Raw genomic sequence first — 288358 nt, 5'->3', positions numbered from 1 at the left:
TGCCACCTGAAAATTGGCACTTTCCATGTATCTCTATAAAGATTAGGTCATAGCCACTGCAACTGCTTCAACACCCCATGAAAGGAGTTCTGGGTGGACTTTGTGATCTGGAATTCTGATACAGCAGGCAAGAGATACATAATTTTTGGAGAAGACTTTATGAGCCTTTCTTCTCATAGCTAGAGAAACACTGATTTCCTTGACAGTGACACTTCTTTTGGCTATGAAGGAGAGAACTATAATCAAAAGTCAAATAGGTCTTCCCTGCTGGCTCAGTAGCAAAAGGATCCACCTGCCAGTGTGATAGGAGTTCTTGCTTGATCTGGGAAGATCTCACATTCCCTGGAGCAAAATAAGCCCATTCACCACAATTGTGGAATCTGTACTCTAGAGCTTGGAGCTTCAACGTCTCACACCAAATACCACAAATACTGAGGCCTCAACACTCTACAGCCTGTGCTCAGCAACAAGAGAAACCACCATAATTAAGCTGGTGCACAGGAACTAGGAAGTAGTCCTCACTGGCTGTAACTAGAGAAAAAAACGGTGCAGAAATGAAGAGCACTCATCCCAGAAAAATTAATGAAATTTTCTTAGAAAAGAGTCATAATAGAGTCACTGTGGATCAGACATCCAAGTATATAACTAGGTGACAATAGGGGTGTGATCTCTGACAAGTCCTTGTATTGTAAAGAATTTCAGCTTTCTGAGCTCTGTCAAATTTGAGATGATAACATATTTGAGAATGATCTCAACACAATGGCTGGTGACAACAATCTTATTTTTAAAGGTCTCCTCTTGGAACTCTTATATATTTGGACAGTGAAATTGCTATATGTGTGTGCTCAGTTGATTCAGTCGTGTCCGACTCTTTGTGACCCTATGGACTGTAGCCCAACAGACTCCTTTGTGCATGGAATTCTCCAGGCAAGAATGCTGGAGTGGTATGCCATTCCCTCCTCCCAGGAATCTTCCCCACCTAGGGATCAAACCTGCATCTCCTACATCTCCTGCATTGCAGGTGGATTCTTTCCTGCTGAGCCACCAGGGAAACCTGAAATAGCTATAACCAAATCACTGCAGATGGTGCTTGAAGCCATTAAATTAAAAGACACTTACCGCTTGGAAGGAAAGTTATGACCAACCTAGACAACATATTAAAAAGCAGAGACTTTGCTTTGCCAACAAAGGTCCGTCTAGTCAAGGCTATGGTTTTTCCAGTAGTCATGTATGGATGTGAGAGTTGGACTATAAAGAAAGCTGAGCGCCGAAGAATCGATGCTTTTGAACTGTGGTGTTGGAGAAGACTCTTGAGAGTCCCTTGGATTGCAAGAAGATCCAACCAGTCCATCCTAAAGGAAATCAGTCCTCAGTGTTCATTAGAAGGACTGATGTTGAAGCTGAAACTCCAATACTTTGGCCACCTCATGCGAAGAGCTGACTCATTTGAAAAGACCCTGATGCTGGGAAAGATTGAGGGCAGGAGGAGAAGGGGATGACAGAGGATGAGATGGTTGGATGGCATCACTGACTCAATGGACATGGGTTTGGGTAGGCTCTGGCAGTTGGTGATGGACAGGGAGGTCTGGTGTGCTGCGTTTCATGGGGTCACAAAGAGTCGGACACGACTGAGAGGCTGAACTGAACTGAAATATTAATAAAGGCAAAAAAAACTTGCATAATGACCAGTACCCCATTCATGGTGAAAATCTACTTTGGTAAACCTAGACACCTTAGTACCGAGGTACAAGTCACCTGACAGTATCAAGTCTATATTAGGATGCACACTCAGTTTTCTAACAAGGAGGATTTCCCTGGTCTATTAATATTCAAGTTGTCAGTCCTCAACAAACTCTATTAAGAATTGACTCCAGATGGCCTAATTCCACTGGACAGGAACAACGAGCACTGACCCTCTACTGTCCACAGTCAAAACTGTTATGCAATGTAACTTGCTTCTTATTCCTTCTTTGACTCCAGGTCACAATAATTCTCTTACTGATCATTGCAAGTTATGTAGTTCTGTATGTGATGGATGATGATAACAGTGTAACTCTAGATATGGGAAGGAGCAACAAGATGGCATATTTCCCTGAACCAGAAGAGTTTAATAAAGACAGGTCATCCAGAGTATTTTGGATACTCTTTTATGGAAAGGTCTAGGAACAGCCCATTGAGCAATCTGTCAATGAAAATCTTCCCCAAACCCAAGAATGAGCATTCCCAGCACCGAACAACTGAATGGTCATGAAAAGCCTCCAAATCATAGTCAAACATATGACCCTGAAGGGGCTGTGATGACTGAAAATTGGTACTTGTCATGTGCCTCTACAAAGATTAAATTCTGGCCGCTGCAACTACTCACCTTCAACACCCCCTGAAAGGAGTTCTGATTGGGCATCAGATTGAGGCACTCTGTGATCTGGAATCCTGACAGAGCAGGCCAAGACACAGACAATTTCTAGAGAAGTCTTTATGAGCCCTGAATCTTCCATCTTCTCATTCCTGGAGAAACACTACGAATGTTTTCATTGACAGTAACACTTTTTTTGGCAACGAAGGGTAAATTCATGTTAAGAGCCAAAATATGCCTTCACTGGTGGCTCAGTATTTAAAGTATCTGTCTGCCAATCCAGGAGACACCAGTTCCAAGTTTGGTCAGGGATGATCCCACACTCCACAGAGCAAACTAAGCGTGTTCACCACAACTGTGGAGCCTATGACCTAGGGCTCAAAACTTCAACTTCTGAGGCCAAATGCCACAAATACTGAAGCCTGAATGCCCTACGGCCTGTGCTCCACAACAAGAGAAGCCACCACAAGGAGAAGTCCACGCACTGTAACTAGAAATTAGCCCCCACCTGCTGCAACTAGTGGAAATACCCATGCAGGAATAAAGAACAGCATAGCACAAAAAAATTAATAAAATTTTCCAAGAGTCATAGCAGAGTAGCTCAGGTTCAGACATCCAAGGACTTATCTAGGTGACAATAGGGGTGTAAGCTCTACAACTCCTTCTGTTGTTAAGAATTTCAGATTTCTGAGCTCTGTCAGATTTGATATGCTAACAGGCACTCTCAACACAATGGCTGCAGGCAACTAGCAACATCAACTTTATTTTTAAAGGTCTCTTCTTGGACCTATTATATGTTGGGACAATGAAATTGCTATAACAATATGTTAATAAAAAGGGAAAACTCTTGTCTACCAATAACACAAAATTGTTAAAATCTACTTGGATGAAGTTAGACTTCTGAGTACCAGGGTACAAGTCGCTGGACAGTTTCAAGTCTATATTAAGATACTTACTTATTTTACTAACAAGTTTTATCTCCCTAGTCTCATAATATTCAATTTGTCAATCCTCAACTACTTCTATTAATAATTGAGCCCAGATGGCCTCATTCCATCAAACAGAACCCACACACTGACCACAATCAAAACTGTTATGCAACATAACTTGCTTCTCATTCCTGCTTTGACCCCTAGTTACAATAATTCTCTTACTAATGGTTGCAAGATATGTCATTCTGTACGTAATAAATGATGATAATGGTGTAACTCTAGATAAGGTAACAAGCAACAAGAGAGAATACTTCTCGGAACCACAAGAGTTCAATATAGACGGGCAGTCTGGAGGATTTTGAATACTATTTATGGAAAAGTCCTGGAACAGACCATGGAGTGACCTGTCAATGAAAACATCCCCCAAACCCTGGAGTGAGCATTCCCAGCACCAAATGACTAAAATGGTCATGAAAATCCTCCAAACCATAGTCAAATATATGACCCTGAAAGGGCTGTGCCACCTGAAAATTGGCACTTGCCACGTACCTCTACAAAGATTAAATCATGGCCACTGGAACTGCTCACCTTCAATACCACCTGAAAGGAGTTCTGGGTGGACATCAGGAGTGAGCCACTCTGTGATGTGGAATTCTGACAGAGCAGGCTAAGAGATAGATAACTTCTGGAGAAGACTTTGAGTCCTGATTCTTGCATCTTCTCATAGCTAGAGAAACACTAATTTCATTGACAGTGACATTTATTTGGCTATGAAGGAGAAAATTACAATCAAAAGACAAAAGAGAACTTCCCTGGTGATTCAGTTGTAAAAGAATCTGTCTGTCAATTTAGGAGATAGGAGTCATTGCCTGATCTGGGAAGATCTCACATTCACTGGAGCATAAAAAGCCCATTCACCACAAATGTTCAGACTGTGCTCTAAGGCTCGGAGCTTCAATGTCTGACCCCAAATGCCACAAATACTAAGGCCTCAAAACACTACAGCCTGTGCTCCACAACAAGAGAAGCCACCACAGTGAAACTCACACACTGGAACTAGAAAGTAGCTCCCACTGACTATAACTAGAGAAAAACCAGTGTAGGAATGAAGAACAGATCAGTTCAGTTCAGTTCAGTTCAGTCGCTCAGTCGTGTCCGACTCTTTGTGACCCTATGAATCGCAGCACGCCAGGCCTCCCTGTCCATCACCAACTCCCAGAGTCCACCCAAACCCATGTCCGTCGAGTCGGTGATGCCATCCAGCCATCTCATCCTCTGTCATCTCCTTCTCCTCCTGCCCCCAATCCCTACCAGCCTTAGGGTCTTTACCAATGAGTCAACACTTCGCATGAGGTGGCCAAAGTATTGGAGTTTCAGCTTCAACATCAGTCCTTCCAATGAACACCCAGGACTGATCTCCTTTAGGATGGACTAGTTGGATCTCCTTTCAGTCCAAGGGACTTTCAAGAGTCTTCTCCAACACCACAGTTCAAAAGCATCAATTCTTCGGCACTTAGCTTTCTTCACCGTCCAACTCTCACATCCATACATGACCACTGGAAGAACCATAGCCTTGACTAGATGGACCTTTGTTGGCAAAGTAACGTCTCTGCTTTTAAATATGCTATCTAGGTTGGTCATAACCTTCCTTCCAAGGAGTAAGCGTCTTTTAATTTCATGGCTGCAATCACCATCAGCAGTGATTTTGGAGCCCAAAAATATAAAGTCTGATACTGTTTCCACTGTTTCCCCATCTATTTCCCATGAAGTGATGGGACCAGATGCCATCATCTTAGTTTTCTGAATGTTAAGCTTTAAGCCAACTTTTTCACTCTCCTCTTTCACTTTCATCAAGAGGCTCTTTAGTTCTTCGCTTTCTGCCATAAGGGTGGTGTCATCTGCATATCTGAGGTTATTGATATTTCTCCCGGCAATCTTGATTCCAGCTTGTGTTTCTTCCAGCCCAGCGTTTCTCATGATGTATTCTGCATAGAAGTTAAATAAGCAGGGTGACAATATACAGCCTTGACGTACTCCTTTTCCTATTTGGAACCAGTCTGTTGTTCCATGTCCAGTTCTAACTGTTGCTTCCTGACCTGCATACAGGTTTCTCAAGAGACAGGTCAGATGGTCTGGTATTCCCATCTCTTTCACAATTTTCCACAGTTTGTTTTGATCCACACAGTCAAAGGCTTTGGCATAGTCAATAAAGCAGAAATAGATGTTTTTCTGGAACTCTCTTGCTTTTTCGATGATCCATCAGATGTTGGCAATTTGATCTCTGGTTCCTCTGCCTTTTCTAAAACCAGCTTGAACATCTGGAAGTTCACGGTTCACGTATTGTTGAAGCCTGGCTTGGAGAATTTTGAGTGTTACTTTACTAGCGTGTGCGATGAATGCAATTGTGCGGTAGTTTGAACACTCTTTTGCATTGCCTTTCTTTGGGATTGGAATGAAAACTGATCAGCCCACCCCCAAAAATTAATAATATTTTCTTAGAAAAGAGTCATAATAGAGTTTCTGTGGGTCAGACAGCCAAGGAAATAACTACGTAAGAATAGGGGTGTGATTCTGACAAACTCTTGTATTGTGAGGAATTTCAGCTTTCCGAGCTCTCGAAGATTTGAGATGATAACAGCCATTCTCAACACAATGGTTGCTAGCACCTGGTGACAACAACCCTATTTTTAAAGGTCTCCTCTTGTAATTTTTGTATGTTTAGACTGTGAACTTTCTATAACCATATATTAAGGAACAGAAAAATCCCTTGTGCAATAGCCCCATTGATGGTTAAACCTACTTGAATAACACTAGACTTCTGAATACTGGGGTACAAATGCCTGACATTGTCCACTCTACATTAGGATACATGCTTAGTTTATTAACAAGTATTATCTCCCTGGTCTATTAATATTCAAGACGTTACTCAACAACTTCTATTAATAACTGAGTCCAGATGGCCTCATTCCATTTGATAGGAACACCCACACACTGACCCTTTATTGTCTACAGCCAAAATTGTATTGCAACATTACTTGCCTCTTATTCCTGCTTTAACCCCTAGTTACAATAATTCTCTTACTGATCAGTACAAGTTATGTAGTTCTGTATATGATCAACGATGAGAACACTGTAACTCCATATATGGGAAGATGTAACAAGATGGAATACTTCCCTGGAACACAAGAGTTTAATAAAGACAGGGAGTCCAAAGAATTTTTAATACTGTTTTATGGAAATGTCCAGGAACAGCCCATTAAGTTATCTGTCATTGAAAATCTTCCCCAAGTCCTAGAATGAGCATTCTGAACACCAAGGTGAAAAATGATCATGAAAATCCTCCAAACCATAGTCCATATATGATCCTGAAGTGGCTGTGCCAACTGAAAATTGGCACTTGCCATGTACCTCTACAAAGATTAAGTCATGGCCACTGCAGCTTTTACCTTCAACAACCCCTGAAAGGAGTAGTGGCTGGACATCACAAGTGAGGCATTCTGTGATCTGGAATTCTGACTGAACAGGCCAAGAGATAGACAATTTCTGGAGAAGACTTCAGGAGCCCTGATTCTTGTACATTCTCACACCTAGAGAAACACTAATTTCCTTGACAGTGACACTTCTTTTGGTTATGAAGGGGAAAATTTTTTAAAAAAATCAAAATAAGCCTTCCCTGGTGGCTCAGTTTTAAAAGAATCTGCCTGTCAATGCAGGAGATATGAGCTCTTTGCTTGTCTCTGAAGATCCCACATTCCCTGGAGTAAAGTAAACTGTTCACCACAACTGTTGTGTGGAACCTGTGCTCTAGGGCTCAGAGCTTCAATTTCTGAGCCCAAATGCCACAAATACTGAGGCCTGAATGTCCTACAACCTGTGCTATACACCAAAAGAAGTCACCATAACGAGAATCTGACACACTGGAACTGGAAAGTAGCCCCCTCTCACTGCAACTAGAGAAAAAACAGTGCAGGAGTGAAGAGCAGCTCAGCCAAAAACATTAATAAAATTTCCTTAGGAAAGAGTCACAAAAGAGTAGCTGTGGTTCAGACATCCAAGGAAATAACTTAGGTGACAATAGAGGTGTGATCTGACATGTCCTTGTTGTCAGAAAAGAAATTTAGTTTTCTGAGTTCTGTCAGATTTGACATGCTAACAGCCATTCTCAAACAATGGCTCTTGGCACCTGATGACAACAACCTTATTTCTAAAGATCTCCTCTTGTAACTCCTATGTTTAGACAATGAAATTGCTATAACCATATATTAATAAAGAGATAAAACACTTGTGTAATGACCAATATCCCATTAATGGTTAAAACCTACTTAGATAAGCATAGATACCTGAGTTCCTGGTTACAAGTTGCCTGACAGTGTCAAGTCTACATTAAGATGCATGCTTATTTTTCTAACAAGGAGAGTTTCTCTGGCCTAATAACATTAAAGTTGTCACTCCTCAACAACTTCTATTAAGAACTGAGTGCAGATGGCCAAGAACATCTACTCACTGACCCTCTATTGTCCACAAACAAAATGGTTATGCAACAGAACTTCTTCTTATTCCTGCTTTGACCCCTAATTTCAATAATTCTCTTACTGGTCTTTACATGATATGTAATTCCGTGTGAGATCAATGATAATACTGGTGTAACTGTAGATATGGGAAGAAACAACAAGATGGAACACTTCCTGGACCACAGAGTTTAATAAGAGTCCAGAGAATTTTGGGTATTCCTTTATGGAAAGGTTCAGGAACAGCCCATTTAATTAGCCTGTCAATGAAAATCTTCCCCAAACCCAAGAATGAGCATTCCTAGCACCAAACAACTAAATGATCATGAAAAGCCTCCAAACCATAGTCAAATATATGACACTGAAGAGTCTATGCTGCCTGAAAATAGGTACTTGCCGTGCACCTCTACAAAGATTAAATTATGGTCACTGCAGCTGCTCACCTGCAACAACCCCTGAAAGGAGTCTGGGTGGACATCAGGATTGAGGCATTCTGTGGTCTGGAATTCTGACAGAGCAGGCCAAGAGATATATAATTTCTGGAGAAGACTTTATGAGCCCTGATTCTTACATCTTGTCATACCTAGAAAAACACTAATTTCATTGACAGTTACACTTTTTTTGGCAATCAAGGGCAAATTAAAATCAACAGTCAAAATAAGACTTCCCTGGTGGCTCAGTATTTAAAAAATCTGTCTGCCAATCCAGGAGACACCAGTTCCATGCCTGATCTGGGAAGATCCCACATTCTGTGGAGCAAAGTAAGCGCATTCACCACAGATGTGGAATCTTGCTCTGGGGCTTGGAACTTCAACTTCTGAGCCCAAATGCCACAAATACTGAAGCCTGAATGCCCTACAGCCTGTAATCCACAACAAGAGATGCCACCATAATGAGAAGCCCACGAACTGGAACTAAAAAGTAGACCGTACTTGCTGCAACTTAGAAAAACCTGTGCAGGAATGAAGGACAGCTCAGCCCAAAAAATAAATTAAAAACATTTTTTAAAGGGTCACAAATAAATATCACAATAACATCACCATAGTAATTGATATGTACAAGGTTTAGTGTTATAAAAAATATGAATGCTAATTTTCCTCAGATTTTCAAATATGAAAGTTTTTCAGTAGATATTTTGGAAATTTTTTTAAATGGCAAAAAATGTAGACTTCACAAAAGTGTACCAACCCTTAGAAGGAACAATAATTGAAATCCCTTAATACATACACTTTCTTTAAAATAACAGTCTATAACAGTAGAAATGTTTGAAAATCCGGAAAAATACAATAGTTAAAATCACACATAACCTAAACATAACCACTGTTAATATGTAGATTTTATTCCTACTCTTTTTTCCTGTATCTGTGAAACAAATAAGATTGACAGTCCAAACACAACAATTTACACACAAAGAAAGATTTATATTTCCAATAAATATTGCTGAAATTTGCCCTTTTTGCAATCTTACCCACTTACCCATCACTCCCTACCCCACACACCTATACATGCAAGCGGTGTCAATTGGAAGAGTGGTGATACAAATGTTGCCTGCCTTCTCTCCATCTCACATTCCCTGGGTCTTGGCCCACCAGTTCAGCATGAAGACAGAGGACACATGTGGAGTTGCTACTAAGCTGCTAAGTCACCTCAGTCGTGTCTGACTCTGTGAGACCCCATGACGGCAGCCCACCAGGCTCCCCCGTCCCTGGGATTCTCCAGGCAAGAACACGAGTGGGTTGCCATTTCCTTCTCCAGTGCATGAAAGTGAAAAGTGAATGTGGAATTGGGAGGAGGGGAAACTGACCAGGTCATTAGTGGAAATCTGGTATTACTTTGTTGGGGTATAATTCCTTTGAGTTACCTGTTAATGGCTGGAATATGTATTAGTTTCCTATTGCTGCCATTATTGACTGCTATTTATACTGATAGTATACAATATTATTACCTGTGCTCCAAACTGGACATAATGGTTATTCAAATGTGAGAAGAGCGCTTGTTTAGAACAGATATGTAAGCTCTAACTAGTCTTCCTTTTGATACACTGCAAGTTTCCACAGCTGAGAGAGAAATTGCCTAAGGGTTATATGAAGAGTGCTGTTCTGCTGCTGTCAAGGTCTAGTCATTACAAGTTACAGTTCTTCTTCTTTGCACTTGAGAAAGCATCTCAGTATATTCTGGTTTCCTGTTCAGGGGAAGCTTTTAACCCAAAATAAGCTATTACAGGTCTTAGCTTATGACAGGAATCTGGTTACCAGCAGTACCAATATCAGAGAGGTCAGTATTAGACAAAAATCACCCTTCAGTTTTTCCCTTTCTTAATGGCACCCTACTCCAGTACTCTTGCCTGGAAAATCCCATGGATGGAGGAGGCTGGTAGGCTACAGTCCATGGGGTCACTAAGAGTCGGACATGACTGAGCGACTTCACTTTCACTTTTCACTTTCATGCATTGGAGAAGGAAATGGCAACCCACTCGTGCTCTTGCCTGGAGAATCCCAGGGACGGGGGAGCCTGGTGGGCTGCCGTCTATGGGGTCGCACAGAGTCGGATACGACTGAAGCAACTTAGCAGCAGCAGTAATCTTGAGTTAGCCAACTCTTAGCATCCTCTAAAATTTAACCAACCACAACTTCCTAGAGAAATCATCCCTTGACTTTTTCACCTTAGTTAAGTGCCCCTTCCATTTGTTTCCAAATCTCATCATATTTATCCACATTTTAGCTCTTACCACCCCACAGTATAACCATCTGCTTACTTATATATCTTCTCCATTGGAATGTAGGACTCTAGAGGTGATTTTTTTAAATCTCTTCACATCCAAAAGCTACCCAAGGTCAGGGTCACATACAATGCTTAACAAACATTAGATGGATTAGTGGATGGGTAGATGAATACCTCTGCTTAGATGGATTAGTGGATGGGTAGATGAATACCTCTGCTAACATTAGACCACCACAGAGTAGCACCCAGACCAGACTCTGATCCTAAGGCTTGATTCTGTAAGTACCATGTTCATCCCATTCTACCTCCACGAATCAGAATCAGCTATCACTAGGGCTAAATTTATGCTGAAATGTCCACTTTCCATTTTGCTTAATCATTTTTCCCCTCAGTCTGGTGACACTGATAACAACATTTTTGTTTTACAAGCTAAGATCTGGTGGTCTCATGGCCAGCGGTAATCCCCATGGCTGTCCTCTCTAGCCTTTGAGACACTGATTGCCAAGAAAAGGAAGCAGAGCAGTGCCTGTGCTCATCATGTTGCCTCAAGTTTGTTGTAGAAACAGCATGACTCACATTGGTCTTGTCTAAACTGTACACTCTTCCTATGATTTATAATTAAAAGGATCTCACTAGACACCCTGTTGACATTGACTGATTACACTGTACATCTGTTTCTTGAGGTATATCAAACCATGTTGTAATGTGAATGCTGCCACAAAACCACATCCTTGTTGAAGTAAACACGGAGTAGGTTCTTACCAAGAGGAATGACCATGATCAACTCTTCTATAATGGAACGAGCGAGCATCTGGCATGACTTCCAAGCAACTCTTGAGTTTGTTGTCAGCTTGTAATTGTAGTGTCGCTCACTCCTTCCTTTTACTGACCTGGGGTGTTGTACCTTTTTCCATAGTAGTATTTATGTCTCTATATTAAACTGCAAGCCTCTGAGGGGCTTGGACAGTGTTTATATCTACAGTGTCTTGCATGGTGTGGATGTTCAGTAAATGTGCATGGGAAGAGCGAGTGAATAAGTAAGTGAAAGAATACACTTATCCTCTTTGAGTTAAATATTGCATATATCTGAATTATCTTTCCAACTAGGAATGAGCATGCCCATGAGCTTTTATATATTCTGTACTTTATTCTTTAATGGCCAAAAACATATTGAGGGGGTGATAGGCCTGGGTTATAAGGTAAGTGCATTCTCTGGTTTTGGATCAGAACAAAATTAACTGACTTCTGCTATAGTCAGACCCAACATCGTGATCTCCTTAGAACCATTTCTGTGCTTGATTCTTTTAAATTTGACTGATAAAGTATGTAAACATGAGTTTACAAATTTGGATTTAGATAAAAACATGAAAATATATTTTCAAGACAGAAATCTCTAATACCCTTAAGATGGAGGATTGAATACAAAAGGAAGTTTAAAAAACAAAGCTAGTCAAATGGAATTCATATGATGAAAAAAGGGGAAATTCTGGCCTTCAATTTCTTAGCCATAAAAGCATGACTTGAAACTGCAGCAGTAAATAAAAGGTGACAGAAACATGGCTAGAATATACACATTTTAAGAAATGAGAAAACCCAGCTAGAAGATAATATTTTGCAGGAATATTTTCCTTCTGTTCAACTCTTCAAATATGATTTCATAAAGCCTGAATGTTTCAGCCCTTTGCTAAGTTCTTTGGTGAACTATCATTCAATTTTCACTGTTTTGAAACCCAGAGTTATTATTCCATACAGTTTCTCTGTTCAGGTGAACTCTCTGTTGCCACATGCAATACTGCTTCTACACCATCATTCTATCATTCAAAGTTCAATTATCTTGTCTTAGTCATCATCTTACTTGACATCTTCATAGATTTTAACATTATTAACCAAATACCTCTTGAAAACCCTCTTGGTTTCTAGGCTACCATTCACTTCTGGTTCCCTGTTTGCCTTTTGTCTCATCTTTATGGATTCTTTCTTGATTTCTCTTTAAAACTAGGGTTCACTGGGATTCAGTCCTAAAGTCTCTTTTCAGATTACAAGATGTCTCTAAAGAAAGTGATGTCAAGCAAGATGGCAGACTAGAAAGCTCCAAGCTCTCATTCCCCTGCAGAACTGAGTAGACAAATATAGACTGATAAGAAATAGTTTTGTTGGATCTCTAGAAATGAGTCAAACATCTACAGCAACCAAGGAAAAGACTCAAAAGTTATACTTTTAACCTAGAAGATTTTGTGGTATTTTGCTAACTCTTTGTCCCATCCTCTCCCCTCCACAGTGCAATGCATTCAGAAGGCCATCACCTCAATCCCTCTCTCCTCTCTTGGGACAGAATTTAAAAAGTAGAACTTGTTTGCAATGTTCTGAGAGTTCCTTAAAGATAGGTTTCTATCTTACCTAACAAAAATGTCAGAGAAACAGAATCATAGTTTGGATATCAAGTTGAAGGCTACTGAGAGCTGTAGCAGGCACCTTAGTGCACAAGAGATGGAGGGGACTGCAAACTCACAGATGGCAGAGGACAAGAGATTATGAGCAAAGGAATACAGCAGAAGGTCTAAGACTCCAAGAAGAAGCAAAAGTGTCTTAGGAAATTCAAACATTTTAAAGAGTTATGTAAAGGCAGTTTGACAGTTTCTTATAAAAATTAAATATACTCTTACCATATTACCCAGAAATTGCATCCCTTGATATTTATCCAAAGGAATTGAAAATATATCCACCCCAAAACCTGCATGTGGATGTTCCAATACTTGGAAGCAACCAAGATGTCCTTCAAGAGGAGAATAGGTGAATAAACTGTTGATTTTAGGTAAATAAACTGTAAATATACATCCAGACAATGGAATTTCATTCAGCACTGGAAAGAAACTATCAAACCATGCAAACACATGGAGAAATTGCAAATGCATATTACTAAGTGAAAGAAGCCTAGCTATAAAAAGCTATGTACTATATTATTTCATAGTAAATAACATGGTGAAAAAGGTAAAACTACAGAGACCCTAGAAACATCAGTGGTTGTCAGAGAGGCTGTGGAATGGAGGTAAAAATAGGCAGAGCACAGAGAATTCTCAGGGCAGCAAAAATAAAATATATTACCATCATGGATATATGTCATTATGCATTTATCCAGATCCATAGACTGTCCAACACCAAGAATAAAACCTAAGGTAGACTCTGAATAATTACATTGTGTCAGTGTAGGGTCATCCTTCATTTTATTTTTTTTTCACCCTTCATTTTAAAATTTGTCATTCTGCAAATCTGTTAGCAGAGCAGCGATGGAGACATAGAGAACAGACATGTACAAGGGTGGGAGAGTAGAGGGAGAGGGTGAGATAAATGGAGAAGAGTAGCATGGATGCATATACACTAACATATGTAAATAGACAACCAATGGGAATTTGCTGTATGACTCAGGGAACTCAAACTGGGGCTCTGTAATAACCTAGAGGGGGGGGAATGGGCAAGAGGAGGGAAGGGGATTCGAGAGGGAGGGGATATACATACACCTAAGGTTAATTCATGTTGCTATGTGACAGAAATCAAACCAATATTGTAAATCAATTAAAAATAAATAAATATTTTTTAAAAAATAAATAAAATCTAATTCTAATGAGTGATTTTGATAATGGGGAAAGATATGCATGGGTGGGGAAAGGTGACATATGGCAAATCTCTGTGCCTCTCATTCAATTTTGTTGTAAATCTAAAATGCACTAAAAATAGTATTTTTAAAAAACACTCATATATACAGGAGGAAAAAGCCCATGCACAGACTCAGGAAAGATGAATGCACAGTCTGAGAATACCTCAGGTCTTCATGCCAGGCTGATTGGCGAAAGTCTTTCACTGCATTGAGTTAGTCCCCAAAGACGGAGTGGTGACTATTGCTTCAAATGCTTAATTCTCAACAAAATGAAAACACAACATGCCAAAACTTATGTGATCAGGAAAAAGGCAATCTTAAAGGAAATATTTATAGCTGTAAGCAAATTAGAAAAGAAAAAAAAATTCCAAATCAACCACCTAAAATTATACCTTAAGGAACTACAAGGAAAACAAACTAAACCCAAGGTTAGCAGAAGGAAGGAAATAATAAGGACTAGAGCAGAGATAAGCAAAATAAAGAATAAAAAAGCAATAGAGAAAAATGAAACCAATAGTTGGTTCATTTTAAAAAATTAACAAAACTGATAAATTGTTATCTTGGTTGACTAAGGAAAAACAAAGACTCAAATAGCTAAAATTAGAAATGAAGGATCAGACATTTCTACCAATTTTATGAAAAATACAGAGGATTATGAGAGTGTACCAAGAGCAATTGTACACAAATAAATTGAATAACCTAGGTGAAATGGACAAAAATCTAGAAACACACAGCCTAATGAGGAAATAGAAAAATATAAAGCAAACTGGTAACTAGTAAAGAGATTGAATCAATAGTCAAAACCCTCTCCAAAAGAAAAGTTAAGGACTAAATTACCTCACTGGTGAATTCTATCAAACATTTAAATGGCGAACACCATCCCCCTCAAACTCTTCCAGAAAACTGAAGAAGAGGAAATATTTCCAAAGAGAGAAGCATTGCCTTGCTATCAAAGCGAGGCAAATTCACTACAAGACTACAGACTTCTGATGAGTAGCAACGTAAAAGTCTTCAACAAGACACTAGTAAACAGAATTCACCAGTTATTAAAATAATTATATGTCACGATCTAGTGGGATTTCTTCCTGGAATGTAAGGATGATTCCAATATGAAAAGCAATCAATGTAATACAGGATGAAGGGGGAAAAGCACATGGTCATCACAACTGATACAGAAAAAGCATTTGACAAAATTCAACCCTTTCATGATAAAAACACTCACACTAGGAGCAGAAGATAACTGCCTCAACATCATAAAATTCATATATGAAAGGTCCTAGCTAATATCGAACTTGACAGTGAAAGAATGAAAGCTTTTTATCTAAGATCAAGAACAAAACAAGGCTGTCCATTTCACTACTTTTATTCAACAAAATACTGGAAGTTCAAGCCAGAGCAATTAAGGAAGAAAAATATAAAAGGCATTCAAATTGGAAAGAAAATGGTAAAATTATCTGTTCTCAGACAACATGATCTTATCTTACAGAAATCTTTAAAGATTATGCACACACATCCTAACTTGTAGAATAAACAAATTTTAACAAATAGTTCTGATAAAATAAAGCAAAGCTGCAGGACACAGAATCTTTTTTTTTTTAAATAAATTTATTTATTTTAGTTGGGGGTTAATTACTTTACAGTACTGTAGTGGTTTTTGCCATACATTGACATGAATCAGCCATGGGTTTACATGTGTTCCCCATCATGAACCCCCCTCCCACCTCCCTCCCCATCCCATCCCTCTGGGTCATCCCATTGCCCCAGCCCTGAGCATTTGTCTCATGCATCGGACCTAGAATGGTGTTCTGTTTCACATATGATAATATACATGTTTCAATGCTACTCTCCCAGAACGTCCCACCCTCACCTTCTCCCTCAGAGTGCATAATACTGTTCTATGCATCTGTGTCTCTTATTCTGTCTCGCATATAGGGTTATCGCTACCATCTTTCAAATTCCATATATATGCATTAGTATACTGTTTGGTGTTTTTCTTTCTGGCTTACTTCACTCTGTATAATGGGCTCCAGTTTCATCCATCTCAATACAACTGATTCAAATTTATTCTTTTTAATGGCTGAGTAATATTCCATTGTGTATATGTACCACAGCTTCCTTATCCATTCGTCTGCTGATGGACATCTAGGTTGCTTCCATGCAGGACACAGAATCAATACACAAAAATCATTTGCGTTTCCATACACTAACAGAGAACAATTCTAAAAGGAAATAAGGAAAATAATTCCATGTAATAACATCTAAAAGAATAAAATACTTGGAATAAACATAACCAAGGAGATAAAAGACTTGTACACTGAAAACTACAAAATGTTACTTAGAGATATTAAAGAAGATGCTAACAAATGGAAAGACATTCAGTATTCATGAACTGGAAATTTAATATTGTTCAGATGTGAAAACTACTGAAAGAGATCTACAGATTCAATACAATTTGTATCAAAATCCAAATGATGGGTTTTTTCTTATTTTATTTTTTCAGAAATAGAACAATGTATCGTAAATTCATTTAGAACTTCAAGGGACCCAGAATGGTTAGAACACTCTTGAATTCAAAAGGAACAAAGTTGGAGGTCAGACACTTCCTATTTCAAAATTTATTATACAACTATGGACATAAAAAGTGTTGTATTGGCACTGTATATACACAGAGTAATGGAATAAACTAGAGAGCCCAGAAATAAAGCCTAGCATATGTAATGAAATGATTTTTAATAAGGGTGCTAAGTCTGCAGTTGGGAAATGAGTCTCCTCAACAAATGGTGTTGGGAAAACTGGACATTCACATTCGAAATAAGGAAGTTGGATCCTTACCCTATACTGCCGGCCTACAAGTCTCCTTGGACCTACTGGTCACTGAGTATCTCTATTTCCCTCAAAAGGTATGCACACTCAGTCCTTCACATTCTTATCTCTGCTGGAAACCTTCTCCCTTCTCTAAGAAACATCCATTCCTCCTTTAAGCCCAAATTAAATAAAAATTTCTCACCCCTGAAGTCTTCCCTGATGTTCCTAGGAATATACTGACACTTTCTACTCCAGACTTCTACAATTCTCTTCTCTTGTCTCTACCCCAACACATCAGTGAGGCCTGGTAGTTCTCTGTATGCATCTGCATCTCTCCCATGACCCTGTGAGCACCTGGTAACACAGAACGTGAGCACCATTCTGTGTTAACGAGCTGTATATTCCCAGAGCTCATTATATCACCTAACATGCAATAAGTGCTCAGAGATCTTCATTCATTGATTGGAAGAACTGAGAGAAGAAAAATGATTTGTAGAAATAAAGAGCCGTGTTACTATAACAGGCCTAGTTGACTTAATATATGCAGGTCCTGTTAGCACCAGCAAAGTTTCTCGCTTTACAAAACACAAGTACTAGATAGTGACCCTCTGAAGGAGGGGAAGTGGATTATGGTGCCACCATGACCTGGGATAATGTTTGGCACATGGTAGGCTCTCGGTCAGTGTGGAAGAAAGGAAGAGAAGTGAATGAGGGCATGAGGAAAGAAGAAAAGGAGGAAGAAAGGGAGGAAAGGAAAAAATTTCAGAAATATATCTTTAGAGTCTATGACCTACTAAATCAAAGAATCCAGATGCCTAATCATCATGGAATTGGGCTTTCACTTAAGTGGGGAGCCCAAGAGCCTATTAAGTTTATTCTTCAGATGGAAAAACTGACTGGTCCAAGCCTCCACAATCAGAAAGCGGTAGAGTCAAAATTCAACTTGACTGTCTCCAAAAACTGTGCTGTGCTCCTTTTTCATAACAACCTGACTACATACCTACCCATGCTTTCTTCATCGTTCACTGGCTTATATTTAGTTAACACATGCCTGGGGACTCAGCCAGTGAAGAATCTGCCTGCAATGCAGGAAACCCAGGTTCAATCCCTGGGTCAGGAAGATCCCCTGGAGAAGAGAATGGCTACCCACTTCAGTATTCTTGCCTGGAGAATTCCAAGGACAGAGGAACCTGGTAGGCTCCAGTCCATGGGGTCACAAAGAGTCAGACACAACTGAGCAACTAATACTTAAAAGGAACTTACTATATGCTAGGCACTTATCTAAGTGCTCTGCAAGCATTAAATCACTGAATCTTATGATGGTGATGTATCATTACTGGTCACATTTTACAGATGGAAACACTGAGATAGAGAATTCAAGATCTCACTTTATACGTGAGAAAACTGAAACAAAGAAATTAGTTTTCCCAGAGTCAGACTGTTAGTGGCAAAGCAGGACCCAATGCCAATAGTATGAGTTTAAAAGTCTATGCATTGAGTCTTTAGACCATCGCTAGGAGTTGGACACGACTGAGCGATTTCACTTTCACTTTCACTTTCCACTTTTGTGCATTGGAGAAGGACATGGCAACCCACTCCAGTGTTCTCGCCTGGAGAATCCCAGGGACGGGGGAGCCTGGTGGGCTGCCGTCTATGGGGTCACACAGAGTTGGACACAACTGAAGCGACTATGCAGCAGCAGCAGCATTTTTGTTTCAAAAAATAATCCATTGGTAAACTGAACAGTACTTCCTACTTGTTAGTCAAGAGATTGATAATAACACTGAGATTATAACCTAGGATTAACTGTCCTGCTTCAGTTCAGTTCAGTCGCCCAGCAGTGTCTGACTCTTTGTGACCCCATGAATCGCAGCACACCAGGCCTCCCTGTCCATCACCAACTCCCGGAGTTTTTACCCAAACCCATGTCCATCGAGTTGGTGATGCCACCCAACCATCTCATCCTCTGTCGTCCCCTTCTCCTCCTGCCTCCAATCCTTCCCAGCATTAGGGTCTTTTCCAATGAGTCAACCCTTCGCATGAGGTGGCCAAAGTATTGGAGTTTCAGCTTCAACATCAGTCCTTCCAATGAACACCCAGGACTGATCTCCTTTAGGATGGACTGGTTGGATCTCCTTGCAGTCCAAGGGACTCTCAAGAGTCTTCTCCAACACCACAGTTCAAAAGCATCAATTCTGCGGTGCTCAGCTTTCTTCACCGTTCAACTCTCACATCCATACATGACTAATGGAAAAACCATAGCCTTGACTAGATGACCTTTGTTGGCAAAGTAATGTCTCTGCTTGCTGCTACTGCTGCTGCTAAGTCACGTCAGTCGTGTCCGACTCTGTGCAACCCCACAGACAGCAGCCCACCAGGCTCCTCCGTCCCTGGGATTCTCCAGGCAAGAATACTGGAGTGGGTTGCCATTTCCTCCTCCAGTGTCTCTGCTTACTTTGGGTCTATTACATCTTTTTAAAAATCTGTTCTATGGTCAGAGGCGATCTTGATTTTGCCATTTTGAAAATTATTTCTATACTACTTCAAAATTATAGTGTAAATCAGATGAGAAAATATGGAAGAAGCCACATGGATTACTTTCTTACTCTAGAAAAAAATTCATAAAGATATGCCCATGTTTTTAAGTGACAAACACAGAGATGCCAAGTGAATTCTCATTCTAACTCCAATCAATTGGTACTGGCTTCTTGGATCTGTATGCTGAACTGGTTCTAAAACCATGTTCTGCTACAAATAAGTATGGTGGTAGTGGCTTAGTTGCTAAATCATGTCTGACTCTTGCAACCTCATGGATTATAGCCTGTCCAGCTCATCTGTCCACGGGATTTCCCAGGCAAGAATACTGGAGTGGGCTGCCATTTTCTTCTCCAAAAGAAAGTTTAATTTTCAAATTATTCAGAAAACCATAAACAACTTTTTGGCTTCCTAGTGACTTTCTTCCTCCTCTGTATAAAGGGCCTTTAAGCTCTAGCTGCAAAGGTGCACTTTTTCCAGTCAGCAACTCACCATAAACAGATTTAAACTCAGCAAAGTATTTAAGGATTAAAAACTCAAAGTGGTCCATCTTAAAGAAATAAACTAATCTTGAAGGCTAAAAAACAGATTTTCATTTAATTTTCACAATTTAATGAAAGAAGGATTATGTTTATCTATTTTGTACATAAGCAAAGTGAGGCACATAGAAGTCAAATGGATTGACAAGCGGTCATGTAGCTTCATGTAAGTAGCAAGAGGAAATTGAAACTCTAGTATGACTGTGGACAAAGGCCATCCTATTTTCAGTTCAAGAGTCATTAGGACACCAAACAGGATGGGTGTTATCAGACAGAGGATGATATTTGAGCAATGTGTTTGGCTCTAAACTCTGACAGCCATTGCAAAAGGGAAGCAAATGTGTTAAGTGATGAAGTTTTCATTTTCTTGTATTTAAGACACCAAATCATCTGAAAGAAAGAAAGAAGAAAGGAAAACATTTCCTGGACCCATCTCTATGAGTGCCATGTAGATAACATCTGACAATAACTTCTACTGTTTTTACATATGACTTTAAAATGCTGTCCAGGGCAACCACTCACTGCAGCAAAGGGTGGATGGAGTGACTGGGGCTGTCAATCCACCCCTTGCCCCCAGATTCCAGCCTGCCCTGCCATCCCAGGCCCCAGATGAGGGTATATGCTTGGAGCAGGATCTGGTACTAGACGCTAATGAGTGGCCATGCCCAAGGAGCCAGAGCCAAGAGGAGCTGCCTCAGGCTGAGGGAGGTTTGCAGGTGTAGAAACTATACCCCAGTTATCACAAAACCTGGCTCCCAGAACATGATGAATGTTAATGACCTCAAATTCAGGATGTCCAAAGCTGGACAAGAACACCTGCTATGCTTCTGGAATGAGCTGGGAAAAGCCCAACAGGTAGAACTTTATGCAGAGCTTCAGGCCATGAACTTTGAGGAGCTGAACTTCTTTTACCAAAAGGTGACTGATCAATTTAATCATTCTTCCCAGACAGAGAAAGTAGATGCTCGAATGGAACCTGTCCCTTGAGAGGTGTTGGGCAGGGACAGCAGGGATTCAGATCAGCTGCAGGCCTGGAAAACTGAAGGACAAGGACTTTTCCAGATTTCTCAGAACAAAGTGGCAGTTCTTCTAGCTGGTAGGCAGGGGACAAGACCTTGTGTTGCATGTCCCTACGGGATGTATGATGTTGGTTTGTCATCCTGTAAGACACTTTTCCAGATTCAATCAGAGTGTATCCTGAGGCTTCAATAGTTAGCTGAATAATAACATGGCAACAAATGCATCTTTTCAAGGTATATAATAACCAGTGACAGAACAATGGAATCCACAAAGTTTATGGTGCATGAAGTATTAGGGGAAGATGAGTCTTCCCCACTGAAGGACAAAGACAGTCAGAATGGACAACTCTACTACTGCAAGGCACGTTTTGATGTCCCTCCATCATTGTTGGGTCTTCAATGCAAGAGGCCATGTCATAGATGAAGGTGGCTCTCACCTCCCAGCAATTCCCCATTGAAGGGTGCCAATTATGCACCAATCCAATGTGAAGTCTCTCCTCTTATTTCATATCCTGGAGAAGGACTAAAAAGTTATATGACAGAGAGAGAATTCCATGCACCTTTAATCACTGATGAGAATGGAGTCCATGAAGAATGGTATATGAGCCAGATACCAAGTTCTCCCGTAATAAGAATACCTTTTATTTTTGGTTGACAGATCATAAACCTATAGGACCTCATCTGAAATACTCAAGTTTGAATATCCACAGGCTTTCGTTTTGCTTGTTGAACTCTCACAACTACTCCATATTCCCTAAGATCTAGATGACTGAACTTCAGAAAACATCTTTATGATTCTCAACTGACTGAAGGTCTTATTTATATTTTTCAATTGTATAACTTTTTTTCTAAGCTAAGGAAAATATTGGCCATCTAAGAAATTTCCTACAGCTTAAGTATAGAATGTGAAGTCAAGTGGGCCTTAGAAAGCATCACTATGAACAAAGCTAGTGGAGGTGATGGAATTCCAGTTGAGCTATTTCAAATCCTCAAAGGTGATGCTGTGAAAGTGCTGCACTCGATATGCCAGCAAATTTGGAAAAGTCAGCAGTGGCCACAGGACTGGAAAAGGCCAGTTTTCATTCCAATCCCAAAGAAAGGCAATGCCAAAGAATGCTCAAACTACTGCACAATTGCACTCATCTCACACGCTAGTAAAGTAATGCTCAAAATTCTCCAAGCCAGGCTTCAGCAATATGTGAACCGTGAACTTCCAGATGTTCAAGCTGGTTTTAGAAAAGCAGAGGAACCAGAGATCAAATTGCCAATATCCGCTGGATCATCGAAAAAGCAAGAGAGTTCCAGAAAAACATCTATTTCTGCTTTATTGACTATGCCAAAGCCTTTGACTGTGTGGATCAAAACAAACTGTGGAAAATTGTGAAAGAGATGGGAATACCAGACCATCTGACCTGTCTCTTGAGAAACCTGTATGCAGGTCAGGAAGCAACAGTTAGAACTGGACATGGACCAACAGACTGGTTCCAAATAGGAAAAGGAGTACGTCAAGGCTGTATATTGTTACCCTGCTTATTTACTTATATGCAGAGTACATCATGAGAAACTCTGGTCTGGAAGAAACACAAGCTGGAATCAAGATTGCCGGGAGAAATATCAATAATCTCAGATACGTGGATGACACCACCCTTACGGCAGAAAGTGAAAAAGAACTAAAGAGCTTCTTAATGAAAGTGAGAGAGGAGAGTGAAAAAGTTGGCTTAAAGCTCAACGTTCAGAAAACTAAGATGATGGCATCTGGTCCCATCACTTCATGGGAAGTAGATGGGGAAACAGTGGAAACAATGTCAGACTTTATATTTTGGGGCTCCAGAATCACTGCTGATGGTAATTGCAGCCATGAAATGAAAAGACGCTTACTCCTTGGAAGGAAGGTTATGGCCAACCTAGATAGCATATTTAAAAGCAGAGACATTACTTTGCCAACAAAGGTCCATCTAGTCAAGGCTATGGTTTTTCCAGTGGTCATGTATGGATGTGAGAGTTGGACGGTGAAGAAAGCTGAGCACCGCAGAATTGATGCTTTTGAACTGTGGTGTTGGAGAAGACTCTTGAGAGTCCCTTGGACTGCAAGGAGATCCAATCAATCCATCCTAAAGGAGATCAGTCCTGGGTGTTCACTGGAAGGACTGATGTTGAAGCTGAAACTCCAATACTTTGGCCACCTCATGCGAAGAGTTGACTCATTGGAAAAGACCCTAATGCTGGGTGGGATTGGGGGCAGGAGGAGAAAGGGACGACAGAGGATGAGATGGTTGGATGGCATCATCAACTCGATGGACATGGGTTTGGATAGACTCCGGGAGTTGGTGATGGACAGAGAGGCCTGGCGTGCTGCAATTCATGGGGTCGCAAGGAGTCGGACACGACTGAGCAACTGAACTGAACTAAGTATAGTCAGGGTGTTTTAACATCACTTTACTTGGAGCTGAAAGCATTTGTTTTGGAAGTTGTACTAGTAAAAATCTGTTATTGTACATGTTGAAAGGTTTCCATGCCACTGTAAGTTTATTTTACCAAAAATCATATTTTTAAGAAAAAATAATAAAATGCTGTTCAAATGTACAAAATGGCTCTTTATAAAGGCAGAAGTACAATGTATAAAATGTCAGATGAAACCCATTCTGTTGAAGTTGATAGTGGGATCCAAGTAAATTAGTTCCCAGGAAAAAAATGAAAGAATCTACACTTTGATAAAAGCCAGAAAATTTGAAGGCCTACTCTTGTGCTGACAAACTGCATTAGGTCATTTTGTATATAGAGATGACTCAGTGGTGAGTGAGAAATATAAAAAGGGGAGAACTGTATTTTGTTCATCTTCTTGCATCTGAAAGACAATGAGGTAAGCAAACAAATACACTGTAGTCTAGTGATCATTTCTAAGCTAGACTTTTAACTAATAGGGATCTATTTCCTCTTGTGGGAAAGCCTAAGTATGGCTTCCAAAGCCACAGACTTTCTAGTTGGCTTTTAAATGTTTTTCTGAATCATAACTAGCTTAAATGGGGGGAAAAAAAAGAAGTAGACAATTTCCAAGCACTCACAAGCCTGAGTAAATAAATTTCACACTAACTGAAGGAAGTGAAAGCTTTTTTTATTCCTGTTTTTAACTATAAGAAATATTTTTCCTTTCTGAGTGGTTGATGGGATACCCAGTTTCCAGAACTGTGACAAGATTTGTTAAAGTCATCTGACTCAAAGTGCTTCTGAGTGCAAGTAGAGACTGCTGTGGACCACAGAAATCAAACATTCATGAATTCTTGGTACCAGCTCTAGGAAATCAGGTGACACCAGACACTCTTTGCAGTACACAATCTAAAGGATCTTCCCCTTACATCACATATCAGTGCCCCATTTCCTATATTTATTAACAAGGAATAAATTATTTACATGTATAATTGCCCTAGAGAATAAGAGGTTCAGGCAGTAACCTAGAAGGCAGTAAAAGAGAAAGCGAGAGAAGTCACTCTTGTAAATAAAGCACATAGTATTTCCCATGTGATGAGATGGCATGCCAAGAAATTACTGCATATTTATCTGTAGAAAGGACTCAACTCCAGATTTTCTAAAGTTTTCACAGAGAGTTACTGGGTTTTTTTTTTCCTTTTTTCCCACAAAGGTAAACAGTGTGCTATCAGAAAAACATGAACTGTTTGGTTCAAATTAGTGTTTTTATTGTCTTCAGATAAATACTCAAGAGTGAAATTACTGGATCATATGGTAGTTCTATTTTTCATTTTTTGAGGCACTCCCACACTGTTTTCCATGGTGGCTGCACCAATTTACATTCCTACCAGAAGTGCATGATTGTTGGTGATCTGTATGTCTTCTTTGGAAAATATATATTCAGGTCCTCAGCCCACTTTTTAATCAGATTATTTTTCTTTTTTTTTATGTTGAGTTATATGAGTTCCTTATATATTGTGAATATTATCTCTTATCAAACAAGGCATTTACAAATATTTTCTCCCATTCAGTATGTTGTCTTTTTTGTTTTGTTGATAGTTTCCTTCACTGTGCAAAAGCTTTTAGGTTTGATTAGATCCCATTTGTTCACGTTTGCTTTTGTTTTCTTTGCTTTAGGAGAACAGATCCAAGAAAAACTGGCATGATTTACATTCAAGGGTGTTCCACCCATGTTTTCTTCAACAATGACATAAGTTTGTAATCAAATTGGGGAAATGTAACTCATAAGAGCACCATTGCCAGACATGTCTCAGAGCTTTAATATGACTGACTACTTTCTCCTTTAAAAACTCTTCTCTTAGCTTCTGTCCTACTTCACATCGTTTTTTCATCTGCTTTAGTATTTATGGTAGGTTCCTTTTTCCTAGCTCATGCCTAAAATATTGGCATTCATTGATATTCGGTCTACAGTCATTTTTTCTTCTGTTATGGCCACTCTTTGCAGCCAAAGATGGAGAAGCTCTATACAGTCAGCAAAAACAAGACTGGGAGTTGACTGTGGCTCAGATCATGAACTCCTTATAGCCAAATTCAGACTTAAATTGAAGAAAGTAGGGAAGACCACTAGACCATTCAGGTAAGACCTATATCAAATCCCTTAGGATTATACAGTGGAAGTGACAAATAGATTAAAAGGATTAGATCTGATAGACAGAGTGCCTGAAGAACTATGGACAGAGGTTCATGACATTGTACAGGAGGCAGTGATCAAGACCATCCCCAAGAAAAAGAAATGCAAAAAGGCAAAATGGTTGTCTGAGGAGGCCTTACAAATAGCTGAGAAAAGAAGAGAAGCTAAAGGCAAAGAAGAAAAGGAAAGATATACCCATTTGAATGCAGAGTTTCAAAGAACAGCAAGGAGAAATAAGAAAGCCTTCCTCAGTGATCAATGCAAAGAAATGGAGGAAACAATAGAATGGGAAAGACTAGAGATCTCTGCAAGAAAATTAGAGATACCAAGGAAATATTTCATGCAAAGATGGGCACAATAAAGGATGGAAATGGTATGGACCTAAAAGAAACAAGATATTAAGAAGAAGTGACAAGAATACACAGAAGAACTATACAAAAAAGATCTACATGACCCAGATAGTCATGATGGTGTGATCACTCAACTAGAGCCAGACATCCCAGAATATGAAGTCAAGTGGGCCTTAGGAAGTGTCACTACAAACAAAGCTAGTGGAGGTGATAGGATGCCAGTTAAGCTATTTCAAATCCTAAAAGATGATGCTGTGAAAGTGCTGCACTCAGTTCAGTTCAGTTCAGTCTCTCAGTCATGTCCGACTCTTTGGGACTCCATGGACTACAGCATGCCAGGCTTCCCTGTCCATCACCAACTCCCAGAGCCTACTCAAACTCATGTCCATTCAGTCAGTGATGCCATCCAACCATCTCATCCTCTGTTGTCCCCTTCTCTTCCCACCTTCAATCTTTCCCAGTATCAGGGTCTTTTCCAATGAGTCAGCTCTTCACAACAGGCGGCCAAATATTGGAGTTTCAGCTTCAACATCAGTCATCCCAATGAATATTCATTCCTGATTTCCTTTAGGATAGACCGCTTGGATCTCCTTGCAGTGCAGGGGACTCTTAAGAGTCTTCTCAAACACCACAGTTCAAAAGCATCAATTCTTCAGAACTCAGCTTTCTTTATAGTCCAACTCTCACATCCATACATGTCTACTGGAAAAACAATAGCTTTGACTAGATGGACTTTTGTTGGCAAAGTAATGTCTCTGCTTTTTAATAAAAAATTAATTTAAAAAATTAAAAATAAATAAATTGAACAAATTTAGGTGAATGGCCTTGGTCCTAAAGGCTATAAGGGACTTTGAAAAACCAAATAGAGTGGCAGCACTGCCATTGGTCTTGAAACTCATGGCATTTGAATTTTAGTACTGAAACAGATAAGATTTCTTAACAGAATATTTTGTAGATTAACCTAAAGTATTTAAAGTCAATTCATATTATACAGAGTGAAGTAAGCCAGAAAGAAAAACAACAATACAGTATACTAATGCATATATATGGAATTTGAAAGATGGTTAACGATAACCCTATATGCGAGACAGAATAAGAGACACAGATGCATGGAACAATTTTATGGACTCTGAGGGAGAAGGTGAGGGTGGGACGTTCTGGGAGAATAGCATTGAAACATGTATATTATCATATGTGAAACAGAACACCATTCCATGTTCGATGCATGAGACAAGGGCTCAGGGCCGGGGCAATGGGATGATCCAGGAGGATGGGATGGGGAGGGAGGTGGGTGGGGGGTCCAGGAGGGGGAACACATGTAAACCCATGGCTGATTCATGTCAATGTATGGCAAAAACTATTGCAATGTTGTGAAGTGATTGGCCCCCAACTAAAATAAATAAATTTATTAAAAAAAAAAAAAAAAAACTAAAAAAAAAATAAATAAATAAAATAAAGTCAATTCATGGTGGAAATCTCATTAAAGTTCAATATAGAAAAGTGTTTTTATACTGATATTTAAAAAAACACTGCTGTCTAGGTTGGTCATAACTTTCCTTCCAAGCAGTAAGCGTCCTTTAATTTCATGGTTGCACTCACCATCTGCAGTGATTTTGGAGCCCCCCAAAATAAGTCATGATGAAAACAACAGAGAAGTTTCCGTTGTTTCTCCATCTATTTGCCATGAATTGATGGGACCAGATGCCATGATCTTAGTTTTCTATGTGTTGAGTTTTAAGCCAACTTTTTCACTCTCCTCTTTCATTTTCATCAAGAGGCTCTTTAGTTCTTCTTCATTTTCTGCATAAGGGTGGTGTCATCTGCATATCTGAGGTTATTGATATTTCTCCCAGCAATCTTGATTCCAGCTTGTGCTTCATCCAGCCCAGCATTTCTCATGATGTACTCTGCATTAAATAAGCTGGGTGACAATATACAGCCTTGACATACTCCTTTTCCTATTTGGAATCAGTCTGTTCTAACTGTTGCTCCCTGACCTGCATACAGATTTCTCAAGAGGCAGGTCAGGTGGTCTGGTATTTCCATCTCTTGAAGAATTTTCCACAGTTTATTGTGATCCACATAGTCAAAGGCTTTGGCATAGTCAATAAAGCAGAAATAGATGTTTTTCTGGAACTCTCTTGCTTTTTCGATGATCCAACAGATGTTGGCAATTTGATCTCTGGTTCCTCTGCCTTTTCCAAATCCAGCTTGAAGATCTGGAATTTCACAGTTCACATATTGTTGAAGCCTGACTTAGAGAATTTTGAGCATTACTTTACTAGCATGTGAGATGAGTGCAATTGTGCGGTAGTTTGAGCATTCTTTGGCATTGCCTTTCTTTGGGATTGGAACGAAAACTGACCTTTTCCAGTCCTGTGGCCACTGGTACGTTTTCCAAATTTGCTGGCATATCAAGTGCAGCACTTTCACAGCATCACCTTTGAGGATTTGAAATAGCTCAACTGGAATTCCATCACCTCCACTAGCTTTGTTCGTAGTGATGTTTTCTAAGGCCCACTTGACTTCACATTCCAGGATGTCTGGCTCTAGGTGAGTGATCTCACCATCGTGATTTTCTGGGTCATGAACAACTTTTTTCAATGCTGCACTCAATATGCCAGCAGATCTTGAAAACACAGCAGTGGCCACAGGACTGGAAAAGGTCAGTTTTCATTCCAATCCCAAAAAAAGGAAATGTCAAAGAATGTTCAAACTACTACACAATTGCACTCATCTCACAAATAGCAAAGTAATGCTCAAAATTCTCCAAGCCAGGCTTCAACAGTATGTGAACCATGAACTTCCAGATGTTCAAGCTGGATTTAGAAGAAGCAGAGAAACCAGAGATCAAATTGCCAACATCCTCTGGATCATCGAAAAAGAGAGTTCCAGAAAAACATCTATTTCTGCTTTATTTACTTTGCCAAGGCATTTGACTGTGTGGATCACAACAAACTGTGGAAAATTCTTCAAGAGATGGGAATACCAGACCACCTGACCTGCCTCCTAAGAAATCTAATTGCATGTTAAGAAGCAACAGTTAGAACTGGACATGGAACAACAGACGGGTTCCAAATCGGAAAAGGAGTATGTCAAGGCTGTATATTGTCACCCTGCTAATTTAACTTATATGCAGAGTACATCATGAGAAACGCTGGGCTGGAAGAAACACAAGCTGGAATCAAGATTGCTGGGAGAAATATCAACAACCTCAGATATGCAGATGACAACACACTTATGGCAGAAAGCAAAGAAGAACTAAAGAGCCTCTTGATGCAAATGAAAGAGAAGAGTGAAGAAGTTGGCTTAAAACTCAACAGTCAGAAAACTAAGATCATGGCATCTGGTCCCATCACTTCAAGGCAAATAGATGGGGAAACAATGGAAACAGTGGCTGACTTTATTTTTGGGGGCTCCAAAATCACTGCAGATCATGACTGCAGCCATGAAATTAAGAGATGCTTGCTCCTTTGAAGAAAAGCTATGACCAACCTAGACAGTATATTAAAAAGTAGAGACATTACTTTACCAACAAAGGTCTGTCCAGTCAAAGCTATGGTTTTTGCAGTAGACATGTACAGATGTCAGAGTTGGACTATAAAGAAACCTGAGCGCTGAAGAATTGATGCTTTTGAACTGTGGTGTTGGAGAAGACTCTTAGAGTCCCTTGGACTGTAAGGAGACCCAACCAGTCCATCCTAAAGGAAATGAGTCCTGAATATTCACTGGAAAGGACTGATGCTGAAGCTGACACTCCAATACTTTGGCCACCTGATGCGAAGAACCAACTCATTGGAAAAGACCCTGATGCTGGGAAAGATTGAAGGCAAGAGGAGAAGAGGATGACAGAGGATCAGATGGTTGGATGGCATGCATCACCATTACGATGGACATGAGTCTGAGTAAGTTCCAGGAGTTAGTGATGGACAAGGAAGCCTGTGGTGCTGTGGTGCTGCAGTCCATGGGGTCGCAAAGAGCTGGACATGACTGAGCAATTGAACTGACCTGAACTGATGGCCACTCTAATTAGGTTAGTAGGCTACGTTATCCACTCTAAGGGCACCAATTAACATCTGTTTGATGAGGAATCTCAACTCTGTGTCTCCAGACAGATATCACTGGAGCTCCAAACGCACATATCCAACTTCCTTCTGATTAATCTGGAAATCTGATTAATCAGTGTGTCCAAAATTAAATTCATTTGATGTCCATTCAGCTATTTCCTTCCTTTCAGATTCTTTATCCCAGTGAATTCATCGCTCCACACCCAATGCACTCAGAAGCCAATTCTATATGCCTCTTTCTTTCTCACTACCTCACCCCTCTCCATTCATATTTTGAATAACCCTTGAGTCCATCCCATTTTCTTTGGCCCCATCATCATTACCCAAATTACTATGGCAGTAACCTCTGGTCTTTCTTTCCTCCAATTTATTCTCCACACTGTAGCAACAAAAATCTTACATAAAGAGGAAAGAGAGAGTGCCAGAGTGTGTGCAAGCCAGAGCTTTGGGTATGTATGTATTTTAAATTTGAGTGAGTGAACATTGCTCAGTTATGTCTGACTCTTTGCAACCTCATGGACTATATAGTCCATGGCATTCTCCAGGTCAGAATACTGGAGTTGGTAGATATTCCCTTCTCCAGGTGATCTTCCCAGCGCAGGGATTGAACCTAGGTCTCTCCACTGCAGGCAGATTCTTTCCAGCTGAGAGCCACCAGGGAAACCCTTTTTAAATTTACTTACTTTTACTTATTTTAAATTTTTATTTATTTAAATTTAAATTTTTATTTATTTTACTTATGTTAAATTTAAATAAAATTTACTTATTTTAAATTTACTTACGTAAGTCTCTGAGTGAATTTTCTTGTACATTCAGGGGAAAGCAAACAAAACACCTCTCATGATGGACAAATTTGTAAGACTATGGCAGAATGTCAGACTCCCAATTGGGAACGCAATAAGGTTTTCTGCAAACGTGTTCAAAGGACATGAATGGAGAGAAATGGAGGCTGGAGAGCAAGAGGAAGACATGGAGGGACATCTATCCAAGGGGCCTAAAGTTCTAAAAAATATGTATGGATAAATGCTTAGACATAAAGTGCTCTACTGGAGGCATTAAACACTACTCTCAAGTTCTCCGATGTTCAGTGCTTGCAAAGGGGAATTAAATATTATAATAACAAGTGCAAGTATTGCTGAGAAAACAGATGTCAGGCCTCTTGGCCCTGCACTGAGACCCAGCAAGCCTGACCAAATCTACTGTGAGTAGTGTGTTCTCTCATTTTTATTGCTTAGGGTTTTGTGGGCTCAGAATCCAGAATTACTTAAATTACACAGAATCCACCTGGAGCAGAGCCAGACCAGACAAATGGCTTCTTCCTCTGGAACAAAGACTTGAAGGCCCCACTCCAGTACTTTCTGTTTTTTATTTCCCAGGAAGAGCTTTGCACAGCTAAAGGACCATTTATTCTTGAAGTAAAGCCTTGTTAACCACAATACTGCTTTGGAATATTCACATTAGCTCATAAAGATGTGACTGTGGATTTTCTTTCATGGGCTGACGTTCATTTATAACCCAAGAACTGGACCACAAATATCAATAAGAACATAGCCCTATTTCCTCCCTTCCTTTCCTACAAGGACACCAAACTTTCTGCCAAAGGTTTTCTTCCACAATCAATTTTGAGGTTTTAAGCCAATGGTATAGCTTCCACGCAAGCAAAGAGTGGCAGACTCTAAGCCCTCTAGGCACTCCAGAAGCCCATTGTCCTGGGCTACATTATCATCACCTCCAACCTTACTAATTTCTCTTAAGAGAACTATCAGCCACTAATTTGGGATTCATAAAGTATTTCCTTCATTACTTAGCATTTGAGAATACAAACCAATTAGTGATGTTACAGGGCTCTGGCCTTTTGGAAAAACAACCAACTCCCTAAGAAATGTATAGAAGGAAACCCCACCAAAGGGATAGAGGTTCCATTCAAATGGAAATGTAGGGTCTTAAATATTTTGAACATGCTAGTGCAACTGAGAATCCTTGGAAAGAAATATGACTAACAGACCAGGCAAGAATATGACTCCAGGGCAGCACTGTGCCTAAATGAGAGGGCATTTCAGAATTAGGTTTCCTACACTGTGAGAAGGGCTTCCCTGGTAGCTCAGTCAGTAAAGAATCCGCCGGCAGTACAGGAGACCGGGTTCCATCCCGAGATCAGGAAGATCCTCTGGAGAAGGAAATGGCAAACCGCTCCAGTATTCTTTTCTGGAAAATTCTTACATAGAGAGGAGCCTGGTGGGCTGCAGTTTATGGGGTTGCAAAGAGTCGGGCACAACTGAGTGACTAACAGACACTCTGTGAGGAAGCATGGCAAAAGGAATGTGTTGTTATTAGAGAGTGGAGGGGCTGAGGGGAGAGGCTGCTAATGGGCCCAGGAGGAGAGTCAGGGAGTGAAAGAAAACAAGATTTCTCAGCACAGGGCCAAACTAGCTGTCTCGCATGACTGTGCTTGTGACCGAGTATCTTTGAGTATAATTTGACCATGGAATCCTGTCGTGCAAACTTCTGTGGAGACTATGTTTCTTGGAATATAAGGGTAAAGGCAGGGGGGATAAAATATCAAGACTTAAGCAATTTCAGTTCCTCTATCAGGAAAGTATGTGGGGAGAGGTCTTGGTATACCGTGGTCTGGGAGAAAAAACAAAAATGTTGTGGAACAAGAAGACAGCACAAGGAAAGGCAACCCTGCTTGCTCCTATCTTTCCTTTCTGGGGCATCAGAAAGAAGCAAGAGCTGAAGTTTTTCTATTAATAATTCACATCCAGAATTTCACTTCCAGTTTGATGCTTTTTTGGTGAAGAAGCATCCTCTGGAATATTCAATTGACAACACCACATATTTATTGTCACCCTATTTTGTGCTAGGTGCTGGAGATACAACAGAATATCAGGGGAGCCATCTTTACGTCAACAGTCTATCAGGGACTCTCTGCTTGAAGAAAATTGGTGAATAAAATTCAGTTTCCATGTTACTCTCTCCATACATCTCACCTTCTCCTTTCTGCCCCACCACCCCGTGTTTATAAATCTGTTCTCTATGTCTGTGTCTCTATTACTAACCTGCAAATAATTCTGGAAACTTATATTACCATATGTAAAATAGACAGCCAATAGGAACTTGCTGTACGACTCAGCAAACTCAAACAGGGGCCCTGTAACAATCTAGAGGGGTGGGATGGGAAGTGAGATAGGAGGGAGGGGACATGGGTGTACCTATAGCTGATTCATGCTGACGTTTGGCAGAAAACAACAAAATCCTGTAAAGCAATTATCCTTCAATTAAAAAATAAATAAATTGAAAAAAAAAAACCTTAGTGTCATCTTTCTTGGAGTGTTCCACCACATCATAGGTCTCTAGTAATAGGGAAGCTTTTTTTCCCAAGATACCCTGATGTAGCTGCAGGGATCACTGCCTTCCAGCCTCCAGGGAATCAGTTACTGACTGAGATGGTCTGTCAGTTGTGAATGATTTTTTGGGATGGGGAGTGCTCCAGGTCAGTGCTATGTTGTTAGCTGGTAGTTTTCAGACATGGGGCCCAGGAGCAAGTCCAAAACCAGCTCAGATGGGGTTATGGCCTGAACTTGTGAAAATGTACTTTTCTCCACCCTGTGACCTTCTCATTGCTTTTTATCAACACTGTTACTGTTTTTCATGACTGGCAAGAAGCTGCTTCACTCTACAGGTGTAGCTTTATCTTATTAAATGACAAACTGTTTGAGCGAAAGTAAACTCATGTAGAGGCTAAAAAGGGAACTTGAGGGATTACCACCAAAGATGCTTTTGGGGTTGAAAGTCTTCAAAGTTTGCTTTCCCTGTTGCTTTCTCAGTGCTCCCTTTCTTGGAGTGTCAGGGGTTCTAATCTCAGGCAAAGGAGCAATGACTGCTTCATTTTTAAGATAGCCCTGTCCTCTACAGCACTCTAGGGTTCCTTCCTTTGTCCATGGTGAGCACACCAATGTTTTCTGACTCAGCTCAAATACACAACCTGTTAAGTTTTTCCAAACATCTCCTGAAAGAACCAGGTATTCTAGTGTACCAGTTGTTCACACCATTACTGAACCATTTGTCATGCTGAATTGGAATTGTTTATGCACATTATCTAGCTTATTAAGAGTATGAGGACCTCAGAGAAAGAGACTCATCTTACTTCCTTTTGAGAAATTTCCCTCTTCTCTCTCATAGAACATAACAGAAGTTTGGTAAGTTTTGTAAAATAAATCAATGGACAAATAATACTTAGATATAGTACTTTACAATTTTACTTACAATAATAATTTACATTTGGATGGCATTTTAATGCTGACACTGTGTATTTAGATACATACTCTATTTGATCCTCAAAATACTATTAGGTAAGGCAGATAGTATTAGAACCCTGTTTTCACAGCTGCCAACAGTCCAAGGAAGAGCCTTCTCCACTTCACCCAAACCTAGTAAGAGAAGGAAAGGGGACATAAACCCAGACTTTTTTACTTCAAATATAGGGCTCATGCCATCACACTTGGAACTCTGAGATAAGAGGGAATGTTTGAACAAGAGAACTTTACTCAGACTCATTCCAGAATAGAAATAACTGATTTCAATCTGGACCCACAGAAGGTGGTATTAACACTTCCCAGGAAGATAAGGTAGCTCCTTTTGTTTGGCTAAAGCATTTTATAATTTTGAATTTAAAGATTTTTGAGCAGCTATATGTAAGGCAACAAAGAAAAGGCCTGTGGAGATTAAAAAGGACATACAGAAATAAAATCCAGATGTCCTTAGAAGGCTTTGGATGAAGGAATTATTTGGTACTGATTAAAGGCAATGAGATGGCACTAGTGGTAAAGAACCCATCAGCTAATGCAGGAGACATAATGATATGTGGGTTCAATCCCTGGGTTGGGAAGATCCCCTGGAGAAGGAAATGGCAACCTGCTCCAGTACTCCTGCCTGGAGAATCCCATGGACAGAGTAGCCTGGTGGGCTATAGTTCACAGGGTCACAAAGAGTTGGACACAACTGAAGCAACTTAGCATGCACACAAAGGCAATGAGACAATTAGGCAAGGAAAAATAAATAAAAGGCATCCTAGTTGGAAAGAAAGACGTTAAATGTTATCTGTTCAAAGATAAGGCTATCTTATATATAGAAAAATCTAAAGACACACACACACCCCTACCTGTTAGAGCTAATAAACAAATTCAAGAAAGTTCCAGAATATAAATTTGACACACAAAAATCAGTTATAATTTTATACACTAACAATGAATAATCCAAAAAGGAAATTAACAGTTCTATTTACAATAGCATCAAAAAATTTTTTTTAATCTACAAATGAATTTAACTAAGGAGGCAAAAGATTTGCACATTAAATACTATAAAACATTACTCAGAGAAGTTAAAGAATACACAAATAAATGGAAAGACATCCCGTGTTAATGAATCAGAAGATTTAAGTTTGTTAAGACAACAATACTATCCAAAACCACCTACAGATTCAATGCAATCCCTATCAAAATCTGAATGGTGGGATTTTTGCATAAATAGAAAAACCCATCTTAAAATTTCTATGGAATCTCAAGGGATTCAGAATAACCAAAAAGCAGTCTTGAAAACTAAGAACAAAGTTGAAGAACTCATATTTCCTGACTTCAAAACTTACTGCAAAAAAAATAGTCATCAAAATTTTATGGTACAAGTATAAGGACAGAAATGTAGACAAAAGGAACAGAATAGATTCCAAAAATAAACCTTTTCACAGGCTCTTAATTTTTAACAAGGATACTAAGACCATCCAATGGGAAAAGGACAGCCTTTCCAATGAACAGTGCTAGGAAAGTTGGATATCCATGTGAAAAACAAAGAAGTTGGATACTTACTTTACCATGTACAAAAATTAACTCAAATGGATCAAACACCTAAACATAAGAAATAAAACCCTTAGAAGAAAATATAGGGAGAAAATCTTCCTGACACTCAGTTTAGCAATGATTTCTTGAATATGACACCAAAAATCCAGACAAGAAAGAAAATAGATAAACTGATCTTCATCAAAATTATAAACTGTTCTGTATCAAATGATGCTGTCAGTAGAATGAAAAGGTAACTCATGGAATAGGAGAAAATATTTACAAAGCATATATCTAATAAGGATCAATATCCAGAATATATAAAGAATTCCCACGATCTAACAGAAAAAAAAACAATCCAAAAATGGACAAAGGGCTTAAATAGACATTTCTTCAAAGAGGATATATGAAGGGCCAATAAGCACATGAAAAGATATTCAGCATCACTAGCCATTAAGAAATGTAAATCAAAACAATGAGGTGCCACCACATGTCCATTAGGATACCAATTATCCAACAAAGGGGGAGGAGAATAAAAAGGATTGGCAAGTGCTGGGCTACACCCCACAGCCCTACAAGCCCTGTACTTGCCCATCCTGAAGACCAAAGAAAGAGCTTGGAGTCAGCAACAGAGCCATCAATGGTTTAACATATAGGAGGAGCTTATGTGTGTAAAGCAAGGTCCTGGAGCAAAACCCCACCATGTATGGCAGGCAGCAGGGACAAGACAAGGCAGCAGGCTTTGCTTCCAGGGGCAAGGGGTGGTTACCAGTAGGAACTGACATCAAGTTAGCCCACTGGTTACTAGGAAAACCAGCAGACGGGTACTCTTACCACCCTTTTAATAAGCTATCCTGGTGACTAAAGTTACACCAATCATCAGCTGGGACCTGGTGCAAGCACATACAAAGGTCAGTCGTGTGAGTAGGGTGTAGGTGAAGAAGGCACTGGTCCAACCAGGGTTGTACAGAGAACATGAGAACAGCCATCTTGGGTGACCTGATCATATACTCCACCCCTACATACATTGCCCGACCCTTATAATCTTGGTCTGCCCCTTTTCTTTAATATCTGTGCGGTCAGGTATGTAGGGGGGCACAGCAACCAGGTGTCACATATACAATACAGACAATAGCAGCCAAAGAGTATCAAAATAAGTTACTTAGTGCACTAAAAACAGTCATTTGCCAATATCTGGGCTAATTTTGGAGCCAAGAACTTTCCGGGTGAATGGAGAGGAAGTCAAGGGCAGCAGCACTCTGACTAGTTATGAGGAAGGTCAGGCCACCCTGGTTTTCACACACTCAGAGCCACCCCTACGAGGAGGGGAAGGCCTCAGCTCTAAGAAGAACATTCTAGTGACCTAGGAATGAGTCAACAATCACCGTACAAGTCTGTCACCCCTGTTATTTGGGAGTCATTAGGGGTATGATGCATTATGCATTTCCGAACAAAATCCCACTATGTGTCCAGCAGCCAGCCTATTCCATTTCACACAGCATTGTTCAGGGGGGCTGACGGGAATCCACCCTGATAAAGTGTATGATAATATTTATGGATGGGGTGCTTCTGACATATTGGCATGAAGGACAGGGAGATGGTAAGAGTCTTCCCTCCCATTGTCAATCTTCCCCACCTGGTCACATTAGCCAGGAGGAAGACAGAAGCCCAGAGGAAGACAACAGCAGCATCTTGTAGACCCAGCAATTGGATTCATTTCCTAGCAAGGCCATTGTTGCTGCTCAGTCCTAAAATAGACTTCCTCCTCTCAGGCTAGGGATGAAAGGTAAGACATCTGACAGGCACAATATAGGGGAGATGAGATAGTTGAGCAAAATACAAGCAGTAACCGCATTCAGAGATAGTATCACATCTGCCTGTGTTTTTACACCCTAGTGTGCAATACAGTTCAGAAATCAAGGTTTCAGTAATACAGGAGCATGTCTAAAAATTACATCTACAATGGCCACTGGAATGTCTGAACCACAGCTATTTCATTTGAGATTCAAATGCACTCCCCTCTTCAATGGCCAAAGCAGACATACAATGCATGTCTGATGGGCCACAAAACAGGCCACTCTGGTCAATAAAGTTTGAGTTAACCATGTATATGCCAGAATGACTTCTCTATACTTTAATATGTGCACGTTTTTCCATTGTTTTCCTTTGATTATGAATCTTTCGATAGATCAAAGTGTATGTCTCTCGAAACCAGGGTGCATGTTGTCTGCCCTGTGTCTAGATCATGTCCTCCGTACTGCTGCTGCTGCTAAGTCGCTTCAGTCGTGTCTGACTCTGTGCGACCCCATAGACGGCCGCCCACCAGGCTCCCCCGTCCCTGGGATTCTCCAGGCAAGAGTACTGGAGTGGGCTGTCATTTCCTTCTCCAATGCATGAAAGTGAGAAGTGAAAGTGAAGTCGCTCAGTCCGACTCCTAGTGACCCCATGTACTGCAACCTACCAGGCTCCTCCATCCATGGGATTTTCCAGTACTAGTCCTCCTTTATACTTGCTAGTTATCCATACTGGGGGAGAGTGGAGAACTGATCAGATATTGTGAACACATTTAGAGGTATGTTAATGAAGAAACGTTTTAGAGACTATACATTATACCAAATCGTTAGAAAAAAAACTGTTTCTGTGCTTTTAGTAGCAGACTTCAAAGCAAGTAGTGTTACATAGCGTGAGTAGGTATACTCTGTGACAACTTCACTAGAGAATTCTCTTTCCATCCTGAACATCAGGGCAAAAGTATGGCTAACATAGTAACTTCAAAGCAAGTAGTGTTACATAGCGTGAGTAGGTATACTCTGTGACAACTTCACTAGAGAATTCTCTTTCCATCCTGAACATCAGGGCAAAAGTATGGCTAATATAGTAACTTTCATAAATACAGACCTCAATTAGCATTAGATCTCAATTAGGTGTAGAATTTAATACCCATTAAAACATATTTTTCTCTCTAAAATTATCCTCATCTCTACCAAACACAGGCAAATCAAGACTAATTTTTGTTTGCAAAATAAGTCTGGTCAATTGACCACACAGGCTCCTCCAAAGTGGTTGTGGAGCCACTCAGGAGGAATCAGACTGAATTCCTCAAAGGTCTCTTAAGACTAGGAAAGCCAGGCTTCCTGCTGGTCCAGTGGTTAAGAATTTGCCTGCCAATGCAGGAGACACTGGTTCAATCACTGATCCAGAAAGATCCCACATGCCACAGGGCAACTAAGCCAATTAAGCCCACAGTCCCTAGAGCCTAAGCTCTGCAACAAGAGAAGCCACCACAATGAGAAGCCCAGACGCACAACTAGAGAGTCGCCCCCACTTGCCACAACTCGAGAAAGCATATGTGCAGCAAAGATGGCCCAGTGGAGCCAAAAAAATAAAGACCAGGAAAACCATGTCCACATTGGTGGATTTCTCCCTTCTAGAGATCCCCAAAATGTTGAACTTCCTGCACATGTCTGCAGACACTCTTTCTCATTCACCCAATCAGACTGCTTGGAACTCAAAGGCCTCCAATTTCTGAAGGCACCAGAGAGAGAAGAAAAATGTTTCAATTCTACCCACAGGTGTAGTTAACCAAATTGCTGTAAGTCACAACTAACTTGAAGGGAAGGGCTTCCCTATATCTGGAAAACACAGATCAATATCAGGAATATTCCACATAAAAACCATAAAAATCATAACCATATTCACCAGTTCACTCAGTAGCCAATCTTTTTGTTAACTTTTCTTATTGAAGTATAACTTAAAATGTTGTGTTAATGTATGAGATAGAGAATTTTAAATATATTTGTGTAGGGTATGATTAATACAAATTAAATATACATTTATTACATTTAAATTATAAATGACATTATTCAAGATGCTTCAGCATCTTGGGACTGATGGTGAAGCTGAAATTACAGTACTTTGGCCACCTGATGCAAAGAACTGACTCATTGGAAAAGACCCTGATGCTGGGAAAGATTGAAGGCAGGAGAAGGGGACAACAGAGGATGAGATGGTTGGATGGCATCCCCGACTCGATGAACATCAGTTTGAGCAAGCTCCAGGAGTTGGTGATGGACAGGCAAGCCTGGTATGCTGTAGTCCATGGGTTCGCAAAGAGTCGTACATGACTGAGCAACTGAACTGATTCAAGTTGCACCTATTAATTTTTTCTGCACTTGATAAAACATTCTCAGAAATGTTAGTGTCTATGATTATATATTTTTCTTTTCCTTTATATTTTGTCTAGTTTTTGCTTTATGTATCTTTGTTTCTTTGTTGTTAAGGTATCTAATGGTTCATGATGTCTATTTTCTCTGTGAATTGTACCTTTTATCATTAAAATATTCATCTTTGTTTAATTTAAATTAAAAAAATTAAAATGATGTTAGTTTCAAGTGTACAAAGTGATTTGGTTACACACAGTATACTTTTTTCATACTCTTTTCCATTATAGGTTATTACAAAATACAGAGTATAGTTCCCTGTGCTATACAGCAGGCCATTGTTATATATTTTATATATAGTAGTATGTATATGTTAATCCCAAACCTCTAATTTGTTTCCACCTGCCAACAATTCCCTTTGGTAATCATACTTTTGTTGTCCATGTTTGTGAGTCTATTTCTCTTTTATAAATAATTTCTTTTTTTAGATTTCACTTATAAGCAATATCACGATATTTGTCTTTCTGGGTCTGACTTCACTTAATATGATAACCTTTAGGTCCATCCATGTTGCTACAAGTGGCATTATTTCACTCTTCTTTTGGCTGAGTAATATGCAATTACACACACATGCATGACATCTTCTTTATCCATTCCACTATCAATGCACATTTAGGTTGCTTCCATGTCTTTGCTATTGTAAATAGTGCTGCCATGAACACTGGGGTGCATGTATATTTTTGAGTAAGAGTATTCTGTGGATATATGCCTAGGAATGGGATTACAGGATCATAAGGTAACTATTTTTAGTGTTTTAAGGACCCTGAAAACTGTTCTCCATAGTAGGTGTACCAATTTACATTCCCACCAACAGGGTAGGAAGTTTCCTTGTTCTCCACACCCTCTCCAGAATTTATTATTTGGAGACATTTTGTTGATGGCTATTCTGACTGATGAGGTGATACCTCATTGTAGTTTTGGTTTGCATTTCTCAAATAATTAATGATCTTGAACATCTTTTCATGTGCCTCTTGGTCAACTGTATTGTCTTCTTTGGAGAAATGTCTGTTGAAGTCTTCTGTCAATTTTTCCATTGTTGTTCAGTCACTAAGTCATGTCCTACTCTTTGTGACCCCATGGACTACAGCGTGCCAGGCTTCCTGTCTTTCACTATCTCCCAGAGTTTGCTCAAATTTATATCCATTGAGTTGGTGATGCTGTCTAAGCATCTCATTCTCTGCTGCCCTCTTTGCCTTTTGATTTCAAATTTTCCTTGCATTAGGATCTTTTCTAATGAGTTGATTCTTCATATCAGGTGGCCAACATATTGGACCTTCATCTTCAATCTTTGTTTTTTGATATTAAGCCATAACAGATACTTGTATATTTTACAAATTAATCCCTTGTCAGTGACATCATTTGCAAATATTCTCTTATTCCATAGGTTATCTTTTCATTTTGTTTATGGTTTCTTTTGCTATGCAAAAACTTGTAAATTTAAATAGGTCCCATTTGTTTATTTCTGCTTTTATTTCTATTACTCTAGCAGATGGACAAAAAATATATATGGCTGAAATTTACATCAAAGAGTGTTCTGCCTGTGTTAACCTTTTATGAAGTTGACAGTGGGGGGAAAGGAGCAGGACACAAAAGCTAGGTAATGAAGAAGGGACCACGCTGCTGTTGGAATGCAGTAAAGGCTGGTTAGCACCAGCTAAAACCAAAGTGGCTTTGAGAATAGTCTGATCATTGACTTTAGCTTAGTGTATCTTCATTATGATACTAAAAGTCACACCCTCTTACACAATGCCAGTTTGGAGGTAGATCATAAAATGCCCATAAGTGGGCAATGGCCCAATTCCTGGGAAATTCCCACACTATCCTAAAACAGCAGAAATATTCCTCCCACACATTAGCCTTCCCCTTCATGGATCACAGCCTTGTTGTTGTGACAGGGCTTGCACAACTCAATGAAGCTATGAGCCATGCCGTGCAGGGCCACCCAAGATGGACTGGTCTTAATGAAGATTTCTGACAAAATGAGGACCACTGGAGGAGGGAATGGTAAACCACTCTGGTATTCTTGTGTGTGAACCCCATGAACTGTATAAAAATGCAAAAAGATATGACACCAAAAGATGAGCTCCCCAGGTTGGAAGGTGTCCAATATGCTACTGAGGGAGAGCAGAGGACAATTACTAATAGCTCCAGGAAGGATGAAGCAGCTGGGCCAAAGCGGAAATTATGTTCAGCTGTGGATGTGTCTGGTGATGCAAGCAAAATTCGATGCTATAAAGAACAGTTTGCATATGAACCTGGAATGTTAGGTCCATGAATCAAGGTAATTGGACATGGCCAAGCAGGAGATGGCAAGAGTAAACATCGACATCTTAGGAATCAGTGAAATAAAATCGACAGGAATAGGTGAATTTAATTCAGATGACCGTTATATCTACTTCCATGGGCAAGAATCCCTTAGAAGAAATGGGGTAGCCCTCATAATCAACAAAAGAGTCCAAATGAAGTACTTGGGTGCAACATCAAAAATGTCAGAATGATCTCACTTTGTTTCCAAGACAAACCATTCAACATCATAGTAATCCAAGTCTATGCCCCACCACTGATGCTGAAGAAGCTGAAGTTGAATGATTCTGGACATCCTAAAACTAACACCAAAAAAAAAAAGATTCCTATTCATCATAGAAGATTGGAATGCAAAAGTAGGAAGTCAAGTAACAGAGTAACAGATAAGTTTGGCCTTGGAGTACAAAATGAAGCAGGGCAAAGGCTAACAGAATTCTGTCAAGAGAATGTACTGGTCATAACAAACACCCTTTTTCAACAACACAAGAGATTGCTTGACACATAGACATCATCAAAATGGTCAATATCAAAATCAGATTGATTACACTCTTTGCAGCAGAAAATTGAGAAGCTCTATACAGTCAATAAAAACAAGACCTGGAGTTGACTGTGGATGAGATCATTAGTTTCTTATACAAAATTCAGGCTTAAACTAAAGAAAGTGGGGAAAACCACTAGGACAGTGCAACCTAAATCAAATCCCCTATACAGTGGAGGAGATGAATAGATTCAAGGGATTAGATCTAGTAAACAGAGTGCCTGAAGAACTATGGACAGAGGTTTGTAACATTTTATAGGAGGCAGTGATCAAAATCATCCCAAAGAAAGAGATTCAAGAAGGCAAAGTGGTCGCCTGAAAAGGCTTTACAAATAGCTGAGGAAAGAAGAGAAATGAAAAGCAAGGGAGAAAGGGAAAGATATACCCAACTGAATGCAGAAGTCCAGAGAATAGCAAAGAGACAAGAAGGCCTTCTTCAATGAATAATGCAAAGAAATAGAGGAAAACAACAAAAGGGGAAAGACTAGAGATCTCTTCAAGAAAATTAGAGATATCAAAGGAACATTTCATGCAAAGATGGGCAAAATAAAGGACAGCAACAGTAAAGACCAAATAGAGGCAGAAGACATCAAGAAGAAATCTCAAGAATACACAGAAGAACTGTACAAAACAGATTTTAATGACCTGGATGACCACAAGGTTGTGGTCACTCACCTAGAGCCAGATATCCTGGAGTGTGAAGTTAAGTGGGCCTTAGGAAGCACTGCTGTCAGTAAAGCTAGTGGAGTGATAGAATTCCAGCAGAGCTGGAACCTGTCTACTGAACCTCAGTGCCCTGGCTGACTTTGCCAACAGGTTGGCTGTCGCATCTGCTTCATGGCCATACAGAGGTATCCCTCTCTAGCATCCCCTTGGGTCAAGATCAACTATTACTCTGAGTCCCCAGCTGACGGTCCCTCCACTGGTTGCTTGATCCACCACTGTTATGCTAAACATCTTAAATGTCACATCCTAAAGGGAACATTTTCCTTGTATTATGATCATCACATTGCCTTGTGGCTCTATATACTCCAGCCCCAGGCTCTACACACTTTTTTTTTCTTGAAATAAACTTTCTTTTATTAGTTAAAAAACAAATCATACAGAGCCTCATGTTATGTCTAATATTTCTTTTTTTTTTAAATTTTTATCGGGGTATAGTGGTAAAGAACCCGCTTGCCAATGCAGGAGACTTAAAAGATGCAGGTTCCATCCCCGGGGTTAGGAAGATCCCTTGGAGGAGGGCATGGCAACCCACTATAGTATTCTTGCCTGGAGAATCCCATGGACAGAGGAGCCTGGTGGGATACAGTCCATGGGGTCGAAAAGATCCAACACTACTGAAGCCAACTGCACGCATGCACGCACAGCTGATTTAAAATGTTGTGTTAGTTTCTACACTTTCTTTCACGTGATGATAAAGATTGTTCACTTAGCCAATTCAGGGACTATGTCTCCTCCATCCCTCCCTCTCTGAAGGGTTTAGGCCTGCACTTGGGGTGCTTTTTCTCCTGTGGGCTCTCATTTCTTAACTAACATGGGGGGCTCATCAGGCTAACTGAATAGGCAGACATTCAAGTGCCCACAGGGACCTCACTGCTGCCTTTGCCAAACAAACCCTTTCTTAAGGCTGGACAGCCACAAGCTGTTTTCCCTGTTTAATTAAATGCCTCTTCTGCTGAATTCCCTGGCCTGGAGTCAGGGACCATCACAGATCAGGTATAATAAGCCAATTATACTGTTAGAACAGGTAGATAGCTAGAGATGAGCAGAGAAAGGCGGACACAGGCCAAATGGCAGGAAACCATACATATTATGAACAATGGGGGTCCTTTGGGCAGACAAAGAAAAGCAGGAACCTCTGAATGACTGGAAACCACACATCTTGGGATGACAAAGGTCCTAGATGCAGACACAAATGTGGGGAAAGATAGGCTCTTTGGCATCTGGATGTAACCTTTTGCTCATTATGTTCTCATTATAGTAACATTAACCTTGCAGATAAGAAGTACTCAGCATGCAAGGATGCAATGAAGCTTCTTCACAGCAAACCAAACTATAAGCAAAATGAAGACAATCCACAGAATGGGAGCAAATACTTGCAAATGAAGCAACCTAGAAGAGATTAATCTCCCAAACATACAACTCATGCAGTTCTAGGTCAAAAAAACAAATAACCCAATCAAAAACTGGGCAGACGATTAAATAGACATTTCTCCAAAGAAGACATACAGTGGCCAAGAGGCACATGAAAAGATGCTCAACATCACTAATTATCAGGGAAATGCAGATCAAAACTACAATGAGGTATCACTACACATGGTCAGAATGGACATCATCAAAAAAAAAAAAATCTATGAACAATAAATGCTGGAGAGGATGTAAAGAAAAGGGAACCCTCCTACACTGTTGGTGGTAATGTAAGTTAGTACAACCACTAGGGAGAACAGTATGGAGGTTACTTAAAAAACAAAAAATAGAACTACCATATTGTCCAGTAATCCCACTCCTAGGAATATAATTAGAAAAGATAAATGCACTCCAATGTTCATTACAGTATTATTTATAATAACCAAGATATGGAAGCAACCTAAGTGTCCACCAACAAATGAATAAAGAGGATATGTTATATATACACAGGGGAATATTGCTCAGACACAGAAAAGAATGAAGTATGCCATTCGTACCAACATGGGTGGAGATTAGCATACCAAGTGAAGTAAAAGAAAGACAAATATATGATTTGACTCATATGCTCAATCTAATTTTAAAAACTGATTCAAATGAAGTTATTAACAAAAACAGACTTACAGATATGGAAAGCAAACTTTATCTCTACCAAAGGGGAAACATGGAGGGGGAGGTATAAATCAGGAACTTGGGGTTAACATACACACACTACTATATATAAGATAGACAACCAACAAGGACCAGCTCTACAGCTCAGGGAACTCTACTCAGTATTCTGTGATAAGCTACATTAGGAAAGAATCTGAAAAAGGATGAGTATATGTATAACTGAATCACTGCTATATACTGAAACTAACACAATATAGTAAATCAACTACAGTTAAATAAAATTTTTTTAAAGCCTATATAAGAACAAAAATCTTTCCTCCCTTAGGAAAGGTGAAACCAGGATGATAATCTGGAAATATGACCCAAAAGCCCTCCCTCCCTGAAGAATAATCTGTTCATTTTTACACCCAATATAACCAGCTTCCCAAAGAAAACTCAGGGCACCTACTCACCTGAGTCTCCTGTTGAGAGCATACTATAGCTTAATATATCCTTGCTTTGCTCTCTTGAACTGTGTGTCTTGTCTCTGAATTCTCTCTGTGATGGGACAAGAAAGATGCTACTCTCCAGTAACATACTATCACTTTCACTGCCATCAGAACTTGATTCTGTAACACTTCCTTTTGGGGATCATCCACTGAAGTCCCTAGCTGCGCACTCCCCTGCCTACATTTTTGGAATACTAGGGACACTGGGAGAGTGCCAGGACACATAATTACCATTTAACAAACCCCCTCTCTCGTCACAGCATCCTAGCCAATAATAGGGACCACTATAAGCACAGTGGTGCTTAGGATGCACATTAGCTAATTAGAGTAAACTTAGAAAAGATAGCTTAAAAAAGAAATTCATTTTGCAACACTGCACAGCCCCAGTGTAAATGAGGGAAGCAAAGAGACCTGGCCAGAAAATGGGTCATTAAATTACAATACTATCTTGCAACTGGACCTATTTCATAAAAGGGAAGATAAGTGGAAGAAGTCTCAAACCCACAAATGTTCATAACCCTACTCCTAAGATCCAGATCTAAAAAAGCTCCTGCTGAGTTGTGCCTGGCTTACACTCCTTCATATCTGAGGTTATTGATATTTCTCCCGGCAATCTTGATTCCAGCTTGTGTTTCTTCCAGCCCAGCATTTCTCATGATGTACTCTGCATAGAAGTTAAAAAAGCAGGGTGACAATATACAGCCTTGACGTACTCCTTTTCCTATTTGGAACCAGTCTGTTGTTCCATGTCCAGTTCTAACTGTTGCTTCCTGACTTGCATACAGCTTTCTCAAGAGATAGGTCAGATGGTCTGGTATTCCCATCACTTTCACAATTTTCCACAGTTTATTGTGATCCACACAGTCAAAGGCTTTGGCATAGTCAATAAAGCAGAAATAGATGTTTTTCTGGAACTCTCTTGCTTTTTCGATGATCCAGCGGATGCTGGCAATTTGGTCTCTGGTTCCTCTGCCTTTTCTAAAACCAGCTTGAACATCTGGAAGTTCACAGTTCACGTATTGCTGGAGCCTGTCTTGGAGAATTTTGAGCATTACTTTACTAGCATGTGAGATGAGTGCAATTGTGCAGTAGTTTGAGCATTCTTTGGCATTGCCTTTCTTTGGGATTGGAATGAAAACTGACCTTTTCCAGTCCTGTGGCCACTGCTGAGTTTTCCAGATTTGCTGGCATATCGAGTGCAGCACTTTCACAGCATCACCTGTGAGGATTTGAAATAGCTCAACTGGAATTCCATCACCTCCACTAGCTTTGTTCATAGTGATGCTTTCTAACACCCACTTGACTTCCCATTCCAGGATGTCTGGCTCTAGGTGAGTGATTACACCATCGTGATTATCTGTGTCATGAAGATCTTTTTTTGTACAGTTCTTCTGTGTATTCTTGCCACCTCTTCTTAATATCTTCTGCTTCTGTTAGGTCCATACCATTTCTGTCCTTTATCGAGCCTATCTTTGCATGAAATGTTCCTTTGGTATCTCTAATTTTCTTGAAGAGATCTCTAGTCTTTCCCAATCTGTTGTTTTCCTCTATTTCTTTGCACTGATCACTGAGGAAGGCTTTCTTATCTCTCCTTGCTATTCTTTGGAACTCTGCATTCAGATGGGAATATCTTTCCTTTTGTCCTGATGGTGACTGCAGCCATGAAATTAAAAGATGCTTACTCTTTGGAAGGAAGGTTATGGCCAACCTAGATAGCATATTTAAAAGCAGAGACATTACTTTGCCAACAAAAGTCCGTCTAGTCAAGGCTATGGTTTTTCCAGTTGTCATGTATGGATGTGAGAGTTGGATGGTGAAGAAAGCTGAGGGCCACAGAACTGATGCTTTTGAACTGTGGTGTTGGAGAAGACTCTTAAGAGTCCCTTGGACTGCAAGGAGATCCAATCAATCCATCCTAAAAGAGATCAATCCTGGGTGTTCATTGGAAGGTCTGATGTTGAAACTGAAACTCCAATACTTTGGCCACCTCATGCGAAGGGTTGACTCATTGGAAAAGACCCTAATGCTGGGTAGGATTGCGGGTGGGAGGAGAAGGGGACGACAGAGGATGAGATGGTTGGATGGCATCACCGACTCGATGGACATGGGTTTGGGTAGACTCCAGGAGTTGGTGATGGACAGAGAGGCCTGGCGTGCTGCAATTCATGGGGTCGCAAAGAGTCGGACACGACTGAGCGACTGAACTGAACTGAACTGAACTGAACTGTACACTCCTTCAAAGTGCCGTTTTTCCCATTCCCACTCCACCCACAAGGAGCTTGATGTTTTAGATGATCCCTTATGAGCCTACCTCCTCAAAGTTCCCAACTGGGAACTTCTACCCATCCCAAATCTAAGGCAGAGGTGGGGGTGGTGGGAGGATAGTCTTCCTGGCTGTCTAGCCCTAGGGCCCCACCTGGGTTACTGGGAATCCCACCACCTGATTCCTCCAGCCCTGCCTGTATGCTTTTTTACTGGAGGTGAGTCCTGCCAGTACAACATGAAGCAGGTCTACCTACCAGCCTCCCAATACCAAACTCTGTCCCTTAAAGGAAGTGCTGGCTTCCACATCCACGGAGTCCACAACCCTTTTCTCATGGCTGAGCTTGCTAGTTTGGACATTTTTCTGAGGACCCCAATCAGTTCACAGAGGAATTCACCAAGCTGACAATGTCCTATGAACTTACTTGGGGAGTCCACAGGTCCTCCTTTCTACCTGCTGCACTTTTAAAGAAAAAAACCAGATCCTTAGTATAGCCTAGGGACTACACCTACGTGCCTGCCACTGAACTGGTAGCCCCAAACCAAGGACATATAATCTACCTTACTGAAGGGGATACAATCCACTGGGGACTACCAACAGGGAGATAGAGGGTTTGAATACAAGAACCACATCATAACTTGCCTCATAGAAGGGGTGGAAAAGTGTTGTTAAGCCTATTAATTAGGACAGCCAGAGAAGTAACATGGGGAAAAGGTGAGAATTAAACCCCTCTTTCAGGACTGCCTGGTGGAATCCTTTAGAAAGTATACCAATAATAATCCCAACACCCTTGAAGCGCAGCTACTAGTAAATAATCACTTTATCACTCAATCTACCCCAGACATTAGGGAAAAAAATTACAGAAGACAGCTATGGGACCCCAAAGCCCCATGAATCAGCTCATGGACTTGGTCTCTGGAGTATTTAACAATAGAGACGGGGTTGAGGACACAGCAGGAAGCAACACTGTTGTCAGGTACAACAATAAAAGGCACGCTTATTGGTGGCAACCCTAGCCCCTGTACCACCTCACAGTTAATCTCCCTCCTTGCAAAAGCCAATATGAGGGGTAGAGAAAATCTAGATTAGAGCCACTGCTCTGCCAAGAAGGAACATGTGTTAAATGCAGCCAGGAGGGCCATTGAAAGGACAAAGCCCCCATGTATGGAAAAAGCCCACCAAGACCCTACAGACAAGAGGGCCACTGACAGTGGGACTGCCCCCAATCCCAGAGGGGGCTTGAGGCTCTCAACCTGAGAGTGGCCAAGAAGACTGAAGACTGACAGGGTCCTGGACCCTCCCTGGCTCCCAAAGGACACCTAGATATTTCACTGGAGGAGCCTCACTCAGGTAACCCTGGATATGGCAGGTAGGAAAGTTGTTTTCTTTCTTTTTAATTTTTTAAGTTATGAAAGTATTATAACATGCTTATAGGAGACTTGAAAAATACAGAACAAAGTTACATATAGCTCCACTGTATGTTACGATTATTCTTTTAGGTAGATAAATTAAGATTTTTAGTTGGGGTTTCAATATCAAACTCTCAAAAATTAGCAGAATGAATAGAAAAATAGAAGGATATAACAGACCTGAAAAGCACTACAAACCAATTCAACATATTAACATTCATACAATGGAAAGTTTTTGCTTTTTAATTAGATACAGAGGCTGCCTATTCTGTGCTGACTGATTTCCCTGGACTCTTATTCTCCCAATCCTGTACAGTAACAGAGATCAATGGATGGCACAAAGCCAAATGATTCACCACAACCCCTTAGCTGCATAATAGGAAATTTGACCTTTGCACACCAGTTCTTGTTCACGCCTAAGTGCCCTGTCCCCTTGTTGGGAAGGGATTTGCTCACTAAATTCTAGACAATAGTTCAATCAGAGATCCCCTCAGAGAAACAATTGCTCTTAGCCATAGAGCCTGCCTCAGTCACAAATCAGAGGCCATCTCCTTTCCACCCCATAGTGTTTCTCAAGTAGACCCCACTGACTAGGACACTGAAGTTCCTGGCAGAGCTACTAATGTGCCGTCAATTCAGATTTCATTAAAACTTAGTGCTGATTACTGATGGGAAAAACAGTATCCCTTGAGGCCCGAGGCCCAAGAAGTTTTATCAAAGCTTCAATAACCAACTTCTTAAAATATGGGCTATTATGTCCCTGTCAATCTCTGGGCAATATCCTGATTCTCCCCATAAGAAAGCAAAGTAGAGAATACAGACTTGTTCAAGACCTGAGGGCAGTTAATGAAACAGTAGTTCCTGTTCACTCGATAGTCCCTAATCCATACACCACACTGAGCTAAGTTCCAGAAAATGAAAACTGGTTTACTGTGACAGACATAAGGGATGCCTTCTTTTGCATTTCCCTGAACCCAGACTCTCGACATATCTTTGAGTGGACAGATCCAGATAGTCATAACACTTCCCAGCTAACTTGACTGTGCTACCCTAAGGCGACAGGGGTACACCCTCCTGTATGGAAACAAATTAGCAAAGGAATTAAGAGAATTACTGTTGATTAATAGATCTCTCCTACAGTATGTGGGCCACATTCTCCTTTTTAGTCTCACTAAGGATAACTCAGATAAAAACACCATCCAGAGGGGTCAATCCAAGAAGAAGATATAACAGTTGTAAATACATATGCACTCAACATAGGAGCACCTCAATATATAAGGCAAATGTGAACAGACATAAAAGGAGAAATTGACAGTAACAGAATAATAGTGTGGGACTTTAACACTATTGAAGTGTTGAAGAGATTATCCAGATAGAAAATCAATAAGGAAACACAGGCCTTAAATGATGCTTTAGATCAAATGGAGTAAATATTTATAGAGCATTCCTCATGAAAGCAGCAGAACATGCATTCTTTTCAAGTACACATGGAACATTCTCCAGGATAGATCACATGTTAGGCCATAAGGTAAGTCTCAGTAGACATAAGAAAGCTAACATCCTCTCAAGCAACTTTTCTGAACACAATGCCATGAGATTAGAAATCAGCTACAAGAAAAAAAAAAAAAACTTCAAAAAGAAACACAAACACATGGAGGCTAACCAATGTGCTATTAAACCAATGGATCACTGAAGAAATTAAAGAAGTCAAAAAATATCTAGAAACAAACGAAAACAAAAACATTAAGATCCAAAATCTATCAGACACAGCAAAAGCAGTTCTAAGAGAGAATTTTATAGAAATACAGTCTTGCCTCAAGAAACAAGAAAACCCTATATGCAAGCCAGAAAAAGAGACACAGATGCATAGAACAGTCTTATGGACTTTGTGGGAGAAGGTGAGGGTGGGATGATCTGACAGAATAGCATTGAAACATGTATATTATCATATGTGAAGCAGAACGCCATTCAAGGTTCGATGGATGAGACAAATGCTCAGGGCTGGGGCAATGGGATGACCCAGAGGGATGGGATGGGGAGGGAGGTGGGAAGGAGGTTCAGGATGGGGAACACATGTAAACCCATGGCTGATTCATGTCAATGTATGGCAAAAACCACTACAATATTGTAAAGTAATTAGCCCCCAACAAAAATAAATAAATCAATAAAAAAAAAAGAAACAAGAAAAATCTCAAATGAACAACCTAAACTTTATACCTATAGCAATTGTAGAAAGAAGAACAAAACCCAAAGTTAGTAGAAGGAAAGAAATTATAAAAATTAGAGCAGAAATAATTGAAATACAGACTAAGAAGACAATAGAAAAGATTAATGAAACTAAGAGTTAAATCTTTGAAGAGATAAACAATATTGATAAACCTTTCCCTAGACTCATCAAGGAAAAAAAAAAGGAGAGAGCCCAGATCAGTAAATTTACAAATGAAAAGGAGAAGTTACAAACAACACCACAGGAAGGACCATAAGAGACTGCTACAAGCAACTATGTGCTAATAAAATGGACCATCCAGATGAAATGGACAAATTCTTAGGAAGGTACAAACTCCCAAGACTGAACCAGGAAGAAAAAGAAAATGTGAACTGGCCAATTACAAGTACTGAAATGAAATAGAATCTGTGATTTAAACACACCAAACAAAAAGTCCAGGACTAGATGGCTTCACACGCAAAGTCTATCAAACCTTTAGAGAAGAGTTAACATCTATCCTTTGAAATTCTTCCCAAAAAATTGCAGAGAAGGGAACACTTCCAGACTCATTCTATGAGACCACCATCACCCCAATACCACAACCAAAGATACCACAAAAAAAGAAAATTACAGGCAATATTACTGATGAATATAGACACAAAAAAACCTCAACAAAATACTAGCAAACTGAATCCAACAATTCATTGAAAGGATCAAGTGGGATTTACTGCAGGGGTGCAAGGATTTTTCAGTATCTGCAAATCAATCAGTGTGATACACCACATTAACAAATTGAATAAAAACCATATGATCATCTCAATAGAGGCATAAAAAGTTTTTGAAAAATTCAGCACTTATGATAAAAACTCCAGAAATTGAGGATCGACAGAATATACCTCAACATAATAAAGGCAATATATATGACAAACCCACAGCTAATATCATACTCAACAGTGAAAAGTTGGAAGCATTTTTCCTAAGATAAATAACAAGACAAGAATGTCCATTCTCACCACATTTATTCAACAGAGTTTTGGAAGTCCTACCCCAGCAACCAAAGAAGAAATAAAAGGAATCCAAATTGAAAAAGAAGTATCATGTTTGCAGATGACATGACACTATACATATGGAATCCTAAATATGTTACCAGAAAACTAATGGAGCTCATCAATGAATTTGGTAAAGTTTCAGGATACAAAATTAATGCACAGAAATCTCTTGCATGTCTATACACTCACCATGAAAAATCAGAAAGAGAAATAAAGGAAACAATCCCATTACCATTGCATCAAAAAGAACAAAAACCTAGGAATAAACCTATCTAAGGAGCCAAAAGACCTGTACTCAGAAAACTATAAGACACTGATGAAAGAAATCAAAGATGACATGAACAGATGGAAAGATATACTGTTTGTGGATTGGAAGAATCAATATTGTCAAAATGATTATACTACCCAGTGCAACCTACACATTCAATGCAATCTCTATCAAATTACTAATGGCATTTCACAGAACTAGAAAAAAAAAATTTTAACTTGTATGGAAATACAAAAACTCCAAATAGCCAAATCAATCTTAAGAAAAACGAAGCTGCAGGAATCAGGCTCCCTGACTTCAGACCATACTACAAAGCTACAGAAATCAGAAAGTATGGCACTCTCACAAAAACAGAAAAATAGATCTATGAAACAGGAATAGAAAGCCCAGAAATAAATCCACAAACCTACGTTCAATTAATCTATGACAAAGAAAGCAAGAATATACAGTAGGGAATAGACAGTCTACATTAAGTTGTACTGGAAAAACGGGATAATAAAGAATGAAATTAAAATATCCTCTAACGCCATACACAAAAACAAATTCAAAATAGATTAAAGACCTAAATGTAAGATCAGATACTATAAAACTCCTAGAAGAAAAAATAGGCAGAGCACACTTTGACAAAATCACAGCAATATCTTTTTGGATCCATCTCCTAGAGTAATAGAAATAAGGTAAATTTTAAAATGGGACCTAATTAAACTTAAAAGCTTTTGCATAGCAAAGGAAACCATAAACAAAAGGAAAAGGCAACCTATAGAGCGGGAGAAAATATTTTCAAACAATGTGACCCACAAGGGATTAATATCCAAAATATACAAATAGGCACACAGCTCAATATCAAAAAAAAAAAAAAACACAAAAAACGAACAATCCAATTTACAGAGTGAAGTAAGCCAGAAAGAAAAACACCAATACAGTATAGTAATGCATATATATGGAATTTGAAAGATGGTAACGATAACCCTATATGCGAGACAGAATAAGAGACACAGATGCATAGAACAATTTTATGGACTCTGAGGGAGAAGGTGAGGGTGGGATGTTCTGGGAGAATAGCATTGAAACATGTATATTATCATATGTGAAACAGAACACCATTCCAGGTTCAATGCATGAGACAAATGCTCAGGGCTGGGGCAATGGGATGACCCGGAGGGATGGGATGGGGAGGGAGGTGAGAGGGGGGTTCAGGATGGGGAACACATGTAAACCCATGGCTGATTCATGTCAATGTATGGAAAAACCACTATATTGTAAAGTAATTAGCCCCCAACTAAAATAAATAAATTTATTTAAAAAAATAAAAAATAAAAAATAGATCTAAGTAGACATTTTTCCAAACAGATCTAAGTATACATTTCTCTAAAGAAGACATACAGATGGCCAAAAAAAAAAAAAAAGAAAAGAAAAGATGCTCAGAATCACTAATTAATAGAAAAATGCAAACCAAAACTGTGAGGTATCACCTCACACCAGTCAGAATGGCAATCATCAAAAAGCCAACAAATAAGTGCTAGAGAGAGTGTGGAAAAAAAGAAACCCTCCTGCACTGATGGTGGGATTGTAAATTGGTACATCCACTATGGAGAACAGTATGGAGTTCCTTAAAAGAAACTAAAAGAGTTACTATATGATCCTGCAATCCCATTCCTAAGCCTATATCTACAGAATAGTTTAACTAAAAAAGATATATGCACCCCAATGTTCATAGCAGCACTATTTATAAGATCCAAGACATGGAAGCAACCTAATTGTCCAATGACAGATGGATGGATAAAGAAGATGTGGTATCGAAACACAACTGAATATTAACTTTAAAAAAGAATGAAATGGACTTCCCTGGTGGGGCAGTAGATAAGAATCCACCTGCCAGTGCAGGGGACATGGGTTCAATCCCTGGACTGGAAAGATTCCATGTGCCTCGGAGCAACAAAGCCTGAGCACCACAACTACCGAAGCTCACATGCCTAGATCCTCTGCTCTGCAACAAGAGAAGTCACAGCAATAAGAAGCCCATATACCACAACGAAGAATAGTCCAAGCTCTCTGCAACTAGAAAAAGCCCACACAAATCAAGGAAGACCCACCACAGCCAAAAATAATTAATTTTTTAACAAATAATGAAATAATGCCATTTGTAGTAACATGGATGGACCTAGAGATTATCATACTAAATGAAGTCAGACAGAGAAAGACAAATATCATATGATACCCCCTATATGTGGAATCTAAAAAAAAAAAATGATACAAGTGTACTTATTTACAAAACAGAAATATATCCACAGCCACACAAAACAAACTAATGGTTGCCAAAGGGGAAGGTGGAGGAGGGATAAACTAGAGGAGGATGGGATTAACATATACATACTGCTGCTGCTGCGTTGCTTCAGTAGTGTCCGACTCTGTGCGACCCCATAGATGGCAGCCCACCAGGCTCTGCCGTCCCTGGGATTCTCCAGGCAAGAATACTGGCTGCTCAGTCGCTTCAGTTGTGTCCGACTCTGTGCGACCCCATAGACGGCAGCCCACCAGGCTCCACCGTCCCTGGGATTCTCCAGGCAAGAATACTGGAGTGGGTTGCCATTTCCTTCTCCAGTGCATGAAAGGGAAAAGTGAAAGTGAAGTCGCTCAGTCATGTCTGACTGTTCGCGACCCCATGGACTGCAGCCTACCAGGCTCCTCCGTCCATGGGATATTCCAGGCAAGAGTACTGGAGTGGGTTGCCATTGCCTTCTACTAGATAAACAAGGACCTACTGTATACCACAGGTTACTATACTCAATATTTTGTAATAACCTATAAGGGAAAAGAATCTGGGAAAGAATATATATATATAGGTAGATGTATCTGAATCACTTTGCTGTACACATGAAACTAACACAACATTGTAAATCAACTGTACTTCAATAAAATAAACAAACACACCATTCAGGTCCTCGACTTCCTAGGGGAATGAGGATATTGAGTCTTTCCTCACAAGGCCCAGATTTCCACCCAATAGGTAATATATCTGAGATGTGGGCTCACCCCTGGAATGAGGTCTCTAGCCCAGAACCAAAAGGAAGTCATCATAATCCTTCAACCCCACCCCAAAATGAAAGGCAACTGAGGACATTTCTGTGGATGGCAAGATCTTGTAGGATCTGGATACCTAGATTCTATCTCACAGCAAAGCCCATGAGGCCCTAAAACGATGGACCACAAACCCCTCAACTGGGATGAAAATTGCCAATGGGCATGCCTAGCATGTAAAACAAAAATTAGGGACTGCCCTTGCATTAGATCTCCCAAACTTTGAAAAAACCCTTTACCCTCTATATAGCTGAGAGACAAGAGGTAGCCCTGGGTGTCCTCTTTCAAAAATTCAGGTATCTCCCTAGACTGATAGCTTACTTCTCGGAACAACTTGATCAATTAGTCACTGGATGACCAGGGTGTCTTAGGGTAGTGGCTGCCACTGCTTTGCTAGTAGAAGAGGCCAACAAGTTCCCCCTGGGACAATCACTGGAAGTCCTAACTCCTCTCCAGGAATAAGGAATCCTAGAAGCAAACGGACAGCAGTGGCTGACAGCTGGGTGATTGCTTAAGTACCAGTCTCTCTTATATGACACCCCAGGTGTAACTCATAAGGTTTGCATAGTCTAAACCCAGCTACTCTAATGCCGGACCACTCACCCCAAGGGTCCCTCATTTACTCCTATGTGGAGACTATTGAACAAGATTATTCCAGTAGGCCTGACCTCAAGGATGAGCCCCTGACCAATCCTGATGCAGAATGGTTTACCCATGGAAGCAGATTTATACATGAAGGGGTAAGAAAGGCTGGTTATGCCAAGTCACCTGAGCCTGGAGTTCTGCCCTCTCACACTTGCACCCAAGAGGCCAAGTGAGTTCTCTTGACCATAGCACTCCAGCTAAGAAAGAAAGGGGACTACTAACAGCCAAAGGGACCCTTATGAAACACTAGACAGAAGTTCTAGAATGTCTAGAAACAGCCCAGCTTCCAAAGGAGGTTGAAGTCATTCCCTACAGAGATCAAAGGGGCAGTACATCCCTTATAAGGGGAAATGTTCTGGCTGCAGGGGTACTTAGACTTCAGCCCAAGAATAGCCAGCCCTACCCCAACCAGAGCTCTCCTACCCAACACCCCACCCTGCCCAAGGGTGCCATCTTCAGTCAGTCAGTTCAGTCACTCAGTCACGTCCGACTCTTTGTGACCCCATGGACTACAGCACGCCAGTCCCCCCTGTCCATCACCAACTCCCAGAGTTTACTCAAACTCATGTCCATTGAGTAGGTGATACCATCCAACCATCTCATCCTCTACCATCCCCTTCTCCTCCTGCCTTCAATCTTTCCCAGCATCAGGGTCTTTTCAAATGAGTCAGCTCTTCGTATCAGGTGGCCAAAGTATTGGAGCTTCAGCTTCAGCATCAGTCCTTTCCAGTGAATATTCAGGACTGATTTCCTTTAGGATGGACTGGTTGGATCTCCTTGCAGTCCAAGGGATTCTCAAGAGTCTTCTCCAACACCACAGTTCAAAAGCATCAATTCTTCAGTGCTCAGCTTTCTTTATCATCCAACTCCCACATCCATACATGACTACTGGAAAAATCATAGTCTTGACTAGACGGACCTTTGTTGGCAAAGTAATGTCTCTGCTTTTTAATATGCTGTCTAGGTTGGTCACAGCTTTTCTTCCAAGGAGCAAGCATCTTTAAATTTCATGGCTGCAGTCACCATCTGCAGTGATTTTGGAGCCAAAAAAAATAAAGTCTCTCACTGCTTCCATTGTTTCCCCATCTATTTCCCATGAAATGATGGGACCGGATGCCATGATCTTAGTTTTCTGAATGTTAAGCTTTACGCCAACTTTTTCACTCTCCTCTTTCACTTTCATCAAGAGGCTTTTTAGTTCTTCTTTGCTTTCTGCCATAAGTGTGTTGTCATCTGCATATCTGAGGTTATTGATATTTCTCCCTGCAATCTTGATTCCAGCTTGTGTTTCTTCCAGCCCAGCGTTTCTCATGATGTACTCTGCATATAAGTTAAATAAGCAGGGTGACAATATACAGCCTTGATGTACTCCTTTCCCAATTTGGAATCAGTCTGTTGTTCCATGTTCAGTTCTAACTGTTGCTTCCTGACCTGCATACTGATTTCTCAGGAGGCAGGTAAGGTGGTCTGGTATTCCCATCTCTTGAAGAATTTTCCACAGTTTGTTGTGATTCGCATAGTCAAAGGCTTTGGCATAGTCAATAAAGCAGAAATAGATGTTTTTCTGGAACTCTCTCGCTTTTTCGATGATCCAACGGATGCTGGCAATTTGATCTCTGGTTCCTCTGCCTTTTCTAAATCCAGCTTGAACATCTGGAAGTTCACAGTTCATGAACTGTTGAAGCCTGGCTTGGAGAATTTTGAGCATTACTTTAAGCATGTGAGATGAGTGCAATTGTGTGGTAGTTTGAGCATTCTTTGGCATTGCCCTTCTTTGGGATTGGAATGAAAACTGACCAAGTCGTGGCCACTGCTGAGTTTCCCAAATTTGCTGGCATATTGAGTGCAGCACTTTCACAGCATCGTCTTTTAAGATTTGAAATACTCAACTTGAATTCCATCACCTCCACTAGCTTTGTTTGTAGTGATGCTTCCTAAGGCCCATTTGACTTTGCATTCCAGGATGTCTGGCTCTAGGTGAGTGATCACACCATCGTGATTATTTGGGTCATGATGATCTTTTTTGTACAGTTCTTCTGTATATTCTTGCCACCTCTTCTTAATATTTTCTGCCTCTGTTAGGTCCATACCATTTCTGTCCTTTATTGTGCCATCTTATACACCTGCAAAAATCAAATGGGCTAAATGCTGGGGAGTGAAGGGTGGCTGACAAAAGATAACAAGCTGCTCATTCCTGAGGCCAAGCAGTGGAAAAGAATTAAGCACTTCCAAGATTACTCCCACTTAAGGCAGGACTCCCTACTCATTTTGGTTACTCAGGTGTTCCTGGGTAAGGGACTCTCCCAAACTGTTAAAAATGTTACCAAGACTTGTGATCTTTGTACACAGGAAGCCACCAGATACCTCCAACCTCTAACTCAGCCCATACAACACTGGGGAACCTATCCAGGGGAAGATTGGCAAATAGACCTAAATGCCCCCATGTAGGGGATAGAATACTTACTGGTATTCATAGACCCCTTTACAGAATGGATAGAAGCTTTCCCTTCCAGAACTGCAAAGGCAATAGCAGTATCCACATTTCTGCTTAAAGAGATAATTCTGAGATTCTGGTTCCCCAAAAGCTTATAGAGTGATAATGGAGCTTCTTTCACTGCCAAGGTGACCCAACAGGTTTCCTCAGCTCTAGGTATTAATTACCACCTCCACTCTTCCTGGGGGCCTCAGGCAAGGTAAAAAAAAAAAAATGCAAACTGTCAAGCTGTGCCAAGAGACTTCAGAAATCTGCATCATCTCTCTCCTCCCTGTAGCCCTTCTGTGGAACAGGACGGTGCCAAAGGGAATTTTAAAACTAAGCCCATTTGAAATGACCTACGGGAAGTCATTTTTGACATTGGGTCTTGTTTGATGAAGAAACTTACAAATTACTTTCCAATTGTTTCACATTAAAATGCATTACTTTGATAATAAAACATTTAAACTAACAAAAACAAAAACAGACCCACAAATTGGTCTCCCACATTGTCAGCTTGAGCTAAATTGAAATAGCCATACAGGATAAACTCAATACCATCCGAGGTGGGCCATTGGATTAATATGAGGGCAGGAATAGGACGGGCAAAGGGATTGGCCACTCCATAGAGAGGCTTTGCCTACCATGAGGTGATTCTAGAAAATCTAGCCAACACTTTAGAGGACCTAGCCCTGACCACTGGAAATGCCCTTAACAGACTTTCAGCTTCTTTAAACTCACTTTAAGTGAGTGGTTATGCCAATGTGGTTATGGACAATAGATTGGCCTTGGACTACTTACTGGATGAGCAGGGTGGTGTCTGTGTGGTCGTAAATAAAACCTGCTGCACCGACATCAATAATTCAGGCCAGATGGAGATGGACCTCAAAAAGATTTATGAACAAGCATCATGGGTACACCACTGCCACCAAGGTCAGATGCTGGTGCTGTCTGGTCCACCATTAAAAGCATCCTCCCTAGCCTTACCCAGTTACTGCTCCTCCTGGGCCCAGTAATGGCCATACTCCAAATCCTCCTCTTTGACCCTGCCTCTTTAACCTCTTGGTAAATTCATGTCTTCTAGGTTACAACAGTTTCACATCAAAACAATGACTATGCAAGGATTCCAGCCCAGAGCACCCTCTGACTTAAAGAAGCTGCCCTGCCTCTCGGGCCCCTGCACCAGGCATCCAGAGATTTTTACTCCCTGATAGGCAGGGTCAACACCACTGCCCAGCCCCGAGGCGGCTACAGAAGACAGACATTGCCCTTCTGCTTCCCATAGAGATAGGAAAAAAATATCCACTGGGGGAATGAGGCAAGAGGGAAGGGGGTTAGGACACAAACACTAGATGATGAAGAAGGGGCGCAGCTGTTGGTATGCAGTAAAGACCTCCTGAAACCAAAGTGGCTTTGTGAATAGTCTGCTGATTGATCTTTAGCTCACCGAACCTTCACTGTAATACTAAAAATCACTCCTGCTTACGCATGACAGTTCTGAGGTGGATTATCAAAAGCCCAAAAGTGGGCAGTGATTCAATTCCTGAGAAATCCCCACCTTTGCCCAAAATAGCAGGAAACTTTCTTCCACCCGTTAGCCTATGAAATTACTTAATCCATAGAAACCTAGGACTCCAGGCCCTGGGGAGGCTCTCACTTTCTGAGATGGTCCACGTTCTGCCTATGCAGTGTGTAACTCTCTAAATAAACTAACCTTCACCTTTCTCTGGCTTGCTTTTGAATTCTTTGTTGTGTAAAGCCAAGAACTCTCACTTAAATTCTTTTAACTTCTTACTCATTCAGCAGTATGCTCTGAAATTTATCAGAGATTTGTCCTTGGCAAAATGTCCTTCCTGGAGCTTCCCTGGTGATCCAGTGGCTAAAATTCCAGCTCCCAGTGCAGGGAACCTGGGCTCAATCCCTGGTCAGAGAACTAAATCCCACAGACTACAATTAAGATCTGGTGCAACCAAATTTAAAAAAAAAAAAAAAAAAAAGGTCCTTTCTGTAAATCTTCTTAAAGGTGAGGCACTTTTACACTTAAACATGTCAGGACTGGTTTCTTTGTTCATATCCAACTCGGGTGCTTAGGAACAGGGACCAACACTGATGTCCCAGGGCAAAAAGCCCCACTTTCTTTAGTGAAGGGGGCAGGCTTGACCCTGATACTCAGTAAGGGGCAACCGTAGGCTTTTTGTTTTTCTTGCTTTTATTCAATTTTGTTGGCCTTGTGCTGGGTTTTTGTTTTTTGGTTTTTTTTTTCACAAATGATGTATTTTGTTTAACCAAATACTAAAAATGGAAAACTTCATGCATAAATTTCATGTATGAATTCTGTAATTATGTACATTAAAAAAGAGAACAAAAAAAATGAAGCATGTTTGCAACAGCATCAAGAGTACAACCATAACTGTCTATATATGACAAAAGACTTTAAAAGACATAGTTAAACATCTGATTACAATGTAATCAATAAACAAACGTGGTTATAATAATTAGAATTATGACTGATTATAATCTTAACCCTTAAAAATCTTAATCTAGCAAAAACCAAGAAACAAGTAATTATACACTGTTTGTCATACCAGCATTTACTGTTTAGAAAACGTTATGCTTTAGTTTCCTAAGAAAGTAAAGATAGATAAACCTACACTACAAATTAATGTTCCAATGTTTTATACTATTCGAAATGACCCAAATAGTTAATTCTCTTTATTTAACTTAGTTTGGTTTCAAGTTACCAAAATCTGGAGAAACTATTTTAGACAGACACACCCAGAACACAATTATTCTTACAGAGTTTTAAAAGGACTTTTTTTTTTTCTTTACAGGGATTAAATTTCTGAGAGCCCAAGTAGATTATTATCTCAAAGGCTCAAGAAGAGAAATACCAATTCCGTCTAGATAGCTAATTTCCTCTAAAGACACATAAAAAAAACAGTTTTAGAATATCGAAAAAGAGTCCCATCTTGGACATTTTCAGAGATTTTTTACAGTTTAAACAAAAAACAGTAATAGACAATAAAACATATCATTCACTCACATTCACTTACCTCACTTTCAGAGGACCAAGAACCAGCATTTAGTTAATCTTCACCTCAGCTGTTAGCTTAGCCTCTGTGACCTTTCTTAATATAAAGAGCAATGGTCAGCCCACAGCTGGGGCCACTTTTTCCCCTCAACCAAAAAGCCAGCCAATGTTTCTGCAACGGCTTTAGGGGTTGTCTGAGTCCTCCGTACTCCCTTGGAGGCCCCCATTCATCAAGGACAGACACCACAGGACCCCACACACTGGTAGACAGATTTTCCACACAACTTTTGGCCCCAAATGTTAGTGAATAGCCCCCAAAACTTTCCATTACCCAACCAATATCTCAGCACTCACAGGAGTTTTCTCCATCTCCTTGCCGGCTCTGCCAATTGTTGGTCTGCACCCCACAAGCCTGCAAGCCCTGTACTTGCCTATCCTGTGACCGAAGAAAGAACCCAGAGTCAGTGACAGACATTAGCGGTTTCATGGATGGAGAAACTCATATGCCTGGAGCAAGATCCTGTAGCACACAGGTGGGACACGGCAACAGACTTCTGCTGAAGGGAGCGGGGTGGGGGCAGTGTACTGTTTATAAGGGGAATTGACACCTGGTTGGGTCATTGGTTACCAGGGAAACCAGCAAAGGGGCATGCCTTTCACCGCCCCTTTAATAAACTATCATGGCAGCTAAAGTTAAACCAAGCATTAGCTAGAGTCTGGGGCAAGTATGTAGGAAGGTCAGTCAGGGGAGTAGCCTGTAAATGAAGTAGGCACTGGTCAGGCAGGGGATGTACAAAGAGCAAGAGAAGAGCCATCTTGAGCAGCCTGATCATACAGCAAGGACGTGGAAGAACTGTAAGCCTTGTGCCTTCCTGGTGAGAATGTAAAACGGTGCAGGTGGTGTGGGAACACAGTCTGACAGTTCCTCAAAAAGTTAACCATAGAATTACCATCTTATCCAACAATTCTACTTCTAAATATATACCCCAAAGAATTGAAAGCAGGTATTCAAATAGATACTTGTATACCAATTTTCATGGCAGCTTTATGCACAATGACCAGAAAATGGAAACAGTTCAAATGTCCATCAGCAGACACATGGATAAGTAAACTATGGTGTATATATGCACAATGGAATACTATCCAGGCTTCCAAGGGGATGAAATTCCAATATATGCTAAAATACAGATGAACTTTGAAAATATTATGCTAAGTGAAATAGACACAAAAGGCTACATACATATTGTTTGATTCCATTTACATGAAACTGAAATGTTTATAGACAAGAATGTTAAGTGTAAAGAAGATTTTTTTAATAAGAATCAATAGGAAAGTTGGGCTTCCTGGTCACTGAGACAGTAAAGAACCTGTCTGCAACGTAGGAGATCTGGATTTGATCTCTGGGTCAGGAAGATTCCCTGGAGGAGGGCAGGGCAACCCACTCCACTATTCTTGCCTAGAAAACTCCATAGACGGAGGAGCCTGGAAGGTTACAGTTCATGGGGTTGCAAAGGGTTGGATGTGATGGAGCAACTAACACACACACACAATAGGAAAGACATGACTTTTAATATTGTCTTTGAAGATAACACCTTTTATCTTCAAATTTGCTCTAGCCTTAACTTTATCCAGCCCAACCTACTGCTGTACTTAAATTTCTAGTAGTTTACTGTCACTTGTACGTTTCTTAAGCAGGGATTTAAAATTCCTTTATAATTTCCCAGTAGTTAAAAGGGGAAATTTACAATTCCTTACACTCAGATTTCTCAGATGAGATCTTAGTTTCATACACATGTCCCTGGCTCCTCTCTGCTGCTGCTGCTAGAACCCTAATTAATTGCATTTGACTGTCTCAACTTGTTCCTAACTGAAAAGATCTGGAAATTGGGTCACCTAAAATATGTTTATGAATATTTTAATTGCTCATCTTTTTTTGTTTTCTTTCCAAGCCTCATTTTTAATGAAGCCATCCCATCATACTCCTTAAGGGTATAGGTTTCAATTCCCATTGCCTTTTGATAACACCAAGGACTAAAACCAGAGTTCATGTATAATTCTGGATGTCTGCATATGCTGCTTTTCCCCTTGACTATGTTACAGCATTTCTTTTAAAATGTTGGTATTTAGCAAAATGTATTCTGCAAAATGTTAGGGGATATTCCTTGAAAAAGCTATTCTGTGATCACATCAGTTGAGAAATACTTAAAATACTAAATAACAATAGAATTTTCTGTACAACAATCAAATGAAAACGCCATCAGATGAAGAATTGTGTCTTTGTTCTCTGTTGTGTCCCCAGTGCCTGAACAGTGGCTGATACTTAGGAGACACTGAAGAAATATTTTTGAGTGTGAACAACTTTCCAGAGGCTGTAATGCTCCATGCCCACTCAATTTCCAAGAAAAGAATGTTATACATAGATGCCCAAACATTTTTGACTATTGATCTCTGCCTTTCCCATGCCCCCCCTTTCCCTCCCCTTGCCAAACACTTACCAAAGCTGATGTTCTTGACACACATTCACTTCAGTTCAGCCACTCAGTCCTGTCCAACTCTTTGCAACCCCATGAACTGCAGCATGCCAGGCCTCCCTGTTCATCACCAACTCCTGGAGCTTACTCAAACTCGTCCATTGAGTAGGTGATACCATCCAACCATCTCATCCTCTGTCATCCCCTTCTCCTCCTGCCTTCAATCTTTCCCAGCACCACAGTCTTTTCAAATGAGTCAGCTTTTCGCATGAGGTGGCCAAAGTATTGGAGCTTCAGCTTCAACATCAGTCCTTCCAATGAACACCCAGGACTGATCTCCTTTAGGATGGACTGGTTGGATCTCCTTGCAGTCCAAGGGACTCTCAAGAGTCTGCTCCAACACCACAGCTCAAAAACATCAATTTTTCGGTGCTCAGCTTTCTTTACAGTCCAACTCTCACATCCATACATGACTACTGGAAAAACCAGTAGATGGACCTTTCTTGGCAAAGTAATGTCTCTGCTTTTTAATATGCTGTCTAGGTTGGTCATAACTTTTCTTCCAAGGAGCAAGCGTCTTTTAATTTCATGGCTGCAATCACCATCTGCAGTGATTTTGGAGCCCCCAAAAATAAAGTCAGCCACTGTTTCCACTGTTTCCCCATCTATTTGCCATGAAGTGATGGGACTGGATGCCACATTAGGAAAACACTATTGAAAGTCTTTCTAAATCAATTATTTGTGCCTCTTTGTTATAATTCTTATAAAATATCTTGACACAAAAGAAATTAAAAATTTCTTGAACCATTAATAATATACACCTTTCTTGTAAAATAAAATGACAAATGTAAAGATATTTTGACATTTGAAATGTCACCTGAAGGCCTTATGATTTAGTTTAATAGTTTAAAATTAAAATAAAATTTTACACTGAAATAGAAAAATCTGGATAAATTTTGGCTTCTAAGTAGATATTAGCAAAGGAACTTACCTAGTCTATTAGTGATTTTTCAGAAACACCTGGTTAACAGAGCCATGCTCTCTGAGATAATGAGCTTGGGATTTCATGACTCCCCCCTACAACCTGTCACACCTTTGTGACACACCTATCTCTTTCTCTTTTTTAATAACTTTATTGATATATAATTCATATACCATAAAATCCACTCATTAAAAGTACACAGCTCTGTGGTGTTTTGTACAGTACCGAATTGTGCAACCACCACCAAAATCTCATTTCACACCATCTTCATCTTACTACACAATATACACAATATATACAATGGGCTTCCCTTGTGGCTAAGCTGGTGAAGAAATCACCTGCAATGTGGGAGACCTGTGTTCGACCGCTGGGTTGGAAAGATCCCCTGGAGAAGGGAAAGGCTACTCACTCCAGTAGCCTGGCCTGGAGAATTCAGGTCACAAAGAGTCAGACACGACTGAGAAACTTTCACTTTTGGAGAAGGAAATGGCAAAGCATCTCAGTATTCTTGCCTGGAAAATCCCATGGACAAAGGAGCCGGATGGGCTATAGTCCACAGGGTCACAAGACTCGGACATGACTTGGTGACTAAACCACACAATATAAGCAAAGCTATTTAATATAGAGCTGGAGGAGTCATTCCAGAAGATCTGCGTTGCATATCCTGTTTTATGAAATTCTGAACTAGGCCAGAGCACCAATGTTCCAAGAATCAGCAAGAACAAGAATATCCTTGAAAGGACTGATAAAAATAAACTTTTACCTAGTGCCTTTCACCTGACCAATCAATAGAGTACAAATCATCTTTTACCAATTAAGACTTCACATGATTAATTACCTCATCTTGCAGTGGTTCACTTTTTAAAAACACCATAATTTTTAATAAATAAAATAAAAAATAAAATTTGCAAACTTAAAAAACCTTATCTTCCTCTCTTTTCTCCATAAAAACTGATCCCCTATCCTGTAATCAGAATACCATTTGCATTTTCATCTAAATCTATGTACCTCAAATTGCAATTCTTTGATCCCAAATAAATACTTTACCTCTTGAACTGGATTCTGGTTTTTTATAGGGAGCCATCACATAAATGGTATCATACATTATTTGGGCCTTTTGTGATTAGCTATTTTACTTAATGCTTGTTCAAGATTCTTCTACAAAATCCTAGCAAACAGAATCCAACAACATATTAAAAAGATTATACATCATGACCAAGTGGGCTTTATCCCAGGGATGCAAGGATTCTTCAATATCCACAAATCAATCAGTGTAATACACCACATAAACAAATTGAAAAATAAAAGCCATATGATTATTTCAGTAGATGCAGAGAAAGCCTTTGACAAAATTCAACATCCATTTATGATAAAAACCCTCCAAAAAGCAGGAATACAAGGAACATACCTCAACATAATAAAAGCTATATATGACAAACCCATGGTAAACATTATCCTCAATGGTGAAAAACTGAAAGCATTTCCCCTAAAGTCAGGAACAAGACAAGGGTGCCCACTCTCACCACTACTATTCAACATAGTTTTGGAAGTTTTGGCCACAGCAATCAGAGAAGAAAAAGAAATAAAAGGACTACAGATTGGAAAAGAAGAAGTAAAACTCTCACTGTTTGCAGATGACATGATCCTCTACATAGAAAACCCTAAAGACTCCACCAGAAAATTACTAGAGCTAATCAGTGAATATAGTAAAGTTGCAGGATATAAAATTAACACACAGAAATCCCTTGCATTCCTATACACTAACAACGAGAAAACAGAAAGAGAAATTAAGGAAACAATTCCATTCACCATTGCAACAAAAAGAAAAAAATACTTAGGAATATAGCTACCTAAAGAAACAAAAGATCTATACATAGAAAACTATAAAACACTGGTGAAAGAAATCAAAGAGGACACAATTAGAAGGAGAAATATACCGTGTTCATGGATCAGAAGAATCAATATAGTGAAAATGAGTATACTACCCAAAGCAATCTACAGATTCAACACAATCACTACCAAGCTTCCAACGGTATTCTTCAGAGAACTAGAACAAATAATTTCACAATTTGTATGGAAATACAAAAAACTTTGAATAGCCAAAGCAATCTTGAGAAAGAAGAATGAAACTGGAGAAATCAACCTGCCTGACTTCAGGCTCTACTACAAAGCCACATTCATCAAGACAGTATGGTACTGGCACAAGGACAGAAATATAGATCAGTGGAACAAAATAGAAAGCCCAGAAATAAATCCACGCACCTATGGACACCTTATCTTTGACAAAAGAGGCAAGAATATACAATGGAGAAAAGACAATCTCTTTAACAAGTGGTGCTGGGAAAACTGGGCAACCACTTGTAAAAGAATAAAACTAGAACACTTTCTAACACCATACACAAAAATAAACTCAAAATGGATTAAAGATCTAAATGTAAGACCAGAAACTATAAAACTCCTAGAGAAAAACATAGGCAAAACACTCTCCGACATAAACCACAGCAGGATCCTCTATAACCCACCTCCCAGAATATTGGAAATAAAAGCAAAAATAAACAAATGGGACCTAATTAAAATTAAAAGCTTTTGCACAACAAAGGAAACTATAAGCAAGGTGAAAAGACAGCTTTCAGAATGGGAGAAAATAATAGCAAACGAAGCAACGGAAAAATAATTAATCTCAAAAATATACAAGCAACTCCTGCAGCTCAATACCAGAAAAATAAACGACCCAATCAAATAGTGGGCCAAAGAACTAAACAGACACTTCTCCAAAGAAGACATATGGATGGCTAATAAACACATGAAAAGATGCTCAACATCACTCATTATCAGAGAAATGCAAATCAAAACCACAATGAGGTACCATTTCACGCCCGTCAGAATGGCTGCTATCCAAAAGACTACAAGCAATAAATGCTGGCGAGGGTGTGGAGAAAAGGGAACTCTCTTACACTGTTGGTGGGAATGCAAACTAGTATAGCCACTATGGAGAACAGTGTGGAGATTCCTCAAAAAACTGGAAATAGAACTGCCATATGACCCAGCAATCCCACTGCTGGGCATACACACTGAGGAAACCAGAACTGAAAAAGACACGTGTACCCCAATGTTTATCGCAGCACTGTTTATAATAGCCAGGACATAGAAGCAGCCTAGATGCCCGTCAGCAGATGAATGGATAAGGAAGCTGTGGTACATATACACAATGGAATATTACTCAGCCATTAAAAATAATACATTCAAATCAGTTCTAATGAGGTGGATGAAACTAGAGCCTATTATACAGAGTGAAGTAAGTCAGAAAGAAAAACACCAACACAGTATACTAACACATATATATGGTATTTAGTCAATTGGTAAAGATAACCCTGTGTGTGAGACATCAAATGAGACATAGATAAATAGAACAGTATTATGGACTCTATGGGAGAGGGCAAGGGCGGGATGATATGGGAGAATGGCACTGAAGCATATAAATTATCATATGTGAAATGAATCACCAGTCCAGGTTCAATGTATGATACAGGGTGCTCAGGGCTGGTGCACCAGGATGAGCCGGAGGGATGGGATGGGGAGGGAGGTGGAAGGGGGGTTCTGGAAGGGGAAAACGTGTACACCCATGGTGGATTCATGTCAATGTATGGCAAAACAAATACAATATTGTAAAGTTAAAAAATAGAAAATAAACTAATTTTAAAAAAAGATTCTTCTACTTTATAGCATATATGAATACTTCATTTCTTTTTCTGGTTAACTATATCACACTATGGATATACCACATTTGTTTATCCATTCATCAGTTGAAGAACATTTGAGTTGTTTCCACTTTTTGGTTATTATGAGCATTAGTGAATGCATTTTTGTGAGGACACATGTCTTCCTTTTTCATTTCTCTTGGGTATATATCTAAGAATAAAATGACTGGGCTGTATTGTAACTCTGATTAATAATGTGAGGAACTATCAAATTGTTTTCCAAAGTAGGTACATCATTTTACATTCCTGTTAGCAAAACATTTGCTATTTTTGTCTTTGTTAATTTCACCATCCTAGTGGGTATGAAGTGATTATAGTTTTGACTGACATTTACCTAATGACTACTGCTGTCAAGCATCTTTTCATATTTTTGTTGGCTATTAGTATATTTTTATTGAAGAAATGTCTATCCAAATCCTGTGCTCTTTTATAATTGGCTTCTCTTTTCATTAGGGAGTTTATTTTTCTTTTTATTATTGAGCTGTAAGCTTTATTAAAAATATATTCTGGATACAAATCCTTTAGCAGAGATATAATTTATATTTTCTTTCAGTCTCTGGGTTGTCCTCATTCTCTCGATAATGTGCTTTGAGGTAAATGTTTTTAATTTTAATGAAATCCCATTTATCCTTTTTCTTCTGTTATTTATGGTTTTTGGTGTAATATCTAAGAAAATGTTGTCTAACACAAAGTCACAGAATTACTCCTAAGTTTTCTTCTACAAGCTTTATAGTTTTAGCTCATATTTAAGTCTATGATCCATTCTGAGTTCATTTTTTATAACAATGTGAGGCAGAATCAAGCTTTACACTGTTCCATGTGAATATTCAGGTGTCCCAGAACCATATGTTGAAAAGATTATATTTTCCCACGAAATTATTTTGGCACTCTTCTTAAAGAAAAAATCACTGATCATAAACATAAGAGTTAATATCTGGACTCTCAATTATAATAAATCAATATTTCTATTCTTATGCCAGTAACATACTATCTTGATTACTGTAACTTTGAAGTAAGTTTTGAAGTAGGGAAGTATGAGTTTTCCAATTTTGTTCTTTTTTTCCAAGATTCTTTGGGCAATATCCTATCCCTTTTATTTCCATAAAATGTTCACATCACCTTGCCAATTTCTACAACAAGGGATCTGGGATTTTGATAGGGATTGTAATGAATCTGTGGATCAATACAAATATTGATGGTCCCCATTGTTATAGTGCCATTGTAACACTATTAATTCTTCCAATATATAAACATAGGATGTCTTTCCATCTATCTAAATTTTTACAGTTTTTTCAACAATGTTTTGTAGTTTTCAATGTACAAGTATTGTACTTCTTGTTATATTTATTCCTGTACTCCTTTTGCTACATTTATTCCTAAGTATTTTACTCTCCGTGATGTCTTCTTGATGGATTGATGATTTTACTCTAAAATGTCCTTTTTTTCGGTAACAAGTTTTGTCTTAAAATCTTATTTGTCTGATATTATATAACCATCCCAGCTCTCTTTTAGTTTTTCTTTGCTTTGTATATTGTTTTCCATTTTTTAACTTTCAAACCTATTTGATTTGAATCTAAAATACAATACATAAATGAATTATGTTTTCTTAAATATTCTGTCAACCTATGCCTTTTAAGTGTTTAATCTATTTATTGTAATTACTGATAAGGTAGGATCTATGTCTGCCATTTGGCTACCTATTTTTTATATGTCTTATGTCTTTCTGTTCCTCTTTTCCTCTGTAACTGCCTTCTTTTGTGTTAAATACATACCTTCTACTATATCAGTTTGAGTCTCCTATTGTTTCTGTGATTGGGTGGGTGTCATAGGGATTATTTTAATAGTGGGTGTCATAGGGATTAAAATTAGCATTCTAATTTAAAACAGTCAGTGCTTGCTTCAGCAGCACATAAACTAATTTAAGACAACCTAGTTCAAGCTAATACTAACTTTATTTCTATGGTTTTTTGCTCCAAAATACCTCTGCTCCTTTTCCCTTTCTTTATGCTTATTTATTTATTTCCCTTTCTTTATTCTTTCTTTTATACAAATTATATATTTACACATTCCACACTTGATCTTAGCCAAAAGACCAAGAAGTGATATATTTACACATTCCAAATAAAATAGTTTTATACTTATTTCCTTATGTGGTTGTCTTTTAAATAATATAAAAGAAAAAAGTATAAAAAATATGTTTATATTGTCTTTTATATTTAGCTATGTACTTACCTTTTTCAGTGCTCTTTATTTCTTTGTGTGGGTTTGAGTTACAATCTAGTGTTCTTTTATTTCAGCCTGAAGGGCTTTCTTTAGTATTTTTTATTAAATACCTCTGCTAGTGACAAACTGTCTCAGAGTTTGTTTATATTGGAATATATTTATTTCTCCTTCATTTTTGAAGAATAGTTTTGCTGGATATAGAATTCTTCACTGACAGTCTATTTCTTCAGTACTTTGAATATATCACCTCACCTCATCTTCTGGTCTCCATGGTTTCTAATGAGGATTCCTTGTATGTTATGAGTCACTTCTCTTGCTGCTTTCAAGATTCGCTTTGTCTTTGGCTTTCTAAAGTTTCATTATGATGTGTTTCTGTGCAGATCATTTAGAGTTTATCTTACAGTTCATCGAGCTTCTAAGATGTGTAGATTGATGATTTTCATCAAATTTGGGAAGTTTGGGGCCATTATTTCTTCAAATATTCTTTTTGGTCCCTTTAGCTCATCTCTCCTTCTGAGATATTCATTTTGCATACGTTCATATACTTGATTGTATCCCTGTGGGTACAGTCTCTCTGAGGTGCTATTTATTTCTTCTTCATTCTTTTTGTTCTTGTTCCTAGGACTGGGTAATTTCAACTCACCTATTTTCAAGTTGACTTATTCTTTCTTCAGTAAGCTCAAATTTATGTTTTTTAGCACCTCTAGTGAACATTTCTTATTTTGGGGATTGTACATCTCAACTCCAGAATGTATACTGAGGTTTTTTTTTTTTAGCTCTCTCTTTATTGATATTCTCTAATTGGTAAGATATCATTGTCATGCTTTCTTTTAATTATTTTGTTATTTTAACATATTTATAATGGTTGATTTAAAGTCATTGGCTACTAAGTCCACCAGCACTTCCCCTTCAGGGACATATTCCTTGGCTTTCTTTCTTTTCCTATATATGTGCCATATTTTATCATTCTGTGCATGTCTCATAAATTTTGAAACTGGAGACTTTAGATAGTATATTGAATAATATAACAACTATGGTATCAGATCACTCTCCCCAAAGTTTCTTATTGTTGCTAGTATTCTGAAATATGTGGCCAAAGAGTTCTCTCCTAAGCTTTTAAATTTTTGTTTTTATTTTTAATCTGGATTCCAGGGAGTCACCCTTGGGTTAGCATTGTTTAGTGGCCAACCTATGGTCTATCAGAGATTTTCGTAAATGCTTTGTCTACATGTCTTTCACCCTTGGCCAAAGGGATCTGTGTGTGAAGACACGCCTTCAAAATTCAGACAGTTTATGAAACAGTCTTAGATTTCACTTCCTACTTGTGCAGAATGTAAATGTAAGACAAATGTGGACTGGAATAGCTGGAGCCTTCTCCTTTCCCAGGCCAAGTCCTGCACACACATTGTCTTCAAGATTCTCAGAAGTATGGAGCTTTTTGAATTCCTTAGTTCTAGTTACCTAGCTCCAGGACTTCCTGTGAGAATTTTGGTCATACTCTTTTCTTGTCTCAACTGAAATCATAGCCTTAGACCAACAGCTCTGAGGTTGCCAACAGATTACTATTACTTCAGGTAACATCCTGGGGATAGAGCTTTTATTTGTTGCTGAGCTAGCTCTGAGCTAAAACAGCCCAACACCCTGGGAATGAATATTTTCCAAGTAGCTTCGAATATAGACAAAATATTGATGATACTATATAGATGGGTCTTTTAATCGAGTTCCAGAAACGGTCATTCCTCTCCATTGGCTGCAAGACTGCTGGCTTTTCATGACTATCCCTCTACCTGATTGGAGAGGAAAGGGGAATAGGAATAGCTCATGTTAAAATGACATAGCTACTGCTTCCTTACAGAAGTTTAGTTTCTCTCATGTGGACAATTTTCAGTTTGTTTTGTGGTTTTGGTTAATTTCTAAAGTTATGAAATGATTTTAGTTGTTTTGCCAATATTTTCTGTTTTTGTGAGTAGAGAGTTTCACCAACTATCTCACTCTGCCATTCCAGAACACTCTTCTATTTTGTTACTTTTTTATCCTGGTTGTGCCCTTGTATTTAGGATCATATGTGAGAGTGTTAAAACAGTGTCTCCTCATGCTTTATCTTTTTTGTACAGTTCTTCTGTGTATTCTTGCCACCTCTTCTTAATATCTTCTGCTTCTGTGAGATCCATACCATTTCTGTCCTTTATCGAGCCCATTTTTGCATGAAATGTTCCCTTGTTATCTCTAATTTTCTTCAAGAGATCTCTAGTCTTTCCCATTCTGTTGTTTTCCTCTAATTCTTTGCATTGATCGCTGAGGAAGGCTTTCTTATTTCTCCTTGCTATTCTTTGGAACTCTGCATTCAGATGGGAATATCTTTCCTTTTCTCCTTTGCTTTTCGCTTCTCTTCTTTTCCCAGCTATTTGTAAGGCCTCCTCAGACAGCCATTTTTCTTTTTTGCATTTCTTTTCCATGGGGATGGTCTTGATCCCTGTCTCCTGTACAATGTCACGAACCTCTGTCCATAGTTCATCAGGCACTCTATCAGCTCTAGTCCCTTAAATCTATTTCTCACTTCCACTGTATAATCATAAGGGATTGTCAAGTGTCGACGTTCACTCTTGCCATCTCCTGTTTGACCACTTCCAATTTGCCTTGATTCATGGACCTAGCATTCCAGGTTCCTATGCAATATTGCTCTTTACAGCATTGGACTTTGCTTCTATCACCAGTCACATTCCACAGCTGGGTATCGTTTTTGCTTTGGCTCCATCCCATTATTCTTTCTAGAGATATTTCTCCACTGATCTCCAGTAGCATATTGGGCACCTACTGACCTGGGGAGTTCATCTTTCAGTGTGCTATCTTTTTGCCTTTTCTTACTGTTCATGGGGTTCTCAAGGCAAGAATACTGAAGTGGTTTGCCATGCCCTTCTCCAGTGGACCACATTCTGTACAAAAAAGATCTTAATGACCCAGATAATCACGATGGTGTGATCACTCACCTAGAGCCAGACATCCTGGAATGGGAAGTCAAGTGGGCCTTAGAAAGCATCACTACGAACAAAGCTAGTGGAGGTGATGGAATTCCAGTTGAGCTATTTCAAATCCTCAAAGATGATGCTGTGAAAGGGCTGCACTCGATATGCCAGCAAATCTGGAAAACTCAGCAGTGGCCACAGGACTGGAAAAGGTCAGTTTTCATTCCAATCCCAAAGAAAGGCAATGCCAAAGAATGCTCGAACTACCACACAATTGCACTCATCTCACACGCTAGTAAAGTAATGCTCAAAATTCTCCAAGACAGGCTTCAACAATACGTGAACCGTGAACTTCCAGATGTTCAAGCTGGTTTTAGAAAAGGCAGAGGAACCAGAGATCAAATTGCTAACATCCGCTGGATCATCAAAAAAGCAAGAGAGTTCTAGAAAAACATCTATTTCTGCTTTATTGACTATGCCAAGGCCTTTGACTGTGTGGATCACAATAAACTGTGGAAAATTCTTCAAGAGATGGGAATACCAGACCATCTGACCTGTCTCTTGAGAAACCTGTATGCAGGTCAGGAAGCAACAGTTAGAACTGGACATGGAACAACAGACTGGTTCCAGATAGGAAAAGGAGTACGTCAAGGCTGTATATTGTCACCCTGCTTATTTAACTTCTATGCCGAGTACATCATGAGAAACGCTGGGCTGGAAGAAACACAAGCTGGAATCAAGACTGCCAGGAGAAATATCAATAAACTCAGATATGCAGATGACACCACCCTTATGTCAGAAAGTGAAGAAGAACTAAAGAGCCTCTTGATGAAAGTGAAAGAGGAGAGTGAAAAAGTTGGCTTAAAGCTCAACGTTCAGAAAACTAAGATCATGGCAACTGGTCCCATCACTTCATGGGAAATAGATGGGGAAACGGTGCAAACAGTGTCAGATTTTATTTTTTTGGGCTCCAAAATCACTGCTGATGGTGATTGCAGCCATGAAATTAAAAGATGCTTACTCCTTGGAAGGAAGGTTATGGCCAACCTAGATAGCATATTTAAAAGCAGAGACATTACTTTGCCAACAAAGGTCTGTCTAGTCAAGGCTATGGTCTTTCCAGTGGTCATGTATGGATGTGAGAGTTGGACGGTGAAGAAATCTGAGTGCTGCAGAATTGATGCTTTTGAACTGTGGTGTTGGAGAAGACTCTTGATAGTCCCTTGGACTGCAAGGAGATCCAACCAGTCCATCCTAAAGGAGATAAATCCTGGGTGTTCATTGGAAGGACTGATGTTGAAGCTGAAACTCCAATACTTTGGCCACCTCATGCAAAGAGTTGACTCACTGGAAAAGACCCTAATGCTGGGAACGATTGAGGGCAGGAGGAGAAGGGGATGACAGAGGATGAGATGGTTGGATGGCATCACTGACTCGATGGACATGGGTTTGGGTAGACTCTGGGAGTTGGTGATGGACAGGGAGGCCTGGGGTGCTGTGATTCATGGGGTCCCAAAGAGTTGGACACGACTGAGCGACTGAACTAACTGAACTTGTGCTTTATCAACTCTGGCCAACTCAGAGTTTAGAGTTTCTTTTCAAATTATAGTTTCTCCCATATATGGAAATACTCCTTCTTCTATTAAGAAAGAGGAAGGAGGATATTATATAAGAGAAATCTGTGCCAGAAAGAAGTAGATCAATTGCCCCTTCTGTCCTGGTAGATGATGGGAAAGAAAAGTGAGCTGACTAAGTACTATGGAGAGAGCTTTCATTTCTTCATTTCTCCCACTCAAGAGAAACCCCAAGGAAAGGGCCCAGTGGAAAGATCCAGATGCATATGCCTGAAGATCCTGGTGAAGTGTGCCCAGAAAGATTGTCTTGAAGAATCTTTCCTTTTTCCCCCAAGGCCTGTACATGGTACTCAAACATGTGACCTGATATTGAGGTACTAATTGGAGCAGCATATTGGCTAAGACCCAGGGTCTGAATGAAGTGAATGTCACACCCAAAATATTATATAAATGCCCTAGACTGTGGATTCTAGTCACAGATGCTTGCATATCCTCCAAAAGGTCAAATATAACAAGTTATACCTGAAAGACTGAGTGACTGCCCCAGAAGAGACCAGTAAGATTCTACAGAATTCTATATGATTTCCAGTCATTTGTCCTCTGTGTTGCCCTGAGGTTGCCCTTGGGGTGGGGTGGGGGGTGACAGTGGGGGAGGGAGGCAGGAGTAGAGATGGGGAGAGGAAATTTGAAAAGTATTTATCCAAAAGAGACTCGGTCATTGAAAATACACCGTTCAAACTAGTATAGCCTATGATTCAAGAAATAGGAAGCTGAAAGTGTTTGCCTTCCCCTCCTGATGGGATGTGAGGAGACTGTAAAGAAGATCAGTCATGTATTAGAAAATAAAGAAGCTAAATTTCTTGATACATCTAAGTACTAGTACAAGTTCACTTGTGCTACAATTGCATCTTTTTACTTTTTCTCAGTCACACAGAAGTATGAGACTCTCCCTTATAGTTGAACACAGTTCAGCTATTCTCTCCTGTTCTCCTCTTCTTTCTCTTTTCCTCTCTGGTACACCCAATAGAAGTGCTAGCACTATGGTCAACTTGACAGAAGCAAATTTCTGTGCTTGTTCTCACCACTAGGAAGCTCCATGTAAGGTCATATGGCCATTAAGATGGAGAACTCCAATACTTAGGTTCCTCTACCTTGAATGCCTTCTACCTCTTCCCCTTCTCCCTATGACTGACTACCTGTCCTGAATAAATCAGCTGGAACATCTGTCTGCTACTCTCCTTCCTGAGTCCCACACCAGTTCTCTGGGCTCCCACAGCATCCTACCCATCTCCATCTCCCTCCTGCCAACAATATTGCATGTGTTCACTTACTTTTCTCCTTTCCCTACTGGACTGTGAGCTCCTGAATGCCTGTTCTGTGTTTTTATTTGCCTTTTATCAGAATCTAATCTAGTCACTGGAAAACAGAAGGTACTAACTCTGGCACTGATTGTTTATTACTTTTGATTTTCTGTCTCAAATTTTACTACTCTGTACTTTTTATTCAAATTATTGAACACCTACGATAGATCTAGGACTAAATAAAACCCAACCCTTAAAGTTGAGGTGCTTATAATTCTGTGTAGCAGATAAATACAGTGAAATACAATGTGTTGAGTATTTTAAGGGAAAAAAACTGTAGTCGGGCAGAATAAACAAAGCCCTTAGATTTCTATATGAAGTCTACCTTGATCTCTCTAATTTTCATGAGAGATCAAGGCAGATTTCATATAGAAGAATATGTTTTATTTGCATCTCAAAGAATGAGTCAAATCCTGTAAGAAAATTGTAGGTGACGTGGCAGGGGTAGGAGGGGAATGGTCACTGACAGTATGTGCAAAGCAAGGAAAGATAATGTAAGTTCATATGTTTAACATTTATTATTCCATCTAAAAGTAGAAAAGATGGATATAGGTTGACTAAACTATTTACTGGGTGGAATGTGGGCGATATCTGAATTACAACCACATGTTCTAGACCTAAGCTTTCGGCACCAACTTAATTTCCAAGTAAAACCACAGACAATTAATCACTGCATTCAGATTGACAATGGTTTTCATTTATCCATGCCATCATAAAGTAGGAAAGGATTTTCAGTGTCATCTCTTCTAGTTTTCCTGACAATGTGGAATCTTCCTGGAATATCCATGTCAGGAGTTCAACCAATAGTCTGGCTCATATTCTAGTGATGTTTCCTCTCAAGTAAAATGCTAAAGAGGACAGGTAATGCTTGATCCTAAATGTCTTCTTTACTCAAAACCTTAATCTGTATGAAGATTATATCAGAAGCATATTGGATTTCCTAACACTTGCTCTGGTTTGAGGAAATGAATAATAAGGCATAGAGAAATTATGATTTTCAGTGTGTGAAACTCTTGAAGACTTATGTACACTACATCAGAATAATCTCATGCTTTCTTCCTCTCTTTGGCTCTTTATCAGGTTGAGTAAATCTCTCTTACAGGCTTTGATATCTGTCAATAAATATTCATTAAGCATCTATAATGAGATCTTAACTATAAATTTAGAACATAGGCAATAGCAATAGAGAGTATAGACATCAAAAAGTACCTGAACAGATAACGATATCTACAGTGAAAGTCAAATGATATAAACAATACAAGAAGAACACCATAAATGTAACTTTACAATATACATAGTAGTTTATTTGAGATGCTTTAGGTGACTAGAGGGCTTCCCTTGGCTCAGATACTTTGGCCACCTGATGCGAAGAACTGACTCACTGGAAAAGACCCTGACGCTGGGAAAGATTGAAGGCAGGAGCAGAAGGGGACGACAGAGGATGAGATGGTTGGATGGCATCACCTACATGATGGACATGAGTTTGAGTAGGCTCTGGGAGTTGGTGATGGACAGGGAAGCCTGGAATGCTATAGTCCATGGGATCACAAAGATTCGGACATGACTAAGAGACTGAAATGAACTGAGGTGACTAGATGCCAAATGAATGCTAAGAAAATAGGTGCTTTAAAGATCAGAGACAAAGGAAGTTCTCAGAGGTCTGTATGAGGTCAGGGGAATATCCCAGAAGTGAGGTGGGGTGTGGAGATTATGGCTTGAGCTGAGAACAGGTGAATAGGTGGGGTGAGTGGTTATCTTTGGAGAGAGAAAATGAATCATGATTAGGAAAGGGCATGAAAAGGACTTCTGGTGAGCCAGCAAAGTTCTAGTTTTTTAATTAAGTGGTAAATTACATAGGTTTTCATTTGTTTTATGAAGTTTTCTGTATGTGTTAAGTTCCACAATAATATAGTTTAGAGAAGAGACTGATGTAAAAAGGCAGATGAAAGGCTCTGATGAAAGGCTCTGCTAATTAAAAATAAAGTACTCCCGAGGGCTCCACCATGACACTGGGAGGTCAAAGATGAATAAGACCTAGTCATGACTCTCAGGAAGCTCCCACCCCATCCCAGGAAGGAAAAGTGGTGACTGGAGATGAGTCCAGAAAGGTAGTTTGGAACAAATTCGTGGACACTAAGGCACTTCAACTTTCTCCAATAAGTAACAAAGAACAAACAAATAGTTTAAAGCAGATTTATGTGATGAGATTTTCATTTTAGAAAGCAAATTCTGGTCATATCATAACATATGGGTTGGGGAAATGAGGTGAAACTCAGGGCCAGTATCTCTGATAAAGCCTTATATTGTTTTACCTTTCTCAGGTACATGGTTTCCTTCCCTAAGGACTTTGAACTTCTGAACAGTTGTGACACAATCTTACATTTTCCAGAATAGTATATACAATCCTTGCCAGTAAACACAATAAATACAATTCAGCTGCTTTAATCCTTTTTGTTAGAGGAGAAAGTTAGAAGTACTAGTTGAATAAATGAATGGACCAACGAATTATCTTGATGTCTTGAGCCTCCTAAAACCTACTGAAAGTGTAAAAGTGTTAGTTGCTCAGTCGTCTCTGACTCTTTGTGACCCCCATGGACTGTAGCCTGCCAGGCTTCTCTGTCCATGGAATTCTCCAGGCAAGAATACTGAAGTAGATAGCCATTCCCTCCTCCAGGGGATCTTCTTAATCAGAGATTGAACCCAGGTCTCTCACATTGCAGGCAGATTCCTTATCATCTGAGCCACCAGGGAAGCCCAAATTGAGTGGTGTCCAATTTTATCAACATCATCCAGCCAACCCCTAAAGTTTAAATTTTTTTCCTGATTGCATTTCTCCCATCTCTATCTCCTTAAATTCCCTTCACCACACCAGGGAAATTTAAAGAGATACTTATAGTAAATAAGCCCCCAACTGGCATGTTGTTGTTCAGTCACTAAGTTGTGTCTGACTCTTTGCTCCTCTGTCTGTGGAATTCCAAAGCAAGAATACTGGAGTTGGTAGCCATTTAAGAGTCACTGCCCAAAACCAAGATTTCAGGAAATATTGATGAGGAAAGAATGAGATCAAAGGACCCACAATCATACCACTGGTGTCAACAGTTCCTCAACTTAATAACACTTGCATCATGTCTGCAGGAGAATATAAGAATATGAGCTATTTTTGGAATTTTGTTTCTCATGTTCTGACAAAAACCCTTCCCTTTTCGCTCTTTTTTTTTTCCAAGTCAATGGTTTTGAGTGGAAAACACCCTAGAGCAGTAAGAGGAGGAAGGAAGCTCCAGACGCTCTCAGTGATGAGAACAGGAGTTGCAGTGTTTACAGGAATCTTATGTGGCTCTGTGCATGTGTATGCATGTGTTTTTTGACGATGGAATAGAAAAAAGAGAGGGTGGAGTGCAGAGGAATTTATCCTTCTAATTCTCAACACACCCAGCAGAGGGGAAAACTTCAGGAAGGACATAAGAAAACATGGGAGGTCAGATACAAGCTGAGGCCCAATATGAAAATCTATATAAGACCCCCTGGCCTTAAACCAACAAGAAAGTAAAGGTCAGACAGTGGTCAGGTTTGAAAGTCTCTATTCACCTCAGACAGTGGATTTTATGATGGAAATCACCAGGCCTTTATTCAGAAAGAAGAGAAGGATAGCCTATGGGGAGAAAATCTTTCTAAGCAGATGTCTACTCCTAACAGTCCCAAGTCCAGATGTGAAAAAATAAATTGAGACTCACGAACCACATTCTACCTACTTGAAAGTTCTGTCAAAGTAGTGGCTTTTACATTAAATATGTTTTATCATCTTATGAGGATTAGAATAGTTTGAAAAACCAGTTCAAAATCCAGATTTTCAGACTCTGCTCAGAGTTTCACTCTTGAATGTGGTAGCATGACAAAGCTGGTCCTTGGGCCCTCAGCCCACAGTTGGCTTCCCCATTCCACCTCTGGTCCTGTTCCACAATGTGATGAGCCATGAACACATGTGAGGACTCCAGCCTGCCTGTCCAGCTCTCTCTGCACTCCCTACGAATAACAATACTGTGCCTAGCCCTTGGGCCTAGGCTTCAGTCATCCCTTGGGTGAATTTTATAGAGAGAAAGAGGGAGGAAGAGGATGAGCCACAGCACAAGGTACTGTGCCTGGGAAGAGAAGAGTTGGGGGAGAATGAGTGCCCAAGGCAACCTATGTTTTAATTAAATTTAGCATGAGAATACTTTCTCTGATTCAGCCTTGGATTTTACACATGACTAGAGCATGATAAAACCAGAGGAAATCTAGGAGAAACACTTGTTTTTAGTAAGGATGAGTCAAGCTCCATGAGAGTTGAAAGAACTGTAACATAGAAACTCAGAACACTGAACTGTGGTCCCATATCTATCACTCATCACAGGTCCATGCCCCACATTTGTGGGGTCACGGGAAAGAGTAAAAATGGTGATCCTTTCACAGTAAAACGTGAAAGTTAAAATCAAGCAACAGTTTAACTGTTAAATGAGTCCTATCCCATTACTCTGACAAATATGCCTTCATAATTATCTGGACGCCCAGGTACAAATTCAGAATTCTTGGCCTCTTCAAATTTGGTATGGAAAATGATGGTGCCGAGCACCTCCCCCTGTCCTATGTACCCGTACCCTTGCTCTTCCACCCCTAGGCTCCTTCCTATACATTGAGGGATCTCACACACACGTGTATTAACACCTTAAATTACACATCTGAGATATGTCCACACCCCCCAACACTCCCTACCTGTTCCCATCCTTGATGCAAACTGCTTCCCTGATCACTCAGAGGCCTTAAAAGGGCACACCACCAGCGTGGTTCACTCACTGGAGGACTAGTCCAGGGAAAAGCCCGGGCAAGTAAGCCTGGAAGCAGGTATAGTCCACAGGCTCTAAGTAGACATATCCACTTGGCCCTGTCAGCTCCTCACCAGGAAAGGGTACAGCCAAGGAAAGGCTAGCACGTGGCCCCTGACCTGCCAGTACTACTACACATGTACCTGGCTCCCAGGAACAACCTACCCTCTGTGGCCCGTGTCAGGCATCTGAACTATATCGTTGACCCCAAGGAGCAGCATCTGAATGAAATGTTGCTTTGTGAGCCACTATTATTCAGGCTTCATGACCTTCTCAGACCCTGAAAATTCATCTAGTGGGACAGGAAACTGGAAGCTGAAAAGCTTGACCAATTCAGACTATCTGCTGAGGCAACAGCCATCAGCTATTGAGAAGACATATCCATCTAAATCTCAGGGCTATGGTTCTTTATCTTGGGGCAAGAGGTTATAACTGTGGCATTTAATAGCAAATAGTGAAGATGAAAGAAAATTTTCTAGCTTCTATTAATAAAAAACAAATTTTGTATTGGGATAAGAATAGATCAATGGCACATAATAGAGAGCCCAGAAATAGACCCACATAATACAGTCATCTGATCTCTAACAAAGGCAAATGTAGTACAATGGAACAAAGATGGTACCTTCAACAAATGGTGCTGAAACAACTGGATGTCCACATGCCTCCACCCCCCAAGAAATAAAATAATCTAAACACAGACATTACATTCTTCACAAAAATTAACTAAAAATTGACCACAGATCTAAATGTTAAAGGAACAACTGTTAAACTCCTAGAAGATAACAGAAAACACAGGAGAGATGACCTCAGATTTGGTGATGACTTTTTAGGTACCACACCAAAGGCATGATCCAGGAAGGAACTGATAAACTGGACTTCATTAAAATCAGAATTTTCTGCTTTGTGAAAAATACTGTCAAGATAATGAAAAGACAGATCACAGGCTGGGAAAAAAAATATTTGCAAAAGGTATGTCTGACAAAGGACTGTTATCTGAAATATATGAAGAACACAAAATTTAACAATAAGAAAACAAACCCAATTAAAAAATAGGCCATTTAACAGATACCTCAACAAATAAGATATATAGATGGCAAATAGGTACATGGAAAAATGTTTCACATTACATCAGGAAAACACAAATTTTTTTAAATGAGTATGACACACCTATGAGAAATGACCAAAATTCAGAAACAATGACATCAAATGTTGGAGAGGATGTGAAGAAACAGGAACTCTCATTTACTGTGGCTGAAAATACAAAATGGTACAGCCACTCTGACATACAATTTGGCAGTTTCTTACAAAATTAAACATACTCTTGCCATCAGTTCAGTTTAGTTCAGTCACTCAGTCATGTCCAACTCTTTGTGACTGCAGCACTCCAGGCCTCCCCGTCCATCACCAACTCCCAGAGTTTACTCAGACTCATGTCCAATGAGTCAGTGAGGCCATGCAACCATCTCATCCTCTGCCGTCCCCTTCTCCTCCCGCATTCAATCTTTCCCAGCATCAGGATCTTTTCAAATGAGTCAGTTCTTTATATCAAGTTGTCAAAGTATGGGAGTTTCGGCTTCAGCATCAATGAATATTTAGGACTGATTTCCTTTAGGATGGACTGGTTGGATCTCCTTGCAGTCCAAGGCAATTGCACTACTTGGTATCTTCTTGCCAAAACTGAAAAGCTATATCCATACAAAAACCTACACGTGCATGTCTATAGCAGCTTTGTTCATGATTGCTAAAATGAGGAAGTAACCAAGATATCTTTCAGGAAGATGATGAATAAATAAACTGTAGTACATTCAGACAATGGAATATTTTTCAGTACTGAAGGAAATGAGGTATCAAGCCATGAAAAGACATGGAGGAAACTTAAATGCACATTCAGTTCAGTTCAGTTCAGTCACTCAGTTGTGTCCAACTCTTTGCGACCCCATGAATCACAGCATGCCAGGCCTCCCTGTCCATCACCAACTCCTGGAGTCTACCCAAACACATGTCCATCAAGTTGGTGATGCCATCCAGCCATCTCATCCTCTGTCGTCCCTTCTCCTCCTGCCCCCAAACCTTCCCACCATTAGGGACTTTTCCAATGAGTCAACTCTTCGCATGAGGTGGCCAAAGTAATGGAGTTTCAGCTTCAACATCAGTCCTTCCAATGAACACCCAGGACTGATCTCCTTTAGGATGGACTCGTTGGATCTCCTCGCAGCCCAAGGGACTCTCAAGAGTCTTCTCCAACACCACAGTTCAAAAGCATCAGTTCTTTGGCGCTCAGCTTTCTTCACCGATCAACTCTCACATCCATACATGACTACTGGAAAAACCATAGCCTTGACTAGACAGACCTTTGTTGGCAAACTAATGTCTCTGCTTTTAAATATGCTGTCTAGGTTGGCCATAACCTTCCTTCCAAGGAGTAATCGTCTTCTAATTTCATGGGTGCAATCACCATCAGCAGTGATTTTGGAGCCCAAAAAAATAAAATCTGACACTGTTTGCACCGTTTCCCCATCTATTTCCCATGAAGTGATGGGACCAGATGCCATGATCTTAATTTTCTGAACATTGAGCTTTAAGCCAACTTTTTCACTCTCCTCTTTCACTTTCATCAAGAGGCTCTTTAGTTCTTCTTCACTTTCTGCCATAAGGGTGGTGTCATCTGCATATCTGAGTTTATTGATATTTCTCCCGGCAATCTTGATTCCAGCTTGTGTTTCTTCCAGCCCAGCGTTTCTCATGATGTACTCGGCATAGAAGTTAAATAAGCAGGGTGACAATATACAGCCTTGACGTACTCCTTTTCCTATTTGGAACCAGTCTGTTGTTCCATGTCCAGTTCTAACTGTTGCTTCCTGACCTGCATACAGGTTTCTCAAGAGACAGGTCAGATGGTCTGGTATTCCCATCTCTTGAAGAATTTTCCACAGTTTATTGTGATCCACACAGTCAAAGGCCTTGGCATAGTCAATAAAGCAGAAATAGATGTTTTTCTAGAACTCTCTTGCTTTTTTGATGATCCAGCAGATGTTAGCAATTTGATCTCTGGTTCCTCTGCCTTTTCCAAATCCAGCTTGAACATCTGGAAGTTCACGGTTCACGTATTGTTGAAGCCTGTCTTGGAGAATTTTGAGCATTACTTTACTAGCGTGTGAGATGAGTGCAATTGTGCAGTAGTTTGAGCATTCTTTGGCATTGCCTTTCTTTGGGATTGGAATGAAAACTGGCCTTTTCCAGTCCTGTGGCCACTGCTGAGTTTTCCAGATTTGCTGGCATATCGAGTGCAGCACTTTCACAGCATCATCTTTGAGGATTTGAAATAGCTCAACTGGAATTCCATCACCTCCACTAGCTTTGTTCATAGTGATGCTTTCTAAGGCCCACTTGACTTCCCATTCCAGGATGTCTGGCTCTAGGTGAGTGATCACACCATTGTGATTATCTGGGTCATGAAGATCTTTTTTGTACAGTTCTTCTGTGTATTCTTGCCACCTCTTCTTAATATCTTCTGCTTCTGTAAGGTCCATACCATTTCTGTCCTTTATTGAGCCCATCTTTGCATGAAGTCTTCCCTTGATATCTCTAATTTTCTTGAAGAGATCTCTAGTCTTTCCTATTCTGTTGTTTTCCTCTGATTCTTTGCATTGATCAGTGAGGAAGGCTTTCTCATCTCTCCTTGCTATTCTTTGGGACTCTGCATTCAGATGGGAATATCGTTTCTTTTCTCCTTTGCTTTTCACTTCTCTTCTTTTCCCAGCTATTTGTAAGGTCTCCTCAGACAGCCATTTTGCTTTTTTGCATTTCTTTTCCATGGGGATGATCTTGATCCCTGTCTCCTGTCCAATGTCATGAACCTCTGTCCATAGTTCATCAGGCACTCTGTCTATCAGATCTAGTCCCTTAAATCTACTAAGTGAGATAAGCAATCTTAAAAAGTTACATAATGTATGATCTCAACATTTTGGAAAAATCAAGACTAAAGAGATAATCACCCCCAAATCATAGTATACATAAGATTGGGCTTCCCTTGTAGCTCAGCTGGTAAAGAATCTGCCTGCAATGCGGGAGACCTGGGTTCGATCCCTCGTTGGGAAGATCCCCGGAGAAGGGGAAGGCTACCCACTCCAGTATTCTGGCCTAGAGAATTCCATGGACCATATAGTCCATGGGGTTACAAAGAGTGGGACACAACTCAGAGACTTTCACTTCACTTCATAGAGATAACAAACAGGTCAGGTCAGTGGTTTCCAGGGGTTAGTGGGGAACAAAGGATTTAAGGACAATGAAGCTACTTTGTGTCTGTGTGTATTTTTTTTTTTTTCGCCATGTCACATGGCATGCAGAATCTTGGCTCCCCAACCAGGGATTGAACCATGCCCCCTGTAGTAGAAGCATAGAATCTTAATCACTGGATCTCCAGGGAAGTCCTGAAACTACTCTTTATACTTCAGTTATTATAACAAAGGATTCATAAAATATACAACACCAAGAACAAGCTTTCATGTATACTATGATTTTGAGGTGATTATGATATTTCAGTGTAAGTTCATCAATTATAACAAATGTATCACTCTGGTGAGGGTTGTTAATAACGGTTGACACTATGCATGTGTGGGGGTAGAGAGAATACAGGAATATATAGAAATCTCCTTCCAAGTATGCTGTGAACCTAAGACTGCTTTAAAAAGTAAAGTCTATAATTAAAGAGTATCTAGACAAAAGAGAAGCCAAAAAAATTTTTTTTGATCTGCCATGCTAGAGAAAAAGATTGAATTGTCCTTCTAGTCTCTCTATAGAGAGTATTATCAATAATACTTAGCAGTAAGAGATGATAGAGTATGCATCTCATGTAGAGATACTAATGGAGGAAAGTAAGACAGACACTGTTTCAATCTCATGTTTAAAGAGATACTGCTATATACTGATTTGTGTCCCCTCAAAATTCACATGCTGAAATCCTAAGCTTGGATGTGATGGTATTAGGAGGTGGGGCCTTTGGGAGGTGATTAGGTCATGAGGGTGGAGCCCTCATGAATGGGTTTGGTGCACTAATAAAAGAGACCAACCCCCTCCCCAAGAGTTCCCTTGGGCTTCCCAGGTGGTGCTAGTGATAAAGAACCTGCCTGCCACTGCAGAAGACATAAGAGACATGGGTTCGATCCCTGGGTCAGAAGGATACCTTGGAGAAGGGTATGGAACCCACTCCAGTATTCTTGCCTGGAGAATCCCATGTACAAAGGAGGCTGGCAGGCTACAGCCCATGGGATCACAAAGACAGGACTGAAGCAATTTAACACGCACAAGAGTTCCCCCACCCCTTCTACTATGTGAGGACACAGAGAAGACAGCTGTCTGTGAACTGGAAATCCATACCAAACTCGGAATCTGCCAGTGCCTCAATCTTGAACTCCCCAGCCTCCAGAACTGTGAGATATAAATGTCTGTCATTTATAAGCCGCTCAGTTTATGGTTTTATGTTATAGGAGTCTGAACAGACTAAGGCAGAAATCTTAGTAAAATTTCTTAGGAATAAAAACTAAAAACAAAACACACACTCCTACCAGTTTCTGTATAATAACTGTTAATAGTTTTTGAGTGTTTTCTATATTCCAGATACTAGCGTACTTGCTCTATAGATTACCTCATGCAATCTTCTTGATCCGCATTTCAGAGATGGGGCAGGGAGTGGTTAAAGAATGTGCCAGAAGGCACACAGGTAGTACTTGATGGTACCAGGACTTGAACCCAGCTGCCTGGTTCTTTAGGACACACTCTTAAGCACTGGGCCGCTCTGTCTTCCTGGATCCTCACTGAGCATGGAAAGAAAAGGCTGTATCCTAAGCCTATCTTCTAGTCCTGCAATTCTGGGCTGATGTATTTAACCTTTGTCCTCATGTATAAAATAGAGGAAAGAGTACCACTCCTAAGGCTGTTCTAAGAACTGGAGGAAATAAAATAGGAAAAGTCCCCAGCACAATGACAGCATTGCTAGGTATCCAGTAAGTGCTGGTTCCTCTCTTCCCTCTTTCCTTCTGTTGGGCTACACTCCTCAGGCCTACAAAGCCAGTACCTGCCAAGTTTTAAGACTATAGAAAATCTAGAGTCAGCAACAGAGACATCAACAGTTTCATGGATGGGGGAACTTACACATTTGAAGCAAAGTCTTGGAGCAACCTCCCACAGCGACCAGCAGGACATGGCAGCAGGCTTGCCTCCTGAGAAGAAGGGGAGACTGCCAGTTATAGTGGAATTGAAGTCAGGTTGGCTCATCAGTTACCAGGGAAACTAGCAAAGGAGCAGGCCCCTCACTTGCCCCTTTGATAAGAACAATTATCAGCTGGGGTCTGAGGTAAGCATGTATCAACAGGAAGGTCAGTCATGTGAGTAGGACGTAAGTGAAGCAGCACTAGTCTGTGGAGGGTGTACAGAGAGCAACCATCTTGAGTGGCTTGAACATACACCTTCCTTCCTTCTTTCTTTGGCTATTTGGCTATTTTCTTTGCCTTCTTCTGGCTGCCTGAATGTGCAATTCACGGAAATAATATTGACTTTCCTTTTGGCATTTTTACCACCCAAACACGTCTCTCTACCTGCCTTATCTTGTTTCTACTGTGATCATTTGGAGGCGAACATGGATGGCTCATTTTATTAGCTTTTGTAATTAATAGGTGACCAAAGTTTTTTTTTCTAAGAGGGAAGAGAAGGCAGGATGTGATTTATAAGCTAAGTAAATGAAAATATGAGGCCCCATGGTCCATAGTAACTCTGTCATCACTACTGGAAATGATCTTGCAAAGTGCATGTCCTTTTCGCCAAAGTCAGCAGTTCTGTTTTGACACAGAAGGACAGAGTAAGCCCCTGAGGAAGTCTGTTCTTCAGTTCCTGCACAAGCAGTTTAAGGGCTGGCATTTGTTTGGTCTGGGCTGTCTACTTTCTGTAACTATGAGCCTCTTGTGAGCTGCAGCATCCCTACTTTCTAGGTGGGTCACAAATCAGGCGTCTGAAATACAGGTGATGGCACAGATCCGGAGGATCAATTTTCTTCCCTGAGGAGAACAAGCGATTTTATCCTTTGCTTAAGTTGGTGAAAAAAAAAAAATCTTCCATAGAGTGGGGGAAAAAATCTACTCCTTAATGTCAGAGGAGCAGAGTGATGGCAAACATGGATTCATCCCCTGCAGCTGTGTCTCCATTCAGTGAGTGTTTTCAAGAAAGCAAAAGTCTGAGTGCTTACTCCTCCCCTAGACAAGGATGCCACTTTTTTCTTTCCTAAACGAAAGACGGTTCCACCCACCAGAGATTCCTCGTGGGCTGGCCCAAGCTATTTGCATCACAGCTGCTCTGTCTCAGCCCCAATTGCATCATCAAAGCAGAAGCCCCAGAGGGATCTTATCTCTGCCAGTTTCTCTAAGTTGTTATTATTTCAAAAAGTGAAACCAAATATCTGCTTCCTTCGCTTAGCACATTCCAGAGGAGCTGCAGCTACTTGCTGGAAGAGCCAGGGTGAGGCGGGAGCCTCGGGCTCAGAGCATGGCCAGACTCCTCCATTCATGTTTCAGAGCTCGGTCCTATCTCAAACTTCCGTTTACCTGCCTCTATTCTCTCAACTGCCAGGTTCTTCAGATGTCCCATGAGGTCCTGCCTCCTTAATACCTGAATAAGGAGATTGAGGCTTGTTTCTGGAGAGACTGAGGGGCTGGAAGTAGACCCCAGGGGTTTGGTGTCAGGGTGATTCCAGCACCTTGAGGACTTGGAATAATGATCCTTGAAATCGTGCAAAATAGGCCAGTGGAACACTGACTTGTGCCTAATTAAAGGAGGCTTTCCAGATACTGAGTCTACCCCCTTCCCTTTTTTGAGTTCTTTGTTATGTAAAGCCTAAGAAAGATTTTTTTTTTTTTTTTTTAATGAAGAAAGGAACCCAGAACCCAAACTGTTCTCCTTAACCTTTGGTGTTCCTGTAGGTTGAGAGGGACTCCAGTCTGAAAAGTTGGCCCTAAACATCCTATGACACTGATCCAGCGCCCTGCCCCTCTCCTCTCATTCTGCCCACTTCTCTTTCGGGCTTGGTTCTACTGAACTAGTGGTTCCCCTCTCAGCTGCAGTCTGTGGAGCTACATCACGGACTTCCTGCCTGGGTGTGCTGGCCTTGTAGAGACTCCTCAGTCACCTCCTGCCCCGAGGTGGGGAGAGCAGAGTCGGATTCTTATGAATGAAAAGGAAGGAATCATCACCAGGCACGCCTCACTGCACCTTCTCTCAACTGGCTTCCCAGGTAATAACTTGTGCTGACAATGAAAGGGAAATTTCCTAGGTGTATGTTTCCACACCCCCACTTCAAACAGCACAAGTTTGCTTAATCCTGAAGCCTAACAGGCATGCTTTGTAGGTAATCAATGAGGTCTAATTTAATTACTTAGATTCTTTCTTGCATTCCAAACATTGCTAGCCTGGATTTGTACCTAAGGAGTAGTTTTTTCCCTTGAATGCTCCAACATGTCACCTTTTCCAAATTCAAGTTATCACATATTTTCCTAAAGCCCAGGATCTTATCTTAATTGCTGAGAAAAATAAGCCTCAATATTTTTTTTTTTGCAAAGTAAATAAAAGTCTCAAGAAATTAAAAAAAATAACTTTATTTGAGCCCTTTTTTTTTTTTGTCAAGGACAAAGTTAAAAATAACTGGATGTCTTCAGGTCCTTCAGGCATATGCTATTCCAAGTCAACCAAACTGAAGGGAGTGCTCCGTGTGGCACGCTTTTTATGGCACACTCACTGGAGATCAGAAACTCACATCCTTATTTCTGTGAAATGTCTCACACACAACACTTAAGGATAAGAGTTAGCCAGGTCAACAATGTAATAAAACCCACCTGGAGCTGGGTACTCACTGCTGCCAAGAGTCCACGTGCAGAGAAATGTGACAGAGACTGAAAGGACCACATCCTCTCTCATTGATGAATGGTTTTCTCCACATTTGGGTTGACTTCTTGCAACCTCTTTTACCAGAGATGGTCTAATTGATCTCTCTCTTTCTCCCCTCAAGCCCAAAAGTCCTTGGGCAAAGAATTCACTGATTCAGCTTAGGAGACCAGAGCATGGTCTACTCTGAATAGACACTTGGCGCAATGAAAGATGGTCATGGTCAACCAAAATGTTTTGAGTGGTTGCAATGGGGAAGTAAGCAGTGGTTAAGATCATGAACTGTCTTCTACAGCAGACCTGAGTTTTACTTTGAAGGTAATGAAGGAGTCTCTGGAGGATTTTAAACAGGGTAGTGGCAGGACAAGAGTATGTTTTAATGAGCACACTGTAATGGGGCAGAGAGAGCTAGGAAGGGATTGAGTCAATGCAGCCATGCACCAGTGGACTTTGTCTCTCTTCTACTCATCTGTGTCTCATGCAAAATTCAGACCCAGAGCAGCCATGACCTGGGCCCTAGCATTCACCTTTGGCCAGATCAACTGCCAGGACGCTTGCTGCTTTAACTGGACGGGCAGAATCTAGTAAAGTACATATATCCCTGACCCAGGAGATAAGGATAAACTGTCTGTGGGTTCTGAGCCCAAGGAGGCACAGTCACCATGCCCTCTGCCCTCTGCTAGCTGTGACAGAATGCGCATGAGGGGGTCAGGTACCAGAAGGCAGCCTTCGTATCTTTTCCTGGAATCATCAAGGCCCTGAAATGAGGGGGGAAATTATTTTTAATTGCATATTTATGAACTGCTGCAGGAGAGGGAAGTGTAGGAGAGGGAAAAGTGTTCCTCCACCCTCTTAGGTTCCCTGGCTGGGCCTGAAAAATAAACTCACAAGGACATTATTAATAGGAGAAAAAACTATACAAATTTGTTGAATATAAGTTTTACATGACTCTGGAATGAGCCTTTTTAAGAAAATGAAAACCTAGAGAAATAGTTAAGCCTGAGTCTTCCTATGCTAGGTTTGATGAGGAGTGGAAAGTCATGGAAAAACATGACATTTTAAAGGGTCATGAGCTAAAGATCATAAACAGGGAAACTCAGCAAGACATATTCCTCTGGGCTCATCTCAGCATCCCTCCATCTTTGGAAATAAGAATCCCTTTTTCTTCCAGGTAGAGAAACGGCTGCTTTAGGGGAGAAGGGGGTATGCAGAGTTCTCCCTGCACCAGCCAGTTCTCAAATTCCTCCAGCTTCCAATATTTGATAAGCCAAGGCACCACGTTCAGAGTCATGAGTTCTGAATTCCACACAGTAATCTCTGTTGGAGGCTGTTTTGCACCTTTTCCCTAATGTGACCTCTCGAGGAATAAAGTCGTGTTATTTATATTGTCTAATTGCTGTAGGTCAGTTTGTTTGTTGATTTCTTCTCAGAAATATTACTGTTATTTCTAATTAATGGTTTATGCCTAGCAACTTGAGGACAAGAGCAACTTGAATCATCTGTGCCACTCTTGAACCACACCGCTGACAGGGTTAGAAAGTGCTGAACATAAACCTGCTTCTCTCTCCTGTCACTGAGAACTGATATCCCAATTATCTGTTTTCCTCTTTAATGAGAAATAAAACTCTGACATATGCCATAGATCAATTTGTCTAAGAAATCTGGCCTTACCTGAAGACTCTCTGAAGGCAGCCTTGCTGGACCTGAGTGTTAACCTCAGCCAGCAAGTGTGGATCAGCCCTAGGCTTCTACAAAAGCCAGGAAGACAGCCCCATGAACCCCATGGTCCCTCAGCTCCTGGCCTTTAACGAACTCTCACTGTTGAAGGGAGAGGAAACCAAGCATGTGATGAAACATACATTAGATTTCACTTCAGGACCATTTTTATTACTTACATCACTCATTATAGTCCAAATGAAAGGTTGAAAGCAACCTAACATTTTGGATAAATTACTCCTCCCCTTTTTTTCCCAGTGAGTCAATGGAGAGAAAGTAATGATAAATCTTCAGAGGCCAAAACCAAGAGAGTAGGAACCTAGAGAAGTCAGGCAATATGTGAGTGCATAATGCCAGAGATTTTTCCAGAATCAACAAAGCCATTTACTCTCAGATTCAGAAAGCCCCCAAACAAAGCCGATGAAAGGAAACCTACATCTGGATGCAGTGTGCTTAATATGATCATCAGTGCTTGACATCGGTTTCCAATCCCTTTCTGTGGTTTGGTTGGTTTCCTAGGTGGCGCTAGTAGTAAAGAATCCACCTGGCAACGCAGGAGGAACAGGTTAGATCCCTGGGTCAGGAAGATCCCCTGGAGAAGGAAATGACAACCCACTCCAGTATTCTTGCCTGGAAAATTCTATGGACAGAGGAGCCTGGTGGACTACAGTCCATGGGGCCGCAGAGAGTCGGACACAACTGAGTGACTAAGCTTATGGACTGCTTGGTAATCTGAAAAACTATGGACTACAATTAACAGACTGTTTCTCAGCTGAGGTCCTGGATGTGACTGCACTTCTGCCTGTGAAACTTGAAAGGCCGAAAGGAGGTGAGGCTATCTTCCTGCTGCAGTTTTGTCTGTCAAGTGTAGTCTTGAGACATAGGAGTGTTTCAGGGCAGTGATGGTAACTGGGCTCAGTGATCCAGCAGCCAGCAGCATTGTGAGGCTATAAGCACTGAGGCATCTGGGCTGACGGACGCACTATTCCTCTGTCTGGTCACCCGCCTCATGGAGCTTCCTGAATTCTCACTGTAGCTACAGAGGCGTGCCCTCGTCCCAGGAGTGAGGACAGTCCTGCCTCTCGCCATGTTAAACGGTGTTCAACTTCCCTGTGTGAAGTCTCACTCTCCTCACTCCTCTCTGAGGAGGACAGCATGGGCTTCCATGATCCAGACCATCAACTACTGGAGAAGAAATGGAAAAAAAACAGAAAATCATCACACCTAAATGTATGAGGTTCATTCTGGGGGCTGTTGCCACTTCTTTTGTGTTTCTGCCTCTGTCTCGGGTGAAGCTCTGTGTGTCTGCCTGAGAATAGAGACTAATCAGCAAAAAGGCCAGAAACTCTGCTTTGGCCACTGCCATCTGATTACCTGTGTCATTTGCCCTGCAATGAGGAGATTCTGCCACTGTTGTCTCTGGTGGTTTCCTCTCTCTTGGTTCAGGGAACCCCAGTCTCTCCTACAATGTTTATTCTGCTTATCATTTTCATTCTCTTCTTCCTCGATAAAATCTACAGTCTTATAAGTGTAATTATAGCTCTTGGGTTTGTCGGTTCTACTTTAACATTTATTGCTTAACGATTAATTTTTTTGGCTTTTGTTTTACTTCATGTCTGCTGATTTTCTTAGGACTTTTAGTGTGTGTTTCCCTCTATATAATCATAGTTATTTTCTCATCATTTTTTTTCACAGTGAAAGCATTTAAAACTATTAATTGACCTCAAAGTATTTCTTTACTCCATCCCCAGGATTTTCTGTATTACATGTTCTAATTATTGCTATTTACTTCAAGATCTGTTATTAAGTAATTGGCTTATGTCTTATTTTAGCAGTTATGTTGGAGATTTATAAACATTTCCCATATGGGTTTCTTGTTATTCATTTGAATTCTTACCTCAATAAAAATAATAACAATAAAGTATTACTAATATGTTTTCTTACCTTATTATACAGTGACCAGAGAATATAACCTGGAGAATTTCTTCTATTGCTAATTTACTCAGATCCAAGGAAAATAATTTTACTCATTAAAAAATTCATGGTGCTTGTCTTTTATTTTCCCTGAGAAAATTTAAGAAGCAAAAGTCAGGTTAGTACTCCTGATGTTCTCAATGAATGTTCTCAAACGTATGTAGACACCTCAAGCTGAGCAAAGTATGCAGATATCTGAAGCCATGAGCCTCCCAGGTGTCACCTGAAGTGGAAAATCTAAAACTTCTCTTCAGGAAATGAAAGGGAAACTCCCCCTTCAATGAGCCAAATTCCTAGCATAATCTCTTTCAAAGTTTCCATGTCATTCATACATCCAGATATTTTCCATTGAGTTTGTGTAGTATACTCTCTCTTTATGTCATTCCTCATTCCTTAATTATCTATTCCTCTGACCAGATCATTACAGCAGAGTGATTTACATCACCAATTTCTCCTTGGCACATTCCATTTTGCAATTTGTTTGCAATTATAGATCTTCTACACGGGGAGCAAAAACAAGACCAGGAGGAGACTGTGGCTCAGATCATGAACTCCTTATTTCCAAATTCAGATTTAAATTGAAGAAAGTAGGGAAAACCACTACTGAATGGTCAACCATTCAGGTATGACCTAAATCAAATCCCTTATGATTATACAGTGGAAGTGAGAAATAGATTTAAGGGACTAGATCTGATAGACATAGTGCCTGATGAACTATGGACAGAGGTTCGTGACATTGTACAGCAGACAGGGATCAAGATCATCCCCATGGAAAAGAAATGCAAAAAAGCAAAATAGCTGTCTGAGGAGGCCTTACAAATAGCTGGGAAAAGAAGAGAAGCAAAAAGCAAAGGAGAAAAGAAACGATATTCCCATCTGAGTGCAGAGTTCCAAAGAATAGCAAGGAGAGATAAGAAAGCCTTCCTCAGAGTTCAATGCAAAGAAATAGAGGAAAACAACAGAATGGGAAAGACTAGAGATCTCTTCAAGAAAATTAGAGATACCAAGGGAACATTTCATGCAAAGATGGGCTCGATAAAGGACAGAAATGGTATGGACCTAACAGAAGCAGAAGATAATAAGAAGAGGTGGCAAGAATACACAGAAGAACTGTACAAAAAAGATCTTCACGACCCAGATAATCACAATGGTGTGATCACTCACCTAGAGCCAGACACCCTGGAATGGGAAGTCAAGTGGGCCTTAGAAAGCATCACTATGAACAAAGCTAGTGGAGGTGATGGAATTCCAGTTGAGCTATTTCAAATCCTCAAAGATGATGCTGTGAAAGTGCTGCACTCGATATGCCAGCAAATCTGGAAAACTCAGCAGTGGCCACAGGACTGGAAAAGGCCAGTTTTCATTCCAATCCCAAAGAAAGGCAATGCCAAAGAATGCTCAAACTACTGCACAATTGCACTCATCTCACACGCTAGTAAAGTAATGCTCAAAATTCTCCAAGCCAGGCTTCAGCTGAACCGTGAACTTCCAGATGTTCAAGCTGGTTTTAGAAAAGGCAGAGGAACCAGAGACCAAATTGCTAGCATCCGATGGATCATCGAAAAAGCAATAGAGTTCCAGAAGAACGTCTATTTCTGCTTTATTGACTATGCCAAAGCCTTTGACTGTGTGGATCACAATAAACTGTGGAAAATTCTGAAAGAGATGGGAATACCAGACCATCTGACCTGTCTCTTGAGAAATCTGTATGCAGGTCAGGAAGCAATAGTTAGAACTGGACATGGAACAACAGACTGGTTCCAAATAGGAAAAGGAGTACGTCAAGGCTGTATATTGTCACCCTGCTTATTTAACTTCTATGCCGAGTACATCATGAGAAACGCTGGGCTGGAAGAAACACAAGCCAGAATCAAGATTGCCAGGAGAAATATCAATAACCTCAGATATGCAGGTGACACCACCCTTATGGCAGAAAGTGAAGAAGAACTAAAGAGCCTCTTGATGAAAGTGAAAGAGGAGAGTGAAAAAGTTGGCTTAAAGTTCAATGTTCAGAAAACTAAGATCATGGCATCTGGTCCCATCACTACATGGGAAATAGATGGAGAAACAGTGGAAACAGTGTCAGGCTTTATTTTTGGGGGGCTCCAAAATCACTGCTGATGGTGATTGCAGCCGTGAAATGAAGAGACGCTTACTCCTTGGAAGGAAGGTTATGGCCAACCTAGATAGCGTATTTAAAAGCAGAGACATTACTTAGCCAACAAAAGTCCATCTAGTCAAGGCTATGGTTTTTCCAGTGGTCATGTATGGATGTGAGAGTTGGACGGTGAAGAAAGCTGAGCGCCGCAGAATTGATGCTTTTGAACTGCGGTGTTGGAGAAGACTCTTGAGAGTCCCTTGTGCTGCAAGGAGATCCAACCAGTCTATCCTAAAGGAGATCAGTCCTGGGTGTTCATTGGAAGGACTGATGTTGAAGCTGAAACTCCAATACTTCGGCCACCTCATGCGAAGAGTTGACTCACTGGAAAATTCCCTAATGCTGGGAAGGATTGGGGGCAGAAAGAGAAGGGGACGACAGAGGATGAGATGGTTGGATGGCATCACCGACTCGATGGACATGGGTTTGGGTAAACTCGGGGAGTTGGTGATGGACAGGGAGGCCTGGCGTGCTGCGATTCATGGAGTCGCAAAGAGTCAGACACGACTGAGCGACTGAACTGAACTGAACATGGGGAGGAATTAATATGCTTTAATTACTTCTGCATCCCAGGGTCTAACTCACTACCCACTGTACATATGCTTGCTGAATTTAGTTTATTTGACTTTCATCTTTGACAAAATACATATCTGTCTTTTATTTCTATAACAAGATGTTAGAGAGAGATTCCTGCCCCTTCATCTCACTCATAAGAGGGGTGTGGGCTTTCATGGGGCTACTGAAAGAGCTTAACATGTGACCACTAGAGGTCTTAAGGGTTTGTGGTCTAATGTCCACCCAGAGAATCTCAACTCAAAATACAAGCTAAGTGCTCAGGTGGCAAGGACAGGGGAAGAACTTTTATATTGAGATTAGCCAGCACTACTGGAGTTTGTCAGGGCAAGCCATTTTGATGGGAACCAGGTGTGAGTTCTCATCTTGGGTGCTTGTCCTATACAGCATCCTAAAGAGGCAGCAGAACCCCAGCAGCAACAAGCTGGAGATTAAAGCCAGATTACTAGGAAACCATAGGATGAACAAGCAACAATCCAGATTAGGGAAGTATCTTCTCAGAACATGAGAACTTGTAGTCTGAGAGACTTGATCTTGGCCAACAAAGTGCTTCATGAAAGACTCTGCTTTAAACAGCCGACATATTTAAACTGACTTTATTTAGTCAGTTCAACTGATGCTTTTTCTATCCCTTTTATACTCTGTGACCAGCAAGTTGGGGAAGGATGAGAAGATGGGCAGATGGAGATGCAGCCAACTACATTCCTCTTTCCCACCAAAAGCTTCTAGGCTGAAACAGGCTGCTTCAGGAGTAGGAGAAGATTAGCCATTAAATCATACTTTGATATCTATGTAATATCTTCTCCTGGATATTCTAATTACTGACATCAGAATGAGTTTGTTACTTACTTACCTCCTGAACATAAAAGCCTTGGGATCCACCAGTTTTCACTGGAGAATAGGAAAGAGTTCTTCTGAATAAATATTAAATTTATTTTAATATTAATTTAATATCATTCAGTTCAGTTCAGTTCAGTCCCTCAGTCGTGTCCGACTCTTTGCGACCCCATGAATTACAGCACGCCAGGCCTCTCTGTCCATCACCAACTCCCAGAGTGTACGCAAACCCATGTCCATCGAGTCGGTGATGCCATCCAACCATCTCATCCTCTGTCGTCCCCTTCTCCTCCCGCCCCCAATCCTACCCAGCATTAGGTTCTTTTCCAGTGAGTCAACCCTTCGCATGAGGTGCCCAAAATATTGGAGTTTCAGCTTCAACATCAGACCTTCCAATGAACACCCAGGATTGATCTCTTTTAGGATGGATTGATTGGATCTCCTTGCAGTCCAAGGGACTCTCAAGAGTCTTCTCCAACACCACAGTTCAAAAGCATCAATTCTGCGGCGCTCAGCTTTCTTCACCGTCCAACTCTCACATCCATACATGACCGCTGGAAAAACCATAGCCTTGACTAGACGGACTTTTGTTGGCAAAGTAATGTCTCTGCTTTTAAATATGCTATCTAGGTTGGCCATAACCTTCCTTCCAAGGAGTAAGCGTCTTTTCATTTCATGGCTGCAATCACCATCAGCAGTGATTTTGGAGCCCCCAAAAATAAAGTCTGACACTGTTTCCACTGTTTCCCCATCTATTTCCCATGAAGTGATGGGACCAGATGCCATGATCTTAGTTTTCTGAACATTGAACTTTAAGCCAACTTTTTCACTCTCCTCTTTCACTTTCATCAAGAGGCTCTTTAGTTCTTCTTCACTTTCTGCCATAAGGGTGGTGTCACCCGCATATCTGAGGTTATTGATATTTCTCCCGGCAATCTTGATTCCAGCTTGTGTTTCTTCCAGCCCAGCGTTTCTCATGATGTACTCGGCATAGAAGTTAAATAAGCAGGGTGACAATATACAGCCTTGACGTACTCCTTTTCCTATTTGTAACCAGTCTGTTGTTCCATGTCCAGTTCTAACTGTTGCTTCCTGACCTGCATACAGGTTTCTCAAGAGACAGGTCAGATGGTCTGGTATTTCCATCTCTTGAAGAATTTTCCACAGTTTATTGTGGTCCACACAGTCAAAGGCTTTGGCATAGTCAATAAAGCAGAAATAGATGTTTTTCTGGAACTCTCTTGCTTTTTCGATGATCCAGCAGATATTGGCAATTTGATCTCTGGTTCCTCTGCCTTTTCTAAAACCAGCTTGAATATCTGGAAGTTCACGGTTCATGTATTGCTGAAGCCTGGCTTGGAGAATTTTGAGCATTACTTTACTAGCATGTGAGATGAGTGCAACTGTGCGGTAGTTTGAGCATTCTTTGGCATTGCCTTTCTTTGGGATTGGAACGAAGACTGACCTCTTCTAGTCCTGTGGCCACTGCTGAGTTTTCCAAATTTGCTGGCATATCGAGTGCAGCACTTTCACAGCATCACCTTTGAGGATTTGAAATAGCTCAGCTGGAATTCCATCACCTACACTAGCTTTGTTCGTAGTGATGCTTTCATTAATTAATACTAATTTAAATAAATGATTTAAAATAAACATTAAAAGGATGTCATTAAAAGACAATGAACTTGTACTCTGCTTATGTCGTGAGTTATACATGGTCACTCTACTGCTTAGACTTCCTGTGATCCACTTGATAACCAGTGAAGAATGAAGGGCAGTTCTAAAGCCAAGACCCACAAAGGTTATCTAGAGGCAACAGAATGTCAGCTAGTTCTCTTAGTTACAAAAAGAGGATCTCTAGTAGCTAGTTTAAGCAGAAAGGGAATTTATTATGGGATATTGGGTAGCTCAAGGGGCCGGAGAAATAAACTTATGGCTGAGATTCCAAAAACTCCTTCCAGAACTTCACCACAGAATAGCTCTTCAATCAGGGGTTGCAGAACCAAGCCACTACCACCTGTACCCAGCCCTGTTCCTCACATTATTTACTCCAAAATTGCATGTCTGATTGGTGGAATCTAGATTACATGCCAGCAACATTCTATTCAACAAAGGTGGGAATTGTAACAGAACAGTTGAAGTATAGTGTCTATTTAAGACTTCGGACAGCCACAAATGACAGATGTCCTTATTCTGGTTTATTCTGGCTTCTCATCCTGTTTATTTGCACTGCGGAGTAATTTTTGACTTTTTTCCAGAAGCCTGAAGGAATGTCTAGGTTTTGTAACTTTTCTTGGCAATAGAAGTTTTGTTCCTATTAGGCTTCATGAAAATTGCAAGTTGTAGGGCAAGCTCTCTAGCATTTTAATTTTTTCTGCTACTTAATCAGAAGTCTCAACATTCAACTATAGCTTACCACATCCATGAAGATGTCTCAAGGAGCTCCAACCCACAATGACTTCTTTTGCCAATACAAGAGTAGTCCATGTTCATCCCATTCACTGACACTCATAGAATCTTCCACTGTGTTGTCATTTATTGTCTTATTTGTAAAAGTAGCTGGAGTGGAGGGAAGAGAACTCCATCTTGGGATATTTGCCACAGACATTCATACATACACCTCCCATGCTTGATACCTGATAAACGTTCAGCAAATATTTGTATAATCATCACATTTAGAAGTTGGGACACCACTGGGTAGTAAGCTTCTGAAAAACAATCCAGTCATGTGATCAGAGTTTCACCACTTTCCCAGCGTGCACCCAGCCCTACCTAGTGGCTTACTGGGATCCTGCCCATGGAATGTACCCAACTCAGTGCTTACTTCCTGTCACCCCTGTCTCAGCATCGCTGTCCACTCCAGTGTCATCCCAGAAGCACTGCTGGCTTCCAAGCTGTTTCTTCACAATTCTCCAAAGAAAGTTTCTATGGTACCAAAGTATGAAAAATGAGGACATGTCATAAATAAGCTGTGTGATGTAAGTTGTAGGTCAGTGTCTCCTGAAGAGCTTCTAGGACCTACGCAAGCCCTCACAAACAGCTGAGTCTGCATTAGCATCAGATGTTCTCCTGCCTTCTTCCTCATATGAGTTTCTTCTAACACTGTGTTTTCTAACCAGAGGGAATAGTTCTGTTTGTTGGGTTCAGTGCCTCTTTTTCATGTTGTGGGATTTCCTTAGGTTTTTGTTCATCTTTGTGTTGGAGAACTTGGTTTGTTTTGCATAACAATTTTGTGTTAGTTATTTAGACACAAGATTATTCAAAAAAAATCATTAGCAGTGTAATTCACTGTTGGCTAACAAATACTCCCAGCCAGGTTTCAGTCTCTCCAAGACACAGATTCCAAGGAGGGCTAACATTTGGCAAATTATCTCTTCAGGAGGGAAACAAAGATCATGCAAGTGTGGGTAATAAAAATTGGGGTGAAAAGTCGGTCTTACAAAAAGAGTCAGTGGTATCTGTGCAGCACTGGACACATGGTGACATTCTCCTCTAAACCCATTACTTAATCTGAAAACAGCTAGTCTGATTCCTTAGGTCATGTTTGATTTAAATTAGAGATGGTCTTTTCTCTGAAGAAATAGTCATCCTTCATTGAATTTTCCCCTAAACCATGCTATGTGGGAAGAGCAGGAGGAAGAGTAAAGAGTACATATTGATAAAGGCAAATCACAGACAAAAGTGGAAATCTGCTGTCTTCTCTTGCTCCTGGGGAACAAGAGGCTGTATCGTGTGATATCAGGGGAACCAAAAAAGACCACCCAATTCTTACAGAGGAGCTAACTCTGACGTCTTTTTACAGTCAAAAAAGCCCAACTAGAAGAAGTTCATTCAGATAAATCAACATTTTAATTTTGGTATGAATTCATTCATTCTTTCATTCACTAGTCACCACACATTTACTGACTGCCTCAACGGTGCCAGGATTGCTGCTAGATTTTAGAAAGAGAACTGTAGACATGACATAGCTCTTGCTTTCACTGACCCTAAAACCTAGTAAAGGAAGCAGACAAGCAGTTCATCAGTTCCAGCTGCCACCAGACAAGACAAAAAGTACAGTACTTAATGGAAATAGAAAGGGTAACTGTCTAGACTTAGAATGAAAAGGAAGCTTTCCCGTAATCAGCAAGTCAACATCTGGGTAAAGGAAGCCAACACTGCATTTAACTCAACTCTTTGGATGTCACTCTACAACTGAAGAAATTGGAGTGCTTATCCCATGATTTTTGAAATGTTATGAATCCATTCTTATTATATATGCACATCCATTTATATAATTTTATATAAATTTGTAAATAGGACTTCACATCCTATTGTTTTTGATGAAGTATTTGATGCATGAAAAATAATATATACATTATAGAACACAGTGATAAAATATTCATTACTCCCTATCAACTTAAGAATCAGAATGTTAGCAATACTTCCTTATGTTTAAAAGCCCTCACTCACAGACAGTCAAAATATCCATGCTTCTTGCTTACCTATGACCAGTTCTTTATAGAAAGAGGTTAACAGCAATATGAGACCTCAAAGGCCTCATATTTTCCCCAGTGCCATAAGTTACCCAAAAGCCATAACAATAAAACCATAAAAATAAAAACTGTAACATAATTAGTTACCCTAATTTATAATCAGTGCTTACTGTATGCTAGGCAATCTTCTAAATGCTTTATGTACATGAATTAACTTAATCCACTCAGTAACTCTGTGAAGTAAATATTACCATCTTCCTTCTTATTTTAGAGAACAAACTGAGGCATGGAGTAGTCCAGTATTTTGCCTAAGGTCACACAGCTAGTGAAGAGTAAACCCAAGATTCAAATAGGTCATCTGATTTTTGAGTCTGTTCTAGCCACACTATCCCACTGCTGCAGACAGGTGATAATGATGATGGTAATGGTGCTGAAGGCAGTGCTGGTGGTACCTTGTCCTCTTAAATAAGGCTGGTCCCCTAGTAGAATGTTAGATTCAGACGTTTGAGGGATTATATCAACAGATTCATCCATCTCATAGATTTAGAACTTCTTGACAATAAGAATTAGGATGAGAAATTATAGATCTAAGGCCCATGGTTATGAAGTGAGTGGCAGACTTTATTCTGGAACCTGAGGGTCTTACCTTAAGTATATCACTCATTCTTAAACACCAGATTGGCTAGGTTTCACAGGACACCTTAACTCTTGACATGGAAATAAAGCACGAGTAATGAATTAAACCAGAAAAGTCAACGGTGAAGTTTTCATCTCTCTGCTTGATCACTACTGCAAGGAATCTAGAGATATTACGTTTGTAAAAATTTCAAGTGAGTCATTTTAAATCTCTTTGGAGCAGAGATGTGGACTCTCAGATCTTTTTGGGGTAGTGGTGAATAAGGTTCTACTCCAGGCACCTAAAACAGTGCCTGCATGTATAAGTTCCATGAAAATCAGTTGCTAACATCATAACCATTATTCTGTGATTTCAAAGTAGGAAAAGGCCCTTGGAAAATAATTGATTTGAAGATCTCACTGCTGTTTGTATGTAAGACTTTATTTTAATGGGTGTATTAAATATTTATACTTCTGAAGAATAATTTGTAGTACTGCCACATTGCATGAATTAATCTGTACAATGACATTAGAAAGTACACAAAACAAAGCATCACTTGATTACAAGAGTGATGGAAAGCTTACATTTGACCACTTGTATTGTTAGACAAATATAAACATGATTACTCCCCACCAGCATGCATTAACCTCAGCACAATTAGGAGCCAGACCAAGCACAGTTTTATAAGTTTCAAGCTATGTCTAAGAATATAATAGGTGTAAAGATGATAAAGGTAGATTTGAGCTGATTCCTTGATGCTCTGCAGTTTTTAACATGGCTCTGTGAGTTGTTCTTTATAGTCAATTTCTTATTCTCTCCAACTGTTTTAGCTGAGCAATCCTAGTTACTGTGGGAAAAAAAAAAAAACCCAGACTCTCAATAACTTAAAGCAGTGGAAATTTCTTGTGTGTAGACCAAAAAGGTGTTTCTGATTGGTGATGAGAAAGGGGAAAGATATTCTATTGCATGCAGTTTACAGACCTAGGCTGAAGAGGCTTCAAAGTTGCCCTGGAGATCAATATCCCGTCCATATATAGGAAAAGAACACGGATGATGGCAAGTAGGAAGGGCTATGACTCATATTCCATTGGTCAGAATTCAGTCACATGGCCACTTCCAACTGTGAGGGGGGCTGAGAGTACCAGAGAGAAAAGAAGACAGTTTTGTCGACTAGCTAGTAGCCTCTGCTATTGTAAATCTTTGTTTTCTCATCTGTCAAATGATAAATCTTTTCAAAAAACTTTCTTGAGCCTATATGTGTGTGTTAGTTGCTCTGCTGCTGCTGCTGCTAAGTCGCTGCAGTCGTGTCCGACTGTGTGTGACCCCATAGACGGCAGCCCACCAGGCTCCCCCGTCCCTGGGATTCTCCAGGCAAGAACACTGGAGTGGGTTGCCATTTCCTTCTCCAATGCGTGAAAGGGAAAAGGGAAAGTGAAGTCTCTCAATCGTGTCCGACTCTTTGCAACCTCATGGACTACAGCCCACCAGGCTCCTCTGTCCACGGAATTCGCCAGACAAGAATACTAGAGTAGGTAGCCATTTCCTTCTGCAGGGGATCTTCCCAACCCAGGGATCAAACACAGGTCTCCTGCATTGCAGGCAGATTCTTTACTGTCTGAGCTATCAGGAAAGCTAGACGTGAAAGTCTCTCAGTCGTGTCCGACTCTTTGCAACCTCATGGACTACAGCCCACCAGGCTCCTCTGTCCACGGAATTCGCCAGGCAAGAATACTAGAGTAGGTAGCCATTTCCTTCTGCAGGGGATCTTCCCAACCCAGGGATCAAACACAGGTCTCCTGCATTGCAGGCAGATTCTTTACTGTCCGAGCTATCAGGAAAGCTAGACGTGAAAGTCACTCAGTTGTGTCTGACTCTCTGCAACCCAGTGGACTATAGAGTCCATGGAATTCTCCAGGCCAGAATACTGGAGTGGGTAGCCTTTCCCTTCTCCAGGGGATCTTCCCAACCCAGGGATTGAATCCAGATCTCCCACATTTCAGGAGGGTTCTTTACCATCTGAGCCACAAGTGAAGCCTTTAGGAAAGCTTAAGCCTGTATAATTTTAAATAATAAAACAAAAAGCTACAGGCCCACTGCTTCATACATATCATAAAGTCTTTGCGATTTGCCAATGATGCAAAATATTCCATTTAGCTTATTCACCTTTCTTGCAAACCCACAAATTTTTCTCTCTCTCTGCTTATTTAAGAGGTTATTATATCTCTGGTTTCTGTTACATAAGACACTACAGGTAGTGACTAAAGATTACTGCTGCTGCTGCTGTCGCTTCAGTCGTGTCCGACTCTGTGCGACCCCATAGACGGCAGCCCTCCAGGCTCCCCCATCCCTGGGATTCTCCAGGCAAGAATACTGGAGTGGGTTGCCATTTCCTTCTCCAGTGCATGAAAGGGAAAAGTGAAAGTGAAGTCGCTCAGTCGTGTCCGACTGGTAGCGACTCCATGGACTGTAGCCTACCAGGCTCCTCCGTCCGTGGGATTTTCCAGGCAAGAGTACTGGAGTGGGGTGCCATTGCCTTCTCCCTAAAGATTACTAAATATCTTGAAAACATCATGAACTGAACTGTGCTTAGGGCTTCATTTCACCTGCACAACAGTCCAGTGAGATAGGTTTCATTATCCTTATTTGTACAGTGGTGGAGCAGAGGTGGCAATGAGTAGGGGACCTACAATTAAATAATAGCCAAAGAACACAGCTCATAAGTAATGGTAAAATCTCAACTTGAAGTTAAGCCTCTGTTGATTCCAAATCTTGGGTTTATACCAATCAAGTCACTCCACTTCCTTTTTAATATCTCTCTCAGATTCTCCAGAACACCTACAAGTGTCAGGCACTTGATGAAGGAAACTGAACAAATACCCGTTCAATAAATTGAATTGAAATAATAATAAACCTTTATTGTAAACCTCAAGTTTAATAAGCCTCTATTATAAATCTATGCTCTTAAAGGACATTTATACTGTCCCTTCCTTGATTTCTTTGTCTTCTCCATGTCAGTTTTATATTTGCTTTTACTTCTTTGCATTCCCTCATTCCTTTTCTCAGTGCCCCCAAGGGCTACCTTAAGCCTTCCTAAGAAGGAAGCTTTTATTTAAGAAATGATAGCATACACTGTGCTGACTGCCACTTAGCCACTTGAGAATATCTGGCAAAAGTCTTATGAAGAGCGTGACTTATAATAATTTGAGAAATTTTCCTATCTTATTTAACTTTATGGGAAAAACTAATTCAATGGAATGTAGATTTAGACTCAACTGTCTGCTTGTCTAGACTTAGCTTGGGTCATTCATTTTCTTGTCTCCTTAGCTAGACATTTATTCCTCTTCCAGCAATATTCCTGTTGCATGCTAAATGAGTTATATTTTCAATTGACAGGAAATTAATAGGGAAGTCAGCCAAGCCAGAGGAAATTCTTTTTTTTTTCCTAATCTAAGAGCAGCCAGCAGAAGCTTCCTGTTACAACTGTCTTCTGCTTATAAGCACGTGACCAGGCTACAGACTCAGAGTGAATTCTATCGCTACTTTACAGTCTGTATAAGGTAACCTGTTCTATGTACAAAGAAGTTGTGGGCAGGTGATTAATAATGGTATGATTTTGTGTGGGGGTGGGTAGCTAGCTAATTATGGTTTATGAGACTTGTCTAACAAATTATATCCATAGGAACTAACTACCTTCAGAAAACAATAAAAGTATGGGTCCTTAGGGACCTATTTCCATACTACCAATGTAAATAAAAACAAATCACTTGGAGGCAGGATTCAGGCTTATATAAGGAATATTTCATTATTTCATGAACTGACATTATTAACAAAGATACTCTAACCTTCAGACATTGCAACATTTTGGAAAGCAAGAAATGTGGACCCATTTTATTAGCAATATCAATGTATTATCTCTATATCTGCTGTTTCTTCCAGGTAAATCATTTACGTATTCACAAAAAATTATGCACTGGCCAACCTTATATACTCAGCACTGTGCCAGGTATAGAAACTCATCATTATGTTGCTTGAGAAAAAAACTTGCTTCAAATCACTATAATAAAAAATTTTAAATAGTGTGTCATAAAAATAATTGCATAATGGGAATTTAAAGAAAGGAAAAGGGCTCTTCTTCCTAGTAGAATTAAAGGAGGACTCAACATAGGAGCTTTCTTTGAGTTAATCCTTAAATGATGATGGTATCTTTATTTTATTCCACATTGCCACAACAGTTTCAAAATAGCAATACTAATATAACTACCATCAATACAGTTAGTAAGATCAGTTTAAAATATATTTTTAATATATCCTCCTCTTCCCATTTTAAAGTTATGGTGTCAGAGGATGTAGCCATTGTATACTATAACCTCCTCCTTTCAAATCTTATCTTTATTAAAACTTGGTTTCTCAGATCACAAGTCCCTAGGTCAAAGTCTATCTAGTTATTATAGTTCATTTTCTAATAGATTTTTCAGGAAGGGTTCATGGGAACAATATTTCCTGAGTTGTTAAAGTTAAAAGCAATTTTTCTATGCCCATTGTACTTGAATGTTATTTTTGCTGGATATAAAATTTTTGTCTTGTATTTTCTTGAGTATTTTAAATGTTTTCCATTTTCTTCTGGCTCTGTGTTTTTAGTAGGCTGTATAATGCCTTTCCCCACTCAAAAATCTCCATGTCCTAATATCTGCAACCTGTGTATATGTCAACTTATATGGCAAAGGGGATGTGGCAGATGTGATTAAGAGTCTTGACATGGGGAGGTTACCCTAAATTTTCCAGATGGACTAAATGTAATCACAGTATCCTTATGAGAGGGAGGCAGAGGCAGATTTGACTACAAAAAAGAGAGAAGGCAATGTGATGACTGAAGCAAGGGGAGAAAATGTGAGGTGATCCAGGGTTATTGACCAACGAATGAGAACAGCCTCTAGTAGTTGGAAAAAGCAAAGAAATGGATTCTCCCTGAGAGCCTCCAGAAGAGTCAGCCCTTCTGCCATCTTGATCTTAGCCCTGTAGGATTCATGTCAGACTTCTGGCCTCTAGAACTGTAAGAGAATAGATTTCTGTTGTTTTAAGCCCACTAGTTTCTGGTAATCTTTTACAGCAGAAAAAGGAAACTAAAAAAGTGTTGGTCTCAAAGAGTCTGGTGAAAGCATTTTTGCCAAGATGCCTATTAAATTATTTCCTGTTTTTTTAAGTTAGTAATTTTACTATGTCTTGGTATTTGTCATTCAGGGTCAGTATTCCCATGCATGTAATATGTTGTTTCAAATTTTATCATTTCAGAAGAGTTTTTTTAAACTATAGCTTTTGGCACATTTTTCTCTTTTTAAAATTGGTTTCTTCCTCAAGGACTCCTATTATCTTACATATTGGAACTTTCTTGGCTTTTCTCCATGCTGTCACTTTCTCTTGAATATTGGACCCAGGAAGATGACATTTTTGAGTATAAAAATAGCTTCTCCTTCATTTACACCTTCTAAATTTCATGCAGTCTTCTCCCTGCAAGCACACAGGAAAAAGAAAGCTAGAATTAAACTTCAAGGTTAGCTAACTTGTACTAGTACAAACCCATCACAGTTCACCCCTTGCCAACACAGCATCTTTTAATCATACTAACTTCCAAATAAAGCTAATACCAAAACAATGCTTCCACCCAATGATGGAGCTAGTCCTTGTACAACCAAAAACATGTTAGCTCTCTCCCACAAACAAGATACAAAGTTCACTTATTCATTTTTGGATGATGTTCCATTGCTCTTCCAGCTGAGTCACACTAACATATAAAGTTAACACTGTGAACACAGTTACAGTGTTCACCATGGAAGGAATGGGAAAGTGGAAGGAAAAGAGTGGTTAATATATGCATGTGCTCTGCTGTACTTAATCGCTCAGTCATATCTGACTCTGCGACCCCATGGACTGTAGCATACCAGGCTCCGCTGTCCATGGGGATTCTCCAGGCCAGAATGCTGGAGTGGGTTGCCATGTCCTCCTCCGGTAATATATACATAAACACGGTCATATCAAAATAAGGAAAATACTCACAATTATTATAGTTCTTATTTACAAAGTTGGTCACATGGTCATAGAAGTGGCCAATTTTTTAACTTCCTTTTTCATAATCCACCCCCACCTCATCGGCCCCTACCAACATGTTTTGCTTCAAACAGCTAGTTTCTTCAGATTTTCAGATCTTGAGTTAAATGGTATCTCATCAACAATGTCTCTTCCCCATTTAAAGTCAATAACCTCACATTTTTTTCCTCATAGCATTAACATTTTTATTTCCTTTGTTTTCACTGGTTTCTTGTTTCTTCATGACTCTCAAAATATTAGTTTTAATGAATGTACAAATTAATTCCTCACCACAAAATCTACCACTCACATCCTACCAACCAACAGGTCCTATTAGTTTTTGTTACTGATATCTTTCAAATCGATTCTTTTCTTTATAGTTATCAACACCAGTTTTTACCTGACATCCTGATATCAGATATCTAGCTTCTCCTCACTCCACTTAGCACTACATACTATATTCAATACTTACTGGAAAGAATTGATTCTGTATTTCTCTTTATATTTTGACTACCTAGCATAGTAGGCACACCATAATGCACAGTAGGAATTCAACAATTATTTGTAGATGAATAAATAAAATGTTATCAATGATATAAGGAATGCTATATAGAAATCAGGCTTCCCAGGTGCCTCACTGGGAAAAAAATCCACCTGCAATGCAGGAGATGCAGGTTCAATCCCTGGATCAGGAAAATCCCCTGGCAACCCACTCCGGTATTCTTGCCTGGAGGCTCCCATGGACAGAGGAGCCTGGCAGGCTACAGTCCATAGTGTCACAAAGAGTCAGACACGACTGAAGCAACCGAGCACACATGCACGCATATAAGAAATGTGTTAACTCAATCTCTGGTCTCTTTATCTTATGAATTCAACATTCTAAAAATGAAAATTCATAGACAAAGTTATTTTGAACTTTCAAATGTCTGCTCTTTCAAAAATGCTATGTATTTGACCTCTAATAAAGTGAGATTTAATTGTAAATGTAATGAGAATTGCTTATTGCCTAAAAGAGTGTGTTTGCATAGATTTTCAAGAGTTTAAAATAGTATCAACATGACTAAACGGAGAGAAATAGTATAAATGAAAAATATACAAATAATGTATATTTTATCAATGTTTTTATCGACTGAATAATATTCTAGAGTGCATCTGGGTAATACATGAGTGCTAGAAGAGGCATAAACAATAGACAGAACAGCAATAAGTATTTGGGGTTTGAGAGTAAAAGATCAAAAATAATGGCTTATTTTCATTTCTTATAAAGAAGAAAGGTATCACTAAATGCTAAGTACAATGCCTGGTATATAGTAGTAGTGGAGCACATTTATACTGATTGTCTATTGCTTAATTTATAATAGTGAATGAGATTTTTATAAATTGAAAGTTTCAAGTTGCCTTACTTAAAGAACAGTCAAAGGATAACAGAATGTTAACTCTTAAAACTGATTATAGGGGGTGGATATATATTGTCATATCTTAAAAATCACTAAGATGATAAATGTCCTTACTAATAAATAGTACACCCCAAATAAAAGTAAAGAGCTGGGCTGAAATGACCGTTAGAAATTATTTCCTGCTTGTATTTCTACAAACAGATTACTTTGTTACCATTCTACTTTTAACATCAAATCTCAAAAACTAAAGGTCAAGACTGAATAAATCAGGAGAAAAATAAAAGGTCTTTTGTATCTATCATCAATAGAGAGAATGTATGTGAATGTAAAAGTATTTTTTCAACCTTGGCATGACTCCAAGAAAATCCAAATGCTGAGGTCTGTTTCAGTCCTAGCATTCCTCTGTTCCTCTCACAGACAGACCATAGAGAGATGAACAAAGTCAACAAGTTCCATTAATCAAAATGCTGGTCAAGGTCCATGTTTAAACACACCCCTAGGCACTGTGGCTCCAGATTTCTGAAAGGCTGTGTCAGAATGATAGGATACTCTGGAAGTTCAACATTCTCTTCCTAAGGCAACTCGCTGACTGCTTCTGGATTCAGTGCTACCCTAGTTGTCCCCCAGGCATCAGTCAGAGCTAAAGGTCCTTACATCCCACACCCTCAAGACTGAAATGAATCATGTGACCAGCTTTTGGATGGGGGGAAAGTGGTGGTGATAAAGCATGAACAGGCTCACATGTCAGCTCTCCTAAGTTATATTTACATTTAAATTTTAACAAATCCTTCCATGTCTTGATCCCATGGGTTATGGATTGAATGAGTGGCCATAACAGCCACAATGACTAATTACTAAGGATGCTCTTGGGGAAGGTTCCAAGCTACCCACACACTTTATGAGGTAGGCTATTTCAGGGGAAAAGTACAATAGTTAGATGGCTGATGACTGATAGATGGATAAGCAGATAGTAAGCAATTCCAAAGCACTGCCAAAAACTAAATAGTTTAAGTTATAAACAAATAAATGTTCATGGTGCTTGAAATCTTCAGTGATTATTTTTTAGTGCTCATAATACCTCAAGTTGATATCTTAATATATGACTTTAAAAATATTTAACTAATATTTTAAAAACCACTATGGTCTTTATTAAACAATAATTTGAATTTAGTAAGAAGCTCTCTGTATATCTTTTGCCAAAAGTATTAAAAACTTGGGTTTTATGACATTTATTTTTCTTATTTTTGTCTAGAAGTAATTCAAAGCTTTTGTTCAATTGACAGAGAATAAGGTATTCATATAAATTGTGTCAAAATGAAAAATGATATTGACAAGAACTTAGGTTCTGTCCCCAAATCATGATAAATTCTCTTTATTCAAAAACACTGAGTGTCTCCCTTTATAGGACATAACCCAAAATTCTTAGCTATGTCTTTAATGACTCCAATATTTTACCCTTAAATTACTCTTTAATCCTTACCTTCAACCATGACTAAACACAGGTTTCTATCCTAGAAAATAGAACTGCTCAAATTAAAAAATGAGAGAATGTCATAAGTACAGTGGAAGCTCCCTGTCCCCAGAAAGTACCATGAGAATTCCCACCTCAGAGACATTCACATACATTGTTCCCCTCTATCTTCTCCTTTCCTCTTCTCCAACCTAAATTCTGCAAAGCTCTTCAATTTTCTTGAGTGATCTCTCCATCTCTAACCCAGATAAATTTCATTATTCATTTGGCACTCACTTTCTGTCTTGCTGATGTGACTTTTGTAAATTAATAATTATTAAGTAATGAGACCAACTATGTTCCAGGCAATATACTAGGTACTCTAATACTCAAAATAACTCAAGAGGTATGTGTTAACATCCCTTCTTTATCGATTAAGAAAGTGAAGATTCAAAGAGGTTTAAAAAAAATACTTGCCAAAGTCAGCCAGCAAGTGAATGGCAGAGTGAGGATTTAAAACTAGGCTCCAAACATCACAAGCTTCCCACCATGGCATTCTGCTTTATTTTGTCCATTGATTTCATTCATTTATTGAAACAGAGGATATCATTCTCTTAATCCAATGAGAACTCACTGAGGCATGTAGGCCTGGTGAGAGGCCACTGCAAAAGGAGAAGCCAAAGCCCACAAACTCGTGGGTGGGGGCTGGGAAAAAGAGGAAAATAGGATGACACTGGGTCTTCTGGCTTCAGTATTGACTACGAGGCCTTTAAATAACATCATGAACCAGGAGGAGGAGTGGGTTTGGTGAAGGAGAGGACATTCTTTTGTGAGCATCCTGACTAAAGTGCCCATTACTTCCACATGGAGTTGCCCAGCGGCAGGGAAGCAGTGGTTAAAAGCATGGTCTTTGGTGTCAACTAGTCTTGGTCTTGAATCTGAGCTCCACTACTTCTTAGCTGCATGTCTTAGGACAAATTACCTCTGAGGGTTTGTTTCTCATATGTAAAACAGGAATAATACCTACCATAAAGAGCTGTTAGAAAGATAGAATTAAATTCATATAATTAGCAGGAAGCTGATGTACAGCACAGGGAGGCCAGTCTGGTACTCTGTGATGACCTGGAGGGGTGGGATGGGAGGATAGGAAGGCTCAAGAGGGAGGGATATATATAGTGTTATAACTGATATACACCGAGGTACAGCAGAGACCATCACAATATTGTACAACAATTATCTTCCAGTAAAAAAAAAACAAGTCATATAAAATGGCTAATATGTCTAGCATATAAGTACTCATTATATGTTATTATAATTATATATGTTATTACAATTATACAGATGATTAAAGTAAGTGTGACCCTGGAGTGGGAGACATCTGAGCTGGAGAATGAATTTAGGTATCATTGGTGTATGAGCAATGGTTGAAGGCATAAGAATCAATGAAACAGGCAAGTGTATGAAGCAGAGATCACAACTCGAATGCCCCATAGCCAGCAAGTGAGTGAAGTGAGTTGGTGTAAGCACACTTGCACACAGTATGAACTGGGGGGACTCTAGAGAAATGGAGAGTGTATAGTTTCTCTAAAGAGGGAGGATGTTACCCGGACTGAGATGATTTCTGTCATGTCAAAATTGGGCCCAGCATCACCAGATCTTCTGTTTTGCATTGTTTTGTCAAAACAAGTCAAAAATTTCCCAGTGTTTAAGTGTTGGCGACTAAATTCAAACTTAATAAGTAAACTGAACACATACATAAGCTAGATTGTGGCTTGTCAGCTGCCAGATTGTGATCCCCCCAGTGTAGAGAAAGAGGGCTGAGGATGGAGCTCATAGAGCATTATCACAAAAGAGATAGGCAGAGAAAGAGGGGGGGAAAGGAGATCAGATAGGCAGAGAACAGAGATGAAAAGAGTGGCCCAGAAAGAGGTGAATTCAAAGAAAGTCAAGGAAGATGAGCATTCAGGAAGGAGAAGAGTTAACACCATCACAGGTGGCACAGGGATCTCTGTGATCAGACTGTGCACACAAACTCATTAAGAGCTGGGACCTCAACTTAAGACTTCAGATGTAATTACTTTGAAGGAGAGGGGATGTAATATTCAAGGAGATCATCCCAGACTTAGAAACAAGACAAGTGGTACGGAGGGAAAGGATAACAGTGAATAGAACTCTATTTGAACACATCTCTTGAACCAGGAAGAGGAGCCCTGAGAACTTATAGTGAATACGTTTTCAAAAGCAAAGGTGGAGTCTGGCAGCTCAACCATCCCTTGGATATAATTCCAATGGCTGGAACTGGAGGCAGATAGGAAACCAGACAATTTGTCCTGTACTCCCCTGTTCAGGGAATTAGCTGATAAGAACATGGAAAGGAAGAGAAATATAAATAAAAACTCTCAACACTCTAACCAGTAGTGAATTCTAAGCTCTTTTATTTGTTTCCATGTAAATATCAATATTATTATTAGCCATATTATTAATATTAATATTAACACTCTCTGAGAGCCAGGAGAGCACTAAATACATAACTACAATTTAAAATAGGGGACCTGCCCGATATGCTTAAGAACAAATTACAATTTGAATCAACTCTGGAATCCTTTAAGTCATTCTATAAACAGAAAGTCATTAAGTCACAACTGGCAACTGTTCTCAAAGGAGTCAGGGCCTCCCCAATGGCTCAGCAGGCAAAGAATCCACCTGCAATGCAGGAGACACAGGAAACATCGGTTCAATCCCTGGGTTGGGAAGATTTACTGGAGAATGAAATGGCAATCCATTTCAGTATTCTTGCCTTGAAAATTCCATGGACGGAAGAGCCTGGCAGGCTACAGCCCATGGGGTTGCAAACAGTCAGACATGACAGCATGCACGCATGCTCACAGAAATCACCAAAAATGCTGAGGGAAAATATTAGGTTGTCCAGAAAAAAAAAAATTACTCCACACATTAAAAGAGACGATTATACATCTTGACTCACAGCAACCAGTACATAGGTATTTACTATGTACATTCACATTTAGCTTTATGAGCATAAGATTCTAAAATGATCATTCAACAAAAGAAAAAAGCAGGATCCCAAAATAGGAAATTAGTTGTCCAGGGTCCCGTGGCCAGTTAGCAACTGAGTCAAAATTAGAATTCCAATCTCCTCACTTTTCATTTACACAAAACTCCACTGTTTTCAGAGAAAGGTTAATTATCCCTTTGACTGAATGATTTAAATGGGACACACGTACTTTGATAGGTGGAAGCTGGCAGAAGTGTCCCTGTGTCACTGAAGGAGGCCAGCATGGGAGGAGCAGACCATGTGTACCTAAAAGGAAGGGGCACCTGTGAGGGAAGGCCATAACACAAAAGACAACCAACTCACAAAACAATTGAGCTTTGGCCTGGAATGCATATGTCCAGAAGAAATACAGTCAGAAATTCCAAACTTAAAAAACATGTATTTTCTTAAATATTATCTACAGTGATAAACATGTACTTATTAGCAAACACTCTGAATAACTTTGACTTTGCAGAACACAGTCTATAACAAACAAGTACACACACATACACACACACACACACACACACACACATTTAAATCCTCTAAGTAGTCAAGGCACGTATCATAGAATTCCTTGCTCAGAACAATTCATGCCAGGGACTTCCCTGGCAGTCCAATGGTTAGGACTTGGCACTTTCACTGCTGTGGGCCTGGGTTCAGTCCCTGGTTGGGGAACTAAGATCCTGTAAGCCATGTAGCACAGCCCGAGGGTTGGGGGATAATTCACCTAAATAATTTTTTTGAAACTAGCAAGGCGGTACCTGAGCACAAGATGTGGGGCTGAATCTGCATCTCAGCATTAGGCATGTGTTACACTGCCTCTCTGTGGCAAAGAATGTGATTTCCTCCCCAGACTATTCAAACTTCCACTGACTTTCATCCTGAGAGGTCCAGTTTCACTGCTCTCCTGTGTGATCAAGATAACTCTCACAATAAATTATCTCACTCTCCCAGCTTAGAAAAGTCTCATCAGCTTTCCTTAAATAACTGATTAGGTTTTTCAAGCATCACACCCCCGAGACAGTTCTTTGAAGGGAAATTTCTATCAGGAACATTTGGAGGCTGGGAAAGCAAAATGGAGAAAACAAGGGGAAAAAAAAAAAGCCCAGAGCAGAGTATTCCTTAGCCAGCTATCTTCATCAAGTCCTGACAGCTGTTCATAAGGTGATTTTCCTTTTGAATTCCTCCACATGAGAGACAGATTGGGGCACTATGCAGACTACAACAAATTTCACCTTGGAGAGGCACCTCTGCTTGCGAGGAGTCAGTCCACCAGCTTTGGCAGATTCAAAACCCCTCTCCTTGGTCTTCTTCATTTTGACAGTGTCAGATGACAAATGGTAGTCAAGTGTCTTTTTCAATAATGAAAGTTTATTACGATAATTTCCTGACCAACAGGAACAACATCTTGAGGAAGAGGCACCTTTTTCTCACTCTGGCAGAGGTGCCTAACAGGCTTGAGGCAATCTTGAGGGATGAGGAGGGCTAGGTGATTTAGAAGATATAGGATAAATACATAACGTTAACTGATATGTAAAAATAAGTTTTAAATATCCCTGAGTGAGGGTGGGAGTGATCTGCTTCTGGTCACATCTCATGTGGCCAAATATGAGGGCTAAGCTGGGACAACGCCTCCACTCCCAAGGAAGAATCAGTGTCCTGTCCACCCCTAGAGTGGCATTCATGCTGGTTCCTGGCTTGGATGCAGCCATCAGGTCCTCAGTAGACACAGAAGCCACCGGGATTTTGATGAATGAGGATCAACTCCCCACCATTCACCTGGATGTCTTCGCAGGAGGCATTCTGAGTGGTCACATTCAGGTAGACTTTGTCCTTGAAACGCAGATAGGCCACTGTGACAGAGTCAACAAATTTGACCATGTTCAGGGAGAAAAGAGGTTCCCGACTCTTCCGGTACAGAAGCCTGAGGCTGAGCTTCTGGGAGAAGTAGCCCTTCAGAGAGATGAGATAAAAGCCATCACAGGTGATGATGATTGAGTTGTTCTGCACCTTCATGGTTCCATCCGTGTCTGGGGATGTGATGATGAAACCGTTCTCATTTTCACACTCTAAGGAGGGTAGGGTAAAAGGAAAAAAAAAAAAAAGAATGACTCCTTAGCTCAGCATTGGGTAACAACCTTCCAATATATCTAGAAACATATGAAGAGAAAGTGATAGGGACAGATTTTGAAAAGAATAAAAGTAACAGAAGACTATGTTTCTACATGAGAGTTGGAATCCGCTTTCCCTGTGGAATGGAAGAGGCAAAGCTAATACTAGTAGCCAAGAGAGTTTCAGAGGGGGCTGGGATTCAAGAGTGGAGAGATTACAGCAACTGGCAGTTGTCACAACACACCTGTGGCAGGAAATGGAGTCTCAAGGTTTCCCTGATTTTTCAAAATCAGGAGGGATTTGGCAACTTCAGTGCTGCCTTCTTTGTTCAATGGATTGATTAGGGCAAAGGGTGGTGGAAGTGCCTCTTGCCTGGGTCCTGCACACCCCATCCACACAAAGTAATTGCTTTTAACTCTTCTCTATCCTCTCTCCAGGCTTCCCTAGTGGCTCAGATGGTAAAGAATCTGCCTGCAACACAGGAGACCCGGGTTTGACCCCTCAGTTGGGAAGATCCTCTGGAGAAGGGAATGGCTACCCACCCCAGTATTCTTGCCTGGAGAATTCCATGGACAGAGGAGCCTGGTGGGCTACAGTCCATGGGGTTGCAAAGAGTTGGACACAACAGAGCCAATAACACTTTCACTTTTCTTTTCATCTTCTCTCCATGTCACCATGAAATGAAAATTCTTCACATGCCCTGGCAACTAGACTTCCCAACAATATGTATCACTGGCCTTTGTCAAGAATCACTTAAGCTTATATGCTTCAATACTAAGTAAAGCTTAGTCTGTGGGTTCAGGTTCTGATATAAGAGCTCAAGAACATAGACTTATTTCTCCCTTCCCCCTTTTAATTGTCAATTTTTACTGGAAGGTGCCTTGGGAATAGTGGTTACTACAGGAAAAAGAAAAGGAAAAGTAGCAGAACACAGAATGATAACTTTAATAGCTTTGTGTGGGGCCATTTCAAGCATAAATCAAAAACTAAATGTCTTCTATTTCCATGGTAGCCTCAGTATTTTCCTGAATGGTCAAGTAACGACACTTCAAACTCTCCACTCTGGCCCATGTCCCTCAGTGATAGGAAAGAAAAAGTTCCCACTGCTGGGCACAATTCAGTAATTCTGCCTTTGAATCAAGTCCACGGGAAATACTTCAAATTGAAAATGAGGATCACTTACAGAAGGCAAGATATACTTTCCTTTGGCTCAAGAGGACTTAATGAATATCCATACAGAAACCACTGGTGGTTGTCCTAGTATTAATCTTGGATCCAAATAATGCTTTCTTGTTAAAGATATCACATTGCCTTTAAGTCCCCCAACTCTCATTAAGGTAAAATTTTGTTCTGTAATAGAATTACTGGGGAATGATATATCTTACAGCCAGACAGACTTGTAAGAAGCCTTCGTTTTCTTACCTAAAAAGTGAGAGTAATTTCTACTCAAAGCGTTTCTGGGAGGATTAAGTGAGGAATATAACAGAATAAGTACAGTGACAAGCACTTATCTGTTAACTAATTACTCCCCTTTTCTTCTTTGACCTTAATGAAAATAATATGCAGGCTCCAACAATTTCAGGATTTAATGTTTCCCTAAGAAAATGGAGAGATCTTATGTTCTAGGGGAAATTAAGAAGCTGGAGAGAAGATTCTTTTAAAACTATGAACCAATTAAACTTCTGACGATACTTACTGGTAAACCGTACTCTAATACTCTGGATTGGAGGGTACTGAGATGGCACCTAAAGGAAGAAAAGGATATATTTTTAGGAAAAAAAATTAACAAGTAGAATTGACGAGTCATATCCTATGAAGCAGAAATGCAGCAGGTAAAGGGACTGACTGGAGAAGAGATTTGCCTTTTTCTATGTGAGTTAGACGCAGCCTTCCTGCCTGCCCCCCTTGCTTTTCTGTAACATCTCATAAGGTAAGTTAGGAGTCTTCTGCTCTTCATGGAAGCATCTAAGTAAGATCTGTCCTCACTTGCCAAACTCTTCCTTGGTATATTATTTTGGCTCCCTGAGCCTCAATTTCCCATTTTAGATAATAGAGCACTTAAAAGTTATCTTGTTAAGAAACCCATTCAGTCATAGAGATTCTTCATGGACAAGGTTGTGACCAGTCAATCCTTCATGGCCACAGACTCCCAGAATGGACTGGGAGTGAAGTCTGGGAGCCTCCTGGCTGCTCGCTTTTTCACTGTAAAACAGAATTAAGAGTGTCCTACCTTCAGGGCCCACAGGCAATAAAAACTCTTCAAACCCTTCAGAGATGAGCAGATCTGTGTGTAAATTTTTTAAATGTTGAGTCTTTCTCTACTCTTTAGTCATGTGTAAAACCTAACTTGAACTCAAAAGCAAGAAAGAAGTAAAGCAACAAAGAAAGAAAAGTCAATAGATAAAATATCTATGGAAATTTGGTGGTTAAAAGAACAAAGAAGTTCAATATGGGGCAAACTCCAAAATATATTAAGTGAACAAAGCCAAAGCAAAGGGGAGAATCACATGTAAAGTACATTTCCATTTGTGTTCAAAGAAAAAAAAGAATTTTTGTGTGGGCACAGAATTTATCTAGAAGAATAAAGTGCTGCCTCTGGAGAAAGGAACTAGAAGCCTGAGGACAGGAGTGGGAGGCGCATTATTTTCCATGGCTCACTTTCTTGTATTTTTGAAATTTTACATTACCTACTAAGAAGAGAAATAGAAACTAACAAACAAATAGAAAAACCTACCACCTATTGTGCCTTCAGAGAACAACAGCTCCTCCCACCAGGTTATTTTTGGCAAGATGTCCGGATCAAAGGTCTGGGGAGGAATTTGTTTTCATACTCTGGGGTGTGGAGTCCCTGCTTCCCACTTTTCTGGCACACTCATAGCAGCAGTCAAACGGACTCCACTGGGGCCTGCCCACGCAGATGAAGACTCCCCTACTTCCCTTGTACGTAAAGTCACAAGCCTCACCAAGCTGAAACCAACAGGCGGTGTAGGAAGAAAGGAGAGCCTGGCTGAGCCCTGCCAGTGGCTGGGCCCCTAGAGCGATATTAGTCAGTGGTGAGCACACAGAGAGGTGCTGACTCGGGACGACCTGACAGTCTTTGGCTCTCTCCCCTCAGTGGGCTGTTTGTGAGGCTGGACTAGTGTCCTTCGTGCTTAAAGCGATGTTCTGGAAGAAGGCCTCTCAAAAGGTACATTACCCAAACACCATAATCCCCTGGGTAAATGAATGCCCCCACTGCTCTCTGGGCAGGCTGGTCCCTTAGCCACCTTGTTGAAGTCAGAAGCAGCCCGCCCAGTTGCACAAAAAGCACAGGGCTCAGCATGCAGCAACCTGGTCCTAATGCCAGCCAGGCAACTACTGTGTCATCTTAGGCAAGTTTCATAATTTCTCTGGGCGTCAGTTTTTTCCATCTTTAGAAATTCCTCAAAGATCAGAGACATCCCTTTCAGCACTGTTTATGATTTAAATTTTAAAAGTTGCAACCCTACACCAATTTCAATGAAAGAGAGAAACAGGAAGCCTCTTCATCCCAAATTTAAGTCAAACTCTCTGACTTAAAAGTCCTCATGATCTGATTAGTCACTGACTGTGCAAACTTTCCATAAGGTTCCTGCAAAACAATGACATTTCCCAATGTTCTGAAATACTGTGATGAAGAAGTCAGAGTGGTAATGATCAAGAAGACGTTCTGAGACCAAGATGCTGAGAGGCAGCAAGGAAAGTATATAGGACTTCCTCTTTTAGGTAGATTCACTTGCCTCTAGGCTTCCTTTCCTCCTGAAGGTTACCCAGCATTAGAAATTCGCATTTTCTCATCTTCCTAGCATCAACACCACCAGGCCTAGGCCATTTTGTGAAATAAGATGTTTCTTTCTCTTGCTCCATGACCTTCCACAACCTCTCCCTTCATCCTCCAAACCTGATTACTTCATGCTGACTACCTCACTGCCCAGACACACCCCCACAGTGCCCAATTCAAGGCCTTCTATGGCCCGGTGCCAACCTCCTTGTCAAGCATTACTGGTACGCATATCCTTTTTGTGCTTTATGCTCGAATCAACTATTTCCTCTAATCCTTTAAATAAAGCCTGGTAGGACAAAACAAGAAGGTGCAGGCTTGGGAGTAAGATTTTGTTCAAATTGTGACTTCTCTAGTTCTGTTGAATTTGGATGTTATATACCACTTGTGAGCTTTAGCTTTCATGTCTGTGAAAATAAGCCCTTTTATTATTGGAATGCTTGAGATGACTGTAAAGCTCAAATAAGTTAACATATGTGAAAATACTCAGGAGTTTGCCTGGCACGTGGTAAGCATTCAAAAAATACTTGCTTCCTTTGTTCTCTCCACCAAGAATGTCCCTTCATCTATGTCTACCCATCAAAATATCAACATCAAGGCTTAAATCAAATCCATGGCTTCTGGTCTCCCATAGCAAGTACTTAAAATTACTCTATTCACATGGATGTTTATAATAGCTTTGTTTCTTATTGTTAAAACTTGCCAAGGAAAAGCAATCAAGATATCCCTCTGTAGGTTGAATGGATAAATTAACTGTGATACATCCAGACAATGGAGTAACACTCAGTGTTAAAAAGAAATGAGCTTTCAAGCCATGGAAAGACATGGACACACTTTAAATGTATATTACTAAGTAAAAGAAGACAATCTGAAAAGACTACATAATATAAATATATATACAAGGCTGTATATTGTCACCCTGCTTATTTAACTTATATGCAGAGTACATCATGAGAAATGCTGGGCTGGAAGAAACACAAGCTGGAATCAAGATTGTCGGGAGAAATATCAATAACCTCAGATATGCAGATGACACCACCCTTATGGCAGAGAGTGAAGAAGAACTAAAGAGCCTCTTGATGAAAGTGAAAGAGGAGAGTGAAAAAGTTGGCTTAAAGCTCAGCGTTCAGAAAACTAAGATCATAGCATCTGGTCCCATCACCTCATGGGAAATAGATGGGAAAACAGCGGAAACAGTGTCAGACTTTATTTTTTGGGGGCTCCAAAATCACTGCTGATGGTAATTGCACCCATGAAATTAAAAGACGCTTACTCCTTGGAAGGAAGGTTATGGCCAACCTAGATAGCATATTTAAAAGCAGAGACATTACTTTGCCAACAAAGGTCTGTCTAGTCAAGGCTATGGTTTTTCCAGCGGTCATGTATGGATGTGAGAGTTGGACGGTGAAGAAAGCTGAGCATAGAAGAATTGATGCTTTTGAACTGTGGTGTTGGAGAAGACTCTTGAGAGTCCCTTGGACTGCAAGGAGATCCAATCAATCCATCCTAAAGGAGATCAGTCCTGGGTGTTCATTGGAAGGACTGATGTTGAAGCTGAAACTCCAATACTTTGGCCACCTCATGCGAAGAGTTGACTCATTGGAAAAGACCCTAATGCTGGGTAGGATTGGGGGCAGGAGGAGAAGGGGACGACAGAGGATGAGATGGTTGGATGGCATCACCAACTCGATGGACATGGGTTTGGGTAGACTCCGGGAGTTGGTGATGGACAGAGAGGCCTGGCATGCTGCAATTCATGGGGTCGCAAAGAGTCAGACACGACTGAGCGACTGAACTGAACTGAACCTGGGCTCGGGGGCTGTCATAAATAGAGCCAAGAACACAGAGTACTCAGAGGCAGCTGATACATGGGCTATCTGACCAACTGACTGAATAATGAGTATGTCCTGTCTAGGAGCAGCTGATGATGCAACTAAAGGTCAGCTGGCCCAGTGTTATCATATACATTAGAGTCACCTGGGAAATCTGTAAAAATGTGTAGATGGCCAGTTTATTCATAAAGATTCAGATTCAAAAGGTCTAGATGGATCCAGTAATCTCATTTTTACAAGCACCCAAGGTTCAAGATTTGAGAATTACTACACTCTACTGTGAACTCCTGAAGGCCCAAACACAGAAAATGTATCTTCAGCCATTCCCTTGGCAAAAATCATGCCTGTCCTAAAGCTGGTGCTCAACTATCAGTATTATTTAATAATTGATTGAATAGTTTATATGATTGCCATATTATTGGTGATTTGAAACAGCACTGACAACTATTGAGCACCTACTATTTGGCAGGTATTACATTCAACTCTAAGAACACAAAGAGAAAGAATACACAGTCCTTAGTTTTGACAAACTTGTATGTCAACTGGGGAGATAATTCCTCCACATAAAACCACTGGTAAAGAGCAATAGGCAATTTGTGCCACAAGGTTCCAAAGAACAGAAAAAGCACTGCAGGCTTTGGCAGCTGAAGGAGAAAAGACGTGGGCTTAGGCCTTGAAAGAGAAAGAGGACCGGGAGAATCCAAAGGCATTGCCTAGAGGAAGGGTCTAGAAATGAGACCATTTTGGTGTATTCAAGAAAAACAGTAAAAACTTATTCAGAACTTAAAACATGCCATGCACTGCATTACTTTTATGAAATTCATTACCTTGTTTGCTTTCAAAATAATACTACTAAGTAGAAATAATAATTACTCATGTTTTATAGATAGGAAGAAATGAGAATCAGTGTTGTTAAGAACTTGCTCAGAATAAACAGGTATTAACTTGAGTTTGATTGAACCTCAAGTTCATGATAACATCCTTTCTCTTTATCTTATTCTATCTTAAGAGTAAAAAAACCCTATGAAAACATTTGTCTGAGGGTTCAAGATTATTTTTAATTTTCAATACTAAACAAAATTAAAAGATTAGGTTTTCGATAGTTGTCAAAATACTCAGATATATCGCAAAATATCTAAACGTTCTCCAGAAAAGAGCTCTTCAGTCAACTCTCCAAGGTTGTTCGTATAGTTCAGGTTGGCAAAGCCATTAGCTGGACTCTAATTAGATGCAACTGTCCTGGCAAGGGGCAGCAGGACAAATAAAGTAGGCGGTAAGTAGGTGATGCAAAGAAGAGTCAGAATAATATCCTTTCCTGACCTCTCTCAGCACCTGAAACACTGAACTATCTGAGAACAAAGATGGAAAATGTCTGATATACAGCATTTATCCAGCAGCCTGTATGGCACTGCTTGCTTCATGAGCTCATCTCTAGAATGTGTGAATTTCTTATTCTGACTCACTGGGATGAGGCTGCCAACCTTATTCTCATGTGGCATTTGTCCTGGAGGGGGTGTATCTGTGGCAGGAGGGAATGATACTCATCAAATGTGAAACCAGGAAGTGGGCTCTGTATTCACTACGTGGGTCTTGCCCTTCCTCACTTGCTATCAGTCAAGATCCCAGGTTGGAGTGGGATGAGATGTGAGTCAGTGGAGGACAGTGCAGAAACAGGTATGCGATGGGAATCGTGGTTCAGCACGCAACCTCCACAAGGATGTGAATGTCTCCTCCCCCAACAATGGGCTTCACGTCAATCAGAGAAGACCTGAGAGATTGTGAAAGCAAAGTCTTATAGGCTCTGAGGGTGTTTCTGAATGAGCCTCCAAAGAGGAAGATGGAATTTTCCATATTTACCCATTACAGTGGGTTGGGAAGGTAGACTCTTCTCCTGGTGGATTTAGTGTATACTCAATGGAAACTCCCTTACAAAGTGAAGGGCCCTGACTTCTAATCAGGCAAGTTCAGAATCCAACTCAGAGAAAAGAATAGGAAGAATGAACAAAAACTGATTATTTGGCCAGTCTTCCATAATCAGGAAAGTTTATCCTCAAAGTGATATTTCTTAGACATGAAGATGTGTGACTTTGAAAATCATGTTGAATAAAGAGTCTATTAAGATGAAAGAACACAAAGAAAAGCCATTTTAACTGTCATTCTAGACTTTCTTTTTCTCTATCACCACCTTCACCCTGGCTGCAAGCCCCTTTTTGCTGTAATCCCTCTTTTTAAACTCTTACTATACTCTCTACTACACAGCCCATGTGATATTCTAATATAGCCCCCTCTCTCTAACCACTTCCACTTTTCTTGTCAAATTTATTTGGTAATGGCTAGCCTCTACTTACTAACCCTCTCCTCTCTATCTCAGAGAAAAGGAACTGTGGTTTCACTGTCCCAAACGCTTAGCAATTAATGGATCCCTAAGAGGAGTATCAGGTATTCAGATAAACAACCAAATGAACCAAAAGCATCCATGTGACATGAACGCACCTTCAAAATTTTGTGATTTGCAATTCTTTATATCCTCAAGGGGAAGATTTTCTTTTATCTGGGTTTCCCTTTCCACATTTGCTGGTGAATTCCTTAAGTACACTAACAGAGGGGTCTGCCAAAACATTTCTAAGAACTCCCATAGAATAGTGACTATAACAAACAAAAAAAAAAAAGACTCACAAATACAGACAACAAAATAGTGGTTACCAGTGAGAGGAGAGGGAAGTGGGAACTGTAAAGTACTAACTGCTGCTGCTGCTGCTAAGTCGCTTCAGTCGTGTCTGACTTTGTGCGACCCCATGGACGGCAGCTCACCAGGCTCCGCCGTCCCTAGGATTCTCCAGGCAAGAATACTGGAGTGGGTTGCCATTTCCTTCTCCAGTGCATGAAAGGGAAAAGTGAAAGTAAAGTCGCTCAGTCGTGTCCGACTCTTAGCGACCCCATGGACTGTAGCCTACCAGGCTTCTCCATCCATGGGATTTTCCAGGCTAACTACCATGTGTAAAATAAGCTACGAGCATGTACTGTACAATACAAGGAATAAAATCAATATTTTATAATAACAATTAATGAAATACAATCTTTAAAAATTGTGAATCACTATTATATACTTGAAAAAACATATAATCTTGTACATCAACTATACCTCAATTTCAAAAAATTAAATTGAAAAAAAGAAACAACTCCCTTCCTCACCTTGGGAATCAGGTAATTTTCAAAATATCCTATTCTTTACCTTGGTGGCTCAGCGGTAAAGAATCCCCCTGCAATGCAGGAGACCTAGGTTCGATCCCTGGGTCGAGAAGATCCCCTGGAGGAAGACATGGCAACCCACTCTAGTACTCTTGCCTAGAGAATCCCATGGACAGAGGAGCCTGGCAGGCTGCAGTCCATAGGGCTGCAGAGAGTCGGACTCAACTGAAGCGACTAAGCAGCAGCAACAGCAAAACAACTGGAAAGGTTGGCTTATAAGGTACCCACTGCATTATCATAAATCTTACAATGCCTTAAACATTATGGCATTTATAAGTAAATGGTTACTGAGCCCCTCAGACTGTGCCCTGACACTTGCTCTGTGCTGTGCATAGTCACTCAGTCATGTCCAACTCTTTGCAACCCCATGAACTGTACCCCACCAGGCTCCTCTGTCCATGGAGATTCTCCAGGCAAGAATACTGGAGTGGGTTGCCATGCCCTCCTCCAGGGGACACTAGCCAACACCATATGTGGCTCAAGGTTTTTTTAAACTGCCCCATTCATCCTTGAGTACAAAGGTGGTAGCACAATTATTATGATCAGTATCTTTCTATCTGAAGTTACTCATTCCCCATCTCATTGGCCATATAAAAGAGTAGGCACTATTGCCTTGGAAAGGCAACCGAGTAGAAATGGACCAGGCATTGGGCTGGGAATAGGAACACTCAGGTCTGGTCATAAGCCAGAACAAGTCCTTTCCTTTCTCAGTTTTGAATTTCCTCATTTTTATGTCCTCATTTTTTAACTCTCAATTAAGATGGTTGAATAAGCAGAGTGGAATGGGGACTGTCTAAGGACTTTTTCAATACCAAAGATTAGGAAAACCATAATATTCAAAAGAGAAAACCCAAATTATTGGTGGATAAGAAGATCCTTTGAACAGATGATCTTTTCAACACAATAATACACAGTAATAAATCCCTCAGCCATAACAAAAGGACAGGTTTTCTCCCCAAGTGGCTCCCTCTGACGGTTAAGGAAGAATCAAGAGTATGTTTTGCGTTGTTTATGCAATGAAGCTCTTAGCCTCATTTTCAGTAAGGCCAAATAATCTTCAAGCTACATTATGGTGTGAACTAAGACCGGTGACTGGTAAAAGTCATCACAGAACAGCAGTGGAATGATGATGGTGGTGGTGGTTAACAGTAATGATAATGACATTTTAAACTAAAGCCCTCCTGTTAAATAATGGAAGAGAAATGAAGCACCTGATGCAAAAATTAAAAGTATGCTCACTTTATAATCCCAATTGAGAAACTAGCTATTGAAGCTAGCCCTCTGTGAAATTCTTACTGAAGAGCTGTATTCAACTAGGTTACCCAGTACTATCAAGCCAGGGAACGCTGAGGATTGCTGAGAGCCCTCAGAAGCTAGAAAGAGGCAGGGAAGGATCCTGGGGGATTCTTCCCTACAGCCTTCAGACGGAGCACGGTACGGCTGACACGCTGATTTTGAATACCTATCCTCCAAAACTGCAAAAGGTTAAATTTCTTTTAAGCTACCAAATTTGCAGTGCCACCCTGTTTGAAAAGATATTTGCATATAGTGTGAAATCACACTTACAACATTAAAATAATTCTTCGAATCAGTCTGACAGAACTAGAAAGGTCCATGGAGATTATCTAGTCTAATCTCCTTATTGTTTAAAAAAAAAAAAAAAGTACAGCTTGGAGTGAATAAATGACTGAGCCAATGCCCCAGTCCAAGTCCCCTTCCTCTTCTATGAATGAATCACACACGGCAATGATTTGTTTTATCAAAATAACCTATGAGGTATTACACATTTGTTAAAGCTTCATTGATTGTGTTATCTGAATTTGTGGCAGAAGATTCAGATCCCTTTTTTAAAAGAATCTTGCTTCCCTTTATTCCAGGTTATAAATCTTCTCCCAGTTTTTCTACATAAGCAATTAATGTCAGGAAAGGAAAAAAATTTAAAACAGCCAGGTGAAATTATTACAGCTTAGAGCCACGGAGTCTTGGCCAGGTGTAATGGAAAGAGACAGGACTAGAATTTAAACCTAGTCCTGATTTATAACCAGACCTTCCTATATTGACCAAGCTCTAAAACAAATTTGTTCCTCACAATAATCAAATTCCAGTTTTGGAAATGATTAAATTGATACTCGGGGAATTTCAGGGAATTTACCCAGAGTCACAAAGCTAAAACACTGGACTGAACTACAATCTTCTAGTTCCTGATCCAATATACTCTCTCCTATACCTCAATGGCTCCCCTAAAATTTTGAGAAGATATGGTGCATTTTTGTATAAAAAGTGTTTTAATTCCTTCATTTAGCTACAAACAAAACACACAAGCCATGGGATATTGGGGAATCCAATTCCATCCCAACACTACCATATATTTTATCTGTGACTATGAGAAATAACCTTTCTACTTTGCTATTCAGCTGCTATCCTTTCATTTCCTAAATAGGAATAACAACAATGTACCTGCTTCCTGAGAACTCTGTATGCAGGTCAAGAAGCAACAGTTAGAACTGGATGTGGAACAACAGACTGGTTCCAAATAGGAAAAGGAGTACGTCAAGGCTGTATATTGTCACCCTGCTTATTTAACTTATATGCAGAGTACATCATGAGAAATGCTGGGCTGGATGAAGCACAAACTGGAATCAAGATTGCCAGGAGAAATATCAATAACCTCAGATATGCAGATGACACCACACTTACAGCAGAAAGTGAAGAACTAAAGAGCCTCTTGATGAAAGTGAAAGAGGAGAGTGAAAAAGTTGGCTTAAAATTCAACACTCAGAACACTAAGATCATGGCACCTGGTCCCATCACTTCATGGCAAATAGATGGGAAACAATGGAAACAGTGACAGATTTTATTTTGGGGGGCTCCAAAATCACTGCAGATGGTGAGTGTAGCCATGAAATTACAACACTTGCTCCTTGGAAGAAAAGTTATGACCAACCTAGACAGCATATTAAAAAGCAGAGACATCACTTTGCCAACAAAGTCAAGTCTAGTCAAAGCTATGGTTTTTCCAGTAGTCATGTATGGATGTGAGAGTTGGACTATAAAGAAAGCTGAGCGTCGAAGAATTGATGCTTTTGAACTGTGGTGTTGGGGAGACTCTTGAGAGTCCCCTGGACTGCAAGGATATCAAACCAGTCCATTCTAAAGGAAATCAGTCCTGAATATTCACTGGAAGGACTGATGCTAAAGCTGAAACTCCCAATAGTTTGGCCACCTGATGCAAAGAACTGACTCATTTGAAAAGACCCTGATGCTGGGAAAGATTGAAAGCGGGAGGAGAAGGGGATGACAGAAGAAGAGATGGTTGGATGGCATCACTGACTCAACGGACATGAGTTTGAGTAAACTCTGGGAGTTGGTGATGGACAGGGAGGCCTGGCGTGCTGCATTCCATGGGGTCACAAAGAGTCAGACACAACTGAGCGGCTGAACTGAAATGAACACTGTACATGGCTCCCTCAACCTAAATGGTCCCAGAAGATTAACATTCCTTAGCCATGAATGCAAAATTCCTGAAGTGGGTGGGAACCTGCGGGTTCTCTGAGAGTGAGGAGTACAGAAATAATTTCTATTAAAAGAAACAGAACTGAAAGGGCAGGGTGGTCAGCCATTAGGCAAGGCTAAGTCTACTCAGGGCTAGCAGCTAGGCACTGAAGTCAGAGAAAAGGAATAGGGAGGTTACATTCCAAGGTCTATACCAAGAGCCTCTCTGCTCACTTTCCATCTCTCCTCTGAGTGTGTACCTTTGTTTCTATTCAAGTGTATATACATGACATTTTCCAGCATGATTCCTGTCCAAACAATCTCTGTCCTATTGAGTACTTGGGTCAGAACCTATATCTAAATTTTTCCTGTAGAAAATATCATCAGTGCATAAACAGTGAACAATATTAGGTGCTCCTGATATTGCTCATCCTCTTACACATGGATGAGCACTTGGCTTCTTGAGAAAAGTGTTCCAGTCTTAACTCTTCAGGAAAAACAAAAAAAAGAGTTGGTTCTCTTTAAAAGCTATTTGAGAACTATTAGTTTTACTGTGGTGCCCCCTAGCGCTATATGAGATGAGACACATTTTCTGTATTTGCCAGCATGTAGACAATGTAAAAGAAGTGAAATCTGGAGCAACAACTTGGGTAATTTTTCCCATATTTTCTTTTGCACAGAATGGAATGAAGTTTGTTCCCTTAGCACACGTCACAAGCCCCTTTGTGTCCTGTCCCCACCTAGATTTTCAACTTCATCTTCGTCCAATTTCTCCAATGAACACTTGCCTCCAACCATTCTGAACAACTTGCCTTTTTACCTAGAAAGCCTTCTGCCCCTACCCAGCCACCATCATTCCTCTTGTCTATTTAAAGAATTTCTACTTTTTTTTAAGATTTTTTGATGTGGATCATTTTTTAAGTCTCTACTGAATTTATTACAAGATTGCTTTTGCTTTATGTTTTGGTTTTTTGGCCCCAAGGCATGTGGGATCCTAGCTCCCCGACCAGGAATCAAACCTTCACCTCCTAATTGGGAGGCAAAGTCTTAACCAGTGGACCACCAGGGAAGTCCCTCTACTCCTAATATCAGCTGAAGCATCACCTCCTCCTCTGGCTTCTACCCTCCCTGAATTTCTGTTTTCCTATCCGTAAGTGAACTGTCTAATGTCTGTTCAACCTAACAAGTCTATACATTTTCAGTAGTATCTCCTTTAAGAGCCTCAAAATACTTAATGACAAATCAGTTCATTACTTTAGGTGTTTTTTAATTCCCATAAAATTGCCCTCCCCTCCTCCAAGGGGATCTTCCCGACCGAGAGATCAAACCCGGATCTCCTGTATTGTAGACAGATCCTTTACCATCTCAACCATCAGGGAAGCCCATAAAATTGCTTCATTTCAGTTCAGTCGCTCAGTCGTGTCTGACTCTTTGCAACCCTGTGGACTACAGTGTGCCAGGCTTCTGAGGCCCAAGAATACTGGAGTGGGTAGCCTATCTCTTCTCCAGGGGATCTTCCCAACCCAGGAATTGAGCCGGGGTCTCCCGCATTGCAGGCAGATTCTTTACCAACTGAGTTATCAGGGAAGCCCATAAAATTGCTTATAAAATGCAAATTCAATTGCATTTAAAATTATTTATTTCCATGTCTATCATTAAAAATGTCTTTAAAAACTTGTTAAAATCACATGGGGACACATCTAATTTGACCTAAAATCTGAGACAAAATTTTTTAAGCAAAAATGCCTCTTATTCTTCCTAAAGGATATAAAGTCCAAGTTATAGTCTGAAACTTCACCAAAAAACTGAATTCTAACTCTGGCCATTGTTGATACAGAACTGGTCAGCTCAATGACCTCCCCTTCTGTCTTCCCCAGGAATAAAAGCGGTAAGAATATAAACCTTTAACTGTGGGTGAGATTTGCTAGTAAATAATCACTAAAAGCAGATCTTTCAAGTGCTCTGATACAGACCTTGAAAGAGCCCAGCTTCAATAGCTCTGAGATACATGGGTAGCTTCTCACCTTATACATCAGCTTTTTTCTGCCATCATTCCCAGCTGAAGTTACAAGGAAGCCTGGAAGCCTGATACTTTAAGTGGCAGCCCCAATAATTGTATTGGTTTTTGTGACTCAATTTTGTAACTTGCATCATGGATATTATTCTACAGTGTCTATTTCTTTCCCCTTTCTAAATAGGTATTTTGCTAATCCAGAATGTTATTTAGAAACATGCATAGTATATGAATAAATACAGATTACACATATCTGTACATATTACACATATCACAAATCTGATTTCCCCCAGTCCCTTCTTAAGAACCAGGGTATCCATAAGCTTAGGCACAAAAATCTATTCACTTAGATTTGTATTTCTCAGATCCTCATACACATTTTATGAGCATAAACTATATATTCATAGGATATTGACCTAGAAGAGATATTTCTGACCATTTGATCCAACTGTCTCATGTTTCAGATGAGAAAATCGGGGTCCAAAGAGGGAAGTGAATTATATAAGGAGTGGGTAAGGTCTTTTTATCTGCCATCTCAAAAACAAAAACTTCTGCTTTTCACAGTAAAACTTAACCAAGTGGTAAGAAAACAAAGATTACTGGATAAACTTGATTGAAAGGAAGGCTGACTGTCAAATGGAGTTTAACAGTTACATATCTATTTTTTTTCCACAGAGTCATCCACACAGGAAAATTTTTATGAAGTTAAAAATTAAATCTAAGAAATTAGGAAAAATCATGATTATTCTCAAATATCTTTCTCCTACTATAAAAGAGATCCAATTTAACTAGGTAAATGATGAGTATTTCAGCTCTATTTCACCTCCTCTATAGATCACTGTAATACAATGTCTTATAAAAGCAGAGCTTTGGTAGGCATCCCCACCTACCTATCCTTCAACCAAAATCCCAAACAATCTTATCCGTGAATTTAGAAAAGCTTCTAGTCTATGTTCCTTCTTCAGCAGTTGCTTTATACCCTTTTCTCTCTGTCTCTCTCCTCTACACACTGCTGCCACCATGACTGATCAAGTTTTGGGAAAAACACACACGACCTCTCTAAGCTATCCTTTCCCTTAACAAAGTGTATGAGATTACAATTAAGGACACATCGTGCTGCCTTGGGTCCCATTAATAGTATAAGAAATTGTGTTAGCTAAAACAGTCTAGTGAGAAATAAGAAAATAATTAATGTCAAGTGAACAATTTCAAATATCTGAGCTGCAGAAAATCTTGTATCTAGAGTATATAAAAACACATTTTTTGAGCAAACAGCTCTAACGTACCTCCTCCATCTTTGCTTCCATTTCTGTGCCAGGACCAGAGAAAGCTAATTCTCTCCCAAAGATCAGCTCACCGTGAACTCCAGTATCCTGGAAACCAGCATTCAGCTGCCCTTCTACGCTCTAGCACAGAATTGCTGGGTGACTTGCTAGAAAGAAACCCCTCTTCTCTGCCTTCCTTGGGTATTGATATTCCAGGGTGGCCCCCTGCCACCAGCTAGCTACACATCTGTATCTGTTTCATGTTTTGCTCTCTCCCATCCTCTGAGCCCTACTGCAATTAATTGTTAAGGCTTGACTGGGGCCATCTGTTCTGGGTTTTGTTTTTTTTTATCATCCCACAGAGCAAGGAAATATGTAACACTGTGGTTGTTTCAAAAAGCAGTCTCAGGGCTCCCGGACCTTGTGAATAAACTCAGCTGTTCTATTTTGGGTTACTCTCTTTGTTTTCTTCTCGGAAGAGCCTAATTCCGGTCTCTGTCTTAGGCATCCTGCCATGGACACTTTGCTCCTCCCCCCACACCCTCTCCCCAAAATCACCTACTCTAATTTCACCCAAAGGGTTCTGCACAGAGAAGGAAATGTGTGGCGTGATGAAGTCAGTATGGGTGTGCTGGGGTGCTCACTGGTCTGCAGACTTGAGCATGACACTAGTACCCTTTGGGAATTTGTGGACAGGAGCACCCTCTGTGGGGCAGTGATCACGACCGCACCCCCATTAGACTGCAGGCACCGAAAACGCGTTTCCTGTAGACAGAGACAAGCCCAGGCATCACCTAGGACTCTGCTCATCTTATCCTGATCTAATTTGAGGTACCCAGTCTCTGACCTGGCCATCAGAAATTAAAGTTCCCATTGTCCGACCTTTACCAGTGAGACTTTTCTAACCAAGAGCAACCACCAGGCAAACAAGAATTATCAGACTAGCCCCAACAAGGGAACACGGGGCCCCTACACATTTATTTTCTTTTTCAGTGGAATCTCCTGCAGTTGAACAACTATGAAAAAAAATAATAATGTAAAAGGGACCAGAATAAAGAGATGGAAAAATGGAAAGAATTTCTTCATTAAGGGGGGGAATATTAAAATGATGATCTTCCACTACATAATGTATTGGACAAAGTGATGTCAGCAAGTTGTGATTGGTAGAGAAAGACTGTGAAAAACAATATCTGATTAGGTTGTTGGGATAAACGTTCAGCCATGTGCACATACAGACATGAACACATATATCTCTGCCCTTAAATATATATGTTAGCTATTTAAAAGAACTTAATATTGATACCTTCAGCATTCTTCAGAAAGCATATCTCCTGGAGTCGATGGGGTTTATGAATACAATGAGAAAGTATAATAATGTAAAACGGAAATAAAAATTTTATTATTTCCGTTTTACATTAATTCCCTGATCATTTGCTTACTAGCAGAACACATAAACCAAGTAGGTATGTCAGGGACTCAAAGCTTCAAAGTGACAGTTCACAAAAGAATATCAGGATTGTGTTGTAAAGAAAAAGATTAATCCAGAAGCAGTGCCCCTGCCCTGTCTCCACTGTGCCTCACCACTGCCACTGCTGAAAAAAAGGAAGGAAAAGAGAGACAGGAGGGTGCTTGACCACATCTTACAATCGCTGAGCAGAAAAGGGAAAACAATTTTGGTGTCAGACTGTTTCCAAGTGACCATCTGTAGCTGCCATCAGCCTGAGCTAGAGGAAAGGACATGTTGGTTGGTGCATCTTACCTGAGCATAGAAGTGCAGACAGATGTAGATGAGACACAGGAGTAGCCCCAGCCCCTGAATTATGGAGGCCACCAGCAATAGCTTGTTCCTCAAGAATCTCCGTCCTGGTGCGTTTCCCACATTCTCGTCCAGGGGTTGGACCCCTTCCATCTTCACAATCTGGATGCAGGGACGATGAAAACTGTGACAGAGGGAAACCTGAGGGAGAACTGACTTCTTCCCCACAAAGAAGGAGATGAAGCCAACACAAGGTGTATCAATTAGAAGATACAAGAGGACCCAGGACCAGAGATAAGAGGCGATTGAAAGAGCAGAGAGGACTCTCTCAGTTTTAATGCTTCAGCTTTTGCAGGCAGGCGGGGGAACTTCTTTGTGACTAATCTGAATTTCCCCTTTACTTTCTTTCTTTTTTTTTCTCTGGGCTAACAGGGAGTTGTTTTTGTGGCATTCCAGTTCTGATTTGAGTGACTGTGAAAAGACAGTCATAAAAGTGCACTATTTTCTTAATTTCTCATTGCACCAGTAACCAAATTGTGGGTCACTTGATAAAGATAAAAATCATCATCCGTTGATGTAGAAGCTCACCTAGCTCTTCCCCAAGGTGTCTTAAATCATAGAGGAAATTTAAGGAAAATGCTAGCTTAAGTTCTTGCTTGTACTTCATTGGGTAACTAAGCATTGAACCCATTCTACAGATTCAGGAAAAAAAGGCACACAAAGATCATCCTTGAACTGAAAAAAAGAAAAAGAAAAGATGAAGATAGGATGGCAAATTATGCAGAATAAAGGAGTGAGATCCTCTAGTTTTAGTCCAATGCATTATAATAAATAAACTAGTATATACTGAGCATATACAATGTGTCAGGCACTGTGCTTAAAACAGCCTTACTATCTTTTTCTCGTTTAATCTTTGAGGCGAATTCAGTAGATACTTATATGACAAATTTTAAGCATAGCAGGAAAGAAGCAGAAGAGTATCCTGACTTTTCCCCTCTTCTCTACTTTACATTTTCTCCATACATAATTTTTGCATGAATGAACAAATGAATAGCTTCAAATAAGCTTTGAAGGTTGTATCTTTCTTTGAGGTCAGGGGTAGACTCAGAACTTGGAAAGTAAGAGTATCTTACCAGTAGGCACTACTTACCCTTTACCACTGAAATGAATGATAAAATGAAATAAATGATAAAATTATTGATAATGGCAAGTTCAAATTAATAAATATTTACTGAGTACACAGTAAGTGCTATGCCATACTGGACAGCACAGGTACACTGGAAGGGCCTGTTTAAAATACAACAACTCTTCCATGGGTTAGTATGTCTCTCTGAGCTCCCCAAAAGCTGCTCAACAGATATTTAAAGAAGGGAAGGAGGGAGGAATTTTTTAATATGAACAAAATAAATGAGCGTATGCAGCCTATTTTTATAGAAAATTGGCATGAGGCACACTCAAAAGGGAAACAGCTTATAGGAAATGGAAAGTGCATTTATTAATACAATAACACAGTTTAAATCAGTTAGTATATGAATTGATACCCTCATTATAATCATCATACCTTATATTTGCAGAACATATTGGTCTTTAAGTTTTTGTCTGAAATATACAGTGACTGAGACACTACACTACATACTCCAAGCCAAAACTGGAAGTCAAGTTCCATCTAAACTTAATTCTAAATAGTTATTCTTATGAGAGTCTAATTCTTGAGTAACAGTTAATAGTTCTAAATAAATAAACATTAAAATCGGTAACTATTTAAAAAACTGACTAAAAGAGCCACGGCAACAACAACAACAAAAAAGCCTAGTATAACTATTGGAAACAATAGAGACCAGCTGAAAAATTGTGAAAATTATTAAGGCTGAAGATAAAAAAATATTTTTAAATAAAAAAATAAACATTTACAGAGTTCACCCTTGTGGCCTAAGCAGCATGTTTTCTCATCGTTAACAGCTTGGCTTCTATGAAGCAAAATGGACAATTACTGATATATAAATTACTCTCTTTACAGACCAATGAGAACTCTGCAACAGAATGAATTTCCAGTTTGGTGATGTCCCAGGAAAGTTAAACCAACTATACCAACACTTGGGCCTGCATATCTGAGGCACACCTCTCATCTCCTACCTGCCATGTTTTACCTACTTGCAATTTTTTATTGACACTTAAATGATGTTTTACAGTTAACTTTCTTTTTAAATTGAATACATTCTCACAACTTCTTCACATTCTTTGTGGGAAGAGGAGAAACACGTGGAAAGATAAATAGCAACTGGGTTGGAAGTTCTGGGCAAGAACTTTTGACAAAATTATGAAAGCATTTCAAAAGTTCATCACTGGGCTGGTGTAGCATTTGGAACAAATGAAGCCATCAATCAGAGATCAATGTCTGGCAGATGGACACAGTCCTCTATTTCCAAAGTTGACATGTTTTTAGAGGTCAAGTATGTCACCTGAATCTGTGTGCAATTTTTTAAAAGCATTTCACAAAGATCCAATACACAGACCCACCAGAGCAAATCAGCCTTGGAATGGAAGCCTCAGTTTTCATTCAAAGCAATTATCTTCCCACAGATCTTCACTCTCCAAATAAACAGCCACTTCAAGACTACAGAAAAGTATAGCGGAAGGGGTTAAGAAAAAGCTTTGACAACTGACAGAACGAACACCTCGTGTTTAGGAAGCAGCAAAACTTTTCTGTGTAGGAAGGTGGTGTCTGCCTTTTTTGTTGTTTTGTTTGGGGGAAAACTGTTTTGATTTGGGGGGTTTGGGTGGTAAAATCCTCACTTATCACTGTTTCTTAAGTCATCAGTCTATTTGACAAGCATGAGCCAGGTGCCTACACCGTGGTGCTGGGGGAAAAGAAATGAACAAACAGGAGGTCACAGACAGGAAGGGAGGACCAGCACAGTCAGGAAAGAACTGCATCCAAGGTGGTTATACAGGGCTGGGTTAAGAACTCTGAACTGTATCCTGAAGGCACTGGGGAAATACGGAAAGCAGGGCACAGCAGTATTACATTTTAGGAAAAAATCACTGAATGAAATAGAAATGGCAGGGTGGGATCCAGGAGATCAACTGGGGGACTTTTTCATGGTGTTCTGTGCCAGTTGAGGGGATGGGTAAGCCTAAAAGCCCACCTCTGCACTCGGCTCTCCATGCCTGCCGACCTAGAACAGGAGGTTTCATTCTATGAAGGGGAGCCTTTACCTTCCCACAAAGGTGTGCTCTGCTTCCCAAGTTCTGAACAAAGGGTTGCCTCCACCCATATAACTGTACCTTTTTCTAATTCATAAACTCAGACAGGGCTCCTTGTTCTAATTCACCCAAAGAATGGGAGCTGGGGTAAGAGCAGGGGTGGTCCTCAAGCCTGTAATTATTCAAGAGAAATATTACAAGGTCCTGGTCTAGAGCAGAGAGGTTAAGAGAGAAGATATTCACAGTGGATATACAAATTCATCAAACAATTTGAGGGCTTACTTTGTGCTACCCTGCAAGTGTACAAAGGGAGTCATAACTAAGCTCTCACCTGGGACAGGTGACAGGGTAAGATGGGAGGTGATAGAAACAAATGCATTTCAAATATCAAACACCTGATTTGCCATTTGCCCTCACAATTTTCTCTGGATCTTAATGTTCCCATTCTAGTTAACTTACATTAACTCAGCACTCCAAAATCTCAAAACCCCAGAATCAGCTTTCATTCCTCCTTGCCTCAATCAGTCAGACTTCTAGGACTATCCTTGCAATACAGCTCATATTTACTGCACTAATCTTTGCTTCTGCTCCAAGTTCTTATTATATCTCACTTGAATCTCTGAATTAAACCTACAGCTGTCCTCCCTACTTCCATTCTCCTTGATGTCTAATCCATGCTGCTTTGGCAGGATCAGTATCCATCTCACAGAGGATTAAGTTGAAATTCTTTAGCACACACTCAAGTCATTCTGTCATGAAACTGAAGGCTCCTCTCCAAATTTATCTCCATTTTCTGTTTAATTCTGATGATCATTTTGCCTCAAATATCCTTATCCTCCATCTCTGATGATCAAAATCCTACACCCTACACACTTTCCATGAAAGGCTTAGCTGCCTTGTAGGTAGTGACCTTATGGGATGCCAAAGGGTCTAAACAAAAATCCTGAAGGAATGAGTACTATTCACAGAATTCTGGCCCTGAGTAGGGGATTTGTAGGATCAGAAGTTCGCAAAGCCTAGTTGATCATCAGAATCACTGGGAGAGCTTTTGAAAATCAGGGATCAGATTCCTAATCCCTATCTCTAGAAACCCTGATAAGTTTGGAAGAGTGCCTGTGAATCTGTATTTCTAAAAGCTTCCATAAGAGCCAAAATTGTGCATCTCCCCAAATGACTACTTAAAGTCTGTTTCATCGTTACAGTTCTATGATATAAGTCCTTGCTCAGGGCCTCCCAGAAGGATGCGGTTGTTCCTGCTCCTGTGTAGACAGCATTTTTCATGTTCCTTCTTGTCTTACATGATTCAAATCTGTTTCCATCCTCCGGCCCCACCCATGATATTGAAAGATCTTGCGATCAAGAGTCTTCTATTGCACACACTCACATGGCCAAAGTAGTGTAGTCTTTCTATAAAGATTTGCCAAATTAAATCAAATTTGCTTGCAACAGATGTGAAGTATGCTATTTTCACGACCAAAGAACGAGTCTAAACAAAACTGAAAATGGCACGATTAAATACAGAAGTCTCCTGATAACTGGACTTTGATCTTAGATGTAAAAGATTAGCAAACCTGAAATGTGTACTTTTCATTGAAACCGGATGCACACCATTAGTGCAAATGTAAATGTGAACTCGTATAATGATATTCCGTTGGGTTTCAGACTCATTAGCGCCTTATTTGTCAACTTCTCTTCTTCCGATACTGATTTTCCCTTTCATTCTTCATATTTGTTCCTTTTCTTTATCTTGAATCGACCACTGGAAGTTATTTTAGGGCATGATGATAGATTCTAAAACTTAGTGGCACAGAACTGCTGCAGAATCTTTTTCTCTCTATGGAAATATGCCCGTGAAGTACTACACCATTATGGAAAGCAAATATATAGACAGTATTTTTGGCTAACAAAATTACATTTTAAACTGTGCATTTAAAATATGTATCCAATGCCAAGAATATACAAAAATTTGTAAGCAGATCTTTCAACTAATAACAGTATAGGCAATTTTTTTTAAAAAAAATCAACTTTACTGAAATAGTTACAGATAAAACTGTATCTACTTCAAGTTAACAATTAGATGAGTTTTGACAGTTGTATACTCTCAAGAAAACACCATCACATACAGAACATTTACTCATTCCCAAAAGAAAATTTTCTTTAAATAGCAATCATTCCACAAACAAATTTAAACTGAATACATAAGAAATTCCCTTCTCTTTCCAAAATATTTTAAATTGGGTATAAATTGTGTAAACCAGTGATTCTCAACTGGGTGATTTTAACTGTTCCCCCAGAGGAGTCATTTGGCAATATCTGGAGATGGTTTTGGTTACCCGGATTTAGGGTGGGTGCTACTGATATCCAGTGGTTAGAGGCCGGGCATGCTTGCTGCTAAACGTCCTACAATGTACAGGACAGCACCCACTACAACAAAAGATTATTGGCCTAAAATATCAGTAATGCTGAGGTTGAGAAACCCTGGTATATATGTCCATGTCCATAACTGATTAAATGAGGCAATACAATATTCATTTTCTGAGTCTTCACATTTGCTTATTGTCCTGCCTTAAATGTCTCTCCAATGTCCGACAACAAACCTATGAAGAGGGCACTATTTTTCTCCTCATTTTATAATTGAAAGAAACTGAGGCTTAGAGAGGTGAACTAACTTGGTCAAGGTCACACAATAAGTGTGTGGCAGGGCTGGGATTTGAAACCTGATTCTTTTACTCCAGAGCCTGTTCTTAAATTCCATGTGACACTATTGATTTTTCTAAATAAAAATATAAGCTCTATGTCTGGCCTGGGCAACTCAGTAAACAGTTAATACATCTAAACAGATATTAACATGCCAAACGTGTACTACCACTATTCAATGAGAGAAAATAACTTCTTTTTATCAGATATTTTTTTCCAAATTATTGCTGAATGGGAATATATCTTATGTTCTTATATGTCTTATTTGTACATAGCACTAAAGTCTCTCTTCATTCAATCTTCCTAGGAGCACTGTACATGGTAATTACTAACCACATCTTTAACATGAGGAACCAGAGTCTCAGAGAAAATTAACCACAACAGTGTTGGGATTTAGACCAAGATCATCTGGGTTTGTCTGTTCATGTAATTGTACCAAACCCTCAACAGCTGATATTAGAAACTGCAAGCCCTCCAAAATCTATATGTTGAAGCACTAACCCCCAACATGATGGTATTTTGAGATACGGCCTTTGGGAGGTAATAGATCCTGAGGGCAGGACCCTGATCAGATGGGATAAGTGCTCTTATAAGAGGTACCAGTTGCTTTTTCTCTCTACTGCCAAGTGAACCTACAGTGAGAAGGCAGACATCTGCAAGCCAGGCAGAGCTCTCATCAGAAGCTGACCATGCTAGCTCTTTGATGGCCTTCTAGGCTCCAAACTGTGAAAAAAAATAAATTTCCGTTGTTTAAGCACCCACTCTACAGTATTTTTATGGCAACCCAAGTGGACCAAGACAGCTGAAATTGTACCAAAAGAGCATTGTTTCTTAAACTCTCTTGTTTCTACCCTTAGATATACTCACTCTAATGAATTTCGCACTGTCATCTTCAATGTCCTTCTAAGAACTCTTTTCTGAATGTTCTTCCTATATTGTAGCTAGAATGAAATAAGCTATACAGTATACCAAGCAATGTGTCTAGACAGAGTAGGCCCTAAATAGATAGTATTGTTTTGTGTTTTTTTAAACCTGTAAGTGCTTTTCAGTGTTTATCTTTTCACTGATATTTTACATTAACTACTCCTTAACGCTTCTGGAAGGTTCAATCAGCAGTCTCTCTCTTTGTGAATGTAGTATTCCCTATGTCTCTACCCCCAATACCACTGTATATGGTTTGTTCACTCATTTCTGCCTCCCTAAACTGCACTGATAAGTCCTTGGGGTATATCTTTCTGCAAAAATCACACACACAAAAAAACCCCTACAGCTTCATGCAAATCAGCTTAGGGAATTCCTCCAGGCCTCCCCTTCCTACTTTCTGCTGTGTTCCTTGGTGCTTTCTGCAGTTCCTACCATTTTCCTTCCTGCATTAGCTCAAACTTATCTTGGTTAAACTTGGACCCTAGATCTCAACTTCCTGCTTTATAACTGATCCTGAAGTCCTAAAGGATGTCATGCTAGGAACTGCTCAGGCTCCAGGTCCCTCCAAACCCTCTGCCCCAGTGTGTGGTTCTTCACCATACCACCTTCCTTCTGCTCTAGGCTCAGTCTGGGGAAGATGGATTAGGCTCTTCTTTTATCACAGATCACAATCTGACCTATGTCACAGTTCTGCACATATGTACCTGCCTCCCCACATGGAAGAGAGTCCACACCCCATTCATTCTCATGCCTGTGCTCCCCCAGCACCTGTCCATGGCTGTGCTCAAGACTGTTGGTGAATCAGACTGAACTGGGGCTACAACTGTACTCCAGTTCTTTAGAGCTTTTACCCTTCTTTTCTTCTATCCTTCTAGCTTCTTCTTTGATTCCACTTTGCTTTTATTCTTGACATTTTGGACAAAAGTCAGAAGACCCATATGCAAATCAAAGCTTTGCTACTTGCCGTTGGACCAGTTATTTAACCTCCCAGCCTCAACGCACTCATAGACTACAGATGAGAGTGAGTATCTGATATAAGTTAGCATTCAACAATTGTTAATTGTCACTATTAGTATCATTATTGTAACTTGAAAATTGCCATGGTGAGAGTATTTATATCACTGAAATTAGTTAATACTTGGAATTTTTTTTTTCAGACATTTGCTTTACCAGCACACCATTAGGCTAGTACTGTTTATTGAAATGATGATATGTTTGATCTATTAGGTTAAGTAAATTATTATTAAAATTAATTTCACTTGTTTCTTTTTACTTTTTAAATATGGCTACTAAAGAATTTTAGATTACATTGTGATATTCTTTTTGGATAGCGCTGGGCTAGACAGACCCTAACCCACATGGTAGCATGAAACCATCAACACCCCAGAATGTGGTTCCCAGGTATTTGGGGGCATCCAGGGAGAGTGCAGGTGCTCTAAAAAATGGTCCACGTTGATATCTGCCACCTTTATCAGCAGTTCTGTCTGTGAACCATTGTTCTTCCTGTGTCATCATCCAATCACTTTGACAATCCAGACTGATCTCTCTATTTTTGTTCAACTTGCTGTGGGTTAGGTCCCTTCCACAGCCATTAGAAATGTCTACCCACAGGACCCAAGAGCCCAATATCTCTATTTTAAGGGTCTCTACCCACTTCATCACAGTTCCAGGTGGCAAGGTAAGAGACAACTCAATGCCCACCAATGAAAAAATCCTAAGGCTCCTTACACACAGAAGTCCCTTCTTCTTTTACACTCTCTCCCCCGTTACTGAGACTTCACGATCGATTCCTGGCCCAGAGAGAGAAGGAGAAAATTCCACGAGGGACAAAATTACCCTAACATACAAAAAACTACTTTGGATGTTAACTACTGCCCCCGCCTCTAACTTGTTGATTAAAGCTGCTTCATAATGTGTTAAATATGAAGTTCTGTTATTGCAAGTTTAGCAAAAATAATGTTTTTTAGTTACTGCTTAGATAAATAAAAGGGAGAAAGGTTTACTTGTTTCTTCTTTTTTTTTTTAACCTATTTGTTAACACTGATACAAGCAGTTAAGACCCAGTAGTCCAGGTATGATGTGAAGTGACTTGACTACTTGGGTCATGGTAATAGAGATGGTGACAAATGACCAGATGTGGGCTAGACTCTGTAGGCAGAACACTAAGGCTTAAGGGATTAGATGTGGTAGGTGAAGGAAATCAAGGACTCAAAGGTGATTTCTGAGTGATTTGGCTGAGTCGTTGTGTAGTGGTGTCATTAACTGAGCATAAGAGGAAGACAGGAGAAGCAGACAGGGGAGGCAGTTTGCAAGTCAGGAGCTCTGCTTTGGACAGTTCCTCATTCAAACACCACAGAGGTGTTTAAAAGGACTCCAGGCGTCATTTTATTTTCCCCATTTTACAGATGAGGAAAATAAATCACAGAGAGGTTATGTAATTTGGCCAAAATCATTTGGCTAACTCACTCCATGTGATATTTCCCTTTACACAGCAGCACAGAGGTTAAGATTGCTGAATCTGAATCCCAGGACCACCAACACTAGTCGTGTGACCCTCTGACAAGGCATTTAATTTCTCTGAGGTGTGATTTTTGTCCTCGTGAAAATGGAAAGTTTCAGGATCCGTTTGAGGGTTAAGTGAGACAAGACAGGCAACGTGCAAGACACGGCATACAATAAATGTTGGGTAAACGTTAGCAAATATAGTTGGTCCCTTTCAAAGTTAGCAATATTGCAGCACTATGATCTTGGGTGTACTCCAACTAAAAGGACCCATCTAGGAGGTATATTTTCTCTATCCAATTGTCCTTCAGCTTTGGCACTAGCTGAAGACTAGTTATGACTCATTATGAAGACTACATACCAGAATGACAACTTAGTTGCTTATGATGTATATATTCTAACATCTAAAAATTAGGTGGGGTGGGAGGAAGGGGACAGAGATGTACTAAATGAAACCTGAAATAAAGCCTGACTAAGTAAAGGAAACATCAGAGACAAAAGACAAGATACAAAAACTCCACTGAACAGGTCTGAAATGACCAAAGAGAAAAAGTCCCAACCTTAATGAGGGAAAGTTAGTTGCATCAGTGAAAAAAAATAACCACACACACGATACAATCATGCAGTAGAGATCTCGATACTGGAAAACCAAAGGTGAGGAGTATTCAAGAGCCTTTCCCCTACTCTGACCTCACAGGAAAAACTGGTTCAAAATTATCAAGATTGAGAGGTTCTAGTTTAAATGCCTGGAAAATTCCTTCCCTGAGTAGCAACGTCTTCCACCATCCCAATGGACACCCTAACTTCAGAATGTTTTTGGTGATATCATCCCTTCTCCATCAATGGCCAAAAAAACCAACAGTAAAAAATCAGTGACAACGGAGGGCAGGGATAGGGAAGGGGAATGATCCCAACTACACAGCCACCAAAATGGTGCCTTTTCAATAACTTAGAAAAGTAAAACGAGGATGTGACTATTAATTTTGGTATGAAAAGCTATGAGAGGAAGTAGGGCAAAAGCAAGACCACAGAGAGACAAGTGAAAATGGCTGATGTGTCATGCCTTTTTTCAGAAGTATAGGGTCCACCCCACCCCAGGCAGGCTTCCTCCAGGCTGGATCCTGGCTACACCTCTGGGGTGGGGTCTCTGGTGCCTGCAGTCTGGGGAGACAGTCTAGAAGAACTATTAAGAGCAACAGTTCTGGAGGCAGGCTGCCTGAGTCTGAATTCCAGCTTGCCTCAAGCCTTATAAAGTCATAATGAAAGAATTATTGGAGTAACTGGGAAAATTACTTAACCTTTTAAAGTCTTTGTTTTTCTCAATAATAAATGAGGGAAAGATATAGTGACTGAATCTAGTATCTAACTCTTCAAGGTTGCTGTGAGATGTCAGTAAGGTAATGCATGTAAAATACCTGGCACATAGCTTTTAATAGGCATTTACATTATTATATCACTATCTGTGGTTTCATTCTGATTAGACCAGGATTTCTCAGTAGGAATAAGTCTTAAAAAAAAAAGTCACAAATTTGTTCCTTTTCAGTCCACTTCTGTGGCTTGCCACCATTCTAGAAGCAAATATTTATTGAGCACTCACTAAGGGCCACTCCAAAATTGCTTTAAAAAAATTAGTAGGAAACCATTACTTACAGTCCCAAAAATTTAAAAAGAAAGACAAGGACAAAGGTATATTTCATAAGTTCTTTGAAAGAGATGAATCAGTGAGGAGGGGTAAGAAAGGCCAACTTTTACATGCCTATGAAGGTTAGGATCATTTCTAATCTGTCGTAAAGAATTGTGACTTCCCCTTGTAAATTATTTTTATTCTTCTTCTTTCTTTTCCCAAACATATCATAGGAAACCCACACAACCAGAAAAGCTGTGTTGGTTGGAAGCAAATATGAAAGGCAAGGGGAGAAACCCTATTGTGTCTTTATCTTGTTTCATTAAGAGCTCCAGGAGGAGAGAAACCCCAGGGGAAAGAGTAAGTGGTGGCCGAAAGCAGACAGCCAGCCAGTCAATCCTGGGGACCCCCTGACAATAAAGACACAAACGAGGTGGTTGCCTGGGGGGATGCCTATCAACTCCCCAGCTTCTCTGGAGGGATATGCCCCAGTCCAAAGCCCCCAGGTGATTTCCTCCCCAGAAAGGGCAGCGTGGGATCCCAGCTAGAATGCTAGACTGGAGGGCAGGAAGGTAATGGCAGTACTAGGGCAACTTATTGCCAAAACAAGATTCTTTGTGAGGGAAAAGAAAGACTACTCAAAGTAATGCTACTCAACACACCATACCAAGAGTACCTGGGCAAGTCTGGACAAGACCCTTGTCAACATCCATCGTCCTACTCTCTGCACAAACACCTAACTAGAAATCTAGAAGCTGAATGTTGGGGAACAAAGAAAAAGAGCAGAAGGCAGGAGGCAGGTTCAAGAAGGAAAGGACATATGTACGCCCATGGCTGGTTGATGCTGATGTATGGCAGTGTGTGTGCCTAGTCGCTCAGTCGTGTCTGACTCTGTGTGACCCTATGGACTGCAGCTGGCCAGGCTCTTCTGTCCGTGGGATTTTCCAGGCAGGAACACTGGAGTACAATGCCATTTCCTACTCCAGGGGATCTTCCCAACCCAGAGATCAAACCCGCATCTCTTGCGTCTACTGCACTGCAGGCAGATTCTTTACCACTAGCACCACCTGGGAAGCCCTATGTACGGCAGAAACCAATACAATACTGTAAAGCAATTATCCTCCAATTAAAAATAAATAATTTTTTTCAAAAAAAGTAGATAAGTGATGTGGAAGGTAACAAACTTTTCCTTTTCATTTCCATTTTTTCAAAACAACTTTTTACTGAAATATGGTTGATTTAAAATGTGTTAGTTTCAACTGTACAGCAAGGTGATTCAGTTTTCAATATATTTGTACATTTTTTTATATATGTATATTTTTTTTCAAGTTTTTGGAAACAAACATTTTTTAAAGGCATTGCTGGTGTACCATGCCTCTGTGGAGCAACTTCATATTCATGATCTCACATAATCCCAGCAGAGTGGGAACTATAAGGGGAGTGATATTGCTGGAATGTGAACTTGGGACTGTCTGAAGTTAAAACACTTCACCCCTTCTTGCTCCATCCTACCAACCTGGTCTCAGCACTCATCCTCTCATTGTCATGCTGTATATGGCCATAGTAGCTAGGTCTACTGAGTACTTTGAAAACTCTACTGGATACATTGTATACGGTGGTTCATTACAATCATCAAAAACCTGCAAGGCAATAAGGAAACCTAGGTTCAGAGAGGTTAAGGGCCACACAGGGGTACCTAGTGAAGCCAAAACTCAAACTCAGGTCTGTCTGGCTGCAAAGCTCATGAGGCTGTAAACAGTAATGGGATTACACTGAGTGGAAGAGCAGACCTGCAGGGCTGAGCAGCACAAGCAGATAGAGCATGGTTGCAAAAGCAAACCTTCCCACCCAGTCTTTGGCTCGAGCCAGGCTTGTCCTCCCTGACACTTCGGCCCCCTGCACACAGGGTCCTTGCCCCCTTTTCAATTAATTGGCCACACTCTTCTCCCACTTATAACCATCTCCCCCTCCTCTCTGCCAATCTATAAATTAGCCTTTGTCATGGTTATACTTTATTTGCGTCACAGTGTTTTACCAGTACAGCTCTATTTCTTGCTGGTCCCTGCGGGCTGCAAACTTTCTTTGCATAAAGACTCAAAGCAACTTTCAGAACTGTGGCTCTTGGTCCCTTTGTTATCCCACAGTGACTAGAAGGCTACCGTCATGTGGTGAGAGGTTGGTTAAACCCTCTTGCATTAGGCTGCCTGTTTATAGTGCTCTTCCTCCCCTGACCCCAACATCGAAAGAGGAATTCCCCAGGAGAAACAGAAGCCACCCTTTCTCACACACACACACATCCTCTTCTAAGTCTCTTCTGACTTCTAAACATCACCAACTCTTAATTTTCAAAGACCATGGTGGAATGACAAATTCATCAAAAATGAAAAATATAAATAACCCCCAGATTTTTAGTCATTAGTTTTAGTCATTAATTTCTTCTTCCTCACTTTGAACCAATCTTTCAAAGTGACTTCTGTCTCTAACACATGCTTAACCCAAGCTTGACCTTGCTCTTGGGCCAGGTTTTTTCAAAATGCACCAAAATTCACTAGATGATATGTTCCAAAAGGAGAGGGACTCGTGTTTCTCAGTTCCTGACACACGTAGGTACTTTACATATTTTTTTAAATGAATGAGGTCCAAATGGATGATGGCTGTTCTAACAAACGCCATGTTAGACAGAGCCCCAATAATTTCTGTGTGCTATGTGAGCCCCTAGAATTTAGGTTCAATCTGAGCAAAAAGAGGAACCATGAATTGAAATTAGGTTGCCATGCCTGGGCCAAAATAAGTGAAGGTTAAAAATAGAAAAATAGAAATTAGGTTGGTTACAATTCTTGAACACAAGATTGTGCAAGAAGACTTGTATCAGCTACAGATGTGGAGGAGGAATAAGAATCTTCTAGTCATTTTACTAGAAAATGAAAGAACAAAACAAAGACTATTAGGCACCTGGTAATCTAGTAAATCCTCAAAACAAGTTTATTTTACCTGACTTACAAAATGTGAGTAATAGTGGTATGTATGATCTTTCTTAAGTTAAAGAAACAAATCAGGTATTGATTTGGTTGGGGCATAATTTGGCATACCTAATTACAGGTACATCATCCCTTACACCACATGTTTTTCAGAGTATGATCACAGAGTCAGTTTTGCACAAATATTCGTGGGGCAGATAACTAGTCGTCCCTCCTCTTATTCCTGGACTCTGTCATCCAGGTAGAGACTACATTTCCCAGCTTCACTAGCATTTGTGATCATGTGATTTGATTCTCCCTAATAAAATGTGAGAGTAAGTGATAAATATGCAAGGAGATCAAACCAGTCAATCCTAAAGGAAATCAACTCTAAATATCCATTGGAAGGATTGATGCTGAAACTGAAATTCCAATACTTTGGCCACTGGATGTGAAGAGCTGACTCATTGGAAAAGACCCTGATCCTGGGAAAGACTGAAGGCAAAAGGAGATGGGGGACAGCAGAAGTTGCAATGGTTAGATAGCTTCACTGACTCAATGGACATGGGCAAACTCCAGGAGATAGTGGAGGACAGAGGAGCCTCACATGCTGAGGTCTGTGGGGTTGCAAAGAGCCAGACACAATTTAGCAATGGAACAACAACAAAAAGTGATAAATATAATATATATTCTATATCACTTGCTTAAAAAGAAACAGCTTGCCTTAGGCTTCCTCTCTGGTCTCCTTTGAACTGAAACACGGATAGACCACATGATTTCATTTTGTCTATGCAAATGAACATTACTTCGTAGAAGGCCAAGGGACAAGGTGAAAGGAGCCAGGATCCTCATATAAGAGAGACATGACTTCTGCTTTAAGTCACTGTACTTTGGAGTCCCTTTTCCCATACCTCCCAGCTTTTTCTGAAACTAATAGAATTTGAGAGAGATTTATCTGTCTTCTTAAGGGCTCCCTTAATCCTTGTGTATCAAAACCATTCTTCTTTGAATCAGCTAATCATGTCATCATCTTTATCAACTCTTCTTCAGTTGTCACCCCATGAGGATGGACAAGTGCCTATCTCTAAGTTCATCTGCCCACTCCAGAAGTGTTTACAGAAGTACTCTACAAGGCAGTTTACATATGTTGTAAACATCACAAGGATCTTGCAAATAAATGATTATGCCCACTTCACTTATGAGGAAATTTAAGCTTAGTGATGCAAATGACTTATTGTTGGTCACAAACCCAGTGAGTGGGCACTGGCTTGTATGACTTTGGAGCCCACATTATCTCTATCAGACTATTCAACCTCAAATCATGAGTATCAGTCCTCTTCTGATGATGATTACAGATCTGATGATGCAATCATATAGAAATACAAGTTTGAGCCTAATGCCTATGAAACATGAAAATAAAAAGAAAATATTAGAGGAGTGATTAGAAGTCTATGGATTACAGTACACCATTATAGATGCTTTAAAAATGAAGAGAAAGAAACTGGAAATGACCAAAATATTTTTTGAAGTGAGTTACACAGAGTTACTGACATGGAAAAATATTACATTGATATATATATACATATTACATATATGTATGTGTATATGGAATATACATATAAACATGTATTTTATATATACACATTTTTTCATCCATTCCTTAAAATCTTTACATTTTTTCATTTTCAAGATATGATTTTTGTTTTATGTATTGCGGTTGAGGAAAAAAAAATGCCCATGTACATATGACTAATATGTTGTAAGAAAAAGAACTTAAAGATCTTACTTTACAAACCTTATACAAGTTATTATATAGTATTTCTAAAAGATGAGAGATCACCAATCTCTTAACACCTGATAATTTTCCTTTATATATATACATAATATAAAACTAAGACATATAATATAAAAACTATAATATAAAACATATATATTACATAAATAATTAAAACATAATATGCAAAGATAAAACTTTACATATACATAAAACTAAATTTTATATATAATATAAAACTAACCAGTCCATCCTAAAGGAGATCAGTCCTGAGTGTTCATTGGAAGGACTGATGTTGAAGCTGAAACTCCTATACTCTGGCCATCTGATGCGAAGAGCTGACTGATTCGAGAAGACCCTGATGCTGGGAAAGATTGAAGGCAGGAGGAGAAGGGGACGACAGAAGATGAGATGGTTGGATGGCATCACCAACTCGATGGACATGAGTTTGGTAAACTCTGGGAGCTGGTGATGGACAGGGAAGCCTGGTGTGCTGCAGTCCATGGGGTCACAAAAAGCAGGACACGACTGAGCAACTGAGCGACTGAACTGAACTGAACTGAACTTCAGTTGTCAACTGATCTGAATCTGACAGACCCTCCTTTTTCAGGAGTTTTGTGATTCTCCCATGCATTTTTGCACATGAAGACTTAAAAAAGATGCACATGTAGGAGTTTTGAGTTAAGTTTTATTTGGGGGAAAATGAGGACTGCAGTCCAGGAGACAGCACCTCACACAGCTCTGAGAATTTGCTCCAGAGGTACAGGGGGGAAGGTCAATACATGTGATTTTGGTGAAGAGAAAGTTCATGCAATCAGTCACTTACCCTACAAAAGGTTTTCTGCTAGTCACAAGGAGCTGATGCCACCATGAAGATGTAGTGCTTTTCTAGATTTAGTGCTTTTCTAGATATGAAGAGATGCAAGGACTGGGCTCATAAAATCAGTTCCTGAAAATATCTGACTATCTAAAGACCCGTCCCGCCAGTTTTTGTGGAGCACAAAGTGCCTCTTCCCAGCTCTCCACACTGAACTCCGTTCAGGGCGTGTTGAAGGTCAACAGCTGCAGCAGCACCGGATTCAATCCCCGCAGAGGCAGATGGCCAATGCCCTTGGCAAATGCCTATCTGTAGTTGACAGAGACTTCTTAGTATCTTGACTCTCTTACAAGGTTTTCAGTTTTACTCATCACAGTTTATTCTGCATTCAAATATTCACAATCATGGACTTAGAAAAGACGAGGAAGGATATTTATGTGTGGACTAATTCCACTATTAGCCAATTCATTAGTGAGTATTTTATGCTGTAAAAACTTTTGCTTCTCCCTATGATCTAACTGCAGGGACTTGGGTAGTGATACTTAAGTGCCAAATTATCATACCTGAGAAGAATTTCAACAAGTATTCAAGAAAGGGAAAATTTTTTTAACATGCAAACTTAACAAGCTCTGATTTTAATAAATACTTTTAGCCTTCTCAGAAACACTACATGAATCATAAAATGTTTCAACCTTTACCAGCATCACTCCTTGAATTTAAATTCTATGATTATCTAGTATTTTGGCTCTATCTTGTATTTGTCTAACCAACTAGACATTATTATTATTGTTGCTGTTTTATATGATGTTTATTCTTATTTAATAATCCATTTGCTCACCATTTCTTTTTGCAACTCAGACTTTTCATTCACACTCAAACCCCAGAGAAGATTGGCTTATGGCTATAAAATCTTAAGAGAGAATTTTTTCCCTCCATTCAAATCATGGTCAAACCAGACAAGTTTCCTTATTATTCCATTCCACATGGCAGGTTCATTTTGAGATTAATCTCAAACTTAGCTTTGGGTTTCTTATGAGAGTCCCCAAGTTAGCCAATCTTACACTTTACCTCTTGCCTTCTAAGTCCAGGGTATCCATCAAAATAAAACCTCAGAGTCATCAAGGTTTGTCAAATAACCTCAAATGAAATCTGCTCGGTATTCATTTGCCTTCAAGGTTCCCACTTTCAGTTAATTTTCAACTTCTGCGAATGTCTTCCTTCCTTTCTTGCTCAGAGAAGTAGTTTTTAAATATTCTTTATATTCCATTCATTTATTTTGGTTGTTTTCAACCAGGTGATAATTCAGGATACCTGATCCTCCTGCTGCTGGAGCTGGCAATCTACAACCCCTCATTTTAAACAATTAACATTTTCCTAAATAAGGAACCTGCCATCGTAATAGTAAAAAATAGCTAATATTTACTAAGCATTACTATAAGCTGAGTACTGTTAAATGCGTTTTACTTTATTAAGTCAAATAATCCTCACAATATCAGTAGAACATCAAACCCAGATAATCTGATTCCAGAACTCATGCTATTATTAGGTTGGTGGGAAAGTAATTGTGGTTTTGCATTGTTGAAATTTGCCACTTGCTATTGAATACATTCCTAAATAAATGTGCATTTATACATCATTTTAATGAGCATTTCTCCCTTTATGTTTTTTTTGTTAATGATATTACTTGCTATGTATTTTATATTTATTTTAGTCTATGGAAATGATGTTAGATAAAAAGCAAATTCGAGCAATTTTCTTACTCAAGTTCAAATGGGTCATAAAGCAGCAGAGACAAGGAACTGCTACTGAACATACAGTGCAATGGTGGTTTAAGAAGTTTTGCAAAGGAGACGAGAGCCTTGAAGATGAGGAGTATAATGGCTGGCCATCAGAAGTTGACAATGACCAACTGAGAACCATCATCAAAGCTGATCCTCTAAAAACGACACAAGAAGTTGCTGAAGAACTCAACATCAACCATTCTACAGTGATTCAGCATTTGAAGAAAAGTGGAAAGGTGAAAAAGCTCAATAAGTAGGTGCCTCGTGAGCTGACCAAAAATCAAAAAAAAAAAAAAAAAAATCATCGTTTTGAAGTGTCCTCTTATTTTTTGCAACAACACTGAACCATTTCTTGATCAGACTGTGATGTACAATGAAAAGTGGATTTTATATGACAGCTGGTGATGACCAACTCAGTGGCTGGACTGAAAAGAAGCCCCAAAGCACTTCCCAAAGGGAAATTTGCACCCAAAAAATGTCCTGGTCACTGTTTGGTGGTCTATTGCCCGTCTAATCCACTACAGCTTTCTAAATCCCAGTGACACCATTACATCTGAGAAGTATGCTTAGCAAATCAATGAGATGCACCAAAAACTGCCATGCCTGCAGCCAGCACTGGTCAACAGAAAGGGCCCAATTCTTCTCCATGACAAGTTTGATGGCACACTACACAACCAACGCTTCAAAAGTTGAAAGAGTTGGATTATGAAGTTTTACTTCATAAGCCATATTCACCTGACCTCTCGTCAACCAACTACCATTTCTTTCAGCATCTTGACAGCTTTTTGCAGGGAAAATGTTTCCACAACCAGCAGGAGGCAGAAGATGCTTTCCAAGAGTTCACTGAATACCAAAGTACAGATTTACACACCACAAGAATAAGCAAACTTATTTCTCATTGGCAAAAATGTGTTGACTGTAGTGGTTCCTATTTTGATTAATAAAGATGAGCCTAGTTATAATTCATGATCTGAAACTGCAACAACGTTTGCACCAACCTAATAACTACTACACATTCTGTGTCTTTAAGGTTTAGATGACAAAAGAGGGTTCAATTTTATATGTATAGGAGGAAAACTATGCAAACCTTTTCTAGTGAATGCAACCAGTGAAAACTTCACAGATATGCCAGGACTAGGAATGAACCATACAAAATTTCTTGACAGGCTCTGTGTTTGAGATGAGGTTACAACATAAAGTTAGGATTGTGGTAAGGTTTCATCATACATGCCACATCTTTTCCAAGGAGTGACTGTGTAGGACCTGGTCTTGAGAAGAAAACTGGGGCTGCCTCTAAACTCAATGAGAAAGAGAGTTTTGACCAGTTACCAAGGACTGCCACGGACCAAGATGCAGAAGTATCATCTCTGGGCTATTCCTGATCTGAGAAGTAGATGAGGACAAAATCCAGCCCTTGGGTCAATCTTCCTGCCATCTACTCTGGTTAACTGAGCCAACCTTCCTTAGACTCCCCAGCTATGCCTTCTCTCTGTCTCCTTTTTAAGCAGCAAGTGAAAAGTCTTACCCAGCTAGGACTAAAGCCATTTTCTCTCCACATTTCCCTTCTGTGGACTGTGTTTTACCTAACTTTATTAAATGCAGTTTTGCAGATAAACTGGCCCATGTTTTCAGAACTGAGAAGAAACAAGGATGAAAAAAAAAAAAGTGAGCTTAGAAAATCCTGTTCTGTGTGTCTGGGGGGAGGGGGGGCAGGCAGTGGTAGCGGGGCGAGACACCACTGTCCTGAGTTTTCTGAGCCTTCTAAATCCTGAAATACCAGAAGGCATTTTCAGTGGTGATAAATATAAGTTCTGGAGTCATTCTTCTGGAGTCTGAATCTTAGCTCTACAGAAACTATTTGACTTTGAGCAAGTTATCTAGTATCTCTAAGCCAGTTCCATCATCCCTAAAATAGGAATAATAGCTGTACATACATTACAGTTGTTCTCAAACTTTTTAATATCAGGACCTCTTTTTACTCAAAAATTATTAAGAATTCTTAAGAGCTTTTATTTATGTGTGTTGCATCTACTGATACTTACCACCACAAAAATTTAAGCTGAGCATTTAAAAAATATTTAGGCCTCTCCTGCCTCCTAAGATGGCCCACACTCTGTCTATGGAGTGTGTTTCCTCTCTGAATAAACCTTCTCTTAAAAAACTATTTATTCACTAAAATTAGCCCTATTACATGTGAAAATGAAGTTTTTATGGGGGAAAAAACTGTATTTTCAAAAAATTAAGTGAGACGGGCTCTACATTTTTATAATTTTTTAAATGTCTGGTTTAATGAAAAATAAGTGGATTCACATATCTGCTGCATTCAGTTTGTTGTGACATGTTACTTTGGTTGATGTATACGAAGAAAATAAAACCAACTACAAATGTGTAGCTAGAAAAGAGAGCAGTATCTTAATATTCTTTTCAGATAATCATGGATTTGTCATTTGATTACACACCAAAACTCAAAAGTGGTAGTTCATTAAAGGTTAGTTGTCATGTAGAATCAAAAATCCCATCAACGAACTTATTATTCTGTTACTTGAGGATACTTTGGAATATCCTGTACTCTGAAAAGATCTTTTACTCATGTATGAATTTGTAACATTATTCATGGGTCATTTTAAAATACTAGTTCACTAAGTGACACAGATCTTTCAAATACAATACCCATTGCCTTTTGCTATGGCTAAATAAATAACAAATAAATAAATCACATTCATTAATATCATCACTAAGCTCACCATAAAAGCCTTTTAAGTATTAGAAAGCTGTCAATCTCAAGGTAGCAGATGCAAGTTTTCCCAAGGTTAACTGTCACTTGAAAGCCTGACTTTTATCATTGGCAAAAAATACTGTCAGTTGTTCTTGAAACAACTGTTCTTGAAACAGTTTCAAGAACTGTTTCACTTCTTCCATTTTAAAGAAAATGTCTGCCAAATACTTCAGCTAGAAAAATCAGAAAGACCAACACTTTTCAAGTAAAAGTAAAATTTTTACTTTTTCTCAAGTAAAACTTGTGTTCTGTGAAAAAAAAAAAACAAACAGTGAGTTTGGCTCCCAACTCAGTTACTCAAGGGCTTTCCCTTCAGACAAACATCATATTTGAGTGTGCAACAGAAGCACTTTACTCACACTTCCCATTTCACTACCTAGAATAGTAAAAAGATTTATCCTTAGTCAAAATTTAATAAAAATTAATTTCAGTTGCTTCATCAGGACATCTGAAGTAAAACTGGCTTTTCTGTTTACTATGGGTATTTGACGAATATGATGACTATTACAACGTAGCACCAATACCTCAATTGACCCTAAAGTGACAACAATTATACCTGCCATCAGTTCAAATGTCAACACAGAAACTAAGGCAAGAATGTCTTAGTTTGTCATGAAAATAGTTCTGACCTCACAGACCTATTTAGGAACCCTAGGATTCACTGATCACAATTGAAAAAATTACGGGGCTTCTGCAGTGGCTCAGCGGGACAGAATCTGCCTACAATGCAGAAGACACAGAAGATATGTTCGATCCTGGGTTGGATTGGAATGATCCCCTGGAGGAGGGCATGGCAACCCATTCCAGTATTCTTTCCTGGAGAATCCCATGGACAGAGGAGCCTGGTAGGCTACACCCCATGGGGTTGCAAAGAGTCAGATACAAGCACACACTCAAGACCACATGTTAACAGACTTTTTCTGTAAATCGCCAGACAGCAAATATTTTCAACTTTGCAGGCCAGTCTCTGCCACAACTACTTAACTCTGTCACTGTAGCACAGAAGTAGATGTAGGCAACACATTAAAAAATGAACATGACTATGTTCCTGTAAAACTTTATTTACAAAAACAGGCAGCAGACAGGAGTTGGTTGCAGGCCATAGTTTGTTAATCCATGGTATAAACCAAATGAGATAACGAATTAAAAGTACTTTCCACAATTCTTGGAGTACAACTTAATTATAGTAATTACTCAGCTAATGACAGCTATGGTGATAAGTTTTCTTAACTATCACACATACACACACACACACGCACACACACACACACACACACCCCACAGCAAGATTGGCAAGCCTTAACAATATGACACTGCTTTCTGTTTTCTGTCTTTTATAATAAATTGACAGTTAACCCAACTTACTGCTGAAATGATCAGTTCAAATTAGTTAAAGAAATAAATAATAACGAGGCACTAACAGAAGTTTAGTAAAAATTTCTAATTAAGAATTCAGGGAGTTTGTAAATTCACTTCGCAGCAAGGCACAATTTATTGGTCAAGCATAGGTCCAGCTACCTGGAGTTCTGAGATCTAGTTTCAGACATGTCACTAATCAATTTTAACACTAGACTTATCTGGGTCTCAGTCTCCACATGTTCAAAATGAAAGACATTGAGATGGATAGTCTATCAATTTCCCATTGCTACAATAATGTTGTGTAACAAACCACCACCAAATATCAGAGGCACACAACAATAAGCATATATTTAGCTCAAACACTTGTGTGTCAACTGAGGGGTCAGCTGACTGAGGCTTGACTTGTTTGGGTGGTTATGACAGGGACAGAGTAAAGGGGCAAAGTGGGTGATTAAATAGTTAATCCTACAAGAGAATTGTAAATAAAGAAAAAGCATGGGAGACCCCTGTAAATTAATGATTATTCCAGAAAGCAGGTTAGCTTAACCACAAAACCAAGCAGGCTAGCTTAACATCAAAACCCATGCAGCAGAAGCATGAGACAAGCCCCCAAACAATCAAATATTGGTGATATGAGACCCACATCCTACCCAGTGAGGTCAGTAAGTTAATGACTCCTAGGACACTCTATCTGCACACATAATAAAACAATAATTTATGAAAAGGTGACACTTTAAAGTAAAGACCCTCACTGTACTGAGACATGAAATAATTTTTCCATAGTGCCATGACAGTCCTGGCTTGATTTCATGTATGTACAAGGAAACTCCCATGCCCAACCTGGAGGAGAAATTGATGATGGAAGCATGATTATCTACTCAAGAATGAGGAAGGAGGTGGCCTTTTTCCTCTCCTCACTTTTCTTTTGATTATAAAACTGTAGCCCACTAAGCTCTCAGCGAATAGCACCCTCTCCCCTGTGCATTTGTAAGTCTCACAAGCACCCTGTTCTAATAAATCATTTATTCATCACTTGCCTCTCGCTGAATTCTTTCTGCACTGAGACAAAAAGGCCTGGAGTTCCTTGGAGCCCTCCAAAACACCACGTAGCAGTTTTAGTTATGCTCCACCATATCTCTCATCCTCTTTCTGGGACCAAAAGAACAGTCTGGGTATTATCTTCTGGTAATGACTGAGGTACAAAAAAGCAAAATAGAAACATCTAAGGCCTTTGAGGTCTCAGACTTGGAAGTGGTATGGCATCACCTCAGCCTCATTCTATTGGCCAGAGAAAGTCACGGGGCCAAAATAAAGTCAAAGGGTGGGGAATATATCTCTACCTTTTCAAGGAATGCAACTTCATAGTCACATGGCAAAGAATGTAGCTACAGAGAAGAACCAGGACCATTCATGTAACATACTATAATTTGCATCTAAGATCACATCCATCTCTAATAAAAATTATGTGCTGTGCTTAGTCGCTCAGTCATGTCCCAACTCTTTGCAACCCCACGGACTGTAGCCCCCCCAGGCTCCTCTGTTCATGGAATTCTCCAGGCAAGAATACTGGAATGGGTTGCCATTTCCTTCTCCAGGGATTGAACCCAGGTCTCCCACATTGCAGGCAGATTCTTTACCATCTGAGCCACCAGAGAAGCCCATAAAAAGTACAGCATATTTCAAATTACAAGGCTTGCCAATGTAGTTTTTTCAAGATTGAGACGCTTATTTATAGAATTTCTTCAAGTTCACTTGGGTCCACGAAAAAAAGAGAGAAAGAAAAGGCAATGAGATGATTATGGAAATGGGAAGGAAGCATGGCGTGGGGGAGGGAGGAGGTATGAAGAAAGAGAAAGGAGAGAGAGAAGAGAGGGAGCAAGAAAAGGAGACAGATGTGAGAGAGAAGGGAAAACTAGAGGAATGAAGAAGGGATGTGAGGAGGAAATTAATGACTAAATTTGTTCTTGGAGAAACCCTATCAAAATGTAACTTCAGCCAGCAAAGTTATTAGAAGCCTATTAGAAAAAAAAATTAGCTCATTCTTAGGAACTAGGTTTAAAAAAGACATCTATTATGAGTCCACCCATAATAAGCTGCATGGAAAATGTGACTGTTGAATATATATTTTTAATCTTTCTGTAAAGCTCATTTAGCCAAACCATGTCTAATTAATTTAAACTTATTAAATTAATAAGCTTTTATTATAGAACAAATCAAATTTCACAGAAAATTATCCATGTCTAAAAAATTAAAAGTGAGATTTTAAATCACACTTTTTTATTATTGAGGTTATTTTCTACCACAGTTTCAGATCCTATTCATATAGCTTTACCTCATCTTTTCACATTTACTGATTGGTGTTGGCACTTTCAGACTATAAGTCTCTGATTTGAAACTAAGTTTGATTTTAATGCATTTCCAGCACTATGTTGTTAGTTTCATCTTACATGTTTTCTCCTTATTTTCATATGTCTTCTTTATTAACTGTTTCCCACAAAATAAATTTAGACCTACAAATAACATTTTGAAGAGGTCACCTAATTTAGTAAAAGAGAAAATATGTTTCCAACTCTTTATTTTTATTAAGGTGCTATTATGACAAAAGTTAAGACATGTTTATCACTGAAGAGTTAGAAAGCTGGAATCAGCCAAGAATCTGAAACCAATGATTAACATTTTCCATCTGCAGAGTTTCTAAATTCTGAAACTAGTTTGAACCAATTTGTGTTTGGAGGCAAGTGACGTGTAGGAGGCCAAGAGCACAAACTAAGTCTCAAGCATATGTGTTCCAGCCCTAACTCTGCTACTAATAACCTGACAAGTGACCTAACCTCTCTGCACCAATCTTGCCTGAATCATAACAGGAGGAAATCTGAAAACCAAAGACCATGAAGTTTTCTCCCAGTAGCCATGTCTTGAAAATATTCTTGCCAATTTTCATTGAGCTATTTTTCTTTCTACTGCTTGATGATCCACTGAAACCATTGAGATTTTTGTTTTGTTAATGACTTTGGTCCTTTGCTATCATCACATACAAGTTTAATTATATCTCAGTAACAAAGATTCTCAAGCATCCATTAGATAAACATTGTAAAGGAATCATCTATCATCAGGGGAAGAAAAAACTGTCCTGAATGTATTATGATGTGCCAGGCACTGTGCTAGGAGCATTGTTCAGTTCAGTTCTGTTCAGTCGCTCAATCGTGTCCGACAGTTTGCGACCCCATGAATTGCAGCACGACAGGCCTCCCTGTCCATCACCAACTCCTGGAGTTTACCCAAACCCATGTCCATCGAGTCGGTGATGCCAACCAGCCATCTCGTCCTCTGTCATCCCCTTCTCCTCCTGCCCCCAATACTTCCCAGCATTAGGGTCTTTTTCAATGAGTCAACTCTTTGCATGAGGTGGACAAAGCTAGTGGAGGTTATGGAATTCCAGTTGAGCTATTTCAAATCCTCAAAGATGATGCTGTGAAAGTGCTGCACTCGATATGCCAGCAAATCTGGAAAACTCAGCAGTGGCGACAGGACTGGAAAAGGTCAGTTTTCATTCCAATCCCAAAGAAAGGCAATGCCAAAGAATGCTCAAACTACCGCACAATTGCACTCATCTCACACGCTAGTAATGCTCAAAATTCTCCAAGCCAGGCTTCAGCAATACGTGAACCGTGAACTTCCAGATGTTCAAGCTGGTTTTAGAAGAGGCAGAGGAACCAGAGATCAAATTGCCAACATCCGACGGATCATCGAAAAAGCAAGAGAATTCCAGAAAAACATCTATTTCTGCTTTATTGACTATGCCAAAGCCTTTGACTGTGTGGATCACAATAAACTGTGGAAAATTCTGAAAGAGATGGGAATACCAGACCATCTGACCTGTCTCTTGAGAAACCTGTATGCAGGTCAGGAAGCAACAGTTAGAACTGGACATGGAACAACAGACTGGTTCTAAATAGGAAAAGGAGTACGTCAAGCCTGTATATTGTCACCCTGTTTATTTAACTTATATGCAGAGTACATCATGAGAAACACTGGGCTGGAAAAAACACAAGCTGGAATCAAGATTGCCGGGAGAAATATCAGTAACCTCAGATATGCAGATGACACCACCCTTATGGTAGAAAGTGAAGAAGAACTAAAGAGCCTCTTGATGAAAGTGAAAGAGGAGAGTGAAAAAGTTGGCTTAAAGCTCAACGTTCAGAAAACTAAGATCATGGCATCTGGTCCCATCACTTCATGGGAAATAGATGGGGAAACAGTGGAAACAGTGTCAGACTTTATTTTTTGAGGCTCCAAAATCACTGCAGATGGTGATTGCAGCCATGAAATTAAAAGATGCTTACTCCTTGGAAAGAAGGTTATGGCCAACCTAGATAGCATATTTAAAAGCAGAGGCATTACTTTGCCAACAAAAGTCCATCTAGTCAAGGCTATGGTTTTTCCAGTGGTCATGTATGGGTGTGAGAGTTGGATGGTGAAGAAAGCTGAGCGCCGCAGAATTGATGCTTTTGAACTGTGGTGTTGGAGAAGACTCTTGAGAGTCCCTTGGACTTCAAGAAGATCCAACCAGTCCATCCTCAAGGAGATCAGTCCTGGGTGTTCATTGGAAGGACTGATGTTGAAGCTGAGCATTGAAGCATGTCATTTAATCTTTACTGCAATACTTTGAGGAATATTAAATTTCCTTTGAGGAATGGAAAACAGAAACTGAGGCTCAGAGAAAGTTACTAAGTTGCTCAAAGTCACCAATTCACTCTTTTATCTATCTAGAGGCCTGGCATGCTGTAATTCATGGGGTCGCAAAGAGTTGGACACGACTGAGCGACTGAACTGAACTGAGCAAATTTAGAGTCTCCAACAACACAAGAGAACACTCTACACATGGACATCACCAGATGGTCAATACAGAAATCAGATTGATTATATTCTTTGCAGCCAAAGATAGAGAAGCACTATACAGTCAGCAAAAACAAGACCAGGAGCCAACTGTGTGGCTCATATCACGAACTTATTGCAAAATTCAGAGTTAAAGAAAGTAGGGAAAACCACTAGGCCATTCAGGTATGATCTAAATCAAATCCCTCATGATTATACAGTTCAGTTCAGTCGCTCAGTCGTGTCCGACTCTTTGCGACCCCATGAACCACAGCACACCAGGCCTCCCTATCCATCACCAACTCCCAGAGTTCACCCAAACCCATGTCCATTGAGTCGGTGATGCCATCCAGTCATCTCATCCTCTGTCATCCCCTTCTCCTCCTGCCCTCAATCTTTCCCAGCATCACGGTCTTTCCAAATGAGTCAGCTCTTCTCATCAGATGGCCAAAGTATTGGAGTTTCAGCTTCAACATCAGTCCTTCCAATGAACATTCAGGACTGATTTCCTTTAGGATGGACTGGTTGGATCTCCTTGCTGTCCAAGGGATTCTCAAGAGTCTTCTCCAACACCACAGTTCAAAAGCATCAATTCTTCTTCACTCAGCTTTCTTTATAGTCCAACTCTCACATCCATACATGACCACTGGAAAAACCATAGCCTTGACTAGACGGACTTTTGTTGACAAAGTAATGCCTCTGCTTTTCAATACGCTGTCTAAGTTGGTCATAACTTTCCTTCCAAGGAGTAAGCGTCTTTTAATTTCATGGCTGCAATCACCATGTGCAGTGATTTTGGAGCCCAGAAAAATAAAGTCAACCACTGTTTCCACTGTTTCCCCTCTATTTGCCATGAAGTTGAAGTGACAAATAGATTCAAGGGATTAGATCTGATAGAGTGCCTGAAGAGCTATGGATGGAGGTTCGTAACAGTGTACAGGAGGCAGTGATCAAAACCATCCCCAAGAAAAAGAAATGCAAAAAGGCAAAATGGTTGTCTGAGGAGGGCTTACACATAGCTGAGAAAAGAAAAGAAGCAAAAGGCAAGGGAGAAAAGGAAAGATATATCCATCTGAATGCAGAGTTCCAAAGAATAGCAAGGAGAGATAAGAAAGCCTTCTTAAGTGATCAATGCAAAGAAGTAGAGGAGAACAATAGAACGGGAAAGACTAGAGATCTCTTCAAGGAAATTAGAGATATGAAGGGAATATTTCATGAAAAGATGGGCACCATAAAGGACAGAATACACAGAAGAACTATACAAAAAAGATCTTCATGACCTAGATAACCATGATGGTGTGATCACCCACCTAGAGCCAGACATCCTGGAGTGCAAAGTCAAGCGGGCCTTAGACACCTTTACTATGAACAAAGCTAGTGGAGGTGATGGAATTCCAGCTGAGCTATTTCAAATACTAAAAGATGATGCTGTGAAAGGGCTGCACTCGATATGCCAGCAAATTTGGAAAACTCAGCAGTGACCACAAGACTGGAAAAGCAATGCCAAAGAATGTTCAAACTACTGCACAACTACACTCATCTCACATGCTAGCAAAGTAATGGTCAAAATTCTCCAAGCTAAGTTTCAATAGGATGTGAACCTAGAACTTCCAGATGTTCAACCTGGATTTAGAAAAGGCAGAGGAAATAAGACATCAAATTGCCAACATCTGCTGGATCATACAAAAAGCAAGAGAATTCCAGAAAAACATCTATGTCTCTTCATTGACCATGCTAAAGCCTTTGTGTGGATTACAACAAACTGTGGAAAATTTTTAAAGAGATGGGAATACTAGACCACCCTACCTGCTTCTTGAAAAATCTGTATTCAGGTCAAGAAGAAAGTCTGAACCAGACATGAACAACAGACTGGTTCAAAATTGGGAAAGGAGTACATCAAGGCTGTATCTTGTCACCCTGTTTATTTAACTTATATGCAGAATACATCATGCAAAATGCTTGGCTGGATGAAGCATAAGCTGGAATAAAGACTGCTGGGAGAAATATCAATAACCTCAGATATGCAGATGACACCACCCTTATGGAAGAAAGCAAAGAGGAACTAAAGAGCCTCTTGATGAAGTGAAAGAGGAGAGTGAGAAAGCTGGCTTAAAGCTCAACATTCAGAAAACTGAAGAGTATGGCATTCGGTCCCATTACTTCATGGCAAATAAATAGGGAAACAATGACAGACTTTATTTTCTTGGGCTCCAAATCACTGCAGATGGTGACTGCAGCCATGAAATTAAAAGACGCTTGCTCCGTGGAAGAAAAGCTATGACCAACTTAGACAGCATGTTAAAAAGCAGAGACATTACTTTGCCGACAAAGGTCTGTCTAGTCAAACTACGGTTTTTCCTGTAGTTATGTATGGATGTGAGAGTTGGACCATAAAGAAAGCTGAGGGCCAAAGAACTGATGCTTTTGAACTGTGGTGTTAGAGAAGACTCCTGAGAGTCCCTTGGACTGCGAGGAGATCAAATCAGTCAATCCTAAAGAAAATCAACCCTGAATATTCACTGGAAGGTCCAATGCTGAAGCTGAGGCTCCAATACTTTGGCCACCTGATGCAAAGAACTGACTCACTGGAAAATACCCTGATGCTGGGAAAGATGGAAGGCAGAAGGAGAAGGGGATGACAGAGGATGAGATGGTTGGATGGCATCACCGATTCAATGGACATGAGTTTGAGCAAGTTGATGATGGACAGGGTCGTCTGTCATGCTGCAGTCCTTGGGGTCCAAAAAGTTGGACATGACTGAGTGACTGAACTGAGTATATGCTTCATGGCAGACATCATTCTAGGGGAAGAACAGACAATAAAAGAGTACTCAAAAAGCCAACAAGACAAATAATGTACCAAGTATGGTAAGAACTAGGAAGAAACCTAAACAGGGTAGGAAGCTAGGGAGTGAATAGACACACACACATGATATGAAGGAAAGAACCAGACAGAAATTTGGAGTGAAAAAAAGAGCAAGTACAACAACCCTGAGATGGAAACGTGGCCACTAAGCAGTGGAGCTAGGATTTAAAATCAGATCTATGTGACATGCAAAGTCCATGTGCTTCTATCATGTCAAAAAACAAAGCTGCATTTAATTGATTTCTGTGGAACAGTCTGTGAGGATAAAAATCTCAAAATATCTTAAGAAAAACAAAATGTGTACTCTATCAAAAACATCAAGTTAGAAAAAGGGGCTTCAAAGGCTTCATTAATAGTTAAAAGTGAGGAAAAATTTTCTAGAATGGGCCATAAAGAAAGCCTGTAGAAGCACCTTCTGTTAAAAGGGATTGCCAAGTATAATCAACAGTTGGCGTAGGTGTGTGAGAATGTGCTCCCACCCTTGTGGCTTTCAGGTTCATAATTTAGTGGCAAAATTTATCTCTTCCAGAAGATGTACTGAAAAGAATGCAGAATGAATACATCAGTAAGGATGAGGTGTTACAGAAGAGAGCTGTTAAAGGACCTCTGTGTTATTACTTGTTTTTTAACTCCTACTTTCAGCATCAGAGAATCATTCCAGGTTTAGAAAGGACTTTTCTATGATATATTCCATTGAAATACAGCCCCTATGCATCAACCGTACCATCTGCCCTCCACAAAAGACCACTCAACTCACAATTTTGTTCAAAACTGATCTGCTAAAGCTCTAATGCATAATACAGACTTAACAATGGCATGTCTGTGAGCCTGCTAGCCAGTCCTGATGAAGATACAAAACACTATCACCCCCCTCTCTGAAAGTCACCCTTCCTGCATGTATACAGCTGTCCTTATCCCATGTCCATCCACACCAGGGCCAAGCCATGGAACTTTCTATGCTGACCATTCTTTTCCAATCCTTTCACCTAGTTTACCTTGTTATAATTTTATCTGTCCTTCTTGAGAATGTATGATTTGTCTCATACTCATACCCCTTCTTTCCCAAACCATCTTCACAATCCCCTGCTCAAGAGCAACTTACACTCCCCAGGAATTTGTATCACATCTATTTCCCCTAATGAGGGAGGCTAGTAGATTTTGACATAGTAACTAGAATCTCATATGATCCTGAAAGAAGAGCCTGGATTAGGAGGAAAAAGGAGAATGAGACAGGTAACTTCAGACCTCCTCTAATAAGAGCACAGAGCAATCATGTACAGCCTTCTGGCACTTTCAAACCCCTTTGAAGGAAACAGGACTTATATAAAATGTAGAATGGCTTGTTGGAACCTGTATTTTCCTACTGAAAAGCCATTTAGGTTAGAAACTAACTACAAGCCTTGAAGTCAATCATTTAAGAAATATCCATCCCTCCAGTCCCTCTTTATTTTTGTGTAAACTTTGGGTATCCCTACCAAGAGTTTCCCAGTCTCAGCTTCAACAAACTTAATGGATAGGACTCATCATTGTCCTAGAGAATAGATTCTGTGTATACTCTGTAACAAATGCCTTCCTAGGGGTGCCTTCAAATCCAACTTCTAGTCCTTAGTTCTTTCATATTTCTAGATTGAGTGCCTAGAAATTCCAAGCCACAAGTGCATTCTGAGACTGTCTATGCAGCAATAGATAATTCCAAAAAGAGGGCACATTACAAGCTGTAGTGGTGAAACAGAGGGTAGAAGATCTGGAAAGAAAGGCATTAAGAAATAACTGTCTTTAAACAAAATATCAATTGATTCTTATGACCATAACTAGATCACGTATAATTTAACTTTGTAACCATGGGAGCATAACTGTGGCAGGTGGCGGAATGCAGAGCACCCAGGTACCAACCCACACTTTTCTGTTACCTAGCATGTGAATTAGAACAACATGGGTCATCTCTGAAGACCTCTTTTTTCACATCTGAAAATGCAGGGAGGGGTAGTAGAGGAGGAGAAGGTTGATTCTCTAAGTCCCCTGGGGATATAGAACAAACAATGGGCTTCGGTATCAAGCAGCTGCAAATTCCAATTCTGTTACTTTATGTGTGATACTGTGTGGCACTGAACACATTTTAAGCTTCCGATCCTGTTATCTCTAAGATAAGGACCATGATCGGGACCTCACTGGACTATAGCACAATTACATGTCTCCAGTGTTGATTTTGGGCATTCATGCAAAGCAACTTTCTCTTTCTTCCTCCTTTCAGTGATTCCCCTCCTGGCACTCAGTATATTTGATTTGCTCAGGAGTCAAGCCGCCCTCATGTGTCCCAGAATACAAACCTGGTGAATCAAGGATCTAATTGTTGACACCCCAAATTAACAACACTAACAAGGAAGAGAAGAGGGGAGAAGGAAGAAAAGGAGGGAGGGCATCAGGGTAGGAGAGGCAGTTAGGAGAAACTTAGATTTGGTTTATGTTCTCTCCCTCTTTCAGGGTGACAAAGACTCCAGCAAGTTGAGGGCATGTGAAACAGCTCTACTTTTCTTCTCTCGACCAGAATCACCAGTCTACCTCCAGTCTAACAATGGACACATCATCTGATATTTATGAAAATCTTTCAATATTTCCTGCCACATTTTCCTCTAATTTCATTCCCCGAAAGACCCCACAGAATATGTAGAAAAGTTCCCATTATTCCCCATCTAAAGGGAGTATCTGTGACCTACCAACAATCATTCAACCAGCTTGTCTTCCACTCCAATATCTTTCTGCTAAACCTGAAGACTTTCCTATTTGTCCTCATTAGGAGGAGCCCAAAGTGGCTACAACAGAATTGGCTCAGTAGTTGAAAACTCACTCCCCCAAAGTCAGGTTTCTCATCCCCATATTCTGTCCTTACTTTCTTCCTTCTTTATTTCTCTGAAATCAAGTACACAGAATTGAGCTAGTCATAACTCCCATTTTGTGGTACACTATCATTTCAGTTAGAATAATGCCCTTTGTCCACTGTATCTTATTATTTTCTCATCGCCATGCCCCATCTACAGTCCCATTTCTCTCCCCCACTCCAATAACAAATAATTCATTCCAATCCACTTTTAATACATTTGCTTAGAGATATGTGAGTTTTTAAAACATATAGCATATTTCGTATTTAAGTTTTGTTTTGTTTTTTTTCATTTTAACAGTTTTTAATGAAAGCTGTAGACAAGATGACTTTATTCCTGCATCTTCTCAATTGTTTCTTCCTTATATTTGCCCTTTTCTTTTCCTACTTGGTGAGATTTGGCTTTACGTTCGAGGATCTTTTTGTGGTCTTTGTCCAGTTTTAGTCTGGTGATAACTACCTTGCTGGGGTGAATGCCTACATGGACAGTTGTGCCATTAGCCTTCTCCTGCTGCACTCGTTCAATGTAGATGATGTATTTCTTCCTGTAAACCTGGACTACTTTGCCAATTTGCTGCCATTTGTAGTGCCCTCATACAACCTGAACTTCGCGTCATCCTTTCGGATGGGCATGGATCGAATGTTGTACTTCTGTCTTAGCTCTTTAGAAAGAGGAGAAGACATAATTTTCCTGCGAATGTGGGAAGGTGCATTGAAATGCCTTTTTCGATTCTTGCTTCAGTCAGAAGTCACAAAGGGATTGAACTTCATTTTGGCTGCTGGAGCTACAGCGATGGCCACCCGTATTTGAGTTTTAAATGACATAAAGAGGACTATCTAAAACTGTCATCCTGTTTTTGAGTTATTTTTTATTCAGTATTATGTTGTGAGATCTAGCAATGCTGCTAAATAGAAACCTGAACTATTTATTTTTGACTGAGAGAATCTGATCTTCTCATCAAATTTTATTTATCCATTGTCTTAGAAATCAGTGGTCATTTAGTTTAACTCCAGTTCTTTGCCGCCACAAATACCATTTGACCAAATACCCTCATAAATATCTCCTGAGGATGTCTCTGGGATATATTCCTAAGAGCAGAAGTGCTAGTCATAGAGTATGCATGTGTGCGTGCTCAGTCACTTCAGTCATGTCCAACTCTTTGCGACCTGATGGGCTGTAGCCCGCCAGGCTCTTCTGTCTAAGGGATTCTCTAGGCAAGAATACTGGAGTGGGGATGCCCTCCTCCAAGTCATAGAGTATGAAAGTGAAAGTGAAGTCGCACAGTCGTGTCTGACTCTTTGCGACCCCATGGACTATAGCCTACAAGGCTCCTCCATCCACGGGATTTTCCAGGCGAGAGTACTGGAGTGGGTTGCCATTGCCTTCTCCGAAGTCATAGAGTATAGGCATGCTTAATTTCTCTACTAACTATGTCAGACTGTATGCTGGAATAGCAACACAAGTTTACACTGTCCCCAGGAGTGCGTGAGAAACTCAAGTTTCTCCACATCCCCACCAGCACTTGATGTTATCTGACTTTCTAATTTTGCCAAATGATAAGTGTAGGTAGTACCGTTATTTTAATTTGCATTTTCTTGATCATTGATGAGATTTAGCATCTCTTCAAATACTTATTAGCCTTCAGGATTCCCCTTTCTGCCAACTGCCTAAAAACGTATTGGCCTATTTTTTTTCTATTGAATTCCTTTTCCTTTTCTTGTTGATTTGTAGAAGTTCCTTTTGTATTCTAGGCATCATCTCTTCTCAGTTGAAGATCTTGCTATTGAGAGAGTAAATTACTAGGTAGGTTGATAGGAAGTCCAGGGTCCCCGAGAAGAAGAAAGGGGTCTGGAGCCCTTGAGAAGGAGAAAGGAGTCTGGGGCTCTCAAGGAGAAAAGGACAATCTTTTTTCTACTTGCTTTGTCTTAGTCAATATAACAATGTATCTTGCTCAAGGACATGTTTCTCCTTAACAAGAATCTTCTGACTAATCTTGTTATCTTAAGAAGTATGTTGTGGGAGTGGGTCTCCTAAGACCTTTCTATTGTTAGTTCTAATCTTGTTAATTTAAGATGTATGTTGTGGGAGTGGGTCTGATAAAAGTATATAAGGCCTTGATAAGACTAACGAGGGATGGGCACTTTTCTTCCCCCTTCTGATGTCAATGTCAGAAGCTTTCTCTGTCCCTTTTTATACTTTAATAAAACTCTGCTACACAAAAGCTCTTGAGTGATCAAGCCTGGTCCCTGGTCCCAAAGCTAAATCTTCTTCTTCAGAGATCACTAATCTGACATCGTTCACCATAAGCTATCACTATCACACACATACTTTCTATTTCTATAAAAGTCAAGACCAAACACTTTATTGGGAAAGTGAGATGGAATGGGGCTTTGTCTTGCCAAGAATCAATGTCTCTCCAACACGTTCCAATGTCTATTAGTGAGTGTCTGAAAGGTTATGGTACAAAGAAACTAATGAGCTGTGTGAGAACCAGCTAATGTTCTGTCCTCTGTCACATTTCAGAACTCTTACTGGAATCCCTAGAAAAGTCCCGAGAGCCTCTGATCTCACTGTGTATTGACTTCTTTTCCTTTCACATGAGGAAGACTTGGCCTATGGTTCTTAGTTACAGGCTGGGAGCATTCATGGGTCTCTTTCCAGAGAACAGATTCACAACAAGGAAAGGAAACATGTTATGATCACTCCCCATTCACTCAGTTAGCGAAGGAGGAATTGACGTCCCTAAATAGTACAAGATGGCCGAACACTTGACACCTGACACTGGACAGATGAGGCTGGCAACAGGTGATTAGGGAACATGTACTCACAGCCCAGAGGAGTGAGTACAGCAGGGACTGTGGGAAGCAGTGATCTGTGGTTCCTGTGGGAGGATGTGATTCACTTGAATAATTCTATGGGCTGGCAGGAAGGTGAATCCAATCAGGTTTAAGACTAGGTGGGCTGAAGCAGGTCTGGCTGCAATGAGAACAAGCCAGGTGGAGAGCCTTTCCTGCTAGACTGGGGGCAGATCTGGCAAGAGCAGGGAAACTCATGCCTCATCCTTTAGGGTTCTGTGAGGCTAAAAAATGTCAGAGCAACACTTAAATTTTAGGTCTTACAACATGTAATGTTTGTAGTTTTACAATGAGAAGTCTCTTTTCACTACTAATCAGACTTGGTGTGCATGCATGCTCAGTCATGTACTACTCTTTGCGACCCCATGGACTGTAGCCCCCCAGGCTCCTCTGTCTATGGGATTCTCCAGGCAAGAATACTGGAGGGGGTAGACATTCCCTTCTCCGTGGGACCTTCTGAACCCAGGGACTGAACTTGTGTCTCTTATGTCTCCTGAATTGAGAGGTGGATTCTTTACCCCTAGTGTCACCTGGGAAGCCCAAAATGAGATAAGAGTGTCGTAACTGGACAGACTGCAGGCCACTATGTCTTCCCTGAGGAAAAAACGATAGTGGTCAAAATACTCATTCTCCTTTTGGAATAATCTGGTTGTGCTGACAGAAGGCTGCTTCCTAGTCACAATTATTCCTGCTTCATACACTACCCTCCAAACACCAAGAAATTCAGTCAATCCTGGGACTGACCACTCAGTTATTTAGAGACTCCCATCTTTAGACAACTCTGGGAGATAATGATGGATAGGGAAGCCTGGCATGCTGCAGTCCATGGGGTTGCAAAGGGTCAGACACAACTTAGCAACTGAACAACAACAACAATCTTTAGACAGGACAGAAGAGACATAGATGTTGCTTAACAATGAATTTTATAGGAAATAGAGAAAGAAAAGAATTCATTTGGCTAGTATTAGTGTTAGTACTAGTGTCCCTTTTGATTAAAGAACTAGAGTAGGCCAGGGAAGGAATTATCCTGGGGTGGGCAAATAATGCCCAATGAAATGTTACTTTGCACAGCAAAAGGGATTTTGCAGCTGTGATTAAGTCAACAGCCTTGAGAGATGATAATGGATTAATCCAGTGGCCAATCCAGTGGGCCCAATTTAATCACATGAGCTCTTAAAAGCAGAGGACCTTTCATAAACTGGGGAGATGTGAGATCATGGAAGAACGGTCAGAGAGATACAATATTGCTGGTTTTTAACAAAGAGAAAGAGGTTCACAAGCCAATGAATGTGAGCAGCCTCTAGAAGCTGGAAAACGCAAGAAAATGCATTCTCTCCTAGAGTCTCCAGAAGGAATACAGTTCTGCTGACACTTTGATTTCAGCCTAGTGAAACTCCTATCAGACTTCCAACCCATATAACTGTAAAATAATAAATTTGGGTTAAGTCACTACATTTGTGATAATTCGTTATAGCAGCGATAGAAAACTAACACACATCTCTTAATTTTGGCAAGCGTGAAAATAAAAGTCATCTAGCCATCCTCAAAACAGAACAGGAAAAGTCAAAGATAAAAATCTTTCCACTTCCTTATGACTTCCCCTTTTTTTATCACCACCCTCTCATCATCTGCCCTCTCCCACTGCATTCTCACACTTCACTGACCAACTCACAGTGGTGGCATCTCCATCTCTTACAGTTCCTTCTTTTATGCTTTTATGTTTGTCATCATCTCTTCCTCATTAGAAAAGATTATGCAAAATTTGTCCTGATAAGTCACTGGGAGTTTTCCAGAACTGGGAGTAGCCACTTGTAATTTCAAATGTCAGTGCACTAAAGTTTTTACCGGCCCTGTCAAAGCTGTTCCTTCTTACCCTGATCTTATAAATGTTTAAATAGTAAGGAATAAATAAACATTTAAATCATAAAGCCCAAACTATAAAAATGATGCATTTAGAAGAGAAAACTGTCTCTAGAGTTTTAATAGAAGAATCAAATAAAGACACCTCAAACAAAGAGGATTATTTTTTAAGCCTTAGGGCCCAGTCCCATAACTGATGTGACACAGTAGGAAGAAGGGAAATTATCAGCTAGACAGTGTAACAGTTCATAAATTTGGTTAATTCCACTTAAACAGAAGTTTTGAATCAGAAATGACTATGAAAATATAAGCCCTGGTATTAATAAAAATCTTGAAGGGTACATGAAATATACCATGTCCTATTTCCGTAATAGTCAAGTGTCCAGGTGACATCTGGATAAGCATGTATAGTATGTTCATTACTTTGTACTACATAATTTTGACTTCTCTGATGGTCAGATGGTAAAGCATCTACCTACAATGCGGGAGACCCAGGTTTGATCCCTGGGTCTGGAAGATCCCCTGGAGAAGGAAATAGCAACCCACTCCAGTACTCTTGCCTGGAAAATCCCATGGACGGAGGAGCCTGGTAGGCTACAATCCATGGGGTCGCAAAGAGTCAGACACGACTTAGTAACTTCACTTCACTTCACATAACTTTAATGTCTTTTTGCACAGGTGTCTATATCACCATGTATGTGTATGTGAGAGACAGAGACAAAGACTGTGTGTCTATAGTTAATACACATTTATAGGATATGTTGAGGCTTCCCTGGTAGCTCAGATGGTAAAGAATCTGCCTGCAACGCAGAAGACCCAGGTTGGATCCCTGGGTTGGGACCCTGGAGAAGAGAATGGGAACCTACTCCAATATCCTTGCCTGGAGAATTCCATGGACAGAGGAGTCAGGCAGGCTACAGTCCATGGGGTCACAAAGAGTCGACCACTGAGCCACTAACACTTTCACTTCCAGGAGGTGTTCTATTCCTCTGTAATTGAACTTTTCCTGCTTATGCTATTTCAGAAGGGCATGTGATATAGCAAGAAAAGCCTGGCATGGTCTGAACCAGATCTATATGATGATGGGTTATACAGGATTAGTAGTTTTCAAACTAAATTCCGAAGAGTTCTCAGTTTCTACAGAGAGGAAGAGGAAACCAGTGGACAGAACTTAGAGGGTCCCACTCCAACTTTAATCAAAACAGCTTTGCTTTCAACTGTTTTCTATTTAGTTTTGACATGATATTTCATTTAGGAGGTAAAAATAAAACAAAGATCAGCTTTCTTTATAAAAGTTTTAAAGCCACTGGACTAGGTGATCAGTAAAGGCTTTTATCCATGGTATTATTGTTGTTGTGGTGGTTCTTTAGTTGCTCAGTCATGTCCGACTCTTTGCAACCCTGTGAACTGCAGCACACCAGGCTTCCCTGTCCTTCACTATCTCCTGGAGTGTGCTCAAACTCAAGTCCACGGAGTCAGTGATGCCATCCAACTATCTCACCCTCTCGATACAAACAAATTATGTTGATAATGACAATATTTATTATTTATCCTCATTTTCATTTCCCGTGGAAGCAATTTTTGCTTTTGAAGACATTCTGAGTTTCCTTAATTTTCCTCATCATTCAGAATGTTCAGTTTATTTTTAAAAATGACAGATTCTTAAGAATTGCTTAGGAAAAACTCAATGTAAATTTGCTGTATGTATTTGGCAACAGTGTTGACATGAATTATTTTATTCCACTTATGAAAACACATGGGGAAGTATTAGCTGCAAAAATCTTTTTTTTCCCCTCTTAGAAACTAAGAGCCACTTACAATAAAATGTGTGCAAATAAAAATATAACTTTGCAACCTCCATTCCCTACTGCTCACTTACCCCCCAAAACACACACCAACACCACCATAAATACCACTGAGGGTCACTCTGGGTCCCTTGTCCTCCAAGCATCCTTCCTATCTTTTCAAGCATTCCCAAGTCTTAAGACAAGAACTTAAGTCAACTTGGAAGTAGCTTCACTTTCCTCAAAGTGCCAGATCTCAATTTCTATCCCTTTTTCCTATTTCTATAGGGTTTCCTTCTAACCTCCTTCCCCCAAGAATCCCAATGCCTTAAATGTTATCTTGTCTTATCCCCTATCGAATCTGGTCTCAGAAAAAGATGGATAAATCCCCTCAAAGTTTACACTGGCAGTGAGGAAAATGTCTCCTCCCTCCCAGGGACTGGGTGCCCTTTCGGTAGGGGCTTCTGACCAAGTTGTACCATCTGTATGGGCTATCCCTGGAGGTAGGGAGTTTCACACCACTGGTGCTGGATAACCTTTGACATGAAAATGATAAGAAGAGTTAAAGTAGAGAATGTTGAGCTATACCAGATGTTGCCTGAGGTTTCTTCCAAACCTATGATTCAATGGCTCTATGATAAAGTGTAACATAGCATGTGTTCTGGAGGGGAAGAGAAGGAAAGGATACAGCTGAGGTGACTTTTAATGAGAAAATTTTTTTAAAGATTAATAGGAAAAACTTAAAATTCTAAAGGTAACGAGGTCTACCAAGATTTTCAGTTGAGAGCACTGGGCAAAAGGGAGAGAAATTTTAACCTCAGTCACCTGACAATATGGACTACTGAATTCATCTTTTCTCCATTTCACAGTTCCTGGTAAAGATAAACCAAAGTTACAGATACCTCCAACACAGTTTGGGAATTTTTACATTTTTATTTTTTAAAACCAACAAGCAAAGCGAAGGCTAGTAGAGATGAAAGTTCTGTATACGCAGCTTTCAGTGACTTAGGAAAGTACACCTGCCCCTACTTAAGTCTTTTAGTTAATTAACTATTAGCTCTATTTTGCCCTTTCTATGTGCCAAGCCATGTGATACATTTACGAACAACAGAATATGGTCTCTACCGTCTCTGAGCTTATATACTAACAGATAAGACAGATTATTAAGCAAAAATTTATAATAAAGTGAACGTGTTACATTAGAGAAGTTCAAGACACTAGTAGCATCACATCTTCCTTCATGTAGAAGAATAGAAAAAGAATAATAATAAAAAAAATCCCTAGATAAAGAAATAATTAAGCTGATGTCAGAGGTGTAAGTAGGAATTGAGGGGAGAGTATTTTAGATAGAGAACAGCATATACCCAGCCCAGATGAGAGAGAATGTGTGGTCCTTTCAAGAAGCAAAAACGCATTCATCATGATAGCTCTGTAAGTGGTCAGAGACAAACAAGAGAGGTACACAAGGTCCAGTCATGAAGCATCCTATATGCCACCGTAAGAGATTTAAAGTTTATGCTAATAGCAATGGGAAACTGTTAGAAGGTATTTAAGTAAGAATGAGACATAAATTGTTTTAAAAGGATCACTTTGATGACAACATGAATAAAAGATGAAAGAGTAGCAAATAAAAAGAGCAAGGAGGGTAAATGCAGTGGTTTGGGAAAAGAATGGGTAATCTTTTAGGAATTAGAGTTGACAAGATGATTAATTAGTTGGAATGAAGGCAGGTGAAGGAAACCAGAGTGAAGGATGGACTTCTGGCTTGGATGACTGGGAGCATGACAGGGCCATTCTTCAAGGCCAGAAGCATCAGAGGGGCTTGGTGCGTGTTTATAGGGAACGGAGGATAGTTAGTTGTTTTGAACAGAGCAAAACTGAGATATATTTCAAAACAGCAAGAAGACTTGTGAGTGCTGAAAAGTTGATCTAGATGTCAAGGAAAAGGTCTTTGTTAGTATCTGAGGACTCTCTCATATTATCAAAATGCAAGGTTGAGGAAAATATCCAAAGACAAAACTGCCCATTTAATTTCTCCAAAATGGCCTACCAAGGGGGAGCTAGCCTCTCAGTGTCTGAGGATGGACTACATATCCCGGTCCTTATGATGTCACTCTTACAACAATGCCACATCCTGCACACCAAGGGTGGGAGGACACAGGAAAAGGGCAAAGCTTAGCTGGGTTTTAAAGTCAGTGGGAGGACTTGGGCAGAGCACATGTGACTGCTGAGAAGTAGCCTGAGTCTACCCACTCATTTCACAATACATGCCCTCCCCCCAAGTCAAAGCTCTGCACCTGGACACCAAAGCTTCCAGCCCTTAGCAACAACACCAAAACCTAGTACCAACACTTAGTGCTGAGTCTTTCCAAGCCTCGGTTAAATAGAGACAATAACAGTACCTCAGAGATTTTACAAGGAGTACAGAGAAAATGCACAATTATTGTTAAACATACTACATGACACACAGGAAGTTCCCAGTAAGTATTGGGGGGGTGGGGGGGGTGGCAGTGTTGGTGGTGGCCATGTTGAGTATCAGAAGCATTACAGATCTTGAAACACCTAAATCATCAAACCATCTAATTTTCACGTATTTTTCCAAAAAATATAGTGCAAAGAATCCTTAATTGCATTCTGAGCATTTAAAAATTGATAATCCAGGGGCTTCCCTGGTGGCTCAGTGAAAAAATCCACTTGCCAATGCAGGAGACAGGGGTTTGATCCCTGGTCCAGGAAGATCCCACATGCTGAGGAGCAACGAAGCCTACCTGCCACAACTACTGAGCCTGTTTCCTGGGAGCCCCAACAAGAGAAGCCACTGCAATGAGAAACCTGTGGGTCACAACTGCAGAACATCCCCCATTTGCTGCAAATAGAGAAAAGCCCATGTAGCAACAAAGACCCAGCACAGCCAAAATTAATGTAAAAAATTGATAATCCATACATGAAAGCTCCCTGTTCATCAATGTGTGTGTGTACACGTGTGTGTGTGTGTGCTTAGTCATGTCCAACTCTTTGCAACCCCATGAACTGTAGCCCATCAGGCTCCTCTGTCCATGGAAACTTTTCAGGCAAGAATACTGGAGTGGGTTGTCATTTCCTACTCCAGGGGATCTTCCCGACTCAAGGATCAAACCCATATCTCCTGCCCTGGCAGGCAGATTCTTCAGCACTTGAGCCACCTATCCAAATACAACCTTTCCACATAGAACTATTCTATGTACATGGCATCTAGTGGCTAACTTGAGATCTCTAATTTAATTTGCTCAATTGGTTTGTTTTATGAAAACTAATTTTGATCATTTTAGCACATAAAACTTGGATGAACTTTAATTTTTGATTTAGGTGATCATCTTGAAACAAACTTTCAACATTAGAGAGAATATGCTCATTTTTAAAAATTAGTGGATTACACTGAGACAGAGGTTAAAAGATAGATTTTTTATGTAAATGTATTTATATAAAACTTCCAGTCATAGGGTCTTATTCACTTCAGAATCTCCAGTTTCTCAATACAGATTTCAATATATATTTTTTGAAGGATAGAAGAGAGATAATTAAAGTGAGACTTGAGGTGTTTAAGACATTCAGTAGTACAGTGGTACCACTGGTGGTACAGTGGATAGGAATCTGCCTGCCAGTTCAGGGGACATGGGTTCGATCCCTGGTCCAGGAAGATTCCACTTGCCGTGGGAGCAACTACACCCATGTGCCACAACTACTAAATCTGCACGCCCGAGAGCCCGTGAGCCGCAACTACTGGGCCCAAGTGCTGCAACTACTAAAGCCTGTGTGCCTAGAGCCTGTGCTCCACAACCAGGGAAGCCACCACAATGAGAACTGGAGAGTAGCCCCTGCCCTCCGCAAATAGAGAAAGCCTGTGCACAGCAACGAAGACGGAGAACAACAACAAGAAAAGACTGCAAAGAGACTGAACTCATCAGGGATCACACCAGAATTATTTCATAACATAACTAGGAAGGCTGAAATTACACACAGATGATTTAACAAAGGTTTTCAAAGTGTGATCCTTACATAAGAACATCCACATCACCAGGGAACTTTTCAGATACGCAAATGCTAAGGCTCCACCTAAGACTCACTGAATCAGAAACTAGAAGTGGGGCAGAGCGATGTTTTAACAAGCTCTCTGGGTGATTCTGACACACCTCAACTTTGGAAATATTGAGGTTCAGGGCACAAAGTAGGTCATGGGCTTTACAGAATTGCTAAGTGTTTAAAATGGCAAATACTAGATAGATATGTAGATCTTGGTCAAATTCAAGCAGCTTTGCTCCCAGAATTCTATGTTCATCTGGCATACTTCACACCATTTAAATTAACTGCAGATTCTGTAGAGGCATCAGAGTTTCTACTGATTAATTGCCCAACAGAGAGATCTGAAGAGGAATGTTGTTATAGAATGAAGTGGGGAGAAATTGAATTAATCGAGGAACTCCTTGAGGACTGAAACAAATGTTTTTCCAAATTATTGGAACTCCATTTTTTCTATGAGAACACTAGCAGATAAAAGGTACTTGAAACCTATTTGTTGAATGATGGAAGCACTGACCAAGATGGTCCCTCAAGACAGTCTAAATAGGAGGTTGATGATAAAGACTGAGGCGTGAGTCCCAGTTCCAGTCCTCGCAGCTGTGCAACCTTACACTAGTTAATCTCCCTAAGCTTTATTCTCCTTATATGTACAATAGAGATGATAACAGTCTCTATCTCCTAGAGTTATTCTGAGAATTAAAAGAGAAAATGCATGTTAAGGGCATAGCAGAAGGCCTGGGAAATAGGGAACTGTCAGGTTGTAATGTCAGTTCTTACAGTTTTTTCTTTTTTTTTATCATATTTGTTATTACAGTGGTACTACTTTGGATGAGTCGAGGCTTAGGAGTAAGGCCTCTATCTTACTCAATTTACATCATAAGATTTATTTACATCATAAGGTTTTAAGCCTACTCTACATGGCAACACGCTTTCCCTGAAAAGAAACATAGAGAATTGTCCTTTACTGAACTCCTTTACAGATGGCAGAAAAATACAGAGACTAATGTAAATGTCCTATTATTGTGTGGCTTTTGAGTTTTCAGCAGGTTTCAGTTAACTAACAAGGTCAAAATATTTTAGGACTATAAAGAATCTCTGCCAAACTATAGATTCGTCTACTTTTGTGCTATTTCCAGTTCTTAGCTCTCACGATACAAAAGGAAAACAGAAAAGAAAGAAGGAAGGGTGGGGAAGAATGGAGGGAAGGAATAAATTAAACTTTTCCTGAAATTCTATCTTAAAGGACAAGTCCAGTGGTTAATAATTATGTTGGAGAAATGCTGGACTAAGAGTTAAACAGCTTAATTACAGATCTCTTGATGTATCTTCATACAGTCTTGATACAATACTAATCAGAGATTTGAGGCTCTGCTGAAGTTGCAGAAATTCAAAATTATTTATTGAAAATAAATACATAGAATTATTTAAGCAGCCCTTCCAGCATGGAACGTCTCATTTTTCTCTTCCTTTGGGATAATTATCTGTGTAATATGAGGCACTGAAAGGTTAAATATACCCTGTGTTCCTGCCCCGAGTCTAAGTTGGAGGAATCTTTTTTTTTTTTTTTTTGCCTTGCCCAGGAGTATCTTGATATCTACATGGCTATCTCCTGCAGGATGACTTAGTCTCCAATCAAGAAGCAGTTTCTCTCATCAGAGGAGGATGTGTGCTCCATCACTGTGAGCAAACCAGTGCTGAACACAGAGAGAAAGCAGGAACTCAGGCACCAGAGGGATCAGTGATCCCAGTGAAACTGAGAGACTTCCCCAGGTGGACAAGGTATTAGAGCAAGTATTTCATAGAATACTTTGAAGATAGTGAGCCTCCACCAAAATTTTTGGTAGAAGTTCTACTTAAAATGCATTTTAGAAGTTGCAGATGAAATGATTATCAGCTTACTTGCAGCACGGTAAGTGTCAGAACTTCCTTGGAATGTTTCATGGCTCCCTTCTATATCCCTTGTCCTTGGACAACTATTAAAGGCTCCTGATCCTCTGTACTTCCTTGCAATGGGGAATATGTTCAAGTTTTTTTTTTCTCTTGCACCCACTCACTGTTTTATCAGCTTTTTTTTTTTCTTACCAACCCTTCAACTTTGATCAACATCTTGCTACTCCCCTGCTCATTTGATCCTGATATTTCAGCTCTCCCCTCACAGCCAAATCTTCCTTAGCATTCAGGTATCAGGTTTCTTTAAGTCCTACATCTGTCCACCAATCATACACATTCCAAACACAAAAGCTTAGCTCTGAGATCTCCACTTGTCCAGAAGGAAAGCTAAGAGCAAGGATCTTGAAACAGGAGTGAACAAACTCATTTAAAAAGAATGCAGCATGAAGCACTTTCAAAAAGGATCAGTAGAAGCTGAAGAATAGGAATAGGCAGCAGACCAGTGATTGCTCTTAGCTATGTTGGCAAAGAGTTCTCACAGGATACTTAGGAGTATGAGTATTCAAGACCCAGAAACCCACTCAGTCACTCTCACATCAGGAAGTTTTCATAAGCCTCTTATCCTTATCCATCAGAGGGCAGATGGAATGAAAACCACAATCACAGAAAACTAATCAAACTGATGACATGGACCACAGCCTTGTCTAACTCAATGAAACTATGAGCCATGCTGTGTAGGGCCACCCAAGATGGATGAGTCATGGTGGAGAGTTCTGAAAGAAAGTGGTCCACTGGACAAGGGAATGGCAAACCACTTTAGTATTCTTGCCTTGAGAACCCCATGAACAGTCAGTTCAGTTCACTCAGTCGTGTCCGACTCTTTGCGACCCCATGGACTGCAGCACGCCAGGCCTCCCTGTCCTTCACCAACTTCTGGAGCTTGCTCAAACTCATGTCCATTGAGTCAGTGATGCCATTCAGCCATCTCATCCTCTGTTGTCCCCTTCTCCTCCTCCAAAATGTCTTGGTGCAAAATGTCTTGGTGAAACAATAATTATTAATGAGATTCCTCCTGTACAATGTCATGAGCCTCCATCCATATATATTCAGGCACTCTATCAGATCTAATCCCTTGAATCTATTTGTCACTTCCACTGGATAATCGTAAGGTATTTGATTTAGATCATACATGAATGGTCTAGTGGTTTTCCCTACTTTCTTCAATTTAAGTCTGAATTTGGCAAGGAGTTCATGATCTGAGCCACAGTCAGCCCCCAGTCTTGTTTTTGCTGATGGGACCAGATGCCATGATCTTAGCTTTCTGAATGTTGAGTTTTGAGCCAGCTTTTTCACTCTCCTCTTTCACCTTCTTCAAGAGGCTCCTTAGTTCCTCTTCGCTTTCTGCTATTAGGGTGGTGTCATCTGCATATCTGAGGTTATTGATATTTCTCCTGGCAATCTTGATTCCAGCTTGAGCTTCATCCAGCCCAGCATTTTGCAAAGTGAGCTGAGTTTTCCTCCAAATCTTCCATGTTACTTTAGTCATGGCTAAACAATAGCTGTAAGAAGAAAATGGGTGCAGTAGTTAACAAGTCAATATGCAATCATCAGGCCTATCTTCCCAGGTCTTCTGAAGGGCACTACAGAATGACAGATACAGAACTAAGGACGTGGAGGCTGTAGGTCTAGTACTGAGTTTAGAGTTATGGTTGGCTGACTTCAGCGTAAGACTTTTAACTCATATATGTTCCACTGAAGAACCAAGTTCTAAATGGAGCAATTTTAAAGAATGGATGTAATGCAAAGGTAACCCTAGGAAAAAAGTATGGTGAATGCAGGAGAATCATTAACACTCAAATTCTTTACATGAGGCCCTGTGCCTGAATATAGACCTTTACCTTATATCTCATTAACAAGGTCTAAGGTCCTGGAAGAGTAGGAATTACAAGATCAAGGATGATGGGGCAAACCTAGAAAGCCATGGGTTTATTAAATGCTGTTTAGAAGCATCTTTTGGATAAGATTGACAAAATTCAAATACAAAAGACATCAAAAAAGGAATTGCCTGCTACAAAATGTAACCATAGACAACGGAATCATAAAATATAAAAGATAAAGGAAAAAAAAAAAGAAGCCTGGGGCTCAGAAGGAAGAAACTAGGTTTGAAGAGCACATCTTTGCACTAGTACTGGTTCTCAAACCTGGCTACACTTCAGAGTCACCTAAGAATTTTTTTTAAATACTAATTCCTATTCCTGGGTTCTACCTGCAGAGATTCTGATTAACTGGTCTGAGAAGCAGCCTGGGAATGAGGTAAGAAAAGTCTTTCTCAAGTACACCTTGCAGTCAAGTCTGACTGAGCTGCTAATCAAGATCAGCTGGATCTCGACATTCATGTCCATTACTAGGATGCTCACAACAAGGGTCGTAAAGAACAGACATAAAGGACAGCATGCCCTCCTGCCTTTTTTAGCGTATGTGCCTTACTTGTGCCTTCTCTTCAATTTGTTAATTACTTTAACGCTCCTCAAAGTTGTGAACGTGACTTTGGCAGGATGACTGATGCCAGAACAGTTAATTATGTAAGAAAGTAAAAGTCAATTTATAATGTAAAACCTAATTTATAGGAATATTATTGCCAACCTCTAGAGGGAGCTCAAGGTTCCTTCTTCCCACCTCCTTTCCAATCCCCATGGAGAAATACCATTTAGGTTGTTTTTTTTTTTTTTTTTTTAAATAAATTTGTTTATTTTAGTTGGGGGCTAATTACTTTACAATATTGTAGTGGTTTCTGCCATACATTGACATGAGTCAGCCATGGGTTTACATGTGTTCCCCATCCTGAACCCCCCTCCCACCTCCCTCCCCATCCCATCCCTCTGGGTCATCCCATTGCCCCAGCCCTGAGCATTTGTCTCATGTATTGAACCTGGAATGATGTTCTGTTTCACATATGATAATATACATGTTTCAATGCTATTCTCTCAGAACGTCCCACCCTCACCTTCTCCCTCAGAGTCCATAAGACTGTTCTATGCATCTGTGTCTTATTCTGTCTCGCATATAGGGTTATCGTTACCATCTTTCAAATTCTATATATATGCATTAGTATACTGTATTGGTTTATTACGATTTTACTAGCTATTTGATATTGGATGGAATGATATGGCCAAGTTAACAATTTTTCTAATGGGGGTATGGCCTATTTTGGATTACTTTTTTCTTTGGAAACTGGGGGGAAGGAGGTAAGATCTGTATTTGGGTTTTTGTTTGGGAAACAGAAATAGTTTCAGTTCAGTTCAGTCGCTCAGTCATGTCCAACTCTATGACCCTATGAACTGCAGTGCGCCAGGCCTCCCTGTCCATCACCAACTCCTGGAGTTTACTCAAACTCATGTCCATCAAGTCGGTGATGCCATCTAACCATCTCATCTTCTGTCATCCCCTTCTCCTCCTGCCTTCAATCTTTCCCAGCATCAGGGTCTTTTCCAATCAGTCAGTTCTTCGCATCAGGTGGCCAAAGTATTGAAGTTTCAGCTTCAATATCAATCCTTCCAATGAATATTCAGGACTGATTTCCTTTAGGATGGACTGGTTGGATTTCCTTGCAGTCTAGGGAACTCTCAAGAGTCTTCTCCAACACCACAGTTCAAAATCATCAATTCTTTGGCCCTCAGCTTTCTCTACAGTCCAACTCTCACATCCATACATGACTACTGGAAAAACCATAGCCTTGACTAGACAGACATACTTAGCTAAAATTAGGTGCATATTAGCAGAGCAAAAAGAAGTCCTTTCAGGGGTCTATTGAAACTTCCTGCTTTGGGCTTAGGAGCTAACCTAAGATTTCTTTGCTTAATTTTGCTTAACCTTCATCATCTGTCAGTTTTTGATTCTCTCCTCATCTTCCTACTCTTCCCCACCCCCAGTTTTGTTAAAAGAGAGATAAAAGAAATTGGGAAGAAAAGTCAAAAGTATCAAGGCTGAACTTAGTTTAAATAATAGAAAAACAACAGTGCCTGACTTTGTCTCAATTGTCCATCAATGTTATCTATGAAGACAAACACAAGCACACAGACAGAAAAATACTACAACATAAAATATGCAATAAAAGATTTACCAGATTTTGAGCAAAATTACCAGAAGCCATTGTCGTAGTCTACTTGGGCTGCTATGATATAATACAATAGACTGAGTTGCTTAAACAATAGCAATTGGTTCCAGAGTTTGGGGAGTTCATAATCAAGATGCTGGCCAGCTGGGTTCCTGGTGAGAGCTCTCTTTCTGGCTTGCATAAAGCACCTTTCACATTGTGGCCTCACATGAGAGACAGAGCTCTGTATCTCTTCCTATTAAGGACACCAATTCCACCATGAAGGTCCCACCCTCCTGACCCCATCTAACCCAACTGTCTCCCAAAGGCCTTGTTTTGAAATATCATCATATTGGGGGTAAAGGCTTCGACAGACAAATTTGACGGGAGCCCATAGCAACCATAGAAGAGAGAGAGTCAGTTTGAGGAATTTTCATTGCCTGATCTAACTTCTAACCCTGGAAATGAGTAACTCTGGATAAAACAAAGACAGAACAAGGCTTCCAACATCTCTTACTGCACTATACTTTTCCTTAGAAGCATGAATGCAGCAACCAAAAAAGAGATACTCCCCTTATCTTTGGGGGAAGATCCTGTGAGGTGGATGTCAGCTACATTCCTCCTGCTCTACTTTTAACCACACACCTCTAAAGAATACGCAAGTGTTTAAACACAATCCCTACACTTGAATTCATAGCCCTTCAAAGAAGGGTCCAAATATATGGTTCAAATATAAAGGTTACATGGAAGCTTTTGGTAGATGAAGCAAAAAGATTAAAATAATCTTGGATGCCTGCTCTTCTTTAGATCACTTCTCTACTTTTGCACTCACTGCCCATGTGGCTGGTGTGATTACATGAGGCCAGATCTTCCTCTCCCTGGGGAGAAAACACCATATATCCCTTCTACCTTAAGACATCTGAGAATCTCCTGTCTCTCATGGATATTAATTCAGTCCAATTGCTTTAAATAACACGGATGCACTAACAGCTCCACTTTAACTTCAGCATACATAATTTCTCCAAAGTACAAATATTGTACAGCCAGGATTCTGATGTTAATTTAGTCCCTCTAGATTGACTCTCATTTTCAGTGTAATTGTGGTTTTGGATATACAGCATCTATTGATACATTGAGAGTAATTTATTTAGATAGTACTTTATTAATGTGCTCAACCAGAATTAATTAAGGGGTGGAGAGCATTGCAATAGTTTCTCTTTTTTAAAAAAATATGTACTTATTTATTTGGCTGACTCAAGTCTTAGTTGCGATCTTTTGTGGTGGCACACACAGACTCTCTAGTCATACTGCTAAGTCGCTTCAGTCGTGTCCGATTCTGTGTGACCCCATAGACGGCAGCCCGCCAGGCTCTGCCATCCCTGGGATTCTCCAGGCAAGAATACTGGAGTGGGCTGCCATTTCCTTCTCCAATGCATTAAAGTGAAAAGTGAAAGTGAAGTTGCTCAGTCGTGTCCGACTGTTCACGACCCCATGGACTGCAGCCCACCAGGCTCCTCCGTCCATGGGATTTTCCAGGCAAGAATACTGGAGTGGAGTGCCATTGCCTTCTCTAGTCATGGAGCTCTGTAATTGTGGCATACTGGATCCACAGCACATGAGCTTCAGAAGTTGCAACACATAGGCTTAGCTGCTCCACAGCATGTTGGATCTTAGTTCCGCAACCAGAGATCAAACTTGTGTCCCCTACATTGCAAGGCAGATTCTTAACCACTGGACCACCAGGGAAGTCCCCTGCAATGACTTCTGACATCAACTACATAGAACTGGACCAAATTTCACAGATGAAGGGCACAGTCCTTCACAAGACTGTCCTCATTTCAGATATCAGCTGTAAGTGTAGAGGTCTCCAGGCCACCTTCACTTCTGACCCACTGTCTACAAATCTGGTGATTCCTACTACCCCCTTAGCTTGATAATTCACTAGAACAATTCACGGAACTGAGAACACCACTATATTTATGATTAAAGTATTATTACAGCAAAAAGATACAAAGCAGAACCAGTCGAAGAGAGAGATGCACATGGCAAGGTCTGGGAAATAAAATTCTATGAAATAAAATTCATATTCTCTACCCTCTACTGTGCATTGCATACCTGCATTAGGTATTAATCAAACCCCCCTCATTGGCAGAAAGACCTGCTTAACCCTAAAGAGTAATATTCTCCTAGCATCAACAACTCCTTAAAAGAGACATTCCTCTTTGATATTATAATGAGCTATGATGACACTTAGATCTGGAAAATGTAAACTATCAATAAAACGTCATTTAATGTACAGCCCTCTGTCTCAAAAACTTATATAACTGTGCCTTGACGTCTAATAGGCAGAATAGTTTTTGGAGCTTTCTGAGATGCTGTTCTCAAGTTGTAATCCTCAATTTGGCTCAAGTAAAATTTCCCATTCCTTTATCAGATCTACTTTCTGTCAACATGCATGTGTAGTCAACAGGGTATCAGAGATACCTACCAGAAGGCATCTGGCATCCACTGGAACCAGGGTTCAGTACCAGCATGGGCCATGGAGCCCCACTCGTTTCTTGGTACTCCTCAGGTACTCTGGGGAGTCTCCTGATATCCAGATCTCGTTGTTTGAGTGATGATCCTAAAAATGTTATTCAAGCTGTTCTGCGTAAGATGTGGTGTCTTAAGGGGCACTGGTGCATTTCTGAGGCCAGGATCCTTAGGGAATCTGGGCAAGAAGCCCAGGGAAACATAGGTGGCTGAGTTTTTATTAAATCTGGCTTAAATTTTTTAAAAAATGAGTTGATATATGGTCTGAACACAACTGTCACTAGTGAAATGAGAGACAATTATTCAGTTCCAAAGAATAAGGGACACCCATTACAATCATTTGGAACAGGAAATGGCAACCCACTCCAGTATTCTTGCCTGGGAAATCCCATGGACAGAAGAGCATGGTGGGCTGCAGTCCATGCGGTTGCAAATAGTAGGGCATGACTGAGCAACTAACACACAAGGTCTCTAAATAAACCATAATTCTCAACTTCTAGGTTGTGCTTTTTTTTTTTTTTTTCAGTTAACAGCCTTGGCAATCAATGAAGGGACCCAGTGCAGATTTCGCTTCTTCTTCTGAACTCTTTGATGACCCAAAGCCCTGGTACTCCCAGAGGCCTCTTGGATCTGTCCATCTCCTTTGTGAGTTCAGACAAATTTGAGTGAGTCTCTCCTGGGTCTTAAGGCTTCCCTGGTGGTACAACGATAAAGAATCTGCCTGCCAATGCAGGAGGCAAAAGAGATGCAAATTCTATCTCTGGGTTGGGAAGATCCCCTGGAGAAGGAAATGGCAAACTGCTCCAGTATTCTTCCCTGGAAAATTCCATGGACAGAGAAGCCTGGTGGGCTACAGTCCATGGAGTCTCAAAAGAGTCAGACAGGACTGAGCAACTGAGCACACGACTCAGCACAGCACTCCTGGGTCTTAGGTCTCCTGTTATCGATTGGTGAGCCCAAGTTTTACTCAATGGTTCTAAACTCTTCACTGAAGGAGCAGGTTTTCTTGAACTTAGATTCAAGAAGAGGTACTTGGGTTATCCTCACTCGAAAGACTATGAAGATTTTTGCTTAAAGACACTGAGGGGATCTTTAGGTTATTAGGTGGGAGATTAGGTCTCATTTTTCCTTGAATTAGCCACATTAATGCAGTTTGTCAGAATAAAAGTAAAAATATCTCATGAGAGATTTCAACTCCAAAGAAGGGACATCTTCTCCTGGCTAGCAGTGGCTTTCTCAGGCAATTACAAAACTTGTGGGGGTAGGGGGTCTCCCTGGTGGTCCAGTGGTTAAGAATCCATCTGCCAATGCAGAGGACCTGGATTCAATCTGTGGTCTGGGAAGATCCCACATGCTGCAGAGCAACTAAGCCCATGTGCCCATGCTCTAGAGCCTGCGAGCCGCAACTACTGAAGCCTACATGCCATAGAGCCTGTTCTGCAATGAGAAGCCCCCGCAGTGAAAAACCCACGCACCACAACGATGAGTAGCCCTCGCTCACTGCAACTAGAGAAAGCCCACAAGCAGTAACACTCACCACAGCCAATAAATAAATCTAAAAAGAAAAAAAGAAACCCGTGGGAATGGTGGAGGCAAGTCCTCATACCATGCAATAAGGAAACCTACTCATTTTAATTAAAAACTTGATCTGCCAGGAACATGCATAAGAGCTGGCCTTTCAGTGATCTGATCATCACTGTGAATGATAAACATTCACAATAGTCTTAGGATACAACAGGGAGAAACCGAGATATGTCAACAAGAGAGCTGCAATGACTCTGGAAGAGCTATGTTCACAAACAGCTCATTGGGCCACTAGTGACACAATCATCACTAGAAGGACAAACCTCAGAATGGGGAACAAAATTTTCCAACCAAAAGAAAACGGAATGATAAATTGTCAGCCTCCAACTAATACACCCAGCCAGGTTCCTGTATAAATACATTCGGAATTTATACTTGCAAATACCCACATGATTGGAGAAATCATACTAAAGGAGATTTTGATCTAAAATGGCCAAACTGGGGGCTCTTTTGACATTCCAAAAATAACTTTTTTTCATACCCAGCTAGAAAAGCTGGCCATAAGATCAAACAGACTGAATGGAATACTTAGTTCAAGAGGCATTCAAGAAGCTTCTAACAGCGGAAATGATGAAGCAACTTCTTTGCAGGAAACCAACAAAAAAATTTCTTAAAATAATGCTGGAATGTTTAAAAAGCCACCAGCATTAATCCTGTAACTCCCTCTGCTCCTCCTTTATATCTTCTTTTATCTGAACTGCTGAGCCCAGATGCTGTTTCTCTCTCTTCCATCACCCTCACCTCCTGCTCCTTCCTCTCTCCAACCAAAGGGGGACATAAAATCATAAGTAATTACAGCTCCCTTCAAGGACAAATGTATTATAGGAAGATGGGAATCATCCTTTATGCTTAAATGCACTTCCTGGACCTGAGAACTTGTGCTAAGAAAATTCCCAATCCTAGTCAAGACCCAAAAGGATTTGCTAAGGAATTCTAGTTAACCGTCTGAAACTATGAGCCCAGGTTTTCTGATTTATATCAATTAATACAGCTATTAGTTTCTGAAAGTAAATCCATTCAAAGGAATGGACAGAGAAATCTCTTAACGATTTTGATTTACACAGCCCATCAACTCAAGCTGAATTCAAGAAATTAGTTCATAAACTACTCAGACCCCCAGAATTTTTTCCAAAATCTGTATACACTGGACAAAGATTCAGCAGTATAAACAAAAACCAGATGAATCAATTCCAGAGTATCATGGGAGGTTCAAGAAAATGTTTAGAAAATATTCTGGCATGACACCTGAATCATTCTCATGATCCTTTGCTTAACTCCACCATGTCAGGAAGGTATAGATGAGGAATAGCTCCTCTATTAAAAGACACAATTTACACTGATGCCATTACATAGACCAACTTTCCAAAACCATTAAAAGGAAGGAGAGAAATGGTATGGACCTAACAGAAGCAGAAGATATTAAGAGGAGGTGGTAAGAATACACAGAAGAACTATACAAAAAAGATCTTCACGAGCCAGATAATTACGATGATATGATCACTCACCTAGAGCCAGATTTCCTGGAATGTGAAGTCAAGTGGGCCTTAGGAAGCATCACTATGAACAAAGCTAGTGGAGGTGATGGAACTCCAGTTGGGCTATTTCAAATCCTAAAGATGATGCTGTGAAAGTGCTGCACTCAATATGTCAGCAAATTTGGAAAATGCAGCAGCGGCTACAGGACTGGAAAAGGTCAGTTTTCATTCCAATCCCAAAGAAAGGCAATGCCAAAGAATGTTCAAACTACCACACAATTAAACTCATCTCACACGCTAGTAAAGTATGCTCAAAATTCTCCAAGCCAGGCTTCAACAATACATGAACCGTGAACTTACAGGTGTTCAAGCTGGTTTTAGAAAAGGCAGAGGAATCCGAGATCAAATTGCCAATATCCGATGGATCATCGAGAAAACAAGAGAGTTCCAGAAAAACATCTACTTCCACTTTATTGACTACCCCAAAGCTTTTGACTGTGTGGATCACCACAAACTGTGGAAAATTCTGAAAGAGATGGGAATACCAGACCACCTGACCTGCCTCTTGAGAAATCTGTATGCAGGTTAGGAAGCAACAGTTAGAACCAGACATGGAACAACAGACTGGTTCCAAATAGGAAAAGGAATACGTCAAGGCTGTATATTGTCACCCTGCTTATTTAACTTATATGTAGAGTACGTCATGAGAAACGCTGGGCTGGAGGAAGCACAAGCTGTTATCAAGATTGCCAGGAGAAATATCAATAACCTCAGATATGCAGATGACACCACCTTTATGGAAAGCAAAGAACTAAAGAGCCTCTTGATGAAAGTGAAAGAGGAGAGTGAAAAAGTTGGCTTAAAGCTCAACATTCAGAAAACTAAGATCATAGCATCCAGTCCCATCACCTCATGTCAAAGAGATGGGGAAACAGTGGAAATAGTGGCAGACTTTATTCTGGGGGGCTCCAAAATCACTGCAGATGGTGACTGCAGCCATGAAATTAAATGACATTTACTCCTTGGAAGAAAAGTTATGACCAACTGAGACAGTGTATTAAAAAGCAGAGACATTACTTTGCAGACAAAGGTCCGTCTAGTCAAAGCTATGGTTTTTCCAGTAGTCATGTATGGATGTGAGAGTTGGACTATAAAGAAAGCTGAGCACCGAAGAATTGATGCTTTTGAACTGTGGTGTTGGAGAAGACTCTTGAGAATCCTTTGGACAGCAAGGAGATCCAACCAGTCCATCCTAAAGGAAATCAGTCCTGAACGTTCATTGGAAGAACTGATGTTGAAGCTGAAACTCTAATACTTTGGCCACCTGATGTGAAGAGCTGACTCATTTGAAAAGACCCTGATGCTAGGAAAGATTGAAGGCAGGAGGAGAAGGGGACGACAGAGGATGAGATGGTTGGATGACATCACTGACTCAATGGATGTGAGTTTGAGTAAACTCCAGGAGTTGGTGACGGACAGGGAAGCCAGGCGTGCTGCAGTCCATGGGGTCACAGTCAGACACGACTGAGAAACTGAACTGAACTGAACAGATACAGGGGTCACCTTTTCAGCTTCAAACTTTACCAAAATCAAAGGCTCCCTCTCTTGCAGTAAAACTTCAAAGCAAATGATAAGGGTTTCTAATGTGCGTTCTTAAATCATTATCTTCAGAATTTTACTTAAGAGAACTTAAAGGAAAGCATTGCTTTTTCTTAGTAGAATGTATCCCTATTCACCTGATAGGTGGTGATTTATTAGAAAGTTAAGAAGCCCATATTTCTTTAACTCTGAAGGGGGAAACATTTTTAAATTTGAAAGATCACATTTCCTTTATCAAATAATGTTTGTGATCCATGAGGAGAGTGACATAGAACAAGAAAAACTGTTAACTGTTACCTGAAGAATTATGGGTACTTGATCCAACAGACACAGGAAAAGTACAGTCTGCATCACCCATTAAAATTACTATGGGCCAAAATAAACCCCACCCAACATCATCAATACCCTCTGAGGCAGGAAACCATAAAGGGATAAAACCCTTAATAACAGCTTACAATAAGAAAGGGCTTATTGTGCCTTGGCATTAGTCCTTATAACACTCCCCATTTTGCCAGCTAAAAAACCTAATGGCAAGGGTTGCCGATTCATACAAGATTTGAGCTCTATCAAAGCTATAACTGTTGCTCATCATTCTGTAGTGCCAAAGCCCCATTCCTTGCTGTCCCAATAGTCCTAAAACAGTGACTTCTTTTCAGGGAAATATCTCTGCAGTGTTTTTTATAGTATCCTTGTATATCCTGATGACCAATATCTCTTTGCCTTCACTTGGAATGAGCAGCAATATACATGGACTGTAATGCCACAGGGTTATACTGAAAACCCCATTTACTTTTCTCAGATATTAAAAGTGGACTTAAACCATCTGGTTTTTCCTCATAAGTCAATTTTGATAAAATATGTAGATGATCTGCTGTTGTGTTCAAATTCTTTAATAAACAGTCAGCAAGACTACTTTGGAGTTACTTCAGAAGCTTGTTTCCAAGGGACATAAAGTGTCCAAGGAGAAATTAAAGTTTTATAAAGCTAATGTGAAATATTTAAGTCATATGATATTTAAGAAGGACTTTAAATTGATCTCTGTGTGCATGTGCTCAGTCTCATCCTACTCTTTGTGACCCCATGGACTGTAGACCACCAGGCTCCTCTGTCCATGGAATTTTTCAAGCAAGTACACTGGAGCAGGTTGCCATTTCCTCCTCCAGGGGATCTTCCTGACCCAGAGATTGAACCCGAACCCACGTTTCTTGTGTTTCCTGTATCGGCAGGTAGATTTTTTTTTACCAGTGTACCATCTGGGAAGCCCTTTAATTGATCTAGTTAGAGTAAAAGCCATTTTGGCATTCCTTGTTCCAAAGACAAAAAGGCACTTAAGGAAATTCTTAGACCTTGCAGGTTACTGGAGGAACTGAATTCCAAATTTTTCTTTAGTGGCTCCACCATTACATAATTTGCTTTAAAAAGATCAACTTCAATGTTTTTTCTGGGAAACAGAACATTCTGAAGCCATGGAGGCCTTAAAAAAAAAGAAAAAATCCTGGCAAAAGCCCTGGCTTTGGGACATCCAAATTCTGATTTACTCTTTTTTCCCTTTGTACATGAAAACAAAGGTGTCCCTACACAGGAGTATTAACCCAGCAACACAGTGGTTGTATTAGTTGCTCAGTCGTGTCTGACTTTTTGAGACCCCATGGACTGTAGCCCGCCAGGCTCCTCTGTCCATGGAATTCTCCAGGTAAGAATACTGGAGTGGGTAGCCATTCCCTTCCCCAGGGGATCTTCCCAATCCAGGGATTGAACCCTGGTCTCCTGACTTGCAGGCAGATTCTTTATTGTCTGAGTCAGATCACAGCCAACAGCTAGATTTGCTAACTAAGGGCCACCCCCCTTATCTCTGGGCAGTCACAGCAACAGCTGTGCCATGTCAGACCACAGAAGAGATAGTCATGAATCACTCTCTCCTCGGATTTTTTATCTCCTCGAATTGATCTTCAAGAAATCACTATGGATAATTCTGATTTTGTATTATCCCCTGATGGTTCAAATCTGCAACAATCTAATGGAAAGTACCAGGTTGTCTCTGCCACTGTTACTCTAGTGTCTACCTTGAAAACGTTTCCTGCCTAATGTCTCTTCTGCCCAACAGGCTAAATATACAGCACTAACAAGAGCCTGCCAGCAGCCAAAAGGAAAATCTGCTAACGTATACATGCCATGCCTTTGGGATGGCACATGATTTTGGTATCCTTTGGAAGCAAAGAAGATTTTAGCATCTTCAGGACAGCCTATCAAAAGCATAAAACAAGTAGTAGAATTACTATATGCAATTCTGCTATGAGTACACTTGCTATCATTAAGGTATCAGGTCACCGAAAGGCTGAGACTGCAGAAGCAAAAAGAAACTTTTGCCGATCATGGTGCCAAGACAGCAGCTTTACAAAATAACAACAACCACCAAATAACCATTGCCTTTCCTTTCAGCCTCCCAGTAAACTTACTGACATACCATTAAAGAGTCAGGGAATGGTGCCAGAAAAAGAAAAAAACACTTGAGCACAGAAGACTCAACTTCAACAAAGAGCTGTGGACAGGCCCATACAGGAAGCCTATGCTGCTGCTGCTGCTGCTAAGACACTTCACTTGTATCCGACTCTTTGCAACCCCCTGGACTGTAGCTGCGTCTCTTCTGCCTCTTGCATTGGCAGGCAGGTTCTTTACCACTAGCGCCACGTGGGAAGCCCCACCTATCCTTCTACTTGGAGCTTGATATACTATTTTACAATAACTCATTAGAAACTCACTGGAACCCAGATAACATGGTATTATGCGATAAACAATATTTCTCGAAGCCTTCTTTTATAGTAGCTCAGGAGGTCTATTAAGATGTACCACTTGTCCAAAATATAACCCAAAGAAGCCATTACACAGTCCTCAAGGAGATTTTCCAATATCTGCAGGTCCCTTTGAAATTTGGTAGATCGATTTCATACAAACTTCTCCCTTTAAAGGTTATCAATACATTCCTGTTATGATATGTATGTTTTCACACTGAGTTAAGGCATTCCCATGCATAAGGGCCACAAGGTAATCAATGGGTAAACTGATTTAGAAATTTATTCCCACTTGGGGAATTGCCCCAGAACTACACAGTGATAAAGAAATTCATTTTACTAGACATACTGTTTAAAACATTTGTAAGATTTGGTCAATTATATAGCATTTCTATTATTCTTATCACCCCCAGTCTTCTGGTTTAGTAGAAAGAACAAGTAATGAACACCCAGTCATCCAAAAATAAACAAAAATTTTTTAACAACTTAATTAGTTAAAGTTACAGATGCTTATTTCCACCTCTTTTGGTAAACATCATTTGTCTCCCTTCTAGATTATCACAGGAAGACCAATGAGACTGAAAGAAGAATTACATGAAACTATATTATTAAAGGCAGATATGTTACATTATTGCAAGTGTTTAACTGAATTATTAATGGGACATTCTAAGCTTGTGTCTGAAGCTTGTCATAGTAAATTATCTTTAAATGAAGATCAGATGTCCATGACCTATAACTAAAAAACTATGTATACTAGAAAAGCATTTTTAAAGGACTCTCTCCAACCTAAATGGAAGGGAGCTTAGTTCTTTTAACTAGCTCACACAAAGCAAAACTGAAGGGAACTGATTCCTGGATTCATATTTCCCACATAAAAAGGACCGCTGCACCAGATCGGTCTATAGAGACAACAGCGGACCTCAAACTTACCTAAAAACAATGCTGTAACAGAAAAGAAACACCCACACGGGGATGAGAAGACGACATCAGAAGCAGATAGCTATCCCAAGATGCCAAATCTCACCTGTATGATTATAACATTTTCTTGATTCTTGGACTCTTGCACACGACTCAAATGTTTTTCTATTCATGAGCACGATTTCAGAAATCAATCCAATTGTTGGGTTTGTGGTCAGTTACCTACATCCAGGTGAAAAGAAGAAAAGTTACCTACATCCAGGTGAAAAGAAGGTGAAAGAGGAGAGTGAAAAAGTTGGCTTAAAGCTCAACGTTCAGAAAACTAAGATCATGGCATCTGGTCCCATCACTTCATGGCAAATAGATGGGGAAACAGTGGAAACAGTGTCAGACTTTATTTTTTTGGGCTCCAAAATCACTGCTGATGGTGACTGCAGCCATGAAATGAAAAGACGCTTACTCCTTGGAAGGAAGGTTATGGCCAACCTAGATAGCATATTTAAAAGCAGAGACATTACTTTGCCAACAAAAGTCCGTCTAGTCAAGGCTATGGTTTTTCCAGTGGTCATGTATGGATGTGAGAGTTGGACAGTGAAGAAAGGTGAGCGCCGAAGAATTGATGCTTTTGAACTGTGGTGTTGGAGAAGACTCTTGAGAGTCCCTTGGACTGCAAGGAGATCCAATCAATCCATCCTAAAAGAGATCAATCCTGGGTGTTCATTGGAAGGTCTGATGCTGAAGCTGAAACTCCAATACTTTGGGCACCTCATGCGAAGGGTTGACTCATTGGAAAAGACCCTAATGCTGGGTAGGATTGGGGGCGGGAGGAGAAGGGGACGACAGAGGATGAGATGGTTGGATGGCATCACCGACTCGATGGACATGGGTTTGGGTAGACTCCGGGAGTTGGTGATGGACAGAGAGGCCTGGCGTGCTGCAATTCATGGGGTCGCAAAGAGTCAGACACGACTGAGCGACTGAACTGAACTGAACTGAACTGAACCTACATCCATTATCTCTGGTTTACATTTGTGGGTTTCTTCTCTCCAAGGCTCTGATTGGACAGCCCTTAGAAAAATTACTTTAAAAGAAAGAAATTAAAGCACTATCCAGACCACTACTGCTCATACTAGATGGGACCCCCTCACTTGGCCCATCAAACACTTATTCTGATTCTGGTCATAAATATGAGTTTTCCTTTAAAGTTATTCAAGCTGAATGAGAACACGCAAACAGAAAACATAACTTTCCAATTATTAGGAGGATTGTACTGTGCTGTGCTCAGTCGAGTCTGACTCATTGCAACCCCATGGACTATAGCCCACCAGTCTCCTCTGTCCACGAGATTTTTTTCAGGCAAGAATACTGCAGTGGGTTGCCATTTCTTCTTCCAGTGGATCTTCCCAACCCAGGGATTGAATCCACGTCTCCTGGATCTCCTGCATTGGCAGGTGGATTCTTTACCCCTGACCTACCTAGGAAGCCCTTTATTAGGAGGGGAACTTCCTCATGGAGTTATGGGATGGATTTATATAGCTAACACCAGACTATGGTCATTTAAGTTTAAAGGCCTCTCTATGTTGGGAACAATTAAATCATTCTAAAGATAATTAGCCTAATAAGACTAGAAAATTAGGCTGAGTGCCTTATGAAAAATTCCAATACATCATTTCCCTTAAACATAGCAATTGGCATAGAACAGATTGGGTCAGGTAACCAGAAATACACGGGGTTGCACCCACTGGAACTTAATGGCTTTGTGGCGCCAACGTATGGCCCTGGCTTCAGCCAGGGTGGATAGAAAGATATATTTTAGGATTCCTTTGGGCTCAAGGCCACCTGCATGCCAATTCAGACATGACCTCAAAAAATTTCCCATTAATATGAACTCAATAGACAAACAGATCTGTATTTGACTGGTGTGATCATTTAGGAGATATTTTTGTGCATTCAATAGGCCTGGAAGATGTACTTGTCCACAGCAAAGCCTTGACAGCATTCACCCAAAAGGCCTTAAATGGTAGTAACCAGACTATTAGCCAAGTGAATTCTGAGATCTCTATGAAGAGGAGGAAAACTGTGCTACAAAATCGCTTTGCCCTCAATATTCTTACAGCATCTCAAAGAGGCACCTATACTATATGGTAAGTCCCCTCACACATGAGTTCCATTCTGAGAGTGCACTCCTAAGTCCAATTTGTTTGTTAAGTCCAACAAAGTTAGCCTAAATACACAACTAACATAATTATCTAAATAGTACTATAGTTTATAATACTTTTCACATAAAAAATAAACAAAGAATAAAACATTTTTAATGTTACAGTACCTTGAAAAGTACAGTAGTACAGTACATCTTTTCACTTTAGTCCACTCTCAATTATTTTCACTTTTTTTTTTTTCAATTATTTCCATCATTATCACCTGGTGCTTCTTAGCAGTACCAGCTACATCACCACTGCTTTTATGCTTGTTTTCAGACATCCTGGGCTTGACATAAAGATACTGTACTGCTGTACTCTACACAGTAAAGTACCCAAAAGCACAAGAACTTGTAGAGGATGCACACACAAGACAGTGTACACCAGACACGTGAACTAGTTCACATGACTGGACATGGGAACACACGTTCACGTCTTTTCAAGTTCACACTGTAGGAGACATATATAGGAGACATACGAAATTCAAATTGAATCCTGTGTTTCACACCACACAAATCCTCCAATATAAGGCATCTAATGACTTGCATGAAAAATCAGATTCCTGCCTTAAGAGATTCACTTCCTAGTCTTGGTGATCTCCTAGGGAGCTGGTTTGATTCTGGAGGCTCATGGCTTAAATCCCTACTTTTGAACTTTATTAATGTTACTAGCTGTATTACTTATATCCTGTGTCATAAGATTATTGTCTCTTGCATTACCAATGAATAATCAGGCCTCTGACAAAATTAGTTAGGGCTAACCATTTTGAGGCAGCTGATCATATATATAACACTACACAGAATAATGGTAGTAGTACAACTCTAGATATGGGATGAAGCAACAAGGGAAAACATTTCCTGGATTACAAGACACTAGTCAGTAAAAGCAGAGAAGGCAATGGCACCCCACTCCAGTACTCTTGCCTGGAAAATCCCATGGACGGAGGAGCCTGGTAGGCTGCAGTCCATGGGGTCACTATGAGTCGGACACGACTGAGCAACTTCACTTTCACTTTTCACTTTCATGCATTGGAGAAGGAAATGGCAACCCACTTCAGTATTCTTGCCTGGAGAATCCCAGGGATAGGGGAGCCTGTTGGGCTGCCATCTATGGGGTCATACAGAGTCGGACACGACTGAAGCGACTTAGCAGCAGCAGCAACAGTCAGTAAGAGAGGTAATTCAGAGAATTTTAGCTTATCCACAGGGTCTAATTCAAAAATTAGCACACTGAGTCACCTATCAAGAGAATCTTCCATTGATCTAGAAATGAGCCTTCCTGGCACTGTGGGACAAAATTAGTCTTGAACTACCTCCCAAACATTGGTTGAATTTATGACTAAAAGGAGGCAGTGTAGACAAAGAATGTCACCTGTTATTTCAGTAAACAAAGAATGTTGCAACCATAAAGCCATGAGCCATGAAGCAGCCCTCCCCAAGGTGCACCAGAGAGGATTCAGGATGGGAAAAAAACCAGGATACTGGTCCTAGATAGCCAAGGTGCATATCAAAAGAATAATTTCAGTAAGCCCAGATTCCTGCATCTTCCCATACACAGAAAAGCACTAAAATCATCGACTTTAGATGTCTGTTATTTGTAATTAGCAATAATCATTTTTCCCCATGCAAAAACTTTTATACATCCTGGCACCTTCACTACCTCTATGCAACAGTACCTCAGAGCTACCTGAGAGGCCACCATCCCAGGCTATAGTCCTCAGTAATGTTCCCGAATAAAACATAATTTTAAAGTTTTATGTTGTGGTTTTTTTTCTTTTTTTTTCCAATTGAGGTTGAGTCAAAGTCTCTGTGAGTGAGTTTAAGAATAGCCACTAACCTTTCTGAATCTCTCTGAATTTTGTAGGCTCTTCTGACAGTGGAGATAAGATCATTTTACAATGTAAAAGATCGGCTTCTGTTCAAGGGACGTGAATCCTCTGCTGCAGGGGTCTTGGATACATCAGGAAGGGACACTGTACATGAATTTCTGGAGCTAGCAGAGCCTGCTTTATAGAACCCTGGGAAGTATTAAGAGTCATAAGGGACAGTAAAATGAGTCTTCCTGCCTTCCTGGTTGTATCTACAAAAGTGACTTCCTGGCTATTAGCATTTACACAAGTGACCTGTATACCCGTATCCTGGAGGTCACACCTGAGTGCCCTCTCTAAAGTCTTCTTAAAAAAAAAAAAAAGAAAGTTAAAATAGGCAACTGGATGTTTTCTGGAGAAGCCAGAGTCTTAGGATCCAAGGGAAATGGCTTAAGTTTTGAAGTAAGATACAGGAAACTAGAGATCCAGATCTTCCTGAGGGTCAGGAATAGGAAGGTGGGGATATAGGAGAGTTCAGGGGGGAAGAAAGGGGGAATTTATATGATATTTGGCTTTTAATTTTTATTCTGAATTTTGTTCTTTCATTTTATTAAGATTCCCTGAGGCTAACCATTCTACTTATTTGGGTTTTCAATCTGATCTTCCCATAAATACCAATAAGGCAACTGTGAGGACATAAATACCAATAAGGCAGCTGTGAGGATCGAAAGCTCTCTAAAAATTTTTTCACATATAAAAGATTTTCCAATTCAAAAGATCTGTTATCTGGCCATCGATGAACAAGATCTTCATTACTATACTTAGCCCAATAGTGACTCAATCCAATAAGCCTACTTATGGAAAGTCTGAGAAGTACCTACCAGGCTTAGAATAAATTTTACCATGGACACAGGAGCTATCCCTGGTGGGAACACAGACGATGTAGTCACCATGATCCAAGGGTTCACTCCCCAAAACAGTCTAAGGAAGTAAAAACTTTTGTTGCACAGGCATTAAGTATGGTGTAATGAAAACGGTGTCTCTGGTCTCCCACAAAAATGTGGGGCATCTCTAGTCACAAACCAACTAATTTATGGCACCAGGAAGATTCTACTGGAATGGACAATGCCAACACTAACAAGCAACAAAGGCTGACACAACAGAGGCCCTTATGGACTAGGTCCCCTATGACACACTGCCCTGAGGAATGGGATAGCTGGCAAAGAGTGCTGCTTGTAATTTCATGTCCCAAACCCCAATCTACTCAACTGGCCACCAGTTGCACCCCACTAAATTCACCTACCAGATGGAAGAGACGAGAGAGGGTTTTCCCTTGGTTTTCTCACACCAAGCTCTTTGGGACATACAACAAGACAGAAGGAAAAACCTCATCTGTTTTTTGTTTTTTCCTTCCATGCACATTAACAGATCTAGCCAAGCACTGGGATTTTTGGAGCTACACTAATGCTTAAGAGGAATGAGTAGCGGGGTAGGGGAGTGTGTGGTGTTTTACAGAGTATCTCACTACATGGTCATTTTCTTGAACTTGGTGGGTAAACCATCTAACCCATACCTTGACCAACTTATCTTTCATGGATGCCTTCTTGAGGCAGTGCCTTCTTTGTTGTTGTTGCTGTTCAGTCACTAAATCAAGTCTGACTCTTGTGTCCCCATGGACTGCAGCACACAAGGCTTCCCTGTCCTTCACTATTTCCCAGAGTTTGCTCAAACTCATGTCCACTGAGTCAGTGATGCTATCTAACCATCTCATCCTCTGCCATCTTCTCCTTTTGCCTTCAATCTTTTCCAGCATCAGGGTCTTTTCCAATCAATACTCAGGTGAATACCCTAGTGACTGTCAAATGCTCAATTTGTGACCACCAGTGTGTAGCTCTGACTTCCAAGATATCCCTTAGCATAGCTTTTACTTCACGTATATATTAATCCACAGCAAAGTTTGTCTAAATAGATGCCAGTCTGGTGAGATCAACAAACTCACCAGACTTCAGGGCTAGTCCAGACAATAGGCTTGTAGAACCTATGCCTGCATCCTACCCTACGGAATTTCCTTCTTATGACAAATGACACAATAGACAGAGATAAAGGAAGAAAGTGACTATCTCTTAGAGGAAAACGTCAACCAACAAAGAGTGTGCTACCAAATTTCCAAAGAGTTGCTGAATCCAAGGAACTAGCTCCACAAATATTTCCACTGCTAATCTAAATTTAGAGAGAGAAAGAAGATCCTCACCACTTTCATCCTATCAGACCTTGCAGACTGAAAATATGGGAGACTGACACAGTAAGAGATTTTACCTTCTGCCAGCTCTTGTCAGATGCCACAAGATCTCTTTCTCCGTACCAGTCTTCAGGGGGAAGCAGTTTCTCAGCCAGATTCTGCCAGCTAGTGAAGTACTCCCCTGACTCCACCAACTGTGGGGGAGAGAATTTCCCCTTTTCCCTCTTAGTTCTTTTGGCTGGCAATTAAAATGACATAAGGCAGGTTAACAGGAGAAAGTCAAATTTATTATGTGTGTGTGTGTGTGTGTGTGTGTGTGTATACATATATATATATAAGTGAACCCAAATAGCATGAAGAATTCCAAAGACAGTAAAGCAAGATGAGGTGTATATACTACGGACTAAGTCGAAGGACCAGGGATTTGGGACTTCAAAGGGAAATAAGGTAATTCATGGGAAGATTAACAGAGTTAATGTTTGGTAAACAAATATTTGCTGAGCTGATGGAGACAATGGGGCAGAGAGAGAACGCTGACCAAACAGGCCTTGCTAGGTTCCTCCTGTCTATCACACCTAGTTCATACTTTTCTATAGTTGTTTATACTAATAGCTCCCTCCTGGAATAGTCCTTCTATTTCAAACTCTTTTAGGCAGTGAGGAGGAAGAAGCTCAAAGATTCTTCCTGAGTCTTATTGGCCTTGCTTGTTTTCAGCTTAAAATAATCCACATGCCAGGAGGTGCATCTTGGGCAATCTGCCCTGAACCCCACCAGTTGTTATCAGTGGCCTGACTAAATGGTCAGGCAGAAAAGAAATGGAAAACTTGGCTATTAAGGGATGCTCACATGGGGCAGGGCCCCTCTGGAAATTATTATGGCAATTTGGGGGTACATTAAAGCAGTATATGTCAATACCTATCAGAAGAACCACATTTCCAGAAGGTATTTGGAATCACTGAGTAGGTTTCCTGGTGCACTCACTTGGGGTAGCCACCTCCTCCATTAAATGAGTACAACAATGCACACATGGTCTGAATGGGGGATTGCAACAATGTATACATGCTTTGAATCTAGATCTCTCTCTCTCTCCTACCCTTTGAGGAACAAAAATGTCAGGAAAAAAAAGGACCATTCTGTGGTAATAGTAATGGCACTCCCATATCCACCCCTTGATTCCTGGACTGTGAAACCTGGTTGTGGAAGAAACAGCATCATATATCAGATTCAGATCATATATAATCTTCTGTAGAACCTTACCCCAGCCTACCAAGGAATTATTATATACCTAGCTAGTGCTATATAGCTAGTTCTTAAAAAGGCCATTCCACCATTCTCTCAAGCCAGCTACTTCAGGATAGTGAGGAACATGTTAAAGAGTACTGAATGTCATAAACATGGGCCCATTGTCACAATTAATATTCTGTGAAATTTTCTGTGAAATGAGTTTCTTGAACAAAAGTAATACTGTGTGGAATACCAGGACAATGGATAGGCATTCTGTAATTCCACAGATGACAATTTAGGCAGAATCATTGTGTGCAGGAAAGCCAAATCCATATCCACAGTAAGTGTCTATTCTAATAAGAACAAAACATGACCCTTTGCATGATGAGAGAGGCCCAATTATAACTGGGGAACTGTGTTGTATAGGGACTCAGTGTTGGCCACTGTAGTTAGGTGTGACCATAGCCAAGTCGTATCTGGTGAGTAAAAGTCTATGCTGCTGAGCTACGCATTACCTTCAACCTGCCACCATGACCACACTGTTCGTAAGTCAATTGAAAGATGACAAGACTGGCAAGGGAAAGAGGCTGATGGTTATTCACAGAATGGGTCATCCTATCCACTTGATAGGGACTTCCCTGGTGGCTCAAACAGTAAAGAATCTGCCTGCAATGCAGGAGACACAGGTTCAATCCCTGAATGGGGAAGATCCCCTGGAGAAAGGAATGGCAACCAACTCCAGTATTTATGCATGGTAAATTTCATGGACAGAAGAGCCTGGAGGGCTACAGTCCAAGGGGTCACAAAGAGTCGGACGCAACTGAGAGACTAACACACACACACATCCACTTGATCAGTTCAGTTCAGTCACTCAGTCATGTCTGACTCTTTCCAACGCTATGGACTGCAACACACAAGGCATCCCTGTCCATCACAAACTCCCAGAGCTTGCTCAAACTCGTGTCCACCGGGTTGGTGATGTCATCCAACCATCTCATGCTCTATTATCCCATTCTCCTCCTGCCTTCAATCTTTCCCAGCATCAGGGTCTATTCCAATCAGTCAGTTCTTTGCATCATGTGGCCAAAGTATTGGAGTTTCAGCTTCAGAATCAGTCCTTCCAACAAATAATACAGGACCAATTTCCTTTAAGATTTACTGGTTGGATCTCCTTGCAGTCCAAGGGATTCTCAAGAGTCTTCTCCAACACCATAGTTCAAAAGCATCAATTCTCTGGCGCTCAGCTTTCTTTACAGTCCAACTCTCACATCCATACATGACTATGGGAAAAACCATAGCTCTGACTAGACAAATGTTTGTCAGCAAAGTAATGTCTCTGCTTTTTAATATGCTATCTAGGTTGGTCATAGCTTTTCTTCCAAGGAGCAAGCATCTTGCAATTTCATGGCTGCAGTTACCATCTGCAGTGATTTTTCAGCCCCAAAAAAAGTCTGTCACTGTTTCCATTGTTTCCCCATCTATTTGCCATGAAGTGATGGGATCAGCTGCCATGATCTTAGTTTTCTGAATGTTGAGTTTTAAGCCAACTTTTTCACTCTCCTCTTTCACTTTCATCAAGAGGCTCTTTAGTACTTCTTCACTTTCTGCCGTAAGGGTGATGTCATCTGCATATCTGAGGTTATTGATATTTCTCCCGACAATCTTGATTCCAGTTTGTGGTTCATCCAGCCCGGCCTATTGCATGATGTATGCTGCACATAAGTTAAATAAGCAGGGTGACTTTTGTTAAGACTAAGTTAAGGCTTTTGTTAAGACTAAGATGGTAGAGAAGAAGGACATGCACTCTTCTCCTGAGAAAACTCCAAAATTACAACTCACTGCTGAAAAACCATTGATAGAAGAATCTTGGAGCCCATCAAAAAAAGATACCCCATGTTCAAGGGCAAAGGAGAAGCCCCATCAAGATGGTAGGAGGGGACAAAATCACATTTAGAATCAAACCCCATACCCACCAGAGATGCTCGAAGGGCTCAAACAAAAGCTTGTGTGCACCAGGAGACCCCACAGAGACTGAGCCAGACCTGCCTTTGAGGATTTGAGTGTCTCCTGCAGAGGTATGGGTCAGCAGTGGCCTGCCAGAGGGGCAGGGGCTCTGAGTACACCATACCTGGTTGTGGTATAAGCCCTCTTGGAGGTGGTCGCCATTAACCACACCACAGAGCCGCCAGAACTTACATAGGACTGGGAAAACAGACTCTTGGAGGGCACAAACAAAACCTTGTGTACACCAGGACCCAGGAGAAAGGAGCAGTGACCCCACAAGAGACTGACCCATGCCTGCCTGTGAGCGTCCAGGGGTCTCTGGCGGAGGCGGCAGTCGGCAGTGGCCTGCTGCAGGGTTGGGGGCAATGAGTGCAGCAATGCGTGCATGGGACCTTTTGAAGGAGATCACCATTTTCTTCATTACCTTCACCATAGTTCGGTCTCAGGTCAAATAACAGGGAGGGGACAAAGTGTCCCCCCATCAACAGATTACTGGATTAAGGATTTACTGAGCATGGTCCCACCCATCAGAACAAGACCCAGTTTCCCCCACAGTCAGTCTCTCCCATCAGGAACCTTCCATACATCTCTTATCCTTCTCCATCAGAGGGCAGAGAGAATGAAAACCACAACCCCAGAAAACTAATCAAACTGATCACATGGACCACAGCCTCGTCTAACTCAATGAAACTATGGGCCATGCCATGTAGGGCCACCCAAGACAGACGGGTTGTGGTGGAGAGTTCTGACAAAATGTGGTCCACTGGAGAAGGGAATGGCAAACCACTTCAGTATTGTTTCCTTGAGAACCCCATGAACAGTATGAAAAGGCAAAAAGATATGACACTGAAAGGTGAACTTCCCAGGTGGTTAGGTGCCTGAAATGCTAGTGGAGAAGACTGCAGAAATAACTCCAAAAGGATGAAGAAACAGAGCCAAAGCAAAAACAATGCCCAGTTGTGGATGTGACTGGTGATGGAAGTAAAGTCTGATACTGTGAACAGCAATACTGCACAGGAACCTGGAATGTTAAGTCCATCAGTTCAGTCACTTCAGTCACTCAGTCGTGTCCGACTCTTTGCAACCCCATCAACTATAGCACGCCAGGCTCCCCTGTCCATCACCAACTCCCGGAGCTTGCTCAAACTCATGTCCATCGAGTCAGTGATGCCATCCAACCATCTTATCCTCTGTCGTCCCCTTCTCCTCCCACCTTCAATCTTTCCCAGCATCAGGGTCTTTTCTAATGAGTCAGCTCTTCGCATCAGGTGGCCCAAGTACTGGAGTTTCAGCTTCAGAATCAGTCCTTCCAATGAATATTCAGGACCAATTTCCTTTAAGATTGACTGGTTGGATCTCTTGCAGCTCAAGGGACTCTCAAGAGTCTTCTCTAACACCACAGTTCAAAAGCATCAATTCTTTGGCACTCAGCTTTCTTTACAGTCCAACTCTCACATCCATACATGACTACTGGAAAAACCATAGCTTTGACTAGATGGACCTCTGTTGGTAAAGTAATGTCTCTGCTTTCTAATATGCTGTCTAGGTTGGTCATAGCTTTTCTTCTAAGGAGCAAGCGTCTTTTAATTTCATGGCTGCAATCACCATATACAGTGATTTTTCAGCCCAAAAAACTAAAGTATCTCACTGTTTCCAATGTTTCCCCATCTATTTGCCATGAGGTGATGGGACCAGATGCCGTGATCTTACTTTCTTGAATGTCGAGTTTTAAGCCAGCTTTTTCACTCTCCGCTTTCACTTTCATCAAGAGGCTCTTTAGTTCTTCTTCACTTTCTGCCATAAGGATGGTGTCATCTGCATATCTGAGGTTGATGATATTTCTCCCCGCAATCTTGATTCCAGCTTGTGCTTCATCCAGCCCAGCATTTCACATGACGTACTCTGCATATAAGTTAAATAAGCAGGGTGACAATATACAGCCTTGACGTACTCCTTTCCCAATTTGGAACCAGTCTGTTGTTCCATGTCCAGTTCTAACTGTTGCTTCTTGACCTGTGTACAGATTTCTCAGGAGGAAGGTAAGGTGGTCTGGTATTCCCATCTCTTGAAGAATTTTCCAGTTTGTTGTTATCCACACAGTGAAAGGTTTTAGAGTAGTCAATAAAGCAGAAATAGATGTTTTTCTGGCACTCTCTTGCTTTTTCAATAATCCAACGGATGTTGGCAATTTGATCTCTGGTACCTCCGCCTTTTCTACATCCAGCTTGAACATCTGGAAATTCACGATTCATGTACTGTTGAAGCCTGACTTGGAGAATTTTGAGCATTCCTCGGCTAGCTTGTGAGATGAGTGCAACTGCGTGGTAGTTTGAACATTCTTTGGCATTACCTTTATTTGGGACTGGAATGAAAACTGACCTTTTCCAGTCCTGTGGCCACTGCTGAGTTTTCCAAATTTGCTGACATACTGTGTGCAGCACTTTCACAGCATCATCATCTTTTGGACTTGAAATAGTTCAACTAGAATTCCATCACATTCACTAGCTTTGTTCATAGTGATGCTTCCTAAGGCCCACTTGACTTCACATTCCAGAATGTCTGGCTCTAAGTTAGTGATCACACCATCGTGGTTATCTGGGTCATGAAGGTCTTTTTTGTATAGTTATTCTGTGTATTCTCACCACCTCTTCTTAATATCTTCTTCTTTTGTTAGATCCATACCATTTCTATCCTTTATTGTGCCCATCTTTGCATGAAATGTTTCCTTGGTATCTCTAATTTTCTTGAAGAGATCTTTAGTCTTTCCCATTCTTTTGTTTTCCTTTATTTCTTTGCACTGATCACTTGGGAAGGCTTTCTTATCTCTCCTTGCTATTCTTTGGAACTCTGTATTCAGATGACTATATCTTTCCTTTTCTCCTTTGCCTTTCACTTCTCTTCTTCTTTCAGCTATTTGTAAAGCCTCCTCAGACAACCATTTTGCCTTTTTGCATTTCTTTTTCTTGGGGATGGTCTGGATCACTGCCTCCTATACAATGTCATGAAGCTCTGTCCATAGCTCTTCAGGCACTCTATCAGATCTAATGCCCTGAATCTATCTGTCGCTTCCACTGGATAATCGTAAGGGATCTGATTTAGGTCATATCTGAATAGTCTATTGGTTTTCCCTACTTTCTTCGATTTAAGTCTGAATTTGGCAACAAGGAGTTCATTATCTGAGCCACAGTCAGCTCCCACTCTTGATTTTGCTGACTGTGTAGAGCTTCTCCATCTTTGGCTGCAAAGAATATAATCAATCTGATTTCAGTATTGACCATCTGGTGATGTCCATGTGTAGGGTCTTCTTTTGTGTTGTTGGAAGAGGATGTTTGCTATGACCAATGCATTTCTTGGCAAAATTCTGTTAGCTTTTGCCCTGCTTCATTTTGTACTCCAAGGCCAAATTCGCCTGTTACTCCAGGTATCTCTTGACTTTCTTCTTTTGCTTTCTAGTCCCCTATACTGAAAAGGACATCTTTTGGGGGTGTTAGTTCTAGAAGGTCCTGTATGTCTTCATAGAACAGTTCATCTTCTTCAGCATGACTGGTTGGGGCATAGACTTGGATTACTGTGATAGTGAATGGTTTGCCTTGGAAATGAAGAGAGATCATTCTGTCATTTTTGAGACTGTACCCAAGAACTGCATTTCAGATTCTTTTGTTGACTATGAAGGCTACTCCACTTCTTCTAAGGGATTCTTGCCCACAGTGGTAGATAAAATGGCCATCTGAGTTAAATTCATCCATTCCAGTCCATTTTAGTTCACTGATTCCTAAAATGTCGATGTTCACTCTTGCCATCTCCTGTTTGACTACTTCCAATTTACCTTGATTCATGGACCTAATGTTCCGGGTTCCTATGCAATATGGCTCTTTACAGCATCAGACTTTACTTCCATCACCAGTCACATCCACAACTGGGTGTCATTTTTACTTTGGCTCCGTCTCTTCATTCTCTCTGGAATAATTTCTCCACTCTTCTCCAGTAGCATTTTGGGCACCCAAGGACCTCAGGAGTTCATCTTCCAGTATCGTATCTTTCAGTATCATATCTTTTTCCCTTTTCACACTGCTCCTGGGGTTTTCAAAGCAACAATACTGGTTTGCCATTCCCTTCTCCAGTGGACCACATTTTGTCAGAACTCTCCACCATGACCCATCTGTCTTGGGTAGCCCTAGTTTCATTGAGTTAGACAAGGCTGTGGTCCATGTGATCAGTTTGATTAGTTTCCTGTCATTGCGGTTTTCATTCTGTCTGCCCTCTGAGGGATAAGGAATAGAGGCTTATGGAAGCTTCCAGATGGGAGAGACTGACTGTGGGGGAAACTGGGTCTTGTTCTGATGCACTGGACCATGCTCAGTAAATCTTTAATCCAATTTTCTATTGACAGGTGGGGCTGTGTTTCCTCCCTGTTGTTTGACCTAATAAGACCAAACTATGGTAGAGGTAATGAAGAAAAGTGGCAATCTCCTTCAAAAGGTCCTGTGCACACACTGCTGCACTCAGTGCCCCCAATCCTGCAGCAGGCCACTGTTGACCCACGCCTCCACCAGAGACTCCTGGACACTCACAGGCAACTCTGAGTCAGTCTCTTGTGGGGTCACTGCTCCTTTCTCCTGGGTCCTGGTGCACACAACGTTTTGTTTGTGCTCTCCAAGAGTCTGTTTCCCCATAACAACCCAGAAACTCCTGTTTCCCCACAAACAAGAGTCTTTTCACTGAACAACCATCGACAGGAGAATGCTGGATCCCACCAAAAAAAGATAGTCCACGTCCAAGGACAAAGGAGAAGCCCCAGCAAGATGATAGGAGGGGCGAAATCGTGTTTAGAATCAAACCCCATACCCATCAGAGACGCTCGGAGGGCTCAAACAAAAATTGTGCGCACCAGGAGACCCCACAGAGACTGAGCCAGACCTGCCTTTGAGTGTTTGAGTATGTCCCGTGGAGGTATGGGTCATCGGTGGCTGTGGCATGGGCTCTGGGTGCAGCATACCTGGTTGTGGCATAAGCCCTCTTGGAGGAGGTCACCATTAATCCACTTGATAATTTTAAAAAAATGAAACAAAACTCTGCTTAGGTTACCCTTTGATGAGCATTTGCCTGGACACAAATATCTTCATGTCTTTTGCCCACTGAGAGAGGTCTATCCATATACCTTCCCCCAAATTTCCTTATCACCAATTTTTTAATCATGTTTATTCCAAGTCCCTGACTATCCGGCCAAACCACTGGTCACAGTCCATGAATCAGTGTATAACTGTACATCTGGCCATTCCTCCTTCTAAGTAAAGTTCATAGCCAGACACACTAAGCAGAGTTCTGCCAGCTCAGAGGATTGCTCTTCACCATGGCACTTCAGGGAATTCTCAGAAGCAGCTATACTACAGCTGTCCACATTCCGATGTTGCCTGTGTATCATACAGAACCATCTGTAAACCGGGCCTGTCTTTTCACTCTCCATCAACTGATCACAGGGAACTCCCCAGGAGGTTATATGTGTAGGCGGGGAAAGAGAAGGCAGTGGAGTAGGAGTAGATACCATGGAAAAGTGGGCTACTTCTTCATATAACTTATGCCTTCAGGGCCTCCACAGGCCCAGTATATATATATACACCAGTATATATATATACCGGTATATATACCGGTATATATATATATATATACCACTTCCACTCAATGATTCAGTGCTGCTGTGCATACCCCACTTTGGAGCCCAGTGGATCAGATTCATGGTGGGCAGCTCGGTAACTTGAGAGCCCATGGTTAAATGTTCAGTCTCTACTAAGGCCAAGTGGCAGGCCAAGGTCTATTTCTCAAAAGGAAATAAGTTATCCATAGAGGACGGTACAGCTCTGCTTTAAAATCCTAAGGAACTAGCTGTAATTTACCTATGGTGGTTGAGTTGCTAAGTCATGTCTGACTCTTGTGACCCCATGGACTGCAGCCCACCAGGCTCCCCTGCCCATGAGATCTCCCCGGCAAGAATACTGGAGTGGGTTGCCCTTTCCTTCTCATGAGATCTTCCTGACCCAGGGATCCTAGGAGCCTGTCAAAAGCTCCAATCTGGATACCTATCTGCCACTGACACTTCAAGCATCATTGAATCCACTGGATCAAATGGCCCAAGTGGTAAAGCAGCTTGCAAAGCAGCCTGGGTTTGTTGCAGAGCCTTCTCTTATTCTGGGCTCCATTAAAAACTAGAAGCCTTTGGAGTCACTCAGTAAATGGGTCAGTGAAACAAATCCAGATGAGAAGTATACTGCCTTCAAAATCCAAAGAGACTCACTAAGTACTGTGCCTCTTTTTGATTTTAGGACGAGAAAGATGCAAAAACTTATGTTTTATTTAATACCTTAGGAGTATTTTGACATGCCCCACACCACTGGGCCCTTAGAATTTTCATGGAGGTCGACTGTCCATGAACATTTATTGGATTTATTTCCTACATACTGATATACAAATGTCTTACCAGTAAGTCTAGAGTAGTTGTTATTAATAATACTTCTTGCTCACTTAGGTCAATTAGTATAACATCATCAATGTAATGGGCCAGTGGGAATTCTAGTCAGAAGGAAAAGCAACCTAGAACTCTGTGAACTAAATTATGATACAGTGCTGGAGAGTTGATATACCCTTGACATCAACTGCAGCACTGCCTTTCCCAGCACATCATCTATGACGATACGAAGAGCAGGCATCCCCAAGCCCCGGGCCACGGATCAATACTGGTGTGTGGCCTGTTAAGAATCGGGCCACACAGCAGGGGGTGAGTGCCAGGTGAGCAAGTGAAACTTCATCTGTATTTATAGCTGCTCCCTATTGCTCACATTACTGCCTGACCTCCACTTTAGATCCTCATAGAAGTGCGAACTTCACTGTGAACTGTGTGTGCAAAGGATCTAGGTTGCACACTCCTGATGAAAATCTAATGTCTGATAATCTGATTCTGCATTATGGTGAGTTGTATGATTATTTCATTACGTATCACAATGTAATAATAATAAAGTACACAAAAAATGTAATGCACTTGAATCACCCTGAAATCACCCCCGCCCCAAACCATGGAAAAACTGTCTTCCATGAAACCAGTGCCTAGTGCCAAGAAGGTTGGGGACCACTGACACAGAGTACTGCCAACCAGGGAAGCTAAACTGAGCTTCAGAGTCTAGAAGTTTTAATTGAGATTTCATTACATAGGCAATGATTGATCAAATTACAGTCTATGAAGTTGAATTCAATCTCCAGGTCCAACATTCCCTCCCTGGATGTCAGGCTGATATCATGCTGGCTCAAAGTTCCAACCTCTGTTCACCTGGAAGGTCTTTTTGACATGGCCAGCTTCTCATCCTGAGTCATCTCACCAGCACAAACTATCAGGACCCACCATGAATAACAAAGATATTTTTTGAGAAATCCCAAGGATTTAAAAGCTACTTCCAGGAACCAAGGATAAAAGCCAGCCAAAATTTTATTCCAAGGATTTATAGGCTATCTCTCAGGAATAAGGCCAAAGGCCAGCTCAATGGTTTATTACAGCAGCATATACCTGTGAGGGAGACTTCTGCAAAACGCAGGATCATAGACTCTTTTTTCCCTCTCTCATTCAGGAAAATTCCATGGCAGATCAAAGACAGAATCAAGACTGGCACTCTGACTGGGCTCCCTAATATTAAGTATTCTTTGATAACATTATTTTTTTAAGTAAATCCATAGTATTCCAACATGGATATACCATTTAACCATTTCCCTACTAACAGCTATTTGTTTTCAGCTTTCTTCTACTTTGAAGAAAATTTTGATGCTTAGGAATACAAATGATTGAGCTGCTCTATATTAGGCAACATAGAAGGCTCTTCTAAAAGAAGTTTATATCTAAAATTTTTCTAATGTTTAAATAGTTAAAAATTATATAATCCCTGCTTGTGCTCAGTTGTGCCCAACTCTTTGTAACCCTATAGACTGTAGCTTGCCAGGCTCCTCTGTCCATGGGATTTTCCCGACAGGAATACTGGAGTGGGTTGCCATTTCCTCCTCCAGGAAATCTTTCTAACCCAGGGATGGAAACTGTGTCTCCTGAATCTCCTGTACAGCAAGCAGATTCTTTACCACTGAGCCACCGGGGAAGCCCATATAATCCCCACGATATTGTAAATACTAACATTTTAAAATAACACTGAAACTCTCACGTTCACCCAAAGGTAAGAGTAGAAACTTGATACTTGCTATTATCATTGTTTGAAGTACAAGATAAGCACTACCTTAATGGTGAGAAATTTTACATCATTTCTTTTTCTCCTTGAAATCATATTTCCATTCCATTTCTCCCACAGAATTTTATCCACATTTTTTAATATTTAAAATGCTTTTAATTATTATCCTATCATATTCAGCTGAAGCTCCAATACTCTGGCCACCTGATGTGAAGAACCGATTCATTAGAAAAGACCCTGATGCTGGGAAAGATGAAGGACAGGAGGAGAGGGGGGAAACAGAGGATGAGATGATTGGATGGCATCATTGACTCAATGGACATGAGTTTGAGCAAATTCCAGGAGATGGTGAAGGACAGGAAAGCCTGGCATGCTACAGTGCATGGGGTTGCAAAGAGTCGGACACAACTGAGCGACATCATATTTTCCTTCAATAAAATGCATATTTTATTTTATTTTACATTTACATTTCTTTTTTATTTTACTTCTTTGAACTGTAAGACTAATTTTTTAAAATTTCTCCTGGATTAAATTCTAACAAAAATTAATTGGAAGAGCATTTCTTACCAACATGAATGGAGTTTTAAGAAAACACGTTTCTTTTTATCCTCAGATGAATAATACTTCATGCTAAATGAGACAAGATTTAGCATTATCTTTATTTTAGTTTTTATAATCTAAACTGAGAAACCTTATTCATATAAACATGAGAACTCGTGGAAATTTACTGTAGCAATTTACTCAACTCTTTGAACTTTTTCCAAATTACATTTAGAAATTAGATAATAAGTTACCATCAGAAATTATATTTAGTATGCATCCTGTGACAACCCAATTTGAGCCTATTGCAATTTTGTTTAAAGCAAATAATTGGAAACCACCTAACTCACTAGAGAGTTTATTTCCCAGCAAATATAGTTATTCATTTTCTCAGTTTCTCGAAAGTAAACTAGAAAAGGGATATTACCAATGCTTAACAAATGATTATTACTTTGCTGACCCGAACTAGACTGCCAGATATTTCTCCAGCAAAATGAATTTATTTGGAGACCAGCAGAGAACCACAATTCAGGATCTGCAACCACATGAGTCATGTGTAAGTTCCCACACTGCAAGGAAAGGAAAATGCTTTTATAGAGGGAAAAGGGAAATTGAAAGGGCTATAATAAACAAAAAAGTCCTTGACTTTCATTGGCTGAATCCTTGCCAGCAAAGAAGAGGAGTCTTTCTTCTTCCTCTTGGGCTCAGCTATCATCGCAGTGCTTGAGAGCTCCCTCTTCTGATCTCCCAACTCGATTTAACTGAAGTTTCAGTTTACTAATTGTTTACAAGTAGTAGCTGTTATTCGGAGAAGGCAATGGCAACCCACTCCAGTACTCTTGCCTGGAAAATCCCATGGATGGAGGAGCCTGGTAGGCTGCAATCCATGGGGTCGCTAAGAGTCAGACACGACTGAGCGACTTCACTTTCACTTTTCACTTTCGTGCATTGGAGAAGGAAATGGCAACCCACTCCAGTGTTCTTGCCTGGAGAATCCCAGGGATGGGGGAGTCTGGTGGGCTGCCATCTATGGGGTCGCACAGAGTCGGACACGACTGAAGCGACGTAGCAGTAGCAGTAGCTGTTATTCTCTCATGGAGAGGTACTTCTTTAATTTGAGACTCGAAGTAGGAATGGCCCTTCAGAGATGTTCCAATGGAGGCAAGTGGTGGAGCCTTTATACGCCTGCAATCAAACTAGTCACAGCATGGAGGCTGACCCCAAAGAGGGCTGTAGCATTGGGAAGGGCAGCTCCCTATAACAGAGGGTAATTTCCAGAGAAGTTGTGAACAGTTACCACGCTGGGAGCAGGGTTGTGAGCAGTCATCATATGTGCAGCCAGGAACTCAGTATCTTGGTCCTAAAATAAAGATCTGGGAAGCCTACCATGGCAATCACTTTGTGATGGTTCATTATATGTATGAACATAACCTGCCATGAGGTGCTCAGATTAAACATTTCTGATTGTGTCTATGAGGGTGTTTGTGAATGAGATCAGCACTTGAATCCATGGACTTAATAGAGTAACAACCCCAGCTCCCACCCGCCTGAAAAAGTGGATAGACATCATCCAATCCATTTAGGACCTGTGTAGAATAAAGATGGAGGAAGGAGTAATTTACCTCTTTTAGTCCTGCCTCACTGTTTAAACTAGGATATCTCATCTCATCTTTTCTTCTCTGGGACCAGGATTTATACAACCAGCTCCCTGGATCACAGGTCTTCAGACTAGACTGAATAACACCACTGGCTTTCCTGGGTCACCAGCCTGCAGACTGCAACTGATGGGACTTCTCAGCCTTCAGCATCTCATAAGCCAACTACACACAATAAATAAATAAGTAAATAAATAAATATCTTCATCCTATTGCTTCTGTTTCTTGGGAGAACCTCAATTAATACACAACATACAATTTTTTATGTTATTACATTTACATATAAACATTTGATTTTTCGTACATATTCAACTTACCTCTATATTTAAATATACTTTCTATCAAATCTTGACGCTGCAGATTAGCAGAGGCTATTTACGCAAAATGTCTGCCATACAGTCTAATGAACAAAGTAGGACTTAATTGCCAAACCAATCAATCAAATCAGACTTACATTCTGACAGTTTTTCAATTAAAATAAAGCATATTAATACTCATCTCTGTAATAACCAGCTCCCTTCTGAATTATAATTCTGAGAAAGAGAGAGAGGAGGGACTGAAACCTACCCTAAGTTTGTTAATGAATACAATAAGGTTGACCTCTCTCCCTATCTCTTTATAAAAACCTACTGTTTGCTCATGACACTCCCGTAGGGTACTTCAGGGTTACTGCATTCAGTGGCATTGTGAGAGGAAGGAGGGACAAATTGCTGAGTGAAAACTGTCATAGTTTCACTGCCCTACTCTATAGCAAACCTGAATTCAGAATACCACAAAACAAATCAAAATATCTTATTTCTATGCATGCTTTGCCTTTCATGGAAATATGCGTAAAGCAAAGAGGGTAAAACAAACTAACTAAAAAAACTTTATAGTACCTTGACCAAAGGCAACTTCTCCAATACCAGTGTTTCAAATGGTCTCCAGTTCTTATCCCCAGGGCAATGCAGCACAGTAAAATTCAGGATGAGTTAGAGGTAGGACTTGCTTTTGTAAAAGAGGGAAAGGCCAATTGTGAAAAGGAGCTGGGAAAGGAGTCCAGAATATTCTTTCACCCAGGCGGTGGTCTTTCACAAGTTAATTTTAAGGAAGAATGTATTTGGAAGTTGAGGGTCTAGAAATGTGTTTCCTTAAAACCATCTGTGAGCATAAGTCTTCATTTATCCTCTGGAGTACACATACCCCATTCATAGATTGCTGAAAGATTAGCTGAGAATAAACAGTAATTAGCCATATTAAAGAGACGTAGGGGAAATATTGACAGGCTACAGTTTAGGATAAGAAACGGGAGATAGGGTGCTTGTGAGAACCATGCTGTATCAATGGCTATATATGTGGGCAGGAACTTTTAGACAGAAGTTACTCTCTTATCCCCATCAGTCATCATTCCCACACACAAGCATGTGCTCATATTTTCTTCTTATGTGAGTGACTGCCCACCCAATGTGCCCATCCAAATCCTCCTTTTCACTCTCCAAAGGACAGCTCATATCCCCCCACATGACTTCCTCCTTCATCTCTGAAGGTTCTGGAACCAACTCCATCATGGGGGGCAGAAGGGCTTCCCCCACACCACCCAGTAATTCTCAAACACCAGCTGGGTATCCTACAATTCAACTCAATTCTGACACTGCCTAGAGACAGATTCCCCAGATTAACGGCTCAGTCCTACAAGACCGCACCCTGCTTCATTCAGATACCAACTGCAAGGCCAGGTTATCACCTGTGCTTTTGATCAATTTTTACACATTGGAGGTTCCAACAATCCCTTCCTTGAGTTTGATTAATTTGCTACAGCGGTTCACAGAACTCAGAGAAACTTATTGGATCACCAGTTTGTTATAAAGGGATATAACTGAAGAATAACCAGATTGAAGATACGCATATGGCAAGGTAAGGGGAAAGGGTGAGGTGCTTCCAGCCCCTTGCCAAGCATCACTCTCCCTGAATCTTCATGTGTTTACCAACACAGAAGTTCTTAATCCTGTTCTTTTCAGTTTTTATGGTGGCTTCATTACGTAGACGTGACTGATCAAAACAATGGATACTGGCAATCTATTCCAACTCCAGCCCCTTCCTCTCCAAAACGTCAGGGAATGGGGCAGAAAATTCCAACCTTCTAATTACAGAGTTGGTTCTCCCGGCAACCAACCCTGATCCCCATTCCTAGGTGTGGCCTGAAAATCACCTCATTAACATAATAAAAGATTCCTTTGTCACTCTCTTCACAGTTTCAAGAGCTTTAGGATTTCTGTGCCAGAAAGAGGGACAAAGACCAAATACACATTTCTTATTATAATTCACAATATCACTACCTCCATCTCTTCAAAACTCCCTGCCTACCATCTGTGTCACAGAGTAAGAACAACCTGAGGGAAAGTGTCATGTTTTATAATTCTTCTCTACTGTCCTATTTGACTATTCGCTTATCTTCTTTACTGTCAGGCCTTGTGATCTCCTAAAAGGGAAAGACTTAGGCTCTAGAGTTTGCAATCCTCAGCACAAAGGGTGTGCACTCAGGAAATATTTGTTCCATGAATGAATGAGACTTCTGTCTATCTTAGATGAATGGTAAACATGTACTGGATGAATAGCAGCTGCTTTTTAAATGAAGGTGCTTTTTAAGGAGCCACAAGAGAAACTTTAGACATATTATCTTTCATCTTAAGCACAGATCTTCTGGGTAGAGTGTATTATCTCTACTTCACAGATGTGAAGACTCAATGATTAATTTACCCAAAGTCACACAGGAAGTGGTAAAACCAAAATCTGATTCCAAAGCCATGCTCCTTCTGTTACTCCAGTTCAGTTCAGTCACTCATTCATGTCCAACTCTCTGCGATCCCATGGACTGCAGCACGCCAGGCCTCCCTGTCCATCACCAACTCCCGGAGTTTACTCAAACTCATGTCCATCGAGTCGGTGATGCCATCCAACCATCTCACCCTCTGTCGTCCCCTTCTCCTCCTGCCTTCGATCTTTCCCAGCATCAGGGTCTTTTCTAATGAGTCAGTTCTTTGCATCAGGTGGTCAAAGTATTGGAGTTTCAACTTCAGCATCAGTCCTTCCAATGAATATTCAAAACTGATTTCCTTTGAAATTGACTGGTTGGATCTCCTTGCTGTCCAAGGGATTCTCAAGAGTCTTCTCCAACACCACAGTTCAAAAGCATCAATTCTTCAGAGCTCAGCTTTCTTTATAGTGCAACTCTCACATCCATACATGACTACTGGAAAAACCATAGTTTTGACTAGACGGATCTTTGTTGGGAAAGTAATGTCTCTGTTTTTTAATATGCTGTCTAGGTTGGTCATAACTTTTCTTCCAAGGAGCAAGTGTCTTTTAATTTCAAGGCTGCAGTCACCATATACAGTGATTTTGGAACCCCAAAAAATAGCTTCTCACTGTTTCCATTGTTTCCCCATCTACTTGCCATGAAGTGATGGGACCAGATGCCACGATCTTAGTTTTTTGAATGTTGGGTTTTAAGCCAGCTTTTCCAGTCTCCTCTTTTACTTCATCAAGAAGCTCTTTAGTTCTCTTCACCTTTTGCCGTAAGGGTGGTATCATCTCCGTATCTGAGGTTATTGATATTTTTCAAGATTTTCTCTCTTGATTCCAGCTTGTGCTTCATCCAGTCCGGCATTTTGCATGATGTACTCTGCATATAAGTTAAATAAGCAGGGTGACAATATATGGCTTTAATGTACTCCTTTCCCAATTTGGAACCAGTCTGTTGTTCCATGTCTAGTTCTAACTGATGCTTCTTGACCTTCATAAAGATTTCTCAGGAGGAAGGTAAGGTAGTCTGGTATTCCCATCTCTTGAAGAATTTTCCACAGTTTTTTGTGATCTACACAGTGTAAGGCTTTGGCATAATCAATAAAGCAGTAGTAGATGTTTTTCTGGAACTCTCTCGCTTTTTTGATGATCCAACGGATGTTGGCAATTTGATCTTTGGTTCCTCTGCCTTTTCTAAATCCAGCTTGAACATCTGGAAGTTCACAGTTCACATACTGTAGAAGCCTGGCTTGGAGAATTTTGAGCATTACTTTGATAGCATATGAGATGAGTGCAAGTGTGGGGTAGTTTGAACATTCCTTGGCATTGCCCTTCATTGGGACTGGAATGAAAACTGACCTTCTTCAGTCCTGTGGCCACTGCTGAGTTTTCCAAATTTGCTGGCATACTGAGTGCATCACTTCCACAGCACCATCTTTGAGAATTTGAAATAGCTCAATTGGAATTCCATCACCTCCACTAGCTTTGTTCATAGTGATTCTTCCTAAGACTTTGCATTCCAGGATGTCTGGCTCTAGGTGAGTGATCACACCATTGTGGTTATCTGTTACATCCTACTTTCTTTAATGAATGCTTTTTAAAAATTGTTTTTCATATTTAATTGGATTGTCCCTAACTAGTGGGACTATCAGAGAATATGCAATGCATTTTAAAGTCTCACTTTACTATTAATATTTCATAAAAGGAGGGTGAGCATGACTAAATGATTCATGACATGACACACACAGTCAGTAACACCTTTATTACATACTATGCTCTGAATATGTTTGAGTTTGCTTCTAAATCTTCTATGTAATTACTTCAGTTATGTATGTCTAAGTGCTTCTGGAAAAATGCCTTCTGTTTCCTAACACTGCAATACCTTTCAAAACATTAAAAATTTCAGAATTCAACTCTCCTATATGAAGAAGATTTGAATTCTGGACTCAAGTTTCACCTGGACTCCTCTCTCCATATTCTTCTAGCAATAGCCACCATGCTATTTTTCTGAGAAGGGAAAGAAAGAGTTACACTTAGCTTTTATCCCAAGATAATATGCACTCTAAACCAGTTAGAATATTCTCCTTCATGAGTTCTGCATTTAGTGTTAGCCTTAGAAGTCTTCCACATTACAACATTATGTAAATATTCAGTATTTTTTCTTCTAGTATTTCCATGACTTCATTTTTTATATGTGTGTCTTTAATTCTTCCAGAATATTCTAAAAATGGAGTGAAGTGAGTGTTAAAATATATTTTCCCTACAATGGTTAATTAGTTGTCTAAATAATTTCCATTGGTTGGAACTGCAACCTCTACTGCATACTATGTTCTTAAATATGTTTGTATCTAAGTCTTCTACTTAATTCTATATACCAGTACCTGTATTTGCTTCCATTTTAGTTTTTAATATCTAGTAGTTCAAATCTATGTTCCTTATTTGTACTGTTCTTTATTTGCAAGCATTTCTTGACTATCTCTATTTCTCCAAATCTAAATCCCTACTATCAAGTTCAAAAGTTCTACTGTGATTTTTTATTGTGATATCATTAACTTAATAATTTACAGAGAATCTGACATCTTAACTATAGAGGTCATCTAATCAGAAATAAAGTATGTTTTATTACACAGTCTTATCTTTCTTAATGTTGTTTTCTTTGGATTGTTTTACTAGGTATTTGATACTTTACATTTTAATTAGAAACTGGACCCTTTCTCCACTAAATTTTCTAGCTTATTTAAAAAAATTCTTATTTACATTTGCTCCTGTGCCAATAGCCTCCTAAGTAGCTTTTCCGACTTTAATACCTACTCTTCTACTCCATCCTATTGCAAATGTCATCTTTCTAAATGGCAAAATTAGTCACAGAATTCCCTTCCTGTAAACCTTAACTCTTCAATGCTTTGGGGATAAAATAAGCTATTTAAGCTGACATACAAGGCCCTTCCCCAACAGTCACTTTTAGCTCCATCTCTCATGGATGTTCCTCTACTTTCACAATCTCCACTGATACACTGAAATAGCACTGCTTCCCCAAATGCCCAAATGGCTATGCACACCTTTGAACAAAATGTTTATTTCAATTGAAACTGTTTTTGCCCCCTCAAAGAAACTCTTCATTATCCTTCAGGAACCAATTCAAGTGTTACCACCTACCGAAAGCCTTCTATAAGCCCCACAGTACTGATTAGGTTTTTCCTTGAGCTATTATAAAACTTCATCAATTCTTGTATCTCTTACTAGAATATATTATATATTTGTTTCTCCTGCTAAACTGTGGACTTTTGATGACCGAAGTCTAGCTTAATCACTTTTTTATTCTTAGTGGCCAGTAGTTTCTGGCATATAGTAGCTCTTAATGATTGTTTGTTGGATTAATAAAACAGAATAATAATAAAGCCAGACTAAGAGGACATAAACTATTTCTTGAAAGCTAAAACTGTAATGGAACACACATCAAAAAACCATTAATGAATATAAAGAATATGCAGAAGAGCGTGGAAAGATAATACCCAATTCAACCTAGGAAAATGGGAAATTCTTCTAAGTAGAGGGACACAGGATGAGTATTTGAAAGATGGATGTGAATTCAACGGGTGATGTAGTAAAGTGTATTGAAGACAGAAGAAACAGCTGCAAAAATACAGTTTGAGAAAACAAGGCAAATTACAGTGAGAAGGGTATATATATTTCACCAAGAAAATATAGCCCAACTTCGTAAAGAAATGCGATGACTTTGCACCAGGTTTTTGCACAAGTCAATCCTCAACCAATATCAGCCTCTATTATTACTTTTCTTTTAAGATTCTGCTTAAATGTCTTTCCTCTAGGAAAGCTTTCTCAGCCCCCGTCTAAACTGAACTGGGTGCCCTTCTCTGTGTTCCCTGTGACTTCCTCCAGTGTGCCAATGCCTTGGCATTCATATGATTAGTTTATGTGCCTTCCTCCCTTTTCTAGACTCAAGTCTCTGTAACAGTCACTTTTATTTTTATATTCCTCGTGTCTATCACAGTGTTTATCTAGTGTAAAACATTTGGGGGAGCTCTCAAAAAATAATAAAATTATAACTGTCATTTATTGTCTACCATACATCCAATGAGTGTTTCTCAAATGTTTAGGACCTAGGAACTACTTAATAGGAGTTCAAAACACAAGGCATCAGAGAAATGCTCATTACTTTCACTCCTATTACCAACAGTGACATTGAGAAACATTTTAAACTCAGCTGCTATTCAAAAAACTCAAGTATCCACCTTTACTCTTGATATCTACAGTTCCCAGTGTGGAAAAGAACAGTTTTATATTCATATGTTATCCATTTCTTTACACAGCACTGAAAAGATACAGTCAGTGACTGTTATCTATTATACACACTATTTTCACTATTTCCTTTAATATAAACTAAGATCAAGAGACATATAACTGATCAATTATTCTCTGCAAAAAAATAAATAAGATCTAGAAAAGAACTTAATCTCTCTTATTAGCAGGGAAACATCCATTCTTGCTACAAACAGTATCTTAGAATTATGTATCCTGATACTTTTACCAGGCTATATTACGGTTTATAAAATCACCAGTAACAAACAGAAAATATCTTCTCTATAACATTTAAGTGATGAATAAAAGCCATTATGCACTTTTCCCTCAAATATGTACAGCACATATGACAAATGCTGATTCCTACTCTGTGTACATCAGTAAGTCCATCAAACTATGAAAACAAAATATGTGCTACACTGTACATGTAATAGTAATTGTTTATGCACACTGTGATTAATTAGTGGGATTTTGTATCAGTCATCTATGGTTGCATAACAAATTACTACAAAACTTAGTGATTTAAAACAACAAGCATTTATTAGTTCTGTTTCGGTGGGTCAGGAATTACCCAAATGGTTATGGTTGACAGTCTCTCATGGGGTAGTAGTTAAACTGCCATCCAAGAGTACAGTCATCTGAAGGCTTGACTGGGACTGAAGGACCTGATTCACCCAACAGTCAGTTCTCAGACTGCCAACACTACAGAATCTATTTTTCAGAGAAAAAGGGAAACAAGGCAAAGAGAAACAAGGAGGTAAAGGAGAAGGAAGAAAAGGTGTTCCTATAAAGGAACACCAACTTGAATAACACCAGATTTCCCATCTAAAACAATGGAGGTAAAAAAAAAAAAGTGACAATATTTTTCAAATGCATAAAGAACTGTTAACTCTGAATCCCTATACTGACAAAGCTTTTCTTCAGAAATGAAGGGGAAAACAAAGACATTCTCATTAAATTAAAGGAAACTAAGAACACTTGTTGCTAGCAGATTTACCCTTAAAGAACGGCTAAGAGATCCATACAGAAAGAAAATGGTAACAATAGAAGGATGGGTCCTCCTGACAGAAAAGATCAGTCGAATGAGAAAAAATAGTGAAAAATACAATAAACTATCTTTTACTTCATGAGGCTCTTTAATATTTTATGCTTGATACGAAAGTTATACTACCATCTGATGTGGTGCTCAATGTACATGGAGAAAATATTTAAGATAATTATACTTAAAAGATGAAGAGGTTTAAAGAGAACTCAAATAAAGTATGGTTTCTAGACCTCACCAGAGGCGTAAAACATCAACACCACCAACACCAGTAGGCTGAAAGTTACATATGCATTTGGAAATATCTAGAGCAACCACTAAGACATATACAGTGTGATGTAATTTTTAAATGCCATAAGGAAATCAAAATGAAACTCTTAGAAGATGTTCAAATTACCCACCAGTGGCAAGTGATGACAAGGAACAAGAAATAGAGAATGAGCAGAAAACGACAAAATGGCACTTAACACCAGTTAAAAGAAAGAGATTAGTGGGGATTCAAAAAACACAATCCAGCTATGTATTTTCTACAAGAAATTAATTTCACACAGAATGATAGTAGATAGGTTGAAGGTAAGAAGGTGGGGAAAGATATTTCAGGTAAAAATCAAAAAGGAAAGCAAGAATGGCTACTTGGTACCAGATAAGGTAGACTTGAGAGCCAAGAAAAGTATCAAGGACCAAAAGAGACATAGCTTCATAATATTATGCAGCTACTATGTCTGAAATCTTCAGTGGTAGTAATAAAGGCTGCAGTTGTAAATACATAACCTCAAAACATGTGATGTCATTTTTCATGTCACTGATGATATGGCCTCCAGCTTAGATAGGATACAATGTTTACTCTCGTGATTATAAAATTCACTTTTACATATCAAAATACGTGCATGCAGCTCACTAGGTGGAACAAATTAATATTTACATGTATTTACCAGTTCTAGACTAAAAAATAATTTCCAAAAACATATTATTCCAAAACGGGTCTGGAGAGTAGGTATAGGGGTAGATGAAATACAAATGGCAGAATGTTGTGGTTTGAGTCAAAAGATGACAAGATCTGATCTATATTTTAACAGGATCGCAGTGGCTGCCTGCTGAGGACTGACTTAAGGGGTTGTCAAGAGAAGAAGCAGACAGACCAGCCAGGAGGCTACTGCAATGATCCAGTAATCCAGTTTAGAATAACGGTGCCTCAAACCTGATGGAAGCAGAAGTGCTAGAAGAGGTCACACTCTGGATATACTCTGAAAGTAAATGCAGCAGGATTTACTGACAGAACAGATGTGTGTTATGCAAGAGAGAGTCAAGATGCTTGTAAGGTCATTGTGACTTGAGTCATTAGGAATTAAGAGCTGTCCTGTACTAAGATGGGGAAAGACTATGAGCAGAGCCAGCTGAGGTGGGAATATTTAGGAGTTCAATTATACCTTAAAGTACCATCTAGATGCCAGACTCTGAAATTCAGACTGGGGTGATAACCTGGAGAATTACTAGCATGAAAATGGCATTTAAAGTCCTGAGACTACATAAGCTCAACCAAGGAATGACTATAAATACAGAATCTTGGTCCAAAGACTTGAGACCTGAGGTTTTAAGTGCTTAGAACTCAGGGACTCAAGGAGGAAATAGGATCTGCAACTGAGCCGGAGGAGAAGGAGAGAAGGAGAGATTTGATGAGAGAAGAGATGGTACAAAATAACCATCTAGGAGAGTGGGAGAGCGAACAGACTAGAGAAATATATTGCTGGGCAGCACAATGCTTAAGTTGAATGATCATAAATTTGAAATGAGTCAACGTGTACTGTACATTATTTTTTCCAACTACACTGGGCTGTGCAGGGGTGAGGACAAATTACATAGGACTGGAATTAAACCAAGCAAATGAGAAAATAGCAAGGAAGCTGAGGATGTATAAAAGGAAGAATAAAACAAAAACTGATAGAAATGCAAAGTATCAGAAAGATTTCCATACCAGATATTAAAGCATATTATAAAGCTATAAAACATTTTTTAAATGTGCTGGCAAAGTCAGATTACAGAGTCACCAGTGGAGCAGAAGTGAATTTTCAGAAATACATATAAGAATTTAGTAAACAATAAAAGTGGCATTTCTAATCATTGGACGTAGTTATTTGATAAATGTTATGGGATAATAGCTAACCAATTTAAAAATATATTGATTAATTCTCATCAAGCACTGTACACCAAAATAAATTCCAAAGGAATTAAAGATTTAAGTGTTTAAGAATTAGATCATAATGACCCCAGAAGAAATATTCATGATCATGTATATAAGGTAGGATAAGGATGAGTTTTCATATATGATATATGCATGTGAAAAAGATCAAGTTTCAAAGTAGTATTTATATTGTGAATCTCTGGATATAAGGGCATAGAATGTAGCAAACTGTTAGTGAGAAATATGTCTGGATATTTGGATTGTGAGTAATTGTATATGATTCTGTAAGCTTTACTGTATTTTGCAAATTTTCTACAAGGAGCATGTATTAACTTTTGTTTAGCTTTTATATTTACTATTTTTAATTAAACAAGCGATATATATTTGTAACAATATATATTTGCAAAAAATGAAATAATGCAGAGATATATAATTACTAAATCTCATCCCATCATTCACTCCATCTCTTACCATTCCTAGACACGTAAGGTAATCAAATTAACAGCCTGGTGTTATATTCTTCTTCATATTCAATGAAATCATCCTTCTTCATATTCAAATGAAACACACACACACAGATACAGTTTTGTAATTTTCTCTTCAAAATATGATTATATTGCTAAGTACACTTTACTCAACTACTTGCTCTTTCAGTATCCAAATTAATAGATAACAATCTAAGATATTAGGAATGTGATGGATAAACCATAGTTTATTTAAGTAGCCTTCTTTTGATGAAGAATGAGTTTCCAGTTAGGAGTTATTACAAACAATGCAATAAACATCTCCAGACTTTTATTCTTATATGCTGATGTACTTGTTTCTATAAAATGGAGTTCTAAAAATAGGAATACAGAAGTAAAAGGTATACGCATGCTTAGCTGCAAAAGATATTGCCAGAACACTTTTTCAAATTAACTATAGTAGGCAGAATTGTAAGATGACCTCCCTCTCCTCACCATGTACACATCTTACAGCAATTCCCAGTACTATGAATATTGTAGATTCCCAGATCATGTTAGTTTTATGACCTTAAGAGAGATTTTTTTCATTTGGGCCTGACCTAATCACATGAGCCTTTTAAAATAAGAGAGTTTTCCCCAGCTGAATATAAAAAAGGAAGTCAGAGATTTGAAGCACAAGAAGAATTTGGCTTGCCATTACTGGCCTGAAGATGGAGAGGGTCACCTGGTACGAAATATGGACACCTATGCTTGCTGAGAGTGGCCTATAGCTGACAGCCAGCAAGGAAATGGGGACCTCAGTCCTAGAACTGCAAGGAAACAAATTCTGTCAACAACCAGTGAGCTTGGAAGAGCCCCAGATTAAGATCTGTGGCTCTGACAAACACCATGATCCTGAGCAGAGAAACCAGCCACACTGTCCCTGAACTTCTAACCTACAGTGTGAGATAATACACTTGGGTTGCTATGAGCCACTAAATGTGTGGTAACATTATAAAACAAGAGAAAATAATATAGTAAGATTCACCCTCAACAGCAATGTACCCGGTACCTATTTTCTTCATTGTCTCACTAGCATCAAAAGTTAACTACAGTTTTGCAATTGACAAAAGATGTGTAAGAACACCATGGAGAACTGCCTCTGAACAAATCCACCTCTCACTCCACACCTTTATGAGTACACCACTCTGATGGGCCTCTAATTAATATGATTGATGGGATGAGACCAAATTCGCTCAACTGTAAACACTTGCAAATCTCTTAGGACCAGTGTTTTCTGGGAGAGAGGCGATAATTACACACAAGAGCATACACTGAGCCCCTGGAAAAGTGGTTTCAACTGTTGGAAAAAAGTGTTTCCAATTGTTGGGGATCCCCCCCTACCCCACGGGACGTACATTAGTCATGGGGCTAAGGTTAACACTGTCTCCTGGGTTTTATTCAAGGAATATAAACATAGATTAATATTTGTAATTGATTAAAATCAATCACAATAACAGCTGACACTGCTGTTATTAATAGCAGACATGTTTCTAAGATCTTTACATACGTTTCTTGACCCATTCAAATCTTACAACAGTGTGGTTGACAATAATGCCATTTTATTAAGTAAGAAAAACAATAAAAGCATCTTAATTGATCACTTAAAAAAGAAATTTGATAAACTGAATGCTACTTCTTGATTTAAAAGAACTCTTTGAAAATTTATAATAGATGTTTCCTTACCTGACAAAGAATTACAGATTTCAAACCAACCATCAACTTCATACCTAAAAATAGAAAACTAAGGATAACTGTGTTAAATCTATGCCAAAGAGAGAGAAACAACAGAAGAGGCCAGTGACAATCATTTTATGAAACAACCCAATTGCATTCCTGATTAGCTCCTGTGGCCATCATTAATATATTAAACTCAACTTGGCAGATATTTCCTATTTTAGATTTCAAATTTGCAACAAAAAAAAATATTATTGACAAGAAAATTGACATTTACCTGCATTTTAGAAAGGGAGATTGGATGAAGGCCATGGATAAAACCAAAGAGGATTCAAAGGAAGAATTTGCTCATTCATCTCTGGCCATTTCAACCCAAGAACAGGCTCCTGAGTCCCTCAGCCTCCTAGGGGCACCCAGTACTGCTGCTACATTTTCTGCTGCTGGATGTTAAGTTGACATCTAATTGTGATGCTGTGACAGAACACTGATTTCTGAAGGCAGTATTTCTCTCCCTTTTATACAAGAAAACACAACTATAGTCCCTAAAGGAAGAAGAGGCCTAGTTCTTCAGCATACATCAGCCATAATAATAATGCTTCAAACGTTCCAGGTTTAAGTCCATCAGTTAGACTGAAACCTTCTCTTTGAACACATTCAACCAGAGTGAAACTCTGCCTGTGGTAAAAAAGAAAGCAGCACATAGTTTCATGATATTCAACCTACCACCTTCCACAGTGATGAGACAGAAACCTGTCTGGGGTGAAGAACATGGGGGAATTTGTAGCGGTTACTACCTGTCATAAATGCAACTGCTCCAGATCTGTTCTGCCCAACCAACTTCTGATGTCTCAACCATGAGAATAACCACAAACAGGGAAAGTGAGTCTTAAACCAGGAGCAACTGGGTCAGAGACTGGTAGGTCTGATCTAGGTAGCCCTTCTAATCTATTCATTTCAATTTTTAGAGAATATTCTATTTCTAGGCCTCCTGGGAATTTTAACAGTAGGAACAAAAAAATGAGGTGTGAAAAGTAATAAGACAGAATAGATACTATCAACTCATGAGTAAGCTACTTACCATAAAGCTGAGACATATTAAGTATTTAATAAATGAATAAAGAACAATTCCAGCAATGAAAGATACTATGAACCAGACATTGTGCTAAAAGATTTTCATCTAATCTTCACAACAGTCATATGAAATACATATTGTTATTGCCCCCAGTTAACAGATGAGAAACTGAAACTTAGGGACATTAAGTACCCTAATTAATGATAACATGTCATCAATGACAAACTGGAACTGGAGCCCTAGTCAGTGTGATTCCAAAACTCATGTTTTTAACCACTTTATTGTAAGACCAAGTTCTAAGAAAAAAATTTTGATAGAAAGAGCATGAGTGTAAGAGGAACAATTACACTATGATACCACCAAAGAATGATACCACCAAAAATCCCAGCAAGTATATAAATGAGAGTATAGGTCTGGATCCTTCTTGTATCAGACCTAAATTCTGTACCCAATGAGCTTTGCCCATTGAAGAAAATTGTCACCTAAATCCTCTTGGATAACTTAAGTAGGAGACCCCAAATCTCATTCTTAGTTTCCCTAGCCTTCCTAGACAACCTGAAATTAAGGATATGTTTTTATGTTCTCCCATTACATGTGTCCAGAGATTCTGACTATCTTGTTAACTGCTATATCACCAGCACCTTGCATTATATAATGCCTAGTGTGTGAGTGAGTGAAAGGCACTCAGTCGTGTCCAACTCTTTGCGACCCCAAGGACTATAGTCCATGGAATTCTCCAAGCCAGAATACTGGAGTAGGTAGCCTTTCCCTTCTCCAGGGAATCTTCCCAACACAGGGATCAAACCCAGGTCTCCCACATTGCAGGAGGATCCTTTACCAGCTGAGCCACAAGGGAAGCCCAAGAATACTGGAGTGGGTGGCCTACCCCTTCTCCAGGGAATCTTCCCAACCCAGGAATCGAACCGGGGTCTCCGGCATTGCAGGCAGATTCTTTACCAAATGCCTAGTATAGATGTTTAATTAGTTATTCAATGACTGAATGAATACATTTATGCATCTCCTATACTCTTCTTGTTGATATTTCAAAATGATGCGTTTCTGGTTATCTCTAGTGTCTCTGAGATTGGCAAAAAATATTTTTATTCTTCTTTAGCAATCATTTATTTAATGTTCCAACTGGGATGGAAGCATTATTTACATCATTCCCATAATATAAAGGCATGAAAACATTGCACTTAACATCTTAACAAATCAAATATGATCCCAGAGCACAGCTAGTATATAAGTGACTGTATAAATACGGAGAAACCAGTTTTCCATACCAGTGTGTTTCAATTCTAATTGAGCAAATGAGAGGCACAGTAAGGGGAGATTTCCAAGATATATGTCCTAGCTACCAGAAGTAGTCTTAAAATAAATTGATATGATGATACAATTTGACCAATTCATCAAGAAGAAAGGTAAGGCCAGAACTTCCACTAAAACCACCAGAAGCCTCATAAGAATGTAAGACCAGTCACAGTGGCTATCCACTGCCAATAAAAAAACAACTTCAGGAAAATCATATTTGTAATCCATGTATGTAAAATTAACTTTATATTTCAAGAGAAATGCTTCCTATCATACAAGACAGTAGCTGCCTTGTCAAATGAACAAAGGTTGTTAATACCAGAAATTCTATTTTTTCCTGCCTACACACTCAATTATCACTTGGTGACTCTCAAAAGTTAGCCAACTAGTTTCTTCTAGCAGGTTCTAGGTCAAAATCACAACTTCTAGTTTTTTTTAAAAAAAGGATTTAATGGTGACTAATGGGAGCATCAGATTTCAGAACCCAATGTGTATCTACATTTCTCATCCTTCTTTCATCTCTCAGTGACATTCAATGCTGCTGATCACTCTTCCTTTACAAAATCCTCTCCTCATAATTTGAGGCAGTACTTTTTCTTGGCTCTTTTTCCTAGTTTCTAAGGCACTCTGTTTCTTGTTTTCAGTAGGAGAGAATCAAGATATAGAGGGATATTCTGCTGTTTCTTTGTCACTAAGTCGTCTCCAACTCTTTGCAACCCCATGGATTGTAGCCCACCAGGATGTTCTGTCCATGGGATTTCCCAGGCAAGCATACTGGAATGGTTTGCCATTTCCTTCTCCAGCGAATCTTCCTAATCCAGTGACTGAACCCACATCTCCTGCACTGGCAGACAGATTCTTTACCACTGCGTCACCAAGAAAGCCCTATGGAGGGATATATTATGCTCTAAATGGAAAAATCTCATGCTTAACATCCTGAATGCTTTGGTGTAAAATTCTGGGCTTTTTACCTAAGGTATGTTACTTCATAATCCTAAGTCTAAATATCCTCACTCTTAAAACGAGAGCAAGAACATGGGAATTTGTCAGAGTGGTATGTACACACCATATCTTATTTATATGTTCTCACCAGAAATTGAATAAGCACTTAGGCATGACTGGACTTCTCAGACAAAATTTAAACTTCAAAATTTCATCATTATTAATATTATATTATTATTAAAATTAGTTTACATGACAAAGCTGACTATGACTCTTTCCATTTAGATATTTTCTGGTGGCTCAAGGTGATTAATAAATACACATCAATAGTTCTCTTCTGTTGGATTAGGACTGCAAGTAGAGGAATGGGGTGATTGTAACATCTATAGATGACATTTATTGAATTTATTATACCTAAGATATTTCCTAAGAGAGTTATACAGTTTATTACATTTAATACTCACAAAAATCCTATGATGGAGTTAATAAAATTATTCCTTTTTCAGAGAAAAGTAAATTAAGGCATAGAAAGAATGAGAATTTGCCAGTCACAGATGACTAAATGGCAAAGCCAAATGTATCTGACTCCAAGTCTTCTCATGCCCACTCTCCAGCTCAATCTTATGAAAAATCTGCTTTTCCTTTGTGATTCTGGAGTCAATTTCAGGATCTCAGGCCAGACATTTAAACTCCCTGGTTATCCAATGACAGATGAATGGATAAAGAAGATGTGGTACATATATACAATGGAATACTGCTGCTGCTGCTGCTGCTAAGTCGCTTCAGTCGTGTCCGACTCTGTGCGACCCCATTGACGGCAGCCCACCAGGCTCCCCTGTCCCTGGGATTCTCCAGGCAAGAATACTGGAGCGGGTTGCCATTTCCTTCAATGGAATACTACTCAGCCTCTAAAACAAATGAAAAAGGGTCATTTGTATAGACATGGATGGACCCAGAATCTGTCATACACAATGAAGTCAGAAAGAGAAAAATAACTATTGACTATTAACACATACATATGTAATCTGGAAAAATGGCACAGATGAACCTATTTCCAAGGCAGGAACAGAGATGCAGATGTAGACAACAGACATGTGAACACAGAGGGGGGAAAAGAAGGTGGGAAAAATTGGGAGAGTGGGATCAACATATATATTACCATGTGGCAACAGATAACCGATGGGAGCTGCTAAAAAGGACAGGAAGTGCAGCTCAGTGCTCCACCTCTCTAGGTGGAATGCAGGTAGAGTGCGAGGTCCAAGAGTGAAGGGATATACATGTGCACACGGCTGATTCACTTCACTGTACAGCAGAAATGAACACAATGTTGTAAAACAACTATATTTCAACAAAAAATAAACTCCCTGATTATGAACTGTGTGTGTGCTGAGTCACTCAGTGGTGTCCAACTCTTTGCGACCCCATGCAAAGAGTAGCTCACCACGCTCCTCTGTCCAAGGATTCTCCAGGCAAGAATACTTGGGTTGCCATGCCCTCCTCCAGGGGATCTTCCCAACCCAGGGATCGAACCCACATCTCCTACATCGCAGGTGTATTCTTTACTGTCTGAGCCACCAGGGAAGCCCAAGAATACTGGAGTGTGTAGCCTATCCCTTCTCCAGGGGAATCTTCCCAACCCAGGAATTGAACCGGGATCTCCTGCATTGCAGGCAGATTCTTTACTAGCTGAGCTACCAGGAAAGCCCGGTTATGAATTATATGTATTTAAATATTCAAAATAAAATCATTAAATCCCATAAAGTTAAGGTTCATTTTAGTGTGAACATGTAAGCTTTGATTTCATGCCTATAATAAATTCTTATTAGGGTATAAGTCATAAGTGATCAATAAAAAGCTTGATTTGTCACCTGCGGTGACCAATTGCCAGAGAAGGTAATGGCACCCCACTCCAGTACTCTTGCCTGGAAAATCCCATGGACGGAGGAGCCTGGTAGGCTACAGTCCATGGGGTCACTAAGAGTCGGACACAACTGAAGCGACTTAGCAGCAGCAGCAGAAGCAGCGGTGACCAATTGAGTAGACATTTGCCATCAGTAAGTAATAACTGCTTTATTTATGAAAGAAAGTAAGCTCCTTTTGAAAGAGAATTGCAGGCATCAAATGCATAAATCATGACTGCAGTGAAGTGAAGTGAGTCGCTCAGTCATGTCCGACTCTTCGCGACCCCATGGACTGTAGCCCACCAAGCTCCTCTGTCCATGGAATTCTCCAGGCAAGAGTACTGGAGTGGGTTGCCATTTCCTCCTCCAGGGGATCTTTCCAACCAAGGGATCGAACCCGGGTCTCCCGCATTGCAGGCAGACACTTTACCATCTGAGCCACCAGGGAAGCCCAGGCTTCACCAATACGTGAACCATGAACTTCCAGATGTTCAAGCTCGTTTTAGAAAAGGCAGAGGAACCAGAGATCAAATTGCCAACATCTGATGATCATCGAAAAAGCAAGAGAGTTCCAGAAAAACATCTATTTCTGCTTTATTGACTATGCCAAAGCCTTTGACTGTGTGGATCACAATAAACTGGAAAATTCTGAAAGAGATGGGAATACCAGACCACCTGACCTGCCTCCTGAGAAACCTGTATGCAGGTCAGGAAGCAACAGTTAGAACTGGACATGGAACAACAGACTGGTTCCAAATAGGAAAAGGAGTACGTCAAGGCTGTATACTGTCACCCTGCTTATTTAACTTCTATGCAGAGTACATCATGAGAAATGCTGGGCTGGAGGAAGCACAAGCTGGAATCAAGATTGCCAGGAGAAATATCAATAACTTCAGATATGCAGATGACATCACCCTTATGGCAGAAAGTGAAGAAGAACTTAAGAGCCTCTTGATGAAAGTGAAAGAAGAGAGTGAAAAAGTTGGCTTAAGGCTCAACATTCAGAAAACTAAGATCATGGCATCTAGTCCCATCACTTCATGGAAGATAGATGGGGAAACAGTGGAAACAGTGGCTGACTTTATTTTTCTGGGCTCCAAAATCACTGCAGATGATGACTGCAGCCATGAAATTAAAAGACACATACTCCTTGGAAGGAAAGTTATGACCAACCTAGACAGCATGTTGAAGAGCAGACACATAACTTTGCCAACAAAGGTCCGTCTAGTCAAGGCTATGGTTTTTCCAGTGGTCATGTATGGATGTGAGAGTTGGACTTTAAAGAAAGCTGAGCACAGAAGAATTGATGCTTTTGAACTGTGGTGTTGGAGGAGACCCTTGAGAGTCCCCTGGACTGCAAGGAGATCCAACCAGTTCATCCTAAAGGAGATCAGTCCTGGGTGTTCATTGGAAGGACTGATGTTGAAGCTGAAACTCCAATACTTTGGCCACCTGATGTGAAGAGCTGACTCACTGGAAAAGACTCTGATGCTGGGAAAGATTGAGGGCAGGAGGAGAAGGGGATGACAGAGGATGAGATGATTGGATGGCATCATTGACTCAATGGACACGGGTTTGGGTGGACTCTGGGAGTTGGTGATGGACAGGAAGGCCTGGCGTGCTGCGGTTCATGGGGTCACAAAGAGTCAGACATGACTGAGTGACTGAACTGAACTGAACTGAATGCATAAATATCTTCCAGCTGCAAATCTGTTTCAAATCTATCAAGACATATGATACTGATAACTACCTTCTCTATTTCTATCAAATGTGAGTTACTCATTCAACAATTAGTTGTAACAGGCACTGGGTTCAACAAAACACCTTAAAGACCTCCATTTTTGCCTTATGGCAAACTACATAATCTAAAGGACTCTTCTGCTATAAGATAACTAGAATCTGGTTCAAACATGAATTCCTGGTGGCTGGCATGGTAAAGAATCTTCCAGCAAGGTAGGAGACCTGAGTTTGATTCCTGGGTCAAGAAGATCCCCTGGAGAAGGGAATGGCAACCCACTCCAGTATTCTTGCCTGGGAAATCCCATGGACAGAGGAGCCTGGCAGGCTATAGTCCATGGAGTCACAAAGAGTCAGACATGATTGAGCAACTAACAGTTTCACTTTTTAGTTCAAAATGGCCTTAGAATGTATTTTTTGGATATCTTTGAAAGCTCCAACAAACAACACCCCCCAAAAACAGAACCAAAAAAAAAAAAAAGCATTGAAACGAGAGTGCAAATCAATGAGTAAAAAGCAAGAAAAAGACAAGATTTTCCTGCAGGTTGTTTTGCTCAGTACTGCTGTTAAGTAAGAGAAACCAAGCTTCAAAGTAGGCCAACCTAAGTCAAATATTTCCACAGAAAGTCAGAAATCTAGAGAGAGGTAAAAATGGTCTCAATTTGGTGGTACCTCCTGACTGCCAGTAGAAACAACTGAAAATCCACTCTAGACAAAAGTACTTCTGATGGATGGCCTAGGATCCTCATAGATGAATCTCAGCCAACTAGGAACTCTATGGGAAATTGCTTAATTTCCCAGTCACCAAAAAGCACCATGACTGGATGGCGGGAGGAACCCAGCAAATTTAGAGGACAAACTACTTAAAATTCTAGTATTAGCTTACATGTAATATAGAATAACTATGTGTGAAATACCTCTTCACATGGAGTCACAAAAATGAGCAATAATCAAAAGATTAACAAAAATGGGCAGCGAAATGTGAAAAATAGAACTCTTAGAAACAGAAAGTGTAATTGTTGAACAGGAGTTCTTAAAATTAGACAAAAAAGGCAGATCGCCAACAAAAGAACAAAAATTAGATTAAACTAACAGCTGACTTTTCAACTATAACAATGGAAGCCATACTGGTGTTTTTAAGGAGTTGAGAGGTAATTACTGTCAACCAGGAATTGTACACTATCAGAACTGCCTTTCAAAAATGAAGATGAAATAAAGACATTTCCAGATATATAAAACCCAGCAGTCACTAACAAGAGATCTTCATTTAAAAAAAACTACTAAGAATGTATTCTAGGCAGTTAAGAAAAACAATCCCTAGAGCAAGTCTGTGTGTGTGTTCAGTCACTCAGTCATGTCCAACTCTTTTCAACCCTACGGATTGTAGCCCACCACCCTCCTCTGTCCATGGGATTTTCTCTGCAAGAATATTGGAGTGGGTTGCCATTTCCTCCCCCAGGGGATCTTCCTGACCCAGGTATTAAACCTGAGTCTCCTGCACTGCAGATGGATTCTTTATCACTTAGCCACCATATAGGTGAACCTAAATAAATATTTTATTTATATAATAAACTTAATAACAAAGACTAAGAGATGGACCTAACAATAAATAAGGACCTAAATAAATGCATGACAATAATCAAGTTAACAGAAAAGTAAATGGAATTAAAGTATTCTCAATTTTTTACAGCTCTTAAAAGGTAGACTTTAGTAAATATGATGGTAAAATTTAAAGAGTATTTCTAAAAGCAATAGAAATAAAGAGGGGACACTGGAAGAAAACACAAAAATTTAATTAATAAAAAGACACAAAAAAGTATGAAAAAGTAGAACAAAGAAAAAGTAACATGATAGAGGAAAACAGCCAATATATATGAGAAAAATAATCATTTTAAATATAATAAACTAAAGTCAACAATTAAAAGATACAGCTTGCTCACTTAGATTTTTAAAATTCAGTTATATCCTATTTACAAGAGAGCCAGTTATAGTCTATTTACAAGAGAACTGTCAATCAGCAAACTATGGCTTATAGGCCAAATTATGCTGTTTTTGTAAATAGATCTTTATTGGATCATGGACACACACATTTGGTTACATGTTGTCTACGGGTGCTTTCACTTTTCACCAGCAAAGTCAAGTAACTGCAACAAGATCATATGGCCTGAGAACCGGCATTTTATGGGAAAAGGTTTGCTGACATTTGACCTAAAACAATAAGACATGGAAAGGTTAAAAGACTCAGTTAAACCAGAAAGTATTTTTTTAAAATTAACTGTCTGCAACAGTAGTCTCAAAAAACAACAAAACACTGCCAAGAGAAATTAAAGACATAACTAAATAGAGGAATATACTATACTCATGGATTAAAAAACTCAAAATTGTTGTCATTTCATCCCAAACTGTTTTATAAATTCAGTTCAATCCCAATCTAAACTCCCAGCAGAGGTTTTGTTTTGAATTTGACGAGCTAATTCTAAAGTTTATATGGAAACATAAAGGACCTAGAACAGTCAAGGCAATCTTGTAGAAGAATAAAGGTAGAAGACTTACACTATTTCACATCATGACTTTAAGAAACTGAAGAAATTGAGACACCATTAGAGCAATGGTAACAGAATAGAGATCAGAGATCCAGAAAGGTACTCACACACATATAGTCACCTGATTAGTACCAAAGATGCCAATTCAACTGGGAAAGTATAATCAAATCAATAATAATAATGAATCAACTGGATACCCATTTTTAAAAGTTAACCTTAACTCAAAAAAAAAATTAAACTTTTTAAGTCAAACCTTATGATATATGCAAAAATCTATTTCAAATGGATCACAGACTTAAATATGAAAACTGAATCTATAAAGATTCTAATAGAAAAATTAGAGGAATATCTTCTTGGAGAAGACAAGGTTTCTTAAAAAGGACACAATAAGCACTAACCATAATAGAAAAAAAGTGGTATGTTAGACTTCCTTAAAATCAAGAACTCCTGTTCATCAAAAGACATTACTAAGATAATGAAAAGGCAAATTACTTACAGAGACTTTTTTTTAATGTATGCAACTGACAAAGAATTATTATCCAGAATGTATTTGTTAAATTATATAAATCAATAGGGAAAAGAGAGACAACCCAATGGAGGGGGACGAGGAGCCAAAACCTCCTCACTTAATAAGGAGAAAGAAAGACATCCAAATGGTGAATAAACATATGAAATTGTGCACAACATCACTGGTCATCAGAGAAATGCAAATTTAAAACCACAGTGAGACACTGCTATACATCCACCAGAATTACCAAAACTAAAATATAGACTAGTGTTTGTAAGGTTGTAGAGCAACTGGAATTCTCATACAGTTCTGGTGGGAGAGTAAATCAGTACAATTATTTTACAAAACTTTTTGGTTCTATCTACCAAGATAAAACTCATATTTAAAATTCTACTTGGAATTTAGAAATTCTACTCCTGGACTTCTATGGTTCAGAAGATGTTCCACATCTTGAGCTAAGTGGTAGTTATATGGGTAGTTGGGTTGGTATAAAAATTCTTTGTTCTATACACTTAAGATCTGCATAATTTTACTGTGTTTACCAAAATTTTTAAAGTGTCAAAATACATAAAACAAAAATTGATGAAACTATAAAGAGAAATTGATAACTCAACCATCTCAGTATTAGATTTCAATAAACCTCTCTCCTAAATAGCCAAGCAGACTAAAAATTTAATAAAGATATAAAATGTTGAACATAATTAACAATATTGACTTAATGGACATATGTATAAACAGTCCCTAACAATTAGAAAATACTCTTTCTTTTCATATACACAGGAAATATTTATATGATAATAAATCCCATGTCAAGCTCCAAGAAATTTCAGGTATTTATTGTTCTATAGAATACATATATTCTCAGGGAATAATGCAATGAAGCTTGAAATCATTTTTAAAAAGTTAAAACTCTCATACATTTTGGAAATTTTAAAACATAGTTGTGAATAATTCATTAGTTAAAATAAATTGTAACAGAAATGTTAAGTGTTTAAAACAAAGCAAAAATAAAAACATCACAGATCTGGGCTTCCATTTCAGTTATGATGGAATAAACAGAACTAAGTTTTTTCTCCTACTATAAACCTTTGTAAAACTGGACAAAATACATGAAACAACGTTTTAAGAAGCTGTATTCAATACAACAGGCACTACAAAAAATTGATCCTTCACAGAAAGAAGTAAAATAGGACATAGGGTTGTCTATGTTCACAACGGCTTTCTGTTGGAGAAATTTCCAGGCAATAGTACCGAGAGGGAGAACACAACCTCCAATGAGTTCAAGAGACACAAAAATGAGTTCTTGTAGTGGGTAGAAGTGCTAAGGAGACCATATTTTTTCAAAGTTGAGTACTAGAGAAAAGGAAAAGATGCATAGAAAAGGCTCTAGAAATATGCAGAGCAGTCCCTTTTAGTCCACTGCTAAAGAGTAAGCCATGTATACATACAGTGAATGGAGAAGGAAATGGCAACCGACTCCAGTATTCTTGCCTGGAGAATCCCATGGGCAGAGGAGCCTGGCTAGCTACAGTCCATGGGGTTGCAAGGGTCAGACACGACTTAGTGACTAAACCACCACCACCACTTACAGTGAAATGCTATAAGACTGGGGAAAGAATTATAGGAGAGCTCCAAAATGAAAAATTCTCAAAGCTCACATAAAGTGGAGGGATGTTTAAGTTAATGAAGGCTACTTTAAACTCTTCCAAATAAAGTTTAAAACAACTTCAAAATGAAGAAGCTTATCCACATGCAACAACTGCATTCCAGAATTTTTTCTCCAATATTCTTTAAAAAAAATACAACCAAACCCAGATTCTCAACAATGTAACAATCATAATGACTAGTATCTACAAAACTTTGTTGTTTAGCTCTAGTGTCTAACTCTTTTGCAACCCCCATGGAGTGGATAGCTAGCCAGGATCCTCTGTCCATGGGATTTTTCCAGGTAAGAATTCTGGAGTGGGTTGCCATTTTCTTTGTCCAGGCAATCTTCCTGACTCTGGGATCAATCTCCTGCACTGCAGGCAGATTCACCACTGAGCCACCTGGAAATCAGTTTTTAAAAATTACTGGACATGCAAAACTAAGGAAAATGTAGAAAAATCAGTAAAAACAGTACAGTAATGCAAGTACATTTCATGACAGTAATAAAAAAATAGCAACCAACCACATTAAAACAACTACTAAAAACATGCTCAAGGGTGTCAATGAGAACACAAGCATAATGAGAGTGAAAACAGCAAGATTTAAAAAAGAACTGACTGGAGCCTCAAGAACTGAAAAAGCAGTATCTGAAGTGCGAAATTCACTGAATGTAATTATAGCAAATTAGACACTGCATGAGTTTGGGTAAACTCCAAGAGTTGGTGATGGACAAGGAGGCCTGGCGTGCTGTGGTGCATGGGGTCACAAAGAGTCGGACACGACTGAGCAACTGAACTGAACTGAACTGAGACACTGCAGAAGAACCAGTGAGCCTGAACATATATAATACAAACCATCCAAACTAAAGCAGAGATAAAAAAAAGAATTTAAAAAAATAACAAATCCTTAAGAATCCGTAGGACAATATTAAGCAATCTAACAGGAGTCTGCTGCTGCTGCTGCTAAGTCGCTTCAGTCGTGTCCGACTCTGTGTGACTCCATAGACAGCGGCCCACCAGGCTCCTCAGTCTCTGGGATTCCCCAGGCAAGAATACGGGAGTGGACTGCCATTTCCTTCTCCAACGTATGCAACAGGAGTCTAGAGTCCCAGAAAGAAAAGAGAAAGATGTGAGACTGAAAAAAAAAAAAACCTGAAGAAATAATGGTTCAAAATTTTCCAAGTTTGATGAAAATTGAGCCCATAGCCCTAAGAACTGCAATGAACCACAAGCAGGATGAAAGCACAAAAAATCTTACAAGGCACATTACAATCAAATTGCTTTTAAAAAATTTTCATGAAGAGGAAATCTTTAAAGTTGTCAGAAAAAAATACAAGTTACAAGATATGACATGATATGACATTACATTACAAATATAAGAATGACTATAAAGACTGAATAATGCACACCAGATACAAGGGAATGATATCTTTAAAATGTTGAAAAAAATCTGTCAACACTAATTATATCCATAAAAAATATCCTTCAGATGAAGGGAAACAAAGACTTTTGAAGACAAACAAAAGCTGAGGGACTCTGTCACTGGCAGATATACACTAGAAGAAATATTATGAGAAGTTCTTCACATTGAAAAAAAATTATATCAGATAGAAGGTTGAATCTACACAAAGGAATGAGGAGACTTAGAAATGGTAAGCGTATGGTAAATACAAAAAATTCTCTTGCTTCCTCATTTCTGAAAGCTCTGAGTGTTGTAACAAATATTATATGAAAGTAGTATGGTTTATATACATACATATATAGAAATTAACTATATAACAACAACATGACAAACTATAAAAGGGTAAGTGAATGCACACTGTTGAAAGATTTTTATGTTACATATGAACAGGTATATTATTTGAAGATACACGGTGGTAAGTTAAAGATGAACATCGAAACCCTAGAGCAACCACTTAAAGGAGAACCAAGAGGCCAGTATGGAGATAAGCAAGAATACTAAAAAATGCTTAATTAATCTAATGCATGTAAAAAAAAACAGAAAAAAATGTAAAAAAAAAACAGATGGGACAAATAGAAAACAAGTAGCAAAACAGTTGATTTATACCTAACTAATCAAATTGCTTATTATAAAGAATGTAAACGTTTGTAACATTCCACTTGAAAGGCAGATACTATCAGGTTAGGTAGAAAGGAAAGCCTACCTTATGCTATCTGTGGGAAACAGTTTAAATATAAACACGGTTGTTTAGTTTCTAAGTCATATCTGACTCTTTTGTGACCCCTGGACCTTTGCTGCCAGGTTCTTCTGTCCACGGATTTCCCAGGCAAAAATACTGCAGTGGATTGCCATTTCTTTCTCCAGGGGATCTTCTTGACCGGAGTTTGAAACCACATCTCCTGCATTGGCAGGAAGATTCTTTACCACCGAGTTACCAGGGAAGCCCAAATATAAACACATAGACAGGTTAAAAGCAAAAGGATGGAGCATATATCCAGAGAAAACTCTAATTCAAAAAGATACATGCACCCCAGTGTTCACAGCAGCACTATTTACAACAAACAGCCAAGACATGGAAGCAACCTCAGCGCCCATCAACAGAAGAAAGGATATATATGATGTGGTATCTATACACAATGGAATATTATTCAGCCATAAAAAAGAATGAAATAATGCCATTTGCAACAACATGAATGGACCCAGAGATTATCATACTAAGTGAAGTAAGCCAGACAGAGAAAAGCAAATATCACATAATATCACTTGTAGGTGGAATCTAAAAAAATGATACAAATGAACTTATTTATAAAAACAGAAACAGACACAGACATACAAAACAAACTTATGGTTTTGAAAGGGGGTGTTAGCAAGGACATAAATTAGGAGTCTAGGATTAACATACATATACTATATGTATATATTTTATATATAAATACATAAAAAACAAGGATCTACTGTACAGCACAGGAAACTATATTCAATATCTCATAATCTATAATGGAAAAGAATCTGAAAAAGTATACAAAACTGAATCATTTTGCTGTGTACCTGAAACTAACACAACACTGTAAGTTAAACTTTAATTTTTTAATAAGGTTAAGAAAAAAGCAAAAGGGTGAAAAGATAACATTAAAAATGCTAACCATAAAAAACTAAAATTATTTTATTAATATCATTCAAATACAGTTATCAGGGACAAACAGTGGCACTTCATAATGAAAAAGTGGTCAAATCATTAGGAAGATAATAACCTTCAGCCTATACAGACTCAAAACCAGAGCTTCAAAATACATGAAGCAAAACTGACAGAACTTTAAGGAGAAATATGTTAAGTCCACAAATGTAAATGGAAATTTCAATACTGTTCTCTTAGTAAGTGATAGAACAATCAGAAAATCAATAAGGATATAGAAGAATTTAACAACCAACACTTGTTAACAACTTAATCTACTCGGCACTTAGAGAACATTACAACCAACAACAGCAGAACACGCATTCTTTTCAGGTACACATGTATCACTGAGCAAAGCAGACTCTACGCTCTCCCACAAAACAAGTCTTGATAAATTCAGGCAGATTGAAACAACAGAAATTAAAGTTAAAAATAAACAACAAGGAATATAAATCAATACCGAAACGAAACTGGGAAAGCGATGCAAATTTTGAAATTTAAAGATGTGCTTCTAAACAGTCCACGTATCAAAAAACAAAACAAAACACATACACACAAGGGAAATTAGAAATATTTTAAATTAAACAAAATTAAAATACACCATAATAAAATTTGTGGAACGTGGACAAGGCAATACCTTGAAGGGATGAATAGCTCCGAGAAGTCTGTTTCTAAGCTGCGGGGCCTCGGCGGCAGCACGATTTAAACCCTCGGGTGGCTGCTCCTGGGGCTCCTGGCCTCCACCGCAGCCTCGTGGCTCATGCGGTCCACGAAGCCTGGAATTCCTTCCTCAGCGTAGCGTTCTCTGACTTCCGGTGCTGGATACTTCACAGTTTAGATCTTATCTCCACTTCGTATATTCCCAGGCAGTAATAGTAATGGCCCCTGAGCAGAGGCTGCATGCCTGGCAAGCCCTGTGTCTCCACAAGCTCTGCAAACAGTCTTGACATGCAGAGGGCGAGGCTGGCACTCTGGTACCTGATACGGATTCCAACGTCTCCACAGGGTTCCACGGTCTCCGTAGGTTCCACGCTTACGTGCTCTGCCTTGGACAATTGCTATTGGCTTTCCTTTTACCACCAGTCGTAGGAGGGTGGGATTTGCTTAGGGCGCCGGCACGGGGGTGTGGCCAAAAATAGGCGCACTCTAGGAAAGAAGAGTGGGTGCTGGCGGAATGGCGGATCTGGTTTACAGTTTAGCTCACTACTCTGCACTCAAGTTAGAATGGCTGACCTGAGTGAGGAAAGGGCTGTACTAGGCTATGCAAGCTGATTTTGTGGGAAGGAGGCTGGCGTTAGAGTGGAGAGGGAGTACAGACGACCTCACACGAACTACAGGAGCCCTTGTGGCTAAGTTTGGAGACCCTCACATGGTCCAACCCTTCATACTTGGCAGCCTGTACAGTCCTTGGGCTAGTTATTAAGCTGAAATGGTTAACTAGGGTGCTGCTTGCTCAGTTTCTACAGAGTCCACTATACTAGGGGCGGGGACGGAAAGGGAACTTGGGGCTGAGTTTGCAAAGCATTCTGGGTCAGATAAACTCTGCAAGAAACTCAATCCACCTCTTGAGAAAGAGTGAGCACTCCAGATTCTTAGTAGTGAATTCACGTCAGAGAGCAAATATAGACCACAGCCCAGGAATTAGTGCATCCAAAAATGCTTGTGTTGCACATACATCACAGCAGAGTCGACATCTTCTGCTGTGCTCCACCCCAGCATCTCTGGTTATAGGTCTTCCACACAAGTGCAGGTGGTCCTATGCTGGACTCTGCTGTTAAGGCAGTTGAATTTCCACCTTTCACCCTCTTCCCTCTCTTTCTCTAGAAATAATATCCTGATCAGTTGCTCAGAAAAGAATTAAATTTTATTTATTCTCAAATAAAATATATCCAGGCCAGATTGAGGACTCTATGGTTCTCCCTTCAGGAAGTGTTTTATAGATGCTCTGGGAAGTATTCATATCTCAGATATTGAAAGTAGCTTCTCATAATGGGCCCTATGCTTGGTACCATACATGATTTATCCTATTGTTTTTTAACACGGTGAGCACCATTGTTTTCAGCATCATTTTATGAAATAAATTAAACCATTTTCCCTAGATCATGTGGTTTAGGCATCTCACCTATTGTGCCTAATGGATAAGTGCCTCCTGCTTCATGTTTCTGGAGGACGGCTAAGAAATGAGATAAAACACAGTGATTGACCAATTTACTTTTTAAAAAGATGTCAATGGATTTCAGCCCCTGACTTTAACCAAGATATTTCCTCCATAGACTTGACTCATGCTAGATTACACAAGCCTCCTCATCTCTTGACTAAATTCTCTGTGATGAGTTTTTGGCCTTCAATCAGTTATCCCATGAGAAACCTACAGGGGTTTTCCTTAAGAAAAGTGAAGAGAGAATTCCAAAATCAGTCATCTAAGCTTCAATCTTAAAAAGCTAAAAAAGAAGATAGACCAAGTCCAAGGTATATTGTTGTTCAGCTGCTAAGTTGTGTCTGACTCTTTGCAACCCCATGGGCTGCAGCACGCCAGGCTTCCCTGTCCTTCACCATATCCCAGAGTTTGTTCAAACTCATGTCCATTGGGTCAATGATGCCATCCAACTGTCTCATCCTCTGTTACCCTCTTCTCCTCCTATTAAAAACCAAAATAAAAATATATATGTAGACTCAGTAACATAGAAATTAAATGAACAATACAGCAAATTCAATGAAACTAAAAGTTGGTTCTTTAAAAAAGCAATACAATTGATTAACTAAACAACTAAGAAAAAAGAGGGAGAGAAAAGACAAAGATTATCAATGTGTGTCACAAAGAGTCAGACACAACTTAGTGACTGAACAACAACAAAATCAATATGAGAAATTAGAGGATTCAAAAGAGCCAACAGACATTAAAAAGATAACAAGCATGAACAACTTTATACCATATTAGAAAGGACAAATTTCTTAAAAGTCAAAACTTAGCAAAACCAACAAAAACTCCACGGACTGAGGAGCCTGGCGGGCTACAGTCCATGGGATCCCAAAGAGTTGGACACGACAGATCACGTACACACACACACACACACACACACACACACACACACCAAAAATAAGGGGGGGGCAGGAAATTTTAATAACCCAATATAGTTAATGAATTATATGAAATGTTAAAAAAAGGGGGAAACTACACATTTTGCACAAATCCCTTCTAAAAATAAAGAAGGGAATGATTCCCAACTCCTTTCATGAGGCCAGCATTAACCTAATACCAAAACCAAACAAACTTTCCACAAAAATAAGTAAATAAATACAAATACATTTTCCTTGTGAACATAGATGCAAAAATACTTAACAAAATGTTAGCGTTTCAGCCATGTATAAAAAGGACAATACACCCTAATAAATACCAAAGTGGGGTCAATTTCAGAAATGAAAGATTAGTTTAACATTCAAATATCAAAGTAATTGGTTATATTCACAGGTGAAGAACTGGAGAAGGAAATGGCAACCTACTTCAGTATTCTTGCCTGGAGAATCCCATGGACAGAGGAGTCTATAGTCCATGGGATCGCAAAGAGTTGGAAACAACTGATGCGACTTAGCACGCACAGGTGAAGAAAAAATATATGATCATCTCAATAGCTGCAGGAAAAGCACTTAAGATTTGACACCCATTCATGATAAAGGGAAGGAAGGGAAGTCGCTCAGTCGTGTCCGACTCTTTGCGACCCCGTGGACCGTAGCCTACCAGGCTCCTCCGTCCATGGGATTCTCCAGGCAAGAATACTGGAGTGGTTTGCCATTTCCTTCTCCAATTCATGATAAAACCTCTCCACAAACTAGGAATGAACTAATTCCATCAGTCTAATAATGAGTATCATAAAGAAACCTCCAACTCATGCCACAGTTGATATTGAAAGATTAAATGTTTCCCTCAAAACTAAGAAGGCAATGTTGTGGGTTTCCACAATTTCTATTCAACACTATGTTAGAGATTCCTAGTCCATGCAGCAGTGCAAGAAAAATAATAAAATTCTACATATTGAAAATAAAGTAATAAAATTTTCTTTATTCTTCAACAACCAGCTAGTGAATATAGAATATTAAGTGCTCTATTTTTTTAAAAAAGGCTACCAGAAACAATAAGTGAATATAGCAACATTACAGGATACAAAAGACAATATACAAAAATCAATTTCATATTTAACAATTTTAAAGCAAAATTAAGAAAAAATACAATAGGAAATAAAATATTTAGTGATAAATCCAAAATATGTGCAAGACTTGTACACTAAAAACTATAAAACATTACTGGGAGAAATTTTTAAATGTCTAAGTAAATGAAGATCTATTTCATGTTTAGGGGTTGGAATCCTCAATATAATTAAAATGTCATTCCCCTCAAACTCATCTGTAGATGTAATACAATTCCAAACAAAATTGGAAATTGACAAAACTAATTCTAGAATTTATATAGAAATGTAAAAGATTTGGAATAGCCAAATTTTATAAAAGAAGAACAACATTGGGATACTTCCACTATGTGATTTCAATATAATTCAAAACTACAGTAATCAAGACAATATGGTATTGACGTAAAGTACACATGCTGCTGTGTGCTCAGTCACTCAGTTGGGTCCAACTCTTTGTGACCCTTTGGACTATAGCCCACCAGGCTCCTCTGTCCATGGGATTTTTCAGGCAAGAATACTGGAGCGGGTTGCCATTTTCTACTCCAGGGAATCTTCTTGACCCAGGGATCAAATCCTCATCTCCTGTGTCTCTTGCATTGTAGGTAGATTCTTTACCACTAAGACATCAGGTAAGCCCTAAAGTAAATGTAGAGATTAATGAAAGAGTATAGGCAATAAAGAGATATACCCATTATATTACCCACACTGTCAATTTATTTTCAACAAAGGTGCCATAATAATTCACTGGGGAAAAGAAATCCTACAAATGGTGCTGAAACACTGGTATCTGTTTGGAAAAAAATAAACTTCAACTCTTTCACATCTTATACCAAAAATAACTCAAAGTGAAGTGAAGTCACTCAGTTGTGTCTGACACTTTGCGACACTATGGACTGTAGCCTACGAGGCTCCTCCATCCATGGAATTTTCCAGGCAAGAGTACTGGAATGGGTTGCCATTTTCTTCTCCAGGGGATCTTCCCGACCCAGGAATCAAACCCATGTCTCCCACATTGCAGGCAGATGCTTTACCATCTGAGCCACCAGGGAAGCAAAATAAAATAAAATAACTCAAAATGGATCATAAACCTAAACATAAAAACTAAAACTATAAAACTTCTAGAGGAAAACATGGAAGAAAGTATCTTTGTGATCTTACGGTGGGCAATATTTTCCTACATAGATCACAGAAAACAAGAACCATAAAAGACAAACTTGTTAAAATGAACTTAATTAAAGTTAAACTCTTTTGCTCTTAAAAGATGAAGAGGAATGCCACAGACAAGTAGAAAATATTAGCGGCAGATAGAATTGATAAACCCATTCATGGATCACAGCCTTGTCGTGGCGAAGGGGCTTGCATAACTCAGTGAAGCTAAGAGTCATGCCATGCAGGGCCACCCAAGATGGACGGGTCATAGTGAAGAGTTCTGACAAGATGTAGTCTACTGGAGAAGGAAATGGCAACCCACTCCAGTATTCATGCCTGGGGAACCCCATGGACAGTATGAAAAGGCAAAAAGATATGATGCCAGAAGATGAGCCCCCCAGCTCAGAAGGTGTCCAGTGTGCTACTGGGGAAAGAGCAAAGGGCAATTACTAATAGCTCCAGAAAGATCGAAGTAGCTGGGCCAAAGCAGGAATGACGCTCAGCTGTGGATGTGTTTGGTGGTAAAAATAAAGTTTGATGTTGTAAGGAACAATATTTCATAGGAATCTGGAATATTAGGTCGATGAATCAAGGGAAATTGGACGTCGTCAAGCAGGAGATGGCAAGATTGAACATTGACATCTTAGGAATCAGTGAACTAAAATGAACTGGAACGGGCGAATTTAATTCAGATGACCATCACTTCTACTACTGTGGGCAAGAATCCCTTAGAAGAAATGGAATAGCCCTCATGGTCAACAAGAGTCTAAAATGCAGTACTTGGCTGCAATCCCAAAAATGACAGAATGATCTTGGTTCAAGGAAAACCATTGAACATCACAGTAATGTCTTAACCACTAATGCCAAAGAAGCTGAAGTTGAAGTTCTATGATGACCTACAAGACCTTCTAGAACTAATATTGAAAAAGAGGTGTTGTTCTCATCATTTGTTGCTGTTGTTCAGTCGCTCAGTTGTGTCCAACTCTTTACAACCCCATGGACTGCAGCACACCAGGCTTCCCTGTCCTTCACCATCTCCTGGAGCTTGCTCAAACTCTTGTCTTTGAGTCAGTGATGCCATCCAACCATCTCATCCTCTGTCGCCCCCTTCTCTTCTTGACCTCACTCTTACCCAGCATCAGGGTCTTTTCTAAGGAGTCAGCTCTTTGCGTCAGGTGGCCAAAGTATTGGAGCTTCAGCACCAGTCCATCCAATGAATATTCAGACTTGATTCCCTTTAAGATTGACTGGTTGGATCTCCTTGCTGCCCAAAGTACTCTGAAGAGTCTTCTCCAGCACCACAATTCAAAAGCATCAATTCTTCAGGGCTCAGCCTTCTTTATGTTCCAACTCTCACATCCATACATGACTACCGGAAAAACCATAGCTTTGACTATATGGACCTTTGTCGGCAAAGTAGCATCTCTGCTTTTTAATACATTGTCTAGGTTTGTCATAACTTTTATTCCAAGGAGAAGGTGTCTTTTAATTTTCACCATAGGTGATTGGAATGCAAATGTAGGAAGTCAAGAGATACCCAGAATAACCAGCAAATTTGCCCTTGGAGTACAAAATGAAGCAGGGCAAAGGCTAAAGAGTTTTATCTGGAGAACGTGCTGGTAATAGCAAACGTCTTTTTCCAACAATGCAAGAGACGACTCTACACATGGACATCACCAGATGGTCAATACAGAAATCAGATTGATTGTGTTCTTTGTAGCCAAAGATGGAGAAGCCCTATACAGTCAGTAAAAACAAGACCTGGGACTGACTATGGCTCAGATCATGAATTCCTTATTGCAAAATTCAGACTTAAATTGAAGAAAGTAGAGAAAACCACTAGACCACTTAGGTGTGACCTAAATCAAATCTCTTATATGATTAGACAGTGAAGGTGACAAGTAGATTCAAGGGATTAGATCTGGCAGACAGATTGCCTGAAGAATTATGGGCAGAGGTTCATAACATTGTACAAGAGGTGGTGACCAAAACCATAACAAAGGAAAGAAATGCAAGAAGGCAACATGGTCATCTCAGGAGGTCTTACAAATAGCTAAGAATAGAAGAGAAGTGAAAAACAAGGGAGAAAGGGAAAGATACACCCAACTGAATGCAGAGAATAACAAGGAGAAATAGAAGATCTTCTTAATCGAACAATGCAAAGAAGTAGAGGAAAACAATAGAATAGGAAAGATCTCTTCAAGAGTATTGGAGATATCAAGGGTAAATTTCATGCAAGGATGGACATGATAAAGGACAGAAATAGTAAGGACCTAACAGAAGCAGAAAAGATTAAGAAGAGGTGGCACGAATACACAGAAGGACTATATAATAAAGGTCTTAATGACCTAGACTAGCACATGGTGTAGCCACTCACCTAGGGCCAGACATTCTGGAGTGTGAAATCAAGTGGGCCTTAGGAAGCATTACTCTAAACAAAGCTAGTGGAGATGATGAAACTCCAGCTGAGCTATTTCAAATCTTGAAAGATGATGCAGTTAAAGTAATGCACTCAATATATCAGCAAATTTAGAAAACAGCAGTGGCAACAAAACTGGAAAACATCAGTTTTCATTCCAATCCCAAAGAAGGGCAATGCCAAACAATATTCAGACAATAATTGAGCTCATTACATGCTAACAAAGTTATCTTCAAAATCCTTCAAGGTAGGCTTCAGCAGCATGTGAACCAAGAACTTGCACGTGTACAAGCTGGATTTAGAAAAGGTTGAGCAACCAGAGATCAAATTGCCAACATCCGTTGGATCACAGAGAAGGGAGTTCCAGAAAAACATCTACTTCTGCTTCATTGACTACACTAAAGTCTCTGACTGTGTATATCACAACAAACTGGAAAATTTTTAAAGATATGAGAACACCAAACCACCTTACCTGCCTCCTGAGAAATCTGTATGCAGGTCAAGAAGCAATAGTTACAACCAGACATGGAACAATGGCTGGCTCAAAATTGGGAAAGGAGTACTTGAAGGCTGTATACTATCACCCTGCTTATTTAACTTATATGCAGAGTACATCATGCAAAATGCTGGGCTGGATAAAGCACAAGCTGGAATCAAGATTGCCAGGAGAAATATCAACAACCTCAGATTTGCAAATGATACCACTCTAATGGCCAAAGTGAAGAAGAACTAAAGAGCCTCTTGATGAGGATGAAACAGAAGAGTGAAAAAGCCAGTCTGAAATTCAACATTAAAAAAAACTAAGATCATGACATCCAGTTCCATCACTTCATGCAAATAGATGTTGTATAGTCATGGATGTGAGTGTTGGACTATTAAAAAGGCTGAGCACTGAAGAACTGATGCTTTCAAACTGTGGTGCTGGAGAAGACTCTTGAGAGTCCCTTGGACAGCAATATGGTCAAACCAGTCAATCTTAAAGGAAATCAACCCTGAATATTCTTTGGAAGGACTAGTGCTGAAACTGAAGCTCCAATACTTTGGCCACCTGATGGTAAGAGCTGACTCATTGGAAAAGACCCTGATGCTGGGAAAGATTGAAGTTGGGAAGAGAAGGGGGCAACAGAGGATGAGATGGATGGACGAATCACCAACTCAATGGACATGAATTTGAGCAAACTCCAGGAGATAGTGAAGGACAGGGAAGCCTGGCATGCTGCAGTCCATGGGGTTGCAAAGAGTCAGACATATCTTAGCAACCGAATAATAACAATAACTGACAAAAAATTTTGTATCCAGAATATATAAAGAATTCTTACAAATGATATTAAGAAGATAATCAACCTAATATTTTAATGGAGAAAATATTTTAAAACGCATGTCACAAAAATTACACAAATATCTGATAGCACATGCTGCTGCTGCTAAGTCACTTCAGTCGTGTCCGACTCTGTGAGACCCCATAGACGGCAGCCCACCAGGCTCTGCCGTCCCTGGGATTCTCCAGGCAAGAATACTGGAGCGGGTTGCCATTTCCTTCTCCAGTGCATGAAAGTGAAAAGTGAAAGTGAAGTCGTTCAGTCGTGTCCGACTCTTAGCGACCCCGTGGACTACAGCCTACCAGACTCCTCTGTCCATGGGATTTTCCAGGCAAGAGTACTGGAGTGGGTTGCCATTGCCTTCTGCATACTCAACATCATTTGTCATCAGGGAACTACAATATAAAACCAAAGTTAGATACCACTACACACCCACTAGACTAGCTAAGATTTAAAAGACTGACAATAACAAGTATCAATGAGGATATGGAGCAACTAAAACTTTCATATATTACCAGTAGAAATTGAAAATGATACAATTGTTTTTTTAATTTACTTTTAATTAGAAGATAATTGGTTTACAGTGTTGTGTTGGTTTCTGCCATACATCAGCAATAATCAGCCATAGGTATGCATATGTTTCCTCCCTCTCGAACTTCCTCCTATCCTGCACCCCATTTCACCCCTCTTGGTTGTCACAGAGTGCCAGGTTGAATTCCTTGTTATACAATTCCCTGTAATATAATTTCCCATTAGCTATATATTTCAATATGTCAATGCATATTATTTTAATGCTATTCTCTCAGTTCATCCCACCCTCTCCTGCCCCCTGTGTCCATAAGTCAGTTCTTATGTCTGTGTCTCTATTCCTGCCCTGAAACTAGGTTCATCAGTACCATTTTTCTAGATTCTATATATATGTGCTCAGTTCAGCCCAGTTCAGTCTCTTAGTTGTGTCCGACTCCTTGCAACCCCATGGACTGCAGCATGTCAGGCCTACCTGTCCTTCACTATCTCCTGGAGTTTGCTCAAATTCATGTCCACTGAGTCGGTGATGCCATCCAACCGTCTCATCCTCTGTCATCCCCTTCTCCTCTTGCCTTCAATCTTTCCCAGCATCAGGGTCTTTTCCACTGAGTCAGGACTTCACATCAGGTGGCCAAAGTATTAGAGCTTCAGCTTCAACATCAGTCCTTCCAATGTAAATTCAGGACTGATTTCCTTTAGGATTGACTACTTGGATCTCCTTGCTGTCCAAGGGACTCTCAAGAGTCTTCTCCAACACCACAGTTCAAAAGCATCAATTATTTGGCACTCAGCTTTCTTTATGGTCCATCTCTCACATCCGTACATGACTACTGGAAAAACCATACCTTTGACTAGACGGACCTTTGTCTGCAAAGTAATGTCTCTGCTGTTTAATATGCTGTCTAGGTTGGTCATAACTTTTCTTCCAATGAGGAAGTGTCTTTTAATTTCATGGCTGCAGTCACCATCTGCAGTGATTTTGAAGCCCAGGAAAATAAAGTCTATCACTGTTTCCCCATCTATTTGCCATGAAGAGATGGGACTGGATGCCACCATCTTTGTTTTTTGAATGTTGAGTTTTAAGTCAGCTTTTTCACTCTCCTCTTTCACTTTCATCAAGAGGCTCTTTAGTTCCTCTTCACTTTCTGCTAAAAGGGTGGTGTCATCTGCATATCTGAAGTTATTGATATTTCTTCCGGCAATCTGAAATATCAATAACTTCAGATATGCAGATGAAAACAAGGTTATGCTCAAAATCCTTCAAGCTAGGCTTCAGCAGTATGTGAACTGAGAACTTCCACGTGTACAAGCTGGATTTAGAAAAGGCAGAGGAACCAGAGACCAAATTGCCAACATCCGTTGGATTAATATATGATATTTGTTTTTCTCTTTCTGATTTACTTCACTCTGTATAACATGCTCTACATTCATCTACCTCACTAGAACTGACTCAAATTCATTCCTTTTTATATTTAAGTAATATTCCATTGTGTGTGTGTATATATATATGTGTGTGTGTGTGTGTGTATGTATGTATATATATATATATACACCACAACTTCTTTATCCATTCATCTGTCAATGGACATCTAGACTGCTTCCATGTCCTAGCTGTTGTAAATAGTGTTGCAATGTACGTTGGCATACATGTGCCTTTTTCAATTATGGTGTTCTCAGGATATATGCCAGTAGTGAGATTTTTGAATCATATGGTAGTTTTATTCCTAGTGTTTTTTGAAGAAATCTCTATACTGTTCTCCACAGTGGCTGGAAAATTATACAACTATGTTTTTAAAACATTTGGGCCGTTTCTTATAATCTTCCAATCATCATATGATCCAACAATTCCACACATAGGTAATTACCCACAAAAATGAAAGTATATCTCCACATAAAAACCTGTGCATACATGTTCAAAGCAGCTTTATTCATAATAGCCAAAAGCTGAAAACAACACGAACATTCAAATATCCCAATAAATGAATAAGCAAATTGTGACCTAACCATCCCATGGAATACTAATCTGCAATAAAAAAGGAAACAATTCCTGTTACAACAACATGGATAACTCTCAAAAATATTCTGTTGAACTAAAGAAACAGAGCAAAGAATACATTATTTTTGGTTTCCATTTATATGAAATTCTACAATAGGCAAAACTAACCTGTGGTGATAGTAGATTAATGGGATAGGGAATGACAGCAAAGCGACATAAAAGTATACTCTGGGAATGGAAAAGTCCATATTTTAATTGTGGCAGTAGTAAAATAGGTGGTGTCTACATTTACTGAAATTCATCTAAGTGTACTCTTTAAGAGGGTGTACTTTAATGTGTGTAAATTAAATCTCAATAAAGTTAATTAAAAATACTATAAATTAAATTTTTGGAATATAGTAAAGCCACACTTTAATAAAAATTTACATTTTTTTAGTGAAGTATAGGTGATTTACAATGTTGGGTTAGTTTCTTGTGTATAGCAAAGTGATTCAGTTACAAATATATGTATTTTTCATATTCCTTTCCATTATGGTTTGAAATTTTACATCTTTGAATGCTTACATTAGAAAGAAGAAATGATAAGATTAATGATATAAGCTTCCAGGTTAAGTAGCTAGAAAAAGAAGGAAGGAAGGAAAGAAGGAGGAAGGAAGGAAATGGAGGAGAAGGAAATGATGAAGACCAGGATTCACTGAAATAGAAAAGAAAGAAACAAAGTTGAGAACCAGCAAAGCCAAAAGTTTGTTCTTTAAAAAGAATAGTAGAAGTTAAATTTCTGTCCATGGGGTTTAATACTTAACCATTATTCATGTGTGGCTATTTAAATGTAAATACACATTAATTAAAATTATAAATACAATTAAGGTAGTTCCTCAGTCACACTAGCTACATTTCAAGTGTTCAACAGCCTCATCTGGCTAGTGGCAGCCTCACTGTACTGAGCAGAATAAAGCATTTTGGTTATTGCTTAAAGTTCTCTTGAACAGCACTATTTAAACAAGTCTGATCACAGAAAAGACACGTACAAGGTCTTTGCCCTCAAGAAATACTTGTTCTTATGAGTAAAAAAGACAAATCACAGAAGAAATTTTGATATGATAAAATTATAATACACTCCAATGAAATAGGAAAACCCATAGTAGTAAGCCCAAATTTGCATTGCCCTAGAGGCCTTCTTAGAGGAAAGTATTTTTAAGTTAAGCATGAGTTAGCCAGAAAAAGAGCTAGAAGCCCTGACCCCTTGGAGACAAAAGATGATGTTATCAAGCTCATCTGCCCATCACAAGCTAGATGTCTAGCCACCTAAATTTCAATTCTACCAAACAAACATAGATTTGATATTTGAAGAGGAAAAATAGAGGCTTGAAAAGGATCTTGACAGAATGGATTTTAAAAAAATCTCTTTACCATGTTAGTGAAGAGGGGTAGGCAGGAAGAAAATGGTCTGTTTATCAGCAGCTTGCTATTTCCTCCTGACCACCTGTAGCCATTGCCAACCATGCTTCTCCCCTGGTGCTTGACAAGTTCTAGGTATAACAAAGAGGATGGTCTGGATGGAAATAAGTGATAAAAAGATAAAATCACGTGTAAAAAGGCAACATCCACTTACCCTCAGCACTGGGGCCTGGGGTAGATGGACTTAGAGAAGCAGATATTGTTAACTTCTCTTCCTTGTCAGGAAACTGAAAGATGTTCCGTACTTTCCAAAGTTCCATTAATTAGAGAACACTTCTGTGTTCCAGTCTATGGAGATACAGTGATAAACAAGAGATTCTTTAAGGCTTCAGAAAATACAGGGGAGAGAGGAATGTGTAAATCTGTGGTTGATTCATGTTGATGTATGGCAGAAACTGACACAATTTTGTAAGGCAATTATCCTCCAATTAAAAACAATGTTTTTGAGAGAGTGTTATATAAACTTAGTTGATAAAGTCGGATTTGAGAGGATTGATTCCAATCGTGAAAGAAGTCCTACTTTTGGTAAAATGTTGTCAAACAGCATCGACTGTTACAGAGAATTGTTTGTTAAAGAGACAGTCAATTGATGAGGCAATCTCCATTGTTGTCTTGGTTCAAAGAAGTTGCCACAGCTACCCCAACCTTCAGCAACCACCAAGACAGAGGTAAGATCCTCCACCAGAAAAAAGATTATGACTTGCTGAAGGCTCAGATAATGATTATCATTTTTTAGTAATGAAGTATTTTAAATTATTTTAAATAAAAAAAGAAAACACAGGGGAAAGTATATGGTGCCATACAAGGATGCCCAGTCTACACTTGGGGGGCTCAGGACAGGCTTCCATGAGAAAAATGCTTCCATTATATCCATACATCATCTAAGGATATGTGAACACCATATTTCCTTTAAGAAATCTGATAAGGAGAGAGTTACCTGGCTACACGGAAAAGGAAACATTGGAATGGAGGTCCAATCCATCACAGTCCAAGTAAAGTCAGGTTTCCCAGGCATCAATGTGGTCTCCTACCAGAATACCTTAGCGATAAAAACAAATATGTTGTTGATAAGGCCAGGTTTGCATTTAAGAATTCATCCAACCCATAAACCTTGAAATGCCAAGAAGCACAAGGTCTGCCAGACCCTGATCTGCCCTGCTGCTTCACTGAAATTTTCCTGACTAATCGGGAGTTCCCAGAGATGAAAGCCAAGCCAAAAAAAATTATATATATATATGGGTCCCAGGAGCACAGCACTGAAGTTGAAGGCAGGGTTTATCCACAACTAACCAAAGCAAGGAGGCTGCAAAAGGGAATATGAAATGTGCATTGTAGCCCAAGCTGGCTTCTTAACCAGAAGGAATGGATAAACGGATGGATTAATAGAAAGAAGAGCAGAGGGAAGAGAACAGAAAGTACAACAGAAAATCTCTGAAGTAGAAGGGAAAACTAGCCTTGTGTGGGCAGAGGACTGGGAAATGCCTCTGATTAGAAATAAGCCAAGTACACCTCCCTGCAGTTGACAACATGACATTCATCTCCAGTTTTCAACCAAAACCAAGATCTTGCCATCAAGGTGGAAAAAGCTTAAAATTCAAAGGAAACATTTCCGCTGCTGTGGGGAAGTCCGTGCTAACTCTAACCTGACCTGAAGGATGATCACTTACTTTCAGGACAGGGACTAAGAAAGGTCTGTCATGGGGAGAGTTCAAAAATGAGACCAAAGCAACCACGACCACAACAAAAATAGAGAGAGAGATAAAGAGAGACTTAGAAATGAACACCCACTTGCTTTCAGATAAACAAGTTGAGTCAAAGTGGTGTTGAGGTGTTATATCCTATATTGCAGCCAAGAACGCCCAGAACTAAACAAATACAGTGGTTTTCCTTTTCTCCCAAGAGGATGATTGTTGCAGCCTCTGCCTGGTAGGGAGACAGGGATAAAAAAGTTCTAAAATACTTAAAGATTTACTTAATGTGTATAATTCACTCAAATGATTTGTCTGTCTCTTTTGTTCTGTTTTCAATTTACTTCACTTGAGCAGGCCTGAGTGGCAATGGTGAAGTGAAGAGATGGTTTGCGGCACCTCAGGAAAATTCCACCTCACCTCTCCCCTTTGCAATCTCCTTTCCTGTTCCTCGTGCTAATGGAGGACTCCCACTTCATCCTCAGTCCCTTCTTCGCCAGTCGTTTATGAAGGGCTTTGACAAGCATCCTTTCCGTTATTTGCACTACAATCCTGTGAAAAAGTCACCCCAAATATCATTTTTGCCACTCTACAGATGAGAAAACTGAAAACAAAGAAGCAATATAACTCATACAATGAGTGACAGAGTTCTAATAGGAATCCAAATCTTTTAACTCAAGTTTCAGAGTTTCTTCAAGCAGATTACACTGGAGAAATAACATGGATTTTATGTCAAAGTAAACTTGTGCTGAAACCTAGTAGCTATATACCTAAAAGTGATGCTTCTAAACTAACAACTATGTGAGTTACATCCCCAGTTGGTTAAAATATTCCTCTTACATATGTAAAATCAGAAACGCCAGTCACTTGGATAAATGGCTGAACTATATAATATCATTTACTTAATAATAGTTTTTGAGGACTGTAGTGGATGCTGTTGTATGCATTCAGACCCCTGCATTTAGAACGGAAGCACACTCATTATTCCACAGGCTTCTGTGAATATTGGTAGTAGCTGACAGCACTGAGCTGAGTCATTCTCTGGGAAATGCCCTCAGTAAATGCGTGCAAGTTGCCTGGCTCGAGGTCATGCCCCACTAGGAGAGCCAACCTGCATCCAATGACTAGTGAATGAGCAGTAAAGGCCCAGGTCCCTTGCCTCAAGGGAGATTCTGAAGGGATCATCCCTGTTTTAGAGTTACCCAAGGATCTTGTGAGGCCTTCATTGTGACGGTTTCACATGTGAAGTCTTCCCTCTGCCCAATCCTACTTCCTTCATTCCCCTGCCCCACATTTTTCAAAAGGTGCTGCTTTTGAAAATATCCCTGCACACAAATTCCAGTCTCCTGTGGAAGTTTTCCGCTGGATGCCTATCTAAGACAAGCACAGTGAGACAGGCACTGTGAGCTGCCTTTAAAGGACTTGGTAGAGTGAGGGAGGCAAAGAAAAGCAAAGGGGTAATTACACTACAGGGTGATAAGTCTAAAATACAGCAATATATCCTGGGGATAAAGTTGGGATGCAGGGGTGGTAATAAATTTTAGTCACAGAAAATAGCATATTCCCTCATATTTTTAGTTATAAAATATTGTTGGTCTTTGTTCTTGTCTCATTATACTAGTTCTGATGACCAAGAAGGCTCTCCATTTGGGAAAGCAATGTCAAGTAGATATTAGCAGAAATTGCCAAAGGACCAGCTCAATGAGATCAAGGCTTGACATTTATGTAACTTCAAGGAATTTAGGACTTTTTCTGCCTATTCCCTTGACATGTTTTTCTACTGGTTTAGGACAACCTTACTCTTAAATTCCACCATGTTTTATCAAAAGATTAACAGCAAATAACTTAGAGTGCTTTTTGTATTGACTTTTGGATTTATGATCCTGGAATCAAGGCTTTTGAGGGGGTGATGCATAACAATGATGTTTCAGAAATAATTTAAATTTATAATTATGAGTTTATCTGTTTCTCAGTCTGTGATGACTAGACAAATTGGGATTCCAACATGCCCCCAAAGCATGTAGGTGTGAAGGAAGGTGGGAGATAGGGGAGTACAGAGTTGGTGCTGAGGGGCTCCTCAACTCTAAAAACTAAGTGATGTTTAAATCCATCCTCCAAAATCTTCAAATGACTGAAATTACTTTTAGGCCGCTTTCTCCCTATCTCTGTAAGGCATGTTTTATTGACTTGTTTTATGAGCTCAATAAATCACTAGGCTCTATTGACTTTTTAATGGTTGCTCAATGGAATCCCTTACCTCCTCCAAAAAGTGATGATGGACTTCCCCAGCTGGCACTACTGGTAAAGAATCCACTTACCAATGCAGGAGACGTAAAAGACTCAGGTCCAATCCTTGGGTCAGGAAGATCCCCTGAAGGAGGGCAGGGCAACCCACTCCAGTATTCTTGTCCAGAGAATCCCGTGGACAGAGGAGCCTGCTGGGCTACAGTCCATAGGGTCACAGAGAGTCGGACACGAGTGAAGTGATTTAGCATACACACTCTCACTACTGATTTTTTATGGCTGTTTAATATAATCCCTTAAATGGCAACCCACTCCAGTATTCTTGCCTAGAAAATCCCATGGATGGAGGAGCCTGGTGGGCTCCATCCCATGGGGTTGCAAAGAGTTGGACATGACTGAATGAATAACATACACCTCCAAAATAAGTAATGACAGATGACAGATACAAAGATAGATGTTGTTGTTTAGATACGAAGTCATGTTTGACTTTTTTTTTGACCACATGGACTGTAGCCCACCAGGCTCCTCCGTCCATGGGATTTCCCAGGCACAGGAGTACTGGAGTAGGTTGCCATTTCCTTCTCCAGGGGATCTTCCTGACCCAGGAATCGAACCCTTATCTCCTGCATTGTCAGGTGGGTTCCTTACCCCTGAGCCACCAGGGAAGCTCAGCTAGACAGATAAAATAAAAGCTGATGATTATCTTTAATGTCTCTGGACAAGACCAAGCAACCCCAGAGTCCTTTATCTTTAGCCCACCCATATTGGGGGTTTCTCCACCCAGGAACTTCCTATGAGAAAGAGGAGGGGGAAAGAAGATCAGAGACAGAAATCCTTAGTCATTCAGAGAAAGATGAAAGATAAAATCTGCCACACCGGTGTTAAGATTGCATTTTATCAGCCCTTAGAGAACTCAAACGCCCCTGGGGCACTTTGTTGTCATGGAGGGATTTTCTTAGGGTAGGGACTTCCCCAAGAGTCTCTGTCAAGTTTCCCTCTCTGTAGTTGCCAAAAGCCAACGGTCTGAATATACAAATGAATTGCATTCTGTTGATCGTTGGATGTGTGAAACTACATGCATTAATTCAAAATACAAGTAAGTGGAATTTTTTTCTACCCTTTACTTTCAGGTGGAGAAAAATTTGTCCCCTCCCCTGAAAAAAAGAAAAACAAAATCAAAGAATTTCTAGTGTCCTGGGTGAGTAAACAGTCAATCAAAACTGCTAAAATTTTTGCTGTCAATTTCTAATTTTTTTTGGCCAGGGGGTTGAGGGGGCTTCCTTGGTGGCTCAGCTGGTAAAGAATCCACCTGCAATGCAGGAGACCTGGGTTCGACCCCTGGGTTGGGAAGATCCCCTGGAGAAGGGAATGACTACTCACTCCAGTATTCTGGCCTGGAGAATTCCATGGACTACAGTCCATGGGGTCACAGAGAGTCAGACATGGCTAAGCAACTTTCACTTTCACTTTTCACTTTCTTTTTCTAAATTTTTACTCTGAAGTGATCCTATTTTGGAAGAAGCAGCATGGTGTATTGAATTCTGACTGAATCCCAAGGTCAATGTGACCTTGAGCAAGTTACACAGGCCCCTGGGCCTCAAGTATACTTTCATCAGCAAGGTGAGGATTCTAATGTCTATATCATTGCAATTTTTTTGAAGAGCAAATGAACTGGTTTTGAAACACCTGATTCATGTGCTTAACGGGTGACAGCCAATCTTGTTATTATATAGTTTTGCTCACTCCAAATACTCATTGCAAAAAAAAAATCAGTCATTAAAGAAAAAAATTTGGAAAAGTTCTTGATGCCCAAGTCCCTGTATTTATAGTGGGGCTTCCCAGGTGTCGCTAACAGTAAAGAATCCGCTTGCCAATGCAGGAGACATAAGAGACGCGGGCTTGATCCCTGGGTGGGGAGGAGGGCATGGCAACACTCTAGCTTGGAGAATACCATGGGCGGTACTACTATCGGACAAGTTGAATTCTACTCTTTTCAACTCAGACTTTCTATGATTCAGTTTTAACTAGCACGTGAATGAAACAGAGCAACTATCATTTTTATATAGAACTTTAACAAACAAGCTTTGATAGAAAATTAGGTGAATCAGAACACCACTTTTCCCAGCATTTGACTAGTAAAAATGTGACCAACTATGGTCTTAAAGTGTTTGAGACTAAAAGGAGTAACAAGAAAGTTAAAGACTTTAAAATATAAAATTCTATTCCCTTTATCGCAAATGTCATTATAGCCCTTATCTGAAAAATGGGGTAATCATCTCATTAATTCTTTGCACTGTTGTGAAGATTCTAGTTTTAACTAAATGTGAATCACTAAGTGTAAGTACCTGGAGTGTAAAACGAGCAAAGTGAAAAGTAGCTATTAGTATTAGCCATGCAAAAGCATTTCCAAACACTCCCTGATCTATGGATGAATGGCTCTTCCATCCACTGATTAATTCATTCACCCAATATCTATTGAACACGTTGTTTGCTGGGCACTGATCGGGTTACTGGGAATGGGGATGCAAGAGTGAAGGCAAAGTCCCTGTTCTTGAAGCCTCAGCTCCACTGTCTTCCCCTTCCAGAGCCCTTCCCGAACATTCAATCTAAGTCACGCTTCCTCGTCCACCAACACCACCACCACACTGTCACCACTTCAGGTCACTAGACTTTATTTGATTCAAAAAAGCTTACGACTACTCAAAACTCTCTTGTTAATTTGTTTGCTTACTCACTTCTTTCCTGCTTACCATCCACTCACTCCACCCCAACCCCCACAGAACACACATTCTATAAAGGCGGGGACCATGACTTATCATTCACCACTGTGTTCCTTACACACTGCTGGCTATTACTCACTCAGTGCTCACATAACTCAACCCAACTTTCATAGCAAAATTCTGAAGAAGAAAATCATTTGAGTAATTCATTTGCTTTTTTTGTGTGTGTTAGGTTGATGTGTAGAATTTATGAAGAAAAACTAGAACAGTTGAAATCATTTAACTTACAGGAGAGAAATAAAACTTAAAATGGCCTTTGGAGACTTCCCTGATAGTCCAGTGGCTAAGACTCCATGCTGCCAATGCAGGGGGCCCAGGTTCAATCCTGCTCGGGGAAACAGATCCTACATGCCACAACTAAGATCTCGCATGCTGCAACGAAGATGAAAGATACCAAATGCTGCAACTAAGACCCAGTCCAGCCAAATAAATAAAATAAATGAATATTTTGAAAAGCTTTTTTTTTTTTAGGATGGCCTTTGATAGTCTAGAAGCCTGGGTTCTAGTGCTATGAGACCATGTGGAAATCACAGCCTCTCCAAACATGTCCTTGTATGTAAAATGGAAAGGAAGATGTCCACTCTGACAAACGCATTCATAGGGCTGTCACGTGGCAAAAAAACAAATATAGCTACATTTGGATCCTAACCTTTACAACATGCTCTACATGCATTTGCCCAACTGAATCTTACGAAAGTGACCCCTTGAAGTACAGAAGGGAGGGGTTATTTTCATTTTGTTTTACCGAAGATACTAATATTAGAGAGATCTTTTGACTCTGGTAAGAAAAGAAGCAAGAAAAAGAGAAAAGTGGCTGGGGTGGGTGGAGAGAGAAGGGTCAAGCAGCATCTTCACAAGACGCTCTTGTTCATCACTCCCACTTTTGTTATCTCTTGTGATCCTCTCAGTCATTCTCATCCCATTTTATAGATGGGGAAACTGAAGTGCAGAGAATTAAGGTAATGGTTTACCCACAAGTAGCCTGCTAGAAAATAAAGATGACAGGTTGTGAAGCCAGTTCCTCCAACTTCAAACCCCACACTCTTCATTTTCACCATGTTGTGTCCAAGAAATTATCAAAGGCAAGACATTTAGCAAAAGAGAAACATGCTATGAAAAGAAAATTAAAATCATCTAATCATTTTTAAAGAAAAGAGAATTATCAACTCTCTCTTTTTTCCCAGATTTAACTGAATTCTGAGTGCGGAATGTATATGGAGTGGCATGAGGATTAGCTGTGAGGAATTTAATAGCAGATACAGTATTTTAGCGACTAACTAGGTTATGAGGGATATCGTTGGAATATAGCTTTAAGATTGATTAAACCCTACCACTGAATTTTCTTCATTCCAGAAAAAGTTGAATTAGAATCTGTATTAAGACAGAGGATTGGATGTTAAAGTACCTAGTTGTCATTCTTGATCTTTATAAAATGGAAGTGTCTTTTTAAATTATAAAGGATACGTTTTTATTATATTTTAAAAAATTTAGAAGTCAATAATATAAGTACTCCACAAACTCCACTAAAAAGCCCTTTCCCCAGAGACAATCATCATTAACAACTGGATATGGTACTGTCTTTACTGTATTTATTTTACCCAAATGTGATCATACTGTTCTCTAACCATTTTTTCCATTCTATGATAGACAATGTTCCAGGTGAAAAGATATATCTACTTTTTTCTTTTCAATAGTGGACATACCATAATCATTATCTTTTTTATTGAAGAATTTAATATAGTGATATTTTCGGAAGAAAGACAGATGGTTCACCAATTTCTTTTTATTCTCCTGTCCAGTTTTAACCGCCCACAGAGTTTTAGTTGTTCCTACTTTATAGGTGTGAAAACAGTCATTTTTTTCTTTCCCAGAAGGTTTGGTCACTTGGTCCACTAATTCTGTGTATGTAAGAAATATTGACTTGAAATAAGTATTCATTTCTAGAACAAAAAATTCTCTAGGTAAAGGTTATGGTATCTTTTGCTTCACACAGAATTTACAAAAGATAAAATCTCTATTGCATGAGATTCAGAATTAATATCCCAAAGATGTGACCAAAATCTCAAAATCATGGCAGTACTTAGAGTTCTTATAAACCAAGTAAAGGAATTGGGATTTTATTCTGAAGTCAGTGGGGCATGAATGCATTTTTTAACTGGGGGAGACCATGATCAGATAAATAATACAGGAAGATCTCATTAACTAAAGATAATGGTTTAGAACAGGGGAAATCCAGGGGCAAGGAGACCCAGTTACTCATGAATAAAAAGTCTTAATTAAGGTTTTGTAACCAAAACAACAGCCCAAACTGACCCAATCTTGCTCTTAACCAGACTAAATTGCTTTTCAGAGACAACAGAGCAAAACTAAATCATGCAGTAAAGGAAAACACAGAGGAGAAATACTGGTCTTTAAATAATACCGTGAACCAAAGTGTCTCCCCACCATGGAACCAAAAGACCAGGACATGACCAGAACCTGAATGCCAGGGCCCTTTCAGAAGTGAAGGGTTTGTAGTCTAGGAAGATTTGGTGCTAAAGCCTCTTCACCATATCTTACCATCCATGGCCAAGTTCCAAAGCCCTCCAACCTTAACCTGCTCTGCCAGTGCTTCCACATACCAACCCATCCTCTTAACTCATAAACATATGACTGAACCCTAGATTGGTAAACAGTAGTGTAAAACAAACATATAGTCGATGCTATATATATAGACATATAGTTGACGCTGTATAGAAATATAGACACATAGTCAATGCTACTTTTTTCATTCGTCCCACTCTTTCCTTCCCCCACTGTGTTCTACATCTGTGTCTCCATGCCTTCCCTGCAAATAGGTTCATCAATATCATTTTTCTAGATTCCATATATATGCTTTAATATATAATATTTGCTTTTCTCTTTCTGACTTACTTCACTCTGTATAACAGGCTCTAGGTTCATCCACCTCACTAGAACTGACTCAAATTCATACTTTTTTATGGCTAATATTCCATTTTATATATTTACCTCAGGTTCTTTTTCCATTCATCTGTCAGTAGACATCTAGATTGCTTCCATGTCCTACCTATTGTAAATAGTGCTGCAGTGAACATGAGTCTTTTTGAATTATGGTTTTCTCAGGGTTTATGCCCAATAGTGGTATTGCTAGGTTGTATGGCAGTTCTATTCCTAGTTTTTTAAGGAATCTCCATACTGTTCTCCATAGTGGCTATATCAACCTATATTCCCACCTACAGTGCAAAAGGGTTCCCTTTTCTCCACATCCTCTCTATAATTTACTGTTTGTAGATTTTTTTATGAAGAGCATTCTGACTGGTGTGAGGTAATACCTGATTGTAGTTTTGACTTGCATTTCTCTAGTAATGAATGATGTTGAGTCTTTTCATGTGTTTATTGGCCATCTGTATGTCTTTTTTGGAGAAATGTCTGTTTAGGTCTTCTGCCCATTTTCTGATTGGGCTGCTTTTCTGACATTGAGCTGTATGAGTTGCTTATATATTTTGGAGATTAATCCTTTGTCAGTTTTTTCATTTGCAATTATTTTCTCCCATTCTGAGGGTTTTCTTTTAATCATGTTTATTGCTTCTTTTACTGTGCAAAAGCATTAATTAAGTGTTATTTATTTATTTGTGTTTATATTTCCATTATTCTAGGAGGTGGGTCAAAACAATCTTGCTGTGATTTATGTCAAGGAGTGTACACAAGAATGTTTTTTTCTAAGAGCTTTATAGTTTCTGGCCTTACATTTAAATCTTTAATCCATTTTGAGTTTACTTTTGTGTATGGGGTTTAACAGTATTAAGAATTATACCTTATCCATGAATGTGAATGTGAAGTTGTTCTGTCATGTCCGACTCTTCACGACCCCATGGACTGTAGCCCGCCAGGCTCCTCTGTCCATGGGGATTCTCCAGGCAAGAATACTGGAGTAGGTTGCCATTTCCTTTTCCAGGGGATGTTCCAACCTAGGGATCGAACCCAGGTCTCCTGCTTGCAAGCAGACTCTTTATCCTCTGTGCCACCAGTCCATACTTGACCTTTATTTCACTTTTTCAAAATATTATAATACTTCACTTATTTTATTAAGATATTAAGTATTACAGGGGCAAGTTGATTCTGAGCCTTGATGTAATCACTGCTGGTAGAAATATTGTAGGAGAGCAAAACATGACACTTCAAAAATGTCTCTCTGACAGAATAAGAGACACAGATGCATAGAACAATTTTATGGACTCTGAGGGAGAAGGTGAGGGTGGGACGTTCTGGGAGAATAGCATTGAAACATGTATATTATCATATGTGAAACAGAACACCATTCCATGTTCGATGCATGAGACAAGGGCTCAGGGCCGGGGCAATGGGATGACCCAGAGGGATGGGATGGGGAGGGAGGTGGGTGGGGGGTCCAGGAAGGGGAACACATGTAAACCCATGGCTGATTCATGTCAATGTATGGCAAAAACTATTACAATATTGTAAAGTAATTAGCCCCCAACGAAAATAAATAAATTTATAAAAATAAAAAAAAAAAAACAACAAAAATGTCTCTCTGATAGGTGGATTATTTCAAACTAAAAATAATCAAGACCCAAGAGATATAGGAAGAAACTTTGACCTTTTCCCTTCAAACTGCCTGCAGATAGTAGATAGAGGCCTTTTTCCAGGAAGGGAGCAGTCACAATAGATAATTATAGTATAAACTAGATTTGTGAACAGGAATGAACCTAGCGAAGTCTGTTAAAACTCCTCACTGTGTCCTGTTGTCTCCAACTGGCCCAGCAAACATTTGCTTTTCCATCTCCAAGTTTATTGCATTCCTGCCCTGTGAAGTCCCAAACTCCTACCCCTAGTATCTTCTTCTGTTTTTAGCTGAAGATGATATTTATGGTGAGGATTTTGGTCATTTTAGAGCTTCCCACATGGCTCAGTGGTTAAGAATCCACCTGCAAAGCAGGAGATGCAGGAGACATGAGTTCGATCGCTAGGTTGGGAAGATCCCCTGGAGAAGGAAATGGCAACTCACTCCAGTATTCCTGCCTGGAGAATTCCATGGACAGAGGAACCTAGTGGGCTACAGTCTGTGGGGTCACAAAGAGTCAGACACGACTGAGCACACACGAATGCCCTTTGGCCATTTTAGCAAGATATTTGGGTTTTTTTGGTCTCTCTCATGTATACATGGTATCCAACTTTTGTGTGATTTTCTCCTATTAACCTGTCTCATGTCAATTTCATTCTTAGACCAGCCTGAAGAACCTAGAAGTGCAGAGGAAATTCTCTTCCTCCCCCATAGGATAAATACAAATTCTGGCCTCTTCTAAAACGTCCTTTGCCTTCAATAAATTGCCGAAAGCAAAAACTTCCACTTCTGAGATGGCTTAACTACATGGCATCCCAGTGGTCATGTATGGTTGTGAGACCTGTACCATAAAGAAGGCAGAATGCCAAAGAATTGATGCCTTCAAACTGTGGGGCTGAAGAAGACTCCTGAAAGTCCCTTGGAGAGCAAGGAGATCAAACCCGTCAATCTTAAGGAATATAAACCCTGAATATTCACTGGAAAGACTGATGTTGAAGCTGAAGCTCTGGTATTTGGGTCATCTGATGCAAACAGACAACTCAATGGAAAAGTCCCTGATGCCGGGAAAGATTGAGGGCAGAAGAAGAAGAGGGCTTCAGAGGATGAGATGGATGGACGGCATCAATGATGCAATGAACATGAACTTGGGCAAACTCTAGGAGATGGTGAGGGACAGGAAGGCCTGGCATGTTGGAGTCCATGGAATCGCAAAGATTCAGACGCGACTGAAAAACAACAACAACAGCTACATGGTTATAGGCTGGAAACCTGTTTTCTACCACATGCACCTCTCTCTCTGGAGGGCTACTTGCTTGTCCTCATGACGTGGAAGCTAGCTTTCGCCAGAGCAAGCAATCCAAGAGAGAGGGCAGGAAGGAAGCCATGTGCTTTACCACCTGGTCTCAGAAGTCACACAGTGTCATACATACATTATTCATTTCATTAGAACTAAGTCAGTCAGTCCATCCTACACTCAATGAAAGAGGAATGAAGTGTCATCTCTTGAAGAGAAAAATGTCAAAGAATTTTTGGACATACTTTAAAACCACCACAGGAGTCTAGTTTAGAATCCAGATTGATATAGATGAGATCCAGAGACTTAGGGGACTATGAGACATAAAATTCTCTAGTAATTCACAGCAGCAGGCTTCCACAGTCCATAGAACTGGGAGGATTCAGTTTAGTTTATCTAGGCATCTGAGAGGCAGTGTGGCCAGATGATATTTCAGTTATGCTCTTAATCTCCCCATGTTATCAAGTGTGTTACTGAGAGCATGAGATCTAATTCTTTCCTGTTAGTCCTCAGAAATTATACAAACATCCAAAATACTTCATTGTTTTCATGTATCCCCATTTTAAACCTCAACTGAAATCTGGCATCTATGTTAGCACTCAAGGAGTGTGTTCTCCTCTTTATGGGCAGGATTACATATATGTTAGGTGGAGAAAGTGAATCTTAAAGTAAGCCTTTGAGTGCCTGATCCTCTTTTCTCTTCAGGCTTTTGTCAGAGACAGGTTTAGCTCGTGTGTGTGTGTGTGTGTGTGTGTGTGTGTGTGTGTGTTTGCTTGAAATTAGACAAAGAAATTACATTGTTTAACCAGTTTATTGTACCAGCTGGACATTGCAGGTACAGGCAGGAAAAAATTTTACTTTTTATCACCACTGTCCCCCTCTGAATGCTCTATTATTAATTCATTTACCCTCTCTTCAGTGAAATGTCAATCAGATCTCATAGCTTTTTCAATCACCCTCAGATAATAAAATATGACTCTATTTCATCTACTCTAAGATGAACATATTTTTCCATTTTAATATCCCATCTCTGAATCTCAATGTCATCATGTAGTCATAATTAGAAGGGTTTTTTCCCCCCTGATATGTAAAATAAGGGAACATCTTATAATCAATAGCATCTTTGATTCAATGAAATTTAATAACCTCTTTTTGCCAGGTATTAAAGAATCTAGTCAGTATAATAATCAAAACCTGATTCTCATCAAGTGTAAAACTTCTCTCTTCTCTGATCTCCAGGCTACTCCAGGCTTAGAAGCCTGTAATGAAAGAAGATGGGGATAATTAGAGTCACCTCCAGCTCTCACTTCACCTTCTACTTGACTACTTGGCTGATGCTTTGAGACCTTTCAGGGACTGGAGTGAGGAGACGGAAAAGAAGTAAAAGTAAATAAAGTATTATTTCCCAGTACAGCTATACTCTGGTATAGGTATTCTCTCTGTGAGGAATGTCCAAAATGTCAGTTCTTTCTTTCTTGGAGTGTTTTGTGACTTTTTCAGAGACAACGTCCATCACTGGGGATCTCTGACCCATATGTAGTTCCTCTGACGTATGCTATACCCGCTCCAGCTGGCCTCTTACAACTTCCCCTCTAACCACTGGTTTTTGTGGTCCATTCCTCCATCAGATTCACTCCTCTTATGTGGAGTCCCAGTCAAAACAACCCGATACATTCCCACCTCAGGGGCCTCACAGTTCATGGGAAATGCAAACATCCTTTGTCACACCAGATGCTAGAAGGTGTGGTGGATTTCGATAGAGCCTTTTTCCCTCACTCTGCTCCAAGTCAACAGAGCTCAGGCTACCGACTTTCACCTTTAGGCTTCGTAGGTATGAGTTAGAGGCGAGTTCTTGCATCCCTCCAATGTCAGGGAACACATCAAAAACTCTCCACGTAGTTCTCTAGAAGCACCATCACTATATCTGAGAGCAGTAGTTCATTAATTGCCTCTCAGAATGAATGATTAGTCTTAGGCACCTTCACTTCTGTTTCAGGTTTTACCATCAACTTTAAGACAAACACATTCATACATAAAAGGCTAAAAAAGAAAAGAAGGATTTATTTTTTTCTATGTGTCATAGTGCTTTTTATTTTCTATTTAATATCACCCTATATAAACAAAAATTTAAATTCTAGCATGAATTTTACTATTATCTTTATAGCTGCTGCTGCTGCTGCTAAGTCACTTCAGTCGTGTCTGACTCTGTTCGACCCCATAGATGGCAGCCCACCAGGCTCTGCCGTCCCTGGGATTCTCCAGGCAAGAATACTGGAGTGGATTGCCATTTCCTTCTCCAGTGCATGAAAGGGAAAAGTGAAAGTGAAGCCACTCAGTCGGTCCGACTCTTCGCGACCCCATGGACTGTAGCCTACCAGGCTCCTCCGTCCATGCGGTTTCCCAGGGAAGAGTACTGGAGAGGGGTGCCATTGCCTTCTCCTATCTTTATAGCTAGTTTTACTTTTTATTGAAGTATGGTTAATTTACAATATTTGTTCATTTCAAATGTACAGCAAGGTGATTCAAATACATATAAAATTTACTCAGTAAATCAATTCATTCTCTACTTTCCCCCCAAAATGCTGAGAAATTGCTCACAATGAAACATATGACCATCAGTGAGGTATAGTGATTATCTACTTTATGCTAGGTCCTTTATGTTACTGTTGATATATTGAGAAGGACAAGCATCACTAATGTAGTATGCCTGCTAAGAATGCGTGCATGCATGTGTGCAAAGACACTTCAGTTGTGTTCGATTCCTGGTGACCCCAAGGACTTCAGCCCCTCAGGCTCCTCTGTCCATGGAGTTCTCTAGGCAAGAATACTGGAGTGGGTTGCCATGCCCTCCTCCAGGGGATTTTCCCTACCCAGGGACTGAACCCACGTCTCTTATGTTTCCTGCATTGGCAGGCAGGTTCCTTACCACTAGCGCAACCTGGGAAGCCCAAGTGAATGCATAACCTAAATTTAATCAGGAGGAATAGCAGACTCAAAATACAGAAGTCAAATCTAACTATAAGCTCTCTTACTGACAAAGATAATTTGGGGAATGCAGAAGCCAAATGCTAATCAATATTCCTAAAATGTGGCTCCTGAATTAATCAGACTTAACACCAGTTCCTCCCTTCAGTACATGCATAAACTATAGGCCTCAATTCAGGAGACAATATCTCCCCCATTAGGCTTGTCAAATGGAGGAAAGGAGACTAGAATACCCTGACTCTGGGGTAGGCAGATCAAAAAGGGAAAACAGCCCAGAAGAGGCTAAACCACACACATCCACACAGTCTCTGGACAGCATAAATGACAAGTCTGGAGACAGAGACACCCTCTCTAGGTAGATCTAGACCCTCTGGCACAGGATTTAGACTCCACAGCATCTTTGTTGGAATTATCCTTCCTCCAGGTAAACTCAGCTCTCTTCCAGGGCACAAGGCCTGAAGGTTCAGCTGGACTTTAGACCCATCTCCATCAGCACAGGTGGACAGCCCTGTCAGGTGGCAGCCCTGCATGCCTAATTCTTTCTCTCAATGTCACTAAAGGCTTGAGAAGGACAGAAGGTAATGTAGAAATTCCTTCCCTTTTTCTAATACACAGTTGAAAAGTCTATTTTAGTGGCCTATATCAGGATTCTGCAAAGAAGAGAAAATGGTCCCCTCTATGTAAGGGATGTTGATACATTAAAGATATCAACTTGTCTCCCGTGCTACAGTTTATTTTTTCTTCTTGTTTATCATTTGCTTTCCAGTTTTTAATGCAATTTTTAAATATAAGCATTTTAGATATTTCTCATTTTAATAAAAAATTCAAAAGCAATGAAGAATCCATTACAAACACTAGCTAAAATCTTTTAACACTATCAGCTTAACAAGGCAATTCAGTTTTGTTTTAAACTACATGCATATTGTGCTCACTTTGCTTCAGAATTTTTTTGGAATATCAGGTTTATGCATTAAAAATATTTCTAATTTTCTATATCCTAAGCAGTAATGTGTTTAATTATAACACTATATTTATCATCTCTGATTTATTAGTGCCATATCTCATCTCTATGTTTTCAAAGAACGTACAAGACTGATATGATTTTCATGATATTTTCCCAACGCTTCTGATTTTTTCTGGGTCTTTCTTCTCCTTTAAGGAAGTGTACTCCCTTAGATGATCTCTCCTAGGATCCACTATATTTTTATAGATTATCAATTCTTCTCTTAAAGACTTGTCAGTTTTCATTGATTATAGAAATTATATCTTCTCTCTTCACACATTATACATACTTTTATAGAAAAATCAACCTCATTCCTATATTCTGAACTGTCTAGTCATTTAGGTTTAGGTGTACCTGTTATATGTAAATAGCAACATTCAGATTTTTAAATTAGGGCTCAGACCAGGAATGTTGTCATATAACAAGGACATTTGCAGCATTCATAATAATTACTAAGTGATATGTCTGATTACTATCATTTTATATGCTTTCTGTTTTATGCTTCTTTCTATTTCCCTTTCCTTCTCTATAATTCTAACTTTTGTTTCATTGACTTTTATTGTTAGTTTCTTTTATCTATTATTTTCTTTTCTAGTGATTTACTAGTCATACTTATTTACTAGTCCTGTTGACCAGTAAATTAATTACTAAATATTTACTAGTCCTATTTATCCTATTGTCATCTCTACATAATAATTATTAAAATAAATATACTTAAGCCTGTATTTCTAGATCAAAATCGATAATGATTTCCATCTGTGAAACAGGACAACTCCTTCAAAGAGTCATTCACCTGATAGTCAAAGCCACACTCTCCAAGTAAGGTATAATCAAGAAGGCTGAGCTACAAACATGTGTTATGTCCACAGTTAAATGGGAGGAAAGTGGAGTAATGAGGAGGAGTAGTAGGCAGGAGGGTGAATCGACACCATGGAAACTCAAATAAGAGAGAGTATCCAAGACAGCAGAGGTGTTCAACAGTAACTAATAAAGAAGAAGGATAGGAAGGATGAAGGATGAGATCAGAAGCAAAACAGGTAGAGACTCACAAACTTAGAGAACAAGCTTATGGTTGCTGGGGGAGAAGGATAAGAGGAAGAGATAGTTAGGGAGTTAGTGATGAACATATACACATGGCTATACTTAAAATGAATAATCAACAAGGACCTACTGTATAGCACACCGAACTCTGCTCAATGTTACATGGCAGTCTGGATTGGGGGGAATTCAGGGGAGAATAGATACATGTATTATATCTGACAGAGTCCCTTTGCTGTTCACCTGAAACTATCACAACATTGTTAATGAGCTGTACACATATATATATAACTAAGTCACTTTGCTCTGCAGCCGAGATTGGCACAACACTATAAATAAGCTGCACTTCAACTTAAAAAAAGAATGAAAAAAAAAATAAAATGGGCAATGCATATGTGAAAATTTCTTTTTTAAAAAGAAGCAAGGTTATTAGAAGTTGATGATCTTGTTTCTCATCTTCTTTTACATGGTTCTATAAATCTTCTCTGTGCTCTACAGTTGTGATTTAAAACTGTGACTACTTAACAACAGTTCTAACCAGTGTAGGTACTTGCTGAGATAGCTCAATTAGCATATTTGAAAATTCAGTATAGTCACATGCATGGTAAGAGGATTTTTAAAAATTAGTCTGGCATTTCAATCCCTCTTTGTTTCAACCCCCTAAAAGTTGCTTTAATAGATTAAATGAATACATTCATATTTCTTATAGGGTAAAATTCTCATCTTTAAAGGTAAACAGTCTAATCATCATGAAATAAAAAATACCACATAAATATCACATGGGAGTTCTTCACCTATTTGTGTTTAATCACAGCTTACCGCTTCAGGAAAAGACTACTGAGAATTCAGAAAACCCCATGAAATCACACTGCAGCCATAAGTGGAGGCAAAATGCATGTATCACTTGAGTATATTCTAAATTGTAGAAGCACATGATGAAAGGGAGTCTACTTGTTGCAAAAACTAATTCTTTGGCAAATTTTCCAGAGCAAGAAGACACATAACTTTCTACAATGAGATATATTTAAACTTATTGTCTTATCACTGAGTAGCTTTTCAAGGTTGTATCAATTTTCTCTAAAATATTTTGTACTCAGAAGTTCTTCAGTATCACAGATTATATTAGATGTTTCTGAAGAGACTTTTTCCAAGGGAGAAAACTTCAAATAGAATGAAACTTGTAAAGTAAACTTACTGCCAAACCACATGATTATCAGTTTACTTATCTGTTGAAACAAATTTATATCAAGAACTTACTATTATATGCTAAAGTGTAAGTGTACAGCATTGTTTCTCAAACCATCTATGGTAGAGGAGGATTTTTTTCCCCCAATCCATCATGATTTTTGAAAAATATGATAAGAGTAAGTTGCTGCTGCTGCTGCTGCTGCTAAGTCGCTTCAGTTGTGTCCAACTCTGTGAGACCCCATAGACGGCAGCCCACCAGGCTCCTCCGTCCCTAGGATTCTCCAGGCAAGAATACTGGAGTGGGTTGCCATTTCCTTCTCCAAGAGTAAGTTACTAAACAAAATAGCATCAAACAAGGAAGCTCAACTTTTTATTATTAAATTCCACAGAATAAACATGCATTCTCAAATTATCTTTATAGTGTTCTAGATATTTACTCTCAATTCATGTTCTTAACAGTTTGCCACACCCCCTATCCTGGTCTTTAGGCAGGGCTAGGGGTGAGGTAAGAATACATTTAGTGCTTTAACTAACATAGGCATGTATGTCTCAACTCAATGGAGGCTTTCATTCTTTCAGTCAAAAAAAATTCAAAAATACTCCTCCCATTGCCAAAACCAAGAGCACACCAATTACAGAAGAAAACAAACACATAGAAAGAAAACATGTATAGAAAGACTACACAATCAGGCTTCTTTTATCCACTATAAGCATCACAGGATCAGTAAAAAAAACTTTTAGGTGTTTCCAGGACTTACAAAAACATTTTGAGAGCTAAAATATATTTACTGACTCTAAAAGCTAAACACAGAAAGTAAAATTAACAAAAGTTAAAATCCAAAAGAATATATACACTGATTATTAAATTAATGACTATCTGCTAATTAATAGATTATTAGTATTTACTAAATGTAGTGTTCATAAAATATCATTATATTTGAAAACTCTTTTTATGTTACATTTTATCACATTCCAATATCCACAAGAAATCATAGCTAGTGGCATTTTAAGGAAGTTATTTGCAGTTAAGCTATTTAAAAAGCAAAAAAAAATGTCCTTTTAAAAAACTTATAGTCAAAAAGTTTACATGGGTTATGAAGACATTTTAATTAATTTGAAATGACACAGGAACTCCAAAATCTTTTTTATTAGTTTATTTATCTATTTTTCAACTTTACAATATTGTATTGGTTTTGCCATACATTGACATGAATCCACCATGGGTGTACATGTGTTCCCCTTCCAGAACCCCCCTCCCACCTCCGTCCCCATCCCATCCCTCTGGGTCATCCCGGTGCACCAGCCCTGAGCACCCTGTATCATGCATCGACCTGGACTGGCAATTTGTTTCGCATATGATGATTTACATGCTTCAGTGCCATTCTCCCATATCATCCCGCCCTCGCCCTCTCCCATAGAGTCCATAATACTGTTCTATTTATTTGTGTCTCTTTTGATGTCTCGCATACAGGGTTATCTTTACCGATTAACTAAATATCATATATATGTGTTAGTATACTGTATTGATGTTTTTCTTTCTGGCTTACTTCACTCTGTATAATAGGCTCCAGTTTCATCCACCTCGTTAGAACCGATTCAGATGTATTCTTTTTAATGGCTGAGTAACATTCCATTGTGTATATGTACCACAACTTCCTTATCCATTCGTCTGATGATGGACATCTAGGTTGCTTCCATGTCCTGGCTATTGTAAACAGTGCTGAGATGAACATTGGGGTACACGTGTCTCTTTCAATTCTGGTTTCCTCAGTGTGTATGGCCAGCAGTGGAATTGCTGGGTCATATGGCAGTTGTATTTCCAGTTTTTTAAGGAATCTCCACACTGTTCTCCATAGTGGCTATACTAGTTTGCATTCCCACCAACAGTGTAAGAGGGTTCCCTTTTCTCCACACCCTCGCCAGCATTTATTGCTTGTAGACTTTTGGATAGCAGCCATTCTGACTGGTGTGAAATGGTACCTCATTGTGGTTTTGATTTGCATTTCTCTAATAATGAGTGATGTTGAGCATCTTTTCATGTGTTTGTTAGCCATCTGTATGTCTTCTTTGGAGAAATGTCTGTTTAGTTCTTTGGCCCACTTTTTGATTGGGTCGTTTATTTTTCTGGAATTGAGCTGCAGGAGTTGCTTGTATATTTTTGAGATTAATTGTTTGTCTGTTGCTTTGTTTGCTATTATTTTCTCCCATTCTGAAAGCTGTCTTTTCACTTTGCTTATAGTTTCCTTTGTTGTGCAAAAGCTTTTAATTTTAATTAGGCCCCATTTGTTTATTTTTGCTTTTATTTCCAATATTCTGGGAGGTGGGTTATAGAGGATCCTGCTGTGGTTTATGTCGGAGAGTGTTTTGCCTATGTTTTCCTCTAGGAGTTTTATAGTTTCTGGTCTTACATTTAGATCTTTAATCCATTTTGTGTTTATTTTTGTGTATGGTGTTAGAAAGTGTTCTAGCTTCATTCTTTTACAAGTGGTTGACCAGTTTTCCCAGCACCACTTGTTAAAGAGATTGTCTTTTCTCCATTGTATATTCTTGCTTCCTTTGTCAAAGATAAGGTGTCCATAGGTGCGTGGATTTATCTCTGGGCTTTCTATTTTGTTCCATTGATCTATATTTCTGTCCTTGTGCCAGTACCATACTGTCTTGATGACTGTGGCTTTGTAGTAGAGCCTGAAGTCAGGCAGGTTGATTCCTCCAGTTCCATTCTTCTTTCTCAAGATTGCTTTGGCTATTTGAGGTTTTTTGTATTTCCATACAAATTGCGAAGTTAGTTGTTCTAGTTCTCTGAAAAATACCATTGGTAGCTTCATAGGGATTGCATTGAATCTATAGATTGCTTTGGGTAGTATACTCATTTTCACTATATTGATTCTTGTGATCCATGAACACGGTATATTTCTCCATCTATTTGTGTCCTCTTTGATTTCTTTCACCAGTGTTTTATAGTTTTCTATATATAGGTCTTTTGTTTCTTTAGGTAGATATATTCCTAAGTATTTTATTGTTTTCATTGCGATGGTGAATGGTATTGTTTCCTTAATTTCTCTTTCTGTTTTCTCGTTGTTAGTGTATAGGAATGCAAGGGATTTCTGTGTGTTAATTTTATATCCTGCAACTTTACTATATTCACTGATTAGCTCTAGTAATTTTCTGGTGGAGTCTTTAGGGTTTTCTATGTAGAGGATCATGTCATCTGCAAACAGTGAGTTTTACTTCTTCTTTTCCAATCTGGATTCCTTTTATTTCTTTTTCTTCTCAGATTGCTGTGGCCAAAACTTCCAAAACTATGTTGAATAATAGTGGTGAAAGTGGGCACCCTTGTCTTGTTCCTGACTTTAGGGGAAATGCTTTCAGTTTTTCACCATTGAGGATAATGTTTACCATGGGTTTGTCATATATAGCTTTTATTATGTTGAGGTATGTTCCTTCTATTCCTGCTTTTTGGAGGGTTTTTATCATAAATGGATGTTGAATTTTGTCAAAGGCTTTCTCTGCATCTACTGAAATAATCATATGGCTTTTATTTTTCAATTTGTTTATGTGGTGTATTACACTGATTGATTTGTGGATATTGAAGAATCCTTGCATCCCTGGGATAAAGCCCACTTGGTCATGATGTATAATCTTTTTAATATGTTGTTGGATTCTGTTTGCTAGGATTTTGTTAAGGATTTTTGCATCTATGTTCACCAGTGATATTGGCCTGTAGTTTTCTTATTTTGTGGCATCTTTGTCAGGTTTTGGTATTAGGGTGATGGTGGCCTCATAGAATGAGTTTGGAAGTTTACCTTCCTCTGCAATTTTCTGGAAGAGTTTGAGTAGGATAGATGTTAGCTCTTCTCTAAATTTTTGGTAGAATTCAGCTGTGAAGCCATCTGGTCCTGGACTTTTGTTTGTTGGAAGATTTCTGATTACAGTTTCAATTTCCATGCTTCTGATGGGTCTGTTGAGATTTTCTATTTCTTCCTCGTTCAGTTTTGGAAAGTCATACTTTTCTAAGAATTTATCCGTTTCTTCCAAGTTGTCCATTTTATTTGCATATAGTTGCTGATAATAGTCTCTTATGATCCTTTGTATTTCTGTGTTGTCTGTTGTGATCTCTCTGTTTTCATTTCTAATTTTGTTGATTTGATTCTTCTCCCTTTGTTTCTTGATGAGTCTAGTTAATGGCTTGTCAATTTTATTTATCTTCTCAAAGAACCAGCTTTTGGCTTTGTTGATTTTTGCTATGGTCTCTTTTGTTTCTTTTGCATTTATTTCTGCCCTAATTTTTAATATTTCTTTCCTTCTACTAACCCTGGGGTTCTTCATTTCTTCCTTTTCTAGTTACTTTAGGTATAGAGTTAGGTTATTTATTTGACTTTTTTCTTGTTTCTTGAGGTGAGCCTGTATTGCTGTGAATCTTCCCCTTAGCACTGCTTTTGCAGTGTCCCATAGGTTTGGGGTTGTTGTATTTTCATTTTCATTCGTTTCTATGCAGATTTTGATTTCTTTTTTGATTTCTTCTGTGATTTGTTGGTTATTCAGCAGTGTGTTGTTCAGCCTCCATATGTTGGAATTTTTAATAGTTTCTCTCCTGTAATTGACATCTAATCTTACTGCATTGTGGTCAGAAAAGATGCTTGGAATGATTTCAATTTTTTTGAATTTACCAAGACTAGATTTATGGCCCAGGATGTGATCTATTCTGGAGAAGGTTCCATGTGCGCTTGAGAAAAAGATGAAATTCATTGTTTTGGGGTGAAATGTCCTATAGATATCAATTAGGTTTAACTGGTCTATTGTATCATTTAAAGTTTGTGTTTCCTTGTTAATTTTCTGTTTAGTTGATCTGTCCACAGGTGTGAGTGGGGTATTAAAGTCTCCCACTATTAAAAAAAAAAAAACCTGTCCACAAAGTGTAAACAGACTGACTTTGTCAAGTGAATGAACGAATTTAGAAGACACAGTTTGGGAAGACTGGAGGAGAAGCGACAGGACATCTATTTCTAGGTTGACAGGTATAGAAGCAGCTGAACTGTACAGAGTTGGTCACAGAGGGCAACATTTATAAGCAAAGAATGGAGATGAGACTGGAATATAAGAATTCAGACATCCACAATGTCCACGGCAGGAAACAGTTAAAACATGGCAAGAAAACAGAATCAGCAGACATCAAATGAGGCAAAGAAAAAAAGGACTATAGATTAGCTCAGACCAGATTGGAGATTATTTCCTTAGCCACACTGAAGACAGCTCCTACCAGACATTCAGAGAGAGAAAATTGGGAGTTTATATCAAGTTTCATGAATAATTTTCAGTTTCTAACCTTACTAATTAAGGAACTACTAAATACAATTTTAAAATTTCATATTGTGAATCTAATTTTTGAAACACATCCATTTTTACTTTTGTAAAATACAAAGTTAATGGGACTCTCCAGAAATGGGTAACATCTTAGTTTATTTAGGCTGCAGTGGCCACAGGACTGGAAAAGGTCAGTTTTCATTCCAATCTCAAAGAAGGGCAATGCCAAAGAATGCTCAAACTACTGCACAACTGCATTCATCTCACATGCTAGCAAAGTAATTCTCCAAGCCAGGCTTCAACAGTATGTGAACCGTGAACTTCCAGATGTTCAAGCTGGTTTAGAAAAGACAGAGGAACCAGAGATCAAATTGCCAACATCTGTTGGATCATCAAAAAAGCAAGAGAGTGCCAGAAAAACATCTACTTCTGCCTTACTGACTATGCCAAATCCTTTGACTGTATGGATCACAACAAACTAGAAAATTCTGAAAGAGATGGGACTACCAGACCATCTGACCTGCCTCTTGAGAAATCTTTATGCCGGTCAGGAAGCAACAGTTAGAACTGGACATGGAACAACAGACTGGTTCCAAATAGGAAAAGGAGTACATCAAGGCTGCATATTGTCACCCTGCTTATTTAACTTACATGCAGAGTACATCATGGAAATGCTGGGCTGGAGGAAGCACAAGCTGAAGTCAAGTTTGCCAGGAGAAATATCAATAACCTCAGATATGCAGATGACACCACCCTTATGGCAGAAAGTGAAGAAGAACTAAAGAGCCTCTTAATGTAAGTGAAAGGGGAGAGTGAAGAAGTTGGCTTAAAACTCAGCATTCAGAAAACTAAGATCATGGCATGTGGTCCCATCATTTCATGGCAAATAGGTGGGAAAACAATGGAAACAGTGACAGGCTTTATTTTCTTGGGCTCCAAAATCACTGCAGATGATGGTTGCAGCCATGAAATTAAAAGACACTTGCTCCTTGGAAGAAAAGTTATGACAAACTTAAATAGCATATTAAAAAGCAGAGACATTACTTTGCAGACAAAGGTCCATCTAGTCAAAGCTATGGTATTTCCAGCAGTCATGTATGGATGTGCGAATTGAACTATAAAGAAAGCTGAACACCAAAGAATTGACGCTTTTGAACTGTGGCATTGGAAGAGATTTTGAGAGTTCCTTGGACTGCAAGGAGATCCAACCAGTCCATCCTAAAGGAAATCAGTCTTGAATATTCATTGGAAAGACTGATGCTGAAGCTGAAACTCCAGTACTTAGGCCACCTGATACAAAGAATTGATTCATTGTAAAAGACCCTGATGTTGGGAAAGATTGAAGGCAGGAGGAGAAGGGGATGACAGAGGATGAGATGGTTGGAAGGCATCATCGACTCAATGGACATGAGTTTGAGTAAGCTCCAGGAGTTGGTGATGGACAGGGAGGCCCGGCATGCTGCAGTCCATGGGGCTGCAAAGAGTCGGACATGACTGACTGACTGAACTGAACTGAGCTAAATACTGGCTTCCTTATTAGCTCTGTGGTAAAGAATCTGCCTGCCAATGCAGGAGATGCAGTTTTGATCCCTGGGTCAGAAAGATCCCCTGGAGAAGGAAATGGCAACCCACTCCAGTATCCTTGCCTGGAAAATTCTGTGGACAGAGGAGCCTGTGGGCTATAGTCCATGGGATCCCAAAAAGTCAGACACAACTTATCGACTAAACAACAACAGCAAAATACCATAGACTGCGCAGCTTATAAACAACCACTAATGGTGCTAGTGACTCAAAACGTTAGATCAGGGTGCCAGGCATGGTCAGATGAGGGCCTGGTTTTGTAGACGTATGGTTTATAGACATATGGTTGTATCCTCACATGGTAGAAGGGGCAAGCTAGCTCTCCGGGGTTTCATAACTGGTACTAATGTTGTAATAGTTTCATGTGAACAGAAAGGTACTCAACCATACATATTATCTATTCCCCTGAAAACTCCCCTTCCATCCAGGCTGCCACATAACATTTAGCAGAGTTCCATGTGCTATACACTAAGTCCTTGTTGGTTATCCATTTTAAATAGAGCAGTGTGTACATGTCCATTCCAAACTCCCTAACTGTCCCTTCCTCCACCCTTTCCCTTCAGCAACCATAAGTTTGTCCTCTAAGTCTGGCAGGCTATAGTCCATGGGGTCGCAAGAGTTGGACACAATTGAGCAACTAAACAACCACAACCACCAATCACCTATTGGGGCTTCCCAGGTGGCCCTAGAGGTAAAGAATCTGCTGATCAATGCAGGAGACATAAGAGACATGGGTTTGGTCCATGGATCAGGATGATCCCCTGGAGGAGGGCATGGCAACCCATTCCAGTATTCCTGCCTTGAAAATCCCATGGACAGAAGAGCCCAGTGGGCTACAGTCCATAGGGTTACACAGAGTTGGACATGACTGAAATGACTTAGCACGTGCACACACAGTCACCTATCAAATCTTTTTCTAAGCCCTTTACTCTGCCCCATGGGTCTATTAGTTCCTACACTTGTGTCACACTTCTTGTATGACTACATCCTTCCTTTAGTAGTAGGTTGTTACGATCAGGTAGGAAAAATCCATCCTCTTTACTCTTCTTGTTCTGAACTGAGCTAACTAGTCCTTCCTAATTTCCCTTTCTTGATGATTTGGTCTGCTGCTGTTGACTCCAAGGTATGGAGGTCAGTTCAACTCAGCATGAAACTCAGATAGGAAGACCTGAGCCCTTTCTTCCCTCCCACACATTCCTAGCTCATCAACATCCCACCCAACACACTCTCTCTCTTACTCAATAAATAGAAGTAGAGAGTCACACTCCTTAATAACCACTTAGCTCATGGTAGACTCTGGAAAACAAAGAATAATCAATAGACTCAACATTAAAAAAAAAACAACAACAACTAAGATCTTGATATCCAGTCCCATCACTTCATGGCAAATAGAAGGGGAAAAAGTGGAAACAGTGACACTGTTTCTTTTCTTGGGCTTCAAAACCACTGTAGATGGTGACTGCAGTCATGAAATTAAAAAAAGACTTGCTCTTTGGAAGGAAAGTTGTGATAAACCTAGACAGTACGTTAAAAAGCAGAAATATCACTTTGCCATCAAATGTCCATACAGTCAAAGCTGTGGTTTTTCCATCAGCCATGTATGGATATGAGAGTTGGACCACAAAGAAGGTTGAGCACCAAATTTGATGCTTTCAAATTGTGGTGCTGGAGAAGACTCTTGAGAGTCCCTGGGACAACAAGGAGATCAAACTAATGAATCCTAAAGGAAAGCAACCCTGAATATTCATTGGAAAGACTGATGCTGAAACTGAATCTCCAATATTTTGGCCACCTGATGCAAAGAGCTGAATTATTGGAAAAGATCTGGACGCTGGGAAAGATTGAAGGCAGGAGGAGAAGGGAGTGACAGAGGATGAGATGGTTAGATAGCATGACCGACTCAGTGGACATGAATCTGATCAAACTCAGGGAGATAGTGAAGTACAGGGAAGCCTGGCATGCTGCAGTCCATGGGATCACAAAGAGTCAGATCTGACTGAGAGACTGAACAACAACAACAATCAGTAGACTCAGCCCTATATCCTAGAACCAGGACAGTACCTGACATACCACATGCAGCCCATAAATATTTGTATGGTTGAAAAGAGGGCAAAAATATATCGCTTCATTCTCCTGTCGAAGCTTCTTTTCTTGTCTGCTGCTGCTAAGTCGCTTCAGTTGTGTCTGACTCTGTGCGACCCCATAGATGGCAGCCCACCAGGCTCCCCCATCCCTGGGATTCTCCAGGCAAGAACACTGGAGTGGGTTGCCATTTCCTTCTCCAATGCATGAAAGTGAAAAGTGAAAATGAAGTCGCTCAGTCATGTCCAACTCTTAGCGACTGCATGGACTGCAGCCTACCAAGGCTCCTCCATCCATGGGACTTTCCAGGCAAGAGTACTGGAGTGGGGTGCCATTGCCTTCTCCTCTTTTATTGTCTACCTTTGAGCTTTTTGCATAAGCATCTGAGCAGAACCACATCTAGGCTTCCTCTTCCAGAAGACATTTAACAACTTCAGTGGGCTCCATTGCATTCATTAACGAAAGTGTAGAATTAACATCAGACCTATGATGGTTATAATACAAACTGATGGAGGAACCAGCGCTGGGTAAAGGAAAAAGGTCTACAGTAAGTTCCCAACATATGCACAAGTTCCACTCTGAGAGTGTGTTCATTAGTCCAGTTTGTAAATCCAATAAAGTTAGCCTAGGTACCCAACTAACGGAGTCAATTTACATAGCACTGTGCTATAATAGATTAATAATACTTTTCACACAAATAATACATAAAAACAGGCACAAAAATAAACATTTTTAATCTTACAGTGCAATACCTTGAAAAGTATAATAGTACAGTACAACAGCTGGCATATAGAGGCTGGCATCAAGTTACTGACTGGAGGAGGGAGATGAGGAGGGAGATGCTGGAGTTGAAGGATCATCAGCAACAGGAGACAGAGGACATGTTGCAGTTTCATGCATGACTGACGATGACACAGTGTCCTTGTTGTAACCAGATGCGCGTTTCCATCTTTGAAAGTTCTCAGCTTGAAGGTTTGTTTGTCGGGGACTTTCTATATTCGTAAGACACAGCCCTGTCTAGAGCTGCTTAGAGCTTGATTGTTAAAATAAAGGTTTAAAAGCTGAGGAGTACTTCAAAGTAACTATGCTAATTGCTGATGGGGACAGGGGAAAGAAAAATTCAAAAGCCAAAATCATCAAATGCTGACTCTGTCAGCAAGTCCAGGTTTTTACAGCTGTATGTTTGAAGCTATCTGCTTTTGAAGACCTCTGTTATTAGATATACCAGAGTGGCTACACTTTACATTTCCACCAGCAATGAATGAGTAATCCAGTTTCTCTGCATCCTTGGCAACATTTGATTTTATCACTATTTTTTATTTTAACTAATATGATGGAAGTATAGTAATAGCTCATTGTGATTTTGTATGTGTTTCTGCTCATTTAATAGCCATGACATAATAAGAGGTGCATATATAGTATATATAGTACATCATCCCAGGAGGACACAGGCAAATAATTCCACTGTTACATGTATCAGGCTTCCCTAGTGGCTCAGTCAATAAAGAATCTGCCTGCAATGCAGGAGACTCAGGTTCAATCCCTGCATTGGGAAGATCCCCTGGAGAAGGAAATGGCAACTCACTCCAGTATTCTTTCCTGGGAAATCCCATAGACACAGGAGCCTGGCAGGCTACAATCCATAGGGTCACAAGAGTCAGACAGCACTTAGTGACTTAACCACCACCATTACACATGTTAACACTTCTGCAGCAAACCTATGAACATTAACATAAGAGAGTAAACAGGGCAATAAGGATCTTCATCCTAATTTCAATCTGAATATGCAAATGAATTTTTACTTAGTCCAAGCTTGCTCTGCTCCTTGCACGACAGGTTAATTAACTGAGAAACAAGTTATTGAGGCAAGAAGTGTTGGAGTGAAAAGGAAAAAAAGAGAAATGAGTTTTTTCTTTCCCTTTCCTGAGAACAAAGAAGATAAAGAGAACAGTGAGCAGGCCTAAACTATCTTGGTTTTTTTTTTTCAATTTAACTGCTCCTAACTCTGAATGTCTGTAACTAAGTGTGCTTTTCTGCCCCCTAACTCTGCAGGAGCTACACTTTGCACCTATTTTCCTTTGACTCTATGCAAAATACATCCTGTATTGATGTTTATCCTTACAACACCCTTTCACTTGTGGTTACATATTAGAAAGAATGTCGAAGAGCCACTGAACTGCCAGACTGAATTACTGGGTTACTGATGCCAGCCTATGACTGTTTTTGACAAGATCCTTGCTTCCTCATCACCAACTCCTGACTGTGAGCCCTCTTCTTACATAAGCCCCTAGACCTCTCATGCAGAGGGGCACAGTTCTTGAGGCATGAGCTTACTGTGTTCCCCTCTCCACCAGCTGAGAATTAAGGCCACCTTTCTATTTCCTCCAAACTCTGTCTCCATAATTTTTATTTGGTTTTGGTGGGCAGAGAAAGCCAAGATTTTGACCAGCAAGAGAAATGCAACTTTAAAGTCAGCTAACCAAGATGGCAGACTAATGGCTCAAAATAACCATCCTATGGGGGTCTGGATGCCAGGTTCTTTTATAGAACAGAGGTAGGGGAAGTGAGAAAATAAAGTGAAAAGTGCAAATATCTCCTTGAATGGGAAGTCTTGGGGAGGGATGTGTTAATTTCTTCCTTCCTATAGCCATCCACAGGTGGACAGGGTCCCAAACAATGCCACTTTGGTTTAATATTCAGGCAGAGGGGCACGGTTCCCTGAGGCAGGCCATTATACATAAACAGTATCCTTTTAGTGAACAAAAGCGACCAGAAGCAAAGGTTAAAGTAAAAGAAACAACTAACTGGAGTAAGAATTGGCTCTTCTTTGTGATAAATAAGGTGAGGTCAAATAAATACCAAAAAAGTTGTGAAAAAATTTTCAGTTTTCCCAACTGTCTGGATATTGGAGTTGCAAATAAGGAATTTTGGACCTGTTAATAAATAATCCTAGATGGCCTAATTCCATTAAGGCATCACTGGAATTGAATCAATGGATAGTAAAGACGATAAACTGGGAGAAGATGCTGTTCATTCATTCTCTTTTCCATCTATTGGAAAAATAATTATTGAGTACCTACTATGTGCCAGCAAGTGAGGCTCTTTCTATAAGAAGCTGAGTTAGGGAAGCACCCAGGCTCCAGGATGCCCCCATCCCCTCTGAAATAGAAGAAGTTGCTTCTCTGAGTCTGGGAGACATGACCTTGGGTGGGGACAGCCTCATGGGTATAGCACAGGGTCCTTTTTATTCTCACACTGTCATGTACAAAATGGACAAATCTAGGCATGAAGCAAATTCTCAGCTTCTCTAAAATATATCCCTATTTGAAATCTAGAAAAATGGTATAGATCATCTTATTTGCAAAACAGAAATAGAGACACAGACATAGAGCACAAACATATGGACACCAAGGGGAGAATGGGTGGTGTGGGAGGAATTGGGAGCTTGGGATTGACACATATACACTATTGATACTATGTATAAAATAGACAGAGGCTTCCCTGATGGTTCAATGGTAAAGAATCCACCTGCCAATGCAGGAGACGCTGGTTTGATCCCTGGGCTGGGAAGATCCCTGGAGAAAGAATTGGTAATTCACTCCAGTATACTTGCCTGGAAAATCCCATGGACAGAGGAGCCTGGTGGGTTACAGTCCATGAGGTTGCAAGAGTCAGACACAACTAACCAACTAAACAACAACAACAACAGCATAAAATAGACAACTGAGGGGAAGATACTGTATAGCACAGGGAACTCTACTTAATGCTCTGTGGTGTACTAAATGGGAGGGAAATCCAAAAAGGAAGAGATATATGTATATGTATGGCTGATCCATTTTGCTGTGCAGCAGAAGCTAACACAACGTTGTAAAAAGCAACTATACTCTACCAAAAACAAATTTAAAAAATAAATAAAATCAAATATGTCCCTGTTTGAAAGCGGGACAGAGAGAGAGACCGTCAATTAGTTGCAGGATGAAGGATTCTTTTCACTCAGCTGGTACTGCCTGTTTCAGGTTGAGGGAAGAGGCAGATACCACCCCTCCACCATGGTAAAGCAACTGGAGATTCATTCTCTACTTAGATTCAAAATCTAAGACAAGACTAGCAGAGCAATTAAGCGAGGAGGCTGGGCCCTTGCCCAAACCTCATATTTCTCGTTCTGGAAGTCAGGAGACCACCTGACCACACGTGCGCAGAAAAGCCTCCTTGAAGGCCAGAGGAGCTATGTCAAGAGATG

At 39.8% G+C, this 288358-nt stretch overlaps 1 protein-coding gene and 2 pseudogenes across 6 annotated transcripts; 1 reads left to right on the top strand and 2 right to left on the bottom strand.

Annotated features, from left to right (window-relative positions):
* The first annotated feature begins 20810 nt into the window (after positions 1-20810).
* On the top strand, positions 20811-21488 carry LOC145505173 (UDP-N-acetylhexosamine pyrophosphorylase pseudogene; annotated as a pseudogene).
* An 87990-nt stretch (positions 21489-109478) lies between these two features.
* Positions 109479-244350, bottom strand: TNFSF4 (TNF superfamily member 4). 6 transcript variants are annotated; one of them, XR_014052669.1, is made up of 7 exons: positions 201013-201198; positions 200161-200341; positions 196233-196348; positions 135663-135875; positions 119949-119997; positions 116902-118209; positions 109479-109662 (listed from the first exon to the last, which is right to left on the bottom strand). XR_014052669.1 is itself a non-coding variant. In XM_081486525.1 (5 exons), the coding sequence occupies exons 1-4, from the start codon at positions 133943-133945 to the stop codon at positions 116363-116365; spliced, it is 402 nt and encodes a 133-aa protein (XP_081342651.1). In that variant the 5' UTR covers positions 133946-134261; the 3' UTR covers positions 109479-109662; positions 116328-116362. The 6 variants fall into 6 exon arrangements, 4 of the variants coding, with proteins under 4 accessions (XP_081342651.1, XP_081342650.1, XP_081342649.1 ...); XM_081486525.1 differs by lacking the exons at positions 135663-135875; positions 196233-196348; positions 200161-200341; positions 201013-201198 and adding exons at positions 116328-116404; positions 133925-134261 and having other exon boundaries at positions 117920-118209; XR_014052670.1 differs by lacking the exons at positions 135663-135875; positions 196233-196348; positions 200161-200341; positions 201013-201198 and adding an exon at positions 133925-134199 and having other exon boundaries at positions 117376-118209.
* Positions 168979-169461, bottom strand: LOC145504858 (large ribosomal subunit protein uL24 pseudogene; annotated as a pseudogene).
* Positions 244351-288358: the final 44008 nt, after the last annotated feature.

Source organism: Giraffa tippelskirchi, chromosome 5 (genome assembly GCF_054371585.1).
Source record: "Giraffa tippelskirchi isolate mGirTip1 chromosome 5, T2T-mGirTip1v1.2.pri, whole genome shotgun sequence".
Classification (NCBI taxonomy): Eukaryota; Metazoa; Chordata; class Mammalia; order Artiodactyla; family Giraffidae; genus Giraffa; species Giraffa tippelskirchi.
This window is presented reverse-complemented; position numbering and strand designations above follow the sequence as displayed.

Coding starts and splice junctions, on each gene's coding strand:
- TNFSF4 (XM_081486523.1), bottom strand. CDS start 135,812: ATGGAAGGGGTCCAACCCCTGGACGAGAATGTGGGAAACGCACCAGGA. Junction 119,998..135,662: donor GTCTGCACTTCTATGCTCAG/GTAAGATGCACC, acceptor TTCTTCCTTTAG/GTGCCATCTCAGTACCCTCC. Junction 118,210..119,948: donor TATTAGAGTACGGTTTACCA/GTAAGTATCGTC, acceptor TACCCTCCTTAG/AGTGTGAAAATGAGAACGGT.